Source organism: Haemorhous mexicanus, chromosome Z, assembly GCF_027477595.1.
Source record: "Haemorhous mexicanus isolate bHaeMex1 chromosome Z, bHaeMex1.pri, whole genome shotgun sequence".
NCBI lineage: Eukaryota > Metazoa > Chordata > Aves > Passeriformes > Fringillidae > Haemorhous > Haemorhous mexicanus.
The window spans coordinates 88068748-88271229 of NC_082381.1; the positions used below are offsets into that span (position 1 = coordinate 88068748).

The following is a 202482-nucleotide window of genomic DNA, read 5'->3' on the forward strand; positions in this document are numbered from 1 at the left end:
TGCCTGACTGAAAGCCCTCCAGCTCTGCTCCAGAACACAGGCAGCCCAGACTGATAAACCAAAATGCACCATCCATCTCCGAGGAAAAGGCTTTCAAACCCACCCAGGTCCCATCCTGGGACACAGCCCACAGCTGTGCAGGCTCTCAGGGAGGTGGGCAGGCAGCTGTGCCCACCCCAGGGGCAGAAAATTCTCGAAACCAACTCTATCCTCTTTGGGAAAAAATAGATTTTTTTTTTTCCCTGAGGCACAAATACTAACAATATTCCAAGAGTTCTTGATCATCCTTGTGTGTCTCTTCTAACTCAGAATATTCTATGATTCAAATACTCATCAGAAGCCCACAGCCTGGGGAAAAGTCACTTTGGGAAAGAAGTGACTTTGGGAAAGAAGCTGCAAGTTTATGGTAAAGTTCGGGAGGTTTTTAGTCCCTGATGCTCAGGGTGTCTTTCTAAAACCTTCTCCTCCAGCTCAGCTAGGAGCTGAGTTTTGGGTTTGACACAGAACCCGTGTCTTGGCAGAGGATTTCTTGAGCCACCAAAGACATGAAAACTCCCTCTGCAGTCAGTTGTGTGTTTTATTGTGCACTAGATGTTTGTCCTAGGACAGGATGGGTTATTCCTTGGGCAAACCTCTCACCACCACACACAGAAGTAACCTGGATGCCAAGGCACCCTACACAGAGAAATTCCATGTTTTGTGTTACAGAAGTTTGAAGGCATGATTACAATGATGGAAAAATCATAAAGTGTTTGTCACAAACAAGGATTATGGCTCAATCTTGCTCCCTGGACATGGAAGGAAGCAAAACCAGGCCTTCAAATTTCAAGGTTCTGGTGAATTTGAGACATAAATTATTCATTGTCCTAAACAAAGTAATTCCCTTATCTAACTCATCTCTACTTGCTGGAGCAATAAACATGGCTGTAATTAATTCTGGTGCAGAAGAGCCAATAAAATGAATTATGTCCCAGAAACCTTTCTTCTGCATCCTATTAAGACCAGTAACAAAAACACATTGCCAGAAGCTTCTTTCAGACAGACCATCATGAATTATAAAGACACTGGAAGACAACATGCAGATGCAGATCCTCTCAGACTTTGGTCCTGCACCAGCAGAGACAACAACAGCTCTGTTCTCTTGTCTTGACTGAGCTCAAGGCTTACATGAGTAGGGAGGGACAGCTTCCACCATCCCAGGCTGCTCCAAGCCCTGCCCAGCCTGGCCTTGGGCACTTCCAGGGATCCAGGGGCAGCCACAGCTGCTCTGGGCACCCTGGGCCAGGGCCTGCCCACCCTCCCAGCCAGCAATTCCTCATTCCCAATATCCCATCTGTGCCTGCCCTCTGGCCCTGGGAAGCCATTCCCTGGCTGCTGTCCCTCCATGCCTTGTGCCCAGTGCCTGTGCAGCTCTCCTGGAGCCCCTGGAGGCCCTGGCAGGGGCTCTGAGGTGTCCCTGGAGCCTTCTCTTGTGCAGGTGAGCAGCCCCAGCTGTGCCAGGCTGGCTCCAGGGCAGAGGGGCTCCAGCCCTGCCAGCATCTCCGTGCCCTCCTCTGCACTGGCTCCAGTGGGTTTAGGGCCACAGCAAGACTCATTTATCCTTATACTCAATATTCCCCATGTCTTCCTGAGCAAGCACCTCCTTACTTTTCACCAGGCATGAGCCTGTACCTGCTCTCCTGACACTGAAATCAGCTCCCCAGTGCCTCCCTCCCCTTCTCCCCCCACAAATCCCTCCACATCCTCGGAGCCATAACAGGAACCAGCATCCCAAACAACACAGCTAATGCAGCCTCTCACACCAGGCTCCCTGATCAAGGCACAGCAGAGTCTCAGATTAAGCGATAAGCCCCACCGCAGCCCACAAAGATGGATAAAGTCACCATTTCCATTTTACAAATAGAGGAGCTAAGGCAGAAAGATTAGCTGCCTTCCCTCAAGGAGCCTCAGACCTGGACTCAGATTAAATGAGTTTCTCTCTAAGCAGGGAGATGGCTCAGGTTACAGCTGTGGGCTGTAAATCACAGAGAGCCTGGTACAGGCTGATGGGAGAGAACACATGATAGTTTATTAAATGTAATGAGGCTTAGGTCCCCAGTTTAGTTTGAAGCCAATACCCTAATTTGTCCAGATAAATTGAATTTTCAGATCAAAAACTGTCTTTTCAAGCATTTTCACCAGCCTCTTGCATCATGCTGGTATTCTCTCTCTCTTCTCACCTGTATTTGAGCTACCAAGAATGCAGGAGAATCCACATTCACCCCACAGTATGGCTTGAAGATGGTGCAGATCCCACCCTCCTCTCTCGCTGTGCTGTGGGATTAACAGCACAGCAAACAACCCCAAGCTATTTAGGCTGCACCTGTGGATCTTCAGCTGGTGGTGTCCCTTACTAGCCCTTCATCCAGCACCTGAGAGCTCTGGATGCATCCACAGCCTCCTGCCTCTCTGATCTGCTGTTCCATACAGAGAATGTGTCCTTTAGTACTGTGCTGTTTCCCATCCTGGGTTTTTAAATGTGCTGGGATCTTCAGTGGTGATTGGTGAAAGCTTTGAATGCTGGGTTCAGGGGACCAGGAGACTGATAGGCAAAGTGCACAGGGCATGAGAAGGGACATATTCCCCTCCTTCCACTGGAGAGCAAGCAGCATTTCCAAAGTGTGGTTATGTGACCCATTCCAGAGGTTTAGCTGGAGAGGGATTGCTCTGCCCTTAACTGTAGGAGGAGCTGGAACACCAGTGAACACCTCTGTGAGTGTCTGACCGGGATGAGCTGAAACCCTTCCCTCCATCCACCCTGCTGCTGCTGCCACCCAGGCAGGCTATGCTCCCAAAGTGCAGCAACACTTGGCACCCTCTGATTTCCACCGTGACACTTTTCCAAGCTTGCTGGTGTCCCGAAAATCCGCTTCATAATAAATTTTGTAAGTGCAACCGGCTGCCGAACTGCTTTAGAGAAACACGTTGCAAAGTGTCAGTGGTGCCCTCCTGCACACTGTTAGCATCCTCCTGCCCAGATTTTAGCTGCTTTATGCCAGGGGCCCATTTCAAAAGGCCTGAGGTGCCCTTCAGCATGCCCCCAACACCCTCTGGTCCCCTTGTGCTGCTGCTGGGCACAGAGACATTCACCCCACGCCGTCTCACAATTGCCAGGCATCCTTCCCACACCTCTGGTCCCTATCTAAACCCCACCTGCTCCCACGTGCTGGGATGTCCCTTTTCCCCCCCTGGAGGCACCCCCCTGTGTGGATGGAGCATATGGCTGGGCATATGGGGCCTTAATGCAGCAGCTGGCCCAGGCCGGCTCAGGATTTCGCTGCAAACAAGGAGCCCACGTGTGTGACACGGCCACGTCCCCTGCTCTGGACATCCCTGCCCGATCAGGGGTGTTGGTGGCAGTGTCTGCAGCCCCTCCCTGCTGCTGGGATTTACTCTGATGCTGCTTAGAGGGACGTCGGGGAAGGAGTTTCCTTCCTCACTGCCATTTGGAATGATGCTCCTGGCTCATTTTCCCTCACTGCCGCACCGGTGCTTCAAAGCATCACCAGGGGCGTGGACCTTTACCTCTGGTGGAGGGATTTTTTCAGGGGTGGGCTGTTGGCAGAGACTCCTGCACCCTGGGAGCCACACCTTTATCACAGATAAAGAACAGTCCTGAGCCGTGCGGAGCCGTGCGGGTCCCCGGCGGCTCCCGCTGCCCTCGCCGCTCATCTCGGCACGGGCTCCTCTCGGGTAAAAAACGCCCTCTCTTGGTTACTTTCTTTTTCCCTCTTCCTCCAAATTTCATCCTCACCAGCCGGATGGCGATTCGTGCAGCGGCCTGCTGAATCGGACAGGGATGCTGGAGACAAGGAGATGGGGTTTCCTGACATTTAATTTAACACGCTGATGGAGCCATTGCCAAGGCCCAGCACTCCCCAGGGATGGTTTGCACCTGTGTAGGCCAGCAGCACACACCTGTGTGCTGCAAGGGCACTGTGAATAAATCTCTGTGCCTCCCCGAGCCTCAGTTTCCCCTCCCAAAGGAGAAATTCTGTTGTCTTCTGTATAAAATTTGGTGAGGGTAACAGCTAAATGCATATTAGACACATGTAAGCCTCTGAATGCATTCACACATATATAGGGTTATATTATATTGTATTATATTATATTATATTATATTATATTATATTATATTATATTATATTATATTATATTATATTATATTATATTATATTATATTATATTATATTATATTATATTATATTATATTATATTATATTATCACATTCATACATATATTAGAGTTGTTGAATCCATCTGAAAGTGTATATATATATATATATATATATATATATATATATATATATATATGTATATATGTATGTACACACACACACATATATATATGTGTATATCTATATTATCCAGCTTGGCTGTTTTCACTCCAGGGAAAAACATCCCAAGTGCTTGGAGCTACAAATCTCTGTCACAGGCTGAGCTGATTGAACATAAAGAGCACTGGGCAGCTGCAGGAGGAGCTCATCTGCATCTGGTCTGCTGCTGCAGCAGTGATGATTGCCTCTAGCTCACAGAATCACATAATTATTTAAGTGGGAAGAGCCTCTAAGATCATCAGATCCAAACATTCCCCCAGCACTGCCAAGTCCACCAAACCCATGTCCCCTGGTGCCACATCTAGACATCTTTCAAGTCTCCTTTAAATACCAGGGATGGGGACTCCACTACTGCCCTGGGCAGCTGTGCCAGGGCTGGACAGACCTTTCACAAAGGAATTTTCCTCAATATCCAACCTAAATCTGCCTTGGCACAGTTTGAGGCTGTTTCCTCTTGTCACCTGTGAGCCAATCCCCTCGGCTGTCTCCTCCTGTCAGGAGCTGTGCAGAGCCACAGGGTCCCCCCTGAGCCTCCTTTTCTCCAGGCTCAGCCCCTTCCCAGCTCCCTCAGCCTCTCCTGGGGCTCCAGCCCCTTCCCAGCTCCATTCCCTGCCCTGGACACGCCCCAGCCCCTCAGTGTCTCTGCTGTCCTGAGGGCCCAGAGCTGTCCCAGCACTGGAGGTGTGGCCCCACTGTCTCTCCATGGGAGATTTTCTTCCATCTCCCACAGAGTTTCTGTTCACTTTTCATTTTTCTCATCCAGGTCCTGTTTGAATTCTAATCATCTTAAATTTCTGGGCGTCACAGCCTGGCTCACACCCCTGCAGCAACACCCAGAGCAAATCACTGCTCACCTTCACTTCAGATCCAGGACCTTGTCTCAGAAAGTTGTGAGCACTTTGTATTTCCAACAGATTTTTCAATGCATTTATCATCAAGACCTCCAGAAAAATATCACAAAAGCTCTCTCAGAAATGAGAACTCATTTCTGAGAACTCAGAGGTGAAGCCTTAAATATTTGCCCAACGCTGCAGAACTCCAGCTAACATTGCAGAAGCTGGTCCCACCGAGACCACCCTGTCCTGTTCACTATGGAAACTGAGTTAACAGCTACCCCTTAAAGACAGGCAGGTTTACAGCCATCCCTGTAAGGATTTGCCAGAGGTTACCCAAGAGCAGAGGAAGGTTTTAGCTGACAGACGGGGTCTGTCCTTAAAAACCTCAGCCCCTGCCTGGTCTGGCTTTGCATCTCCTGCCTGCAAATTGGCTGCCTGAATTTCAGATGACCCCTGGGGCTCGAGGCACTGCATGAACTATTAGGGAGCCCCACCGGATTTGTGACATCTCAGTCAGTGTCATCTCTGCAGAAAGAAGGAAATAAAATGAAACTTCAGGGGTTGCAGCTCAGCACTGCTGTTTGGCTTCTTCCTTGGCATTTATGGTTTTTAGTCTCAGTTCCTAAGGAAATGGGCTTTATATAATTGCATACAATTTACATTTGAAACCTCTTCTTGCCCAAACTGAGCAGAATTATTAGTGGTACCATGAGGGGAAGTGGGAAATATCAGCTGAGGCTGCACTGGGCATCAGAGGGTCCAGTCCTGGCTTACCCTGCAGGAATAATTCCCTAAAAAATCAGGGTTCCTATGAGGCCACCAACAATTGTGGCACGTTCCCAGCCTCACTGGCCTTATTACTTGGTGGTGATTAACTGAGGTGTAAAAAATTCTTAAGAATAATTGAATCATTTAGGTTGGAAAAGATGCTTAAAATCATCAAGTCCAACCATGAAACTCCCTCTGGATGTGGCTGAGGTTTGTATTTCCTCTTCCTGGCAAGCAGACGTGGCTGGGTGAGACGGGAGGTGAGGGAGGGTCCTGCGTGTCCTGGTGCTGCGGAGACCCCCAAAACAGCTCCAGCTGTGGGTCCCAGCCCTCTGCTGTCCCCGGTGTCGCTCCGGTGGCCGAGCTGCCTCCAGGCCACCACACGAGGGCAGCCCAAGTTCGAGCGTGCAGGAGCTGAGCAAGCAGATGTGCCGAGACGGGGAGGAAACAAACCCCCGACAGCTGCACTTACACACAGAGCATTTATTTGCCCCGCACAAAATGTCATTCGGTCGTTACCAGAGGCTGCTTCTCAGCCCCTGCACCCTCGTGGTGACAGCCCAGGTGCCACATGAAGGGTCACCCTGGAGGGCCACCACAAAATTCTCCACCACCCTGCTCATCATCATTTGATGGCAGAATCATTTATGTTGGAAAAGACCCCGGAGACCACCAAGTCCAACCAGGAATCTGATGCTGAAATCCGAATTCCCCAGCCCCAGAGCAGCGCTAAGGACACACGAGAGGCTCAGTGCTTCAGGTAACAGTTTATTTTCTCCAGGGGTGTAAGATGTGCAGCAGGTACGTGTACAGGCCAAGAGGAGTCGCAACCAAACAAGAGACTGGAACAAAGAAACCTAAACAGTATCCTGCCCTACAGCAAATAGTGCAAGTCATGTAAAACATTGGTTCAACAGAGAAAAACACGAAGGGAAAAAAGGTATTTCCAAGCCACAGGTATTTTCTCTCCCTCTGCTGGAGATCCCAGAGGTGGGGCTGGGAGGTGGGATGGGGAGGAGTTCACTCAGGCTCGGACTATAGAGGGTGTATCTTCTACAAGAAGGGATTTTTCTCAGTTCTTCCCTTTTTGTTTTTGGCTTGGAAAGAAAAACAGGTGCACACAGTCAGAGGTACCAAAAGGCAATGGCAGATCTTGAAAACCCAGCCACGGGTGATCTGCTGCCAAGCACATCATTTTCTTAAAATGAGATGGTTGGGGTCTTGCTTCATGTACTCTCTTACCTTAAAAGTTTCCTCTGCAACCACACAATATTCCAGCTTCAGGGCACCGAGACTGTAAATAAAGCACTAATCCCCTCCAAAATGGATGGAAAAGGATGGGGGACCTAGCAGGTCCCAGGGGGCTGCAGGCAGAGCACAAGTGGAGCAGAGACTGGGCAGCATTTGCAGCCTCACTGGTGCTGCCAGGAGTCCTGCTGACACATTCAAGTCTAAAACATTTCAGGCTGTACTTTGCAAAATTATTCCCTTTATTTTTTTCCTGCAGGTGACTGCCAAATGGAAAAGCCTCTCACTTCCCAAACGGCAGGCTCTTTCTTCCCTTCTTAAAACACAAATATTTTTTTCTCTATGTAATTTCCTTCTGCACAACTGCAGGAAGAGGCTCTTGCACTGCTTAGCAAAAGGGTTTCAAGCCCAGGGAAAGGGTTTGCCCCTCCAGCTCCCTGCCACTCGTGCCAGGAGATGCTCCTTTGGCAGCAACACCTGGTCCAAGCAAACGCTGCGTGCACAGCATCACCCCGGTGCCGTTCCCCCTGCACAGCCTGGATGCTCCAGCAGATAACAGCAGCTGTTCAGGAGCAAGCAGGTAGCCATATGTTGTTGCTAACAAGCATTTACTGAAGCTGTTTTTTTCCCGTGATTCCCATGTGTCTGATTAATGCACAGCTCCTCCGAGCGATTTTTAGATTTTTTTTTTTCACCCTCCCCTTACAAATCTATCTTTTTTTTTATTTTGTTGTTGTTGTTGTTGTTCTGGCATCATAAGCAAACCAGAACATGAGCAGAAAATGGGGTTAAAAGCCACAAGAGCTGAAAAAAAAAGAAGTTACAGGTGTATTTAAATAGCTAAAAAGTAATTCACACAATTTTCATATGGGGATTTTTTTGTGCTTGAAACCACACAGTTTATGGCTGACCCTGCCATGGTCTCCTGTAGGCTCCAAGCACAGAGGAGCTGCTCAACAATCAATCACCTGCCCTGGGAGAGGGATTGTATTACTTTGTTCCCAAGTCACATTTCTGGACTCTGCCTGCAGATCTGGACCACACCCAAGCACCTGACGCTGTGGAGTCCTTCTGTGAAGTGTAAAGGGAGGAAAATGACCTGTGGCTGTAAGAACTTGGGAAGTTTTACTGGGATTGCAGCAGGGTGTACGACCCATGAGCCTGAATCCCTGGTGCCCAGGCTTGGGAGGTTTGATACAGACCTTTACTTCCCATAGTGTTCCCAGTTAAATCAAGATGCCTGACCTGGGTCCCTGGGCTGTACCAGCACCTCATCCTCTTGGGAAAGGTTTTTCCAGGGTCTGTCCCATGAGCTGAGCAGAGAGAAGGGAGTGGTGCTGGTGGGAACATCCCTCCCCGTGGTTAACCTTATCTCAGTGAGCTCTGGGAAAGCACAGCACGCTGGTAGGTAGCAGAGAGGTGCTCAAAGGTGACTCATCCCACCCCTGGGAGGTCCAGTGTAGGTGGGGTGAATCACCCTCCATCAGAACCTGCCTCCCTCCAGAGCCAGGATGGCTTCAGAGGCAGGCTGGAAATTATCATGTTGCAGGCTGCAGGACAACATGTAGGTGTCTCAATAGGCTCAGGGTACCTGTTTACTTCACCTCCAATGGCTGAACAATGTGGGATGAGTCCCACCGTTCCTAGCTGAAGCTTATCTTCCAGGCTTTGGCACCTCATTCAAAAACAGCAAAGGAATTCTGCAATTTCTGTGTGACCACATGAATTAGAGGGCTAATGTTTGTGTCATTTGTGTTCATATAATCATAGAATCATCAGAAGATTTGAGCTGGAAGGGACCTTTAAGGGTCAATTAATCCCACCTCCTGCCATGGGCAGGGACACCTTCCACTCTCCCATGTTGCTTCAAGCCCTGTCCAACCTGGCCTTGGACACTTCCAGGGATCCAGGGGCAGTCACCATCTCTTTGGGCAACTTGTTTCAGTGTTTTGCCACCCTCATTGTAAAAAATTTCTTTCTTCTATCTAGACCGAATCTCCTTTCTTTCAGTTTAAAACATCTCTTGTTCTGTCACATAGGCCCTGCTAAACTGTTTGCCCCATCTTTTTTCTAAAATGCCTTGAGGCCCTGGCAGGGGCTCTGAGGTGTCCCTGGAGCCTTCTCTTGTGCAGGTGAGCAGCCCCAGCTGTGCCAGGCTGGCTCCAGAGCAGAGGGGCTCCAGCCCTGGCAGCATCTCCGTGCCCTCCTCTGCACTGGCTGCAGCAGCTCCAGGTCCTTGTGCTGTTGGAGCCAGGGCTGGGGCAGCTCTGCAGGTGGGGTCTCACCTGAGCCCACGGGCACAGGGGCAGAATCCCCCCTGCCCTGCTGCCCCTGCTGCAGCCAGGCCATAGGAGCCAGGGTGGGATGAACCAGAAGCCACCAGACAGTGAGCAGGGACAGAACTCGTGTCCCTCCAGGCCGAGGTTTGGTGCTCATTACACCCGCCCTGCTTGGGAAACGGGAGCAGATCCCCAGGAAGGCACCTTCACACTCAGCTGGGCTCCCATGTGGATACCTGTGGCCTGGACTCACCACACAACACCAAAACAGGAAGAAACAAGAGTTTTCTCTAAACATCCCTCTACACCCCAAAAGATGATCACTGCCAGCGCTCAGCTCCCTCCAGCCCTACCCAACCCAGCGCCAACGCGGGAAAATCAACCTTAACTCCATAATTGTCATCAGCATTGCAACGCCAACCCCCTCGGGCTGGAGCCCATACCAGCCCAATCTTTAATTAATAAGTGATTATTCTGGCTTTCCAAAAGGTGTCAGGCAAACATCCACAGAGCTGAGGCCACACGGATGGCTGTGCTGGCAGCTCAGCAACCGCAGCGGCTTTGCCTTCTCACCATGGCCACAGGCAAGATAATCAAGTCCTGCTAATAATTTAAAAGCATCAATTAATACAGTTTAATAAATACATAAAATGATCAGGTCTCTTTTTTTTCCATCCGCTTTTTAGCATCAATCAAAGTTAAGGGTGATTGTCCCGTGAGTAACTAAGGCAAACTTGTTTGTGTACGTGTGTGTTCCTCTCTACTTTTTTGTTTTGATTTTTTTCCATTGTTTTGTACATAAAGCAATCACATAAAAATAGTTATAAATAGAAAAATTGCAAAGGTTTATCCCCACTTAGACATATAGGAAAAAAAAAAAAAAAGAACCCAACCGACCTAACAAACAAACCGAGACAGAAAAAACACCTTGCTTCAAGTCCTTGTAGATCATACAGTACTCAGCATCTTTGGATATTTTACAATGACTCCAAATCGTAGACAAAAAAACACCTGAAGGAACCAATCATCTGCAAAACGTCGCTTGTTTAAGAAGTTGATGTGGATTAAAAAGAAAAAGTTTGATGCAGTTTTAAGAAGATTTCTTTTTCTTCTTACTTTCTTTTTTCTCCTCTCCATTGACTTTTGTTGCACGTGGAGTCTCTAAGGATTTCTTTTGGGAGGAGGAAGCCGAGTGTTGGGCAGTTCCTTGGGACCATTCTGCTACGGGTGGTCTCAGAGCAGAAGTCCCTCAACCCTCCTGAGGGCTGTGGAACCCTTGACTTCCCTGTGTCCCCTTCCTTGCCTCTGGTGGGCAGATTCTCATCCAGCCACCTCGTCACTGATGGAAAAACCAAAAACCTCATGAACCCGCGCTCCTCGCCTTCCCTTTGATTTTGCTGACGTTGAAAGGTCATAGTAAAAAGAGAAATAAAAAGCCCCAATTTGTAACATTTACATTTCCAAGTGTTGGTTTTGTGTAAAACAACCACTGCAACCCACCTCAGCCAGGGGTGGAACTGGGATCCCACCATGCCTGCCCCCCATGGCTCGTCCAGGAGGAGCCATCAGAGGCAGAAGGCCACCAAAAGCCTTTATCCTTCAGAGCAGCTCATGGATTTGGGGCTGAAGGAGGTGGACAGGATGATTCCAGCCAACTGGCCACTTTTTGTGCCCCGAGAGAATTACCAGATGGGCTGGCCGAGATGAGATCTGCAGGGATGCTGGAGAGCCACCCCAAACCTGCTGGCCTCCGTGGGTGACTTCAACCCTGTCATATGTCACCACCTTCTCTTTCAAAACAACTACAGTGAAAAAAGAGCATTTCTACTTGCTGGCAAATAGACGATATCACCATCAAGACACCAGTAGTGAGCTTCTTTTCCACAAAGATCCCTTCAGACAAGCAGCAGGGACATTTGCACACCCGAATTTTTCCCACCAACACTGCAGATTTGGGGACACGCGAGTGTTTTGTAAATTTTTCTCATCACTATCATGTAAGAATTTGAGGGAATTGAGGACAGAACCCAGACATTTCAGAATGGTCAGCGGCAGCGAATTCTGACTCTTTGGTTTGAAACGACTTTTTCATTTCAAAATTCCCACTGGTTCATTTTTTCAAAGCAAGGGTTTAATAAAAGCTCAGTATCGAAATATTACTGATTCTTCCAAAACTCTTCCTTCACCTTTTCAAGCAACTGAAGTTAAAATACTCAAAATAGGCTTTGGTTCTCCTTTTGAAACTTTGAAATAGCTAAAGAACCAAAATAAGTAAAATCCCCCTTTTCCACCCAGCTTTGCGCTAGGTGTTCGATCTCCTTTTTTTTTTTTTAATTTTTTTAAAATTTTTTTAATGTTTTTAAGGTCCCAACTCATGCTGCAGGTCAGGGCTTTCACCAGCCCTGTAAATCTGATATACTGCTGAGAAAGGCAGTGGCCAGTGTCCTCCCTCTCTCAGTAAGGCTGCTAGACCTCCCCTTTATCGCTTGTAGAATAAATATTGTTGCCAGACATGGGAATTAATAAAGAAGAAAAGAAAACAAAACCTGAAAGAAAACAGGAAAGTCCTTTTGACCAAAAGGGCCAAGGAATGCAACATAACAGACTCAAGTCTGGACGGCTTGTCAGTGTCCAGTGAGCTCCTTGTGTGGGAAAATGGGGAACATTTCCCACAGAAAAGCCATCTCGTGGTGATGGCCGAGCCCTGGACTAAGGCAAGTGACATTTTTGGGGGTGTTGAAGAGAGCAGCAGTCCTGGCCTGGCCTTCCCAGATGGAGCCATGAGCGGAAGGATGGGACAGAGAGTGCCTGACGGCCCCAAAGCCAAGTGCAGAGTCTAAAGTGCCGGTGGCCATCGGGCACAGCACCTGCCCATGCCCTGCTCGCCCCAGGGACGGCCTCGTGCCCCACGCCCCATGGCAGGCCATGGCAGTGAGAGGACAAAGAGCAGCTCGGGAGCCTGATGATGGAGAAGGGCGGGTGGGAGCCCAGGGGAGCGGGCTGCCTTCTTGGGATGGGATTAGACGCATGGTGGGACCGGGCATGGCGGGTTTAGTTGCTGGCCTCTGAGATGGGAGCCACGTGGCCAAGCCCCGCCAAGCCACTGAAGCCTGTGCTCCAAGGGTCGGGGAGAGGGAAGAAGGGTTGGGCAGCGAGGTTTTCATTGTGGCCCAGGGCGAAGGCGAAGATGCCCGCGTTCCTCTCCATGTCCATCTGGGCCCGCCTGAAGAGCTTCATCTGGGTTTCTTCAATTTGGCTCTCCAGCTCCTGCAGGCTGAAGGGGGTCTTGGCCCCGCTCAGGAAGTGTTTGGGGCTGGGGCCGGGAAGGCACATGGCCGTGCTGCCGAGGTGGCTGCTCATCTCCTCCAGCGTGGGCGGCATCACGAAGCTGCTCTCCACGGGCGGGCCCCCGGGGGCGAAGAGCAGGCCGGCCGCCCGCCACGCCGCCGGCTTGCGGCCGCGCCGGGGCCGCGCGATGCGGCAGCTCTGGCGCTTGATGTGGCGGTGCAGGTGGTCGGAGCGGGTGAAGCTCTTGTAGCAGAACTCGCACTGGTAGGGCCGGATGCCCGTGTGGATGCGCATGTGGTTCTTCAGGTCGTAGTTGTGCACGAACTTGGCGTTGCAGTGGATGCACAGGTACGGCCGCTCGCCCGTGTGCTTCCGCATGTGGATTTTGAGCTTGTCCTGTCTGCAAAAGAAAAGGCGCTCAGTCAGGCGGTGTGGGCCAGAAGGGTTGGGATTGGTCTTTTTGGGATTGGCTCCCCAGCTGGGATCAGGGTGATGGGAAGGTGGGGAGCTCATCATGGGGCCTCTCCCAATGTATGGATGGTCTTGCAGGCTGATGTTTGCATTCGCCTCCTCTTTCCCGGGCACTAAAACATCATACACAGAAGAAACCTCCACATCAGGAGTTTGCAACCCATCCCAGAGAGTTCAAAACAGTTTAAATTGGAGGGGAAAAAAATTCCCGCTATAATAAACCCAAAAACCACAGAATCATTAACACTGGAGAAGACCTAAGATCATCAAGTCCAACCACACCACCAGTCAAGGCCACCACTAACCCACGTCCCCAAGTGCCACATCCAGATGGCACTTAAATCCCTCCAGGGATGGAGATTCCACTTCTGCCTTGGGCAGCCTGTGCCAGGGCGGGACAGTCCTTTCAGGGAAGACATCTTTCCTGATTTTCCAAGCTCAGCTTTCTCTGGCTGTTCCCTCTTGTTCTGCCCCTTGTTCCTGGCGAGAAGAGCCTGACCTCCACTAGGCTACATCCTCCTTCCACATATTTGTAAAGAGCAAGATTCTAAGTATAGGAATATAACTATATATAACTAAATCTGGGATTATTAAATAAATACAGCCCTGTTCCGGCCTGCAAATAAGGAAATCAGTTGGGATTTGAGAGCCTGGAAATGCAGGACAATACTGCTTAAATTCAGTCCCTCTTGGGGCCGATTTTCCTTTCCTTTTATTCTTGCACTGACCACATGGTGTCTCAGGAGCTTTCTTTTGGAGCAGGAGCAGCGCAGGGGGTGATGCTGCCAGAGGTGCAGCACCCAGGCACTTTGTCCTTCCCTGCCAGGGTCTCCAAGGCCAGCACACATCCAACCTCCCACACAGTTTGGAGAAGTTTTTTAAGTCCAGCCATGGAATAGTGTAAAATCCATCCCAATGGCATTTATTTACAAATATTTATATATGTATTTTTTAAGGGGAGCATCTAAAAGCAAGAATATTTTCCCATACAGGCAATCCATTCTCTGCTTTTTCCCCAAAAAATAAATGTTTCCTTCTGCAGCCAAAAACCAAAAAAAAAACCCCAAAATCACAGCTAAAGAGTATGATTGTAAAAAGTGAAGCTGATTATGGCCCAGCTGAGCTGAACATTGCTTCCTGGGTTGCACCAGTGGCATTCAAGTAAAGAGCAAAGTGGGAAAATTCATACTGCTTTCCAAAATTATTTCAGTATGAGCCCTCCAACATGCTACTATTGAGGCTAAAAATATGTAGAACATATGGAGTAATTTCATTATTAGATATAAAATATATATTATATATTACAGATCTGTCATATAAAACTATATGGTGTATTTTAATATGAATAGTAAAGAATATACAATTCATTATTGTTTTAAAATATAATTATATTATAGATTATGTAATATAAGTATATATTACAATGATTTCATTTATATAACAGAAAAACCAGACAAAAATCTGTTTCTTATGGCAGGTCAAGCCCTCAAAACTTGCAAGGTGCTGCCTCTGAACTAGTTTTTGCCACCCAGCCCATATTGAAACAGTTTGTGGTGACATGCCCAGCAGCACAGAGGTGTTGGCCACACCATGAGGAATGCAACCTGGGCTGGGCATCCCAGCACACCAGTCCCTCTGGATCAAGGATGCAAAGGAGTATCTCTAGCAGGACAGCGACTACTTCACCAGAAGATGCTTTATTTCTCTTGGGAGACTGATCCCAGCCTGGCCCTGTACCTACAGATTTTTTACGGAGACATGAAAATAGGCATCTCTCAGTCCCTGCGCCAAGCTCAGGGCAACTTCCCACCGTGGCACTTTTAAAGCTGGTGCCACCCCGAGGTTTTCACAAGGGTGCATTTTCTGTGGAAGGGCTGGAGTCAGGGCTCAGCAGCAGACAAAGCAGCAGCAGGGAGAATTTCACCCCGAACAGCGAAGTCGCGGGCGGATGAGCGCGGGGGCTCATACTGCAAAGCAGGGGGAAGTGTTAATAAAAAGCAGAGCTGCCGACCCCACCAATAATTTAATTTAAACCTCTGTAGGTAATGTTTAACCTAGCAGGATCACTTTTCCTAATAAACACGCTGCGTGCCAGGACTGTATAATGTAAATACAGGCAAAGCTCTTTTCAGGCTGTTACCCATCTCCGGCAGCAGACGGGGAGAAACCCAATCCTCCCTGCGCCGGCAGCATCTCCAGGGAACACAAGGGAGGTTTGTGGCTCCACCTGGAGCTGCTCAGAGGCTGGCAGGGTGAGGTGCTCTGTGATGAAGCACCCCAGGGGGATGCGCCATGGGGAACACGGGGTTTGTGAGCTGGGAGCTGGGCTGGAGGCTCGCTCCGACGGAGATCCGCACTCTGTGTGTGTGAATAACCTTAATGCAATTGCATTAGGAGAGCGATTAGGGCTCTGCGAGCTGTCACAACACAAATAATAGGAACAAATAATGTTAACCTTTCCAGCTGGAACAGTATCTCCTTGAGCACTCTGGGGTTGTCTTGGTGGAAAAGCTGAAATATTTGCAGCTTTCTCCGGCGTTCTAGCAGGGTGGAACAGCAGACTAGAAGATGAGCGGCCTTTGTTTAAGGAAAAAATAATTAATGAGCCATTAAATGAAGTCCTGCTTCCTGTGATCAGATGTCTGTGGGCAGCAGGAGTGGCAGGTCCAGGTGCAAGTAGGGTCCTTGCTGGGGGATGAGAGATCCCACTGATGTGGAAGGGAATGGATCTGCTGGGGAGGTTGGGGCATTCCTTACCCAGGAAAATATATCTTCTCCATTTCCCCAGCAGATTTTCACCTCCGCAGTGCCTTAAATGTAGAAGTAATGCAAAGGACTGATTCATACTGCAATTCCATTTGGGAACCTCTGCTTGCCTGCACCCTCACTCCCAGGGGACCCCAAAAGGGACCACCTGAGCTTGCACCTCCCCACTGAAGGCACCGTGGGTGCAAGCCCAATGCTTTCAAAAAGGATGGGATTCCCCCCCTCCCCCGAGAGCAAAACGCATCATGCAAGTGGCAGCACTCAGGAAATCCCAGTAGAATTATCTTTCTACATCTCAATCACTCCACTTTGCTTAAAACTACACCTTTTCCTAAAAGAGAGCTCTCACTCCAGAGTAATGATGAAAATAGCTAAGAAAACCCTACCCCAAACAAATTAGCTGCACACTATTCAAAATCCTTCTAAACACAATTAAAAACGAGTCAATATTTTAAGATATCCGCTTTGCTCAGGGTGTTAAAGAAGGAAAAGACCCTCCAGCACCCGGCTCTGCATGGAGTGACCCACAAGACCAGTTTTCATCAGTGGTGTTGGGAGACTGCACCGCTGGGTGAGTCTCAGTTTTTTGATTTTTTTTCCCTTGGATGAAGTCCCCCTACCCCTGTGCCCTGTATTTAGAAGCTGCTGAGCACATGGGGGATGTCGAAACTATCAGGTTTAGTCCTGTATTAGTAATGGGTCATGCTAGACCAGCTTTGTGTGGAGTTTTCAACCTCCACCACGCTGATATAACCTGTCTGATTAACCCGTCGTGCCTCAGTTTCCCTGAACTAAGTGAACAATGCTGCCCTTGCCTGTAAAGGACTTTGGGAGCACTCTGGGAGGGCCCAGCCCTATTATTCCTGCCACAGGGAAGATGTCAGTGATGGATCTAGGCAGGCTATTTCCTCATCCAAAATTAGCACCCGCAGCAGCATGCACAAGAGAGCGACAGGGACCACAGGATGGGGCTGGCCAGGCTGTCCCTCCAGCCTGAGAGGCCACCATGCTCACAGGGCTGAACCCCCCACAGAGACAACAGTGCTAACCTGGGAACGCAGCACCAGCAGGAGCCAGATCCAAATTCCTGCAGGCAGGAATTATCACCATGCAGTGGCCTTTCCCCTGCAAATACCAGGGTGAGCTGGCTCACGCTGCACATGCCCGCCCGAGGCACGATGCTCCCTGCATTATAATATGGTGTCTGCTGTGTTAATGGAGGGGAGCATGGAAATTTATTTTCAGGTCAAATTCTCATCATCTGCATATCTTCCATTGGAATATTATCATAGGGACAGGAGAAGAAAAGACAGGCTGAATGCAGGAGCACCCCAGGTGTCCGGCCATTGTCAGGAGCTCGCCTCTGCCTACTGTGCAGATTATTTTCCTCTGGTTTTCTCACCCCAGCTTAATAGGGCTCTCTCTCAGTCACATGCAGCCAGGAGCTGAAATACCATGCTCTTGTCAGAAAGCTTTATTATTATGGTAAAGATTGTTCTCATTAGATATTAATTATACTCAGCAAGAGCAGGTCCAGGAATCTATTTGTCTCCGCTCACCGATTAAATTTGCCCAGCTTTGCAGAGCACGGTTTCAGGCTGGAACATTAGATTTGCACAGCTAAATACAACTTGGCAAGAGAAGTTGCAGCTGCCCCATCTCTGGAAGTATCCCAGTCTAGGTTGGACAGTGATGGGAGCAACCTGCGATGGTGGATGGTGTCCCTGCCCACAGCAGGGGGTGGAACTGGATGAACTCTAAAGTAATTTCCAACCCAAGCCATTCCATGATTCTGTGAGTCCAGCTGTTCCCCCAGCACTGCCAAGTCCACCAAACCATGTCCCCAGGTGTCACACCTACAACGTCTTTTAAATTCCTTCAGGGATGGGGGCTCCTCCACTGCCCTGGACAGGCTGTTACAGTGCTTTGCATGAAGAAATTGTTCCTAATATCCAATCTAAACCTCCCCTGGTGACGCTTGAGGACATTTCCCCTTATCCTGTCATTTGTTACTCTGGGGAAGAGACCTAGACCCCAACTGCACTACTAAGACATAATAATTAGAGCCACTCCAGCCCCAGAAAGTCCAGAGAGCCCAGATACTGTCATGTCCAAATGTGTGCAACTTGGTTGTGGTCTATACTGATGCCAGAATGTGCAAACCCAAACTAATTACATCCTGTGGCTAAATGGCCCTCCCAACTCAATGCATCTCTCAGCACATTAGAGATGAAGCATCCTTGGCTGTTTGACCATCTGTTTTCCAGCTCACTCTGGTCCCACTGTGGTGAACTATGGTGGGGTTGAAAATATCCTGTTACTTATTTAAGCTTTTGTCCAGCTAGGGGATGGATCCAGTGAGCTGTGGATGTCATCCACAACCCACAAAAATCAGTAGGTTCTTTTTCTTCCTCCACCCTCCCTTCCTCCCTTTTTAATTTTTTTTTTTTTTTTCCTAAAGGGACAGAGATCATGCCCTGCTTTCTTCCCTACTTTTATTCTGGGATGAAAACTCTGCTGAGTTTTCTCTGATGGGCAGCTGAGAAATCAGTCATGGGTTATGATGTGGCCCCTCCAGCCACCACCCCACTCCCCACACACGGCAGAGGTGACCAACACACACCTGGTAAAGCGAACTTCACAGATATTGCACATATAGGGCTTCTCCCCCGTGTGGGTCCTCATGTGCCTGGGCAGCTTGCCAGCTCCCATGATGACTTTGTTACAGATGGGACACTGCTGGGATGCCTTGGGTTTTATTTTCCTCTCTTCCTCCAGGGGCCATGGGGGAAAAACTCCTCCAAACTGGGTAGCACTTAAGAAATTAAGATAAGCGCTGTAGTCAGTCTCTGCCTTAATATGCCCTAAGGGAGCTGCTGGAGTGTTGGCAAACATGTCCTTGAAGAAGTCATTAGGGAAAGGAGGAGGAGGCAGGTCTTCTTTCTCCTCCTCTTCCTTGATCTTCCTCTTTTTGATCACCAGATCCAAGGGGCCGTTGTCTACCTGTGGCTCCTCGAGCTGGGAGAAGGAGTTAAAGTCGCCGTTCCACAGGTGGGGGAAGAAGCTGGGGGCGAAAGGGGACAGAGCTGGCCTCCGTTCTGGGATGTTTGCCTTAGGGTACAAGTTTTCACTCAGCAAGGACTCTATGGAGAAGTCTCGTATCACGCCCAAGTGTCCAGAGGAGTTACTGGCTGGGAAGTGATTTGGAAAATCTTTAGGTGCTTCTGTATAAGCTTCTTCGGTGAGATCGGACTCAGAAGGGCTTTGGTGGCAGCTTACTTCTTGTACATCAGCTAGGTTCTCCTGATTGACAAAATCTTCAACTTCCTCCTCCTCCTCTTCCTCCTCGTCTTCATCTTCGTCTTCATCGTCATCGTCGTCCTCTTTGTCATCTTCCTCCTCGGCCTCCCTGTCGGGCTCCATGATTTCAAGGCAGACGTTGATGATGCTCTGGATCTCCAGCATCTTGGCGGCGCTGAGGATGTGCTTGACGTTTGAGGTGGTGATGGTGAGGGTTGAGGTGTAGGCGAACTCGAGGATGGCAGAAAGTGCTTCAGGCTTGACAAAGTCAATCTCGTAAACATAGGGCTGGTCTGTTAAAGTGCCGGTAGTGAAGAGTTTTTTGAAGTACTTGCTGCAGGCAGCCAGGACGGAGCGGTGGGTGCGGTACTCCTGGTCCTGCACGATGAGGATGACATCGCAGAGGAGCCCGTCGTGCCGCTGCTCGTTCAAACCACACAGGACCTCGCTGCTGTGGTTCGGGAATGGGATCCCGATAAGATCTTCAATGCCATTGGCCATATTCTCATTTAGTGCCCTAGGACAAAGCACCAAGAGCAGAGCGTTAGCAGGGCATTGCCAGCTGATAATGCCAAAACGATGCTGCCTTCTCCTGGGGTCCTTCCCTCCTCTGCCTCACCTGCCATCACCTCCTGCTTGCATGTCTCAGCGCATCTCTAGGCCACCTTCAGCTCCTTCCATATCCTCTGCTTCCCTTCCCCATCTCCTCATCTCCCTTCTTTGTCCTCATCCTTCTCAATTCCCACCCTGTTCACCTTTTCACAACCACCACATGCTCCCTCTTCTCTTTCACACCCCTCCCCCAGGAACCTTGTGCAATGACTCCCTACCCACCACATTTCTTCTGCGTCCTCCTGGAGCCAGCATTGTTCCAGGCACACATTGGATTTGCCCTGCCAGGAGCTATGTGGGGAAAGTGTGATGCTGTATTGCTTCACACTGCCAAGAGCCAGCACCTACTCTGCTTGAAAGAGCCAGGGAGTGCCCATCTCATCTACGTGATTGTTTTTGGGGCTGGTACAACTGGACATCCCAGAGAGGAGGGTCACGGCCTCCTGCTGCAGCAGGAGAGCAATCCTTATGGATCTTCAGTTCTATTCCATGCCTGGAAGCTATGACATGTCACCTCACACGGGGACATGCCACGTAGGAATGTCCTCCTGAGGGATCTGGGAATGGGGAGGAAAGCAAGAATTTGTGTCACAGTGTGTACCTAAACATTGAGAGGAAGACAACCAGGTAGCAAGGACCTGGCCAGACACAGAGTGTTGTCTGCTATCTCTTCCCATGAGCTGAGCTCTCTCCATTCCCAATCCTGCTTGGACTTGTCAGCATGGTATCAAAATGCCCTGTGCATCTGGCAGACTTCTTCCCCTGCTAGAGCAGCTTTAGCTTCAAAGGAAAACTCGGAAGCAAAAAGCCCACACCCAAGAGGAAAACCTGATTTTTTTTTTTTTTTGGCCATTTTTTAATCTGTAAGATGTTTCCTCTTTCACATGGCTCCAGCAGCCCTTCCACATGAGAAATCCCAGGAAAGGAAAGCGATTTCCTCCAGCAGGCAACAAATACATTAATCCCCTCACAGACAGAATACATCAAACAGACAGAATAACTTTGAATACACTAACCCTTGGAAACCCCCAGGACACAGAGCATGTGTTCACGCAGAGTCACCTCTACCAGCCCTGGCCCTGCTGCAGGTAGACACTTGGTTCACAGCCAAGGGACAGAGCAGTTAATTTCCAGGAGAGCTCAGGGCACGTGAAAGCAAAACTGCAGCCCCACTCCATCCCTTCTGCAAGGCTGACACCACCAGGCAGGCTCCCCAGTTCCACACCACGCCACCTCTGCAGCTCTCCTGGGATCTATTGCCATGTCCTGGCTATCCTTCCCTGCTCAGTTTCTGGCTCTGCTGATTCCAAACCTCATTCCAAGCCACCAGCGGGGACCTGGTTTACTTCAGCTGGCTCCTGCCGTCCCAGCTGCCTTGGGGATGGAGAGAGCCTGGTCTGATGGAGGCTGTCCATGAAAACCTGTGCTTCACCTTGGCCAGCAACCCTTGGGAAGCCTGGGAGGCCTGTAGAGGGGATCAGCCTCTGCAGGAAACGTTCCCGTGGGAAAAGGAATGCGGTCTCCCTTTTCCTCCCTCCCTAGGGAGACCTTGCAGGTATCTCCCCCACACCTAACCAACGCTGCCAAAAACAGATGTGTGGGAGCCAGAGAGTGAAGGTCTCAGAGGATGTTGCAGCCTACAGGGAGGTGATGGACCACAGGCCTGTGGGGAGCCATAGGGATGGGGGACAGTGTCCAGCTGTCCCTGCTCAGTGAATCCTCACAGGGATGGGGGACAGTGTCCAGCTGTCCCTGCTCAGTGAAGCCACACAGAGATGGGGGACAGTTTCCAGCTGTCCCTGCTCAGTGAAGCCTCACAGGGATGGGGGACAGTGTCCAGCTGTCCCTGCTCAGCAAAGCCTCACAGGGGTGGAGGGCAGCCCCAGCCACAGGGAGCCCTCTCCAGCCAGCTCCCCTAGCCCAGAGCTGGGCAGAGGAACCAGGAATCACACCCAGCTCTGGCCACGGACATTTTCAGCGGAGGGAGGACGCTCCAGCCCCTCATCCCATGGTGTGCCCATTACCTCCACGCTAATTATGTCTGTTGTCTGAAACAAATTGATTCATTACAGTGTGCTGTGCTTAACCATGTTAACCAGCAACGCTCCTCTGCGATCCTGACCAGCTCTGTATCAAATCCTCCTTGAAAATCGTCGATAAATGACAGTAAATCTAATACCTTCTCCAAGTGGAGTGTAAGATAATAAATAACCCCTGAGCCAGGGAGGAAAAGACAGCTTCCTTTCTAGGGCTTTGTATCCCGAATAATAAGCGTGAGCAATTAAATTTCTATTGCTGTTTTTATCATCTACTCATTTATTTTTGTTTGGAAGGAGCCTGAGTGTTAAAGGAGCTTCTTGCATGAAGGAACGTGTCTTCCTATTTTCATCTTTCACTGCCAGATCACCCTAAGTGCCAAAAATCAGAACAGCAGAATATTAAACTACCCTGAGAAATGTTTTTATAGAGGGTTTTTTCTGGACACTAAGCTTCATTCTCCCTAATTAGTGGGTTATTTGCTCGACAGCAAGAAAAATTAGAATTGTGAGATTGGGGTGTGATTATATACATAGATTTTACACATATAATTTGTATGTATAAAATATATTTTAAAAATTACGGGGTTTTGGTGGAAATTAGCTATTTTTCCTTTCTTATCCCTCCCTGGTCCTCCTGAGATGTGGTTCTGTTAACTGCAGCGTTTAGGCAAGCCGATAACTTTACAGGATGCTGGCAAAATTGAAGGTGATTCATGTCATTTAAACCGGGGGTGAGGGGGGAAGAGGGAGAGAAACAGCCCATTCATTTGCATGCATTTGCATTTTTTAAACTCTCAGGGTGGTTTGACAGCTCTGGAGCTCAGCAAGCTTGAGAAATGACCTTATGGTTCCCATGCCCCCGGGGAGGTTGATGGCCAGAGGCTGGAAGTGTGCTGAGGCTGACGTTTTCCTTCCTTCCCCTCCCTCCTCTCCCTCCTCCTGCACTCCCCCCTTCCCATCCCCAAGCCAAGGGTGGGGTCCTCAATAATAACAGGCTTAAAAATAGCATCTGATGGTGACAAATGTCACCAGTGCACACACACACACACACACACACACACACACACACACACACGCAAATGCTGAGCAGGCGACACGGAGTTAAACAGACAAAAATCCCATTTTATAATAGAAAATTACAGCATTGTTAAAATAAACTGGAGGGAGATGGTGGAAAGGGTGGAGGGCACCTAAAATAAATGTATTCTGCAGATGATGTTGTGAGACATTGCATTTATGGTCATGCTTAAAACTCATTCGTTATTTTCTTGCCAGGAAAAGCCCCACTTATAAAAAAATGATGGTGGGACACTAGACTGCTCCCCCCACATTCTGCCTACAGATTTAGACACCTGAAGCTGCAACAGGAAAAAAAGAGGGGTTGGGGGAGCTAAGCTTTGTCCCCTTTTTGGGTGAAAAGCGCCAGATACAAGCCAGGGACTACAGCAATTATCATAAACCACCTGCAACTTGCACTCCCTGGGTGACCCAAAGCTCATCCAGGCACTCTGCTGCTCAAAACCTCCTTTTTTTTTCTTTAATAATCTTTTTTTCTCCAACCTCCTTCACTATAATACTGAAGGATCTCAGCATCTCCAAACCAGCGACGTAAAACTGAAATACCAGAGAGAGGCGAAATGCTGATTTTAGCACCGTGGTAAGTAAAAACCAGAAGTACACTCAGTAGATTATAAAGACATATGCACAGAAAAGAGATAAAACAAACTCGTGTTGCCTCTATTTGTTTGTAGGGGTGGAAATGGAGCACTGACACAGCCGGGAGCAGCCCTGGAAAGATGTGCCAGCCCTGGGGAGGGACAGGATCCTGCCCCCGGGTCTCAGTGTTGCTCAATGCCAGGAGCAAGAGACCTGCGACCTGCGAGGGCTCTTCACCAGCACTTCCCTTTCCCATCTCCTTCCTCAGCCCCGCTGACAACGCCCTGAAAAGCCGAGCCCTTGGAGGAGAGAAAGGCTGCCAGGGGGAGCCCAGGCTTGTGCAATGTGTGGCTGCTGGTTCAGGGCTGTGTCAGGGACGGGGGATGTCCCCTTCCCATCCATCCGCGGGGACAGTGCTTCACACCCTGAGTCTTGGCTGGGAGATGGCAATTTTGGCTTTTAATTGTTTGCTGGCACGCAGTGTAATTGCTGTAACATGCAGCGTTTCAATATTTTAATACTCTAATATTTTAATATATTAATATTCCAGTACATTAATGTTTTATTATTTGTATATTTTAGATATTTATAATTTCGCATTAATATTGTATATGTTCATATTTTATGTGTTTTTATTTTATATTTTGATTATTTGCATTGAGATTTTCTGAGCACCTCCTTTTAAAATGTGCATTGCTTGGCCTTCTCTTTGCTATGATTTTCCCTCAGGTAAGTGCTGGCTCCTGACTGTGCTTCTTTTTTCTGTGCCTACAGTGACTCTCTGTGGGAGCACCCCCCCCAAGATATGGGGGTGCCCCAGGGCAAGCAGGGGATGCAAAGCAGCTGCCCCCCCATGCCAGGCTCATTCTGCATTCAGCACAGTGGAGGAAGGAGCCTCAGGCTCTGGCTGATCTCTGCCTGCTCCTGGTGTCAAAATGTCATTTTTCCAGGCAAAACAAGGTGTCTCCAGTTCCTCTCTTCACCCAGCCTGTGTGTGTGTAGAGGGATTCAGGGTGCAAGGCCAGGGGCAAGGCTTGGGGTTGAACATCCCTGACCACTGCTCCCCCATCCCAGCCAGCTGCTGCTCCCCCACCTGTCTTCCTGAGCATTCCTGGGTCCTCGCTGACACAAAACTCCTGGAGGAATTCCAGCTTTACCCCTGAAGCATGAGACCACCCAGCAAAGCATCCCTGAGGTGTCAGAACAAGGCTTTGGGGTGCTGAGCATGCCAGGCCACCCCAGGCTGCTGACCCTGTCAGGAGAGGGAGTCAGAGAACCACAAAATGAATCTCAGAATGGTTTGGGCTGGAAGGGACCTTAAAGACCATCTCCTTCCACCTCCTGCCATGGGCAGGGACACCTTGAACTATCCCAGGCTGCTCCAAGCCCTGTCCAACCCCCTGTCCCAGGCTGCTCCAAGCCCTGTCCAACCTGGCCTTGGACACAACAGGAGAGTCAGTAGGAGATCTCCACACCTTTCCTCACCCTGATTTATTTTCTATCAGCACCTCCCCAGCCCGGGGCACTCAGCACCCTGAGGCTCAGATGCTTTGGCTCTGCTGCTCTGCTACCTGCACCTCTTTCCCAATCCCTGCTCCAGGCTGCAGGAGTGGAGGCAGCAGCCAGGGTGGGCTGGCTGCTCTCCCTCTGCATCCACCCATGGATGTGCAGACCTGCCTGCTACATCCATCAGCCCATAAATATATGTGGGTTATTTTTTTTTTCCCCCCAGTTTTATTTGTGTCTCTTCATAATGAGGCAATTAAGATGTGCATGTGAGATCACCGTAATCTGTCAAAATATTACAGCTACTTTCACTGGGGTATGCTGGCCAGTGATTGATCACTCCTGCTCCTGTTACTTGGTGGAAAAACACTGGCACAGGTTGCCCAGAGAGGCTGTGGCTGCCCCTGGATTCCTGGAAGTGCCCAGGACAAGGCTGGACAGGGCTTGGAGCAACCTGGGATAGTGGAAGGTGTCCCTGTCCATGGCAGGGGACTTGGACACAGTAGTCACTTCAAACCCAAACCAAACTCTGATTCTATTTTGGTGGACTAGGGATGCTGAGGCTCTGTTCCTGCATCCACCAACTGCTCCACAACCTTGAGCAAGTCCCTTGTGCAATTGTCCCTGAGCAAAGCCACCCACACTGACACCCCATTCACAGCCAGCCCCACAGGGACACCACCACTGCCTTGGCCAAGCACTTCACTCCAATTGGGAAGACCAAGAAAGACTTGGGGTCCCCAAATGCCTATTTGAAGGCAAGCAGAGAGGTGGGATTGCCTTTTTGTTAGAAAAAAAAGGAAGGTGTAAAACCTAAAAAAGGTAACTATTGCCTTCATATTTATTCCTTACTATGGGGGCACACCTCCCCTCTGAACATCTTGTCTCCAGAAGAACATGTTATTAAACCACCCACCCCAGCAGCAAGCGTTTCTGCCCTCCAGCAGGAAGGTGGGGCAGAGAGCTCCTTGCCTTTCAATCACTTCCCTGGGATGCCTGGAACGATGAGGAAAACGTGGTGACATCGACCGCTGCCTCCTCCCTCGCAAGGAAATCACCAGGGTTCTAAGGGACACCAAAGGTGGTTCTGAGGGACACCAAAGGTGGTTCTGAGGGACACCAAAGGTGGTTCTGAGGGACACCACCCTCTGCAGACCCAAAGGTGATTCTGAGGGACACCAAAGGTGGTTCTGAGGGACACCAAATGTGGTTCTGAGGGACACCAAAGGTGGTTCTGAGGGACACCAAAGGTGGTTCTGAGGGACACCACCCTCTGCAGACCCAAAGGTGATTCTGAGGGACACCAAAGGTGGTTCTGAGGGACACCACTCATCTGGAGATCCAAAGGTGGTTCTGGGCAAGGGAAATCACCATGGGTCCTGGAGACACCACCCCTCTGGAGATCCAAAGGTGGTTCTGAGGGACACCAAAGGTGGTTCTGAGGGACACCACCCTCTGCAGACCCAAAGGTGGTTCTGTGCAAGAGAAATCACTGAGGTTCTGAGGGACACCACCCCTCTGCAGACCCAAAGGTGGTTCTGAGCAAGAGAAATCACCATGGGTCCTAGAGACACCACCCCTTTGGAGATCCAAAGGTGGTTCTGAGGGACACCACCCCTCTGGAGATCCAAAGGTGGTTCTGGGCAAGAGAAATCACTGAGGTTCTGAGGGACACCACCCCTCTGCAGACCTAAAGGTGGTTCTGTGCAAGGGAACCACCTCACAGCAACACCACCAGGGTTTTACTACTCCAGGAACTGTGACCAGTCTGGGAGACACGGGGTTGAGCTGTGAAAGTCTGGGGTGTTCGACTTTCAGCTGAGTTCATCCACACAGAAATGAGGATCACAACCCATGGATTTTGCTTGGATCTGGACAGAGCAGAAGAGGGAAGATGGTTCCAAAGCAATGCCTTGGATGGAAGGATGCACAGAAGGTGGCATTCTCCTTGGGAGAGGCTCGCTGGCAGCACGGATGGGGAGGAAGCCCCGAGGGTGGGTGCAGAGGTGGCATCAGCCCGCAGGTCTTCTGGCAAGGGAGAAGCTCTGCAAATGGAGCAGGTCAGCACAGTTTGAAGGGATGCTCTGTGGGACACCAGGGGCAAAGGCCAAGCAGAGTCCCCGGGATGCTGGCACAGATGGAGAGCTCCCTCTGATGCCAGGAGGAGAGGGGTGGCTGAGGAGCGCAGCCCTCCACAGGATGTGTGAGATGGAAAAGCCCCAGAAGTCGAGCATGGTTTGATCACATAATTAAAGTGGTTAGGCTTCAGGGAGTGAAATCACTGGGGTGACCTTCACCCTGCTATTTCTTCATTACTTACTGGACTCGTCAGAATTCATACTAATCTCTGAACAAAATCCTTGGGCATACAAGGATTCATCCTTACCAACATCTGGCTGGCAAGTTGAGCCCATGTGAACTATTTATATTTGCACATACTATATAAAACTGACCTTTTTTCCAGCTGGAACTACCAGTTTCCTATAAGCAGGCCACAAAAAAAGCCATATTCACTGAAGTCCCATCAGGGAGTCCAAAACAAAAGGTGCTTTAGAAACATCTCCAGAGTTTCCAGTGATCCCAACAACAATCCTTTCTCTCCTCAGTTTCCAAAATCCATGCAGGAGTTTATCCAGCCAAGCAGATCTGGGGCATATCAGTACTGGAAATTTGCTGGAATCTCTGGTACAACAGCACTTGGGAAGCTCCACAGGAACTATTTCTATAGTGACAGGGGCCACTCATTTGCTCACCAGGATGTAGAGGCCAAAGCAGCTCCTGTGCCCTGTGTGAATCCAACCCAGGGAATTTTTAAACCTTCTTTACACACCTCAGCAAATGTAGACCTTTGAACAAATCCATCCCTGCAGGCTGACTCCAGCTACCCAGAGCCTACATGAAGTACTCTGTACTTCATCACCTTTGTTTACACAGATATGAGCTGGCAAAATTGCAAATTATGAATCAAATCACCCCCTCAGCCTGCTGAACAGTTGGGTGCTGCTGGTTGGAATGGGAATTTGCTGCTGCTCCATGACCACCAGGACATGACCCCGGTCCATATAAGACTCAATTTTCTGTCCTCAATTCCTGTCTGGGGAGGAACCTGTTCCTGAAGTTGAGCTCTTGGGTGGCACATGGTGATGAACAGGTTGAATTCATGGCAGGGCAGGGTGGTGGAACTACCTGATCTTTAAGGTCCCTTCCAACTCAAACCCATTCTGTGATCACATCACCATGTCCCATGCCCCTCCCATTTCCTTGGAACCAGTTCTCAGCCCCAGATAAACACCAACATGAGCCCTGTCAGGGCCAGAATAGAATTCAGTGCCTGCTGTAATTGAAGGGCCATGTTTTCACTTTGGTTTCCTTTTCACAGCTTCCTTAAATTGCTTCTCACACTGCCCAGTTTCAGAATTTATATAAAGCTCCAAAACCAGGAGCTCCAGGTCACTTCTGGGTGGCAGCTTGATGAAGTCTGCATGCTGCATGACAAATGCCATCTGATGTGCTGAGCAGGCCTTGGCAAAGGGGCATCCTGGTGATAAATGGTCAAATAAACATAAACAATTAGTGGAGTTACATCAAAGGCACCACCTGGCTCCAGATGGTGTTTTGAGGGCTTCATCCACACACAGAGCAGGGGCAAATTAATTAACCACAGCATCTAGGCAGGTACCAGAGAGAAGACTTTATAGAGTGGTCACACAGTGACCACAGTCTTTTCTTACAGCCTCGTCCCCCCGTTCAAGCATTTCCTTGGAGGTCTGGAGCTTGAGGGCATGGTGCTCTGGGCATCAGCTTCCTACTGCTCCTCTCTTGAGGCTTCAGAAGGTGCTGCACAGCTGAAGACACTCAAGATCCTTTTTTTTTTTTCCTTGAAACCCTTGAAACCCTGTCTACACAGCTCTGTGTGGCCTTGATGGTCTCCTGGCCGTGTTTAATATGATGTTGCTGGTACAGGCAATGATGCTGGGTGAGTGCCTCCTCCCCACCCAAATCTATATGCACACACTCAAAACACGTGTGGGAGGGGGGAATATGTTAAGTGAAACAGGAGGGTTTCCAGACATCCTCTGCAACCACCCCACTCTCATGGAAACTCATTCACACTTCAAGTGACACGCTCCCTCTCCCACACCACCAAAATGAGGAAAAAAAGAGAAAGCAAGAGGAAAACCCCCACCAGAGATATGCCCATGCAGGGTATGGCTGAGCATCAGGTTGCTGGTCTCCCCAACAGCTCTGGCATGAGACAGATGAAGGTCCATGAGGTATGTGACATTGCTAGTGGCATTTCTGCCAGTGTGTGTGCAGCCACTCTCCTCCAACACCTTCCCATTGTGCCCAGACCCTGCTACAGGCAGTGACATAGGACACACATATATATATAGGATACATCCCTGTTAACACACAACATTACAATCCAATGAGCACATCAGTGGTAGGTACCTCCTTCCAGCACAGCCTTAAAAATAGCCAAAAAAGCCATTTCCTCCCATTCTGAACTCTCCTGGGAAAACACGCCAGCCCCTTCACTCTCTCTCGTCCTGTTCTTCTTCAGAGCCAGAAAAAGGAAAATTTATTTTTTTTAAAAAGGCTTCAATTGAACGGCCTGCACACTGGGTGGGTTTGCTTCCTGACAAAATAAAAAAAAAGAAAAAAAAAAAGAAAAAAAAAAAAAGAAAAACCAACCAACCACGGCGGAAAAATGTGCCCAGCTTAACCATGGAAAACTGGTTTGGCTGGCGTCCCTCCGGAGTGGACAGGATTGTGAGGGACTTGGACTCGGATCCGGGTGAGGCTGTCACCAGCCTGCTCATGAAAACACAGCTCCAAAATAAATACATTTTTTGAGGGCTCCGAAAAAGCAGAGCACGAAGGATGGGGATCCAGCTTCCCTTCTCTTCTCCCCCCGCCCCACCTCGCCCCCAGAGAGAAAGCCACCAACGGGAGGACTTTGGGAACAAAAATAAAAGGGTCAGAGCGCTCGCACATTAAATCAGAAGCAGATGTGTGCCTGCTCGCCAGCCTGAGTCACCGCGGGAGGGTGGGGAAGGGGGGGTTATCGCTATTTTGGTGCTGGGTGTGGGGTACAGAAAACAATGTGAGGAGAAGGCGGTGCAGTGTTTGAGCAGGCTTAATATCGGCTTGGGAGCAGGTACAGGCAGGCTCCAGCAGCGGTGGGGTGGGAAGCTCAGCTCGGCAGTGGCATTGGCAGCAGCTGTGCCCCATCCCCTGCCCGGGCAGGACTGCTCCTCCAGACCCTGCCCAGGCTCCCTGGCAGCATCACTGGGCATTCCCAGTGGCACACGTTCCTTTCTGGGGGGGTTTCTTGCTGATCTGCATTTAGTCCCCCAGTATCAACCCTCCAGGAGGAGAGCCCAACCATCCCCATGCGCTGGTCGAGATGGTGCCAAGCCTGAGGTGTCTCCAGACTCACAGCGAGGCAGAGGCAGGAGCTTTGTCCTCTCTCTCAGGAGGACAACCTCAGCAGCTCAGCACCTCTCTAAAGCCCTGCTTGCTTTAGGCCAAGCCCTGTAACACAAGCTCGGCTTCTTCTTTCAGCTCCCGCTGTGCCCTGCGCTGCTGATGCCGTGTTGCCGTTCATTAGGCTCATAAATCCCACAGGTATTTAGGAGGAAGGTATCTCAGATTGGTCTATTTAACTCTGGCATAACTCAAAATATTCTATTCCTGCTTGGCTCTCATGAGAGCCCTTGCAGCCTCATTGGTTTGTAATTGCCATTTCAGCCCTGGAGCTCTAAACACACGAGCTCCCGTGCTACGGCTGGGCCAGAAGAGTTCCCACATAGACATGAGGTGGATTTTGGAGAGGTGTGCTCACAGAAGGTGCCTCTGCAGAGCACCTCGTCCTGCAATGGCAATTCAGCTTGCAAAGGCACAGCCCCTCCAGCACCACCACCCCATCATCTGAGCCATGGACAGAATGACAGTCGTGGGCTTGTACGGTGGTGTCACAGTCAAACCCAACACAGGATGAAAATTCAGGACCCTGGCTCAGAGAAGAGACCAAACAGACACAGATGTTACCTGTGAGTGTCTCCCCTGAGTCACCTGCAGGCCCTGCCCCATCAGAGAAGGGAGTTAGGCAGAGTGAGTGAATATTGCATCTCTCCATCCTTTGCTGCCCCGAAGAAGAGCATCACAAGATGTTCCATCCATGGAAACAAGAGGTGATGGCTTTAAACAGAAAGAGTGGAGATTCAGACTAGCTAGAAGGAAGAAACTCTCATGATGAGGGGGGTAAAACATGGGCACAGGTTGCCCAGAGAAGCTGTGGCTGCCCCATCCCTGGAAACATTCAAGTCCAGGCTGGATGGGACTTGGAGCAACCCACTTCAGTGGAAGCTGTCCCTGCCCAGGGCAGGGGGCTGGAATGAGATGACCTTCAAAAGTCACTTCCAACCCAAGCCATCTGATGATTCTGTGGTCCCATGATCATTTCTTCTGCAAGCCAGCATTGTCCTGACAACACTGAAGCCCAAGTGAGATGCATCACATCCCTAACTCTTGAGCTGGGCATTTTTAGTGGAAATACTGCCAGGTTTCAGCACAGGATGGTCAGGGAAAGGGGATGAGACTTTCACCCAGACTTTTTATATGTAAACCAACCATCTAATGAGCTCTCTGAAGACCACAGGTAATATATGGGCATAACCTTATCGCATGGCCCAAGCACCAAATATCCAGAGGTAACTCCCTGTCTTCCAGGGATGATTTAATCCAGCTCTCAAGGTTACAGAGCAATTTAACTGAAGATCTGGGGTCAGATTCAGATTTCATTTGTATCTCAGCTCCTTCTGTGTGCCAAGTCCCTGGTTTCTCTGCCAAGCTGGTTGCAAGCTAAACAGCAGCTGAGTCCTCAGCTCAGCCCTTAGCTCCTGCAAAGCCTCACCCGCCTGAGCAATCCGTGCGATCCGGCGGGGCCCACCCATGCCCAGCTTGGTAAATATAGTCAAAGCTGGTGGAGAACCAACAGAAAAAAAAACATTTGAACTCTCCCTGGAAGAAGGAAAAGAAAAATATCCACTGCTTAGATGTTTCTCTCAAACACATGGAAAAAAAATAATACTGAAAATCAGTGGGAATAATTTTTTTTAACTGATGCTTCTGCAAGCAAGAAGGGGGTCTGTGGAATCAGGTCCCTCAGCAGGCAAGTCCTGTGTCCTAGCTGACTCCTTGCACATGCCAGCTCACAGTCTGATCTGATTTAAACCAGCTGAGTTGTAAATGAGGCTTATAATGGAATTGGCAAATGACCCTTCCATACAGCATCAGAAACCAACAGCACTCAAAAATAACCAGGGGTCGAGTCAGGACTCAGCTCCCGGCCAAGGGTGAGTGCAGGATCTGGGATGCATCGTGCCACAGCTACCAAACACCCCAAGCAAGCAGGGAGAACTTCCAGCCTCTCCCTTCTTTAGAGGGGTAGCCCTTCCAAAACAACAACAAAACAAAATAGGGAAAAGGAGGAGAAATGCATCCCTGACATGTACAGAGAGACAGTCTCGCTTGTTTGTGTTGGCCTATGCTGAACTCCAGGCAGTTTCCAACTGGAACCCAGAAATGCTGATGGTGTTTGGAGTCTGTCTGCATCCCTCCCATGACGTGAAGAGGCATTCAGGATGATGGGCTAGGATGTTGGTATTTTTTTTTCCCCTAACAACTATATTTACTGTTACATTTTGAACTCCCCATGCTGTCATTACAATGTCAGATGAAATTACATGTGTGATAACCATAACATTGACACATGCACAAGTTCACAGAGGCTTTACAAGGAAACAGCTTCAAGGGAAGAGGGAAGCTGCTCACATGCCTCAACTCAAAGGGGATGTCCAAAGGAGTCATTGAATTACAGGGCACTGCCTACAGCCTCAACTTGGCCTTGCTGGAACTGAAGTACATTCCCGGGGGGCTTTTCTGGGTAAAATGTATTCTTATTTATCCTGGTGTAATTCTGGATTGACTCCTGGGATTTAACTGATGTTGTTCTGGATTTGCACCAGCACAAAGAGGATGAGGATGTTACAGTGGTCTGCAGAGTGATCTGAACTGCACTGGGATTCCGTGCTGGAGCCACCATGGAGGTCACAAATCCTGGAATGGTTTGGAGGGACCTTAAAGCTCATCCAGTTCCAAGACCCTGCCATGGGCAGGGACACCTTCCCCTCAACCAGATTGCTTCAGGCCCCATCCAACATCATCTGGAACACTTCCAGGGATGGGACATAGGAGTGCAGAATGGAGACAGATACACCACTGAAAAACCATCTTTTATCAAGGCACATGATGCCCTTTCACACATTTGCCCATACAGAGCACTTCAAGACTGAGGAGGGATGCTCTCTTCTGATCCAAGATGTGCTACAGCAATGAGAAAGGAACCCCAGCTTCTTATCCACTACTAGGCCAGAGGTAACTGCTCCACAAAGCTCAGCCTTTAAGGTATTAAGAAAAATCCCAATTTCTGCTAGGGCAAAAACAGCATTCAGATTTCTTCCAACCTGCTATGGGCAGCTGGGTGAAGAGAACTTGGCCAGTGCTCCTGGACTATGGTTCCAGCAGCAAACTCCAAAGAGAGGCACATCTTCCAGTGGCACAGCTGGGTGCGTAAGGCAACATCTGTACAGCCCTGACTGCATCTGCTCAGGGGGAAATGGTACAAGTCTGACTAGGCTGGTCCAGTTAAAGTGGTACAACTTCCAGAGAAACCGACTGGATGTGACTTACAGATCAAACTTGCAGTGCATTGTGACATATTGAGACAGACTGAGGGAGCTGGGGATGTTTGGTCTGGAGAAGAGAAGGCTCCAGGAGAGCTCAGAGCCCCTGCCAGGGCCTCCAGGGGCTCCAGGAGAGCTGCACAGGCACTGGGCACAAGGCATGGAGGGACAGCAGCCAGGGAATGGCTTCCCAGGGCCAGAGGGCAGGCACAGATGGGCTATTGGGAATGAGGAATTGCTGGCTGGGAGGGTGGGCAGGCCCTGGCCCAGGGTGCCCAGAGCAGCTGTGGCTGCCCCTGGATCCCTTGCCAGGTTGGGCAGGGCTTAGAGCAACCTGGGACAGTGGAACATGTCCCTGCCCATGGCAAGGGGGGGGTGGAATCAGATCACCTTTAATGACATTTCCCACCCAAATTCTTCAGTGATATCCACACCTCTGGATGTTTTGGCTCTCAGCTCTTACACAGATTGTCTTATGGAGCAGCTGCTTTGCTCTTGCTCTCTTACACCAAAAAAGGGGAAAAAAAGGGAGGGGAAAAAAAAAAGGGGCACTGCACGTGTGTGGGGAGCACGTGGCTGCTTCTTTGTACTCTTCCCAGGGTGCAGGTTTGATTCACCTCCTGAGCAAAGGAATGGAGGATGCTCTGGGTGTGTGTTTGTGGTTGGGCAATGTTCTGAAGAGCAACAGCACACATGTGGAACCACTCACACTATCCTAGGACCTACTTTTTGTCCTGGGTGTGAAAATACCAGCGCTTCACCCTGCTTTGCCTGCCATCTCGCTGAGCTTTGCATCTCCCTCCACAGCACAACTGCAACAGTTAAATATATTGCAGTGACTACTCTGTAGGAGAGGAAAACTCCTCAGGTAAGGGGCTACAGTAAAAACCAGACACTTGGAAGCACCTACCTGTCCATTCCCCCAGCCCACCTCCCACTCGTGGATCTCCCTAACCTACATGATGTTGTTCTACACATCCACCACATGAACAAAACACCCTTTGCAGCACATTAATCTCTACCCTCCCCTGCTTGTCCACGAAGACACACGACCAAAAGGGGTGTGGATACAATCTCTTGCATACTTTTAAACGCACAGATATGTGTATTTTTGTTCACCCAGTCCTTCCCAGGGACGGGCAGGAGCCCAGCAGCTTGCTCACACCACACTTCAAAGCCGCGCACCAGCGCTGGATGAAACACCAGCACCGCAGCACGCCGGGGACTTTCCTTTTCCAAGCCAGCTCTTCAAAATATTTATAAAGGCACTTAAGCCCCGTTTTGACCACTGCCTGTGTTTGCAAGCCCTGCCCTGGGACTCATGTCAGGTCGCGGGGAGTTCCGCTGGCATTGCTGGCATACCTGAGGAGAGGCAGAGGGACTGGCTCCCCGCTGGCAGAACAAAGCCCTGAGTGATTGCAGAGCTGTGCCCTCCGCCGGGCGCAATTATGGTTAGAGAAAACCCTTGTTTATAGCAGGATCCTTCCAGCGGGGGAAAAAGAGATTTAATTACAAGGGAACGGTGCTGTGGGCGTGTGCGCGAGCGCGGCCAAGAGCTGGGCTGCTCCCCCTGCCCAGGTGGCTGCTGGTGGCTCCAGCTTTTGGGGAGGGTAAAAAAAGATGGATTTGGAGTCTTCCTCCGTGGTTGTTGAAGACTGAGCATTGAATCAGGGGAGGTAAAGCATGGAGAATTGAAAAGATTCTTGTCTTACCGGATCAGGAGCAACAGGAAGGGGATTAAAGGGAGGTGGATGGCCAAATTGCCCACAACTTTTCTCTTTCCTTTTTCCTCGAGTCATGGCCTTCAGCACAGGCTCCCTCAGGTAGGTCATGAGACTCACTGAGTGGTTTGTGATGCAAGGGACATTAAAGATCATCCAGTGCCACCCCTGCCATGGGCAGGGACACCTTCCACTATCCCAGGCTGCTCCAAGCCCTGTCCAACCTGGCCTTGGGCGCTACCAGGAATCCAGGGGCAGCCACAGCTCCTCTGGAAACCCTGTGCCAGGGCTCCACCACCCTCACAGGAAAGAATTTCTTCCCAAAGTCCAATCTAATCCTATCCCCTGCCAGTTTTAATCCATTCCCCCTTGTCCTATCACTATCTGCCCATGTGAAAATTTGCCTTCCATACTTTTTTACCATCTCCCTGTAAGTAGTGGAAGGCTGAGGTTTGAGAAGGGTTTGGTTTCAACTCCCTTTTCCAAATGGTATTGCAGAATCAGAGCCCAATGTGAGCTGCTGACATTTTACACACAGAGATGGACTACAAGACATGGTAAGTCCAAGAGCTGAATCCTTATTTAAAAAAAACCAACAACACCTGTAGATGAAAGGGTGCAATCCTGTTGGACACCCAGAGCTCCTCAATGCTGTGTTGGCCAAGGTACATGCTCATCAAATGCATGCATCAGAGAATATTTTTGTAGCCCTGTCTTTTCTGCCACTAATTTTAAGGAACAGAGTGTGGCTTCCTCTCCTGTGTTTCTCATATTTTGCTTAAAAATAAAATTTGAACCTAAATCAAACCAAACAGCTTCTTGCCCAAGGTGGTAAAAAAAAAAAAAAAAAAAAAAAAAAGCCTCTTCTGTGGTGAACCCTTCAGGAAAAGGGAACATAAATCCCCCTGTGGTTGTGTTCCCCCAGCAGCACTCAAAAAAGCCCCCAAAAGCCAGTGCAAAATTTGCAGTGGGTCCTTCCTACCTCCACACACGACTTCTGGGAAACACATAAAACATCCACCAGAGCACAGTCTGATTTATACTTGGAGCAGGGCACCTTTAATGGCAGCAGGAGCGCGGGTGTAAATCTCCAGGCACGGAAAAATCAGACACACAGCCCCAACCCTCTGGATCCACTCTGCTCCGAATGCCACTGAATAAAAATGAGGCTTTATGGCAAAAAAAGAGGTACATGTCCTTCTGCTGGATAGGAGAGATTTCTAAGGGTGCAGTGCTATAAATAATGATTCGAGACAGTTTGCACATGTCTTGTGCAGCCCAGGATGAGACACTGAACAGGTACTGAGAACACCACAAAAATTACCAGGAGGATGGAGCCCCTCTGCCCTGGAGCCAGCCTGGCACAGCTGGGGCTGCTCACCTGCACAAGAGAAGGCTCCAGGGACACCTCAGAGCCCCTGCCAGGGCCTCCAGGGGCTCCAGGAGAGCTGCACAGGCACTGGGCACAAGGCATGGAGGGACAGCAGCCAGGGAATGGCTTCCCAGGGCCAGAGGGCAGGGACAGATGGGCTATTGGGAATGAGGAATTGCTGGCTGGGAGGGTGGGCAGGCCCTGGCCCAGGGTGCCCAGAGCAGCTGTGGCTGTCCCTGGATCCCTGGCAGTGCCCAAGGCCGGGCTGGATGGGGCTCAGGGCACCCTGGGACAGTGGGAGGTGACCCTGCCCATGGCAGGAGGGTGGCACTGGATCACCTTTAAGAGCCCCTTCCAACCCAAACCACTGTTTGACTCCACAGGGACCCAGCAGGTTGAACCAGAAGTGGAGGCTGTCGTGCCCTCTCATCCATCACTGCTTCCCAAAACTGTAAGCCATCCCTGCCCACAGGCAGAACCAGGCACGGGTCATGTCACATGTCCCCCAGGATGTGCCCACCCTACACACAGAGGGAGGTGGCACCCCAGAGCTGCCTCCTCTCCCTGCCCTTTGCACAGGGGGGTCATGGGGACAGCTCTTGTGTCAATGGGGACACCTCCTGTGTCAATGGGGACACTGCCACACTGGCTCATCTGTCATGCAGGCAACACAACCCTAAAATCTTATGCCCATCCTGACTCCAGAACAACACAAGAAATCCATGAATATCCTCGGGAGCAAACAGGGATGGGCAGTGAAGCTCATGGTAGCCTCCACAGTCCAGTTTAATAATTCTCACTATTGCCAACTCCTGCTGTTCAGACAGTGTCTGCCCTGTCTGCAGAGCAGAAACACACTCCCAAGAGCCCTGCTCAAGTCCTAAAAGACTTCTTTCTCCTTTGACCTTCACCAAGGGCAGACTGGACCTCTGCTCTTTAGGTGCATTTGAGTGTAAAGACACTGGAGGAAGACCCATGTGAGAACAAAGAGGAGACTGCTTCTGGAAAACCATGCTGAAATTAGAAAATGAAATAAACAGCCAGTCCTAAAAGAGAAAACTCCTGCCATAAAGTAGATTTTGAGGGGGGGTGGTGAAAGGAAAGAAATGGTTGTGCACTGCCCTGCTTTGCTAAACAGGCAGATGGGACCTGTATTTCTCTTCTGAAACTTTAATGGAAGGATATGATTCTGCTGCAAGCATATTTTATATGCCTGGCGATTAAAGAGGAAGGAAAGGGCATAATTTATAGAATTGTGAAACACAGAGGATAGCTTTCTGGCTGCAGTGTTTCTTTATTTTCTTGTTATTCGTCTTATTCTTCCTTTTGCTCCTAGGCTTGTGAAAGGTGATGGATGGGCAGTGGTGGAGACAGAAATCTTCCTATTATATTCACAGGGCAGGTACTGAATCAGCAACCACAGTGGCTACATGAGCTGCACCTCCTCTGAACAAGCCTGAGACCAAAAAAACAAGTGTTTCTGTGTGTCCTCATCCTTTCTACAGTGCTTTCCAGCTACCCCACCTCCCTGCAGTTAGCAGGACTTCAGTCTTTCAAAGAAGAAATTTGAGCCTTGCTTGGTTCTCGATGCAGAGGGGAACATGACATGGCCAAGCTCTTGCCCCATCTGATCCTCCAGATCCTGCATTTTTATGGACAACCTGCCAAACTCTGCCAAGACCCTGGCACTTCCCATCCATCCCACCTCAGAGGAAGCAGTAGGTCTACAGAAACCCACGTTTATCTAGAGAGACACCTTGTAGACAGAGGCCTGGTGGCCAAGAAGGTGCCCAGGACTCAGAGGCACGTCCTTGCACTGAAGATGGCCAGGCACACGCTCAGCTGAATAACAAAAGTAGTGCCCAGAGGTCGAGGGAAGTGAACCTTCTGTTCCATTCATCACTTGTGAGACCACAGCTGGAGGGCTGTGTCCATTTTGGAGTGTCCAGAGAGACACTGCCACTGTGGAGGCACCAAGATGGTCAGGGAGCTGGAGCACAGGAGGTGAGAAGAGAGTTTTGTTCAGCCCAGAGAAGAGGGCATGAAGGGGGAATCTAATTTTTTTCATCTACCTACCTAGTGTAAAACTACAGAGAAGAAGGAGTCAGACTGGTCTCAGAGCATGAGAAGCCAGGGGAAGAAGTTTCAGCAAAGCAAGTTTATATCAGACATAAGAAAAACATTTCTTAGTAAGAGGCTGGTCAAACCTTGAACCATGCAGCCAGAGAAATGCTGGGATTCGCATCCCTGGAGATGCTCAAAACTCAACCACACAAAGGCATGAGCCTGACTGAGAGGTGGAAGTTGGATCAGGAGTTTTCAAAGGCTCCTTCCACCAAAACCATTCCCTGACTCTCTGCTCCAGTTGTGCAGACAGGGAGCCAAGGCATAGAGCAGATGAAATAACACAACCACAGGTATGCAGGCAACCTGCACCTGAGGCCACATCTCCACAGAGCAACCTAAAGCCCTACTCTCACTGCTTTTGAACATATTAAACCCATCACCACAGTCATGTCTGTGTGTGCTTGGCTTTCTGGGGTCATCTGCTTCTCTGCACGAAGGCTGAGCTTCTCCTCCTGCAAAGTTCTTTGGATTTTTAATTTTTTTTTTCAGCTTCGGGGCCAATTCAGCAACTCATCCTTCTGCTAAGACTGTCAGTGAAAGCGTCAACTGCATGGCTGGTTCCTGTGATGTGGAACCATGCCCACCAAGACTTGGACCAGGACTGCGCAGCCCATTTCACATCAGCCACCATCCAGCCCACACTTGGCAGAAGACTGAAGACAGTATCAGCCATGCCTGCATGACTCCTGGCACTGGGCCATTTCTCTCCAGCCCTCTGAGCAGCCACGATATAAATCTTGCTCTTCTTTCACTAGTCTTTGCCGTGACAACACAATCACTTGGCTGCCCATGCCAGCTCTCCTTGGGCGTTTGTCAGGGATGCGTCAGTGGAAAAAGGAACTCTGCACCCTGGCGAGGAGGGGGAGCAGCTCCTCATGAAGCTAACCACTGCTGCCCTTTTTTCAGCTCACACATTTGCTGCAGGAGGAGTGCAAGTCCTCGTGAAATCACTGTGAATATTTACCTCCACCAGGAGCAAATCCGTATTCCTCCCTCCCGGTGAATAAGCAGGAAGACCTTGCCCAGATAAATGCAGGGTGAGAGCTTGGCTTCCCCTCCAGCACCAGCACTCCCATGCCTAAATATCTCCATGAAATCTCTGTGTGTGCATGAGTACACATCCTTTGTTCAGAGCTTTATTTACTCTTTAGAAAGAAGACTTCTTGTCCCATTGAAGCCAGAAAGAAGGAAGAAATTCTTTACACTGAGGGTGTGCAGGCCCTGGCACAGGTTTCCCCAGAGCAGCTGTGGCTGCCCCTGGATCCCTGAAAAACTCCAAGGCCAGGTTGGACAGGGCTTGAAGCAAGCTGGGATAGGGGAAGGTGTCCCTGACCATGGCAGGGGGTTGGACTAGATGAGCTTTAAAAGTCCCTTTCAAACCAATCTATGATTCTGTGATAGGTCAGCCGAGTCCTCCTGTTCACCCCAGGAATGCTGCAACTCCTGGCAAAACAGAGAAAAACATTCCCCCAAGTTGTAAAACTGAGATTCTCTAGCAATTCTTACACATTACCTAAACATCTGGGATTTTTTTTCACTGTCTGAAACCTCTTTAATTGAATCACTCCTAACTCTGTGAATCACAGAGTCTGGTAGGGGGATGCAGGACCCCACTGCGTGCTGGGCAGTGTGAGAACACACAACCCTACAGCCCCCTGCAGGGAGACCACGAGGCCAGCAGAGAAGCCAGAGGGGATGGATCGGTGTGGATTCAGCTCAGGAAGCTCACACAGTCACAAGGCCATAAGCACGGGAGGGTGGAGCCCTACTTCTGTCCAGAGAGAGGGAAGGGAGCCCATCCCCTGCTGAAAGCTGTGGGTGGACGTATTGCACTTGGCCAGCCAGAAGATTAAGGCAGGTCCCCTAATTGAACATTTCCCAATGGGAGGGAGATAAAAAAAGCAATTTGAGGGGTGGAAAGAGCGCAGGTAAAACATCATCTGGAGAGAACGGGGTGGGCAGGAGAGGCTCCTCACAGAGAGGGGTGAGATGAAGGCTTGTGGGGCAGAGGAGGATGCTGGCTGCACCAGCCACTGCATGCTTCAAACACGGGGAGCAGATAACACATGGATTCATGGAGCAGGGTGGGAGGAGGTGAAGGAAGCAGGCAGGAGAGAAGATTACAGGAGCGCAGGGAACAACAAAGAGGAGGGAAACGGAGAAGGAAAAAATTATGCAGGGCCTTGAAGGTCAGAAGAGTCAACTTCAAAAGGATTCCTTAAAGACATAGAGCAAATGCCTTTATATTAAATTATTTCGTTTCCACACAAATCTAAATAGTATATGGGGGGAGGGGTGGGGGGATTGCCTCCCAACACTCTATCTGGCACAGAGGGAAGACAAAGTGGAAGGATGATAAGAGAAGTCTGGGACTCTGTTTTTCTAATGGACGAGACAGGGCTGGAGTTGGCAAGACCCCCTTGCAAAGGATACAGAGTGAAGCGGAGGAGGCTTTTCAGGAGAGGAAAGATGGGAGTGAGCACAACTTATTCTTTCTGGAACTGAAAAATGTTAAAAATTGACTCGCTCAGCCTGAAACAAAATGTTTTCCTAAATTCCAGGCATCTGTTTAATCAAAAACACAGCAAATGTTGAGTTAAACAAATCATGCTGCCTGTGAGAGTCAAGAGTTTCACTTTGTAGATGCTGAAATGAAACGCTTCCATTTTTTCACAATTCCACCATTAATCTGACAAAACTGACCCAGACGCAGAGCAGTTCTTTTGTCATCAAAACCTTCACTTTGTACTGAAACATATTTAGCTGAATTATCTCTCCCCACTGTACTTAAGGAAGCTAAAGTGAAGTACAAAGCCAGAAGAGTTGGCTCCTCTATCCTGGGGCGTTCAACCCATCGGCAGAGTTAAAATCACTGACAAGCTTTGGCAAGCTAATGTCAGTAAAATGGTACCCAACAGGAGGTTTGAAGCCAGCACAGTGAGCTCTACAATAAGTTCCAGTCCTTTAAACACCACGTTTAAGTAAAATATTACAGCAGGTCACGTTTTAAAGCAGACAGAATAGGTGAGGAAATCAGTGAGGACCCATGAGGATCCTCTTGGAGGAGAACAGAAATTTTGCCTTTTTCATCTCCCTGCCCTAATCACCACCACTTCCCTACTGACTGCCTGTGCTTCCTTCCACTCCACACCACTTTTTCCATGTGCTCATCCAGCGGTGGATGGCATCAGGGTGGACCTGCAGGGGCCAAATACACCAAGTATTTGCAGGGCCACCACAGGGCCCAACAAGGTGGCAACCACTCACACTGGAAAAAACACAGGAAGAAAGTGACTTGGTGAAGGCCATGAGGCAGGTCAGTAGAGGAGCCAAGAGTGGAAATCTTGTCATCCTGTTTTTGCCCACCTGTATCCCAAGTGTTTAGTACTTTCCTCTGTTCAGCTTTGACCTTACGAGTTCCCTTAACCTTCTCCTGGCAGTTTCCTAATGGGCAAATAAATCTCTGGAGAGTATCTTAAATTCTTTTTTATCACAGACTGTATCAGTGTGATAATAAGATCAGCCTTCAGACTCCCCATTAAGTCACAGAAGGTGTGGTCATCAGTCATGCTTTTTCCAGACTTAATTGCCAGACAGACACTTTAAGTGGAAAGTCCACCTAATGAGCCCAATCATTAAAACATCCCTGGTTCCTATCTGAGATGGAAAATTATATTACTCTAATAAGGGGGTTGCATCTTTGCCCCCCTATTCAATCATGCAGCACAGGAAAGGTGAGACTTCTCTGCAAGTTTGCCTTGGATGTGTTTCATTTAAATACAGCCCCCTGCTTCAGGCAAGAAAAAGTGATAAAACTCTTCACAGAAGGAAAGCTGGGTGGTTGGAGAAGTGGCAGCAACCTAAAGGTGAGCAAAGGAGTCAGCACTGATAGGCGTCACCACTGACACCAGGGATGCTCCTGAGAGCTGTCCAGGTGGAAGAGCCACCACAGTGCCTGTGCCAGGTTGGAGAAGACGTGACATCTGTGGGGTGTGTTTCTGCAAAAGGCAATATGGGGATGTACCCAGTGGGCTCTTAACTGTGACACTTCTTTCCAAAACAGTTGGAAAGAAATGGCTCAATTTGAAGAGGGAATTGGTTGTGTTGGCCACCCTCAGGACCTGCACCACATGGGAGAAGCAGCTGGGCAGCTGCCAGGAGGTTGGGAAACTGAGATGGAGCAGCTCACTGATTCAAAAGCCCTCACACGGGGCAACTCCAGCCAAAGTGCACAAAGCAGGGATCAGGCTGCAAGCCCACTGCAAAGGGATAATCCTCTCCTGTCCCATCCACTTCTGACAGAAATACTTTCCCACCTCTCCATCTCCCACCCCTACTCATCACGGAAAGCTTTGTCTAGGTAAGCGCCGTCTGGGAGCTCCGCCTAGGTAAGACCAGCCCCAAAAAAATTCCTGGTGGTCTTCAGCCACACCAGACACCTTTGGTTAGAAGCCATCAAGCCCACGGAGGTGCCCCAGCTGGCCCTTTCCCACCCCAAAGCACCGTCAGCAAGAGCTGCTCCGCAGGGAATCCCAGCGGGAAGCCCGGGCAAGCCTCAGTTCCATCCAGCGGTGGCTTTGCCAGGTGCTGGGAGCGCTGGTTCAGAGCGATCCCTAATAAAAACAAAAGAGGCACGGAAGGGCGTGTTCCTTTTGGGTAATAATACATCTTAGAGCTGCACGGTGAGGCAAAGACAGCGCCACACCCTAAGCCACCCCAAGGGTGTGGGCATTATACAATGATTCGCCCACGCCCAGAGCCTCCGACGACAATTCACATCCAGCGCCGCGCAAGGATCAGTAAATACCGAATCTCCAACCAGGAAACGACAGCTTTTTCCATGTGCGTGGAGGAAAAAAAGCCAAACCAAAGATGTGTCTTGACATGAACGCCACCCCAGGCAGATCCGCACCGCCGCTGCACACGGTGTTTTCTGCCCTTCCCCTAGAAGAGGCCAGCAAAGTCAGAGGCATTCATATTTTGAGTTATATTAAGCATCAATTTTGGAGTTTTTTCATCATTTCTCTCCTAAAGAGAAAAAAAAAACCAGCAAAACAACAAACAAACCACCAAACAGAGGTGATGGACCTATTTAAATGCATAATTGCATTTTGATAACAGCGAAGTCATGCAAGGCACTTAATAGATAATAAAACGACAAGATCTCATCACACCCAAGCTTATTTTCACAGCTGTAAATCTACTTCTGGTAAAGTTGCCGGGAAAAGATTTTACTATTGAGTAATAATGGAAGCAAAATAGCACTTATTAAAGGGAAATGGGAGCAAGAACTCATCAGATGTTGAAAGACAACAGAGAAAATCAGTTTGTTATTAGGAGACAGGAGAAATAACACTGTTCTGTTGGTCTGAGATATCGGCAGCGAGATATGTTGGTTATTAACAGAGATCCCACTTTTTTTTCCTCTAAACCACAGTGCATTTGCTGTGATGCTCAGGAAAACAGCAATTAAAGATGCAGCTCTGGGGTTGCACCTCCAGGAAAACCAAAAAAAGCAGCAATATGAAAGTGTCTCCAGACCTATGCCTAATAATTTCTGAAGTCAGGAAATTCAAGTTGTTTTTCCAACATAATTTAAGTTATGTTTTCCAACATAAATCCACCTGATCATTAAAAAAAAAAAAAAGAAGAGATGATGACTGTAATAAATCTGCTTTCTGAGTCATCCCAGGAAAAAGGCAGTGGATTTGAGTCTGTAGAAGGATGGAGTTAGTAGAGTTACTGTGTAACTGTCTAAAAAAGGGAGGCTCAGAGCCTTCCTGGGGCCAGGTGGTGCTCCCAGGGAGGAATGGTTGTTGCAATATTAATGAGGGAGAAGATGGGACCACCAGGGACAAATGAAATATATATTCCTGGCTGGCACAGCAGACACAGTTCGGGTAGCTCAGGAATAAGGGGGTCATGCTGGACGTGGCTACTTGCCCTCAGGGCAGCCAACTGGGGCAGATTAGGAGATGTTTGTACAGATAATCAAACTCCTGCTTCAATTTCTGAATCCTGAGAGGAGGCTGTAGAAAAGATGGATTTTAATTCTTCAGCTGCAGCACTGAGCAACAGGAGTGAAACATAGCCCTACCGGTGCACATACAAGCATAGAAATAAAAATATCCAATATTATTGTTTACTGATGGTGGCTCGGAGCGTGTTCAGATCTGACTAAGTTTCTACTGGGCAAGGTTTTATTATCATTATTATTATTATTACTATTACAACTACTACCACTATGACAATTACTGTTATTATTACTCTTGCTATTAATTGCAGTGACCATTTAAACTGCACCAGTGTCTTATAGCTACAAGCTGGATGCTCATTCCCTTAAAGGCACTGTGTAAGTGAGACCAAGGAAGGAATAATCTGCTCCTAAATGCTTGTGGCCTAAAGAAACAGTGGGAGAAAAAAAGAGATTGCCTGTTTCATGCAGAAGAGGAACAGAAAGACTTGATGATTTGCAAAGGCCATGGATGAAGCCCTTGGCAGAGCCAAAATTTGATGTTAGCTTTTACAAATCCCAACTCAACCCTCTGTCTAGACTATTAGCCTGAACTAGCTCTCATCTGCCTCTATCCTTGATTAGCTTCATTCAAGGATAGAGGCAGCCTAAAGCTCAGAGGGGCTTCAGGTCAGGGCCATCCCATGGGTTCTGATGGGGACAAAGTTCTCTTAGCAGGGGCGTTGTGATAGTACAAGGGATAAACTAAAGAAGAGGAGATTTGGATTAGGTGAGAGAGCTTTTCATAATGAGGATGGTGACACCCCAGCCCAAGTTTCCCAGAGCAGCTGTGGCTGCCCCTGGATCCCTGCAAGTGTCCAGGGCCAGGTTGGATGGGGCTCGGAGCAACTTGGGATAGTGAAAGGTGTCCCTGCCCATGGCAGGGTCCCCCAACCCAAACCATTGAGTGAATTCCATGTTCCAGGTGGTTGCCATGTGCTGAACCTCGAGCCCACACCCCATGGTTGGTGGCACCAGCCCAGCAGCCAGGTGGCTCAGCCCATCACTGGCAGTGTTTTGGCACCTGGCAAAGCCAGAGGATGTTCAAGTGCACCAGGTCAGGGTAAATCACCCAAAGGGAGCTGGGATTGGCAAGGTTTGTGCTGGTGGCATCACTCAGCACCTCCACTGCTCAGCTGGGATTTTCACTGGGTAAAACCAAAATGGTGTGGGCATGAAAAGAAGAGTGAGATTCCAGGGAAAAACAGGGATAATCAGAGAAGCTGGGAATGCCAGCTTGTCCCATCTACCACCCAGCCTGGCAGGGTGATGGGGAAAGGGTAGGACAGGGAGGCTTTTGCATGCAAGCAGGGATACTCAAAAAAAATTACCAACAAAGTGAGGCTTTAAAAAATATAAACAGTTTTGGGGAACAAACACAAATGGCGTGCAAGCTAAAAATAAGCAGCAGAAAGTGAAAAAAGGGATTAAAGGAGCCCAAAAGAAATAGTGAACAGCAAATTGCAGGGAATTGTTCGGCAAACAATAAAACGCTCCTCGCCATCTCCCTGCAAAAGGCAGATGGTACTGGGAGAAAGCAACCCCCGACAAATGATAGCTGCAAAAGGGGTGAAGGAGGGGGGGGAGAAAATTTCAGACCTGGCAGATTTGTTAAGTGGTAATTTTCCCTCTGTCTGTGCAGAAGACAAAGGGGAGGGAAAGCTCCCCAAGACAGGGATTGTATTTCACTCCGCGGTTGAGAAGGCTTTCGAGTGTCTGCAGATAGCGGCAAGAAATGGTCCTAAAAAGATTAGAGCTCTTAAGGTAGGGCAAAATACTATATCCAGACAACACACTCGAGTTTTAATGACAGTGGGGAGAGAATTGAGTGAACCATTGTCTGCTGCCTCTAGGAAACCAAAAACTTAATTTGAAACAGCACAGGCTCGAGCTGGACTTTTCTCAGAGAAAGGCTTTACTCCTGCCCTTTAAGCATCACTTTGTATCCTTGGCACATATTTTTCATTCATCTTTTTCCCATAGCCAACACAAGCTCAAGAAGGGCCTTCTGCGTTTTCAGGGTGATTTGGGTGGCTTGGCTTTGAGCATCTCCCTGTCTGGAATGCACCTCTTCTCCCTGTATCCTTCTTGCCAGGCTATTAACCATGTCTATGGACACCCACCTGATGGATGAAGAAGGAAAGCGACTTCCCAGAGATGCATAGGGAATATGCTGGAAAAGAAATTCACCCTGGGTTTCCCAAATCTTCATCCCCAGACTATCCCCTGCCCTTCCTACCCCTAATTCCACTATGGGCTTGCTAAGTGGGTGCAAACAAGCAGAACTTCCATACAACCCATTTTACACTGGGACCAAGACCAAGCATCACATCCAGCCTTAAATCATATAATTGCAGAATCATTTAAGTTGGAAAAGCCCTTTAAGATCATCAGGTCTAAGTGTAAACCCAGCGTGGCTGAGGCCACCCCTGCATTTTGCCTGGATTGGGAATTTTGTGCCTCCCCAAAAAATGAGGCTGATTGCTATGACACCACAGTGGCCCATATGCCTATTAGGAGTTACCAGGATTCCCCTGGCACTGCCTGGCTGGGGACAAGGACAAAGCAGGGCATCACTCTGCTGCCAGCCTCATGACTGCAAATTCCACGGCACGGGGCACAGCACTGTCATCCCCACCGGCCCCATCTCCAGCAGGTGACACTGAGGGGGCTCTGCCATCCCCCATCTCAACTCCAGCATCCCCCAGCCAGAGATTTTCGCTGCAGGGACCCCCCCTGACCTTGCCCGGGGCTCTGTTGCTAAGAATAAAACACAGAGGGCTGCGCTGTGCTGGCGCGCGGTGGGATAATTGCAGGGAAGCTGCTGCTGCAGCCCAGCGACCGCAGTAATTGGGCACGGGCCATCCTGCAGCCAGGTTTCCCGTGCTATTATCCCCTTATTAATAGAAACCAAATCTACCTTTGCAGAGGCAGCACTGGGAGCCTGGAATTATGCGGTGTGGGGCTGCAGGGAGGCACCGGCGGCATCTCTGCAACAGCCTCAGCCCTTTGCCACCCAAGGGGTGGGTCCTGGCAGGATCCACAGAATGCTCCTGCCCAAGTCATGGCAAAATCCCAGCCACAGAGACCCAAGGTGGTCATTGGAAAGGTGAATGTTAGACCCAGCTACACGATGGTTGCCCTCACGGAAACAGGCGAGCGAGATTTGTTCTATTAACTAATTAATCCCAGCAGCATCCCTCCAACGTATGGCAGGGAGTATTAATTTCATTGCCCAAGGAGGAAAGCTGAAGGTCAAAAAGGCTTGAATTTCTCCTTGTCCACCTGGATGGGCTATGGTGAGGGCCACAAGCCGAGCATTCATGGATTTAGGGCTGGAAAATAATGCACAGCACCTCAGCTGGGATGGTCCTGGCAGGGTACCACAGGATGTTAAATGTAAAAGAGGGGAAAGTGACATCATCATTTTAAGGAGGATCAACCCACAATGCCAGGGCTCTCTTTGCTGGAATACCTGAAAGCAAAGTGCTGGTTTCTGAGACACCCAAGGACAAGGTGGAAGTCTCTGCAGAGGTTTCCTGGACTTCCATGTCCATGTGATCATGTGGCTACTAACACAGTGAGAACTAACACAGGTACTTCTCCCCATCTCTGTCTTATTCTAGGCTAACTTCCTCTATGAAGCTCAACTTGGAAACAGTCCTGAATAAAACGTGTGTCCAATCACGACATTTTCCCTGCCCAGAAAGCAGGAAGAAAGGTGTGAGTCAGGATTAAAGCTGGAAAGTAGATTAAGTGCCTCTATCCGAAATGCAATCAACAATGAATAGAGCAAGGTTTGGCAAATTTATTTTTTTCATGGAAGTTTATTAAGGTCTTCTGGGCCATCTGAATCTTATCTCAAATTTGGGATTTGCTTTGAAACTTCTAAAGTGGAGGTCTGGAGCACAAGTCTGATGAGGAGCAGCTGAGGGAGCTGGAAACGGGCTGAGCCTGGAGAAAAGGAGGCTCAGAAAATTGTGGCTCTGCACAGCTCCTGACAGGAGGGGACAGCCGGGGGGTCGGGCTGTGCTCCCAGGGAACAGGAGCAGAGGGAACAGCCTCAGGCTGGACCAGGGGGTGGTTTAGGTTGGAAATTAGGGAGAAATTAGGGAAATCACGGAAAGTGCTGTCTAGTCATTACATGGGCTGCCCAGGACAGTGGTGGAGTCCCCATCCCTGCAGGGATTTAAAAGCCATGTGGATGTGGCACTTGGGAACATGAGTCAGTGGTGGCCTTGGCTGTGCTGGGGGCATGGATGGTCTTAGAGGGCTTTTCCAACTTGAACAACTTCATGTTTCTATGATTCCCCAGTGAAGCTCACTTCTGCCTCCCCCAGTTTCCATGGCAGGCAAAGCCCAGCTGATGATCTCCTACAGAACAATCTGAACCTTGAATGCCAATAAACTCAAGACTGACAAAAGGAATTATCAACCCAGAATATTTCCATGCTTCCCTCTTTCTCTCCACCTCTTCTTCACCCAGCTTTTTAGCATTTCTCATTTCAGCAATTAATCCCAGCCTTTCTGAAGAGGCTGAGTCCTACAAGCTTGTAATCATGTCCAAACAGAGCCAAATCAGCACAGATGTGCCAGAGAGCAATGCAGTGGGTTTTTCCTTCCCCTGAAACTCGAGACTGCTTCTGCTCAGTGCTGTGGTGTTCTGCAGACTGAGGATGTCAGGAGCCTTCCCCATTTGGTAAGCAAGAAGTCACCCTGGGAAGATTAAAGCACAGAGAGGAGACCTGGGTTGCCTTCTGCATTTTTCAGCCCTTCTCCATCCCTTTGTGAAAGGCTGGTGCTGTTAAGCAACTATATAAGAGATGTGAAGAGTCAGGGGAAATAAATAATACATAGACGTTGAAGTGTGTTGCCAAGGCCACCTCCAGGATGGATCTGTATCCTCTGGACAGCTGCCTGCTCCTGCCCTGGAGAGATGTCACTGGGAGTGAAATGGAGCTCCTGGGCAAGACACTGCTCCAGAGTGATGCGTCAGAAAACCTTGTGGGTGACAGAAACTGTAATTGCTGGGCTTAAACTTCACTGGCCTGTTGCACCCCTGTGAAACCCAGCTTTGCTGCTGATTTCAGCAGAAGAGGGAAGGATGTGCCTCTACCAGGGCAGCTGGTAGGGATACCTCTCTCCAAAGCCTGAGCAGAGGGCTCCTTCTACCCCTGGGGCCTTGTGGATGTTCTGCTTTCCATGAGGACCTGAACAACATTCTCCACCCTCCCTAACAGCAGCTCAAACCAGATGCAGAGAGCCAGCAGCCTGAAAAAAAAGGGATCTTAGACCCAGTGTCTTCTTGGGGTTCAGGGCAGCAGTGTCTTGCGTGCAGAGGCTGCAGAGACCCCAAGGGAGCTACTCTGCATCCCACCACCCCACCCCCAAGTCCTTACTTCAACAGCAGCTCGGCCACATCTGCCTCTATTTTTCACAGCTGCCCCACAAGAGCTCTATGTCTCTGTAGGAGTAAGAGAAAACATATTTGACACTCCATAACTGGAATGCAAAATAAAAGGTTCATGGTGTGGCTGGATGCAGCCAAGATCATGATGTGAGGTGCCCTGGAGAGCTGTCTGTGCCAATAGTGCCAGCAGCCCACTGAAAGGGCCCCTGTCCCCAGTCTGTCCTCTCCATGGGTTAGGAGGTGAGGCATCATCCCTGGAGCAGGATGCCTGTCCCTCAGCAATGACAGAGAAGCTTCCAGCCCTGAGGCACAAGGCACAAGGAGGGGCTGAGAGGTGATGGTGAGGAGCGCAGTCATTGGGGTGGCAGCTTCCAACCTTGCTGTGTGGAGAAGTCCAGGCACACCCCTGCCTCACTGCTGCTGCCTGGAAAAAGCCAAAATACCTCCAGCAAAGCACTCTGCAACCCACCAACTCCCCTCTCCTCTCCTGTGCCTGCTGCAGAGGGCAGCTGGAGGGGCTCAGGAGACACAGCACAGAGGGATGCTGCATGCACTCCTAAAATAACGTGCACACAGATAGTCTAATGTCTCTGCAACACCCCCTGCCCCCAAAACTCGTCTGCCAAGATCAGAAATGGCTGCAAAGACTGAGGATGTTTTTTGAGAAATATTAGCTGTAGCTGTTTGCACGCTTTGCCTTACAAAGCGTCTGGGAGAAGAGGGGGGAAATATTCTTCCTGTTTAGTGCAAAAATATAGGTAACAATTATGAGGCAATAATTGATTCATCCGATAGTTTATTAACTGGAGTTGGGGTGTGCAAGTGACAGGCTCTGCAGCCAGCCTTTCATGTGACACGTTATTAAAGGCTCTTTTTCTGGCTCCGAAAGGCAGTGGCTGGAAGATCAAAGGTCAGACATTTCAAGAAGTAAATTGGTTTAATGTGGCTGCAGATAGCCTCACAAAAACCTAATAAATATGCAGTGAAATGTAAGGAGAGAAAATTGTGGACAAGAGAGACAATTACTTTGAAACCAGGATAAGAGCAGCGCAGGCTCAAATTAATCAGTGTTTGGGCTTCTTCTCTCTGTCTCAGGATTTAGTATTCAGAGCAGGAGCCCAGCTGATGGTGGGATGTGAGGAGGGAGCATTGGTACCCAGCACCACAGCCTGCTGGGGGAAGATGCTCAACTCCAATCCACAGCTGGGGTGGTGCTGAGAACCACCTTGGTTTTCCAGGTACACCTGAGACCCACAGCAAAGGAGGTTCCTGAGCACAACAGGACAGATTAGCAGACCATGGCTGAAAATTCTCCTAAGAGGACAGACTGACAGAGCTGGGAATGTTCAGCCTGGAGAAGAGAAGGCTCCAGGACACCTCAGAGCCCCTGCCAGGGCCTCCAGGGGCTCCAGGAGAGCTGCACAGGCACTGGGCACAGGGCATGGAGGGACAGCAGCCAGGGAATGGCTTCCCAGGGCCAGAGGGCAGGGACAGATGGGATATTGGGAATGAGGAATTGCTGGCTGGGAGGGTGGGCAGGCCCTGGCCCAGGGTGCCCAGAGCAGCTGGGGCTGTCCCTGGATCCCTGGGAGTGCCCAAGGCCAGGCTGGATGGGGCTTGGAGCAGCCTGGGATAATGGGAGGTGTCCCTGCCCCTGTCCTGGGGAGGTTGGAACTAGGTAATTTTGAAGGTCCCTTCCAAACAACTGTTCTGTGTATGTATTATTGCATTTCATGACCCTGATGGGAGCCCTTGGTGCATCCAAGTAGGCTCATGGCAGCACTGGAACATCAACTCACAGCCCAAACCTCATTGTCCATGAGTAAAAAATGAACACAGAAGGGCTTAATTACAAACAGTGCTTTAAGCTCATGTCTTTTTTTGCTTGATCTCATTTTCAAAATTTGCATCGCTTATTTTTAAACTCCAGATAGTGATATATGAATTTTCTGGGGGTTTTTGTTTGAATTTCTTGAAATGTTTTAACTCTAACAACCTCTAAACACTCACAACACAGGATTTGTTCGCTAAAAAGTCACAGGTTCACTGCTTTTAATTACAGGTGAGAAGACACCCACTCCAGCTCTTTTATCCGGAGAGGGACTTCCCACAAGAAAACAAACCATGATATTCCCAGCAGGGCTGGAAACAGGAGCAGAGGGAACCAATCCATGAGACAAAATGCCTGGTACTCCCCGGACAAGCAGATGAGGGCACAACCTCCTTGTACCCCTCTGCAGGTGACCTTCCCCAGCTGAGTCCCTGTGATCCACCGTGGCTCACTACAGCCCCAGCGCACAGACGGACAGGGCTGGTCTGTGACTCAGCCGTGCCAAGCCTCATCCTCTCACCCTCACAGAGGCCTTCTGCAAGCACCTAGAGGTTGGGACCCAAGGGCTAAGCCATCAGTAGAATCACAGAATCATTCAGGCTGGAAAATCCTGCTGAGTCCAACCATTCATTCCCCCAGCAGTGCCCAGACCAACACTGATCCACGTCCCCAAGTGCCAGAGCCACACAGCTTCTCAATCCTCTCCATGCATGGGAATGCCACCACTGCTCTGGGCAGCTGTGCCAATCCCTGGCCACCCATTCTGTGAAGAAATTTTACCCAATATCCAAGCTGAACCTCCCCTGGTCCAGCCTGAGGCCATTCCCTCTGCTCCTGTCCCTGTTCCCTGGGAGCACAGCCCGACCCCCCCAGCTGTCCCCTCCTGTCAGGAGCTGTGCAGAGCCACAAGGGCCCCCCTGAGCCTCCTTTTCTCCAGGCATAGCCCCTTTCCAGCTCCCTCAGCTGTTCCTCATCAGACTTGTGCTCCAGACACTGCCCGACCCTCACTGCCCTTCCTGGGACAGTGTCCTGCATCATCAGCCATGTTCTCCATAGCTGCACCACGGAAAAAGGGGATCCCTCTGCCCACCACATCCCCACTCATGGCTGTACCCCTCTGCCCAGAATGGAGCTGCACCCAGGACAGCACCCACACCTCATGAGAGGCCTTGGGGATGAGGCAGAGAGGGACAGCTGGTGCCACCTGTGTCCTGCTGGCCAAGGGACAGTTCAAAGAGAACCCACCCTTCACGGGTCAGCAACAAGGAGAACTGATGGGACATGGACCTCTGCATCTGCAGCCCACACAGGCAGCTCTTGCCCTGAGTTATCTGCGTGTGTATTGCTCTACCATAAATCAGGAGCCTGACACTGTAATTTGTATCTGGGGAACCTGGAGCAATTACAAAATCAGCCCAAACACCATTTGTTTCACAAGATTTTGCCCTTAGTTAGCACTGTCGTTCTGCTTTAATTGCACTGTAATTAATTGCAACAAAACTGTTTAGAAAGTGCGTGTGCACAGTGGAAAGGCTGGAATATTGCAACCTGACTCCCCTGTTGCAGCCACAAGCATAAAATCTGTCATCCTCTTTCCATACAAAACTTAGAGAAAGTTCACTTTACCACCCTGAATCCAGAGGATCTCCAAGACCTCTCAAAGCCAGACCAAGACTCATGGAATGCAGCTACTGGCTTACTTTACATCCAGGGAAATAAGGGCTCAGAGGAGTTAATCTCTTTAACTTCTCTTCAGACGTGACTAAGAGGGTTTAAATTGCCCAAAGTAAACCAGGCCCTGTCCAGGAAGTAAATCACAGCTGTGCAACACTCAGAGGTTCTCATGTTCCCTTGCAGCTCCCAAAGCCACCCAGCACCTTGAAGAGGCTGGGATCTGCCTCCTGTCCCTGGAGGGTTGCCTCATCCATGAATTCAACACGAATCAAAAGATCTCCCTAAAGACAGACAGCAGTGAGAGGTGGAAGTGATGATGTCCATCCCTGGAAGTGATCAAGGCCACATTGGATGGTGCTTTGAGCAACCTGGGGTAGCAGAAGGTGTCCCTGCCCACTTCAGGTGTGTGGAATAGGTGATCTTTAAAGTCACTTCCCACCCAAATCACACTACAACAAAGGAAAGCAATTCTGATCCATTTCTTTCACAGTCCATTCCTCTTTAGCATCCAGCTGTGGCCCAGCTGAGGTGGGCTTCCAGAGGCCCCTCCCAGCTGGCACTCTGTCCCTCAGCACAGACTGCAACAACAGCCACAATGTAATTGCTGGGCAGCCACTTGGAAATGAGAAGCCACCAAATCCACCCACAGCTGCTTTAAGTCTCATCCCCTGAACGATTATTTCTGTGGAGGGAAGGCAGCTGCACCAGGAGTCTGCATCCCTGCAAGGCTGGGAGAAGATCTGGAGGGACACTGGCGACAGGAGGCAGGAATGAGCTGATGTGGCTCATCCCCTCCAACACCCCTCAGTGAGGGGCTGGGACAGTGACTTGCTGCTAAGGCAGGAGGGGACATCTCCCATTTTGAAACTGCCCAACATCCCTAACAAGAAACCCTTGGGGTTTTTTTAAGCTAAACAGACTTGCAGAAAAACATATGCTCTTGCTTTTCCTCCCTCTTTTCTGTTTTCTTTTTCCGTCTTCTCTTCTCTTCTCTTCTCTTCTCTTCTCTTCTCTTCTCTTCTCTTCTCTTCTCTTCTCTTCTCTTCTCTTCTCTTCTCTTCTCTTCTCTTCTCTTCTCTTCTCTTCTCTTCTCTTCTCTTCTCTTCTCTTCTCTTCTCTTCTCTTCTCTTCTCTCTCTTCCTCTTCCTCTTCCTCTTCCTCTTCCTCTTCCCCTTCCTCTTCCCTCCCAGAGCCACACGGTAGAGAAAGGGCCCAGATTTTGCATGAAGGCAGCAGTGCCAGCACAGGGGCCCATGGATCCACCTCTCCAGCAGCCCACTGGCACTGTGGTGTGACACATACAGAGATTCCACGGCAGAGGTGAGGATGCACCTGCTTGGAGGAGCTCATGGCAACAGGAGTCAGCCAGGGACCAGGCAGGCAGCAGCAAGGGGTCCGAAGGCAGCAGCAAAATGATTGGGATTATCCCAGCAGCAGCAGCTCTGGAAGATCCAGCTGATCTAGGAGACCTCCCAGGCACATGCCTAGAGAGCCTGGGGTTTGGCTGAGGACCTGCTCCATCAGCTTCAACTCACCTTGGCAAAAGGTGCCCAGATACCATGGTGACAGGCTCGGCAGGGATAAACACTGAACATGGGTGTGGGTTGTTTGCATAGTTAGGAAGCTGGCTGGTCTCCATCCCTCCACCCTGCCTCCTCCCAGCAGTGCCAGGACCTCAATCCAAAGTGGTCTCCTTCCTCCTCCTGGGCTGGCTCATCCGCAGGCAACACGGAGGCGCTTCCCAAACTGGTTTCCTGATAGGCAGGGCAGGGTGGGGGACAGCAGTGCTGGGCTGCTGCCTCTGCCTGGGAGGTGGAAGTCATTTGATGGTCCCAACATCTGCCTGAACCCACATGGAGCCAGTGCAGAGATTTCATGGTGTGGACATTCCCTCCTCCTCCTATTCTGCAGCTGCCAAGAACATCAAGTCCCTTGCAAAACCAGCAGCTGGGATATGGCGGCCTTTCGCCCACCTCTAAAAAAACCACTCAGGACCACCACGCACCCATTCCTCATGTGCAAGGGCATATTTTTGAGGAATAGGGGAGAAGGCAATCCAAGAATAGAGAGAAATAAATCTATAATCAAGGCAAGCTGCTCACACGAGTGATACTTGAGACTTATGCAGACCTGTGAGCAAAGTTGCCACCAGGCACGCAGCTCCTCTCAGGCTTCCAGCAAGGAATAAAAAAGCTCTGACTAATATAAAGAGGCCTCCAAATCATTCTTGGCAGAAGCATCCCAGCCTCAGATCCCCTCCCTCTATTCATCACTAAAGCTTTCTCAGGCAAAGGAAAATAAACCGTGCAGCTACCTCACTGACCTGACCTGCAGCAGGGTGCAGCTGGGTGCTGGCTGCCCCTTCTCCAACATTAAATGACAATGTAACAGCATAGAGGCACATTATGCTAATTTTTATACTGTATGTAAATTTATAATAGGTACTATACACAAAAAGATACATTATACAGGTCTATATATTTATAAATATACCAATTTTTATATTGTATGTAAATTTATAATAGGTACTATACACAAAAAGATACATTATACAGGTCTATATATTTATAAATATATTATATATTGTGTTTATATTTATATATTTATATATTTATATATTTTATATATATACATATATATAAATGAGACCCATCTTGATTCCGTATTCCCATCTCCATCCTCCCAGAAAGACAGGGGCACTGGCAGGGGCAGGGATGAGTCTTCTCATCACTGCCTGCTTTTCCAAGATCATCCACACACTCAATTTATCGTCCACACACTCATCAATATCATATTTCTCTGCGGTCTGAGATCCTTCACCTTTTCTAATTTCTTCCAAGTGTACAAAAGCATTCCACCAGGGACACTTAATGGGAAAAAGACCAGGACTATGAACCAGGCAGGGAAGACTCCAGTTTTGAAAGTATTTTAATAACTTGTTATTTAATTAAGAGCAATAGCTCTGAAATTATGTCAGTGAAACTTGCTACTTATTTATTAATTAGAGGAGGAATTTCAAAGGAGGCTACAGGAGTTAGGTGCTGGACAGCCCCAGGCTTGCTGGAAAATCCCAGGTTTCTCCAGCTAATGCTTGCTCAGTGCTCAAACACGCTGGGTCTGACTCCTCACTGCCTGGCACCTGAAGTAAACAGTGTCAAGCACAGGCAAAAAGTGAGTGTTAAATGCTGCCTGTTCTGGATCAGGGGTTTGGGAAGTACTTGCTGCAATGATGGGAGTGATGGAAAGCATGGAAAGACCAGGGAGAGACTACAGAACATCTCCTTTACCTTCCTAGGAGTCTTGCTGGGCTGTCCTGGTGTGGATACGTCGGGATATGGGCCCAGAAGCCTGTGAAAGGTTTCTTCTCTGACGGGGTGCTAGAGATGCTGAAGGCACAAAGGGTCAGCCATGCCCATGGTATCACTCCCTGCAAACAGCTCTTGGATAGACCCAGCAACGTCAAAATCCTTCCGGGAGGGGAAACCCATCTCTGATTCCACTTCCACCAAGCAGAGGGAAGGAAAAAGTCCAATTCATTCCCCCAAATACTGCACCTGAGTGAAGTGGAGGGGGGCTCCACATCCCCCTTCTGGGGGCAGGAGAGGCTGCAGGTCCCGGCACGGCCGCCCTGAGCGCTCCCGTCCACCCTGCGCGCTCTGGGAAGCAGCGCCGGGATGGCCGAGCACCGGTTCCTCCTCCACTGGGCACATTCCTCCCCTCCTGTTTTCATTCAGCCCATCCTTAAACAAAACCACCGCTGTTGTTTTTATCCGCGGTGCGGATCTGAGAATGGCCTGCATGGGGTCAGGGGAGCTGGGGAGGGGATTTGTGCTGCTGAAACTGAGTTTCATCTTCAGAAGGAGCTGTTAAAAATGTAAGCGCTTAGCTAGGTGCAGCATGCTGCCCTGCTGCATCCCGTTTGCCAGTGAAGAAGCAAAAAGTTCCCTAGATCGACTGAGATTTACACCCAAGCTCCAGATCTGGGGTCTCCAGATAAAGGAGCTGTGGTTTCCCCATGCAAGCCCCGCTTGCAGCATGGGCAGTGTGGAGCAGGTCAGCTTGAGCTGGGCTTAACCCTGCACCAAGCATCAACCTCCTCCTGACCATGCTTCCCAGCATGTCTTTAATCACAATTTTTCTGCCAGCATTAAATCTTCCAATTTTTTTTTCCAACATTTAAATTATTCAAGACAAGAATGCGATTTTTTTCTCGCAAGTTTTCCGCAAAGAACAACTTAAAACAGAAACTCCTTCAACACAAATACTAACAAACAAGTATTAAAAATATATAATAGAATAATATCTTGTATAATTATAGATGCATATTTCTGTTACATATTTCCATCTACAGAATTATTTATATTAATATATATTCCTATTCTATTCTATTCTATTCTATTCTATTCTATTCTATTCTATTCTATTCTATTCTATTCTTTTCTATTCTGTTTTAAATATTTATCAACTGCCTCATGAGATCACTTTTGCCGACACAGCTGGACATACTGGCAGATCTGTTTTTGCACTGGTATTTCCTATCTAAAGCAAATACATATATAACTAAGCCAGACTTCAAAAAAAAAAAAAAAAGAGAAAAAAAAGCCCAAGAAGCCCCGCGAATTGAGAGGTAGTATCGTACAGGTGTTGATGTAGAGCCAAAATCTCCAAGCTTGGTAAAGATTCAAGATACAAGGAAGGAAATAAGACAGAGATTCACGGGTTTGAGTTCAAACAGCAATTAAGAACGCATGTAAATGGCGATAGATTAGTACAGAGGATCGCTACGACGCGCCAAAGATTTCCGACATGAGCACCATGAGCCTCCCAGCAATAAATTCAAGTGCCTTTCCCTCCCCTCAATATCCAGAAAAACCCCTAAAAGCTGAGGAGAAGGGGGGAGGAGGATTTAAAAACTAAAAAACCCACATATTTCAGAAGCCAAAAAGACAGCATCTGACCCACCTTCCCTCTCCAGGTGCCGACCCTCGTCCGCGCCTCGGCTGCCGTGGCTGCGCGGGGAATCCGGCAGCGTCGCTCCCCGGGTGTCTGCAGCCAAGCGGAGATTGTCATTGATTTGTGTGCAGAAAGTTAAGCCTTTCTAGGAGCGGTTGGGAGAATTCACTCCCACCACTCCCTCTAAACCAAAAGTATTTGGCACCAAGCCCTCCTCGTCCACCTGTACTATTAAGGTCTAAGCAACATACGGGACCCGGGCTGATATTTACCGGATCTGTTTAAGTTTCCTTTTTTAAACCAGCACAAAAAGTTCTTCAGAAAGAAAAACTTGGGAGTTTGTTGTGGTTTTGATTTTTTTTTTTAATTTTTTTTTCTAAGTTTTTTTTGGTCTCATTTTTCTTAAAGCAGATTTATCTCATTCTTTTTTTTCTTTGCTCAGTGAGACAATCCCCTCCCTGATCCAACCGGTGACCCCCGATTTGCCCCCACAGAGGTCACTCTGTGGTCGGCTCTCCTATGATCTGCTCCACTTCCCGCAAACTGCACCCATCTGAGTCAGGTAAATGTGGGGAGGGGGGTGAAAACCACCTCCTCTGAAAAAACAACTGGCTGTAATTCAGTTAAAAAATCAGGTTTGCACATGAATGACCCAAACAAGCAAGAAGATGGAGGCAAAATATCTTCACACAGGGAGGCTGGTTACTCAAGTCCCCGGTCACTGAGCTGTCCTGGTGACAAGACCCCAACCCAGGTGTCCAATCCAAGGAATGAGTGACTGAAAAACCTTCCCAAGCGCCCAGTGTGAGGCTTCCAAGCCCCACCCCCAGCACTGAGGTTTGGAAGCCAACTCCTGGCCACCTCAGCTGCACCAGACGGCCAACAATCCCATCCTGCACGCACCTCCTGTGGCCCCTGGCCAAGGATGTTCCCCTGGCCCCTGTGGCCCCAACAAGGATGTTCCCAGAGGAGGATTAGCCCTTTGGGAGCCTGTCTCAGCAGTCTGAGCAGCCTCTCCTGGCTAAGCCCAGCTCGCTGGTGTGCACACAACCCCAAAGGGTTGGCCATCGTGTTGAGTGATACAGAACTGGGCTCCCTCCTCTCCTTCTCGCGGGGTGCCCCAGGGAACAGCTCCTTCTTGAGGTTCTGCCCCAAATTAAGCAGTCACACTAAATAAAACGCTGCCTTACATAAAATGCTAGTTACTTTCTGGCACAGGTATAGTAACAACAAGGAAATAGATGTTTTTTGTTAATACAATAAATTTGATGAGAACAGCTGGACATCAAGTTCCATTTTACATGCTTTTCTGATGGTTTCCCTCTTAAGAGGCACACTAAAAAAAAACCCCAAATCACAACCAAAATTGTTTATACAAGGGAAATCTTTCTGAAGCACAAGACAAAATCAAGTGTAAGATAGCCTGGGGCAACCTGGCACTCCCAGACAGGGCTTGGAAGAGCTCTGTGCTCAGCGCACGGTTACTTTTGAAACTTTTATTACACGCTTTCTCAGTCTGTAGGGAAAAAAACATTAATACTGTTTCCATCCCCACACCCAAAGCACTATCTGCAGCTCCTCTGACTACTGGGTTTCTAAGGAGTGTCTGGGTAAATCAGCACATGAAGTCGGAGTGAACAATGTGTCTGGCCCCAGATAAGGGCAGAGCAAAACTTGGGCAGCATCCAGTGACTGTCAAAGTCGGCATGGAGAGGAACACCAATTGCCACCCACTGCTTTTCCTGGTACTCCTGTAGCTGGCATCCCCTGTGGGATGGGAGCACCCGTGCAACCACCCACCCAAGCTCCTCAAGCACCAAACCATGCATCTCTTCACCGCCCCCCCATCAAAAGGATTTGCCTTCATCAATTCACCAAAGCCAATGTGTTGAAGAAAAAATTACATCTCCCCCATGCTAGCAAAGCACATTGTTCATGGTGCTGCTTCTCAGGATGGTTTATAATCAGGGTGTACAAAAATGTCCTCAGCACCATGGAGATGTCAGAGCATGTCCAGGGCAGGGAACGGAGCTGGGAAGGGGCTGGAGCCCCAGGAGAGGCTGAGGGAGCTGGGAAGGGGCTCAGCCTGGAGAAAAGGAGGCTCAGGGGGGCCCTTGTGGCTCTGCACAGCTCCTGACAGGAAGGGACAGCCAGGGGGGGTCGGGCTGTGCTCCCAGGGAACAGGGACAGGAGGAGAGGAAATATCTTCCAGTTGCACCAGGAGAGCTTTAAATTGGATATTGAGGAAAATTTCTTTGTTGGAAGCATTATCCAGCGCTTCTCAGGGCAGTGGTGGAGTCCCCATCCCCAAAGGGGTTTCAGAGTTGTGGGGATGTGGCACCTGGGGACATGGGACAGTGGTGGCCATGGCAGTGCTGAGGGAATGGTTGGACTTGAGGGCTTTTCTGGCCTAAATTCTTCCAACCCCAAATTCTTGCAAGTCAAACTCAGTACTTTAATACACTAAAATACCTGGGTGTGGACTGTGACAATTGAAACATCTCAGTGAAAACTTCGAGTCGAAAACCACTGCAGGCCAATTAAGTCTCCACTGAACCCTGGAAACTGTTTGCCCTTTTCCATATGAAATTAGCTCACTTTTTTTTTTTTTTTTTTTTGATCAGCGTTAATGGAAGGTTGAACAGGTCTCCTACACTATAAATGAGGAGAAAATAAAGTACTTCTAAGAAGGTGTGAATAAGAGCAGCAGGAGAAAAAGAAGAAAAGGCTGTGTCAGGCCCCACCTTGATTTACAAGGACAACAGGAAACACCTAGTAAAAATATAATAGAAAAGGTTGCAATGATTGCTTACCACAGGTAAGGAAAACTCTAATTTCAAATATATTGAATTGAAAACTTTACAGAAGACTACTGGAAGGAAGCTTGTCTAATCAGAAAAATAAATAAATGTTCATCAAATGTAAAGATTTTCATGGGCAAAGTAAATTTTGACAGAGTTCTGGGGTTTCTTTTTGGTTTGTGAATTTATACAATATTCTCCTTTTGTACTTCAGTTTTCCAGGCTGATTTTAAACTTTCTAGTTGGAGCCCAATAATCAGCTTCAGTGAATACAGCTGAGAGCTAGAGGAAGATATTTTTTGCAACAAGACTTGCTGCATCAGTCACATTTTTCAAAGGAAAATAATTTTCCTCCTCACACATCCCTATTTCATTGCCAAACTGCGGTGGTAAAAAAAAAAAATAAAAACACCTTTTTTTTTTATTTTTTTTATTTTTTAACAGGTTGATTTTGCTAAGAAATGAAACCCATAAAAATATTTCCCCCCACCACAAATCTCACGGAAGATGCTTGGAAATGGGAAATTTGGAAAAGCCTGGGGAGGTTTCCTCCAAGGTGTCCGTCCCACACACTTGCACGTGTTTCCATTTGCAGTGCTGCATGTCCCCATGAACTCCAACGTGGCAATAAAGTTAAACCTGGCCTAAGTGCTTCCAAATGCTGGCCTTATTTTAAAGAGTATGGGGAAGGAAGAGATGTGAGCCCACAATCCTGACAAACACCTTCCTTGCTGGGGCAGCAGCAGCCCATGGTGCAGAGATGAGCTGCTGGTTTTCCATCTTTAAAGAGAGCTGTGGACCTCAGGAAAGCATGAATGGGTAGAAATTTCCTTGCTAGTAGTCCCACACCTTGCAGATGATGAGCAGTTTCCAGCAAGAGGCTGAATTACCAATTACCCCACGCCACAGATTGGGGAAGGATGTGTCCATATACAAATCCACTGCTGCCACAATACCCTCATCCAAAAAAACCCCAAAAAGCTCTACAGGAAATCAGTGAAAACCAATGCTGATGAAGTGCTTTCACTAAACAGCCTCAGTGATTTCACATTTGAAACCTTAATGGTTGCAATCCAGACTGATCCTGAGGGATGTCCAGAGTTCTGCTAGGGAAAGCAGAAGTCAATGAGGCTCCATTGTCTCCAGCAGAAGGACAGTCAGTTATTGCACCCAGCCTTCCCAAAGACTGGAAGCACAGTTGGATTTCTTTCAAGGAACAGGGCTGGATGGAGCCAAGGTGATAGTGAACAGGTGCATGTATACATATATTTACACAATACATGTGCAACTACACGGAAGGATTTCCCTACATCATATGGCTTCATTGAGAAACTCTTGAAAGAGCTGTCCCCCTGACCATCTCTGACTGCCTCCCTGGCCTGGAAATGCAGCCAACTCTGGTCCCACAGAGCTCCCAAATTTTGTGATCCACAGTTCCCAGCCTTTCTTGGACCCGTGAAGTTTCAGGGTATGAGGAAGATCTCATGTCAGCAAAAACATGGCAAAACCTCTGCACAAACTTTCGATTAAACCTGTATTTGGCTAGACAGCAGATGCCTGAAGGCAACATCCTGGTCAAAAAAATCTCACAATGGCTTGGTTTGGGAGGGACTTGCATGACCATGTCTTTTCAACCCCCCTGTCATTGGGAGGGACACCTTCCACTAAACCAGGTCACTTTACTCACTTTACTTGCTTTTAATGTTTCAGTCTTCCCTTTCTCTTCACTGAGAAAGACTTTTGAGTTTGCTTCAGTTTGTTGGCACAGGAGTGGGACTGGGTGAGGGCTACTAAGAATAAATGATGATAAAATGAAATTTAAACACAAATGGATGTTAACAATAAAAAGGCATGACATGGATCAACGACCTCCTCCTCAGGGCTTGATGGCTTGATGCTTAATTTTATCAGGGCTACCTCTCATGAGCCAGAGCAGTGGAAACTGGGTGAGATGCAAGCCCCCAAGGAAGTTCAGATCACACAGAGCTTCTGAACATTCACTGTACATCTGTCACCAGCCCCAATGCCAAAAAAATTCCCCAGCACCTCAGACCAAATTTGAGACAGGTGGCAAAACCCCAAATATAGTCTGCTGCAGGATGGAAGGGAGAGCATCTGCAAAGGCTCCGATGCTACTGATGCTGCAGAGAGCATCCTGACCTCCACTGCAATCACTTTAAACTTCCCTGTGCAATTCACAGTCCCAGCTGCAATTTTGAAATGCTTTCTCTGCCTTGTAATTTCTCGCTGGGTTATTTTTCCTTTGCTCTCACACAAAATGAGCCACAGCTCCTCACTGGGTCCACTCACACCATCCCACACGTGGATGGGCTAAGGACAACCAAGGCAATGGCCCATCACAGCCAGCACTTCAGCCTCCAAGTGCTGATAACCCTCTGCACAGATCTCTTGCTTTCCTTCCCAAACTGGAAAGTTATCCTTACCCGGGAATAGGAAATTCCACAGAAGCTCCCTGATGTAGGTGGAAACAAATCTCTTTTGCTTTCAAAAGCTGTGGATCAGGCCTCAGCTCCTTGCAGAGCATCACGTTAATAGTGAGAGGCAAATGAACCATTTTACTTCTCCCAGCTGAAAGAAAAAAATAAAAATGCAGCTGACCTGATTTACCTTCCTGATAATGTACTTAAAAAAAAACGTTCCCGGGCTCAGGACTTTGCCAGCTGAGATTTCAGACGGAATGAGACTGTTTATGTCATGACCACAACCTTCTGAAAAATGCCCCTTTAGATGGGAAAGCTCACAAGACCCTCAGGTATAATGATCTCAGCTGTATCAATAACCACATTTCGGCAGATTCATTATCTGCTCGCCAGCCTGCCTGGCCGCACAGCGAAGCGTTGCAGCAGGATGGAGCGAGAAAGGAAAACATTGAATTCAGCCCTTCTTCCCACATTAAAAAAAAAATAAAATTGACATTGTGGGTCATTCTTTTCCTTAGCAAAAGCCAAGCTTTTATTTCCACTGCTTTCACGCTGTACTCGGGAGGGAGGACCTGAGCTGCACACAATATTGAACACGGCTGCTCAATCCCCCCTCAGTGGGTGCAGGAGGATTTTCCTGCACAGCTCCCATCTTTGCTCCCCAAGCACCCTCATCCCTCGCCATCCCAAACTTTACAGAAGAACTTTTGGGGGTTTTTTCCCATTATTCAAGATTTTAACATCCATCACTCCATCACTCAAGGTTTTGACATCATGTTAAACCTACTCCTGCATTCAGACCACACTTCATAGGAAGTTCAGGCTAAAAAACAAAGGTTTATTTCATATCAGTATTTTCAAGCAACAGGGACTGTTATGATCATCTATTCTGCCCTCCAGCTTCATACAAAATAAAATACTTCACCCAGTAATTTCTGCAGCAAGGCTCTCATTCCTGCCTGCCCTCCAGTATTTAGAAGCAGAGGCAATCTTGGCTGGAAGATTTCAAATCAAGGGGGCTTGCCCTGATCCTTTGGCAACTGCTTCTAGAAGTTTATTAGTCTCATTATAAAAGAAATTTGCACTTATTTTCTTTCCCACATTTAGCTCTTGTTTCTGAGCATCTCATCCCACCAATCATTTTTCTGCTAAAACATTTTGACTCTCTTTCCAAAGTGGAGATTTGAAGGCTACATCCTATGAGAGCTGTGAGCATCTCCCACAGTATCTCACAACATAATCCCAGAATGGTTTGGATTGGAAGGGACATTAAAGCTCATCTAATTCCATCCCCTGCCATGGGCAGGGACACCTCCCACCATCCCAGGCTGCTCCAAGCCCCATCCAGCCTGGCCTTGGGCACTCCCAGGGATCCAGGGACAGCCCCAGCTGCTCTGGGCACCCTGGGCCAGGGCCTGCCCACCCTCCCAGCCAGCAATTCCTCATTCCCAATATCCCATCTGTCCCTGCCCTCTGGCCCTGGGAAGCCATTCCCTGGCTGCTGTCCCTCCATGCCTTGTGCCCAGTGCCTATGCAGCTCTCCTGGAGCCCCTGGAGGCCCTGGCAGGGGCTCTGAGGTGTCCCTGGAGCCTTCTCTTGTGCAGGTGAACAGCCCCACCTGCCTCCAGAGCAGAGGGGCTCCAGCCCTTGGATGCTTCATGGCCTCCTCTGGGCTCATTCTAGCAGGTCCACATTCTCCTCATGTTGGAGGTCCCAGAGCTGGACACAAGACTCCAGGTTAGAGTCTGACAGAGGGAAGTAGAAGAAGGCCCTGGAAGATCTCTGCCCCACCACTGAGTGCATCTACCCCCCCTGCCACAAGAAGTGGGATTGGTTATTGCAGCAACCCACAGCTGGGGAAACAGGAGGAAAGGAAAATGGCAGAGGTAAGATGGGAGAAAAAAACAGCAGCTCTGTCTTAGGTCAGGGGAGAGGGCAAGCTGCCATAAGTTGCTAGGAGAGATGAGGGCTTGTAGATCCAGGGATGATTAACCCAAAATTAGCATGGCAGCACGGAGATGGGGGTTGACAGGTTGACATGTAGAATGGTCACCACTTGACAGAATCTCAAAAGTTTTGGGGGAAAATCTCATCCTTTCTGCAAGGGCTGATTGTTTTGGAGCTCTTGGAGGTGGCTCTGCAAATTCCTAACTCCTCCTTAATGAGTGAAAAGCAATGGAGGGCACAGAGAGGAATTTTCTGGTCCTCAGGCCAGAGTCCTACACGGTGTCAAACCAAGGAATGGCCCCCCCAGAAATGGAGTGCAAACAGCAGAGACTTCTGCTCTGTGCAGAGCCACAGAGCAAAGCACCCAACGTGTTCAGCTGCATATGGGGAGGGATGGCCAACAATCCAGCCAATATTGCAATGCCTTTGCATAAATCAGCAGCGCAGCCTCAGATGGGGAGAAGAGTAATGATGCAGAAAAGGCAAGAAGTGTTCAATCAATATTTCTGCTCCGCATCTGGAAAGAAGGCAGGATGAGGTGCTTGTATCACATGAGGAGGATGAAGTACTTTCCAGTCCATTAGTAACCAAGGAGGTTGTTAAACACCATCTACCCAGCGATAAACAATTTTGAATCAGCAGGCCTGGATAACTTGCTCCCAAGGGCCCTCCAACAGCTGGCTGAGAAGCTCTCTGGCCTGCTGATGTTAATTTTTAATAAATCTTGGAATACCAGGGAAGATCCAGATGGATGGAAGCATGAAAACACTGCACTGATCTGCTAAAGGGGCAAGTGGGATGGCCTGAGGAACAGGTTGGCTTGCCTGCCATCAGTCATGGGTAAAATAATGGGAATCCTCCCAAGAGTCACCCAGAGGAGGAATTAAAGGATGGAAATACAGCTCATGTTTGTCAGAGAGGTTCTGCAGTCAACACACCATGTCAAACAAAGCTGATTTCGTCCCCTGAGTAGATTACAAGTTTGGTTAATAAAGATAATTGCTTAGAGATAACATACATATGCTTTTGTACAGCATTCGATTTACTAGGGCGTGGCAGGTTGATTATAAAACAAGCATTGCATTACAAGAATAAAGCACATCTGCAGGGGATTAAGAGGGGATCCCAACAAATAGTTGTCAGAGGGGAATCAGGCTGTTTCTAGGGGGATTTCACAAGGCTCAATCCCAGCTCTAAGATTCAGCACTTTCTTATCTGGAAGCAAATACAACATCCCTGCTGATTAATCAGCTATATACTAGACAAACAGGAGAGGCCAAGCCATTTGAGCAGAGCTGAGATGAGGACAGCTCAGCGTCTGGCTGGGGTCATCACTGCACCTCAGAAGGTAAGAGGAAGGGAACAGTCAAAGAAAAGCAGACAGAGGATGCTCAGAACCAGGGCAGCCATGCTGTAGCAGGTGGTGGGGGGGAGATGCAGACTCCAGGCTCAGCAGGAGGGCAGAAGCTTGGATGTCACACATTCCCAGGGAAAACTTCTTGGAGCGAGTTTTAGGAGGTAAATCAGAGCCTGGGATGAGAGAGGTTGGGATGAATGACTCCCTACTGCAGGACTTTGCATCCAACTGTGGTTGGAAATTGCCTAGGAATGACCGAGACCAGCCCTTTCCACACTTTATTCTGACACTGACCTTGGTGACCCTGAGGAAATCAACTAAAACTTGAGTCAGCTTCTTCTAACAGGAATATCCCATTCAGCCTTTCCCATCCCTGAGCTTTATCCATCCTTTGGGATAACACTCAAAGCATGGGTGGACACCTCAGTGACACCCCAAAGGGAAGTGCAGAGGCATGGAGTGACATCCCTGTGGGCAGCCTGAACACATGGACACCTAGGCCTTGTCTGCTGCTCCAGACAAGAAAGAAAAGGTTCTGAGAAACCTTCAGCAAGTCTAAATGCTCAAACAGCCCTACATGAAGCAGCTTTTCTGCAACATGTTACACCAGAATTGGTTAAACTACCCTTAGCACCCTCTTCAGCAACATCTCTTTTTTTTTCCCCTGAAGCATCAATTCAATTCAACTCAATTCAATTTTATTTTGGTTTACTTCTACTCTTCCATCCTCAAAAACCAAAGGTTACTCATATTCACATGGGGCACATTGTGTTTAGGAAAAGCTGCTCACTCATCCTGGCCGTGGCCAGCCAACATCTATCCCTTGCTTGGGTGGGTTTTGGAGAGATGTGTGGCTCAGAAAATTGAAGTGAGAGTGCATTTCCCTGGGTTCAGAGCAGAAGGGGGCCCTGTGGGAGAGAGAAGGGTGCATGCCCACCAGCTCATGTGTGCTCCTCACTCTCAGCCCTGGGGCAGGTTCATGTCTTTGGTCTTCAGAGTATCACAGGAGCAAGGAGGTGATTTGGACACACCAAGCCAGGTCACAGGAGCAGTTTCTTACCCAGCCTTCCCTTGTGTGTTCCTCTGGGTCTGGATGGACAGTCTGGTACCTCCTCTTCCTCCTGCTGCTTCTGCAGTTTCCTTGGAAGGGACCAGACTCGCTCAGTCATGCCAAAGATGAGAGGAAACCTCTTCATCTCAAGAGCCAAGAAAGCCTTGAGCAGTGTCATGACCACATCAAGGTCAGGCACCCCCACTGGACCTCATGGAGGTCCCAGAGCAGCAAGGATGGGGAGGAGGGTCTCACACTGGACTGGCACTGTGGCATTTCTCCTGGAGAGTGATGTGGGATGTTTGTTCCCTGAACCAAGCTCAAAGACTGCTCAGTTCCACATGCACCAACAGAGCAAAGGTGGGCAATGCTCCCTGTGAAACAGCCTCACAAGAAAAGATGGAATTTTTTTGATCTTATGTCTTTCCATCCTCCTGAATCCAACTCAAGGAAAAATTTAGCTTCCAACCTATTTTTTGTCAGGATTTTCAGAGGGCTTCTTAACACGGCACCTGTCCTAAACATCCAGTTTCCCATGGGAGCTGGAGATGAAATCTGGCTGAGGGCCAGGCTGGCCTCACATTTCCATTTGACTCTGCCACTAACTGGTGATGGAGAGCCTGCTGCTCACAATGTTCCTCAAGGGCTCCTCTGACTGCTCCTGCTCCAGGGACAGAATGAGGTCAACAATTCAAATCCCAACTGTTTAACCCAAACAGGCCCCATCCATCAACACCTGAGCAGTGGATTAGAATACATTGTTATTGCTGAAGGTGAACTGAAGGGATGAGGCATTAAATCACAAGTCTTACCTAATGCTAGACATTACAAAATATTTCAACCTTTACCAAAAGGAGGGGATTAAAAAGCCAGTTTGTCTTAAAATCACTGAATGCCAACCAACAGAGTTTTGGTGAGGTGATCCAAACCAAAGGTAAAGCCTTCTTCAAGAACACTGCAGCCACCTTGTTGGGCTGCCCAGATGCAAGGTAAAAAACAGGTACCCATCCAAAAAAAACCACCTGGGGTCTCACTGTAAATGCCACTCAGAAGAAGCAGCAGGAGCTGATCAAAGACCTCAGACACAGCATCATCTTCCCCGTTGTGGTTTCCATGACCAAACTGTCAGGAGCTCACAAGAAACTTATCTCCCCAAAGAGTCACTAATTTTGATGGCCTCTTCTATCTCACCTCAATGTATCTGCCTCATCTCCAGAAACACTCAAGGTCAGGTTTGATTTGGCCTCGAGCAACCTGTTCCAGCGCAAGGTGTTGGAAGGAGATGAGCTTTAAGGTCCTTTTCAGCCCAAACCACTCTGGGATCCTGTGATTCTGTGCACTAAAGGGGAGATAGGATCACCACAGACTCACTCCTGAGCATGCCTTTAAGTATTTGTGTCTGGCAAAAAGCCCTCAGCAGGGGAGAGCCCTGCCAGGGAATGCCCCACTGCCTTGCCTGCCTCCCACCTTCTCTTCCTCCCCAGCTCTGCACCCAAGAGCAGCCAGGCTGAGGAGCAGAGCACGACCACAAAAGCTCCAATCCTTCCAAAAAAAGGTATTGCCTTCACTCCCACCTTCCTCCTCACCTCCAGCTCAGGTCCCTGGGACAGAGTGTTTTTCCTCCACCACAGCCAGTGCTTGATGAGGTAGAACATCCCCCCCCTGCTCCACTCAAGCCCGAGGGAGGGCGCAGCCAGAGTAAATTACTTAGAAGAGAAGGGGGAAAAAAAGTAAAATTAAATAACCACAGAAGACAAAGGCTTCTTGTCTCAAAATCCTCCCTCAGCCAGCACATCGGGCAGGTTGGCACCGTGCTCAGATGATGCTGCGTGGGCAGGGGCTGTGCTGGGGCTGCTCTGGGAACCCCACTGCATCACCACCTCCCTCCCAAAATTCAGCAGCAGGGACCCCCAGTGCTCACTCAGGCACCCAGATTTTAGCAGCTGGGTAAAACCCCAGATTTCACATTTAGGGAGATGTGTATGACCCAAAGGGTTTGGGTCTGACTGCTTCAGCAGGACGAGAATTTTTCAACAGGTTGAACTTGTAATTGCATATTTTTCTCCCCTATATTAAAAAAAAAAAAAAAGAGAGAGAGGAGGAGGAGTAGAATGGACTCATTTATCAAGCACAGCCAAACACTAGGCTGGACTCAGTCAGTGACACTTTGTATAATGGCATTCCAGTTTGTCCTCCTAAATAATTTGTATTCTCATGAGCCTTTTCGCTCCAGCAATAGTTTGTAGTTTGGACTTTCTCAGGTCCTTCTGTGATTTAATTTGATTTTTTAAAATTTCCACTGCAATATTTTTATTAACAAAAAGGAAAGCAGGCTCGCTTCCCTCCTGGCTTATGTGGGAGCAGGTAATGAATCTCTGAGCACAGGAGTTGTCTCAGCTCCTATCTCTTGCTGTTCCCAAAGATACTCATTTAAAAACAGAGATAATGGGAACAGAGAAAGTCGGCAAAGAAACGAAAAGGCAATCAGGATCTTTAGAGAAGCAGGGGAGCCCCATGATTTCCCCCTGTTCTCCTCCTGCTGGGACAGGTCTTTGGGTCACGATCCTGTAAATGAGAAGAAGTCGCTTCAGGGAGGGCAATCATGAGAGATGTGCTCTACATCAGAAAGTTGTTTTGCAGAGCTTGGTCTTGCTGAAGGCTCCTCCATTTGGGTCATGCTTAGCTTGTTGTGGCAGTGGTGGCATCCCAGACCTTGCATCCCCGTGCTGGTGGTGGGTGGGGGTAATTTGCATCCAAATTCCAGCTGCTCCAGGCCAAGGTGGTGGTCCTGCCTGTCTGTGGTGGGTCTCTGGGGAAAGGCAGTGAGGCTCTGATCCTGCAGCAAACCTGTGTGGGCCAGAACTGCCCCCCATCAGCCACAACACAGCTGGGGGTGAGGGCACTTCAAGCTACCTCAATACAACTTCTGACCCATCCCAACACCAAGCCATGCTTCCACCACCTGCTCCTGGAGGTTCCTTGAGCTAGAAGGTGCAGTGGGTGGCTGTGAAAACCTCTACAAAACTTTGCAAAACAGGACCAAAAGTTGTGGCAGCATCTTCCCTTGCCCACTTCTGAACCCCATCACCACGAGCTCCTGCTCATGGAGGGGACAGTGGCACCCCCTCAGTCCAAGTGCCAGAGCAGGCCCTGTCCCAGCTGAAGGATGGAGCAGAGATGGCTGAAACAGTCAGGACAAGGGAATTTGAGATGTACACTCAGGAGGAGAGAATGAGAGATGGTCTGGGCCCCACACATCCACTCCCCCGTGTGAGCCTAAGGAGTCTCATTAACAGGGAGGACTTAGTTCTGCAGCTGGGTGGGATGTGTGTGGGGGATGCAGAATCCTGATCCTTTCAGGCCAGCAAAGAGCCCTGTAAAGGTGACAGGCTCTGGAGGGGCTTGCAGCCTGAGCCATGTTAAGGCTGAGGTGACATCTAGGACAAGGTGACCCAACTGGTCGACCCCCTTTCAGGTTCCCTCCCCTGCACTCCAGGGCTGTGGGAGAAAACAGCCACCAAACACTTAAGACAGAGGTCAGAAAAGCATCTCCATCCACACAGTTTCACTGGGAGACAGGATGGAGAAGATTTTATAATCAAGACTGTCCAAAAGGGAGGTTTGGCTTAAAAACCTTCAAAACCTCAGCAAACCTGGTTAAAACATCAGCCTAACCAGGCTCAGTGCAGCTCTCCCCTCCAGACTGGGGAAACAAACGTTACAGGTTTACACACTAATTTATTTCTACCCATTTAACAAATTAATGTGTCCCTCCCATCCTCCTTCCCAGGAGTAGCAGCCTCTGCAGCTCAGAGTCAGTGAAACTCCTACTTCCCAAAGCCTTGGAGATAGCAGCTTGACCTTCATTACTGCCCTGCTTTAATTTCCTGCCTCCCTTTGTTAACCCTCCCTGATGGAACCCTGCCAGGCTTCCTCCCTCCCTGGGGACCATCCCATGCTGCTATTCTGCTTGGGTTCTAATCACCTTCTCCTTTGATGCCTCCAATCTTTCACAGCCTTCCCCCGTGCTGTGCCATCTCACCGGCCTTTTTGGGAGTACCAGATGGACCAGCCAGATTACTCTTAGGAAATATCTACTCTTTTCTTGGTTTCTTCCCTGCCCTGGGAAAAGCTTCAAAGCTGCTCTCCCTGCTGGCAGGATTCCTCAAAGTAAAGCTCTGTGGACAAGGCCAGCAATCTCAGAGTCCCAGAATGGTTTGGGTTGGAACAGACCTTAAAGCTCATCCAGTTCCACCCCCTGCCATGGGCAGGGACACCTTCCACTGTCCCAGGCTGATCCAAGCCCCATCCAGCCTGGCCTTGGGCACTGCCAGGGATCCAGGGACAGCCCCAGCTGCTCTGGGCACCCTGGGCCAGTGACCCACCACCCTCACAGGGATGGATTTATTCCAAATTTCAACACTAACCCTGCTCTCTGCCCTGGGAAGCCATTCCCTGGCTGCTGTCCCTCCATGCCTTGTGCCCAGTCCCTGTGCAGCTCTCCTGGAGCCCCTTGAGGCCCTGGCAGGGGCTCTGAGGTGTCCCTGGAGCCTTCTCCAGACTGACCTCTCCAAGTCCCTGTGTCCAAGCAGCTTGGCATTATGGCTTTAGGTCCCAATCCAGCCTGTACCAATTGCCCTAAAGAGCCCAGCAGCCACAGGCTGATACACCTGCAAGCCACACTAGCCAACCCCAGCTGTGCTTCCAAGAAGGTGCTCTCTCAACTCCAACAAGTTCAAGGTTGTTTTGAGCCCTTGAATAACAAGTAATCACTCTTCCAGGTTTCATTGATAGCTCTTGTTTTCGTTACCATTCCCAAACAACATCCAAGCCTTATCTGAGTGTTAAATTCCCAGCCTTGGAGGCATCCCCTGCCAGTCACTTTCACAGGCTCAACCCAAGGGGAAAGCATTTTCTCATGGACACAGCTGTTTCCTTAAACACCCCCTGTGTTATGAGATAGGGAGACCAGACAGTGTGCTTTCTCTGGCCACTCATTAGCTTAGAGATCCCCTTTGCTCTGCCTCTGCTTGGCTCTAAGCCTCCCCCACAGCTTTTTCCAGCCTCTCTCTTGGTGATTTTTTCCTCTGGCTGGTAATTGTTCTCATTGCCCTTGGCTCACAGATGGTCCTCAGAGAGCTCACTGCTGATGTGCTGCCAGCTCTCCTCCACTCCAGCTGCTGAAGGGCATTAGGAGACCAGCTACCACTGCACAGAGACCTCTCTTCTGCTCCATGTGCCCTTCCACACCCAGGCAGTCGCTGCAAAAGGCTCTGCTCACCACAGCTGGGCCATGTCTCAGCCCCATCCCAGCACCCAGCTCACCCTCCAGCCCCTCTGCCCCTCACACTAAGCTTCCCCATTCCATATCTCCATCTCCCTACCCACCCTTTCTCCTTGACAGTCCCTCCTGCCATGCAGCTGAGTCACTTCCCCTTCTCCAGACCTCTCCTTCCAGCATCCCCTTTGGCTTGGGAGCACGCCTGTAGGGTCACAGCAAACCTCTCCCACACAGGGGAGCAGCCCCTGGGATGAAATCCTTTATGCTGAGGGTGACAAAACACCAGCACAGGTTTCCCAGAGCAGCTGTGGCTGCCCCTGGATTCCTGGCAGTGTTGAAGGCCAGGTTGAACAGGGCTTGGAGCAGCCTGGGACAGTGGAAGGTGTTCCTGCCCATGGCAAGGGGTGGAATGAGATGATCTTTAAGGTCCCTTCCAACCCAAACCATTCTGTAAACCCAGCTCCTGGGCTCCAGCCCTGCTCCACAGGGACAAACTGGGACTGCCACCCAGGCAGGATGGATGTGAGTGGAAGAAAACAAGGGGGGAAAAAACACGGCAGAGCAGAGAGGAGGTGAAAGGAGGTCTTATTTTTCACCAAGCCAAGTTGTTTTTGGAGGCACAGACACTGGGTTCATTCATGAAGCAGCTAAGTGCAGGGTTTTCAACGGAAACAATGAATTAACAAGGATGAGCAGCAACAGGATAAATGACCTTTTTCCTGCCTCCCAAAGTGTCCTGTTTCTTTCCTAACCAAGCAGCCAACAGCTCATTTAGCTTCAAGGCACTCAGCCCCAGCAACCTGGTGCCTCTAGAGAAGTCCAAGGGCTTAGAGAGGAGCTTTCCACAGAGGAACCTCCTTCCCTGTGGCTTCACACTCTTCCCACTCAAAACCGTGGGAGCTGGGGGCTACAGAGGACTCTACTTGGTGTTTGGGATGTGAAGCATGGGTATTGCTACCTGGCAAGGCAACAGCCCCATGGCCAAAGCCAAGGCATCACAGAATGAGGCTACAGGACAGAAATTTCAGGCTGGAAATCAGAAACAGGCTCTTCACCCAGAGGGTGGTCAGGCACCAGAACAGGCTCCCCAGGTCATGGCCCTAAGCCTGACAGAGTTCAAGGAGCATTTGGATGATGCTCTTATGTTTAGACAATCCTGCAAGTAGTGGGGAAGTTGGACTCAATGGTCCTTATGGGTTCCTTCCAATACAGAATCACAGAATATTGGAAAAGCCCTTTAAGACCATCAAGTCCAACCATGCCCCCAGCACTGCCAAGGCCACCACTGGCCCATGTCCCCAAGTGCCACATCCACACAGCTTTGAAACCCCTCCACCACTGCCCTAGGCAGCTGTGCCAGAGCTGGACAACCCTTTCCATGAAGGAATTTTCCCTAATGCAATCTAAACCCCCTCAGGCTGTCACCTCCTGTCAGGAGTTGTGCAGAGCCACAAGGAGTCTGAGGTTCCTTTTCTCCAGGCTCAGCCCCTTCCCCAGCTCTGTTCCCTGCCCTGGACACACAAGACATTCTATGATATTCATGATTCTAAGATCAGTGCCCTGAACCCCAACCCACTGGGACCCAACTGAACCCATCCCAGGGGAGAAAGATCCCAGTCCACTGACAGCCCAGTACCTTTGAGCAGTGTGCACTTTCTCTTCAAAGACTCAGAAGGATAGTGGTTTGACTTGCAGTTTCTGCTTTCTCAAAATCTATCAGAGGGATACACTACCCTATGCTAACATAACGGATTAAAGCAGAAGATAAAATGCTGTTCCATTATCTATTTATTAAAAGCACCACTTGAACTGCTTTTATTCAGTGTACATCTCCCAGTAAAGAGGCACTCCTTGATGGTGTAAATCAGTGAGCAATTGTGTTTTAACAGCCTGTAGAATGGCATTTCCCCACGCTTTTAGACAGAGTATCAGACAGAAAACCTCTTCCAAAACTCACTTATCCTAACAGGCGAGATCACAGAGCTCTTTACTGCTCCTCTACCACCAAGACAAATACAAAATGGGCTTCTAAAACTCACAAAGCAGAGATCATTCCCATTTCTGCTGCATGAATATCCTTAATGATGCGACAAAATAAATAATTTTGTTAGCAGGGGAGAACTGTGCAGCTCCCACTGACAGATGGGACTCCTGGTAGGTGATGAAATGCAGGCTGCAGCTCCCAGCCCAGCAAGTCCTTTCCTCTGTGGTAGCTGTGGGTTCTGTGGGAATCAGCTCTTACAGAACCAGAAAGGATGAAGGCACTTCGAATCTAGCAGTTCTCTGAGCAAAAGGGGAAGAAATGATGCCAAACTTTCAGCAAAAGATTTCAGGTGTGAATACAGCAATACATGTGAACTGCACAACAAAAGGGAGGTTGCTGGATTCTCTCTGCTTCACCAGAATAAATTAGGCTTTTTCTTGGTTGAGGATATTTTTCCATGCCAAGAAACATTCCCCTTACTTTTTGCCTTGCTCTACTGCTTTGGTATTCTAATTTTATTTACAAAGTGTTTCAATAAGAAACCTGGAGCAAGAGCATTCATGAGCAGGTTGGATTTCAAACAAAATGCTGGTGGAAGTCAAGCACAGCAAGCTTCACCCTGAGCTGCATAAATCAGTGGAGTCTCCACTGTGGGCATGAACTAATGTCAGATCTGACTGGGGGAAGAGGGAGGGAGATGTAGCCCCATGCATGGGAAAGGATACTCATAGCCTGGAAACTATGTGGATGGATGGATGGATGGATGGATGGATGGATGGATGGATGGATGGATGGATGGATGGATGGATGGATGGATCCTGACCACACTGCTGCCACCAGACAGACTTCAGCACCATGGCAGACTCAGTGCTGAGGTTGATGTCATCGCTGCTTTCCTTCCTGTGGCCACCTGCATTTTATCACCTGCTGCAGGTGAACTGGGGCACTGCCTTGCTGGGGAAGGCCCAGGGCCCAGTTGTGCCACCTGCAAGGACACCCCTCCTTGGGGTGGTTCCCAGCCCCATGCACCCCAAATCTCTGGCCACTCTTACATGAGCTGAATTCTGACAGGGCTGACAAACCTGGAAGATAATTTCAAACCACAATCACTTCAAATTCAGCCTGTGACCTCCTTGGCAGGATCTCCCTTCAGCACAGCAGCCCCAAACAGGAGCTGACAGTGCTTGGCAACCTTTTGAACCAGCACTCAGGTCCCTTGGGTACTGAGGGCAGGGTTTCTCTCAACAGCATGCAAGCTCCCTGGCTCTGACAGCCCTGCTCTTGGGCTGCCTGGGAGGGGACCAGCATCCCCATCCCCTGCACTCAGTGGTGTGAAAGGTCACTGGGGAAGGTGCACTTGTCACCAGGAATAAACCGCGAGGCACAAGTTGTGTCACGTCTTCTCTCTGGGAGGACGGAGCCAGCTGAAGTCAGAGAAAATCTTCCCTGATGCCAGTGGGGTTTGGGTCTGTCCTGGAGCAGCGAGCAGAAATGCCAAGCAGCAAGGAGTGAAACCTCTCCTAAATGGCATGGGTTATCAGCTGGCATGGAGGGAGCCCCAGGGGACAGCCAGGGCAGGTGTTCCTTCACACTGAGGTGCCAACCAGTGCAGCCCAAACATCTCCTTAACACAAGTCAGCCCATTACCATAAAGCTTGGGCAATGACAGCTTCCCAGTCAGGCTGAATAAATCCCTTTCCTTTGCTTCCCCTCACAGCACATCTTATCCAGAGCTACTCTGAGACAAGAGCCACCAGCAGACCAGGCAGAACTGTGTTTGAGGGTCTAGCTCAGGAGAGCATGGCTGATCCCCCGTGCTCCTGAAGTGTTAAAGTTTCCCAGATGAACCTCATGGGTTTCCACATTTAAATACCTTTATGAATGATCCTAGAGAAGATTTTATTTCTCTCTGCAGCAGGTAGCAAACCAGAAGCAAAAATACAGCAAGGATGGCCCACATGGAAGAGAAGCAAACCTCACCTGATCTGCTGGGAGGAAGAAACCAGGGCCAGCCAGCACCAATGCCTTACCTGGTTTTCCTGGCTCAGCAACGTCCTAGGAACACGATCATGGGTCACAGACCCCCAGAACGAGATGTTCTGCAGGGGAGAAGATCGTGTCCTGCCACACTCTGCTTGAAGCCCAGGAGAAAGCAGCAGAGCCCAGGGGGGTGATCAGCAAGGCCAACCTCTCAGCTCGCAGTGCTGGCAGGCAGGGGCTGACACAGGCAGGGGTGTCACCACATAAAGGGCTGTCGAGCCCACGTCCGGCCCCTCTGCTCCTCCCTGAAATGTGGGTCAAGCCACAAGGTGACAGCCAGCGCTAAGGGAGCCATCCCTGCCCACCAAGGTGCTTCCAGCACTGTATCAAAAACTAAAGCCAAGCAATAAAAATTAAAGGAGAAGTAATATGGATCATAAAACCCAAGCACAAGACTAAAAAGTCCCCGGACACTGATGTATCATTAAGACAGAACATGAAACTCCCCTCGCAGCAGTGCCAGGTTTCCTTTCCACGAGAAATTATCCTGGTTTCTGATTATTGTTTTGTCAAAGATGGGTCAGGCTTTCGTCACCTGGCTCTCCAGTGTTAAGGAAAAAAGGTGGTGGAAAGGCTTAGGACTTGAGTGTCACCCTGTACACCACATCTTGTGCCTCACCCACCCACTGGGCTTTGTGGCTGAGGCCACCAGTGCCTTGAACCAACAGCTGCACACACCCTGCTCAGGAAGGATGCTATGGAGACACACTAAACAGATCCACAGAACCATGCAATGTTTTGGGCTGAAAAGGAACTATTTAAAGCCATCTAGTCCAGCCCCCTGCCCACAGGCAGGGTCACCTTGCACAAGAACAGAGTGCTCCAAGTCCTGTCCAGCATGGCCACAAATGGAGCCTCCACGGCCTCTCTGATAACTGGTAACTAGAATAACTGACCCCAGCCTAACAAGGTTGCTGGGATGAGCTCTGATAAAAGAAGACATTATTTTGTTAGAAGTTCTCCTTCCTTCAGTCTTGCAATGACTGGCAACTCACAGGCATCCTCCCCCATCCCAATATCCCACTGTTTTCCCACTACAGAAGGTCATACTGAAACAGCAGCCTCGTACCATAAGTTTTATGGGGGTAGAAGTCCAGATTTAACTCTTTTGGACACAAAACTGAGGTTTTAATCACCTCTGGTACTGGAGGGGGAAAAAAAAAAGTAGGAAACTCCCTGCCCCATAACCAGTGCCCATCATCTCCGTACCCCACTGATCCAGCCCTTCTGGCCCATTAACATCCCCTTCTTGTAAATATTGCCTGAGCACTCCTGCCTGCCCTCCTGCCCTCAATTAACCATGGCCTGGGGGAGAAGCAGGTAAGAAAGCACTCAGATTTAACTGATCTCCACAGAAGGTGAAAGCAGAGCTCAATGAGACAAACACGGGCAGAGGGAATGGGCAAGGGCAGGGCAAGCAGGACAGCAGAGCCCCTCAGGCCCAAACATCCTGCCCAGCCATCCTCATCTCCCAACACTTCATGAGATTTGAGGAAAGTTTGCATGCCACAAGGTTTGGTTCTTTGCTCTGAAGCAGGTTATCCTTGCAAACACAACCTCCCCTCTGCTGAATCCCAGAGCCATCAGGCCTCTCCCACCAATCCCAAGGGGGTGGATGTCCCACCAGCCACTCCCATCTCATGGCACAAGGCAGAGGCTGAGCCCACACAAGCTCTGCAGCTCCCAAATCCCATGGGAGCCTTGGAGAACACTGTGTTAGGAGTCAGTGCCTCTCAGAAGCAGCAGTGGAAGGAAACCTCTGGAAGGGCCAGGTTGGATGGGGACTTGGAGCAATCTGGTCTGGTGGAAGCTGTCCCTGCCCATGGCAGAGGGTTTGGAATGAGATGAGCTATAAGGTCCGTTCCAACCTAAACCATTCCGTGACTCTACAATAAATATCTCAGCCTCCAAACAGCACCTCCAGCATCCATGGGGATGCCAGACACACAACTGGTACCTCCAGCAGGGTACCCAGCTCCCAGTTCCAGCTGCAAGGAGCCACAGGTCACCAACAGAGCAGTCCCAGCTTTACACAAAGGTGGTTTTGCTGGAACAAAAGCAAAGGCCACAGAAATAGGTTGATTTTTTTTCCTCTTTTTCCTGAGATATGACTAAACTCCAGGAGCAGGTAGTGCCTGGGCATCCTGCAAGCATCCTGCAAGCAGTGCTTTCAACTTGAAGGAACAAAAGGCTGCAATAGGGAGGAGAATGGTGGGAAACTTTGCAGGCTCCCGAGATTCATTGAGACCTGGTGTTTGCAGCACAGTCTGTATTTCATCTTTTCATAAGTAAGTCTTACCAGGAAACATTACAAAAAAGGGGGCATTTCAAGGCAGAAAAGTTGGTCGCCAAACATCATTTTATTTTATTTTTTAAACCCTTTGTTAGCAACTCTTCTGGGGAGCAAATCCAGCAGAGGCAATACAGTGCAGCGTGCACTCCTAAATTAGTTTCCAGGCACTTGGGATGCTTTATTATTCATTTCCTCCAAATATTAGGTAATGCCTTTCACCCCTTTCAAAGTCTATACGAGGGGTCTTTGATGCATTGTGGGACTTGAAAGTTTCAGGTCTAAAGAAGCATTTCTTTTAAGTCCTCCCTTTTATCAAGCATATTCTGTTCTGTTCGCTATAATGCACACAATGGCATGAGAGTCTTGACCTGCTTCATGTCTGATGAGTTGAAATCTCAGATGCATAGGATAAAACAGCCATTCCTAGCAATACAGCTTAAACACTTAGGGCTCTATTCAGGCAAATATTACCCAGGGGTCTGCCACGCCACTGAAAAGCTGCAGAAATTGGCTCGGTAGACGGCTGACCAATTCAGCAGTGAGAAATGACCCCGCCACATTAACTCCCCTTCTCATTTCACCCTGGGCGAGCCGGGGTCTGGAGGTAAGCGCGGCAGAAGGCGAGAGCCGGCTGAAGCCAGATTCATTTTCTTTATATAAAGTATTTTTGTGTGCGTGTGTGACCATGAATGTCATTATGCGGATCTGCAAGAGAAGGGAAGTAATGACATTAGGGCACAGGCGCAGGAATCGGGGAGGTTTTTGTCTTACAGTGACACCAGGGCGCTGTCACGTCTTCTGGACAAGCAGAATTTGCAGGCTTTGAAATGCTGCAAATGTCTTAGAAAAGCAGGTCTCTGCCTTTGCTGAAGGCATGTGGACTCGCTGGGTCACTTTACACCACCCAGCATCAGCCTCCTCCATATGTTAAGCAGAATTAATACTTCTTGTTCCACAATAATTTACCCTGTTTATAGGTTTTTTTCATCCTGTTTTTCCTTCTGCATACTGCAAGCTCACTTAAGAGATGGCTCCTGTCCAACAATACACTACACCCAGGGCAGGGATGCAAAGTAAAAGTTACTATTGCAAAAGAAAATATATTTTTTAGCAAAATACCATGTTTTTGTCCTTTAGACTGTCACACCGACATGTTTTTACAAAAGTACCAGGTGGCTATTTTAGGATATTAATCTCCTCTTATCAATCTCTTCTTGAAGGTTAGAAAGTAAGAAAAAAATTTTAAAAGGCAATCTGGAAATGCAGGGGTAAAATTCAATGTATGAGCTGGAGAGTTCCTAAATGGGCTGAAGATGCTGGAATTTGCCTTGCATGTTTTATACCCTAGGAGCAAAAAATGCCTCTAGAACAAGTCAGAAAACAAGGGTTCAGACTACATGGGAAGATTTGTTTGTAAAAGAGACAGGCCGTGGTTTTCTGACTCCTTTTGGCTGCCCCAGTGCTACATCCTGGTGTGACCTGCAATCCCACCCTGTCAGCCTGAGACCAGCCTTGATAACCCCAACATTTCACTGGGAAAAACATTTCTTAAGCTGTATAAAAAGGAAGAAGTTCATCTTGCATGAATAAAACCCAGCTATGTCTTTCCTGATACTGGCAACACATCCAGCAGCACCTCCTGTAAAACGGGAATATATGCATCTGCAGGCCCTGGCCCTGGTGTGTGTGACTTTAGGATTAGCTCCAAAAGAAAATCAGATCCACAAGGATATAATCTCCCAACCCACCCACCTCCTCCAGGATACTGCAGACCTGGAGAGCACAAGCCTGATTTTTGAAGGATGCTGAGCATCCCTCTCACAGCTGGCACGGCAGTAGCAGCAACAGGTAACAAAAATAGTATGATAAAGACTGGATAGGGCTTTGAGCTACCAGCTGTGGTTAAATATGGTATATGTTGCTTATTGCAGGGGGGTTGGACAAGATGTCTTTTAAAGGTCTCCTATTCTATTCTATTCTATTCTATTCTATTCTATTCTATTCTATTCTATTCTATTCTATTCTAATTATTCTATTCTCAGCTCTCACATTACCCACCTGGCTAGGAGGCTTTTTAGGAGCCCTCTGAAGCATCCTTACTAAAAACCATCAGGACATACATGGTTTGTGCCCCACGTGTATGTACAGCGCTGGTCTGCCAGAGGGCAGCTGACAAGTCATCGCTGTGCATGCTACAAATCCTCTGAGCCAGTAAGAAAACTCAAACAATGTGAAGATTTATCAGTTTGCAGATGGAAATCCTTTCAGTCGAGACAACAGTTCTACTCCTTTTGAGGTATACAAAGAGTTTTTGCTTGGGGACCCTGTCAGGAGCAGAAGACAGCACAAGGATGGGACCCATCACTCACCAGTCAGCAGAAAGATGCTGACAGGGGTGTCTGCACAAATTTTTAAGGAGCCTGAAACATCTCCTTTGAGAGAGGGAGACTGAAGAAAAGAGGCAAAACTGTAGGAGAAACAAAATCTATTTGTAAACCCCAGGCAGAGTTGACACAAGGCAGCTGGCACAGGAGTGCAGAGATGATAATGGAGCCTGATGGATAGTTCAGAGGATTATCAGATACCCTCCAACTCAAATATGCTGAGGAACCAATTATTTAATGCTAAAGACAGCGCAAACAGATGCTTAATAAGCTGCATCACTTCAGGATTGCTGGAGCTCAAGGGGCCAAACCCCCACTGGTGTAAGTCTGGAAAGCCAGCATGATGAAATACCCAGTGCTTCAGATACACACTGCTCCCAGCCATCACCACCTCTGCCAGGAGACGGGGGGCATGGAGGGGAAACAGCTGGAATTTGGGAGCAAGTGGGTGCAAGAGAACTGCGTGGGAAGCACGATCACCACCCCAGGCTGACAGCACTCAGCTCTGCAGCAGCCTTGCTGGTTGCCCTGTTTACAGGAGAAGGGGTTGCTGTTCTCAGGAACAATCTGGGTTTTTCTTCTAGCTGATTGCAGAGAGGCAGCAGGGAAGCTGTAGGAGGTGTGGGAGACAGAAAGGAGTCTAGTCTGTGCTGATTAGAACCTGTTTTGGAGTCAGGGATGATTCCTGTGAACAAGCATCCCTTCTCAAGCTCTTCTGCTGGCAGGGGTGCTGGGGGAAAACAGGGTCTCAGCCCCCTCCCAGCCTTGTCAGGAGGTGACCCTGCAGACACACCATCCCCTCACCTGGGCTGCTCTTGCAGACAGAGAAGAGGAACAGACTTCTGCTCACCCTCGCGTGCTGCCCAAAATAGATCAGGTGGAACATGGGATAGAAACATCTCCACTAACTATAAAGGGCCCCTACATTTTTAAATGTCTGAAGATTGCTTCCTGAAACCATACTGTGTTTCTCCCTTCATCTCCACTCAAACTGTACTACAGCAGCTGAGGTGTGTCTTAAAAATCTGCATTTCCCTATGATCCAATCTCCACCAGCACTGCTCCTGTAGTCCAAGCTAAAGCAGAGATAGAAAAGTAGGTGTAGGAAAGAAATTTTTTATGATGAGGATAGTGAGGTCCTGGCACAGGGTGCCCAGAGAGGCTATGGCTGTCCCTGGATCCCTGGAAGTGCCCAAGGCCAGGCTGGATGGGACTTGGAGCAAGCTGGGATAGTGGAAGGTGTCCCTGCTCATGGCAGGGGGTTGGAATGAAATGAGCTTTAAAAGCCTCTTCCAACCCAAACCACAGTTCTACAATTCTGTGATAGCCCAGCACCAAGATGCTCCTCAGCATCCATCACACATGCACAGAGGAAAGACGTGGGAATTTGGTCCCTGAGGGATGGGAACCTGCGGGGGCTCACAGCATGGCTCTGCTGAGGGTTTGGCCAGTGTAAACCACAAAGTTCTCATGAGAAGATGGTGAAAAAAAGCCTCCCACCTGACACAATGCAAAATATCTCAGTCCAAAAACATCAGCTCAGGGTCTGGCTCTGGCATATCTGAGCTAGCTCAGATGATAAAAAAAGGATTCTCCTTTCTTCCTGTTCAAGACCTCTAGGCAAACATCCAAGTCACAGCCTCCCGTGTGACAGCTGCAGAAAACAGGTCTGGAGAGGACCTTGAAATGCCACCCAGATCGCAGCCCCGTGACTGGGTCTGGACGGGGCCAAGCACAACAACAGCCAAAAGCACTCCAAGCATTAACAAATATTGTTGCTTGGTGCACTCCTGTGCAGCTGCCAGCATATCTGCTGCCTGCTCCTTCCAGCACTCAGCACTGAGAACACACATATTGATGAGAGCATCTTCCACGGATTTACAGGAAGAGCAATTAGAGGTTTGGTCGTTGATGACAGCAGAGAATCGTGGTGGTGGTGGTAAAGATGATTTGTGCTGATCCATTAACACAGCAAACTACCTCCTCTCCCACAGGAAATCTCAATAACTGAAGGGCAGATCAGAACCCCAAGACACCAGAAAGGTACCAGGACAACCACACAGCTCTCCCCAGACTGCATCCTGCTCGCCAGCTCTCCCCACAAAGCTCACCCCGGTGTGTACTCACCAGTACCCTTGGTTTGGTTTCAAAATGGTGATGCTCCTTTTGCTCCTCTGACCATTTCCTAGGGAAAAACAGAGAGAAAAAACACAAAACAAAACTCCTCATCAGATCCAGGACTGATTATGTGGTTAAGAAGGGCCAGCTCTGGAGAAGCCTCTGCTGGGACGATGAGAAAACAGAGCCAGGCCTGCTCCTGCTCTCCCACCACACGTGTTCCCAGGGTCAGCTCCTTTGCTCATCACCCTTTCCTGTACCACATCACCTAGCAACACCGTGCCACGGAGGTGCAAGCCCACCCATCCTCCCCCTGTATCACATCTCCAGTGACAGCTGGGAGATGAATGCCCCAGGAATGGATCACTGGGGCAGCTCTGGGCTGTTTCACCCATCCCTGCCCCAGATCAACATTACACTTTGGCCCTTAGGATTATCAGCTTATTCCTGCATCCACAGTTCAGTCACCAGGGGCAGCTCGGGAGTACCTGCAGTGCAAATCCACAACAAATCAACGTTCTGCACTGCTGGGGTGCAGAGATGGAAGCTGTATGGCCAACATCCTCCCAGCTCTGCAGGAATAAAAGTTCCCTGCCCCTCTTATCTTGGGAAAACCTTTTGGAGAAATGGAGCTCTACAGAAGCTCCTGGCCACCACTGGCACTTCAAATGATGGAGATGGGAGCTCACATTTCCAGAAGCTGACATCCCCCTGTGGGAGGCCCAGGAGCTTGGCTGGACTCAGGGCTGATGAAGGAGACCAGCAGAAGGATGTTTTGGGGTGCTTTACTCCACTTCAGAACAATCTCAGGGTGTGAGAACCCCACCAGCAGGTAGCAAACATATCAACAGGGTCCTCTAGGACAATTTGGGGAGCTGGCCAGGCCTTGTCCTGGATGAGGACAGGGAGGAATACCATTGTGGCTGTTACAACACTAGGAACATATGATGCAGTAGTGCTCAGCTGGAAAATGCTCCTGTGGTTCAGCAGTCAGATGGAAATGCACTGTTTGCTTGCCAAAGAAGCCATAATCTGGGGTACTTTCCCTAAAATGGCACCACCAGCTCACATCTGTCCTTGAACCTGGGTTTGTACCTGAGTCCTGGCCAGGGTGAAGAGGCTCCCTCCTACTCATGGAAGCTGCAAATGAAACAGGATCTCTCTGCCAAGGCTTGGTGGTGTGCAAAGCAAGGAGCAGCCACTCATTGTGTGCAGCCTCTCCACTGGGCAGGGAGACACTTGTTATCGTGGGGCAGCTGGAGGTGGGGACACTGCCTTCTCTTCCCCAGTTCCCCAAGAGGTTCCTGACTGAATCAATCACCCAAGCATCTCTTTTTTCTCTCCAGGTAGCCCCTGAATGGGTTAACTAGTGCAGGGTCCACCAGCACTATCTCCCATTACTCATGACACAAGGAAGCAAATGGGATTCCTCTCCCAGCTTTTAGAAAGAGCCAACAATTTTGATTCAGCCTTTATGAGACTCTCATTCTTTTCATGGGGAAGTGTCAACAACATTTTCCAAGCCAGGCTGACACCTGGATGTCAGGATGGAGAAACCAACAGGCTCTGATCACCCTACCCAATCTATGACACTGGTAAGTTACTCTCTGCACATAAACTCAAGGAACAGAGCAAAACCATGAAGTGTAACCTTTGTGATGGCCCCTAACTCTTCTCCTCACGTGCCTACAACCTCTGGCCTGAGGACACTTAGGCAGTCTGAGGACATTCATGGAGCACATGTGATTGGTGCAGCATGGAGTGGCTGCAGACCAGCCCCAGGGCCACAATCAGCCCCGAGAACTTCCCTGCAGCCAGTCAGTCCATGTGCTCTCAAGAGCATCCAGCTGCTGTGACCCTCCAGCAGGATCTCCTTCCTTAGCCAGGGCTCTGTTCAGTTCATTTACTCACAAGGAGCCACCACTGTCCTGGACCAATGGCTCGTTTGCCATTCAAGAGCCAAAAGTGATCAACAACGGGCAAAGAGCTTAATGCAGGCTCTGTCAACATACCCACACTGGGCCAGCACCATCACCTTCATTTAGGGCAAAATTCACAGGGGAGGCTGCAAAAACCCTGCAATGGATCCTGCCTTTGTGGTAGAGCTCATGAGCTCTGCTTGGATCGACACACAACCTCCTCTGGCACCACGGCAGGGGCTGGCACCACGTTTCCCTTGGGAAGTGAAGGGTTTCAGATCTAACTTCTGCCTAAAGCCTTCTTCTCCCCACAGGTCCTTCACTGCAGCTGCTCCCCAGAGCAAGGGGAGCTCAGCTTGCAATGCCACACCCTGTTGTGGGCAGGTGGGGTTGGTGTCTTCTCACAAGCAACAAGACAAGAGGGAATGGCCTCAAGGTGAGCCAGGGCAGGTTGAGATGGGATATGAGGAGAGATTCCTTCAAAGAATGGGCTGTCCAGCCATGGCACAGCTGCGCAGGACAGTGGTGGAGTCCTCATCCCTGGAGGGATTTAAAACCCATGTGCACGTGGCACCTGGGGACAGGGGTTAGTGGTGGCCTTGGCAGAGCTGGGGGTATGGCTGGACTCAACAGTCTTGGAGGACTTTTCCAACCTAAATGATTCTGTGATTCTATGATTCCACTGAAAACAATTCAAACCGCTCTTTGAGGCACAGAAGAATTCTCATGGGACAATAAATGGGAGTTCCTGGGCTAAGAAAAGGCTGCACCTGAATCACAGTTTCATCAACCCTCCAAGAAGAGTGGCTGTGAATAAACATGCTCATGATCCACCCTCTCAACCAGAAGATGCCCTGATGCTCTTGTAGCAGTTTCCAAAATAGGATGGGCATTGCTGAGGGCAGCCCAGGCTTCATTCTCCCATTCCCAAAACACACGTGCAATGAGAGGCTACAAATCAGCCAGGCTTGCCTGTGGCTTCCCCTTCAGCCACAAGGTCCCTTTTAGCTTCTTGGGGTGGTTTGCAGAATGACTCGAACACGCCCTCCTGCAGATGACATTCAGATTTCTAATTACCCTCCCTGAATACATCACTGACGTGCCACATCAGCTCACTCGTGGGGCTGCTTCTCTCACCACGTGTCACCAGCAGTGGAGCTTCTGCCCCTCTTCAGCACACTGACCTCCCAATCACCTGGCTGGGCTGAGCTGCTGGGCTGGGAGAGATGATTCCCAAATAAACTGGTGATGTGGAATGCTTGTCCTGCCCCTGAGGTCAAGCCCACGTGAAGAAACAACCTTATCACAGAATCACAGGGGAGTTTGGGTTGGAAGGGACCTTCACAGGACATCTGGTTCAACCCCCCTGCCATGAGCAGGGACATCTTCAGCTAGGGCAGGTGGTTCAGAACTCTGTCCAGCCTGACCTTGAATGTTTCCAGGACTGGGGCACCCACAGTTTCTCTGGGCAGCCTGTGCCAGTGTTTTACCACACTCACTGTAAAAAACTTCTTCCTGATAGCTGACCTAAATTGATTCCCCTTCAGTTTAAAACCATCAGCCCTTGTCCTATTGTAACACACCCTGTTAAGTTTGTCTCCATCTTTCTTCTAAGCCTTCTTTAGGCCCTGGCAGGGGTTCTGAGGTGTCCCTGGAGCCTTCTCTTGTGCAGGTGAACAGCCCTAGCTGTGCCAGGCTGGCTCCAGAGCAGAGGGGCTCCAGCCCTGGTAGCATCTCTGGACATTCCAACAGCTCCATGTCCATGCTGAGGACACCAGAGGTTTCTCCAGGGAACAGCCCTGTCCTCAACAGAACTAGCACTCAAGGCTAGTTCTGTTGAGGACAGACGTATTTCCAAGGCTGCCATCCATGCTCTAGCCCTGACCAGCCAGCAGCTGGAATTTAGGTCGCCTGAAGCACAGGATTGCCCTGGACTGACAGCCAGCACAGACCATGGGCATGCCCTCCCCAGTGTCCAGGCCTGGAGGTGACTCCCAGGGACAGCCTGATAAACCCACACCACTCCCTGGCACACCAGGTAGGGCTCAGCTCCAACTAAGGCATCTCAGGGGGGTGCCCACACAGATCCTGGCTTTAGTTGCCTTAATGCAGGTTCTCATTGCTACACTGGACTCCCTAAGCTGTCCCAGACCCATGCCTGCCTTTTTTGGGTAAAACCCTGGACTTGCATCCCTCTTGACTGACAGATGGAGACTAAGCAATGTGTCCTAGGGCAAAAATAGACACTATGGCCAGCAGCTGAATTGTGGCTACACGTGGGGTGGCTGCCCCAGCTCTTACTGCAGCCCACGGGGATGCAGTTGGCCCCACTCTGGGTGTCTGGTGAGACATTCAGTTACCCAAACTTCAGTATCTCTCTTGGGGTGTGAAACACCCTCCAGACTCCACTGGCCAAACATCCACTGACCCTAAAAGGAGATTGAGCACCAAGTTAGTATTTTTATCTGCCACTACAGCCTACCTCCAGCTCCTGGTCTAAGTCTCAACAGCTCCTAAATAAAACCCATTTGCATGGGATGGTGATGCCCTGCAGCTCTGCACCCTCAGGCCCCTGCTGCAATCAGCAGCACAACCCTGGCACATCCACACTTCCAGGATGGTTCCAGTGCTTGTTCATAATAGGACTGAAACAAGTAAATTTGACAAAGAAAGGAGAAAGAGCAACTGATATGCAAATCCGTGACATAAATCATTCACCAAATCTGTTCTGCAGTTTTGAAATAATCTTGTAGGGTGCTTCCCAAGTGCTGTTTGCAAACCCTCTGTTAATCTGGGAAGCAGATGCTTCTACAGTAGGCTGTATTACAGCATCTTCAAGAATTCCCCATCAAGTGTTACTTTAAAATGCCCATGACTTTTGCAATCAGTTTTTTTTAAACCTTCTTGGCATATCTGAAAACCAAACATCATTAAAAAAACCCCTTTGCTGTGATTCATCAGTAATGGGTCTAAGCCTGGGGAAGAGCTCATCTCACATCTTTCATACCCAAATGACCCCCAAATTCCTCCCAAAGGCCTCTGTCCATTCCCTTCATATGCTCTAAAGAGTCTTTGACTTCCTCAAACTCTTCCTGAGCTCCACTGAAAGCCTTTGTTGACTCAAACAGGGCAGTGCCCTGGAGATGCCCTCTAGAATCACAGGAGCCAAGTCACCCACACCCCTGCAGAAAATCCCACATGGAAAACATACTCTGAAAAGGCATTTCTACCATGCCCTGGCACAAATAGAGATTTCATTGCCTAGGACAGTGTTTGGGATGATTACTGCTGTTTTTTGGTTTTTTTTTTTTATTGCCAGGGACTGTTTCTTCCAGCAAAAGAAAACCCGCCCTGAGACAGATCATCCCTCCCAGCTCGGAAAGAACTGAGTGTGTGGATCGTGCTCAGAAGGAGTGACCTGGCTGCATCTTTGGGCTGACATCCCTTCCAATCTCCAATGCTCAGTTTTCCACTTCCTGTGTGAAAATGGAAACAACAGCATCAGCTGTGCCTGGAAAGGGCTTTTGAAACCCACAGGTGAGAAGTGTAGGTAAGACAGCGCTGCACCCTCCTAGAAATGGGGGGAGAGGGAAAGGCAGCATAGGGGGGGAAATCCCCCACACAATAAATAATACTCTACAAATTGCATAAAATGAATGCATTAAAAAACCAATCCTCCAAGAAGCAGCTGCTTCATTCTTCGCTGTTGATAGGATCAATATAAGAGAGGAAATTACCACCTTGTGCTCTGCAACACATCACACCGACTTTCCTTTACAGACCCTAATGCTCCTGATTGCAGTGTCAATTTAAAATTTACCATAAAATGCAGAATCTCATAAACTTTACAACCTCAATCACACTCAGCCAGTGTTTTCACCCAAATCACATGCACAGGCACCCGCTTTGCTCTCCAAGGCAGACACACATCCACGTGCTGCTGACAGCAGATGGGAGAGCAGAGCAGGGCACCACAGCTGGGATCTGCCTGTCCTGGGTAGCCTGGATGCAAAGAGAAGGAATCAGGTTGGTAAACAAGATGGAAAACATACCCTCAGATTTCTGTGAGACAGCTCGTCCCATGTCCCGCAGGATGAAGGGTAGCCATAACCACGATTTATGATGAAGGTGCTGAGGCCATGGCACAGGGTGTCCAGAGCAGCTGTGGATGTCCCTGGATCCCTGGAAGTGTCCAAGGCCAGGCTGGACAGGGCTTGGAGCAACCTTAGATAGTGGAAGGTGTCCCTGCCCATGGCAGGGGTGGAATGAGATGGCCTTTAAAGGTCCCTTCCAACCTAAACCAAACTATGATTATATAATCAAGTACAACATGACCTCAGGTGCAGCAGCTGTGGTGCCCTGAACACGCTGCCATCGAGGTGCCACCAGCACCCCACGATGCTGAGCAGCCTCCTTGCACTGGGACAAGCTTAAAACATAGCTGTTTCATGCCCTTTTGCAGGCTCTGATGGAATACCCTGAGCCATTTCCCTAATCCTGGATGTCCTTCAGAAATGTAAGCCCACCCAGCTCCTACAGAGAAGATGGTGTGAGTTTTTAATGCAGGGAAGGAGCACACAGCTATGCCCGTGCCATGAGATGACCACTTGCTTTTGCAGCATGGGTTGCACTCAGGGGTTGACAAGGGAAACACTAATTAGGCTCCTAATTTTGCTTCCTACATAAATCTTTTTGCTGTTGTCACTGGGACAGAAAACCCATTTCTCTGCAGGGCACAAAGGATTTTGGCTGAAGCATAAGAAAAAGATGCATATTTCAGGTTGCCCTTCCCCAGGAGCCATAAAACTCTGCTCAGTGTCTGCAGTCTGCATGTACCCTATAAACTCTGGCTTAAAATTCTCCCTCAGCTCAAAAATTACATTATATATTTGGGGGGAAAAGTAATTTTTGCAATCAGCTGCTTGCCTTTGTGACTGACTGAAAGTGTGATCAGACAGATGCTAAAAGATACAGCAAGGGTTAAACCTTGGGAGAGGACAGGAGGACTTGGGGATGAAGTAGTTGATCAAAGGGTGGCTCAGAAGTTATTTTAAAATAAACCAGAAAGTAGAACTTCCCAGTGGTTGCCGCTGTAATTACAATGCAGACAACGGAGCCGTGGTGCTGTTAAGGTTACTGGATTTTCCTAGCAGCTGTGTTTAATTTACTTAAAACATGCAAAGCCATCAGGTCAGATCCCATTAGCAGAATCTCTCCAGAGCGCTGCAAGAGCCCGGCCAGCCCAGCAGCAGAGAAATGTTGAGGGCACAACACAAGTGTAAAATCCCCCTGGAGCAGTAAGACTCCAAGGTGGTGCACTGTCCTCCTCCCTGGCTGCAGAGAAGTTGGGTGCTCAGTCCTTCCTGCTCATCCAAAGACCTGTCCCCTGTCCCTTTACTCCCATCATAAGCCATCTTCTCCCAAGATCACCAGAAACAGAAATCCATGCAAATACCTTGACTGGCAGTGATGGAGAAGGATCTGGGATCAAGCATTTAGGGAAGTCCTTCGAATGTGTGTTTGCTACAACCAGGTTCTCTGGGTGTCCTACAACTGCACAGTGTCTCACCTGGATCCTCTACTCCCCTAGCATCCCCCTGACTTCCATGCTGCATGAGAGAGAAGACCCACATGTCCTGAGTCACACTCAGAGTCCATCTCAGAGCTTGGTGGATTCATGAGTCAGGATTCCCCCCCTGGAGCTTTGTTCACACATATATAATTCAAGACCACACAATTCATTAGGAGTTTTTCCAAAACACATATACAAAAATTACAACGTCCTTGTCAGGAAAAAAAAAAAAAAAACTTCTAGAGACACTTTTCTGTTTCATTTTTGTTGTTGTTGTTTTTTGTTCTTTTAACACTGGCTCGGCCCTCTCTCCGCCAAACAGAATATCAGGGTTTCATCCACTGTTTGTGTCCCCTGCCAGCTCAATTCTCTTTCTAAAATTAGCATCCCGAGAGATGTAATTGCTAGAACAGGAGGTGTTAGGTCACGTTTTGGTCCCTGCACATCAGGCTAAGTGCTTCTGCTGCCACCTACAACCACCTCAGAGTCTGAACCTCAAACGTGCCCTGCTCCACTGAGCCCAGCAGAGTGATGCAGCTTTAATGGGTGCTGATGCCAAAAAAAAGAGAATTGAAGACAAGGATAGATAACATACCAGAGGCCCCCATCTGCACATGAGCCCCATATATAGTCATTCCTACAGAGAATGGGCAAATAAAGTAAAATAAAATATTAGAAAATACAAGAAACGGTATTTCCCACATAACCTGTGACTGCCCCTGGATCCCTGGAAGTGTTCAAGGCCAGGCTGGGTGGGGTTTGGAGCAACCTGGCATAGTAGAAAGTGTCCCGCCTATGGCAGGGGGGTGGAATTAGGAGATCTTTAAGGTCTCTCCCATCCCAAACCATTCTGTGATTCTATGACTCTAGAATAGAACAGAATACAACAGAAGAAAGCAAAAATAAAATAAAATAAAATAAAATAAAATAAAATAAAATAAAATAAAATAAAATAAAATAAAATAAAATAAAATAAAATAAAATAAAATAAAATAAAATAAAATAAAATAAAATAAAATAAAATATAAAAAAGTCCTAAGCAAAACACCACAAACAGTAAAAAAGAAAATGTGAAGGGATGGGTTTGTTTATGGGAAATCTGAAAAAACATCTGACCAAGCTGCATGACCCTCATTGCCATCACAACCCCTCCTGAAATTAGCATCTCCTGCCACAGTGTGCAAGAACCCCAGCCTGGGCCTGGAATCCTTGGAGCAGTTTAAGATTATTCTTCCAACATAAAACTCCAACATAAACTCATCCCTCATGTCTTAGAGAGGTGTGAGACTTATTTGCATAATAAATGACAAGGCAGGAATATAGATTTGTGTCAGATCACCCTCCCTTCCCTTTGAAAGAAATCTATTTATTCTGACTGAATCGTCTCTTCTCCAAATAAATGGTGTTTGTAGTCAGTTTAGCTGGCACGATACACATTCTTTTGCATGCCTGTAATGAATTTTCACAGCCAGAGCCCTAATCCAGTCTAGTCATGGAGGGTTTATCACGACCTCTTATTTTATTTCTGCCGGTAAATGGGAATTGCTTTCCTTATCGCTATCTAGAAGCACCTGAGTGATTTTTGCTTCATATTTCCTATCCCACTGGAATTCAGGATGCAGCGTTATCTGATGCTGTACAATTGTCACTCATGTTAGCTGCCTTTTCATTTTAATTTGCCAGATTTATGGCTCTTTCCTTTTTTTTTCTTTTCCCCAGAAGATTTTACTTCAGATCTGAGTTCCTCCTTGCCCTTTTCCATCTTCCTGGTCAGATTTCTTGGGTGATCCTCAGGATGGCAGGATCAAGGCTTGTCTTGCCTTCACCTCCCTGATGCCTTTGAGTGACCTGGGATAGTGGAAGGTGTCCCTGCCATGGCAGGGAATGGAAGAGATCGGCTCTGAGGTTCCTTCCAACCCAACCCATCCTGTCATGCCTTCCCTTGGCAGAGCACAGAACTCCTGGGCTTGCCCCAGTCCATCCCACTGGGGAAACATAAAACTGTGCAGTGACAAGCAGGAATTTTCCCTGAATTTGATTCCAGACAAATCCATGAGAGCAAGGGCTTGCCAACATGATCCCTATGGCTGCTGCAAGCAGGGAGCAGGTACACAGCTCAGAGCTCCAGGAAACTGGACCTGCTGCTGCTGGAAAGGCACAAGAAGACCTGTAAATCCTGCAGATAACACTGTGATGGATCAGTAGTGGCAAGACATTAACCTTCACTCTTGAGGAGACATCCAAATGATAACACCTGTAGCCATGCCACTCCAGAGTTATCAGTCTTGTCACTGGTGAAGATAAATCTGTCTGACCTGAGCCATCATCCTACGCCACTCTGGCTTCCTGGCTCAAAATCCTCGTAGATACCAGCAGGGATCAGGAAAATCACACCTAATAATCAATTGAGAGTGTGCAACTATGCTCACATAGAAACAATTCCCTTCAGTATGTTAAAATAATTCCGCAGAGAAAGGGAAGAACACGGTAGGCTTGAAAGCTGGTCTGCAGAGAAAGTGCTTCATGTCAGTGACAACTGTGGAAGGACAGAAAACAGCTACCAAAGCCTCAAGGAGCTGTCACACACAGGAAAATGTAAGTTAATTAAAGCCACTTAAACAAATACATCTGGGACAGGGGCACGGGATGTAGGGAGGGAGAATGAAGTGATATTAAAAGCTCAGACACATGGTGAATCCCAGACAGGAGGCAAAGAAAATCTATTTGGCAGAATCCAGATGAGCCCCTTGCCCTGGAGCTGTGCCAGAGGGGGCAGTGAGAGCCCCCTCTGCCCCAGGGCTGTGGCTCAGCTTTGGGCACAGCATTGTCCCACAGCCCCACAGGGAGGCACAGGCTCAGCAGATCCACTCCTCCTCTGGCAAACAGCACCCAGGCTCCACTGATGCTCTCCTGGACCAAACAGTGACAGCTTGGAATTATAAATCCAACACCCCTTCCTAACATCTGCCCTCCTGTCCTTACCACAACATTCAGCTGAAATGAGAACCATGGGCAAAGCATCCCTCGGGCAAAGTGTAAGGATGTAAATCCACCTCAAACACACCACCAGGACCAACATCAACTCCATCTTCCCCTTCTCCTTCTCTGAGCACAGTCTCCCCTGAGCCCCCAGAGCTGATTTGCCTCCTACTGTGCTCAGAACATGACGAGCACAGGTTGCTCACACCAGCCCTGCTGACATAAAACCACAAAAAGAAAGATTTGGATAGGCTCTGTGTATTTTTTTATTGCAATCAGCTCCCAGAGAAACTTAAAATGTTGGTTCCTTATATATTCCTTTGGGCATTGATTCAGAAGTGGAAACAGAACACCTACACGAGGCTGGGTCATGATGGAGACGGTGAGCTGGCCTCTTGAGATATTCCTGCTTGGGAAGCAGGGCTGGCCAGCCTCAGCACGGGGCTAACAGGAAGGGAAACAGGAAAGCAAATCCATCTGCACACCATCAAGCCCCTGCTGCAGGATGACAGCCTGCAAGACTGCTGTCTGCAAGAGGAAGTCTTGCCATGGCATCAGCCCGACCCAGTTGGAGTGCACAGAAACACAGATGGAGTGAGGAGGATCCAGGCTTCCAAATCAGCTTAGCTTCCCACCCTCCCTTGACTGCTGGGATGGGGGTGATGCAGCAATCCCAACACCAACCCACGTGCTCCTCCAGGAAAGCCATGAAGCTGCTGGAATCTGGTGGTCTTGGCTAACAGAGAGCTGAAGGAAGGAGTTAGTGAAGGACCTGGGTCACACAGGACAAGGTCTGAGATCTCCTTCCCCCCTCAGCATATTTCCTAACTCCAAACCAGGCTTATGTACAGATCTTCTATTGCAACCCTGGGTGAGATTAACTTGTTAGAAATCCCTTGGCTCCAGGGACACCTCAAGGTGCCAGGGCCTCCAGGGGCTCCAGGAGAGCTGCACAGGCACTGGGCACAAGGCATGGAGGGACAGCAGCCAGGGAATGGCTTCCCAGGGCCAGAGGGCAGGCACAGATGGGCTATTGGGAATGAGGAATTGCTGGCTGGGAGGGTGGGCAGGCCCTGGCCCAGGGTGCCCAGAGCAGCTGTGGCTGTCCCTGGATCCCTGGCAGTGCCCAAGGCCAGGCTGGATGGGGCTTGGAGCAGCCGGGGATGGTGGAAGGTGTCCCTGCCCATGGCAGGGGTGAGGAGGAGCTTGAGGGCTTTGAGGGCCCTTCAACACAAACCATTCTGCAATTCTAGGGCTCTGCAGACAGCATTAGAGCCTTGTCTAATGCAGCCCAGAACCACAGCCCCTCTCTGCCTGAAGCTCGGGGCAGGCAGCCAAGGCCCCCCACCCATGCCACAAACCCCTTCCCTCCCCAGGGTGACTTCCTTAACACAGCCCAGCTGCCTGCCCCCACCCAACAAGGGCTGACAGATTTGTGCTGTCCCCTTAGGGTGGGGTAGGTACATTTATTTCCTCTTTGGAAAAAAAAGGAAAGAAAAAAGGAAAAAAAAAAAATGCAATTAACCTTTTCCTTTCCTCGCAACTGGCAAGAAACTTCCCTGCCACAGGAATAGTTTGAGGACTAAGATATCTGTTCCCACAGCTGCACCAATGCTATTCTGGCTTAGCTAAAATTAAAGAGCTGAAGTTGTACGTGGGCCTTCATCTTGTGTCATGAGGACCACAAGATTAGAGGGCCAGACAGTGACCTGGGAGGCCGAGGGCTATTCTCAGCTGCACCAAGGGATCCTCATGTGTGTCAGAACGTGTTTCTCCACCCCTCTTAAATAAGAATCCTGAAATGGTTTGCATTGAGGGGGCCTTAATATCCACTTCTAATGCCTTTCCAGAGCCAGGGAGACCTTCCACTATCCCAGGTTGCTCCAAGCCCCATCCAGCCTGGCTTTGGACACTTCCAGGGATCCAGGGATAGCCACAGCTGCTCTGGGCACCCTGTGCCAGGGCCTGACCACCCTCATCATAAACACTTTCTTCATCATACCAAGTCTGAATCTCCCTGCTTTTAATTTAAAACCATCAACCCTTGTAGTCTCACTACAGGCCCTACTAAAAACTCTGTCTACATCTTTCTTCTAAGTCCCCTTTAAGAAAGACCAACATATCTTGCCTGGTCACCCCCAGCACCCATCCAAATGCCATCCAGAGGTCCAACAGCACTTAAAAAAACCAGGAAAGCAGAGGACAGCCCCAACATGCCAGCCACCATCCATCCCCTCTCCCACCACGAGCAGTCCTCTGCCAACAGCTGTTCTGGCTATTGTTGGCCACATAAAGCCCAGCCCAGTGGCCCTGCTGTCAGCATGCAGCTCATTACTCTGCCAAGGGCTTAGAAACGCTTGGAATATGAAAGGTGCTCCATCAGATCAGATTCAGCTTCGTTTGCTATTACAATGCACTGCATTTCTTTTGTCTGCGACTTTTGATGATGCGCAATTGTTCCCCTCAGTCAGTATTTCGGAGTCATTAGCTGGAATTAGTAAAGTTCCCGCTGCTGGACTTTTCCAAGGCTCTGTTCTCGGGCTACAAAGAGTCGATGAGGAGTTGTCCTGCTTTCACTGAGCTGGAGGCACAGCAGGGAGCGTGCTGGGGGGAGCAGGTAGTGCTCAACTCCACTTTTCCCCTGCAGGCACCGGGAAATGCACGTGCAGGAAAGATGCTGTGGGTGGTCACAACAGGGCTGGTGCTTCCCAGCCAGCAGGGAACCTGAGACCTTTTCATTTGGTACCTCTGCTGGGACCAGAGGAAGAGTTACACCTAATTGTGTCCATATTTAGGCAGCACATCCCACAAAGTTCAGGTTTCTATCCCAGAAATCCCCCGCTTCAAATCTAAAGGCATCAGCCCTGAAGAAGTCATGTTTCTCTGGGTGAAGGAATCTCTACTTGAGGTAGAGACATCTTCCTCTGTGAAAACACCTGTATGTGCCTGACCTTGCCCTCCACTCGCTTGCTCATGTCACACCCTTCCAGCTATACCAGAAGGGCTTTAGTACCAAGACCCTTTTTCCTGAAGGGATTTATATATGGAGCAGCTGCTTCTCAGGGCAAACTGTGCCCAGACCTCACCCCCTTTATCACAAAAAATGTCTTCCCTCTATCTAGTCTGGATCTCTCCTTCTGCTGTAAAACTATTCCCTTTTGTCCAGTCCCTCCATGCCTTGTGCCCAGTGCCTGTGCAGCTCTCCTGGAGCCCCTTGAGGCCCTGGCAGGGGCACTGAGGTGTCCCTGGAGCCTCCTCTTGTGCAGGATGAACAGCCCAACCTCTCCTGCTCTGTCCTCTGATCACTTTTGCGTTTGTCTCTGATAGAGGATTCGTTCCTGTTCATGCCTGAGGAGGTCCAGCAGAAAAACAAAGTGATGAAGCAATGAAGCTCCATGGGCTGTGCCCACCTGATGTCACTGTCTGGACCCAAGGGCACAGCTCAGGTCTGGGGATCACAGCAGCTCCAACTCACACCCACCTGTGGGTGGAAATTCCAACCTAAATTCCCAGTTCCAGTCATCCCACCACCTTTTCTGGATGCCGTGTGGGTGTTTGGCCACTACAACCCTGAAACAGGACTAGGAGCAAACCAAAATTATGGGGACACCATTGTGGAGAAGAGCTCAGCACTGAACCCAGCTCCTTTAGCAGCTGATCACCTTCCACATGGGACTGTACTTCCATCCCCTAAGGATTTCCCTGAAATTCACCTCATAGATCATCCCACCCAACATTCCAACAGCATTTCCACTGGGACACAACCAAATGCAGACAATTCACACCTCTCACCTTACATTTTTTTAAAGTAACAGGCTACAATAAAGCAGCCTGCCCAGATTCCAGCCTAATCTAAAAACAACTTTATGGCTTCTAATTTTAGCACTAATCTTCCTTTGCTATGGTTGTGTGATTTCTAATTATTTTATCCCCAAGCCCTGCTTTGATGGATAGTTGTACATTTTCCAATGCCAAATGACTTGTAAAGTGCCTTTAAAAAATACGCTGATCATTTCAGGTTCATTTCCAGTTCCTACACAAATAACATCCTCATATATGGCTTCACTGCAGAAATATTATTATTATTATTATTATTATTATTATTATTATTATTATTATCATCATCATTATCATTATTATTATTATTATTAAAGCAATACAATTTGAAAAGGAGAACTCCATTCCTTAGGATGATCTCAATGTGCTCCTGCAAACACCTATTTTCTCTTAAAAGCTGATAAAGACCAAAAAAATCTGTTATTGAGATACAGATCTCTTAAGAACTTGGTGCCTTGGCTTGGCATGGCTCCCAGAACACTTTGCCTTTATCTATCCCTATTTTCAGGCTACAGCTCAGGGAAGAGCAATTGGCCACACCAAAACCTTGGGGGGGACTTTGAGAGGGGCAATGTGCAGTGGTGGCAGAGACACATTTGCCTTCATGCTCCCCTGGAGCATTTCCTACCCAAAACTGCTGAATTGAGAGCAGCAAACACCAGCCCTCAGCCAAAGACTGTTGCAGGGGTTTAGGATGAGCCTCCAGCCCACAGGCTGGTGTTCTCTCACCTTCCATGCTCACCTGAAGCAACCTCTTGACCCTCCTGATTGCTGACCTAGATCAAATCTGAAACCAGCTCTTACACAAAAATTTACTGGGCAGGGGATACTGCCTGAGGGCTGTTTCAGGATGCTGAGGCAGCTGCCTGCCTGTGGTATGTCCCAGTAGGACCTGCCACCAGCAGCCAGCACCTGAGCAGGGGACACAGGCACAGGGCTGGTGGATGTTTGTTGGGTTATTTCCTGCCCCAGGATTTATATGGAGCTACAGTTCATTGGAAAACATCCACTTGACCTGCGCCCTTTCTGTTTTAGTTATTCTCCAAGCTTTGACAGCAGCAGTTTAAACACAAAGCATATGACTTCTGGCACTGAGGGAGAACCCCATTATGACACATTCTGCGTGGATACAGAAAAGAAAAACATCCCACTGCAGCACTGATGCTGAATGTATTCCTTCTTTCTCATTCTTCATTTTCCTCTCTTTCACTTTCTGAGCCTGTTTCATGACCTGTGCATTCTCCATCCCCACTGGAAACACGATCTTAGCTCCCCAATGCAATATTCAAGGGAGGAGGACATGGGATGTGGTGTTCTAATTCCCTGCACAAAGCCGTGTTACAGAGGATTTGAAATGGAGACTGTCAAAACAGGAAACAACCCAGTCAATGTCCTCCTGCCTGAGTCCTGAAAATGTCACCACACAGGGATGGAGAAAAGCCTTCTAGTCCTGCATGGACAGAGAATGCCCTGGGAGAGGAGGCAGCAAGACCCTCTGCCCTCATGCCATTCTGATCTGAGAGCTGGGCTTGAGCCTCTGCTGAAATCAGTGTGGAGCTGGTTTTTATTGACTTGGCAAAAAACTCTGAAAATCAGGTTAAAAATTATAACCCTTTATTGACTGATACTTCTATCAACGTGGAGAATTGTGCATGGAATGTCATGTCACTCAGGAAGTCAGTCCTACAGGAAATCCTTCATCCTTAGTGCTTTGGAGTAACAACCACAGCATCCTGCTTCCTTCTTACTCCTCCTAAAACCCAACCCTGAGAACCTCACCTCTCCAGCTCGTGCTCTGTGGTTGAGCTGGCCTTGCTGAGATAAAAGCACAAATCTTGGGTCTAATCCTGCCCACACCCCCCAGGCAAAGCACCATCTTCATCTCCATGAAGATGCAGAGCAGGACAATGCCAGGCCCCAGGCTCTTCCATTTCCATCTATCCACCTTGGAGCAAGGATTTAAAGATCCTCAGAGGCACAACAGGGAGGTCAGGTCTGGAGGAGAGAATGAAGCTACTGTAAACCCAGACAAATAAGATGCTGAGTTTATTTTAAAAAGAAGGCTCCTGCAGCTGTAGGTTTTGAGCAATTCTTAAAAGCCTGATCTGAACAAGCATCCTTGCCAACAAATATTGGTATTTTAAGCCTTTGACTGCTTTTGATGGTAGCAAACACCTTTTTTTTTGATATTGACTGCATGTTTTTACAGCTCTCTGCAAGTTAACTTCAGGAGAACTTCCCAAGCACCGCAGCTGGTGACCATTACCAGAATGGTGATCCAGCAATTCCAGGATGCCTCCCTCCTGGAAATATTCAAGTTAAGACGGATGGGACTCTAAGGAACCTGGTCTAGTTGAGTATGTCCCATTACAAGTGGCTTGGATGTAATGGTCTTTAGTGTTTCTGCAACACAAACTATTCTATGATTGCCCCTCTGGAAGCAAGGCTGGTATTTTCCTTCATATTTGAGGGATCAGTGGTTTTATTGTAGTGCCCAGCCACTGATCTAGAGTGACAAACTTCAGCAGGAAAAAAAAATCCACAGGTTCATGGGACAAACAACTAGAAATGTCATTTCAGATGGTCTGTATAGCCCAGAACAGCAAATTTCCCCCATCATCCAGGCAAAGAGTTAGAATAATTACCTAGAGCCTGATCCTGAAAGGTGCTGAGTGCTGTCAAGTGGTCTCCGCTCATAGAGTTCAGTATCTCAGGGGCTCTCAGCAGGGTCAGTCTTGGAGCCTGGGCAAAACAAGATAGGTTGGTGTTAGTCCAGCTATTTGTAAATAAACCTGCACAACCTAAAAAAAAAAACTCAAAATCATCCAGCTCCACAAGCCAGGCACATTTTCCTGCATGGGGAAATTAACTCATGAGTCAGAGAGATGCTGTCCAACCCACAGGCCTTCTCTGCTGATCAGGATGGATGTCTGCAGCACACAGGAGAGAAATTACACCAGGATGTGTCCACAGAGCCTCAACCCACATCCAGGAATACCCACACCACATTCCTCAGGAGCGCTGTGTCACCCAAGCCATCGCACCTGGACACATCACCTTGCCACACCATGCCAGGGCTCACACACCTTCCTGGCAGGAGACAAACCCCGGGGCTGCCTCGCCAAGCCTACAGGCAGCAGCAAACCTGGAGGTAAGAGAGGTTAGCTGGGTTTCCAGCGAGGAGGACGAGGAACATTCCCCTCCCCGTGCTCCCCAGCCGTGCCAAGGGCAGGGTGAAGGGAGGGAAGGGGATGGCGGGGACGGGATGACGGAATCCTCCTCCACGCAGCCCTTTGTTTTGGGAGCTCCCCTGGGATGCTCGGCTCAGGGTGGCCAAGTCCTCCTTCTTCCCCTACAAGGGGAACGGATGAGGGGAGGAAAACAATGCTCTCTCTCCCCTCAGCTGCCTAATGGAAGAACAAAAGCACAGAGATGCCTTCCAAAATTGTCTTTTGAGGAACAGACCATCGAGCCTGAAGGCACAGTATTTCTGATGTATTTGTTTTTGAACTCCAGCCTGGCAGCATCTTTCTCTCCTTCCTCCGGGCTCTTTGCAGGACCTGCCCAAAGCCACTGGGGTCATGCAGGGCTTGCACAGACCTCAAATCCCATCAGGAATTTAACAGCCAGCACCTGGTAGAGGTGACAAAACCAAAGGTTCCTTCACAACAAACACACCTGAGCCATGCAGCAGAAGGGGCAAGACCAGGTTGGAACAACCCAGTCAGGTGGAAGGTGCCCCTGCTCATGGCAGGAGGTGGCATTGGATGGTTGAGAGGAGCCTTTCAGCCCAAACCATTCTCTGGTTCTATGACAGCCCTGTTTCAGCAGGATGCATTTGACAGGAAGGGTCTGCCCCAGCCTGATCCCACTGAAAACTGGGACCAAACCCCACTTAAGACAAAACCAGTAGAAAAAGCACCTTTGATTGTTGAGCAGAGATGGCTGCTAGGGAGCAGAAGGGGATTTCTGCTGTGCTGATTGCTCATGGAAAGTCCCTGACTGGCCCGCAACCGTGGAAAAAAGGGAAAATAGAACTTTAATACCAAGTTGGTGGCAGGCTGTCTATTTTTCTCTCCTGTGACTAGTTACCATGGATAGATTTCTGAGGTCGACCACACAATTGTTCACTGCACCGCTCCTATTAAACAGAGGATGAGCAAATCATCCCATTTGTAACGTACTTTAATTTCCAGAAATTCTTTGTTCATTTGTTTGCTTAAATTATTTCTCTCATTTGAAGAAACAATGCAGTCTTACGAAGCGAGGGCCCAAATCTCCCGAGTCACCCTGCTGTGGTTCATTACTTCCACACTAGTTAACAAGGCCAGTAATTTCCCTAAGGTTTAATAGAAAATCCTCTTTCCAGAATGCAGAGAGACAGGACATTTTAACAAACTCACTGTATCTCGGTTATGTCATAGGTGAGGGATATCCTGAACGAGGCACAGGCCCTCCTATGGGTTAGCATAAAAAAGCAGGTAGCCTAAATGGAGCTTTTTTCATCCCAAATTACTCCCTCAACTGGAGAAGGGGACCAGGGGCCCCACGTGCCTTGCTCAGAGCATTAGCTGCAGCTCCACTGGCAATGGGTTCCTGAAGCATCCCAGTCCTCATCCCGAAATAAAGAGTGCTTGAAGTAGATGACCCTGGAGAGGCAGATCCAAGATGTACCTGGGACGGGTACATCTGGGGTGGGTGTGGTGGAAGAGGTGGGCCTACAGCCCATTTCATTAATGATATGGATAGCAGAGCACATGAAATACCAGCCTATTGGTATTAGGTAAACTGCCCTTCTCCCTGGCTTGGCCAACCCATTTCCGTGACCAAATCAATAGGAAAAAACCTGAAAGCTGAAGTAAATACAGGGAAAGAGCTTGTGAAAAAAAGGCAAATCCATAAAACATATATACATATATAGGCATAGCAGAATAATTTGGGTTGGAAGGGGCCTTTAAACTAAAAAAAAAATAAACTGAAGTATTTTATCTGTATATATATGTGTGTGTAAAACAGCCGAGTAAATCTCTATTGAGATGCACACGCAGGTGAAAAGCTGGCAGTGCTGCCTTCAGTCACGAGGGTATTTACTCCACAACAGCCTCTGCAGCTCCTTAATATTATTTATACAAACAGGATTTGTCAAGCAACAACTACAGATGTTTGCAGTGAGTCTTCCTGCTTATCCACTGATAATACCGTGTGCCTGGGACAGCTGAACAAATCCTGCCACGTAAATAATAAATACACGTCTGAATTAATGAGAAAGAGGCGGTGAGGAATCTGGAGATTCCCACAGACTCCCTGCCTCAAGGAAGGAAACAAGAAAATGCCCTAACCTAAGCAGGGGTGAGTCTGGCATACCCACAGATCACAGGGAGATCACAGGAGCTGTTTGCAGATCACTTACGGAGCATGAATAATTCAGGCAGAAGCGGCTGGGAGTATGAGAACAGATAGATGGGAGCTCACTGCCGCTGCTTTGGCAGGTTTTATTTTATCCAGCAAGGCAAGGAAACCACGAGACCCAGCAAAAAATCCTCTGCCTAGCTTTGCCAGTGTCGTGGCTTCACGACAATCTCGTGATACATGGCATTTTACAGCTGATGGTGAACGCCATCTCTCTTTCTCCTTGAGGCATTTTTGTAATTATCTGGCTGGACAGGTATGACAAAACAATGCTTATTTAAAATAAAATGCCCTTAGTACCAACCTGCACTCTACTGCATAATTACACAGCTCACAGAATGGTGTGGGTTGGAAGGGCCATGGGCAGGGACACCTTCCACTGTCCCAGGCTGATCCAAGCCCCATCCAGCCTGGCCTTGGGCACTGCCAGGGATCCAGGGACAGCCACAGCTGCTCTGGGCACCCTGGGCCAGGGCCTGCCCACCCTCCCAGCCAGCAATTCCTCATTCCCAATATCCCATCTGTCCCTGCCCTCTGGCCCTGGGAAGCCATTTCCTGGCTGCTGTCCCTCCATGCCTTGTGCCCAGTGCCTGTGCAGCTCTCCTGGAGCCCCTGGAGGCCCTGGCAGGGGCTCTGAGGTGTCCCTGGAGCTCTCTCTTGTGCAGGCTCTGAGCAGCCCCAGCTGTGCCAGGCTGGCTCCAGAGCAGAGGGGCTCCAGCCCTGGCAGCATCTCCGTGCCCTCCTCTGGAGTTCAGCTCTGAAGGAGAAGGATTGAAAAAAGGAAAAACAGAAAAAAGTGGGGGGAAGAAAAAGAAGGGCTAAGGGGTATTCCCTAATCCTTACTCCAGAAGGAGAACATAAACAGGGTTGCTCCTGTTGGGATATATTAATAGTCCACACCAAACACATTAGCAAGAGGATGGGAAGCAAGGAAGCAAATGAAAAAAGAAGAAAAATTAAAAAGACACATAAGGAAAGGCAGAAGTGATAAAGAAAGATGATGGGAGTTAAACACTGCTTCAGTGCAACCTGCAGAAATCCAAAATTCATCCTGCTGAAAGGACACTGCAGTTTGTTTCGTGCCAAAGGGAAGAGCCTTGTTGTCAAGAACAGAAGGGCAGCTGTCCCACACAGGGTCAGAAATGGGAACCCAGCACAGTGACCACCAGTGAGCCTGGGGACACTTCACCCAAGAGAGCCAGAGGGGCCAAGGAGGGATTTGACAGAGACCACCCTGCCTTAGCAGGACTTCTGAATGTCCCCATTGGCAAGACATGCTCCAGTGCCAGTGATGTGCTCTGAGACTGGGAAACCCTCTGGGAATTCCTGTACTGTACCTACCTGTGCACGGCCCTGCTTCAATGCACCCCTCTGCCCTACTGCCAGCACTGGATTTGGCCCCAGAACTGCACACCAAGCTCTTCCCCAGCCCAACTGCTGTGCCTGTACACTGCACCACAGTCCCCTCACACAAAAACCTATTTCGTGTTATTGCACAAAATAGATCTGACTGAAGACTCGCAGCAAAAGACATTCACCCAAGATCAAAACACAAAAATCCCAGTAAATCTGGCTCTCAGTGTGAACCACATGAGAAGCAGCCAGGCAGTCCCAGTTCAGGAGTGAAACTTGGTGCTACCAGCTAACAAATTTACACCTTAAATTTTCCTTCAACGTAATATTGTCTCTCTCCATGCTTTCTTCCATTCTTGAACTACTTAAACTTAATATTCTTAATTAAAAACTGAATTTAAACATAATTCAGCACCACTGCCAGTAGCATCTTTGGCTTAGAAAGCTCAGCTTGAAAATGCCATCTCTATGGTGTGTCTATGACACAGGCTCTAGTGCCCACATCAAGAAAATTTCACTTCAGTTCTTTAGCATAAACTGACTATATCTGGTAGGAAACCTGTTTCTAGCCTTTATAGACTGAGCACAGGCCACATCTCTGCATTGCCCCAAAATAATTACTTGGCCACACACCTCACTGGATCCTCAGGGCTTTGGGTTCTCCACCCTCGTGTTTACATTCCATGCAGAAAAATTAACTAATTAATATACGTCTGACAGATGTTCTTTGAAAGAGATATCATGCCTTCAAAACACAAGATGATGAAAGGAGCAATCGAGTAGATTAGACTGACCAGAAAAGCAAGGATTGTAGCATGACAGTGGAAAGCACAGCTTTAAGTCTTTCTCTTGATATTTATATGGTTTTATTTGCATATCAAACTATATGCCAATTAGTTGTATATAAATCCATGATGAAATTATGCCGTGCAGCTCTCCAAAGTGAAGAAAAGCCAGGGCTGGGCTGCATAATCACCCTTAACTCTGGCCCTGCAGGTGTTCCCACTCCAGCTCACTCCTAATGACCGTGTACTCCCAGTAACACAACCGTACAACGGGAATCTCCTGCAATCACACACATGTATATGCAACATTTCCATACATTGTAAGCTGTGTCTTCTTTCATTCTCCTCCAGCCAGTTACTCCTGGAGAAAAGAAGTCTGAGAGGAGACAGACCTTCTCCCTCCCCACAGCTCCCTGACAGGAGGGTGCAGCCAGGGCGGGACTGGGCTCTGCTCCCAGGGTCAGGATGAGAGGGAAAGCCTCCAACTCCACCAGGGCAGGTTTACATGGGATACTGGGGAAAATTTCTTAGTGAAAAGTGTTGCCCAGCCCTGACACAGGCTGCTCATGGCACTGGTGGAGTCCCCATCCCTGGAGGGGATATTCGAGACACAGGTTAGTGGTGGCCTTGGCAGAGCTGGGGGAATGGTTGGACTCAATGATCTTTTTCCCATTTTAAAGGATTCTGTGATTCCATGATCTGCCTGCTGCCCCTTGTCTCACACTGCAGGGCAAGTTTTGCCTCTGTTGAGGCTTTGTGTAACCCTGTAGGAAAGCAGGGATCCTGCCTGAAGAGCTGTAGGCAACCCTGGATGGAAACAATGCCAGAGATGTATGCTCTATTTTTAAATATCAACTGGAACCTGGGGGTGCAGCAGCCTGGTCCTGGAGCACCACTTAGCCAATTGTGCCCTGGAAGGGGTGTGCACATGCAGTCAAACTGGCTGCCTTAACAAGGTCTTTGTGCTCTGCCAGGTATCTGCAGAAGGCATCATGCAAAGCTGGAGCCTGCGGGCCCATCTGCAGTCACAGCTCACACCAGCCAGCACTGTCTGTAAATCAGGCCATCCACCCTGCCCATGCAGGCAGGGAAAGGCCTGGGAGAAGGGATTTTGGACACCTTGCACTATCCCAGGTTGCTCCAAGCCTTGTCCAGCCTAACCTTGGACACTTCCAGGGATGGGGCACCCACCACTTCTCTGGGCAGCCTGTGCCAGGGCCTCACCATCCTCACAGTAAAAAATGTCTTCCTTACATCTAGTCTGAATTCCTACATTCTAGTCATTCCCTTCTTCCGTTTAAAACCATCACCCTTTGTTCAATCTACTAAAAACTCTTTTTTTTTTTTTTCTTGTATGCCTGCTTTAAGTATTGAAAGGCCACAATAAGGTCACTCAAGAGACCTTAGAGCCTTCTCTTCTCCAGGCTGAACAATCCCAGCTCTCCCAGACTGTCTGCACAGGAGAGGTGCACCAGCCCTATCAATGAGCCTGAATTGATTGGGACCATATTTTTGGGCTCAACTGCAGTAGCAAGTTTGACTAATTTGAGTGACCAGGCACATATTCAGACATAAAACATTAATATGGGAACAAATCAAACGCAGTCTGGCTGGGCTCCCACTTTGAATTCATTACATACATTGAAAAAGAAAAAATAATAAAAAAATAATAATCATTAAAAAAAGTTTTTCTCTTTTCTAGAATGTATGAAAAGGTATAAATTCCTGACTGACTGCAGCACCTGGGCTGGCTGTGCTGGTAATTGGAACCAGTGTGCTTTGCTTCCCGGGCGTCCCATTCACAAGGGAGAGAAGGAAACATTCAATTTTTCAATAGGAAATTTCATCGCTGGAAAACAATCCACCTTCCCTGACTCCAAGGAAGAGCCCAAGGGTGAGTTCTCTCCTCGACCGCAGCTTCAGCTTTACTGCCAGCCCTGGCCAGAGCTGAGTGCTCACACCATCCCAAGCCCATGAGACTGCCTTCAACACTTCCAGCTCTTTTTGGTTTTTTTCCCTTCTTCAAACACATTGTTTTTCTTTTCCTTTGGGATTGCTCAGAGGTCCAGTTTGCAACTTCTCTTTCCACAACCAAATGGGCTAAAACAAGCCTGGATTTTGTCATGACAGTTTTCCTTAGATTTTTAGCTTTCCACCCAACTGCAGATTTGGGACTTCGTGGAAAGCACCCACGGTGCAGCCGTGGGCCATGCTAACATCAAGGGGATATTTGTGGGACATTTGTGAGGCAGAGCACACTTTAAGTGGGTTTTTTTAATGAACCTAGGACCCCCAAGCCATATGGGACTGAGCAAAAATCATGTTACACCAGCTTTTCTTTAATATCATTTTTGAACTCGTTTTTCATTCCTAAAGCTGCTGTCTTAGCACAGAGTGGAATAAGGCTTCGAGGCCACAAAAACCCATCAGACACTCCAGCAGGACTCAAGAAAGCCAAGCAGCAGGCAAACGGTCTGAGCAGAGTGGAGGCAGATTAAGTGTAGCACCAGTCAACAAAAAACCAATAAAAATAAAAATAAAAATTAAAAAAAAAAAAAAAAACAACAAAAAAAAAAACACCAACCCTGACAATGGTCCCTGTAAGAATTAAGTTTCAGGATAAATAGACTCAGAAGAAACCATCCTGTGCTTCTGCATGCACAGCTCAAATTTAAAAATCAAAGTTACTTCTCCTTGCAACACTTACTTGGAAACATCTTTTTCTTCTCATTATTTATGTTCCCACCATAATAGCTAATTTATGCACTTGAAGAAAAGCTGAATTATTAGTCTTCTTCACCTGCTTTCTGAGCCATCCCTGACTCCCTCCATCTTGGTACCTTTCACATCCAGGACCAAGAGGGCTGAGCAAGAAAGGTATAACAGGCAGTGCATGGAGGAGCTCCTCAAAATCACACCAAGCTCCATCTTCACACCTTTACTCCCCCTAAAATCTCTGGAAGAGGGTTGTCACAGAGCCATTCTTGACCAATGAAGACAAACAGCTTTCTAATACCCAGTGCAGCACTGTTAGAGTACTTTTAGCTGCCTTGAATTGATCCCTTGACAAGGGGAATTTGTGAAGCAGAAATTTGGAAACAAATTTTTGAATCAGAGTCCCTCAGACTGGGAGGGTAGACATGGAGCAAGACCTGATGATGAGCATGGCTGAGGGCAGCAGCACAAGTAAGATGAGTAAAACCTAGCACAAAATCCGTATGGAATCACATGGAATGCTGGATGTTTTGAGATATTTCATGCAATGGAGGCACTTGCTGTTTCTCCACTTCAATAAAAGACGAGGAGTAAGAAACCATGGTAAAGATTCCTCAATCTATGCTGAGTTAGGCATGGGATGCCTTACACTGCCCCAAGGAAATCATAAAGTCTGCAGCATCCAAGTACTGAAAGAGCCCTCAAGAAGCCTCCTGGTTCACCCCCAGCCCCAAGCAGGCATCCCTGAAGAGACGTAAGATTGTAGGACTGCCAAAGTTCAGGACTGCCAAAGATGGATCCACAGCACTGACAGGACCCTGCAGTTTCACCTTTCACCTCTTCTTTAGTGGACCTTGTATCAGTATAAAGACCTTTCACTGGATCCTGCCAATGCTTAAAAAAGCCTAGAAAATCTGGCAACACTTACCTCTGCTGGATTTCATCCTGGCCATGACATACAAGGCTTGGACCCTCCTGCTGGACACAGACTCCGAGTCCTAACCTAGACCTGAAGACCAGATCTCACTGTTCTCATTCAGCTCCAAGGATCACTCTAAACCCCAACAACTTCTGGGGCAAATTAAATGCATCTATTTTTGTAAGCCAGGATCACTTTTGTTGAGCTGCCACTGAAGCTTTTCTAAGAAGTCATTAACCATGATTGGCAAAACACAATTCCATCTCGCTCCTCTCCTGCCTCTTCAAAGGGAGGATGGCAGCACTTGAGCCACTGCCTCACTGATTGTCCTACTGTTCCACAAAGTGGTTCCTCTCCAGCAAATTGAACACTGAGAGCCATCACAGAGCCCCAGACAAAGGGCCCAGTGACTGTTTCTGGGATTATTAGAGGGAAGCAGAAAGAAGCCTATTACAGGGTCTTTGTGGCACTTAATGTTGACAGCTGAAAATAATGGATAGGACAAAACAGAGCAAAGATGATTTAAATTAGGCAACTCTTGGGAAATGGTGCTCAAGCAGGCTTCCAAAGGAGAACTTCCATTTCTAAGCACTGCTAACCCCCAAGTGGGTGTGCATTGCCCCTCTGCAGCCCATACACACACACAGACACAGCCCTTTTCAGGCACTCTGCAGAGCTTTTGCTCAGTTTGCCAGTGGCCACTGCACCCTCCCCATCAGGGTATGGAAAAGGTGTACAAAAGAGCAGCATCAGCCACAGCTCATCAATCCTTCAACAAAAACAGCCTTTAATTCCTACCCACTGCCACAAGTTCAGGGACCTGTAAGGAGGGATTTGCACATCCACACTCCAGCAATTGTTACACAGCTTCTCCAAAACCACCTGGAGGACAGCAGATTCACTCCTGCTCCAGGGGTCTGGTGCAGATGGAATGACAAAGGCTCAGACAAAGGTCTAGTGCCACCTCATGCCAGTCCCAGCTCCGTGTGGGGCTCATTGTAAGTAACAGGCACCTGCCACCTGTACACATAATCTCTCCAGAGGACAGCAATCAGAGAACCACAGAATCATCTCGGCTGAAAAAGAGCTCCAAGATCATAGAGTCCAAGCTGCGCCTGACCCCCACATTGTCACCAGCCCAGAGCACAGAGTGCCCTGTCCAGGCCTTCCTTGGACACCTCCAGGGATGGGGACTCCAACACCTCCCTGAGAAGCCTCTTCCAATTTTTTAACCACCTCTTGTGTGAAAAAAATTCCTCATGTCCAACCTGAACATTCCCTGGGGCAGTCTATGTCCTCTCCTCCTGTCCCTGTTCCCTGGGAACAGAGCCCCAGCTGTCCCCTCCTGTCAGGAGCTGTGCAGAGCCACAAGGTCCCCCCTGAGCCTCCTTTTCTCCAGGCTGAGCCCCCCCAGCTCCTTCAGCCTCTCCCCACAGGACTTTCCCTCAATGCCCAAGCCATTCTCAGTTTGGACAGGAAAGCACAAGAGGGGTGGAGAAACACGCTGCACATGGTGAATTTGTTGGCTCCCTGGGCTCTATAGATTCGTTTATGCTGTGACAGCAGTCTGTCTTTCCAGGGTCAGCACTTGGGTTTTATGACCTGAAACACCACCAAAAGCAGCTCCTGAACATCTGAGGATGCAGCCCAGCCAGCCCTGCCCTCATCCTGCAGTGCACAGAAGACTTTTGAAAACGGGTCCCTGTGCAAGGAGCCCTCTGAAAGCACCTTCACAATCATGGGGCTTCACACCTTTCTGGTACCCACAGGTGTAAACCAGGAGACACAAAGCTGCTGTCCTGTTTGGCCACCAAAGCCCTGTCACCCCAGCAGCAACTGGAGGGTGACAGTGGGACTGATCCTGGCAACAGACACCCCTGGGACCTGAAGGGAGGAGCCTTCAAAATTGCTCCTGGGGCTCCCACAGCACCAGCCCTCTGCTGGGATGCTCTGGGGTCTCCCTTCTGCAAAAGCTGCCACTGCAGTGCAAGGGGAAGAGAGCTCTGGCATGGGATAAGGGTTGTGGATAGTCAGAGCTGGGAATGTTGCTCTGGATTTCTGCAGCATCTGGATCCTGCAGCAGCACCAGCATGTGGCAGTGGTTGTGACAGAGGTCGAGTAGGAAGAATGAGAGAAGGAAGGAGAGAAAAGAATGAGAGAAAGGCAGGAGAAGGAGAGGAAGGAGGGGGAGAGGGGAAGAAAGGAGGGGAAAGAAGGAAAAGGTGGAGGGGAAGGAAGGGGTGGAGAAGGCAGAAGGCAGAAGATGAGAAGGAGAAAAAGAAGAGGAGGAGAAGGAAAGGAAGCACCAAAAGAGAGGAAGCAGAGAAGGACGAGGAGAAGGAGAGGAAGATGAAGGGAGAGGAAGAGAAGGAAGGAAGCGGTCTTTGAATTCATCACTGAACTTTGCCAGAATCCCCTGAATCCATCTGACAAAAAACGAGGCCACAGCAGTGTTTTCCTCCCAGACAGTCAGCAAAGCAGCTCACCTCCTGTCTCCTGCTTGGCACAGATAACCGGCATGGAAAACCCCGGAGAGGAGAAGCACAGACACATTACAGCAGAGAGACACTGCAGAAACACCAACCAGACACTCTCCAACTGCAGTGTGCCAGGCAGCACGGGAGGGAAAAAGCTACCTGCCCCCATGGACATGCCAGTCTCTTCCTTTCAATCCCTTTTGTGAAAAAGGTGACTCAGGAAAATGGGAAAGGAAGCCAGGGGTGGTGTGAAAGTGGAACAAGACACCATCTGTTCTCAAGCCTCGCAGCTGGAAAGGGCATAACCTGCCCTTGGCGTGGCTGCAGGGGACACTCTGGCCCAGAGAGGACTTGTGGGAGAGGACAAAGCTGCCTGCTGGGTATTCCTGTGCTGGGATTCACCCAACACACACAGACACCCCATCACTGAGCTGGAGCACCAGAGGCTTCACCCTGCTCCCATCCCTGCCCATGAACCCCCATGCAATGCCAGATCTGGAAATATATGCTATGGGTATTCACTGTACACTGCTCAAAAAGACCAGCCACAGGTCAAGACGTGGGCATGAACCACCTCTGAAAGGCATATCAAAAGGTGAATGTGCTTGTGATACTGTAGTGGGGAAATCCTTATTTGCAATCCTCATCTATTTCTTACAGTGTTACATCTATTTCTTACAGTACCACAGTCCTCACTGTGGATTTGGAGTTGTACTTCAAGAGCTGATGTTTACGAAGCTCAGATGGAAAGGTGAGCAAGCCCTCAGTTCGACTTGTGCTCCACTGGAAAGAATGAAAGGGAAAGAACAGAGAAAATAAGATAAATTTTAAAAAAATAGGAAGTAAAATAAAGGAAAAATAGAAAAAAAAAACAGGAGAGAAAGAGAGAAAGAGAGAAGGAGGGGAAGAGGGAAAGAAAAAGAGAAAGAGAGAGAAAGAAGAAAGAGAGAGAAAGAGAAAGAAGAAAGAGAGAGAAAGAGAGAGAAAGAGAGAGAGAAAGAGAAAGAGAAAGAGAAAGAGAAAGAGAGAGAGAAAGAAAGAGAGAAAGAAAGAGAGAAAGAAAGAGAGAAAGATAGAAAGAGAGAAAGAAGAGAAAGAGAGAAAGGAAAGAAAGAAAGAGAGGAAGGAAGGAAGGAAGGAGAAAGAGAGGAAGGAAGGAAGGAAGGAGAAAGAGAGGAAGGAGAAAAGAAAGAAAGAAAGAAAGAAAGAAAGAAAGAAAGAAAGAAAGAAAGAAAGAAAGAAAGAAAGAAAGAAAGAAAGAAAGAAAGAAAGGAAAAGAGAAATAAAGGGAAACAAAAAGTGGGAAGAAAAGGGGAAAAGAAAAGGGGTAAAAGAAAAGGGGAGACAAGAAAAGGGGGAAAGAAAGTGGGGGAAAGGAAGGGGAGAAAAAACAGGGACGAGAAAACAAAGAGGGGAAGAGAAAGGGAAAGCAAAAAGTAAAGAAAAAAGAGAGAGGTTAAAAAAAGAAAAAAAAATTTAAAAAAAGGCAGCAAGCAAGAAAACCTAGGGAATGGATACTTTCCCAACACCAAAAGAACAACCTCAAGTCACTTCTTTTAAAAGTCCGAGCCCTTCCTAATAAGATGCCCAACAGGCTGTGAATTATCCAGCCATAAAACTTCCACTTGCATGTGACATTTGCTGGTAGGAATAAATCAGGGCAAAGAAAAGAGGAGCCACTTTGGAGTTCAATGAGTATTATCCTAATTCTAAACGTATTAGCAGCGCTCTGAAAGCAGGACATTGTCATCCAGACAGACGGACAATGTTCATAACCAATGGTAATTTGTAGGACGCATAATTTGCTACTACCAAAATAGCACAGCATGTGGGGTTTTTTGCCCTTTTTAGTCTATAGCTGTGTCGTTTCTTTTGGCTTGTTGAAAGAAATCTGCTCTGCACACGCGGAGCAAGAGCTCAGACCTTCAGCAGCTCATAGAAAACAGGTGGCCAGGCATCAGGGGAAATACAGCCTTTTGGAAAAAGCTAATAAAATAAGCAGATGATTATAGAAAATGGAGATGAAACTGGCTTCTCTTTCCCAAACAGAAAGTCAGAGAAAAATAAGTTTAAACTAAGAAAATGCTGACTGAAAACACACCCTGCCGCCACCTCTCTGAGTTTTAACAACACCAACAGAGCTTTCACCTAAAATAAAACCAAAAAAATTAGGAAAATAATAATCATCCCCTCAGGGCTGACCATCCCCAAGCCACAAAGCTCAGCTTCCCCCAGGCTAACCTGGCTGTTGGCTTAACACCAAGCAGGCTGGGGGCTCGGGAAAGTCAGGTTAAAACAGTAAATTGCTGTCTTAAGACTTCATCCCTGCCATCCTCATCTCCCCATCAGACAACAGCACGCAGCACTTACATGAAAGTTGAAATTTGGTCAAGTCCCAATCCTTTAACTTTCCATGGGGAGAGTGTTAGGAGGTACCTCTCCTGCACGCTCCAGGACCACTCGCTTAAACTGTCGGTTATTTCGTGGTGGAGATTCACCCAAAAAAAAAAAAAAAAAAAAAAAAAGGAGAAGGGAAAAAATAAAGCAAAAACCCACCCCAGAAAAATAAATGCCTGTATCCCTAACAGAGCAGCAGGGTGGAGCCAGCACACCCTTATATTTAGCTGCAGGCAAAGCCTTAAAGTTGTAGTGCATTTATTTTCCATCAAGCACATCCATGTACAAGATAAAAACTCCCCAAACTCCTGCTATTTGCCCCATTCTGTCTTTCATGGGGCACACTGGGACTGTTATCCCTGTTTTATTTTTATTTTCTGAACTCAGTAGCCTTGGGATGTATCAGAGATTTCAACAAGCTCAGCTGAAGTTACCTCAAGCTCAAGTAAGCGCAGTTTCCCACAACCCTGGGAAAATAAATTACCAATTTATTTTTTTTTCTTTCCTTACAGTGGAAAAAGGTAGTTACCAGGCATAAATCAGACCTCATATTTAGAAAATGCTCCACGGGCCGAGCAAAGGCTGCAAATCCATCCCATCTCTACCTGCCCCAGCAGAGCAAGCCTGGGTGGCAGCCAAGGTCAAAGCCCATCTGCAGAGGGCACAATTTGCCGGGACATCCAACACAAACAGACACGGGGGAAGAAGGGAAAAAACCAGGATCTGCTCCCAAGCCCTGCCGAGGCCACATCCAGTCCCGCTTGGCCCTGCAGCTCCCTTTCATACCCTGCCAGCCCCCCGGGCGCTCCGGCAGATGCCGTGCGTGGAGCTGCAGCCTCCTCTGCCAAGGCTGGGGGACGGCAGAAGGCTGGGCCAGCTCGTAAAGAAAAACGAGCATCTGCACTTTGCCACTCGCACAGCTGCACCCTGACAGCAGGGCCTGGAGACGGGGCTGTCTGCGCTGGGGGAAAGGGAAATGAGTCCATCACGCTACTGCAGGAGCTGCCACTGACCTTCCAGGGAGCCTTCCTCGAGCTTCAGGGAATGAACTGAGAGGACTGAATAGGAAATTTCGTCTTTCTCAGCGTTTTCCTTTAAACTGTCCAGCAAAGCTGAACGAGAGGAGCATCTGAAAACCCTCAAGAGGAGAAATCAGTCATTCGTTTTCCAAGCAAGTGCCTACAGAACTTGTTTGGAGAGTCATCTCCTCATTTTCTCTTTATTCCATCAGAAGGGTTGCTCCCCCCAGCAATCCTAACCTCTGAGAGGAGGAAAATCCACAACCCACTCCATGAGGGTCTCCACATGATCCAAATGGGAACCACCACTGGGTCTTGCCTTGGACTACAACATGAAAGCATCCACCAAGCCCACGCTCTCCCATGAAATCCTGCCTCCACTTCCAGCAGTGCTCCCTGTCACTGATGCTTCAGCAGGATCAACTCCAAAGCCTGTTTTTATCATGTAACTTAAGAAAATCTGGAAAATATTTCTCCTCAGACACTCAGTGAACAGGGATTGCCATCCTTCCCACCCCTCTCCCTGGGGGACAGGGAGGTGCCCTGAATAAAGGCAAGATGCTGTTGTGGCTTTGCCCCCAACAGCATCAATCCCTACATGAGATGAGTAGGTAGGAGTGAAAACCCATTTTTCCTATCCATCTGACATTTCAAACTGAGAGGCCATCTGGGATCTTTTCTCCTCCTGCACTCTGTAACAGGAGCTGACATTTATCCAGTGGCAAAGAAGGAGCATCACCATGGACTTAACAGCATCAGATCAGCCTCTGGAATTCTGCTGCCCAACCCATCCTCAGGAACAGGCTGCCCAGAGAAATGGTTCATACCCCACACTGGGAACACTCAAAGCCAGGCTGGATGGGCATTTGATGTTGTTGAAAATGTCCCTGACCATGACAGGGGGATTGAAATTAGATGGTCTGGAAGATTCCCTCCAATGCAAACGCTTCCATGACTGTCCTCAAGGCACTCCAGAACTGTTTGCAGGAGTTCCTTAACAGAAGATCATGGAATGGTTTGGGTTGGGAACAACCATAAGGATGATCCAGTCCAACGCCCTGCCATGGGCAAGGACACCTTCCACTACCCCCGACTGCTCCAAGCCCCATGAACCTAGCCCTGGACACTTCCAGGGATGGGGCAGCCACAGCTGCTCTGGAAAACCCAGAACAATGAGCTTTTTCACCAAGTTTCACCACATCACAGTGACAGACAGGACATGGCCTGTGAGGCAGCCACACCAGATGTGATCAGAAGTTGGTAATTAACTCATGATGCACACAGCAGAGCAGCTTTTCTCGCAGCACATCCCAGCTCTGGAGGGACACCCTGAGGAAAAAACCTTACTCTGTCAATGTACAGGCATTTGGAGACACCCCAACAGCAGATCTCTTGACTGAAAAGGACATTTTTTGTTTGTTTGTTTTGAACCACTGGTTGCCAGTGCAGGACCTCACACTGGGCATCTGTCCTACCATGCAATTTGCATGACAGATGCTCTTTCGTCTTCCTAATTGTTGAAACAAAGTGGGTACTGAAAGAGGGCCTTTGAGGCTGGGAGGGGCTTCAAATATAGTCAGTGTCCAGCTAATTCTGCAGGGCAGTGTCTCCAGCTTCCTCCACCCCCTCCCTATTTATGTTACAGCCATCCAGGTCCATTTTTGCTGACTGTGTCCTTGCCCGCCCTCCCTCTGCCCTCTGCAGAATTTCATTAATCCCACTTTGCTGGCTATGGGGGGGACAAACATTCTCTTATTTTTATTTAATTCCTCCTCTCCCTCCCCAGGCTTCAAAAAACCTTCAGGGATCTCCCCCAGGTATCCACACATAACATCCCTCAGCGTGACCCAGGGAGAGGCAACATTCTGGGACCAAATGCTTCTGCTAGATCCTAAATCCTGGTACCAAACCAGCACCATTGGAGCACACTGAGCATTTGGCACCTGACTGCTGAGGACCAGGAGCCCAGCCTAGGACCAGCTGGATCTCACCATCATCACCACAGTGCAAACCTCTTCTAGGGAAAACGTAGCCCTTGAAGGCAGCAGGGTTAGGAGCCAGAGCTGCCAAAACAGAGTTCAAGTCCTGCAGTCACACTGGAGTGAGTCAGTTATGGAGGAAAGCTGGGGACAGATCTCAGCATCCTCCTCATCCGGCACCACCTTGCTCTGCACAGCACTGAAAAGATGGCTTTTCCCAGCACATGAGCTCTGGGGTGGTGCCTAAATGCTCCAAAGTACCAGCAGGAATGGCTGTGAGGAAGCCACCCAGGCTCCAGCTGCCTCCTCTCCCCACACAATCCTCCATCAGCAGAGACACGCTCCAAGGAGTTCGTCAAAAAGGGAATTGGAAAGAATAACATGCTCAACTCTTATTTACCTGGGTGGGAGTTCGGCACTTCATGCCATCAGTCCTCTCAGAAATTCCAGCTTAACTGCTACAATGAAAAGGAAATATTTTTCTACACTGGGGTTATTAGATGTTGCCATAGTGGCGTGCGTGGGTGTGCACTTCGATATTAGCTAAAGGCCCAGATCTGCAAAGATGCACATAAATCACTTGACTGCCATGAAAACAGCAAGAACAGTCATAAAATGACCCGAGTGCAGAGACCAGATCCACCCAGACAACTTCAGTGTGTGCTGCCGAGGCGTAAAAGAGGGAGAGAGATAAAGACGTATAAAATTTTTATTTCACCTCATGATGTTTCTGCACCAAGTATGTTTTTCTGTGCTGATGCAACACTTACTAAACTCTCCTTGACTCCTCACAGCTGTTATGGAGGGATGTGGATGGTGGCTGGGGCTCCCCACGCTCAGCCTGGTGCCCCTGTCTCTCCTCAGGGCAACAGCAGGGATCTGACCACTCACTCCAACAACTGTGATGTGCCTTTCCCAACCCGTTCTCTCTTCTTTGCCCCTTCTCTCACCCCCTCAAATAGCTGCAAAACAAATCAGCAAAGAGGTGGGGCTGGTCGTGGAGACCAGGGGTTTAAGCAATGGTAAAATAGGAGGCACAAACACATCTTTTCATGGGATGGAGTGGCTGGGGAGGAGGGAAGAGGCTTTGCTGAGAGATTTGAAGGCTGCCCACCCCTCACTTTCCACCCTTGGGCTCTGTCACTGCAACCTGGTCTAGTGGAAGGTGTCCCTATCCATAACAGGGGCATGGAACTAGGTGATCCTTAAGATCCCTTCCCACATAAACTATTGCAGGATTCTAGGATGGCTGGAGAAGACTTTGGGAACCGCTGCAGGGAGGGAGTTCTTGACCCTCTCTGTGCCACTGCCCAACTTCCATGGCAGCCCTGGGGACCTGTGGCTCAGCCCACGTGTCCTGCAGCACTCAGCTGACAGGGGTCTGCAGGCACACAGACAAACTCCCACCCATCAGCACTTACACACGGGCTCCGTGCCAGCCACACGGCACACAGCAAGATTGTCACCAGCACATGGTATCTCATTTGGCACAAAATCCCTCCACATAAAGCAAATGTGTAAAAAAAAAAAGATTTGAACCACAGCATCCCAGGCCAGCTCCCTGCTGCAGCTGCTCTGGCACCAACAGCCCTCACAATAAAAGCTTCTGTGTCCTGGTTTTATATTTTTCCTAAAGTGATGCTGGCTTATCTACTCTCTCCCACCCTACAAAGCTACACCTTACACTCATCCCCTCTGACTGCCTCCATAGCTCCTCCATGTGCTCTTTATGCAGGGACAATTAAGCTCTGCTCAACTTTTCCATTAACCCAAGCAGCCCTTAGTCATGTCTAACGAACTCACAAGTTGCTGTGCTTTTTAATTGGATCCAAGACTCGCGTCTGTCCTCTCAGACACATGCAAAAGGTCCAGTCCCTCAGTGCCTCGCAGTCAAACACCAGAGAGGCTGCTCCCTGTCCCTGCTCTGCGGAAGCTGGATGACTACATGAGATGCCAGACAGCTCGGAATTAGGTCCAGGATTTATCCCAGAAGTGTCTGGCTGCATAGAGATTGCAGGCACCCTCAGGATTAATTTGTTTAAAAGCATCCACCCATCTGCAGCTGGGTGGCAACTGCGTGGCGTGGCTCTACCATCACTGGTGTGTCTTGCACCACTGCAGATGTTTCCTCACTCGAGTCATCAGGGTCTCTGGCAAGCTATTTATTCTGAAGAAATCTAGGCACTTCAAATTATTCCTAGTCCTCCAACAAACCTGACCCTTACCCACTTCAAGGTTCAAGAATTACTGATGGGACAGAGAAAGAGGCAGGTCTCTGATTTGTTTCCTTGAGAAGCCAGATGAAAAATGTTACATGCAAACATGGCTTCAATCAATTAATTGATCATGCAATCAGTGCAAACATGGAAAAGTATGGTGCTAGCAGGCTTTGGGAGATTTAGAATCATAGAATCAGAGAATTGTCTGGGTTGGAAGGAACCTTAAAGCTAACAACCCTCATTCCACCCCTTTGTCCATTCCCTTTGTCACTTAAGGCACCAAAATAATCATCAGGGGAAAAGTTAATCAAGACCAATCAAGGCAAAGCCACCAAGCTGAGCTCCCTGAAGCATCTGGTGAGAGGAGAAGTGCTCACCCATTATTTTACTGTCTCAGGCTACCTGCAGACTCAGGGAGGTGCTGCTACGCTTGGATTCATGGAGATAATTTTGCAGTCACAGTCGTTAGGGATTCATTTAGAGCTTGCCTTTGTAAACCAGAGAGCTTAATAAAAAAAATGCATGCAAGTCTCTGCACCTACAATTTTCAGTACATCACCTGCCCAGGGCATCATCTCCACTCTAGTTTCAAAGGGAGGCATGATGATAGGAATATATGAACCTCATAAAGTCTGCATGAAAACAAGGGACCTCATCAAGTGAGAGCAACTAAGTGACACCACTACATGGAAAGCTGCAATGGGAGCCTGACACCTGACAACACCAGGCAGGACCCCTCTCCTGAGAGCTGCTACCAGCCCAGCACCCTGCCCAGTATGTCCCACACGGTATGAATCACCAGCCCAGAGCTTCAAAGGATTTGCTCCTTCGTGCACTGAACCCCATGTCCATGAGGATGCTTTACAGGAGGTTGCCCCAGTCTCATCCTCAGCCAGCAGAGCACAATCCAGCCCTTCATTAATGACCTGAGGCTGCATGGGAAACATCAGGGCATGAACTAGAATAAAGTCAGAGGGAGATGGCAAAGTAGAGGTGACCAGCAGGTGTTGCACCACACAACCTGCCCAAACACATCTGGAACAAAGAGATTCAAAACCCTGAATCTTCCCCGCCCTTCCTCTGCCTTACCCCACTCTGATCCTCTCTCCCTTGGTCTCTCTCCAGTCTGCAGCATGTGGTGACTGTAATTATGGTTCACCTCACTGCTGCACAGCCACACCACCTCCAGGTACTTAACTTCTTTTAATCTTGCTTCATGTTTCAGTCCCTACAGCCCACTCGTGATGTCTGCTACTCTTCTTCCAACACCCTCAATTCATCAATAGCCATGTCAGGCTTTGACCTCCAATTTTCTAACTGCTCAGTTAAACCACTCTGCCACTGGCCCCGCTCCTGCCTTTGTTAAAAACGAGGGGGGAGCCTCATTTGCTTTCTTATTTGATCATCACTTCACTTCTGTGGCGTGCACTCTGTTTCCCCGTCTTGAAAACCCATCAACCAGCCCCATTCCAGACTGGTGCTGGGGCTGTTGTTACCTTTAATGAGAGGAAATTATGGTTAATGCCTAATTTTAATTTTTCCCTCTCCTTTAATTTTTTTTCAATAGCTTTCCCAGAAAAAGCAGCTTTGGCAGAGTGCTGCCACCTGAATGCTAATGAACGCCGAAGGGACCCGACGTGTCTGCCTCCCTGCCAGACATCAAATTGATTTTCAAATTGCTTTGATGACATAAGGTGGTTTCACAGTTTGGACCTGTGTGATTACCTGAGCATTTATCTCAGTGGGCTCTTCCACTTACCTGCTTTAAAATAACCCAGGCTGCTGGATTGGACCTTTGTGATGGAGGTTATCGCCCCCCAGGCTGAGGCCAGATCACGGAAGCCCGGTCTGAATTTGGATAATTTGGATATGCCTGAGCAACAGCAAATGAGTGTGGAGGCCAGTCTGCAGCTGAGCATCAACTAAATCTTTAGCCTTCCAGTTCTGGAGGACAAAGAATACCCCAAAGAAGGTGGCTGTCCCATCCCTGGAAACATTCAAGTCCCGGTGGGATGAGGCTCTGAGCATCCTTGTCTAATGGAATATGTTCCTGCCCATTACAAGCACACTAGATGGCCTTCATAAACCAAACCATTTTATGATTCCAAAATATAAATTTGGTTCAGCGCTAGGAAAGAGTTTTGGCTGTCTAATGAAATTAAAAAATGAATTTCACTTGCGGAATTTCAACTGTTGTGCGTGAGCCAGGACAGCATCTGACTTACTGGCTGATGTTCACTCCTGGGCCAAAAGCATGAGGATGAGGAAGGAAGGACAATCAGGGAGCTAGAGGATGCTCTGAGAAGACAGGAGCTCCCCATGGAGACATTGCAGAGCTCAGGCACACTCATCTCTCCTTCCAAAACACTCACCCTCTGAGTGGATGCTGGATGGGAAGGAGGTGTGGCTGACAGAAGGAAAACATGATACAGGGGTGGCTGAGACTCTCCTCCACGAGCAAACACCCAAGCCCAGAAGGAGAGGAGCAGTACCTGCCAAAGGGAAACCTGAGCATCACATGGTGCCAGGCGGCAGTTTCAAGCCCATGGGAAAAGGCAGCAAAGCAAGGCCATCAAAATCACAACCTTGCCCCATTTTTAGGACAGGTGAACACGCAGGATTCCACTGAGCCTCGGTCTACTGCCTGCTGAGCAGAGACCAGGTCATTGATTCTGCCCAGGCCAGAGGGATGCAAGACAGCCACTGTGCCAGCTGGCATTAGGACTCAACTGAGATAAAGGCATAAACTGCTGCAGGCTGAACTCAGCCTCCAGATCAACATGGATCAGAGACTGGATTAAGGGGGAGTGAAGGGAAATACAAACCACTCGCATTAACCTGTGGGTAACATCAGCAGTGACCCCAAAGGTAGTATTTCTTTTATTCCCACGCACGGCTGTGTCTCGGTACGCACAACAGCTGGAATGCAAGGGGCTGGAGTGCAATTTATGGAGTGCTTTGTGATGACAAGGGATGAGGGGAACAGCAGGACAGTATTTATTATTACTATTTTACATTAAAAGGAGCACAGCTCATCGGTGGTTTACATTTCTGGGGCACCTTTCATCTCAAAAGATAACAGAAGCATCCTGCTAACAAGGGACAGGGGGTGGGTGAGCCAAAGTCTCACCACTGGATCTATCCAGGCTAATAAATATATACATACATACATACATATATATATATATATATATATATATATATATAAAAACCATATATATAACATATATATTAGGGACTAGAGAAATTCAAATTACCGCCTTTGAGTGCAGCCATTTACAGAATCACAAAAACACCATTCTCCCCAGACCTAGGGAGTGAACCCTTGCTGTGCCCACATGAAGATGCAATCAGCACTTAGCAGCATTTCTCTTCCTGCTTTGTATTGCCACACATGCACTCACCATTTGCACTGTATAAAGAAAAAAATAAATCACAGGCACCCTAAATAGGCTCTAGGGTGAGTTGTTGTTTTTTTTTTTTTCCCTTCAGCCAGACAAGCATTTGCTCCTTTGGCACAGATCCTGCTTGGTTTGGAGAAGGATAACTGAGGCACAGGTTGCAAGAGCAAGCCCTGACCATCCTGAAGACACTGCTTGGTGCACAAGCTGATGGATGGGAGATCTCAGAGTCCATAAGGGCTTCACACCTGCCTGTGGGTGTGTGGGTGGGAAATGCTCTTAACCAGATTTATTTGGTTTACGTGGCCAGGCTTTTTTAGTTGCAGGGTTGGCTTCTGTGAGGAGCTGCCAGAAGCTTCCCCCATGTCCAGCAGAGCCAACACCAGCCAGCTCCAGGACAGACCCCAACGCCAAGCCCATCAGGAATGATGGTGATGCCTCTGTGATAACAGATTTAAGAAGAAAAAAAGTTGTTGCCCAGTTTTAATTGTGAGCACAGAAGAGCAGGGGTGAGAACAAGTGAGAGGAACAACTCTGCAGACACAAAGGGCAGTGGAGAAGGAGGGGCAGGAGCTGCTCCAGGTGCCAGAGCTGAGATTCCCCTGCAGCCCATGGAGGGCACCAGGGTTGCAGAGATGCACCTGCAGCCCCTGGAGGAGCCCACAGCAGAGCAGGGGATGCCTGAGAGAGGCTGTGACCCTGCTGAAAGCCCATGGAGAGGGAAGCACATGCTGGGGCAGGGAAGGACTCCATCTCCTCTCCCTGAGCAGCAGCAGGACCATCAAGTGATGAACTGACCATAACCCTCATTCCCTGTCTCCTTGTGCCACTGGGGGAGGAGGGAGGGGTGGAAGGAAAGTGTTTTAAGGTCTGTTTTTACTTCTCATTATTCTGCTCTGATTTTGTTGTTAATAAATTCAAATAATATCCCATGCTGAATCTGTTTTAACCACAGTGGTGTTTGGTGAGGGATCTCTCATGGGTCTTACCTCAACTAATGAATTCTTCATTGTATTTTCTCTGCCCAGTCCAGCTGTGGAGGGGAGTGAGAGAGCTGCTTGGATGGGTGCCTGAAATCCAGCCAGGTCATCCCACTACACCAGAGGATATCTGAAGAGATATTGCCAGCAGATCAAGGGAGAGGACTTTTCCCTCTTCTCTGGTACGACCCCATCTAGAGTCCCACATAGAGCTCTGGGGTCCTCAGCACAGGAGAGATCAGGACCTGCTGGAGCCAGTGCAGAGGAGGGCACGGAGATGCTGCCAGGGCTGGAGCCCCTCTGCTCTGGAGCCAGCCTGGCACAGCTGGGGCTGCTCACCTGCACAAGAGAAGGCTCCAGGGACACCTCAGAGCCCCTGCCAGGGCCTCCAGGGGCTCCAGGAGAGCTGCACAGGCACTGGGCACAAGGCATGGAGGGACAGCAGCCAGGGAATGGCTTCCCAGGGCCAGAGGGCAGGCACAGATGGGATATTGGGAATGAGGAATTGCTGGCTGGGAGGGTGGGCAGGCCCTGGCCCAGGGTGCCCAGAGCAGCTGTGGCTGTCCCTGGATCCCTGGCAGAGTCCAAGGCCAGGCTGGACAGGGCTTGGAGAAACCTGGGACAGTAGTGGAAGGTGTCCCTGCCCATGGCAGGAGATGGGACAATATGGGCTTTAAGCTTTGGATCCCTTCCAATTTAAATCATTGGAGGGTTCTGTTATTCTCTCCCCACTGTTCAAGGTGGGAACATGTTCACCAACACAGTTGCAAACCCTGGTGCAGGAGGGACCTGCACAAAGTAGCCCAAGGGTGACAATTCAGCCTTGTTTTAGCATTAGGGCCACAGCAGCTAAAGCAAAACAACAGCCACCATGTAGAGCAGGAATACTTTTACACCATCAGCTACCCAAAACACTTCCAGAGCCCATCCAAAGTTTGCCACTGTCACAGAAAATGAATTTTACCTTGCACCCTCTAGCAAAGAGAGCTGCAGGTTGCCTTTTCCAGACACAGCTGCTTGCAGTATGAGTAACAGAAAATGTGTTTTCCCCACATATGGGCAACCATCTGAAAGCCCTGTTATACCAACCTGATGGCAGAACCAAACAAATGTTTGGTGACATTTCCCTATTGCTGTCTCGCAGTTAAATAAGCTTTAAAAAAAATCCCTTGCTTTGGTGCTGGCTAATTCTATTTTAACAGCATGAAAATCCTTCAGAGCTCAGCAGCAGAGACTGAAGCAAACCAGGTAAAAGTAACAGGGGAAGAGAAATGTAAACCCGAGCATCTCCCCTCTCCTCCAGAGAACAGCAGTGCCTTGCTGTTAGCAATTAAATAAACAAAAGCTACGAGGCTGCTGCCATCCCCCTGCACACAGCTCTTCCCAAACCTCGGATGTGGATGACAGCTACTGGATCCACACTGTGCAAAATGTTTCTCCAGAGGTTTGCGACCTCCATCTCGCCCGCCACGGCGTTGACAGCTCCCAGTCGCCAGTGGGCAAGGGAAATCTCCGGCAATTCCAGAGGGATCACTCACCCCTCCACACGTCCCAGCTCTCTCTGCCTCCCCCACCACCACACACTTGCTTTTGGGCTGCATTTGGAAGCTTAGCCTGTTAATTAGGGTAAAGGAAGTCAGCATTTCCAGTCCTGACCTCCAGTGTCCTCAGCTCCTTGGTTTGGTGGTGCTGCCGCTGCAGAAAGCCTGACAGTGTTTGGGCAGGACAGGGCTGCTCTATGCCCCGTGGGAGCAAATGATAACACAGCAGAGAATTACAGCCCCCAGACTGCCGAGGGATGGCTCAAACAGGGGAGCAAGGTGCAAAGGACTTCATGCTCTGGTCTGAAAAATCAGCAGCTTTTTCAGAGTAATTACTGGATAACCCTGTGATTTCTTTTCTTCCCCAATTTCATCTTTTTCCTGCCTATTGAATATTGCACAGTTTCCTCCAGAACACAGAATAAAATTAGTTGAGACTCACTGCGATGGGAAACTCTTTTTTCATACCAATTCTTCAGACCCAGGGGAACGACTACAGTGGAAAGGAGCTGAAGACAAAACCGAGCTGGGGGCTGATCCTCAAAGACCAATTAAGCCTCTGGCATCCTTCATTTTGATGATGCTCCTCCCTGGGCTCCAGCAGGCAGCATGATGCATCTCCTGCCCAAAATGCTAAGGAAAGAACACACATTACTGCCTGCAAAGAGGGTACATCAAGATCAATGGCTCACTGCAGACCCCAGCGTGAGCATGATGTCACTCCACCTCCAGACGCGTGGTAACAAGCCCTACAAAGGAAAACATCTTGCATCACCCAGATGTCTGTTGAACTTACCCTCCAAAATAAAAAGGGCCACTGACCTGAAAAAATCACACACTTTGCTTTTAGGAGGGTGGGAAGATAGCACTGACAGAGAATGGGCAGTGCAGCAGCCCAGGATAGGAAAATCATAGCATGGTTTGGGTTGGAAGGGACCAGGCAGTGCCGCCCCCTGCCATGGGCAGGGACACCTTCCACTACCCCAGGCTGCTCCAAGCCACATCCAGCCTGGCCTTGGACACTGCCAGGGATGGGGAATCCACCACCTCACTCTGCTGGGTGGGTTCAGTCAGGACAATGCTCCCCTAGCTGTGGTGCCAACTCCCCAAGGTGTGTCCTCCAGCCCTGGAATGATGCCGCAGTAACTCCTGCCAGTGGATTCATCAGGCCCTCACCTGTTTTTCTGTGGGGCCTAGTTTGGCCAGCAAGGGCTGGGATGCTGTCCTGGGCACCATGGGCAGCCCCACAGCTCTGCCATGAAATTCTGAATTTAGCATCACAACACATAATGGGCTGTTTATTCCTGCACGAGTTTTCTCCCAGTGATTTTCACAAATTCCAAACCAGAGTGTTCCAGGAGCTGGAAGAGGTGAATAATTTTTTTTTTTTTAATCTAATTAAATGTCCTACTTGTATTAAAAGTAGAAGGAAAATATCTTGAATCAATGGGAAACAGATCTGGGGGGAAGTGAAAGAGATTAGGCGCCACAGAAAATAAATAAAAGCTTGCCACCCCTCCAAATTTTGTTTGAATCAGAACTAAATTACTTAGTCCACTACCATCAAGACTTGTTTAATCTTTCCTCCTTCTAACTGTTAACTGTAATTCCCAAACAAAAAGTTGAAAAGCTTCATTGAGAAGCTGTCAAAAAGAAAATGTTTTGGCATTTCCAAAATGACACATTTTATTCTGACATTTCACTTGAAATGCCTGGACATTAAAAATAAATTAGCTCCCCCTGGGGATTTTCAACATATCCAGTTGCCAAATTCAATTTAAGCTTATGAATAGTCCAGGCTTTCTGAAATCCAACTTTTGAATTCACAGAATCCCAGAATGGTTTAGATTGGAATAAGGCCTAAAACTCATCCCATCCCACCCCTTGCCATGGGCAGGGACCCCTTCCACCATCCCAGGCTGCTCCATGCTCTTCCAACCTGGCCTTGGACACTTCCAGGGATCCAGGGGCAGCCACAGCTGCTCTGGGCAACCTGTGCCAGGGCTTTACCACACTCAGACGATGAAATTTCTTTCTAATATCCAGTCTAAATCTACTTTAATTAAATTACACTGGAAGTTCAGTTCAGTTTTGGTCCAGACAGTGACGCTGATACCCAAAACTTGATCTCCAGCCAACATCTCAGAATTATTTACACCTTATGAAAATATTATATATGAAGAGAATGAGTTAGCCTATGACCCAACAATAGCCTCTCAAATTATTTTAACATGTGTTTTTCTCCTAATATACTGCTGTCATTCATGGGGATTAATAGTTGTTATTAATCACCTCATTTGAAGGCACTGGAGAAAACCCCCCATGCACAAGCCAGAGGGAACATTATTTATCTGCTATCACCAACACATAATAAAAACAATTTCTGAGTAGATCTCACCTCTCATACACAGATGACCATGTCATGGCTTGAGTGATTTGCAAGGCTTTGGAGGCATGACAAAACCAGCCAGCAATGACAACCAAGGGTATCGTCTCACAGCCCCTCCTCAGATGAGTAATACTCATGCAGATAAGCACATCCATCAGCCTGAGGCCTTAGTGAAGACTCCTGGGGACACCACAGTGGTCACAGCCCTTCTGGCCTTCCAAGAGACTGCTGGTGGCACTCAGCAGGGACCCCAGAGCAGGAACCTGGCTGTCCAGCCTGGTGGAGCTGTCCTACAGCTGTGTTTCCAGAAGATGTCACACAGAATCACAGAAGAGTTTGGGTTGAAAGGGTCTTTAAAGATCATTTTGTTCCAATGCCAACCACCAAGGGAAAGATATCCACTATCCCAGGTTGCTCCAGGCCTCACCCAGCTGGGCCTTGAACCCTTCCAGGGATGGAGCAGCCACAGCTTCTCTGGGAGACCTGTGCCAGGGCCCCACCACCCTCCCAGCCAAGAATTCCTTCCCAATACCTATTCTAAATCTCTCCTCTTTCAGTTTAAAACTAAAACCATTTCCCCTGGTCACACCCAGTGTGGTCCCAATCCCGCTTGGACAGGCAATGGCTGAGGGAAACTTGCACCACTAGGCCCAAATCCATCACCATGCTGGTCTGACCTCGCTGGGTGACTGAGGGACCAAAGCCAGTTTAGGCCAGGAGAACCTGCCCCCAGCAGGTTCCACTTTTCCCAACAAGCAAGAACCTGCCCCCAGCAGGTTCCACTTTTTCCAGCCACCAGCAAGGCACCAACTTTTTCCAACAGCAAGAAATCTCAACATAGGATCAGCTGTGGAGACTCTAGGGGGATGCCTTCCCTGTTTTAACTTATCAACACTGCAGTTTACTCATATTGAAAGCATTTAGCACCAAAGACAGACCTGAGAATGGGACAGACAACAAACTTCCACTCTCCTGGATGTCTATAATATCAGGTCTAAACCAAAATATCCTTGCACTCTCCTGAGGAAGGCTACAGTGGGGTCTGAAATGTCGACTCTGCTCCAGCACCAGCTTCACATTGAACTGCACACTTAAGAAAAACTTACATGTTTATACACCTTGCTTGCACAGCACGGTGCTTGTAGGCTAGAGGCTCGAGTTCCTTCTTCTGATTCACTCCTTGAGTGAGTCAAACTATTTATTTGAACTCAAATCCACATGAGGTGCAGAACAGCTCAGGCTTCGGCTCGGTGCCAGCTGCACTCCCATTGTCCAGCATATAAAAGCAGGTATCCTGGCACGGACACAGGAGGTATGAAATACAGAAGATGACAAAACACTGCTTTTGTAAGACACCTGCAGAAAAAAGAACTAATGCAACAGAAAAAAAAAGGCAAAAAAGAAAACAGAAAGATCTATATTTTGCTTTTCTCTCCTGTTGTCCTTTCTCTGGATCCTTTTACCTCTTGCCTTTTTTTGAGGTTAGGGACTGAAGAACCAGCCTCTTCACATTCAGCCTTTTCTCCATTCCCCACACACTGCTGTATTTAATCCATGCCCTGAAGCTCAGCCAACATCCCTTATTAAATGAAGTTGGCTCCTCATCTGCTGAACTACAAAAAAAAATTAAAAAGCAATCTTATGAGAAATACAGGGCTTCTGGGAATCCTAAAATGATTTGTGTTGGAAGGGACCTTAAAGCTCATCCAGTTCCACCCCCTGCCATGGGCAGGAACACCTTCCACTATCCCAGGTTGCTCCAAGCCCCATTCAGCCTGGCCTTGGACACTTCCAGGGATCTGGGGACAGCCACAGCTGCTCTGGGCACCCTGTTTCAGGGTTTCCCCACCCTCACAGCCAAGAATTCCTTCCCAATATCTAATGTGAACCTGCCTTCTGTCAGTTTAATATTCCTAAGGAGGCTGCTCCTTTTCTCTGGACTCCTAAACTAAAAACACTGTTGGTATAAATTCAGATTGCACTTTTCACCAACTGGAATCCTCCAGCTGAAAACCAAGCTCGTGAAGGAAATCCCTTTAAGCACGCCAGGTGTGTTGGTACTGGACTGTGTTAGTACACTGCACTAAGGTGGCATATCCAAGGCTTGACACACATGCACTCTTCCAAGCAAGATGCACTAAAGGTTCCTTGACTCTTCTCTGCAAAGAAGAAGCCCTGGCCTTGTTGATTGGCACAGCAGATAATTCCAGTAACTACGCTGCTCATGTAGAAGTTCTCTGTCATTCCAGGTGAGTGGAGTATCCCCTGCATCCTACTGCACCAGGGGATTTCTCCCACCAATCCCACATCCAGAAACACCCCAGGCATGAGCAGTGGCTCACCTAAAGGAGCAATGGCAAGGAGGAGCACCAGGCTCTGGAAAAAGGGTGCTGGATAGATGTTTTGACATTTAAGGAATGACACAAATGTACTTTCTCTCAAGCAGTATCTGATGAGCTCTGCTCAAGACCACATGCAAGGAGCAACAGCCCCTGGAGTACAGTAGAGTACAAATGGTCTCTAACAGAGTATTTGGCTGTTACATCAGTATTAATCCCCTCAGCAGCTAAATTCTGGGAGGCTCATGAAATCTCTCTCTTTTCCCCGCTGTACCAGTGAAAGGTCTTCAGCAATTTCCATCCAAACAACTGTCCTTTGTGAATAACAGGACCATTCATGGAGTATAATTTTATGACCTCATTCAAGCAATTTTAGCCAAATTGTGCTTCCTCTCTTGAAGAGCTGCCTTTGGTGAGGAGAGATTGTTCACAACCACAGAAGCAGCAAAAATACATTCTTAACTTCCACAACTTCCACAACCTGGTCTTTTTTTTTTTTTTTGGTCATTTATTTCCAAAATACCTGCTGTCTGTCAGCATGATGCTTCTCCTCTGACAGAGCCTATAACCATCACTCAAAGATCATGGCATCTCAGAAACGTTCAGGGGAAAACGAGAGAAAAAACTCCCTGGGTACATAACTGAAGTTTTCATTTGAGGATATGGGGTGGATTAACTGAAAGAAAATTAAATCAGCTCTAAGGTCTCAGCTCTCTGCTGATACAAGCAGGTGTAAATTCCAACACAGAGCCAAAGCCACATCCACACCCATCTCTCTGAAAGCAGCAGGATTATCACTGCAGGAAATAACCTCACAGAATGGTTTGGGTTGGAAGGGACCTTAAAGCTCATCCATTCCCCCTCCTGCCATGGGCAGGGACACCTTCCACTACCCCACGCTGCTCCAAGCCCCATCCAACCTGGCCTTGGATGCTTCCAGGGATCCAGGGGCAGTCCAAGCTTTTCTGGGAAGCCCATACCAATGTCTAAGTGCATATTAGGATGCAGGGAAGACTGCTCTAATCACTAGGCTGACAAGGGACAAAATATCCTTTAAAATTAAGGTGGGACAGGTCTAGGGTGGTTTGATAGGAAAATGAAGAAATAGCTATCCTGGATCTATGCCCCATTGCTTCCCCAGTGTTCTCTCATATTTGCATCCCTCTGCCTGTCTCCTCTCACGTGGTGAACTCTCCAGAAACTCTCCAGGATTTTCTTTCCACGCTGATAGCATCCTGCATTCTCTCCTGGAGATGCAGCCGGGAATCCCACCTACTGCCAGGACCTATCTACAGAGAAGAGGCTTTTATCTCCTTTAAAACCAACCTTTTATCTCCTTTCCATCCCCAAATTTAACACCAGGCTTTGCTTTACACCAAGATCTGTATCTTAAGTCATTCCATGTCATCCCGTTCCACTTACCACAAACACTGTCATAATGAAAGCATAAAAAAGAAGGGAGAAATAGAAAAGGAGAGATCCCCCCAGCACGTATCTGTGAAAGGAACCATTCATGTGCCTGTAGACAAGCAGAAAAGAATCCACCAGCTGAAGAAGGGACACCAAAATGGCAGCATGAGGGAGTTTTAAGAACAAAAAGGAGAGGAAAAACGGCCAGAATACAAGAAACCACTTTCCAAGCTACTGAAGACAGAATAAAACACAAGAATAGCTTCTTCTCTGGCCTCTGCCTGCAGCAGGCCAGCAACAGACTTGAACAAAACCCTGGTTGCATTCCAGGTCTGATGCATTTAAGGAAGATGTGTGCTGTCCCTAAAAGACCCTGGCACTCCAGGCACAGCACACACTGCCACAGACACCCTTTGGCTCTCACAGTTACTAAATTTACTAAAAAGCCAAAGCAAAACTGCATTTCCCAGCAATAAAACCCCCTCTCTGATGGCATCACTGGAGATCCCACTTGTGCATTAATTCAGAGGCTGCCCATTACCTATTAATTAGAGGACACTATTATGCAAATAATGACAATTAATTAAATCTTCACTTATTAATCTAATACAGTCTCTTCTTTGCTGGTCTCAAATACACCCCAGGTAAGCAGCTACAATTTTTTAACTATAAAAGTGGCAGTCTATGGGCTGACACTTCTTTAAAGAATGTCTTTAATATCAAAACAAAGTATTGCACATCTCCTGAGTGCAACTGCAATAATGAGATGTTAAACCAAATCTCTCCCAGCCTGCTGGGCTGAGGGAGAGGGGATGTTTCCTTCCCAAAAACCTCATCCTTCTCCTAGGAGACTGCTTCTCCTCACTGAGCATATTGGGGCATACACAGTCCTAGCTTGATATTTCTCTGGCTGTCATCCAAATCAGCTTTATGGGAAACACAGAGCTCCTGGGAATCACAGAATCCTAAAATTACAGGTTGGAAGGGATCTTTAAAAGTCACCTAGTCCAACATCCCTGCCATGGGCAGGGACATCTTCAACTACATCAGGTTCAGAGTCCTGCCTGTACTGGTCTTGAATATTTTCAAAGACGGGGCAACACTTCTCCAGGCAGCACAATAAGGGAAGCACCATTGCATCCCTCTTCCTCCTCCCCCAACAGCCACATCTTTGCACTGCTGAAGCACCCTGTGCTGCTGGGAGAAGGTGCCTCCTGAACCACAGCTTCCTCCTGAGATGCACCACCTCCTCTGACTGCCACGTGTCTTGTGGTGCTCATGTGTGTGCTCTGCGCCACACCTCAGACCTGCAACGTGACCCCAGACAGTTTTCAAGAGTCACACTTAATATCACCGTGGCAAATCACCCTCTGGCTCATGTTTTACCCCGTGCATTTCTTTTTCCTACCAGATAGGGCCCTCTTTTTTTCCCAGGCTGTGTGTGCAGAGCCAGGGCACGGCAGGCAGGGCTGGGAGAGCTCTTCCTCACCGATGTCATCGTCTGCCAGCGTGAGGGATGGGGGTGCCTTGTTCTGCAGCTCCTGTTGTGACTCAGAACAACTTGGGAATCACACTTGGAATAAGTGATTAAAAACCCTGACTTACTCCTCCATTACCACGCAGGGGCAACGCTCCCAGCAGCACCGATCAGAGCTGTGCCCTTCCAAATGAGAGCAAAATGAGGAGAAATGGGAGCTCCTACTCCTCCAGACTGTTCCCTGGCTATGTGGAGGTGGAAATAAGGGCTTGGAAAGCCCTCAGAAGGGAATCACCAGCATGCATTTCATCACTCTCTGAACCCCAGCAAAAGTCACCTCCTTGAAGAAACACTTCTCCAAGATGCCAGCCTCCTCCAGGCCAGTAACTGCGGGCAGTAGCTCTTTGGAAAAAACAAAGGCACTGCATTCATTTTGAAATGCAGGTGCCCAGACCCTCAATCATATGTTATATCTATCTCAAACATTAAAATAAGCAGCTTGGATTTTCTTGGTAGGGAGGCAATCCTGGTGGGAAGAAGGAAACAGGATTTCAGAGGAGGAAACGCAGAGCAAAGGAAGGGTTTGAAGGGGAAGGGAGGAGGCCCCTTGACTAGAAGCAAAAAACTACAGCAAAATAAACTTGCTCAGATGGTCTCCTGGGGATTTGTGGCCTGAAATTCCAGCCACCTCCACCCACGGACAAGAAAAGAGCTGGGGCAGCAGAGACCTGGAAGATCCACCCTCGGCAGTCTGTGATCAGGGGCATCAGCTGGCTCTACAAATCTCAGTCACAAGGAGTATCTTGGCCAATTCCCCTCTATTTTTTCTGAAAATCTCCATGCTGTTGCAGCCCCATATTCCCAGGTGATTCATAAACCTCCCAGAGCTTGGGAGAAAAGTACTGTCTCTGCCTTCCCCAGGTGGAAATAGGAGCTCAGGAATTCAATTAGCATGTAAGAATGCTCAAGCCTATGTGCTTGAGTCTCCCACATGGAATTAACTTATGGGCTTCACAGCTGAGGACCAGGTAAACAAGAGATTCCAGCCCTTTATTTAGGTACCCACCAAAATCAATTTCATGTAACTCAGCCTAGAGTGGCGTGGTCAAGGTCATGCATGGAGCCTGAGCAGAAATTAATTGTGAAGAACCCAAAGATTTAAAAGGGAGAATAAAAGCCCTCTCCTTCCCAGATCTGAATTACTTTGCATTAACCCAAGCCTGTTCTGTGCTGAAGCATCAACCCACCCATCAACCCACCCATGGAGCAGCTGGACCTCAAGGCTTGCCCTTTGCTCATCAGCAGAAACGTGGCCCAGCACAACATTCAGCTCCAGCCTCCTGGCAGAACAGACTGAGCTGCATGCTCCTGCCTTGGGTGCCAATTCCATAGCCCAAGTCCTCTCCTTCTGGAGCCATTCCCACCTCCCACCAGCTACACTGTACACAGTGATGATACCACATCCCTGGGATCACAGAATCCCAGAAGAATTCAGGCTGGAAAAGAGCTCACAGACCATCCAGTCCAACCTGTGCCTGACCCCCACATTGTCACCAGAGCACTCAGCGTCACACCTAGGCATTCCTTGGACACCTCCAGGGATGGGGAGTCCAACACCTTGCTGGGCAGTCCCTCCCAATGTCTGACCATCATTTTCATGAAGATGGGCACTCCTTGGCCAGTTAGGTTAACTGGATGTCCAGCAGTCTAAGGCTCCCCATCTCCTTTTCACTGCCCCAAAACTCCTTCATTTACCTCTTCTGTTCCAGGTGATTGTCACACCCATGCCAATCCATCACTGCTTTCTATAAAGTCTACAAGGATCAAACTTTGGGGCTCCTTGTATTTGAAAGGAAAGGGGAAAAATCCAAGCCATTTGCTATTTTGAATTCAGTATTTTGTGCAAGTTTTTTGAGGCAACTATCTAAAAGTCTGGAAAATTAGTGTAAGTCAGGATCATTTCACTGCAGACCTTAACATCCTCCACCTCCTTAAGGACAGAGACATCAGAAGAACCACAGATACTGGTTTGGGCATTGCCTGAATGTTGTATCCTTACAATTCCCTCACCAGATTACAGAGAGGTCCACAGACCTTGCCAGGAGGGCATATTGTCTGTCATGCTAGGCCAGCTGCTACTGCTTCACTTGCAACATCAAAAGCAGTCCCTGCCCTGGAAAAGGAGAGAGATGCTCCACAAGCAAGGCAGTGGAAACACAAAACCTGGAGTGACCTGTTGTGGTCACACAAACAGGCAGTGGCCAAAGGAGGGAAACACCCCAGTGTCCCCCCCAGGGAACTCTCACCTCCTCGGATGAATTACAGCCCTCAACATCAACTTTCTGCCATTTGTCCTCACCTTACCTCTTCCCACAAGCTGAGCTGTCTGTAGTTACCTGCTCTGCATCAAGTGTGGAGATCAGCAGCACTCCCAGGTGTGAGAGCTGACTGATGCCAGGATCCAGGAGGAATCAGAGACAGGTTAGAGGTGGAAGGGGCACTTAAAGGACGTCTAATTCAACACCCTGCCACGAACAGGGACATCTTCAACCAGACCTTGTTGCTCAGAGCCCCATTCAATCTGGCCTTGAGTGCCTCCCGGGATGAAACATGCATTACCTCTCTGGGCAACCTGTGCCAGTGTTTTACCAGACTCATTGCAAAAACCTTCACCATTTTGCCCACTTTAGACAGACTTTCTTTTAGTTTAAAACTGTTCTCTCTTGTCCTATTGCAACAGGCCCTGGTAAGGACTCTGTCTCCATCTTCCCCATAGACCCTTCAGGCACTGGAAGGGGCTCTAGGTCTCCCTGGAGAGAGGCTGAATGCTCCCAGCTCTGCCAGCCTTTTCCCACGGCAGAGATGCTCCATCTTATCCCAGTTCCCTGCAAGGTGATCTCAGCAAGCTCCAGCACGGGACACATCATGGTCCCAGAGCACACGGGGCAGCGGTCCAACATGAATATAAAAGTGTGTGCAGTGATGCTTGTGTGTGCCTTTGTGATTGTGAGAGCACAGACTGTGCAGCCACCTCCTCCCAGACTCACACCAGCACCTCCCCACCTCCTCCAACACCAAGCACAGCCCTGCCAGGATGTAAATCCACACCAACTCCAACGCCTTCATCACTCAGCCCCATCCTTCTGCCTACCACAGAATGGGAAACTGCCTTGAAATAATGACTATAATTACAGTTTGGTAGGTCTTAAAAGTAGCAGAGAAAGACAGCCCTCATCTCCATGACATTCCCAGTATAACATGTCACAACAAACGGCCCAAGGGAAATATGTGGAGCTGGACATAAATATTTTGATGTGCTCATGATAAAGCTTCTTGGTACTTACTGTCCACTGCCAAAAATTGGGCTGCTCCCCATGTTTGCAGCTCTACCTAGGCATACAACCTCATCTGCTGTACACCAGGGGCCTCGAAAAATCCACCTGCTCCTAGGAGTATTTATGACTTTCCACTGAAAGAGGGCTATGTTCCTTTTCTGTTTCATTTAAAATAAAATAAAAAATTAGAGAGTGGACAGGCAGCTAGGAATTTCTGAGGTTTGACAGCCCATAATCAGAGCTGAACTTGCCTGAAATAGAAGGAAACAAGCCCCTGAACTGCTCCCCGTTCATTTTTAGCAAGCAAACCAGGTGGGCACAGCAACTGCTATTTACCCTCTGAGTCACGGGAAACAGCACCCAGATGCTTTGCCAAAGCTTTGCAAGACTGTAAAAAAATAAAATAAAAACAAAAAAAAAAATCATACAAACTATTTGAGGCAAGTCTCAGAGCTTGCAAATTTCCTGCGAAATCCAGGCTTGGGATAACGAAGAGCTCCAGGGCTGAGGTCAGGCTGCTGCTGAGCACCTGCACTTAGCAATGCATCATTGACCGAATTCTGCTCGGGGCATCAAAGCCCCACAGACGTCACTGGCTGCACAGTCTGGCCCAGTAACCCGTAATTTCCCTGTAAACAGAAGCAACAGGGTGAGAGTTTGAGTGGCCATGCATAATGCATGTCCTCTAGCACGGCTCAGGGAGCAGGAGACGAGCACCACAGCTGGCAGCACCAGCAACAGTGCTGGAGAACTGGACACCCCAAAACCCACAGAACAGCTCCAAGTGCCCTGCAACACCCAAAAGGCTCGCCTGCCCTCTCTGCTCCCAGTTTTTTCCCCATATTCCCCATGCAGCAGTCACACAAGGATGATTTCACTGTGGTTGGTACCTACCTGCTCGTGGGCATGTGCTGCTTCTCATCCTGGGTGAGGGCTGAGCATACTGCTCAAACACATCACCCCCTCTCTCACAGAGTAAGGAAAAAAACAGTTGAATAGTTTATCATCTGTAAGCACCACCCACTTTTCCAGGTATGACACACCCCACACTCAAAAGTCCCTGGTAGTTTCACAACACTCTGTGGAATTGCTCCCTCACAGGCTGTTGCTGCTACTTTCCTTCCCATTCCCCCTACCAATCCACCATCGACCTCATCATCATCATCTGCCCAGACACCTTCCTGCCATCCACCATCCAGCACACACCCCTAGACATCAAGTTCCATCCCTCACCCCAGGTGAGACATCCCCATCCTTACCCCCACATGAAGGGAAGCTGGTTTTGTTCTGCTTTTCCCTTTATTTTCCTGCATGTATTCTTCCCCAGCCCTCTGAGCCCTCATTTCCTGGACTCTTGGTCCTTCCCTGAAAATCCCAGTCAGTTTTAGACATCCCTGGAAACCCCTAGGGCATCTTATAGCAAGTTCTACACAGTCCCAAAACACTCATCTCCCCAAAACTGTAAGAAACTCATTCCACTAAGGGCAACCATGCCCTTAAGTTCCCGTGGCTTTCCAGAAAGAGAATTCCTCACCTGGACACCCACAGGTGAGTTTCATTCCAGGGCCAAGGTTCTAGCAGGTCCCTTCCCCATGCAGAGTCACAACTCCACTGGCACAGAAGCCAAACTGGGAGCACAGGGACTCCCTCCTCTGTTTTATATAAAAAGGCACAGGACTGAGCCCAGAAATCATCCAGGTCCACCTGCCTGGGACACCAGCTACAATGTCACACCATGGTGAAGCAGAAGCTCCTTCAAATGGTTCCTGTAAGCCAAGGATGTGGCAGCTGCAAGCAGCAGGAACCTTCTGCTGGAAAAGGGCAGGAAATAAAACTCCCCAGAATGGTGGTTAGGTCCTGCTGCAGGCAAAAGATCTGGGTTTGTCAGGCAGGAGTGCTCTGCCCGATCACAGAATTATCAGCCTTTCATTTACCACCAGGGTGTAACCTTTAAATATACCTCCTTCAAGTGATCAGTGCTGAGCACACCCTGTGCCATCACTGCTGGAAGAGGATCAAGTGAAATCACGACAGACCTACCAAAAAAACCATGTGAACAGAGCACCTAGAGAGCACTGGGTGCTTCCCAGTCCAAACTCGAGCCAAGATCAGCAGTGGGAGCAAGGAAAGAATCAAGATTTGAAGCTGCTGAAGCAGAGAAGACCAGACTGTCAACATCAAGTGATGTTTGCTACTGCAAATCTGCCAGCAAAGAAAGGGAAAGCCCACCTGACAGACACCTGGGGCTGTGAGACTCAGCACATCCAGGGAAGGTCGGCAGACAGTGAGTGGGAGAGAGGAGGGCAGATGGCACAAACTGGGACCTACTGGAAAATGTCTGCAAGAACTGGTTTTCCACAGAAAACAGGGTCTCCACCAAAAGTTCTCTTTGTAAAGACAGCTCTAAGTGCTGCTCAGGAGATCTGGTTCAGAAAATTTCACTCAGAGTCGAGGTTTGGTGTTGGGAAGGAAGACTGATGTATCTCTGCCCTTGCTCACGCTGCATCTCTGTGCTCAGAGGATGGGACACAAGAGCCTTCCCACACCACCAACAGCATCTTTCTCTTTGCCTTTCTCTGTTCTGAACTTGTGCTACCTGGCAGATATCACACACTTATTCAACCCCTCTCCTCCCTACCTGCGGCAAGGGGTGGGTGAGCCCCATGCATCAGCTGGGGTGCAAGACCCTAAAACAATCTTGGTCAGACGCTGTGACATTGCCTACGTGGTTTGTGCAAATAAATTGATGGGAACCTAAGGAGTTGAAGAGGATTTCAGAGGGGAAAAACCCGGTGACAGATCTACAGCTTGAGTAATCTTTACCAGGCTCTGCCACTGTCATCAGCCAAGGACCTTCTCCCAGGATATGGGGCCACCACGAACTCTTCCCTTGCATGTTCCTCCCCACACTCAGAAGCAGAGAGGTTTATAGACACAAACAAACACCTCTGACTCCCCAGGAAAAAAAATTGTTTTGGGAAGTGCATCACACCTCCAAAAGACCCATGTCCTTCACCCCACTCCATGTCCTGGCATGCCAGCACACAACACGCACAAAATACAACCTCAAGTCCAAAAAACACACTATCACCTAAACCCTCCATCCCCTCCCCACACGCTGAGCAGATCACAGGCATCACTCTCCAGGGCATGTCTGGGTCTGGGTTATAGGGGTTAAACTTTATGGTCTCAAAATCAACATTTTGAAGCCAAAAGAGCAGGTGGAGGGGCGTGACAACATGCCATGCCCTAAGCTGTGTGCTCCTGCACTCCAAGAAACATCACCTGAATTATTACACAAACCCTCCCAAGCCCCACAGGTGCACCAAGGAAATTAAAGCAAAAACTGAGAAAGTGAAAATAAAACCTGAGAAAACTAAAATTAAACCTAAGAAAATTAAAATGCAAACTACCTCCTGCAATATGACGGCTCCCTGGATCAGTTGCTGTACGTCCTCGGGAGTTTTTGGGGAGAACACCTCCACATCAGCAAACCAACAGTACCGAAATGACTGCACCCCATCTTCTGCCTGCAGAAGCTCCAGCTGGTGGGATTTTTCCCTTTTTTTTCCTACAGCGGTTTGACTCAGAGGTCTGGCCAGACTCACAGCTCTCAAATTCGTTTAATAAATCATCCCCTAACCCCGCCCAGAAGCAAAAGGCAAATCTCTGTCTCCCAGGCACCTCCTGATTGGACTAACGTGCCTCTTGCTAATGACCCTGCGAGGAGTAGCACGGCTCGAGTGACGTGTTTATGAAGATAAATATTTTAACTTCACAGTTTAGCGCTGCAAACTCGTTCCAGCCGGAGAGTCTCTTTAAGTTGGTTCCAAGAGAAAATGCCTCGATAATTAAATTTTTTATTTTTTTTAATTTCTTTTTTTTTTTTTTAAGCTATGAAGTATTAATTGCAGTGAAATACGCGGTGTGTCTTTCAGGTGCAATTTGTGGCTGCTGGTGGATGGGAAGAAAACCTGGCTGGTGAAGCCCAGGGAAGGGATGGGAGTGATTTCTCCCCTCAGCAGAGGGAATGCAGCACTTTGCCCTATCTAATCTCACTATAGCAACGGGAAGACCTTGGCAACCCCGATCTTTACGGTTATTAAGATGGGAGCGGGAAGAGTCGGGAGCACAGTGCCGAGGGATGCTCGGCCGGGAGCCCAGCAGCCGAGGAAATAAAGCATCCTGTCTGGCTCGGGGGGATGCAGGGTCTGCCAAGCTCCCAGGGCGGGGCAGTAGCCCAAGGCTGGCTCCCCAAAACTTTCTTTTGCGGTGGCTTTTTATGCCAAAGAGCATTTTTATGCATCTCCTCATCACACCCTGGAGAAGGATCTACAACTCCTGATGCATGGACCTGCTGGAGGAAGCCACAGAGATGCTCCAAGGGCTGGAGCCCCTCGGCTCTGGAACCAGGCTGGGGGTGTTCACCTGGAGAACAGAGACCCTTTTTCTCCCTTACGGCACCTCCCAGTAGCAAAAAGAGGTTTCTAAGAAAAATGGGGACAAACCTTTTAGCAGGGCCTATTGCAATGATGATTTTAAATTTAGAGAAGGTAGGTTTCAACTAGGTAGAAGGATGGAATTTTTACACTGAGGATGGTGAGGCCCTGGCACAGGTTGTCCAGAGAAGTTGTGGCTGCTCCACCCCTGGAAGTGTTCAAGGTCAGGCTGGGTGGGGCTCTGAGCAACCTGTCTTTTTCAAGACATTTCTCCTCATTGCAGTGGGTTGGAGAAGATGATCTTCCAACCCTAACTATTCAATTATTCCCTAATTCCCCCAAGGATCTGAGAAGATGCTGCTCTTAGGATCAGGAGTCAAGTCTGCATGCAGCTGCTGTCCCTCAGCCCCAGATTCAGCCACAAGGACATGCCCAGACAGGATGGGGACAAGGAGGCTCCCCCACAACTGCCACCCAGCCCGGGGCTGCCTGCAACCTGCCCCACTGCCATCTCCAGAGATTGCTCACTCTCAGTTCCCACCAGGATGATTCACACTCAAATGCAAAGGCACAAAGTGCTCAGATCAGTTTATTGCAAAATAGTGCATCCTGGTGACTGCCTGGCCCAGAGCCACTTCAGTCCCAGGCTCCCAGACAGCAGGGACAGCCCCAGGGCTAACCTGGAGGCCACCGGCTCCTGCCCACATATTGGTCCCACCTGGACAGAGCAGAAAGATGTGGGACTTCTCCCCTGTCAAAAAGGAATACTTCACTAAAACCTCATTAGTTCTGTGTCCTCCTAAAAGGGGACTTCAGGCTGCTAGAATCTGAAAAAACAGATCCTACAGCTCACTGACCAGCTCTGAGTATTTACCACCCCTTCTGCTGCACCAACTCACCATGACAGGCTACTGACCCAGGGAGGGCTGCCTGGGGACCCTCCATAGCTCAACTCCTTCCACTACCATTCATACTGCCAGTAAAATAACACAAATAATCCATTACAAACTTCCAAGGCAGCGTGAGTCAGTCTTTTTGGTGGCAGAAGTTGTTTGTCTCTAGCTCTGCTCTTCTTGGCACCTCAAAGTCCTGGGATCACGTTCCTCCCACAGCTTCCTCTACTATCAATTTCCACACAAATTCAGCTGTTTCCTTCCTTCCAGCAGCCTGATTAGCCCAAAGTTTCCTCACTAGGCTCTAAAGAACTGCCCCACAACCCAACCCTAGCAGAGGTGCATGTCCCCAGCTCACAGCAGCTGGGACAGCCCTTGAGGCTCCATGCTACTCCCCAGCCAGAGTACTGGAACTTTCCCCACTACCAAAGTCCCCAGCTGACAGTTCCAGCCACATTCCTCATGATCCCAGTGCTAACTTCTCCAGGGTTTTACCAGCATTACAGCATAAAGCAGGCAACTGGGCCAACTCCAGACAGAACTAGATGCTGCTGGTCATTTTTTCCGAGGAAAAGAAAGAGAGGAAGCCCCCACTTAGCTCTGTTGGGTGAAAAACATCAAGGCAGGCAGTGTTAAAATACCATTATGAATGGAGAAGCAGCAGGAAAAAAACGCTAGATTAGACAAAGCAACTTGATTCCCATTCAAGAATAACTTTGATCTACGATTCCCACCCTGCAGCCAGCTCCTCAAAAGGTGAATTGACCAACTTCCATGGAGGTCTTCAGATGGTGAATATTGACCAAAGTACATGGAGCTTTGCTGATAGTCACCTATACATCCAACCCCTCAGGAGTCTTCTGAGTGTAAAAAAGAGGTTTTGCTATTTTTTATTTTTGACTGGGCTGGAAAGTACCTCAGTCAAAACACACAGCGCCCTTGGTGCACATTAAAAACGAAAGCTCTCAAAGATAAATGTCAAGATTTTAATAACTTGACCTTATCTGGCCAAAACCAGCATGCTGCCACCCTCCCTGTGCCCTCTCCATCCGGGCAGGGACCAGGGCTGCCAGCAGGCTGCCAGGCCACGTCCCAGCAGTGGGAATGCTGCTGGGTAGAGCAGTGGTGGTAAATCAAGAGACAGTGTGTCATCCCAGGGCCCGTTCCAGCCCCAGACACCCGCCAGCACCAGGGACCAGCAGCCTCTTTATCTTGTCACTGGTGACTAAGAGCATCCCTGGCATGACGGTGCCACAAAAATACAGGTGATGGGAAATGGCCCTTTTCCAAGGAGGGACAGATCCTTTATTACATCCTGTTTATCTCCCATATTACTGAAGGGAAAGCCATGAAGCATGCGATCCTTTCAGGTTCTCTGAATCCACTTAGATTTTATCTCTGGAGCTGGAGCTTTCCAGGAATGAAATAGCTGCAAGACACAATGTGGATGAAACGAAATCAAATGGAGAGTCTCCAACATGAAAGGCAAACTAAAAGGATGACAGCACTAGTTATACGGAAGGAGAAATAAGGAGGAAAGGAAATTAAAAGCAATTAAAGGGAATTAATTAGAAGGTATGATGGAGCTATGAAAGAGGAAAAACAGCTATGCAGAGTTCACTAAATACCCCCAAACTTTTAATTGTCACACTTGGAACTGCAAGCCCTGGAGGTTCAAAACCCCCCTGGCAGTTTCCAAACGAAAAAAATTCCCATGGCTTAAACAAATTACTTCTTTGCCTCTAAGTCTGAATGGCAGACAAGATTCTGAGCTTCTGCTCCAAACCATGAAGACAGAAGTTCATCCTGCTCTGCCCTCCAGTCCACTGACCAGGGTGGACAGCCCACTCCATCATCTGATACCAGAAGATGGAGCTTCAAGTAGAATGTTGATGCTGCAATCCCAAGATTTCGGCTGAAATCATTTGCATCCACCCAATGTTCCCGGTAGGGTTTTCACAGGGCCCTGGGGGCTTTGGGGCCACCATCTGTGCCTGAAGTCACCAGGATGAGACTTGCTGCTGGGTTAGTCCTGGGGGAGACAGCTGGCACCTGGAGCATCTCACCTCTCATCAAAATGCACTGTCTGCATTTCCACTAAAACCTAACAGTCCTTTCCACAGGACCACAGCATGGTTTGGGTTGGAAGGGACCTTACACACCACCTCAACCATCAGCAGGGACACCTTCCACTATCCTGAGTTGCCCCAAGCCCCATCCAACCTGGCCTTGGACATTTCCAGGGACCCAGGAGCAACCACAGCTGCTCTGGGAAACCTGCGCCAGGGCCTCACCACCCAAAGAAGAATTTCTTCCCAATATTCCACCTAACTCTGCCCTCTGGCAGTTAAAAACCTGATCATTCCCAGCTCTGAGCCAGAATGAGGTTCTAAACCAAAACATTGCCATGCAAAGGGCTGCAGGGAGCAGGAGTTCCCTGTTTCTCCAGGCCTTCCCTTTGCCAGCCACCTTGGTTTTAACCCTGAGAAGTGAGGAAGCTCCCTCTGGAGATCAAAAAGTCCCTTATTAAGGGAATAGTGGTGACGGCTGGGAGGAGCAACAAGAGATTGTAAAAAAAGCAGGCAGACAGTGTTTGTCTTGGCCTCCTGGACATGTATTATTTTCCTGGGATGCAAGCTCCAGCCTCACACTGAAGGCAAGGATGCATGAAACAGAGACGGGGCTGCCTTGCCAACGTGGAGTTTGTTTCGGAAGAAACTCACCCAGCATTTCCGTGCAGGAAGGAGACAGTGGGGCTGCACAGCCCAGGCTCTGGAGCGTGCCTGGGAAGCACCAGCCACATCCTTCAGGCTTGAGATGCATGCACAGGGTCCAGGCAGCACCCCAAAAAAACCCACACGGGGAGGTGGGCAAAGTTTAAAGCTCCCTGTGGTCTTCCCATGCTCTCCATCCATCCATCCATCCATCCATCCATCCATCCATCCATCCATCCATCCATCCATCCATCCATGCCCAATTCCATCAGCTAGGCGGCAGATCCTGTACAGATCTATTGGGACTGCCAAAGGCTCTGTCCCCATCCCCTGCACCAGCTCTGCCACCCCCTCTGCCTCAGCCACCACTCCACTGCGGTCTTCAGAGACCCACAAAGCCCTGGCTGTGTTTAATTAAGTGACCTCACACTGATTTACACAACAATAACCCTGTTTCCTAACATACCAGCTTCAGGCAGCTCCCTCCAGTGACAGAACCACACTACTCCAAGGAAAGGGAGAACTTCATTATCAGTTATCCATTACAATTCAGAATTTTAAAAACTCTTCTTTATATTAAAGGCACAGATAATGTGACACAAAAGTCAACTCATTTTTAACACAAATCTAGGAAGGAATATTTTCTTTTTTTCTGTTGTTTTTTGCTTGCTCTGTTTTGCTTGGACTGTTTCATGCTTTGAAGTTAATTGTAACTATTTAGCTTTATACATCACTTGCTCAGAAAGTTAAAAGCCTCCCAGATCTCCCTGGTTTATTTGGGACCAGGGTTTGAAAGCCGCAGCTGTCTCTAGCCCAGCTTCCATTAGGGAGGTTAATCTTCCCCGAGATGTGTCTTTGGGAAGGTCTGAATCACAGGGCTGGATCCTGCTCTTGGTTACATAGAGTTACAAGAATTGCAAGAAGGGGAGGAAAAACAAAGCTGGGCTGGACTGGTGAGCATCAAGCCTCCCGCTGTGGGACTGGACAAGGGCATTTGGGACTTTTGAGCAGAATATTTTTGCCTATGCAGAAAAGCAGAGCCCTGTCCCAGTGCTGGATATGCCAGGCACTGGAGCAAGTTAGTAAAATTAATAGCAATAATCAAATTGTGCTTGGGAAAGTCAACAGAGCATCCACTGATGGCCTTGTCTATGTGATGGATGGAAAAGTTTTAGCTGCAGGTCCCTGGTGATGCTCAGGGAGACCCTCTTCTGCTCTGGGGTGTGCCATGGATGACATTCCTCACTCCTGAATTAGGGGAACCTCCTATTCCTCAGTGCCAAATTAGCCCAAACAAAGCAGTGAGGGAACAGCCCATCCCATGGCAAACATCAGGCACTCCTGGGACAACCAGCTTGAGGACAGCCCCCCTGCAAACAGCCTGCACCTCCTTCCCCCCCACCCCTCCCAGCTCATCATCCACCCACAGGAGCAAAATAAAAGCTTTGGGCTTTTAGCTAAAAGAGAAGAGCATCAAATCAGGGTCTTGCCATCCACACTGAGAGCACAGGCAGCACCTGCAAGGAAGAAATAATTTTAAGCCACCAGATCTCTGGCCAATTCTAACCAAATCCTGAAGAGTCACCAGATCTTTCTTACATTCATACATCACTCTTACATTCTAACAGGCACCAAAGGGAAAAAAGGAACTGCCTGGCAGGGGAGGAAATGGAACAGTTTCAAGTGAAGGGCTGCACTCACAGGGGACTTGGTACAAAGAGATGTCAGTGTGCAGTGCCTCCTTCCTGGCTCTGCTGCCTGCAATATGCAGGGAAACACAATCCAAGAGCAGGTTTTGTTCTGGAGCAGAATCTGCTGGAAGATTTTCTCAGTGCATCTCAGAGGCAGAGGACTTTCAGCAATTGCTAACCTGAAAATTCAGGAGGGAACCATGTGTGGTGAGGTTCTGATGCAGGTTAGTGCAAGGAGAGCGTCACCACTGTGGAACCAGGCGTGGAACGGGCTGGTGGTGTTCACGCCCCTGCAACAAGGTTTTGAGGAGAACAGCATTTGATTTGTGTTGGGCTTTCTGCCTGCTGAGTCAGGTTGCTTTTCAGCCCACTTCTTGCAGGGACCCAGGACAGGAACCCAAGAGATACAACTCAGCTGCATCTCTAGCTAACACCACTGCAGTCAGAGGGTGCAGGAAGATGCTCACTTTTAATCTGGGGAACCTGCAATGGATCAACAGCACTTTTTCCTTAATAGAGCAGCAGAAATTTCCAGTTTACAAATTAAAAGGCTGCAGCCTGTAAGCAATCAGCATACACTTCCCACTGCATAAGGCTATCATCGTCAAAATAACTGTAAACCTCTTTTTTAAAGCACAGTCTTACAGAATTATTCTGCCTGGGCTCCACTGAGCTTGCAGGGCCCTGTATTTGTTCCTCAGCTGAGACAGTTGCAAGTTAAGCACTGAATGGCGGTGTTGCTGCTACAGGGATTGTGCAGCTAAATAATTCAGTAACCAATTACTGTTTAACAATATCCCTCCCCATCATCCCAGCGTCGATCCATCATCCCAGGCCAAGAGAGCCCAGCAGAAAGGAGGCAGCGAGAGGCCTCCTTGTGATGTAAACACATTGACTCGTGTATAATATACAACTTATTGATCAGAAGACAAGGTATACAGCACATTTTATTGCATGCTAAATGAGGGCTGTAATGAATTGCTGCTTGCCTCCAGGTCATTTGTTTGATTGCCACCTAAGCAAACTGGCGAGGGCGAAAGGTCCTGCCTCTGGGGCAGGTCCTTGGTGAAATGAGCTGCTGATCAAGGGAAACATGAGAAACAGAAAGCAGGACAGTCTAATGCTCTTTCTGTGCATGAGGAACAGGGAAGCTGGTCTTCTCCCTCAGCCCTAAAATGTACGAGACACAACAGTAGCTCGTGCTTTCACCAAGAGCATTGGGGCCACTGCACCCAACCAGGTCTTCAGCAAGGGCATCCAGTGTTCCCCAGCTCAGATTCACCCCGCTCAGTACCTGATCCTCCCAGCCTGTCACTGTGCCTGCACTGGGAAAAACAAAAAAAAATGGGACGTGAAGAGCTGACTTCACATTTAAAGAGTCAGGGATACAGAGCACACACGACCAGCTGCCCCCCTGGCTATGAGACAAGGGCTGAACCTGTTCTTCGTGCTGGACACTGCCAGAGCTCACCCAGCTTTTCTCCACCACCTTGGCTCTGCAGAGAAACACGCCTGGTTTTTAAAGATACCCTCCTGCCTGCTCCATTCCTCCTTTGTGTGGCTCTAAAGCTTTCTTCTGCGCAGCTATAAAAGGGTGTGAGAAAACTTGGAAAGGAAGCCCTGGGTGGTACAGACAACTGGAACAAGGAGCAATCTGTGCCCGGGGCAGGGGAGGGGGTGGCAGAGCCCACATGGTGCCAGGCTGAATGGCTGCCGGGGAGGAAATGACACACTACACTATCCTGCTTTTGTCCAGGGGCGAGACCAAAACGCTCCAGAGGAAAAAGAAAAACCAAAAAGGGATTATTCTGCCTTGTGCTCTCCCTCCCCTTGCCCCTCTGCCACCCCCAAGCAGTCTACAGGTGACTGCCTCCGCATCTTCGCTCCAGTGGACCGTGGGGCATCGTGATCTGAGCAGCATCTGGTTTGCTTTAGCATCAGGCTTATACTTTCATGCTCCTCAGGTTTCTCCCTGCTTTTTAATTAGGAATCACGGCCACGAGGCCACCCGTTGCTGGGTCTGGCTGGGCAGCAGAGCCCAGGTGCAGGAACAACCCCCTCCGCTGCTCCCACCGGAGCTGCCAGGGAAATGCCGTGGGCAGGGGGGCACAGGCAGCATCCCCCAGCCAGCCTGTGTGCAAGGTGGCACCCAGCACTCACCAGCCAAGGTGCCTACACTGGTGACCTCCCCAAACCCTGTCTCCCAAAGGGCTGTGGCTCCAGCAGAGTCCTAGCTGCACTCTCGGGAAAAATGAAGACTTAAAAAACTTTTTGGCCACATTTTTCCAAGGTTAAGCTCAAAACTTGGGTGTTTTCTAACCCCTTCACTCTCGCCTCTCCTGCTCCCACATCAGTGCTCCCTCCTTCACAACAGCTGTGGGATTTCCCCATCATCCATCACTGGGATAATCCTGTCCCCAAAGACTTGTCTCCTCCTTCCACACAACTGAGACTTGTCCTAGGGTCAGATCCTTCACCTGCAGCTCATGAACCATCTCCCAAATCCCCAAACAACTTCTGAAGCTTCACCCCATCATATCACATGTTTTTTTTTCAATATCTTCACTTTTTCTCAGTGTTTTGGTATCTCACCTATTGTGTCTTCCCTTATAAAAGGACCAGAACTGACACTTTATTACTCAGCCAAAACTCTCCCTGTATCTGGGCCACCTCTCACTCCTCACTTCAAGCATAATGAAAACAAGCAAGGCACAAATCCATTTTCAGAAAAATGAAGAAGCCCACCCTGAAAGGGACAAAATTCTCTATTGTACACACCCATACTGATGGTGCATCTCATTAAAAACAAAAACACCAGAGGAACCCCAACTAAGCAACTGTCCACAGACACAAGTTCTCCCTCTGCATCACATGAGCACATCAAAAGGTCAATACTAGAAAGAAATTCCTCCCTAGTGGGAGGGTGGGGAGGCCCTGGCACAGGTTTTCCAGAGCAGCTGTGGCTGCTCCTGGATCCCTGGAAGTGTCCCAGGCCAGGTTGGATGAGGCTTGGAGCACCCTGGGACAGAGCTGAAGGTGTCCATGCCCTCCACCTTCCGCTAGTATAAATCATCACAGCAGCCCTTCAGCCCAGCTCTCACTCTCACAGACACCAGGACTTCTTTGACTACAGAAGCTATAAAACCTTCTATCCATGCCACAGCTGGCTGGGGCCCTCAGTGCTAGAAGTTGTAAACAACAAAAACACCCCAAAATTAGCTATTGCAGCAGATATATCCAGGTCATACTTTTCTTCTTCTGCATACCAGAGTTTCTTCCTCTTTAAGGAAAACTCAGAGCTTCCCCTTTTGTTCCTCTTTTAGCTAACAACTTCCAAGCTTTAAAGTCAAAACAACAACAACAATAAAAACCAGCTCTTCACCCCATCATTAGTTTAGTTTCAGGTGGAGGACAGTGGGCCTTGCAAAGCTGGACAGTGAGTTGGTTGATGGAAATAGTCTGGCTTTTTCCCATTAAATTAATTTCTGTAGGGTTAATGTGCAGTCCCACCACCGCCACCAGCAAAGAGGAGGATGGGCAGGGGGCAAGCACATGGTTTGGGGATTTCAGTGCCTTGTCAGGTCTGAGTGAGCCCCAGTGAGCTACAGCCCTTTTGCAAACAAAAAGAGGCAGAAGAGGGCCAGAAATGGTGCAGGTGTCTCAGCTGACATCGCACCAGCCAGCTCGAGGTCACCTTGCTGAGTACACCTGGGTGAGGAACAGCCTAAACAAGGAGTGAAATCTGCCACTTCTACATGGATGAATCTTGAACAAGAAGGGCTGCAAACCTCACTGACGGGGCTTTGCAGTGCTCAGTCTGGGCTGAAGAGGATTCTCTTTTCCTTTTGCCCTTCATGAAGACTCATATTGAGTACCTCCAGCTCTGAGGAAGAGCAAACCATTGAGGTATTTTTGGGGTCCCCCATTGTGGAGAGGAAAGATGAATCTGACTCCATGTTTTTAGAAGGCTAATTGATTATTTTATTATATGATATTATATTAAAGAATGCTGTACTAAAACTATACTAAAGAATAGAGAAAGGATACTTACAGAAGGCTAAAAGATAATAATGAAAAACTCGTTACTCTCTTTTCAGAGTCCTGATACAGCTGGATTGTGATTGGTCATTAAGTTAAAACAATTCACACAAAACCCATGAACAACCACCTGTTGGATAAAGAATTTTCAAACTCCATTCCAAAGCAGCAAAACACAGGAGAAGAGAATGAGATCATATTGTTTTCCTTTTCCTTCTGAGGCTTCTCAGCTTCCCAGGAGAAGAATCCTGGGCAAGAAGATTTTTTAAAAAATATGATAGTGACAAAACCTGACCACAGTCCAGTGGCAGCACCAGCACAGCCCTTTCCCAAGCCCAGCCATGCAGCAGCCACCTATCACAATCTCCTCAACAGCACCCGTCCCTCATCCACAGAGAAAAGCTGCTCCATGCAGATACACAACCTCATTACATTCTTAATTAATTACTATTGATAACCAATTGATGTGGCTGGCCAGCCAACCTACCTTGCCTGCAGCAGAGCCTCCTCTTGCCCAGCTGATGAAGGACCTGACCTGGACGGGGCTGGACAGAGAGCTCTGCCTCTGGGGAGGGAGGAGGAGAGCCCATAGGAAGGTGGGGAAAGGATCATCCTGGCGAGGGACCCTGAGGAAGCTCCACAGCACAGGGTCACAGTGATGGAGACACTGGAGATAGGCAAGCAGGAGAGGACAACCCCAAGCATGAAGCATGGCAATAGGAAGGAAGATTTACCCCCCTCTGGGTCATCTCAATCACCTGGGTGTCCCCAGGACATGAGTCACCAGACACTCCTTAGTCAGCCCAGGCACCCCAGGCACCACCAGCCCGGGGACCAGTGCGGTGTGGGGAGCCCTGGGGAAGCACTGGAAGGAGCCACCAGCCTCAGGGTGCACTGTCTGAATGTCTGCATATTGGAAACCACTTAAAAACACCCCCTAATACCAGTAAAAATGGTGTAAGAGCAAAAGAGATGCTAACACACAACTGCAAATACACCGAGGGCGCACACCTCCGACCAAACCCACCGGGGTGGCTGCCAAAACCCCCAGAGATGTCCCCATCCCCAGCAGCTCCCCAGCACCAGATGAGGCAGAGGGTGAAAGGAAAAGGGGTTCACCAGTATTCGGTGTGGCAGAAAAAGTGGTTTGTGGGCTGGGGTTTGGTTTTTTTTTTTTTTTTTTTTTTTTTTTTTGTGAACCACACCTGCAGATTATCCACCCATTTGTGCCCCTCCAGACTCATCCACACTCTCACCACTTGCAAGCTGCTTCCCAACAAGGACCAACTTTGTTACGAAAAAGTACAGGGCCTGAGGCAAAATTAGCTTTTTTGTCTCCCAAACAGGCAATTATCTCTTGCACAACTATGCAAGTCTAAAATGCAGGAGAGGCAATATTAAGCTTTGCTAAAATGGTGCCTTTAAAGTACAAATTATTGCAACATGTGAAAATAACATGGGGGAATTGCAGTTGTGGAAAATTTGGAGAACTTTTTATTTTATAGTTTTCAAGCATACCAGGTTCCCAGTCGAGGTGACCCAAAAAAAAAAAATCACTGCTTTCAGCTGTGCTACACATAGCACCCCATTTTTAGACTATTTGAGAGGAGGTAAAATGATCTGCTCCTCTGTTCCTCCTGAAGACCCACAGATATGTTCCTTTCAATATTTAAAGGGAGCTTATAAAAAAGATGGAAAGGGACTTTTCACATGGGCATGCAGTGATAGGTTTTAAAGTCAGAGTTTTAAATTTAGATTAGATGTTACAAAGAAATCCTTCCCTGTGAGGGTGGAGAGGCCCTGGCACAGGTTTCCCAGAGAAGCTGTGGCTGCCCTACCCTTGCAAGTTTCCAAGGCCAGGCTGGACAAGGCTTGGAGCAGCCTGGGATAGTGGAAGGTGTCCTGGATGAGCTTTGAGAATCCTGCCAACCCAAACCATCCTACAGAAGACCTTAAAAAGGCATCAAAACACAACACAGACTGTGCTACAGGAGTATGTACATACATGTACAGACAAATCTGCTTAAATGGGATACTCAAGTTGCATCAGCATCACAAAATTAAGCTAAGGCTCTTTTTCATATTTGGAAGAGGAACCCTAAAATGGGTCATTTCTAACCTGATACCATTAATTTACATGTCCATGTTTGTCTAGTGAAGCCTGTCTGTCCCGGCTCACTTTAACCTTAAAACCCGAACATGGGAAATTAAGACACTGCAGTATTAATTACATATTATGCAAGGACTCATTTTACAGCCTAATAGTTTTAAACAGTTAAAAGAAACCCTGCTGCTTACAATTCACATGGCAACTCTGGACTTCTGAACAGGCTGCCCAAGAAGTGTTTATCTTCTCATGGGGAAAACAAACAACTGCATATCAGACATTAATTTAATTAATCCAGGGCACCAGCCAGCACCAGCCCTGCACCAGTCACAGAAGAACAGAATGAATACCCTGACCTGGGCAGACCCACAAGGACCATCAAAGCCCCACTCCTGGCCCTGCACAGGACAGCCCAAATTATCACAATGCCTGGTGCCTTTGGGATGGAGAGAAGATCAAGGTCCCTAGTATGGAATTCCAGCCCTAAAAAGAAATTCCAAAGTGGAAATATCCAAAGAGGAGGACAGCTCACAAAGGCCAGGCTGAGCAGTAACAGCGCTGGCCAGAAATCCGCACTGAGCAACCTTGGTGACTACCAACAGTCACACTTCTCTTATCCCATTTAATTCACAATCTAGATGCTCAGAAGCGACAGTGAATAGCCCAAATATGTTCTCTCACATCTCCTGGACTTCAGCCTGCTGAGCTGGCAGAGGTCACCATGCTCCTGCCCACCCTCTTCTCGGCTTCCCTTTGATCGCGCGCTCACCGCAGAGCAAGGCAACCTCAAAACAAAGGCCCCAAAGGGATCCATATTTCAAACTTGCCAGTGGCTCCTGACTCGTGCCCCTGTGCCAAGGCACAACAGGCTCTACAGAAGGGCTCATCTCCGTGGCAGTCATGGAGTTCATCTCCTGCCAGTTAGCTTGAGGTCCCTACATTTGCTAAGGCTGATTTGGTTACTGCCATCAGACTGGATCAAGCATGCAAATCTTCAGGTCCCACACTAGACAAAGCCTGGAGAAAGGAGAAGGCTGGAGCAAACAAATATGCAAAAATAGGATTTCCTTATTAAAATGGAAAAGAAAAAGTGGAGGGGGGCAGGGGGGGCAAGAAGTAAACTTTTCTCCTCCCTCCCAACCTCCTCCTCTGATGTGTGCTCTTAAACATTATGCAATGAGAGGGCTCCCACAGCACTGGAAAGGCTCCTGCCACCAAGAACAGAGTCCAAGAGGTCCCACAGGGCAAAGGCCACCTTGCAGACTGGTAGATATTGTGCTCGTTAGACAGAAGGTCTGCAAAAACCAGCAACAGCAGGCTGAAAGGCTTTACTTTTCACTTTTCTTCAGTTTTTTCTCAGCCAATCAGTAACTGATAAGGCTACTTAGGGCTGGACTGGTAGGTCAAGGGAGAAAATTCTGCCTTTTCTACTCTGCTCAGGAAATATCTCACCTGCAGAGCTGCCCCCAGCACTGGGGTCCCCAGCACAAGAAGGACACAGAGCTGATGGAGCCAGTGCAGAGGAGGGCACGGAGATGCTGCCAGGGCTGGAGCCCCTCTGCTCTGGAGCCAGCCTGGCACAGCTGGGGCTGCTCACCTGCACAAGAGAAGGCTCCAGGGACACCTCAGAGCCCCTGCCAGGGCCTCCAGGGGCTCCAGGAGAGCTGCACAGGCACTGGGCACAAGGCATGGAGGGACAGCAGCCAGGGAATGGCTTCCCAGGGCCAGAGGGCAGGCACAGATGGGCTATTGGGAATGAGGAATTGCTGGCTGGGAGGGTGGGCAGGCCCTGGCCCAGGGTGCCCAGAGCAGCTGTGGCTGTCCCTGGATCCCTGGGAGTGCCCAAGGCCAGGCTGGATGGGGCTTGGAGCAGCCTGGGACAGTGGGAGATGTCCCTGCCCATGGCAGGGGGTGGCACTGGACAGGCTTTAAGGTCCCTTCCAGCCCAAACCATTCTATAACTTTCTAGAGCACCATGCACCCAACAACCCAAAGGAGACCATTTCTCTTAGCTGGCAAAGGCAACAACTTTCAGATAAGCCGTAGAGCTGCTGATTTTCCCCACTGAAAGACACAAATAAAATGCCTACATTATGTCCATAGGGGTGTCCAACAGTTTCCAATAGGCTTCATGCTATCTGTGGACCCAAATTTTCCCTGCAGCTAGAAGCAGAAGTAATTTTGCATTTAGGGTCCTGAACCATGGTGCAGCTTTGTTATTAAACAGCTGACGGTACCCTGAAGCCTGAGTGCAGCATTTTATGTGCATGTGAGAGTTTACAGAGCATTTGTGTGTCATTTCTGATGAATGGTGCTGCATAAATGTTAGATCTTCAACCCATTGCTCTCACAAATACTATTTCTTCTCTTATTTATTTGTATTGCTGTAATTCATTCAGGTGCCAACCATGACTGAGGCTGTGCCATCAATATGCAGCCTGACAGCAGCAGCAGGAGACAACAGCAGCTCTATAGATCACACAGGAGAACAGTAAGTATCCTGGCTGGTGTTGGTGGGGAATGGTTGTAAAGCCAGAGAGTGTCCTCAAATCCCAAGGAAAACCCCAGCAAAACAAACCAAGATCTGATGCAGAGAGCACCAGTCTAAGTATTTAACCAGAAGAGGCACAGAAGCCCCACCTGTGGCACAACACGGGGCCACCATGTCCTCTTTGAAACAGAGGTGTGTGTGCCACCAAAACACCTAGACCATGAGGAACTACAGGCCAGCAGCTCAGGCCTCTGCAAAGCCAGTCCCAGATCAAAGAACCACAGAATTCCTTTTTTAAGACAGCAAAAGCTCTCTAAAATTGAGTCCTAATGTTCCTCCAGCACTGGCAAGCCCAACACCAAACCATTGTCTCAGGTGCCATATCCATGTGGCTTCTAAATCCCTCCAGGGATGGGGACTCCACCACTGCCCTGGGCAGACCATGTCAACATCTGCCAACTTTCCATGAAGAAATTTTCACTAATATGGAATTTAAACTGCCCTGGTGCCACTTGAGGCTATCTCATCTTGTCCCTGTGGTTTGTCCTAGCTGTGACAGCCTCCCTAGCTGCCCTGGAGACCTGCTTCCCTACAGGAGCAATAAACACTTGCCCCAGTGCTGGTTTGTATGGACCAGCAGGATGAGATGCTATCAGCCCACAGCTCTCCTCTGCTCCAAAGGCACCCTGAGGCAGTGTGCAAGCCCTGCTGCTGCTGGGGAGCAGTGCAGCAGCTGGATTTGCAACACCCCAGCTCTGGCCTGGCAAGGTGTGGCCCTGCCCTCTCCCTGGTGAAGCCAGCACCATGTCCAGAAGCAGTCTGACGTGGTCCAGCAGCACCTCTGGGGACATGGGCCAGCTCATGCCATCCACCTGTGCAACCTCCTGTGTCCATGCCAGATGTTCATCCCATGAGGCACTGGCACGTGGACATCCACCGAGCTGCTGCCACGCTGAGCCACACCTGAAAAAGTGTCACCAGGATGGGCAGGACCTCCAAGGCACGAAGGTCTGCCAGTATCCCAGTGCTGCTCCCTAGGAATTGCACCACAGTCTGCAACAGCAGCAGAGATGGCTCCTGGTTGTCCTTGCCACCTGGACAAGGTGGCAGTGCCACCCCACACTTTTAGTTCTTTCTTCTGAGCCCTGTTCTTGGAGCATCCCCCTTTGGTGCTGGAGAACGGCTGGAGAAGGAGCCAGCAGCCTGACAAGGACCACCACTCCCAACCCACCTGCTTCTTGCTCCTCCAAAAAACCCAAATCCAAAGACTTTTCAACCAACCAGGTTATGTAAATTAGCAAGGCACCTCCCAGTGACAGTAATGGAGAACTAATGTCTTATTAAAAAAAATGAAACAGATTAATGAGAAGGGTGACTGTTGTTTCTTTGAGCTGGTCATGGTGAGATAAAAGGCAAAGCAAGACCTGGATCCCTTTTCATAGGAGTGCTGTAAAATGAGTGGCACAGACTCAGCAGAGCTGAAAATACAGGGCAGGAGACACTTTTCCCTCTAAACACACCTGATACTTCCTTCTCTGCCCTTCTTTTTCTCTCCCAAACCCACTCTGGAAAAGCCAAACTTCATTCATAACAGAACCTAACCATTTCCTTTTTTATTCTAATATTTCCTTGTTTTTTTAATAGGCCACCATCTGGGAGTGAGGGAGTAGAAAGGAAGCCCTGAAGCTTTTCAGACACAATAAATAAATTATATAAAAAAAAAAAGAAGTATGATTAAAACCAAAAAGCATAAACAAACAAGCCATGTTACCCAGAATAATGACTTCAGGGAAAAGCGCCAAAAAAATTGTATAAGCTTCTGGAGCGTGGCAAGAGAAGAGAAGAGAACAGAACAGAAAGTCCTGACTGCTGAGGAGAATATGCCACTGCAATGGGACAGAGGCTGGGACTACAGGGATGCCCTGGGAAAGCCAGGAAGGAGAAGGGTTTCACAGAGACTTAGATCCCAGATTTGTCTTCAGGCACCTGATTTTGATAATGGCAAAACCCCAGTCTAGGCACCCTCAGCCCTTTCCAATTTTTTTTTTCAAATTTTAATTGCATCTGCTCCTCTCTGGTGAAACCCCACCCAGAGTCAAGCTTGGGAATCCTCAGTGTAGGAAGGACGTGGAGCTGCTGGAGCCAGTGCAGAGGAGGGCACGGAGATGCTGCCAGGGCTGGAGCCCCTCTGCTCTGGAGCCAGCCTGGCACAGCTGGGGCTGCTCACCTGCACAAGAGAAGGCTCCAGGGACACCTCAGAGCCCCTGCCAGGGCCTCCAGGGGCTCCAGGGCCTCCAGGGGCTCCAGGAGAGCTGCACAGGCACTGGGCACAAGGCATGGAGGGACAGCAGCCAGGGAATGGCTTCCCAGGGCCAGAGGGCAGGCACAGATGGGATATTGGGAATGAGGAATTGCTGGCTGGGAGGGTGGGCAGGCCCTGGCCCAGGGTGCCCAGAGCAGCTGTGGCTGTCCCTGCATCCCTGGGAGTGTCCAAGGCCAGGATGGACAGGGCTTGGAGCAACCAGGTCTAGTTGAAGACAGCCCTGCTCATGAGGCTCCCTTGGGCCCACTTCTCGAGCTTGTCCAGGTCCCTGTGGATAGCATCCCATCACTCAGGCACGTCAACCACACTCAGCTCAGTGTCATCTGCAAACACAAACCCCTCTGAGCTATTCTTGTTCTACAGCTTCATCATTTTCGGCAGCAGCACGCCATATTCTGCAGGGATGACAAACTGGGGGCACACAGGGTGGATGGCATTGCACAGAACAAATCTGATTTCTCTCTGACAAGCAGGCAGCACAGAGGGATGCACCCATGGCTCCTGTCCTAGCAGGGAAGCATTTTGGGAGGGATACCTGACATTCAGGTGTCTCCAGCCTGATGAAGAGCATTGAAAGTAACAGGGTGCCTCATGAAAGCTGTGGTGAGGAGGAGAGGGACAGTGTGCAGCACTGAGACAGGGCTAGCAGAAAATGGGCCAGCACAGGCAGCCACACTCCTGAGATACTGACACTGCAGCAGAGAAGATAAATGACTGGCCCAAGGCCACGCAGCCAGGCAGTGTCCCCTCTACATGACTTTCAATCCCTGCTCCAGCACAGGACTGCTGAGGGATCCTTCAACAAAATGCTATATTGGCTTCGAAATCGTGAGATTTATTTTACACCTGAACACACTCACACATATAAATGTACTTTTTTTCCTGCCTCTTTCTCTTGCCTCTACTCAGAAGCACCCAAGCACATCTTAAAACCTCTCTCAATAACCAGAAAAATTAAAAACTTTTTATTTCCCCACTGAAGGAGAACTCATACGGGTTAACTTGACTCCAGAAACTGGGGCATCACAATGAAGCAGGATGCTGCCAGCAGTCCCACCTGGCAAATCAGTGCCTGTATTTACAATTGCACACCCGGAGACTCTGCAAATATTTCCTAGGAGCTATAAACCCCATCCCAACAATTGCAACGGGAGCGGGGATAAATTAGCTGAAGCCTGTCACTTGGTGAAGTCACGCTGGAGGAGATCCATCCAGGTAATCCATCTTTCTGCTGTGTTATACAATGACACAGTAATGGCCAGCCCAGAGGGATTTCCTTCAGGAAAACTCAACTGTTACTAAAATGGTAAGTTAATACCAAGCAAGAACTCAGCCGTCATTAGACCGAAGGATAGACATGACAGGGAATAAAATATTACAGTCCCCACTCAAATATTTTTATTTACAAGAGCACGAATAGATAGACCTATCTGTAGGCTGCAAAGAGAGGAGGCTGGGATTAAAGGAGAAAAGAAAAAGAAGACCTGCACGCATTGATTCCATCTTTGCCATTTTTCCTAATAAATAGCCAGGCACGGCTGTGCTGATGGGTAGCTGGGGTGGAGGAGGGCACACTGCCCAGCTCTCACAGGGACACAGGACACAAATCTGAGCTCAGGCTCTGCCCTTTTGTGTTGATTAAAAAAAAAAAAAACCCCTAAGAAGAAAGGAAGAAAGCAAGAAAAGTTATGTGGCTAATAAAGGGCTCTATTGTGCCATCAATTTTTTAAGCTTTAATGATTTCGGGAGGAAGTTCAGCTCAGCAATCAATAGCACAATATGGGCAGGAGGGCTCGGAGGAAATTCAGCGCCGGAGCTGCGGCGAGGGCTGGCTGAAACGGGGCCTCAGAGGATGGGGGTTCCCCTCCTTCAGCGGGCAGGGGGGCTCCCAGGACCCCATATAGAGACCCTGTCCCCCTCCTGTTTAGCCCACTGGGTGTGAGCTCCCTCTCCTGCTGCACAGCGTGTGCAGCCAGGAGACAGTGGGGACATTTGGGGATACCACGGCTGCTGCCACGGCAAGGGAGCTGGAAAAGCACCCATGCCAGCTGGGATGCTCCACGCCTGACAGGACTGAGCACATCCCAGGGATGCTCACAGCACACCAGGGACAGCCCAGGGACCATCACCCCACATTGAGCACATCCCAGGAATCTTCACCCCACACTCCCCACACTGGGGCTGAGCACATGCCAGGAATGGTCACCCTACATTGAGCATATCCCAGGGATCATCACCCCACAGTCCCCATCCCACACTGAGCACATCCCAGGGATGATCACCCCCGACTGAGTATATCCCAAAAATGATCACCCCACACTCCCCGAATCTGGGTTCAGCATATCCCAGAGATGTTCACCCCACACCATGCCCCTCCCCGAGATGCTCACCCCACCCTCCCCACACCCGGGCTGTGCCCATCCCAGGGACACTCTCCTCCAGGCCCACCTGTCCCTGAATCCCACAGCCCGGGGCACGCAGCCAGCCTCCCCCTACTCCGGGAAGCACCGCTCCTGCCCGCAGCAGCAGACGTACCGCATCGCCGAGACTCGGTGCTGCCGCCGGGATGCGGGGCTGTCCGGGGATGATCTCGCGCCGGGCAAACCTAAGAGACACGGTGACACAGCGTGAGGCTCTCCAGCATCAGCGGGGACAGCGCCTCGCCCGAGCTGTCACCCTGGACAGGAGCCACAGCCGCCTCCCAGCTCTCACAGGAACGGGCAGCAGCTGGGTCAAAACCGGGCTAAAAACGCACAGAGGGCTTCCCAGCAACTGGGGGATCCCGAGCCGTCGGGTCCCTGTCCCGCTGCGACGTGCAGAGGAGAAAGGATGGGATGAGGTAGGACGGGACGGGACGGTTGGGGATCACCCCGCGCATCCCGTCCTCCAGTGCAAGGAAAAGCCGATCCTGTAAGTTGATCCCAAACGTCAGAGAGCGCTGCGCGGAGCGGGACCGCACCGGCGGGCGAGCCCCCGCGGGCAGCAGGAACTCGGGCGAAAGTTTTGCCACGATCCAGGGGATAATAATAAAAATTACTAATAGTAATTAATCAGAAAAAAAACCCAATTAATCAATAAAAACTAACGACCGCAGGAGAAGAAGAACGGGGGAATGTCCGACCTGGGAACCAGGAGCGCCGGTGACAGCAGTGCTGCCTCTACGTGATGCTGCCGCAGCTCGGGGACCCAGCGGGAGGACCGGGGACGGTCCCCTGGCATCGGGAGGGACGGAGGGAGGGACGGCAGGGGAGGGGAGATGAAGGAGGGGGGGCTGCCGCCGCCGCCTCCCCCCGCAGGAGGGTCCTGGCGGGGCTGGGGATGGAGGGACCCCCCGGTTCACCCCCGTCGGTGAAGGCAGCGGCTCCCACCCGGCAAATCCGGTAGAGAGGAAACAGAGCATTATTTTAAAACAGCAAACAAGACAGAAAATAAATAAATTAATAAATAAATAAAACCAGAACTTACCGTCTAAAACGAATCAGCTGGGAGGGATCCGCGGGCAGCGCAGCGAGGGGAGCATCGCCCCCGCCGTAGGACGGGACGGGACGGGGCGGGGCGGGGCAGCTCCGCGCACCTCGAAGGGGGCAGCGGCAGCGGATGGCGACGGACACAGCACCGCGCCGGGCACCGCGGCACCACCCGCCCCGTCCGGCGGCGCTGGCCCGCGGCTCGGCGGCGGTGGCGAGCCAAGGGCCCGGATGTCGCTGGCCCCGCGCCGGGGGGGCCACACGGGACGCGGGGGGGGGCGCGGGCTGGGTGTCCTGCCCGCCCCGTCGGGGCGCTGGGCGCTGCCACGTGGGACCGCCGGGGGGGGGCGCCCCACCCTTCTCGCTCTCCGTCTGTCTCGCTGTCACCTCCCCCGCCCCCCCCCCGCCGGGCTTGACAGGTCCACGCGACCAAACAAACCGGGGCGGACGGGCGGGCGGCGCGGCCAATGGGAGCGTGCGGCAGAGAGGAGCGGCCAATGGGAGCGCGCGAGGGGCGGGACCGCCTGAGGGGAGCGCGGCGGAGGCACCGCCCCGGGGTCAGAGCGCCGCCCGCTGCCCTCGGGGTGCGGGGCTTGGGGGGGGTCTTGAGGGGTGGGATCGCGGAGACGGGGAATGTTCTGGGTGGGAGTGGGCCCGAGAGAGCATCCCCTCCCTTTCTGCTATGGGCAGGCACAGCTTACACTGGACCAGCTTGCTTCAAGCCCCGTCCGTTCTGGCCCTGGACACTTCAGGGATCATGGGGCAGTCACAGTTTCTCTGGGCAGCCTGAGCCAGGGCCTCACCACTAGCATCTTCAAGTTCTTCTCCCAAAGCTGCTCTTTATCCCCAGCCTGGTTCACCCCGGGGCTCACCTTGCAAGCTTAGGCTCTTGAGCTTGTTAAACCTCAGAGGTTCCCATGGCCAGGCTTCTTATATCCCACACTATTTCATGATTCCAGATTAATAAACCCTACCACGGAGATCAAAAAAAAAAAAAAAAAAAAGCCAATACGTGGAGCAGTGATACTCCAGCATGGTCATCCTGCTGCGAAACCCCCAGCCCGGTTCCAGCAAGGGCTTGGTGGAGTGGAGCACAGCTGATGGTATTGCCCTGTTCCTGCAGAGATCCTGCAGCTCTGCATCCTCTCTACATCCCCTTCCTAATTGCCTCACTCTCACTGCGTTCTCCAGTGATAAAGAAAGCTTCCTGACATGTTTGGTTTCTATTTTCACGTGGATCCCAAGCTTCAGGTGCCGCCGGGTGCCCTGTGTGTTGTTAGACAATCGTCCCTCAAGCCAACCTGACAAAACCTGTGGGTGATCCTTTATCACTCCTCAGCCTTTCAAGGATTGTATGAGGGAAGAAAATATGATTTGCAGGGAAAATAGGCAAAGAACACACCTAAATCCAGGAAAGCCATGAAATGTGGATATCAAGAAGCCCCCATTATATGTCTAATGGTCTTGGTCCCAAAACTGGTATTCTAAAAGATACCTTTTTTTTTCCTTTTTGACGGTTTTCTTTGGCAAAGTGTTTTGGAAATTTGGGATTTTGACTTCGTTTTGGTTTTTCTAAAGTCAGACCTAGCCAACAATCACAATTTGCTTTTTTATTTCATCTGCTAACCTACCCTGTCATCAGGCTCCCATGCTTTCCCACTGGGTCCCTGAGTGCAGTCAGCACGATGCTGAGTCACAGAAGAACATTGTCAGCTTAGACTCTGAGCAGCGAGGCTTCCCCCTCTGTATCAACCAGTCAGGGAGAGCCTCCCTGTGTGCACTTACAACATTTCCAGCATATTTGCACTCTGTTTTTTGGGATTCTCATCAAATGTTTCCAGTGAAACACCATTTCAGGATGTTTCTTTAGAGTTTGTTGTTCTGCAGTCCACAGGTTTCAGGTGGAGGAGCCCAGCACAGCAATCCAGCCTGGGATCTCTGGTCTAATACCCAGTAAAACCATTGCTGACAGCTGATCCAGCCTAGGATCTGATTCTAAGTCAAAAGTCCCCAGCTTTAGTTAAAATCTATCACTAGCAATGTGTTTTTAGATTTAAAGCGAGGTTTAAATTAGGAACAGTAGGAGCAGCTGCTGTGAGTTTGCTGCTAGAGGAATGTGTGCTCCTAACAAAAAGCAGAGGCAGGATTTGGGATCTTTTTCATCCAGAGGAAAGATGACATCCAGCTACAAAGTTCTCCATAAGGGGCAGAGGGGATTTTCTGCCCCTCTCTGCCTCCTAGGAAACACTGCTAAGCTTCATCTCATTCTCTAGATCCAAACTTAGCACCTGATTATTTTTAAAACAACAAACTTATGTAAAACGCACTGACAGGAGCAACATGATGCTGCTGCCTGATCTCCCCTCTACATCTTCTGCCTTCAAAAATGCATGGAGGTGGAATCAAGAGTCTGAACCCACTACAGCCAAAAGCTCCTTGGAGAAAGTGAGTGACACAAGACTGACATGTACTAAGGATTCCCTCGTGCCTTTGTCTGGCAAACACTCACCAGCACAGCAGGTGAGAGGCTGGTAGGGATGGGAGCTTTGGATGGAGGTGTCATGAGGCAGAAAATGACTCTTGTGTCTGCTTATGGTTGTTTTCTCCTCCTGCCCAGCCACAGGCAAACTTGAGATGGGATGAAACCAGGGAAGATCCCAGCATTAGATTGGAAATGGATGAAATAGAAATATAACTCTTCCTGCTCCTCTTTGCTTTTAGTTGTTTTTCAGGGTCCTGAGTGCATTAATTGGTATTAATTACCCTGACCAACTTCACTTCCACCCATTAGTCCAGAGGCTCTAATTAGCACCCACCACTCATTAGTCCAGAGGCTCTAATTAGGCTTTGGGCACTTTCCTGAGCTGTGCTGTTGTAGTACTTGGTTGTAGTCCTGCTTGGGGTTCTATGTCTTGGGTGAGCATCATACCCATGTTGTCACTCACCTTGTTTGCAATCCTGCTCCTGCTATTTCCAAGTGGATCCTGGATCCAGTTCATGCTCTTACCTTGCATGGGATGCCTGGTAGTTCCTTTTTACCAGAACCTGGCCCTGATGTTCCTCTTCAAATCCAGTGGGACAACTTCCCTGCCTGTGGTGTGGTCATCCATGGCTCTTGGCTCACCTTAGCATGGCAGGAAGGATCACTGAACCTGAATGCCCCACAGCAACTGGGAACCATAAGCACACTGTTCCTAGACCACATTCCTTTCCTGGCTCTCCAGGGCACACCTGGCTGTCTTGTGTCTGTAGGACTTGGTTTGTGGGATCAGGAAGATGTGGGCACCCCTCTCTTACTGCCATGTTTGTTCCACTTGTACTTAAGGAGGTCTGTGGTCAAGTACTCTCAGGAATTTCCCAACAGATTTCTGACGTGTCAGGTTTATCCCCTCCTGAGAGCAGTAACTCAGCTCTGCTAGAAATGGCTCAACTCCGGCACCCGCTTGTAATGTAATTGAGTGTGGAAATTGGCAGGAGAGGTAGGGAGCTACCTCATCTTCATGCACATAATCAATAGCAAATCATTACTTAAAAAGTAAAGTGGTTGATGGTGTTTCTGTAGGGCAAGACATGCCCTGCATTTTCAGTCTTTGATTCATACTGCTTAGCATGCCATGAAATGGGGCTCGGCGAGTGACTCACATTGTAAAAGCTCTCCAGTTAGCTCCTGGTGCTCCCTCTCAGCAAGTGTGTCATGATTGCTTCAGCATGTCTGTGTCTGTTCTCCATCCCAGCGCCCAAAGCCTTCAAGGCCCTTTTAGGGATTTCCCTAAGTCCAGACGCTGGAGGGGTAGCACCAAAGCACACATGGGGCTCTTGCCAGGATCAAGGCACTCTCACTCTGGATTAGGTCCAGCCTGCATGAAGCAGAGCATGATACAGCTCAGTCCACCTGCAGACACTTGGATGGCTGAGGGAGCTGGGAAGGGGCTGAGCCTGGAGAAAAGGAGGCTCAGGGGGACCTTGTGGCTCTGCACAACTCCTGACAGGAGGGGAGAGCTGGGGGGGTCAGGCTCTGTTCCCAGGGAACAGGGACAGGAGGAGAGGGAATGGCCTCAAGTTGCACCAGGAGAAGTTTAGATTGAGTATTTGGGAAAATTTCTTTGCTAAAAGATTTCCCAGGCTTGGCACAGTTGCCCAAGGCTGTGATGGCATCCCTGTCCCTGAAGGGATTTAAAAGCTGTGTGGAGGTGGCACTTAGGGACATGGGTTAGTGGTGGCCTTGGCAGTGCTCAGGAAATGGTTGTACTTAATGGTCTTGGAGGCTGCTTCCAGCCTGAATGATTCTTTGATTCTCTGATAGGAAATCCATGACTTTGGGAGCACAAGCTGTGGCAACCTACTCCATCTTGCAGGAGAAAGGAGTCTTGCTCCTGACTTCCACCACAGATAGGGGAGAGGCCATTCCCTTATAAAGAAGGTGGTATGCTGAAAGTGTATTCTCTGTAGTTGTCACATCCATTAGTATTGTCACATCCATTGCAGATCCACTTTGGTGCTTCTGAATTGTCAGCCTTCCTAAACACGAGCTGCCCATCCAGGTTCTCCTGCTCCAGTGAGGGATTCAGCCAAGGAATCCAATCATCCTTCTCTTACAATGCTAGTTGTTTGCTGTACTTCCATAATCTTGCCACTGATTTTGGTCTGGAGCTGCCCCTTCAAGAAGGGACAAAGCTTGGAAGGATTCTTTATTTAGACACTCAGGATGCAGGGAGTGTTCCTTCACTGTTGCTTCCTGTTCTCTCCTTGCATTGACAGCCAGCTGATTCTGCTTTGGTTCCCTGGAGCTACACTGGGGTTTCTGTAAGTTTGGGTGGGTCCTTGGACAAGAGGTGGGAGTTGGAGACCCTGGAACCAGGCTGCTTTGGCTGAGAGAAAGACAGCACAGAGGAAGGGCAGTAGCTTGCTTGGGGCTTGCAAGATCTGCAGCCAACAATGGCCTAAGCTGCCCTCTCTGGGTTTGCAGCAGGACAGAAGTGCTGGCATGTGACCACATCACAGAATTACAGGGTGTTTTGGGGTGGAGAGACCTTAAAGCTCAGGTCCCATGGGCATGGACACCTTCCACTATCCCAGGTTGCTCCAAGCCCTGTCCAGCTTGGCCTTGGACACTTCCAGGGATCCAGGGGCAGCCACAGCTTCTCTGGGAACCTTGTGCACGTGTCTCACCTCCCTCACAGTCGGGAATTTCTTCTGAATATCTAATCTAAACCTCCACTCTTTAGGACCATTTATCCTCCTGAGGATGCTGCTCATTTTCTCTGGACTCCTAAAGCAAAAGCAGTGACAGAATTCCAGTTGAGCTCTGGGGAAGGATGAAGGGTTACGGAGAGCTGTGCGGTGACAGGCGGTCCTGGGCAAGGCTGAGCACGTCCTGTGGAGGCCAGCCAGCAGGGCTGACCTGATGTAACAGGGGGCTGGCACTGGATGCTTAACTTCAAATGGCCCAGGGACTGAACAGATGGCTCCTCTTTATTTGCATGCTACTTGGATTTGTGAGTCAAACAGAAGAATAACTTAATTTTTGACATTTGCTTCTCCTCAGAGCCCGGCACAATTTATGTTATACTGGCATTTGCGTGAAGGATGTTGCTTTAGGCACTAAACCCATCCTGGCTTTAACCCTAAAAGGAGCCAAATAGGCAGGAATCGTATTCCTCCCCAGCTCTTTTGTAGGCTCTGCCAAGGGATATCACACTTACACAGCGACCAAAGAATCAGGAGAAAACAGTCATTTGGGGCTTGTGGAAGGAAGGGGCAGGGTTGGAGTTAAACTGGACTGGAAAATATCTCATTTGTAGGCCTGAAATGAGAAACTGTTTGTGGATGAGGTTTACCTCCTATTAAAAATACCCTTCAAGGCCTGTGCAGTTAGTCTTGAGCACAGGGGATAAATTTAGTAGAGTCTTGTTCCTGCTGACATAAACTTAAGTGAAAATAATATATATAGCCAGGGCACAACATCTGCAAGCCAATTAAAAACCTGGCAGATCGCACCCCAGATGACAGTTGCCATGACTAGTGTGTCTGCGTGCCACCCCTTGGAGAGGGAAAAAACAGATCCTGCTTGCCTGTGCAGCATCTCTATATATCTTCCAATGCCCATGACAGCCAATGGTGATTATTTGATAGCTGGAGTCCCAGCAGCATGTCCTCCTCGCCCTAACGCCTGTTCCTGCTGTCCCCAGTAATCCTTTGTGGTCACATATGTGATATTCATAGGTCTGACTGTAGGTCAGTTATAAAAGTCGCAGGATAACAGAATAAAGCTCATTTTCTGGCCTGATTGTAGAGACATAAGAGCCTGGGTAAGGATGTGTGTGCTTCGACCAATGAAAACACACATTTTTCAAAGGCTGTATTTGAAATACTTAGCACAAAGAGATGGTCTTTGTTTTCCAGCAGGCAAAGTGCAGTTCTCCTTCACTTGTAATTTTAAGTGAAATATCAGGTGGTGTTTTTGTGGATGGAAGATAAAGCAGGCAGAGCAGGGAGACCCATACCCTTGAACTCTGGGGCTACAATATGTTTTCCAGACTGTTTGCAGCATCTCTTGCATTCACTGTGATCCCCCTCTTGTGGTTAGTCCAGCACCTGCAAAATTTCCATGTCCATGCCTGTCAAGGCTCAGTGGCTTTGGGTTCCCCAGCCAGTGCAACTGAAATATGGTTGCTTCAAGGTCAGCTGCCCCTCAGCTGGGCTGCTGTGGCCATCCTGCTGTGCTCTAGAGGACAACCCCAGCTGTGAGGCAAAGAGCATTGTCCCAACCTCTTCTGTAGGCTGTTGCCCCAGCAGCCTCAGTTGCCAACCTGTTGAGAAGCTGCTGGCCTGTGTAAGCTCTTGAGATGCTCCTGTTGTGAGGTAAAAGATGCTTTAAACCATAAATGTGTAAACAGACACATTTTCCTCTGCCACATGGACAGGCCATGAGTACGTACAGGAAGGATTTAACAGCCCAGCTCATGGGCTGTAACGTGTTATGTTACAATAACTTGGTCCCGTCTGGTCTGATGGCGTGTTTCACATTTGGCCTGAGCACTCAGTGCCAGGCAACTGCAGCGTTGCTTGGATGCAAATAAATCTCCTGTATCATCCTCTCTACATCCCATGTGAAGCATGGATTGGATTTTAGATTGGATATTGGGGAAAATTTCTTCACTGTAAGGGTAGTCAGGCATTGGCACAAGTTGCCCAGGGCAGTAGTGGAGTCCTTCACCCTGAAGGGATTTCAAAGCCCTGTAGATGTGGCACTTGTGGCACTTGTGTGACAGTGCTGGGGGAGTGCTTGGACTAGACAAAAGGTCTTTTCCGCTCTAAATGATTCTGTGATTCTGTGGAAAAACTCCTTTTCAGTTCTGACCCCACTAAGTTGTTCAGCTTGAAAATGAGACTGACCCCAGCATTCATATAGAAGTACTTGGGCTGGGAACCACGGCGTGGAGTTCTGATTCCCCTGAGCTAGCCCATCATCTCTCTTGTGTCTTCTGGGAGGCCAGGATTGTTGTGGATTTAATTCTGCTTTTGGCTATCAAGTGCCTTTTCAAGGCCTGTTCTTCCCCCTTCCTTTGGTGCTACGAGGAACTGGGATAGATACTCTGTGCTCTATGTCTCCTTTAGGATCCATCCTTGTCTTCAGAGCCAATCTACAGACATCCAGCAACAAGACCTCTTCGAATCTCCTCATAACTCTCCATCTCCTGGGCTGGTTTGGGTGGGGATTTTTTTGTTTGTTTCGTTGGTTTTTTGTTGTTGTTGTTTTTTTTATTTCAGAAGCAAGATGCCCAGTATTGAAATAGCCTGACATTTCATGAGGGCCCTTTGTGAGATGTGACACAAGCGTACCGTGATTCTTTGTCATTTTCTCCATGGCTCTCATCGTGTGAGACTCCACAGCCCCAGGCCTGCACCCGACCCACACACAGCTGAAAAACAGCTCGTAGCAGGAGGGCTGCTGTGATTAGGAGCAGCGGGGTGAATAAGGAACTGCACTCCCTCACGTGGCTGTGCTCTCCCCTCCCTTTTCCTACAGCAGAAGACCCTAAAACTTCACTCACAGAGCCAGTGCAATATCCCCAGCATATCTAGAGCTAGCAGCACAACACAGCCCAGCATTCAAGGCACTGGGAGTTCAGCTAAAAGTTTTGTCAAACTATTAATTGTTTGGGAAAAAAAAGAAAAACAGTCCATGCCAGATGTCTGCCTTAGGCTGAAGTTCTCTGGAAAGTTTCAGCCAAAGTATTATGTCCATTTCCAAGAATGAGGGGAAAGCACAGTGTTTTGCCCAGTTTTGAAAAGAAATAATTCCATGAAATTGTAATAACAGAGAAAAGCCTCCATCTATTGAAGAAAGAGCATGCAATTTGGCCCTGCTGTCATAAAAGTGCCATTTGCTACTTCCAGGAAAGTTTGTTTAATTTTGAATTAGTTATAAGCTCTGAAAATCATGGTTTGCATGTGCTCAACAGATCCGGTCACAGATTAACAGCTCTGTTCTCTGAGGACTGTCTGCAGCAGGCATGCTCCAAGTCAGACCTGAAAAGGCTGGAGTATGGAATGGCTGCTTCCAGCACTGGAGATAAGAACCGAGGAAGTCAGGAAAGCTGGGAAGAATAGAAGGTTCAGATGTGAATGTTGTGATGGGGTCAGAAACAAGGTGCTATTGGAGGGCTCTTATGAGAGGGGCAACACAAGCTGGCCTAGGAAAAGATAATAATGAAAAAGCTGCTGTGAGAGTTAGACCAGGCACCTTCTCCCTGCTGCTCAAGAAATGCTTCCTTTGGTGGCAGAGAAAGGAAGGACAGATTCCTGCAGGTCGCAGAAGGTGATTCTGCCCATCTGTCCCTGGGCTCAGGTGAGACCCCACCTGCAGAGCTGCCCCAGCCCTGGCTCCAACAGCACAAGGACCTGGAGCTGCTGGAGCCAGTGCAGAGGAGGGCACGGAGATGCTGCCAGGGCTGGAGCCCCTCTGCTCTGGAGCCAGCCTGGCACAGCTGGGGCTGCTCACCTGCACAAGAGAAGGCTCCAGGGACACCTCAGAGCCCCTGCCAGGGCCTCAAGGGGCTCCAGGAGAGCTGCACAGGCACTGGGCACAAGGCATGGAGGGACAGCAGCCAGGGAATGGCTTCCCAGGGCCAGAGGGCAGGGACAGATGGGATATTGGGAATGAGGAATTGCTGTCTGGGAGGGTGGGCAGGCCCTGGCCCAGGGTGCCCAGAGCAGCTGTGGCTGTCCCTGGATCCCTGGGAGTGTCCAAGGCCAGATTTGATGGGGCTTGGAGCAGCCTGGCATTATGGAGCATGTCCCTGCCCATGGCAGGGGGTCAAAGGAGGTGAGCTCTAACTCTTCCCAGTCAAAGCATTTCATGATTCTAAGATCCTGTGCCCCCAACATTGGGTCACCTCCTGAGCTGAGCAACCTTCCCATGCAGGGAGAGTTTCTTCTCAGAGTTTGGTTGCCACGCCGTCATCCCAAAGGCAATTTCAGAGGGAAAGCAGGAGTGCCTCAGGAGCATGTCTAGGATGCTTTCACTTGCTATGTGATGGAGATGTACTGACTGATCCAGGGTGTCCATGGGAGCATTTTCCATCCAGCAGCATGGCATTGCAGAGACTTGGGGCAAACTGACTGGGGCTCTGGGCTGCTCCTCCCGGCACCCTGCCTCTGACATCTAAAGCTTTCACTGGGTGTCTGGACACAGCCCTGCAGCGTGCCCTGTGGACTCGAGTGCAGATAACATCTGACTCCCTTGGCCTGGCAAGAAGATTGTCTTGCTTTATAACGCTGCATCCAGATGCCAAAAACACACTTTTGCCATCCAGTGGAGGAAAGGTTGTTAAGAATGAAGGCGTTGACACAACCTGCCTTTGGGGGAAATGGCACGGAGCAGCATCCCTAGTTCAAGAGGCTGTCTGAGTTTAGCAATAGTCTCTTGTTCCCAGGCTCTGAGCCAGGATAAATGGGCTGCAGTGTACTTTGGGAAGGATGGTTTTGCCTCCAGGAGAAAAGGAGCTTAGCACAGCTCTGCTGGGAGTCCCTCTTAAGCTCATCCACACAAAGGGTTGGGTGCCAGTTCCTCAGATGGGCTTGTTGCTGGCCTTCCCTGGGTGTAGCATAAGCAGCCATTAGCAGGTACAGTGAGAAGGGGACTGAGAACCAAAAGGGGCCCACGGGTTTAATTTGCTTTTATGAATTAGCCTGGGTGGATGCATTGGCCTCTCCATGATGGGAAGGAGAGGAAGGTAGAGATTAGGATGACTCCTGTCTCTGTGCTCCAAGTTCTGCGTACACCAGTGCATGTTCCTTACCATGCCAAGTATTTTAATGCCTCACATGGTATCTGGGAACAATCAGAGAACAAAGAACACCAGCCCTACTCCCTGCCCAGCCCCTGCTGCCCTGGATGCAGCCCTGCCCCTGAGTCTGGGTGGTGGATGAGGCAGAAACCAGGCAAGGCCAGTCCTAGTCGAGAGGTCCTGGGCGCTTCTCCATGGGCTCCATCCAGCTGCTTTGCCCGGGAAACCTTCAGGTTTTAGGAATATTTGCCCTGCAAGGGAATTGGAACAGGCACAACAGCTGGAGTCTCATGACCCACTTGGTTCCCATTCCCCCTGGAGAGGAGCATAGCTGTAGCTCAGATCTGTGTGTTGCCTAAAAAAGGGCCTTTTCTGTTAAGTGTGATGTTTGAGGCCATCTTTGGCCTTGCCTTCAGCCACCACTCCATGACAAATCTCCTCTGAGCCCTGTGTCATGCCCACCAGTCTCTGTCTAGAACCTAAAGTATCTCAGATGGCATTGGAGACCAACCTTTAGGTACCTGAAGTGAAACCTTGGTGTTTATGCACCTCATGGTGTTCATGCAACCCTTATTGTCCTGGGAGGGCTGCTCAGCTCAACAGTAACTTTCTCAGGTGTTCTGTTCAGCCAGGTTTTCTGAATGAGTGTACCACAGGAGAGTGGTGGGATGTTCAGTCACACCTTCCCAGAATCTGTGCCAGGGAGCAGATCTTCATTTCCTCATGCTGGATTTCAACCTTACATGCACACAGAAACAAAATCCCCATTTCCTACTTGAGATGCAGTAGGATGGAGACCAAAGATGATGTCTTTTAATGGTTTTTACCTAGAGCAGATTTTTGTATGTAAATTACATACACCTTTAAAAATAAAGGGTAACAGCTTCTTGAAAGTCCTAGGCTTATTACACTCTACTAAATTTCCTTAATTACTGAATTTGCAAATGTTACCAGAGCAGTGGAGCAGTCACACTCAAGGTGAAGCCCTGGTTTATTGAGGAACTGCTGCACCTTTTGACAGAAGCCAACTTCTCCACAGATGCAGGAAGACTATTTATTTCATTTCCATTTGCTTGCCTAGCTCAGCTCAATGGCTTCTTCATCCAAGTCTCTGAAGAGAAGAGGCCACTGAAACAAACAAAGAAGTAGGCTTTAAATAAGAAACATAGCATGTATTAATCCTCCAGGGATAAAAAAAATGAGGTGTGAAAATCCACTAGTTCTAAAAATCTTGTTTGTGGTCGCTACATACGTCTGTCAATTGGGTCATGGACAACAAGACTTTCTTCATTTAAGTTGGTTTTAAAACAAACTGGTGTTTCCTTTTCTATTTATCTGACGCATTTAGGCTTCATCCCTGAATGCTCTGGCTGGGAGCAGCCCATGTCTGTGCTGTTTGACTCTCTCATCCTTCAAAGCAGGGTGGTCCCCTACAAACTGCTTGCTGGGGCATGGGTCTCACGGGTCCACAAGAATAATTTGAATAAACTCATTAATAACTCATTTGTCCACTGTATTAAAGTCCACTAAATTCTGTGATTTGGGACAAATGGGTAAATACGACTTCCATTGTTCCATAATGCAAAACATTTATGTTTTAAAATGCTGAAAAATGGGTATTCATTTGTATGGTGACCAAAATATGTGTTTCTGTCCCAGAGTCATCTGAAGACAGAGCTGGGAGGGACCTCAGCTGTTGAGCTCATTAATTCTCTATACCCCAGACAAGCTTTTCTGTGATTTTTTGCCCATTATTCTTACTTGTTATTACTCATCTCTGGTGATGGATATTCCTTGACCTTCACTTTGATGGCATACCTCCTACTAGCAAAAATGTACTGAAATATAATTAGCCAACAAAAAAATAATTCTTATGGCAAAACAAGATTAAAAATAATGTTTTCTAGCACGACTGCATTTTAAAATTTACTTAATTTGATTGAAACTGTTCTTGGCACCAGACCTCCCTCCCCTGCTGCCAAAGCCCCTTCACTCTTTATTTTTCACCTGGATCAGTTCAGTGATCTGCCTAGGACAATTGAAAAGCTCAGGGCGATGTAGTGAGCAGTCAGGGTGGGGAGAGAAGCAATTCTTTTAGCTGGCATTGCTGAAAGGGAGACAGTCCTTGCTTTGAACCATCCTGCTGCCGGTCCAACGCGCTGCTTTGCTCACCTTCCCCTTAACCCAGCAGGTCGCCTGTCTTCACCAGCAAGTTAAAGCAGAGGAGAGCTGCCAGGGATGAGCTCAGGGTCTCCTGTTCTTGAAAAATCACAGCAAAGCATTTTGCTTTTCAAACACTTGTCTAACCCAACAGGAATAATTTGCGAAGGAATCCTGACTCTACTTGTCGTTCAGTTCATTATCTTTATGATCCCGTCCCTAAAAACACTTAATGGTTAATAAACCTTAAGGAAATACAATCTTACAGGCAAATGTTTTGGCTGAGCATCTGCTTCAATACTGGGAAGGGCTGGTCTTTTGTATCTTTAATTACCTTTTTGACCTTTTCAGAATACAGAGTTTTGCATTAGCCGTAGGACAGCTGCGCAGAATCGGTGACACTGAACCCCTGGCTACGCGTCCCCCACAGATGCTCTTGCTCCACAGCTATTTTCATGCTAACCTTTCTGCAGGTTCTGTTATTCATCCCAGAAAGGCTCTTTAAAAACCCCAAGGAAGTGTCCTGGCATTTCCAACATGTCCATAGGGAGGCCCAGCGGCAGTTTGGAAGAAATCTGAGTTTTGTGATGCCAGCTCTCCAGCCTGTGTCAAGATATGAGTGCAGAGCCTCATTTGCATAGATGCAAGTGCTTTAGAGGAGAGCTCAGCCTTGTGCTCCACATTTGTAGGAGAGCCTCAGTCCCATGTGAGGTGATCTTTGTGGCCAAAGCTGGACTGCACCACAGGGGGAAGAGTTTCAGAGATCAGCCTAATGCCATCTTCGTCTGAGCTTGAGAATTCACAGCAAACACAGTGGGTAAATCTAATCCTGTATGCAAGTCTGGGTGTGTGCTTGACTGATCAAATCATCTTGGTTTGAGAGGTGTGACCATCTTAGCTGTCTGGGAGATGAGGAGACCATGAGGATGATGAGACCATGGGGAGCCCAGAGGTGCACTTGTCCTCCAAGGACTGTGTGCTGCACCCACTCCTGCAGATTAAAGCACAAGCTCACTCTTTCTTGCAGAACAGTTCCATGGGGAAGCTGCCCCTTTTTACTCATGAACCCATGGTTCAGCACACCAATCTGGAAGTGCCTGAGGAGACCTTGAAGACCCCTTCCCAGCTTTGAGGAGATGAGCCACCTGGCAAGTTATTCTGGAGTGGGGCTTGCTCAACTTCTTTCTCTATTTTGTATAAAATAATTAACTGGTGAGGAGAGAGAGACAGAGAGAGCATGTGAGTTTGCAGCTCATTGCCTAGGCATTAATCTAGAAGGAGAAAACCAAGTCCCTGCTCTTAGGACTAAGTTAAAGAGGAAACTGCCCCAGCTCCACAGACTCTGCCCAAGGACCTTCTTTGTACACAAAGGAAAACACAAGTTAAACCACAACTAATGAGGAGCAATGACTGTGGAATTTCTGGATCAACAGTGTCCTCCTTCATGTCTCTGCCCAGGGAGGAATGGAGCCTGAAGAACACGTATCTCAGCTGCAGACCTCCAGCCCTTAAATCTTTCCATGGACTGAATGTCAACAACATGGCCAAGCATTTTGAAAGTACTTGCTACCTCAACATCTAAGTACAAAAAAGGAAAATACTCGTTTCCATTAGTAAGTTCCCAGCAGATTATCCCCACAAGGCAGGAAAGCAAGGAAGCAGGGAATTTCCTGGGACAACACCTCCACAGCCACATGGGTCCAGGCAGAGAGTTCTCAGTGGTGGTGGCTGCCTTCCCCTGTCACTCATTGGCTGCACTGTCTCTGGCAGGGTTGGCATTGTCTGTGTCCTCTTGAGCAGCAGCCTCAGCTCCAGAGCTTCAGCTGGTGGTGGTGAGGTGAAATGTGGGTGCAGCTCTGTCCTGTAGGAAGGAGCTCAGGGATTCCTGCTGTTTCTGAATGGCAAAGCTGATCTCCAGGCAGTAGAAGGCATTTCAACAGCTGGAACACTAAATTAATTTTCTTCCTAGCTACCAATATCTGTTAAAGACCTATAGGAATGGAGAGGGGAATACCCTCATTCCTGCCCAGTCCCTGTATCTTTTAGAGTGAGAGGCCCTGGAGGAAAGGCTTGCCCTTATTGTAGACATGATTTAGCTGGAGCTGCCTCCTGCCTTCCATCAATGATATGTCACTGCAATGCGAGCCCTTAGATAGAGGTGTGTTTATAGAGCCTTTGTTCTCGTGTTCAGTGAATTGATCTCCATCTGAGAAAGTATCACTCACTGTCAGAATTAAAAAACAGCCCATGAAAAAGAAAAGGAGCAGCCTGACTTCAAAGGGCTGTGGTTCTTTTCTTGTGGCCTCTCCTAACCTGCATGCAGCTGAAAAACTTGTTTGACCCAATTCATTTCAGGCCTCCTTCCTCCCCTCCAACAGACAAAGACTCACAAACAATAAGCTCATTCAGGTGCAGAAGAGGGAGGGAAACCCAGAGACCCAGGCGAGGCTCCTGCTGCACACACCCTGTTCCCACAGATAAGCACAAAGCTGGAGGAGTGACAGGTTATCTTGGGCAGATCCAGCTACATGCAAGGTCTCCTTGAAGTCAGTGGTGTGTGTCTGTCGAGAGATGATATCTTTTATTAGGCCAACTGGTAGAGTCAGAAAAACTAGACAAGCTCTCTGGGGCCCAAAACCTTCTTCAGGCCAGAGAAATATCTGGGTCACCTGAAGCCAGGAGGTGCATGAAATGTTGTAGGGTAGGAGGTGGGTAGAGGTTAAGTACCTTTAGTGTCTGGTGGATTGGCTTGGCATAAAGTGAGAACTTATAATGACCTTCTGGTGCCTAACGGGACTCAGAGAGAGCTGCAGAGGGACTTTGGACAAGGGCCTGGAGGGTCAGCACAAAGGGGAATGGCTTCCCACTATGAGAGGGCAAAGACAGATGGGATATTGGGAAGGAATTCCTGGCTGTGATGGTGGTGAGGCCCTGGCAGATGGTGCCCAGAGGAGCTGTGGCTGCCCTGGATCTCTGGAAGTGTCCCAGGCCAGGTTTGTACTACACAGCTGATGTTTAAGGCACTTCCAACACAACCCATTCTGTGATTCCATGATGTTTAAGTGATTTTTTGTTTTTTTGAGGGGTACCAATTTAGCTTCTGACTCACTCATCTCATCTCTGACTGGCGTGTGGCCAAGGGTGGGACTGCAGCAGCAAACCCTCCCATCAGTTTAGACTGCCTTGAAAAGGTCCTTCAAGGTCAGTACCAGACATTAACAGGGTGCCTGGCCTGGCAGCTGTGACCTTGGAGTATCCAACACCTGATAACTTGCTCAGGAGAGCTATCTCTGCAGCAGAGGTACCAAACCACTCCCAAGCAGGGCTGACTACAGCAGACAGCCCTTTCTTCCAGCAGGAACACAACCTCATACAGAGAAGATCTCTGGATGTTTTTCCCCTCTTTCTATTTTTAAATGTGCTCCAAGCTGAAATCTTCATTTTTTCTCTTCAGTGATGCATGTGCCTGCATCTCCTCGAGCTGATATTCATTCCTTTCTCCCTTGTCTTTTCCAGGAGAAATGTCTTAACATTTGCCAAAAGTAACTATTGTTTTTGCAGTTTAGAAATGTGAACGTGTCACTAAAGCAATTATCTCTAAAACCTAACTAAACAGGCCTAATGCTGCTTAATAGGAACTTTGTCGCCTCTGAGCACTTTTCTCTTCATTAATGAGTCACTACAAAGAAAATGATCGCTGGTGTCACTGTCTCAGTCCTGCTTCACTGCAGCTGGATGTGGCATTGCCTTGCTGAAAGCAGAGCTCAGCCACGGATCTGCCATGTGGGGCAGAAGCTCTGCAAGTTCTTTGTTAGATGTTGATGATGAGATGCAAGAAGACCAGACCAAATAAAACCAGCCACTGGGCAGCAGCAACCTGGTGAGCATGGGTACCAATTTCCAGGTGCCTGAGAGGGTTTGGTGGCTGGTCCAAAACAGCCAGGAACAGGCTAATAACATGTGAAGGATCTGGGTTTGAAGATTATACTGCTGGGGAAAGGGACAAGGGACAAAACCAGCATGGACACTGTACACCTTGAGCTTTGAGGTGCTTCTCCAAGGCTGTAAAATCTGCCTTGCCCCTGATTTCCATCACTTGGTGACCAACACCAAGGAGGTGCTCTGTGCTGTTATACACAGCATTAGTGAGCACAGAAGATACAACTCCAACCAGCCCAGTCCAGTAAATAACCATGCACAAAAAGCTGTTTGTGAACCTACTTCCTATGGCTTAGAAATGAGTTTATCTCAGTCATGCTGAATCTCCTAGCTAGACCTTATTCATGGAGGAGTCCTCAGAGCTTTTCCATAAGCAGTCAGGCCTACAGGTAGAGTTCTTTGTGGACATCAGTGAAGCTCTGCAAGGAGACAGCACCTTGAGTGATCTTAAGCTTTCACATCGAGGCCAGGTTGGGAGCAACTTGGTCTAGCTGCTCATTGCAGGAGGATTGGACCAGCTGATCTTTAAAGGTCTCTTCCCACCCAAAACATTTGATAATTCCATGAGCTCTGAGAGGCAAAAGAATTGACAACTGAGCTCACAATCACCAGCAGAGCTGTGGTTTCTGTGTCTGTGCTCTACACCTGTATCCCTTTTGTCAGTGATCACTAGTTAATGGGTTGAAATACCTGGCACTTCCTGTGGGCTTAGATCACATGTGACGCGTGTTACTTAGCTGTGGTAGGATGTCATTAAGCTTCTCCAATCAGCTGTGCTGGTGCTCTCAGCTTCCCTATTTTCATAGAGTCTTGGAAGAATCCTGGAATGGTTTGGGTTGGAAGGAACCTTTACAGATCAACTCACCTTCCACTAGACCAGGTTGCTCAAGCTTTATCTGTCTGTCATTCCTGTGTGTTCCTTTTTACAGGGTGATTGCACTAGAAAGGGCTGCAGAACTAGGTGAGAGGAGCTGTTCTCTCTTCTGATGGCATTTCCGTGGACAAGGGTTAGGAAGGTGATACACAGATTTATCTCTCCTGCCTAGGAGGTGGTGACAGTCCTTGTGTCTATCACCTGAAGGTTTCCCTTGAGCCCCGATAATCTGAAGTGTTATAACTCATAACTATTATCAAGCACTTCCAGAATAGCCAGGGTAGGAAGACTTTCCCCAGCAAGCTCCCTGCTTGCTGGTCCCAGCTCTCATGCTCCTGAAAGAGAAATAATCTCCTGCCAAGGTATTTCACTCTAGTGGCAGAAATATTTGGGTAGGGCACAAGGGAGGCTAATCCTGGCATTCATCTCACAAGGCTTCAAAACCTCGAGCCTCATGTTCAGCTCTGAAAGGTGTCTTTGATCCAGTCCCAGCAGTGTGGTGCATTAGACTCCCTCAGAGCCAGCACACACATCCCTGGGCAGCCTCTGGGATGGGCATTTTATCATTTGTCCCTCTGTGAGCCTTTACCCAAGGTCCAGATGATGACTCCTGGATCCCCATGCCCAGCTCAATCCCACGCCTGCTGCTCTGCTGTAGCCTTGCAATTCCTAAGCTATCTATCACAGCACATTTATTCTGACACCCCGTGAGTGCACAGGTTAGTGCTGCTCTGCCAGGCTCAGCACAGGCTTCTAAATATATTAGTGAAGAGGAAAGATCTGGGATGGCTTCCAATTTTAACCAAGGTCACATTGGCGAGTGCTAGTGTGCAGCTCGAGGATATTATCCACAACATCTTTCATGGAGCTGTATTCCAGCTGCGTGCAGCAGTCCTGTGCTGCGACAGAAGGAGATGGGAAAGCATGGCAGCAGCAAGAAGCCTGGGAGACAGCTAAAATTTTGCTGCAGGTGTGTTGTGTACTTCAGGATCTTTGCACCTCTGGTTATTTTTCTACCAAAAAACCCCAAACGCAAACCGTGTTGCTTACCTGCCTCGAACTGTAGACTCAGGCGTAATGTTTTTCAAAGAGCTCAGAGCTTTGGGCTCTTGGATTCATCCTAGCAGACAATTTTCCCATTAGGAGACAGCCAAATGCTCCAGGGAAACATACATTGCTGGAAACAGCACCTGCATTCCAGATTTACCCAAGTCTCTTGATGATGCATCCTAAGAAGAGCTCTCTTCCTAGCCACAAGAAAGGGCTGGGAAAGTTTAGGCAAGGCCAAGGACTGGAGGTGAGACACATCACAGAAGAAGGTTTGAAATCCCCCCTCTGGCAGCAGTGACTCTGCGACTCTCTCCATGGGAAACAGATGAGATCTGGACTGGAGGAGGAGACCCAGGAGGAGCAGAAAGAGTGAGGAGTAAAGAAGAGGTGCATAATTTGAGAGAGCAAGGAATGAGGCTGGAGGATCCAGCAGAGGCCAGTTTATGAGCCGGGCAAAAACAGCATGAGGAGGTTTTCTTGTTGGCTTTTGGTGAGGCTCAGGAGCCCCTTAGGTCTGGGGCAGCTTCCCCATTCCTGCAGCCAAGCAGTGAAGAGCCCTGTGCTCCCTCGAGAGTGAAGGGCAAAGTCTGGGGCAAAAAGGGTCAGGTTGCCATAAATTACCTGTCCATCCTTTCTAGGCTCAGTGACCAAGAGCTGTGCTGGAGTCTCACTTAACCCTGATAAATGTGGGGCTGGGAAGGATGCTGGGAATGTCCTGGTGATGTGTTTTCCTATGATCATTCATCCATGGTGAGGCAGGAAATGGGCAGGGGTCAAATTTATTATCTTAAAGAAACTCCCTCTTCTGCCTAACTCCCCCTCTAAAACTATTAGATGCATTTCAAGATGGTGAAGGGCTGGGAATCCCAAGGGTACCCTTATGCCTTAGATGCAAATAAAGCACCAGGTTGAAAAGAAATAGCTCTTCTGTGTCAGCAAGGGGATGGCTGTCAGAGGAGGTTCCTGGAATGTGGATAAGGCAGAGCAGTGTCATGGAGTCCCTTGGCCACAGGATGAGCATCAGGCAGGCTATGGAGGATCCAGCTGTGCCACGCTAATCTGGTTCTCTGAGGCCATACTTAGTTACTAATGTGGTTTGTCAGGAGAGAGGGCGATGTTTTATCTACTTGCCTCTATTTTTAGCTGCCTTGGGTCAGCAAAATGACTCAGACAGCAGCGCTGGGGGACCTGCATCTCCAGATCCAATTGTCCAGCTCCGAGCCATACCCTACACAGAGAGAAGCCTGAAATCCGTGATTCCTCCTTTCTTCCCAGCTCATCCTGCTCCCACCCAGTGGTGCCCACCTCCTCCTGATGGTCCCAACTCCTGGCTGTGCTGCACTGCCCCAGCCTGACAGTGTGGAGACCTCCAGACCTGCTGCTCGAGGTCTGCTCATGGCACAATCCTACCATTGTTCCGAGGTTTTGCACAAGAGCTGAGTGCCCGAGGGATGGAGGGGCACACCCCTGATGGGCTGTGTGCTTCTTGCTCCTGCCCCTGCATTGGGATTCCCAGGCAGAGGAGTACCCCTGCTCTGTGAAACCCACAGGCTTTCCTCCATCATCTGAAGAATTTAATTGTTATTAATGTGCCGCATTAAGTGCTGGGAGGGGTTGCAGAAGCTTTCTGTGCATTTGTCCCCAAGTTAGATTGTACCTGAAATGATTGTGTGCCTTTGGAGCAGCAGATATTCAGGATCACTGCCTGCTCCAGTGGCAGGGATGTTGGTCTGCAGTTATCCTGCCATTCCATTCCTGAAGAGAGGTTTAAAAATCAATGTCACACGGTGCAGTCGGAGCAGGGTTGCATGGACTCTCTGAACTGAAGCATAGTTTTGGTCTAGAAATCATCTAGCAGTGTCTTGCAAAACTTCCAGGATTTCATGAGCTGGACTGGAACAGAAATGCCACAGGCAGTGCTGCCAACCCTGAGCATTCAAATACCATGAGTCAGCCCCCCCATCCTCCCTGACTCTTCCAAGAGTCTTTTCCTTTAAGGGTTTTTTTTTTACCAGTGAGGCTTAACTTGGTTCCTCTTTTCCAGGTTTCTCTCCTCCTCTTCTCCCCTGCTTTTTGGGCAGGCTAAAAACTTAACTGTTTTGGGAGTGAGGAGGTTGTTTCTATAATGAAGAGGAAATGCAATGCTCTGAGCCCCTGGAGCAGGGCCCTGAGTAACGTTGTTATGTGGCTTTATGATAAATTTGGGAGTTTTGGCAGCGCTTCAGTCTGGCTCCTTGTTTAATTGCCTGCAGATCCTGCCTTGTCATTAACACAAGAGGTCAAGGTACTGGCAGGAGTTCTGTGATTTGTGGAGGCATACTTAGCTTATAAAAACACCTCTGTCTTTGCCTCCCAGCGAGCTTTCCTTGTTCATCCAGCTGTTACTGTTGTTCTCCCTCTCTCCTGAGCTCCTTCAGCAGACTCTTCCTTGCCTTTGTGAGGTGCCTTATGCAATGCCTGCACTCAAGCACACTTCTGGCCAGCTACACGCCCACTGCAGCAGCATCTGGGCATCTGAAATGCTCATTAAACTTGGTATATTTTAATAATTGTGGTCCAGGAAATGTCTTCTTCCTCTAAGGAAATGAAGCAGAGAGGATGGCAAGGGAGCAGAGCCCAAGGAACTTCCAGCAAGATCTTCAAATAAAGAAGGAGCATCTACCAGGATACAGCACACATAAAACAAATAACACACAAGCCTACTGCATGACAGATATTTAGGTTGAAAAAGACCTTTAAAAGTGTTGAGTCCAACCCTTCCCCCACTGCCAAGACCACCACTAAACCACATCCCCGAATGCCACCTCTGCATCTGTCTGGTCTTCCTCAGTTCTTTCTGAAAATCAGGGTTTGAGGAGGCTGAGAATTCCCTCAAAACCAGGAGTTGCTCATTATAAATTGCTCTAAGCCCTGTATTACTCCTTTTGTCCACAAATACTTACTATCATCTGACAACACAACAAGAAGATGTTACTCCAAAGGGACAAGACTTGGCTAAGAAGCATCCAGCATTATTCTTTTTTTATTACTAGATTGTTAAAGGGTTGACTTGCCTGGGCTTTGTAGGGTATCCTGGTACTTAAAGGGAGGTGATGAAAAAATATGGAGAGAGATTTTTTTATGTGGTAAGATAGTTATAGGCAATTGGGAAAGGTTTTTAACTGAAGGATATGATACTTAGATTAGCTATTAGGAGGAAATTCTTGTCTGTGAGGTTGGTGAGACCCTGGCACAGGTTTTCCAGAGCAGCTGTGGCTGTCCCTGGGTCCCTGGAAGTGTCCAAGGCCAGGCTGGATGGGGCTTGGAGTAATCTAGGATAGTGGAAGGTGTCCCTGCCCATGTCAGGGGGTGGAGTGGGATGAACTTTATGGTCCTTTAAGGTGCCTTCCAACCCCAGCAGTGCAGGAGTTCTGTGAAACTCCATGTTCTGCTCTGCCCTGAAAGCAGTCGCTGAGTCTCGCAGCTGCCTCTCACTCTGACATTTCCAGCAGTGCTGCAATCACAGCTTGCCAGCTCTGAAGGGGGTGCAGGGCCCAGGATGTTCCTGGCAGGACAGCATGTTGGGCTGCAGCAGCAGGAGAGCACGGGCTGAGGCAGTTCGGTGTGGGCTGAGGGATGGATGGATGGATGGATGGATGGATGGATGGATGGATGGATGGATGGATGGATGGATGGATGGATGGATGGATGGGTGGATGCTGTGCTCAGTCTCTGGCACCCCTGTGTGGCCACCTGCACAACCACAGCCCAGGCAAACACCTCAGCCTTCCCCAGCAGCAGCTTCCTGGCCAGAAAAGCTCGGGAGCAATTTCCAGGAGGTGTAGAGGGGATATTAAATCCTGGCTGGTGAGGCAGCAATTCCCTGTGAAGAATGGGAGCCCTGTTATCCTCTGTGGAGGGCCAGGAGGACACCAGGAACCAAGAGAATCACAGAATTACTGAATCCCAGAATGGATTGTGTTGGAAGGAACCTAAAAGCCCATCCAGTCCCACCCCCTACCATGGGCAGGGACACCTCCCACTATCCCAGGCTGCTCCAAGCCCCATCCAGCCTGGCCTTGGGCGCTGCCAGGGATCCAGGGACAGCCACAGCTGCTCTGGGCACCCTGGGCCAGGGCCTGCACACCCTCACAAAGAATAATTTCTCCCCAAAAAAGAAGAGCTAAGGAAGGGACCAGCCTTCAGGGTTTCAATGTTCACCTGGCTGCTGTGTTCCTACAGCTGGGGCAGTGAGAAGGAAAATAAGGATTTTGTTACTTTGATTGTCTGCCGTCAGTGGAGATAGAAACTGTATCTGCACAGAGAGCTTACAGTGGTGGCTGTAATGGACTAAAATAGCAGAAAGTCGCTGTGTACAGCTGTGGATGGCATAGCAGTGATGCTGTCTGCTGGGTTTAACCCTCTTTTCCATGCCCCCAAATTACTTCCTTGGTAAAATGGCAGAAAAACCAAAATTAAGGAAAAATACAGCTGCAGTGCTGCAAGCTGGCTGCCCACAGCCAGGCCAGCATCAGGGAGCACAGCCAGAGCTGAGACCCCTACCTTTATACAAAATCAAGAGGTCCCTGAGGCCTTCCAATCCCTTTCCAGTCCTCCCCATCAGCAGATCCCAGCAGGCAAGCAGGATCCTGCTCCCAAGGTTTGGAGGCAGTGTGTTCCAGCCCCATGCCTTGAGCAATAGGCCTGGGGCCCCTTCTTCCCCTCTCATTCATCTGGCCTCCACCTTATCCTGCTGTTTAACACAGTCCTCATGTTATATTTGCTCACCAATCTACTTCCTTTCTTAATTTCCATTTCTAGGGAACTCATGAAAGGTGGATTTTTCCCAACTCTGTTTCCTACCCCTCTTTGCGCCTCTTGGGGGAGGCAGAGAAGCACTTGGAGGGGTTGCAGAGGTGTTGATGTTGGGAGCAGGACACTGATTTCTGTCCTCTTGACAAGTGCTGACCAGAGCCAAGGGCTCTGGGCCCTGAGAACATTTGTCATGCTCAGGGACACGTGGAGCATGTGGCACGTTCAGCTGTGCCTCGTGTGGGCAGCAGATGAGGGGCAGCCACGCACAGGGAGGTGGAGGCAAGAGCAAGAAGAGCCTGGACAGACTCTTCTCCAAATGGTGGAGAGAGTAGATAAGAACCCCTGAGCACAGAGCAGGACCTGGGACCTTGGCTCAGATGTGTTTGGAGAAAAAGATCGCTGTGGGCTCATGTCACTCCAGTGCCACAAAATGCCATGTTCTATGGGACACCAGGGCTACTGAGAGGATGCTATGGCCACTGAGAGGTTACCTTGGCCATCAAGGGGGAGCTGTGGCCATTGAGGGGGCATCTGGGCCGAGCAGAGCAGGCTGTGCACCACCCACCCCATTAGCACCCCTCAGACCACCAGCTTCATCAGTCACAGCCACATGGAAGGTCCCTGCTTAAAATCCAAGGCTCTCTGGCCTTGGGATGCTGGGTGGATGTCCCGGAGCACAGAAGAGAGGCCTGGCACAGAGCAGGGCCAGGAGCTGGCCAGCTGCTCCAGCAGGGAGGCCAGCTCCACACAGACATGGCTCTGGAGTATTTCCTGCATGTGGAGCAACTTCCTAGTGCCCCGCCAGACCTTGGCTTTGTGGCAGAGTCCTGAACTTGAAAATTATTTGTCATAATTTGAAATAAGCTGGAGCCCCAATTACATCTCACAGCACTTTCCCCAGTGCAAATGGTGTTCAGGGAAGTGGAACAGGTTTTGAGCTGTGCCCACAAAGTCTGAGAAGAGAGAGGACAAAAGACATATTGGTGTGGAGACAGGCTCTGGAGAACAAAATACTCATTACTTGCAGGAGAAGAATAAGACAGGATGTTAAAGAGCAAGTTAAAACAATTTTTAAAGCATCTTCTTGCAAAGATGCAGCTATGGAACTTGCTGCTGCAGTCTCTGCCTTCTCCACTCCAGCCCTGGCTTCAGGAAAGCCCTGAGCTGTGGTCCTGGAGGAGGGGGTGGCCAGAGGAAAATGAGTTGGGAGCTGCATCCAATGCACACTCATGGCTGCTGGAAGGTTGGTCACTTCTATATGTGCTGTTCCTGGCATTTTCCTTGCAGTCCCCATCCCTGACTGAAGGATTAGGAGTTGACACTAATCCTGATGTCCCACCCTGAGCTCTGCAGCCCATTGCAGCCAGGCTGGTACCTGGTCTGCACTGGGTCTGTGTCACCCCAGTGAGCCCTGGAGGGATCTTACAGGGATGCCTTCATCCTCAGGGTGCCTTGGGCAGGGGAAACCACCTCTAAACTGCTCTCAGCTCAGGACCCTGGATGGGTCCTGAAATCTCCATGGTGAACATCTCTGCAGTGATGAGAGCTGCCTCAGGATCCAGAATGTTGAGACACCTCCAGCCTGCCATGTGTGGTAGCTGGGAGTGGGGCAGGTGCAGTGGGATTTTCTGATGATCTCCATCATCATCATCAGTGGGTTTTGCCTGCTGGCCATCCCCTTTCCCAAACTTTTCCCTAAAGTAGTGCTACCAATCAAGAAATCTTCAAGCCTTCCTCTGACACCCTGCCAGGATGGTCTGACACTGAGGTGGCAAAGGGACCCACTTGCTTGTCACATTTCAGGTCACTGGGGAAAGGAACATCCCCAGGGATGGCTGGGAACACACAATGCTGTGCTCCCACCCTGACTTCTCTCAATATCCTTCCCATTCTCATCCCATTATCAACAGCCTGGATCAGGGGATCGAGGGCACCCTCAGTTAGTTTGTAGGTGACACCAAGCTGGGTGGGAGTGTTGATGTGCTGGGGGGCAGGAAGGCTCTGCAGAAGGACCTGGACAGGCTGGATCTGTGGGCTGAGGCCAGAGGGATGAGGGCCAAGAAAGCCACATGCTGGGTCCTGCCCCTGGGTCACACCAATCCCATGGAATGCTCCAGGCTGGAGCAGAGAGGCTGGAAAGCTGGGAAAGGCTCTGGGGGTGCTGGTGCCAGCGGCTGAACATGAGCCCAGGGTGCCCAGGTGGGCAATGGCCCTGGGCTGTCCCAGCCAGGCTGTGACACAGCCCCAGGGCAGTGCCTGTCCCTGTGCTGGCACTGCTGAGGCACCTCCAGTGCTGGGGACAGCTCTGGGCCCTCAGGACAGCAGAGACACCGAGGGGCTGGAGCGTGTCCAGGGCAGGGAACGGAGCTGGGAAGGGGCTGGAGCCCCAGGAGAGGCTGAGGGAGCTGGGAAGGGGCTGAGCCTGGAGAAAAGGAGGCTCAGGGGGGCTCTTGTGGCTCTGCACAGCTCCTGACAGGAGGGGACAGCCGGGGGGTCGGGCTGTGCTCCCAGGGAACAGGGACAGGAGGGGAAATGGCGTCAAGTTGCACCAGGAGAAGTTTAGACTTAGAATTAGGGAAAATTTCTTCACTGAAAGGATTTTCCAGGCTTGGCACAGCTGCCCAGGGCTATAATGGCATCCCTGTCCCTGGAGGGATTTAAAAGCTGTGTGGAAGTGGCACTTGGGGACATGGGACAGTGGTGGCCTTGGCAATGCTGGGGAAATGGTTGGACTCAGTGGTCTTGGAAGGCTTTTCCAACCTAAATGATTCCATGATTCTACAATCTTCGCATGGGATATTCCGTAACACTGGGAGGTCCCATCCCTATGGTGCTGTAGGGAAGGTTTGGGAGGTGCCCTTGTGGGTTGATGTGGAAAGTGTCCCTGGTGTCATCTGGCTGGAAATGGGAGTTGTGGGTGTGCAGACAGGATTTGGGGGGTGCAGGCAGGGCTTGGGGGGTGCAGACAGGGCTTGGGGGGTGCAGGCAGGGATTTGGGGAGCAGGGGTTTGTGGGACAGGCAGGAGTTTGGGGGGCCATTAGGGGTTTGGCGGGCAGGCAGAGGTTTGAGGTTTGGTGGGGGGAAGGCAGGAGCTTGGTGGGGCTGTTAGGGGCTTGGGGTGCAGGCAGGGATTTGGGGGGCTGGCAGAGGTTTGGGGGGCTGGCAGGGGTTTGGGGTGCAGGCAGGGATTTGGGGGGCTGGCAGAGGTTTGGGGGGCTGGCAGGGGTTTGGGGGGCTGGCAGGGGTTTGGGGGGGCTGGCGGAGGTTTGGGGCTTGGGGGGCTGGCAGGGGTTTGGGGTTCGGCGGGCTGGCAGGGGTTTGGAGGGATGGCAGGGGCTTGGGGGGCTGGCAGGGGTTTGAGGGGCTGGCAGGGTTTGGGGCTTGGGGGGCTGGCAGAGTTTGGGGGGATGGCAGGGGTTTGGGGAACTGTCCGGGGTTGCGCGATCGGGCCGAGGCGCTGCCCGCAGGCTCCGGCAGCCGCCACCAGAGGGAGCCACAGCGTCACCGCCCTGCGGTACCGGGAGGACCGGACTGGGATGAGGGAACAGGGATGGCGATGTTGGGATGGGGATGCAGGGATGGGGAGATTGGGATGGGGTATTGGGATGGGGATATTGAGATGGAGATACAGGGATGGGGATATTGGGATGGATATATTGGGATGGGGATATTGGGATGGAGATGTTTGGGATACAGGGACAGGGACACTGGGATGGAAGTACTGGGATGGGGGAACAGGGATAGGGATAGTGAGATGGCTGTTTTGGAATGGGGGTACCGGGATGGGGTCAAAACAATGTGGGAACAGGGACAGGGTACAGGGATGGGGAAACAGGATAGGGGGTATTGGAATGGGGATGCTGGGATGGGGGAACTGGGGAGGGGATACAAGGATGGGGGAACTGGCATGGGGGTACTAATATGGGGGAACTGGGATGAGGAACTGCAGTGGGAGTACTAGATGATGGTTTTGGGAGAGGATACTGGGATAGAGGTACTGGGATGAAGGAGCTGGGATGAAGGAGCTGGGATGGGGACACTGGAATACTGGTGTTGTATTGGGGGCACAGGTGTGAGGTCCAGGATGAAGGAGAACCAGGATGGAGGAAGGTGATGGGAGCAAGCACACCAGGATGCAAGAACACTGGGATGTGATTTGGAATGGGTACTGGGATGGGAGTTCTGGGATGGGGTGAGCACCAGGATGAAGGAGCATCAAGATTAGGGAAGGTATCCCGGAATGCACTGGGCTGCAGGAATGCTGGGATGGAGGGGGATTGCAGAGCACCGGGATGTGGAGCATCAGGATGGGGAGGCTGCTGGGATGCAAGAGAATGTCGGTGGGGGAGCACCAGGCTGGAAAAGCACCAGGCACAAGCCCATTTGCACCCCATCTGTAGCAAAGACTGCAGGTGGAATAGCTGGTGCAGGACACTGGGATGGGCTGTGTGGGGTGTGCTGTGGTGTCAGAGACGCTGTGAGGACCATGTGGTCCCCAACTGCCTCTGCAAGGTGTCACAGGCTCTGCTCAGAGGACAGCGAATACCAAATACTCTGATTTAACATTTTTTTCTTGTCCTGTCTCTCCACTCATGAGGGAGGCAGTTCTTCTCCTCTGCCCACCCATGCACAAAGCACTTGCCAGAGCTGGACTAGGTTTGCCCAGGAGAGACTGCAGGATGAAGGTTGCCCTGGGTGGGTTATTTGTAGGAGATATGCTGAGATAAAAGAGAGAAAAGTCTAATTTTTAGGGAGCAATCATCTGTTTTGGCCCCTCCCTGGGATTACAGCACCACGGGCCCTCGGGGAGCAAGTTGTTTGCTTCCAGCCCTGTAGTTTAATAGGTAATAAGTAAAATCCTCCCTTGGAGCTGTTGAGCCACTGTTGCAGCAGGAACTCACAGGATGGTTTGGGTTGGAAAAGAGCTTCAAAGATCACCCAGTCCGACCCCCTGCCATGGGCAGGGACACCTTCCACTGTCCCAGGCTGCTCCAAGCCCCATCCAGCCTGGCCTTGGGCACTGCCAGGGATCCAGGGGCAGCCACAGCTGCTCTGGGCACCCTGGGCCAGGGCCTGCCCACCCTCCCAGCCAGCAATTCCTCATTCCCAATAGCCCATCTGTGCCTGCCCTCTGGCCCTGGGAAGCCATTCCCTGGCTGCTGTCCCTCCATGCCTTGTGCCCAGTGCCTGTGCAGCTCTCCTGGAGCCCCTGGAGGCCCTGGCAGGGGCTCTGAGCTGTCCCTGGAGCCTTCTCTTGTGCAGGTGAGCAGCCCCAGCTGTGCCAGGCTGGCTCCAGAGCAGAGGGGCTCCAGCCTTGAGGCTGAGTGGTTTGAGCCTGAGATCTGCCTGTTCTGAATTCCTGAAGGACACATTCATTCAAGATCATTCAAAGACTGTTCAGTTCAATGCTGTAGTTAATGGCAACCACTTCTGATGGCGCTGGTTTGCTTGCAGGTTTTTTCTCTTCTGTCTAGAATGTGCGTCAAATGTGATCTCACAGATACGCCAATTCTACATTTAATGGCATTTTTCATCCCATCTTCTCATGGACAGACTCATGGAGAAACAGGATTCTTCACTTAAAATAAATATGTTTTTTGCCACTCTATTCCCTACTCAGTTTTAAGCACCTGGACACTGAACCTTGTTTGTTTCCTATTTTTCCCCTTCTTGTTTTTCTATCCACCTAACTCGTAGGCAGGGTAAACTTTAAACCTGGGGCCTTGGGCTTGCTGTGACTGTAAAGTATTTGGAACCAGCAGTGCAATAGTGCTTTTGGTAACTCAGACTGGGGGTCTGGGCTTTTGGGATGTGAAAGGATTCAGCTGAGTAGGAGTATCCCAAATCCTAAAGCTTGATGAGGTCAAAGGGGCGGGGACATCCCTGTCAGGCGAACGACCGAGGAGGTTCACCCCAGTCACCCCCTGGGTCTCTGCAGGGAGAGGCTCCTTCCTGCCAAGGCTGCAGTTTGCTCCTTTCCTTGTGCTCCAGGCAGAGGTTGGGACTCTCCCAAGGAGGTTCCTGCCGCACCCAAGGCTGTGTTGTGCGGGTTGGAGTCGGGATGTTCAGCAGAGACCCCTTCCCTCCCTGCTTTCAGGATGGTCACATGGTAGAGGAGGGAAAAAACCAGGGGGGCTGCATTAGGTGAGGCTGGAGAGGGAAGGTGAACCTTAGTGTGGATTGAGTGTGACTTTCCAAGGTTTCCTTGGTTTGTGCCCAGACATCTGGTTTGGGGTTGCACAGCTTGATTTTGGTTTAGAAACTGAGGTATTTTAGAGATCTCTCTAAGATCCCCCCTCCTGGATGTGCTCTGTCATCCCTGTGCCCAGGCAGAGGCCTTAGGGTGTCTCTGATGGCACAGAACATTAGTGTTTGGGCAACTAAGCAGAACCCTTTCTATTTATGATGCTGGTCCCATTTTGGGTACAAACCAGCATCCCCAGGACTCACATTTGAACATCAAATGCCATTCTGCAGCACAGGAATGTTTGGGTTTGTGCTTAACCAAAGAGCAAGTCAATAAAGGGGCATTCCACCAGACTTAACTCTGACTAGGAGGAAGAGGTTTATACACAAGACAGAACAAATAACTCTTTTTTAAAAAATTTGTTTGGTGTTTTTTGAGGTGTTTTTTAGCAAAATGAGATTTCTCCCACCGCTCTCCCAAATCCATAGGGAAAATACCCTGATGTCCATTCTTCATGTAACTGCTGCCAGACAGAATACAGGATGGGAATAATGGCAGCAACATCTGTAATGGATAAGTGCTCCAGGCAGGAATATGGTACTGGAATATGGCAGGAATATGGTTACTGCATGGCTGGAGATACTGAGGTTTATGGTCCCTAAGAATCAGAGAATCCAGAATGGTTTGGGTTGGAAGGGATCCTAAAGTTCACCGTGTTCCACCCCCTGCCAAGGACAGGGACACCTTTCTCTAGACCAGGTTGTTCCAGGCCCCACCCAGCCTGGCCTTGCAGAGACACTACCCAATGGTCTAAGAAAATTTAATAAACTGTGTGTTTCAGCAGCATTCATGGAGAAATGTGGCTCCAGGTTAGTTTTCCGAGCACCCAGGTGAACACACCAGGAACTGTGTTTCTGCTGGGTGTCCTCAGGCCAGGCTCTGAACAGGAATAACCTCTGTAAGTAAACATGTCCAAGGCTGGAACAAGTGAGGGGAACAAGACCTGCTCCTCTGAGTGCTTAGTCAGGACCTGACTCAGGTGTCTCTGAGGCTTGGCTGCTGCCAGCAAACGCTCAGGTGTGGGAAAAGGGCTGGAAGAGGAGGCCACTGCTGTATCAGGGTCACTGTACCGAGAACCTATTCTCACTGAGATCACAAGAATTCCTATAATTTATTCTCTGTGTGACAAACTATGGCACAAATCCCGTTGAAACCCAAGAAAATATCAGCTGCTACAGCTGATGGCTCAGAGGCAGAAAGGCAGCTCTGTTTGACTATGCTTTATGTAAACTTTGCTGCCACTTTTCACCTGCTGTGACCTGCAGCAGGAGTCCAGGGCGGTTTCCAAGGGTGATGCCTGCTTTGTTCAGAGCTGGAGCTGCCCTTGGATGGGCTGTGGGATGTGGTGCTGCTGGGGCAGGTGAGGCAGCCAGTTCCCTTCTCTTGTCTCAAGCAGGTGGTGGTGTTAGGAGGAGGGAAGGGGATGGGGAAGGATGGCACTGAGGGTCTCAAGGACGTGTGCTGAACACAGAGTTTGTGAGTCCAGTGGGAGCAGGGAGGAGGTCCTCAGTCTGGTACTTGCAGGAGGTGTTGCTCTCCCAGTGACAGAAAGGGCTTCTGCTGCTTTGAGCATTAATATTCCCATTTTTATGGGGAGTAACACCAGAGAATCAGAGTCTCAGAGTGGTTTGGGTTGGAAGGGACCTTAAAGCTCATCTCATTCCACCCCCTGCCATGTGCAGGGACACCTTCCACTATCCCAGGCTGCTCCAAGCCCCATCCAACCTGGCCTTGGACATTTCCAGACATGGAGCAGCCACAGCTTCTCTGGGAACCCTATGCCAGGGCCTCCCACCCTCACAGCCAGGAATTCCTTCCTGTATGTTTTCCCTTATATTATGTAGATCCTTCTACATTTCTTCCAAGTATATTCCCATATATTATGTGGGTGTGGTGTACCAGCACCTCTGCCATGCCATTTGACCCCACAGGAATCAGGCAGCAAAAGGCAAAGACACAGAGAAACTACAATTTAATGCTGAAAATGGTAAACAGAAACCCCCTTATATATTTTGGAAAAATCTTAGCTGCTTATGCCATTATATGTGTTATTATATGTGTTACCTGGTCTCTGGGCTTGCCAGCACTGTAGGGGGTCACAGAATTCCAGTCTGCAGAGACCCCAAGGAATCACAAGGTACAAACTGTCTTGGCAAAAGAAACATTCATTCCTACAAACCCACATCTATTAAAACCCAAAACTCTTGTGTGTCCAGACAGAATCCCTGGAAGTGTCCAAGGCTAGGTTAGACAGGGCTTGGAGCATCCTGGTCTAGGGAAAGGTGTCCTGCCCATGGCAGGAGGTTGGACTAGAGGACCTTTAAGGTCCTTTCTTAACCCTAACCATTGTGGGATTCTGTATCATTTTTTTTGGTTTTTTTTTGATGTTTTTTTCATTTTTCATGCGTGTTTTTCTCCCCAGTCCCTCCAGTGGGACAGTGCCCTGGCAGAGTGGTCACAGCCTTGCCTCAGCCAGGGGTGCCACAAAGTTTGGCGCTTCCCTTTGCACCTGAGCACACACAAATAATTTATCCAGGATTTCCGAGGTGATGTTTGCAGGTGGCTCTTTCCCAAGGTGAACAGGAACAGGCTTGATGAGCCAAGGCCAGGAGCAATGGTCTCCTCTGATGTCTCCCCTCCCACAGCCCACAGAGCCCCACCCTGTAATCCCCAAACAATGCCCACCGATTCACTAAAGCCCCAGCACACTGTTTTGGAAGCCTCTATTAAATGCACCCAAAAAAGGGAGAAACACCTTGATTAAAGACTGCATATGATGAGGAATCCACCACAGCCTCAGGTCCCACACCCTTAATTTCCTTTGCTCTTAAATACTTGCAACTAAATTTGTCCATCTTTCATGTCCTGCCATGCATACCTGTATTTCTTGATAATTTCTTGTTCAATTTAAATTGCTGTGTCCTGGAGAGAACAAATAGAAGATTTATTCAGTGTTTTTGCAGCAAAGTTAATTCCTTTTTGAAATCAAATCCCTCTTAGGAGCACACACCTTACTTGGGAGAGGGGACCAGACTTTTTTGTTCTTTAAAACTGTAGAAAATAAATTCCCATCACCACACCTTGAAAATGTCATGGATTTTCTCAGCTCCAGGACCTGGATGGATGATGGAATGAAGAGCAACTACTATTGCTCTAGCTGTCTGCACTTCAGCCCCTGTGAACGAAGCCCAGATGGGGAATCTGGGATTATTATAGAGAAATTAAACATTATCTGCTGGAAACTATATTATCTGGAATCCAAAACAGGCCTTTCATGAAAAGCAGTTTCTCTCTGCGGAGTGCACTTAATTGTGCTGCTAGTACTTTTTAATTAGTATAATTTGGAAATTGAGTTAAATTAGACATTTTATTTCAGCAGCAGAAGAAAGGGCACTGGAATATCTGCTGACTGAAGGGCTGTGCCTGTTCACTCTTGGTCTAGCTCCAAAGACCTGCTAATAATTATTCATAGGAGCCAAGCTAAGCAGAGATGAACTCAGCATCCTCCCAGGTTTGACTGTCGCTTCTGAAACAAGGCAAATTTCCTCACTCATGCAGGGAGGAAACCATCTCCCTGTGTCCTGTCCCTGGGGAAAAACAGCCAAGTCCTGCTACACAGGAAAGCCAGGGTGGTGTGGACTCAGCCCTGCCTGGGGGTCCCTAGCTGGGGTAGGGCACAGTCATACTACAATGACAGTTTGGAAAAGCAAGATTATTTTACAGAGAAAGCTCTGGAAAAACACCTGCTTCCTTTTATTTTTAATTTTTTAAATCACATTTGAAGGATTCTTTAGGGAAAATAATGGAAAATCGGAGAGCCATTAGCAAAACCTGGGTGCAGTGCTGGGGACAAACATTTTAGTGGGGCCTGTTGCAACAGGATGAAGGGTAAGGGTTTTAAACTAAAAGAGTATGGATTTAGATTAGATATAAAGATGTTTCTTACAATCTGGTGTAAGAAAGAGGGTGGTGAGGCCCTGGCACAGGTTGCCCAGCGAGGTGGCAGATGTCCCATCTCTAGAAACCTTCAAGGCCAGGCTCCAGTGCCCTGAGCTCTACACTCCAGCTCATGGGGGTGAAAAGTGTCAGAGCAAGGAGAAAAGACTTCTCATTATTTCTGACATTTCTGGTGTCACACACTGAGTATTTCAGGGCAAACAAATAGGTTTTTTCCAAGCAAAGTCTGTGCTAGTGGGGATAACTTGTGTTGGGCAAGGCAGCTGGTACCTTCATGTTGTTGGTTATTTGGGCAGCTGCAAATTTCCATCTGATGTATGCCTGCTACCCTGTGTGTAGATATGAGGGTATCAGCATGTCTCTATTTTGTCCCAGCATGGTTAATATAAACCTGCCCTGCTCTGATTCCCAGAGGCCAGAGCATGATAAAATACCTGCCATGTGCCTGACATGCCTGTGGTTTGATATTGTTATCTCTTTTTTCTCCTATCAAAAGCAAAAGCGTGTCAAACCCTTTTTTTTATAACAGCTTTTTCAGCAAGCAGGGAATGAAAACATTTCCCTTTCCTCCCCAGTCACCTTACTGGGAAGGCAATGGGGTCAAAACTGGGGTGCCAGCCCTCAGCAGCTGCTGAGGAAGGGAGGGCAGGACTGCAGCAGGGTGTATTTTTACCAAAATTACGTGATAAGAAGCAAAGCCCGTGTGAAGATAAGCTCACTTATTTTATCGGCAGACAAAGAGTAAGTCCTGGGCTCTTGTCATTGCTCAGCCTGAGCTGCTGGCATGTGGAAACCACAAGTTTATGTGGTTAAGGACTATCATTTCACAGTGTGGAGATGCCCAGTGGGGAAAAGAGGATGAGAGACTCGAGTGCTCTGAGGCATCACATCTTGCTGGTGAAAGGAGAAGTGTGAGTCCTTCTCCTTGGAGGAGCAGAGTCTGAGCAACCCCGATGGCTTCTCCGTTGCACACAATATATAAACTATGGTTAGCTGACAAAATGCACATTTTCCAAGCTCCCCCGTGTCTGATGGGTGCTGGAGTGCTGTTTACTGCCAATCCTCCTTCCTTTTTGGTGGTTCTGCTGGTAGGGGGAGAGAGGATGTGGCCAGAAAGGGAGGATATCCACATCAGCAGGTGAGTCAGGGCCAGGGAAGGCATCATTAGAAGGTGCATGAGAGATAACAGAGGGTGCAGGCAGGTGACTGCAGAGGATGTGGGCTCCCAGGAGCAGGAGAAGCTGGAACCTGGGTTGCTGCCATCAGCAGGAGTGTGGTGAAGGCCTCCTTGATGGGCTCTTCCCCACCAGGCTCTTGATTAACCCAAGACCAGCTGCCATAGCCCTGAAGCAGATGAGGCACAAGGCTGTAGTGTTACAGTCTGAAACACTTCTCATTGTCCCAGGGAAGATTCTCTCCTAGGACATGTCCTGAGGACCAGGAGCAGAGGTTCAAAGAGTCCTTGCTGACCCAGAGCTGCTGTTATCCCCACAAACACAGTGTTGGTTTACACACGGTGAAAGCTGACTCACAAGGTGCTTTACCAGCAGGGTAAGGAGAGCTGTACCCACTTCAGAGCAGGAAAGGTGAAGCTGAGAACAGAAGCTTTCATCTGGCATCACCAGTAGCCCAGGTTGTCCAGGCCCAAGACCATTGAGTCATCCTGCTTTTACCCCCCTCCAGCCAAGGGCTGGGCTACCAGCCCCAAGGCAGTACCAGCCCTCAGATGGTGCAGCCATCCCAGTGCTCTGTGCTGCCCAGCATGCTCTCCTCAGCCTTGTTCATGATGAAAAATGTACCCAGGACCAGAGCCCCCGCCCAAAGCTTGGCTTTCTTGCTACTACATCATTCCAGGCAGAATTCTGAGACTGCAGTTTGCTTAAAGGTCAATAAAACTGCCTTAGACAGAATGATACTGAGCAATGAAATGGCCAAGGCAGAGACCCACAGAATAATGGAGTGGTTTGGGTTGGAAGTGACCTGTAAGGCTCATCCAATGCCACCCTCTGCCAAGGGCAGGGACACCTTCTACTATCCCATGTTGCTCGAAGCCCTGTCCAGCCTGGAACACCTCCAGGGTTCCAGGGACAGCCACAGCTTCTCTGGGAAACCTGTGCCAGAGCCTCACCACCCTCACTGTGTAAAACTTCTTTTTATATAATCTAAATCCACACATTTTTAGTTTAAAACCTTCACCCCTTGTCCTATCACTACAAGCCTTACTAAAAAGTCTCACCTTTCTTATAAGCCCCTTTTATTGAAAGAGTGCAATAATTTCTCCCTGGAAAATCACATTAGAAAAATGTTTTGCTGTTGTCCTCCATCCAGCGTTCTGAATTTTACACATCCCTAACCCAGTGAAATTCCCCTGCTTCTTCTCCCACCCCAACTATTAGCAATTCCTTCCCACTGCACCCCTCTAGGCAGCATCACAATCCTTTGATACAATTAATATCCACAGTAAGGGATTATGGAAAAAAATCCCATTTGCAGCCAGAGGAAGAGAGAGATTTCTGGGTTACTGTAATATTTCCTGGCCAGCCATGCCACTGCAAAACACACTTGTCAATGTTTAATTCAAACTCCAGCAAAACTGGAGTTATTAATGTCCCTGTCAGAGATGTTTTCTGTCACCCTGCAGAGGTGTCTGACAGGATCCATCTTGCCTGGTGTGGAAGGACATCCTTCATCACCACCCCAAGTCCCTGCACTGCCTCTGTCAGCTCTCAGCTCAGCCTCCTCAACAGCTTGACCTTTGCAAATCCTCAGGGCTAGAACCATGGTGATCCTTTAAATTGGTAATTTGTTCTTACCTGGATAATCATACTTTTTATTTTTAAGGCCTCTTTAATCCAAAGATGTAGCTGTGAATTAAATCAGTGGAGGAAAGTAATTAATTATGTCCAGGTATTCTCATTATTCAACAGAATTATGTGAAATATGGGAAATTAAGGCTATTATTTTAAGCTACATGGGAGGTCAAGGAGACAATCCAGCTGTTCTGAGATGCAGCTTCTCACCTGTAGTATGGAAAGCAGCATCAGAGCAGGATTTCAACTTTTCTGGAGCAAATCAGTGCTCACAAAACCTAATCTCCAGGAACCCAGGCTGTTCCCATTTCAGACCTCCTCCAAATACCAGTGAATTTAGCCTTGACTTGCAAACAGCCTTGGCACTCATGGCTGTGCTGGATAAAAATGCCCTTCTAAAAATAACTGGGAAGTGGGGGAAGGAGCCTGTCCCCACATCCAGCATTTCAACACCAGCTTCACCAGCTTCCCCTCCCACTACAGCCAAGCATTGCTTCACCCGTAGGTACCCTGCTCCGAAATATAAAATAGAATGAATATATATATATATATAATTTTTTTTTTAATTTTCTTTTTTTGTACAGGAGGGAGTACTGACATGTTAGTGCTGTCTCTTTTGTCATGAACTGTCTGGACACATTCACACCCTATCACCTCTGTTTCTCTCTGGGTTTTCAGCCAGGCTGCCTCCCACCATGAGGCTTGGATGGAGCAGGGCCTGCTGGAACTCCACATCCAATATCCCTGGACCCCAGGCACAGACAGACATCTCCCTTGGGAAGGGGGACAGATGCTTGGGAAGGAGGGCAGAGCCGCTCACTCAGGCTCTGTCAGGATGGGAATAAAGACCTTGTCTGTCTCCAGTCCTTTGCTCCTACAGTGGGTCTATTATTTGTGTTTTTAAAGGACGTCTATTTGCTTTCAATTGAACTGCAGCCTGACCATAATAAGGATCAGTCTAATTCTGGCAGGAAGATTGTTGGCCAACTATTTTAAGTGTTTATTTTCCTGCAGAAGTCTCTGAGGGAGCATCTGAGCACTTAATGGCTACAGCCATTTCTTAGAAACCCACTGAGGTCATCATTGTGCCTCCATCCTGGCAGACACCTCCATCATCCCACCTGTGCTGGCAGGACTTGGGGAAGAAAAAATGAATTCTCGTCTTTAGCTTAATTTTTCAGTACCTGTCCATATGTAAAAATGAGAATTCCACAGAGGGGATGTATTATTTGAGCAGAAGACAGTACACTGAATTTTGCCTTCAGCTACTTTCTCTGAGGCCAAGATTTGCTCCGAGCTAGAGAAGGGGCACCATGCTACCCAGCACAACCCAGCTACAAGCAAGGTACTTTGTAAATATTCTGTATTTCCCCTTGGAATCAGCAGATTCCCACCACTGCTAAGGCATTTTAAAGGCTATTGCCAGGGCAAGACTAGAGTTTGGCACAGCATTTTTTGAGTTGCAGCTTGTGCTCTCAAAAATCTTCGTGTCCCCGTCTGCTCTTTCCGCCTCTTGCTATTTTCCTGGAACAAAAGTCTTGAGGCTGGAGCACTTCCCACTGGCAGAGACCCAATAGCTTCCACTGAATTAGGTAGGAGAGAGCTTAGGAAGAGCTCCTAAGATCTTCCCAGAGATGCTCAGTGCTTCCCTGGGAGCAGCCCTGGGAGGATGCTGAGGCTGGATATGTGTTCCAGCACCTTGTGAACTCCATGCTCGGCAGCATAAGGAGCCAGACAGCCTGCCTGAATTCCCTCTGCTAAGGCAATGCAGGGACTCCCCTGACACCTCACTACCTCCCTAAATGCATGCTTTTAATAAAGAGCCAATTTAATTTCCCAAACACTGAGTCATCTCGTGTTATTACCTGGCATATGGTACCCAGAACAACAGCCACAGCATCTTTTCCTTGAAAGAAGGATCTTTCTGTTCCCTCCTCTATCCCGGCTTTTACAACTCCTCTCCTTTCTTTTTCCTTTTAAGCAGAAATCCTCTTCCTTTACCAACTTCTTTCTAGGCTGTGATAGGATTAAGCCAGAAGAAGGGATGAAAGGAGGAGTTTGGGATGTGCAGCTCAGAGAGGCTGAGGGGAGCAGGGTTACTCCCGCCTGGGGACGGGCTCGGCAGCTCCACTTTGCTCTTTGGACCTGGAGCTGCGCCAGCTCCTGGAGAAAAGTCCTCAGACACCGGAAAGCTGCCCCTTCTTCCTGCTGGGACACGTGGATAATGAACGCCATGAGCAGCGTGGCCAGGGAGCTTCAAAACCACGCGAGGGTGGAAGCGCTGCAGTGAGGCGACAGACACAGCACCTGCTCCAGAGTCTGGCACCCACCCCTCTGTGGGTTTGCCTTTGGTCACCCTGCTGCCACCCTGCTGCCACCCTGATGTCACCTGTCCACATCCCCCCACACCCCCTAGAAAAACAAATCCAGCTCCTTCTCACATTTCTACAGACACTGTGCTCTGCAGGGTGGGTCATTTCCCAAAAATCTCAGGCTGGAAGTCATGTGTCTTGATCCACCGTCCATCTGAGTTCCCGATCCAGAGTCCCCAGTCCTGACACCTTTCAACTTCCAGCAAGGATTCAGGCGAGTGCTTGGTGGCATTTTGTGACATCTCTAAGCCAAGGATGCCTTGAGCATGTTGGGGCAGGAGTGGGGTGCACGAAGAGGTCCTGGCATGTGGGGCCAGGACCTGCTGTGGGGTGCACAGAGAGGTCCCAGTATTTGGGGCCAGGACCTGCTGTGGGGTGCACAGAGAGGTCCCAGCATGTGCGGCCAGGAACTGCTCTTCCCATCCAGGAGCTGGATTTATGCATGCCAGCATGTTCACATGTTAATATTATGGGCTGGTGTTCTCCGCAGAGAGCGAGTTGCTCTAAATAACTATCTGAGATGAATTGTTTTCAGGCTAAAGCTGACACTGGAATTCAAAAAAATTAGCAATAACACAAGAATAGGTCACACCTTTTTTCTCCCCCAACCTACTCCCATACAGCAGGAGCATCCCTGTGAAATCCTGGGCCTGGGGACTCTTGTTTTAGGGGCTTGAAGGCTGGAGGGGATGTGGGGAGGCTGTGTGAGGAGATGAGCTGGGAAAAAAGAATGTGGGCAGAGCCGTTTTCTGCCCTGGTGAGCTCTGCAGCTCAGCCGTCACTGGAGAGATGCTATTGGCACTTGGATTAATAATTAAACCATAGTATGATCATAGATAAAAATATGAAAATCTAGGCAGTCCCCCTTTGCTTAAAATACAACAAAATAAAAAGAATCTGGAGCTAAATTAACAATGTGCTCTCCCAATTACAGCCACCCTCCGGTGAATATCAGGTTGTCATGACAACCTGCCCAGCAAACGATAAGGCCGAAAATAAAGCACAGCAGGGAGAGAGATCTTTGGAATCCGATTTTGCTGTCAAAGTAGAATTAAGGTTTCTTCAGAGGCCAGCAATTCTGGTGAATTTATGGCTGCAGTCCTTGCGTTGATGTTCATTAACGTGATCCATTTATCCAGACGAGTGTGACGGTAGAACCAGACAGGGAACAAAGAATCCATGGTTAGAAATAAAGTTAACCTCTTGAATACAACCCAAACCACAAGAAAAGGGGGATGATTGTTGGGTGGGTGTTTTTGAGAGCCTGGTGTGGTAAGCAGAAAGTGGTTTAAATTGCTTGTAGGAACATTTCTGGGTGGCTTTGAGCACCAGAGCTGAAGGGATCCAGTGGGCCACAGAGATGTTTAAAAGGTGCTTAAATTTCGTTTTCACATTTCTTGTCTCAGAATTTTGTGTGTTTATATAGAAACACTTGGTTTATCTGCCATGCACAGAGACCTTGGCAAGCTTGAGAACTGGGCCCTTGCAAACCCCATGATATTCAACACGGCCAAACGCAAGGTCCTAGGTGTGGGTTAGAGTAATCCCAGGCACAAACACAGACTGGCTGGAGAATGGATTGAGAGCAGCCCTGGGAAAAGGACCTGGGGATGCTGTGGGTGAGAGCTGGGCCTGCCCCAGCCTGAACCTCCCTGTCCTGGGCTGGTCCTCCAGCATGGGCAGCAGGGCAGGGGGGATTCTGCCCCTGTGCCCCTGGGCTCAGGTGAGACCCCACCTGCAGAGCTGCCCCAACCCTGGCTCCAACAGCACAAGGACCTGGAGCTGCTGGAGCCAGTGCAGAGGAGGGCACGGAGATGCTGCCAGGGCTGGAGCCCCTCTGCTCTGGAGCCAGCCTGGCACAGCTGGGGCTGCTCAGAGCCTGCACAAGAGAAGGCTCCAGGGACACCTCAGAGCCCCTGCCAGGGCCTCCAGGGGCTCCAGGAGAGCTGCACAGGCACTGGGCACAAGGCATGGAGGGACAGCAGCCAGGGAATGGCTTCCCAGGGCCAGAGGGCAGGCACAGATGGGATATTGGGAATGAGGAATTGCTGGCTGGGAGGGTGGGCAGGCCCTGGCCCAGGGTGCCCAGAGCAGCTGGGGCTGTCCCTGGATCCCTGGGAGTGGGACTTGGATGGGGCTTGGAGCAGCCTGGGACAGTGGAAGGTGTCCCTGCCCATGGCAGGGGGTGGGACTGAATGATCTTAAGATCCTTCCCACCCAAAGCATTCTGTGATAATGTGAAAGACTTGCAGTCTCCTTCTCTTCAGCCCCGTACCCGGCTCCTTGAAGCCCAGCGGGAGGCTGCTTTGTCGTGAGGAGACTATTGCAGCTCTGAACTGAATCCCGATGGATGCTGGTGAGGACATGCGAGTCAGTGTTTGCCCCTGGCGCTGTGTTGGGTCGGGTAACACCACCCCAAAGGCTGCGCTGAGCCCAGCTGGTCTCTCACCAGCCCCGCAGGGTTTAGGACTCGGTGGGTGAGGGTCCCAGGGTTTGGGCATCTGAGGGTTTCCTGCCAGATCCCCGGCGTGCAGGACCCGGGGGTCCCTGGTCACATTCCGGGGCTGTGGGATCCGGAGGTCCCTGTCAGGCCCCCGAAGGCGTGGATGCGGAGGATCTCTGTGAGGGCCCCGGGTGCGGGACCAGCAGATCCGTATCAGATCCCCACGGGGTGAGGAG

At 49.2% G+C, this 202482-nt stretch overlaps 1 protein-coding gene and 1 long non-coding RNA gene across 9 annotated transcripts; both read right to left on the bottom strand.

Moving 5' to 3' along the window:
• Window positions 1-6735: 6735 nt before the first annotated feature.
• ZBTB7C (zinc finger and BTB domain containing 7C) lies at window positions 6736-161520 on the bottom strand. 8 transcript variants are annotated; one of them, XM_059873604.1, is made up of 7 exons: window positions 161306-161520; window positions 160376-160445; window positions 126637-126827; window positions 101646-101742; window positions 84703-84760; window positions 18656-19849; window positions 6736-13195 (listed from the first exon to the last, which is right to left on the bottom strand). In XM_059873604.1, exons 3-7 carry the CDS (start codon window positions 126658-126660, stop codon window positions 12559-12561), a joined length of 2010 nt encoding a protein of 669 aa, XP_059729587.1. In that variant the 5' UTR covers window positions 126661-126827; window positions 160376-160445; window positions 161306-161520; the 3' UTR covers window positions 6736-12558. The 8 variants fall into 8 exon arrangements, with proteins under 8 accessions (XP_059729587.1, XP_059729588.1, XP_059729590.1 ...); XM_059873605.1 differs by lacking the exon at window positions 161306-161520 and adding an exon at window positions 160962-161027; XM_059873607.1 differs by lacking the exon at window positions 126637-126827.
• On the bottom strand, window positions 56954-57548 carry LOC132322355 (uncharacterized). The gene is made up of 2 exons (XR_009485105.1): window positions 57331-57548; window positions 56954-57182 (listed from the first exon to the last, which is right to left on the bottom strand). It is a non-coding gene; the product is annotated as an uncharacterized LOC132322355 (long non-coding RNA).
• Window positions 161521-202482: the final 40962 nt, after the last annotated feature.

Bases quoted from the DNA above. Each gene is read 5' to 3' on its own strand.
- ZBTB7C (XM_059873603.1), bottom strand. From the start codon at position 64,372: ATGGTTCATTTGCCTCTCACTATTAACGTGATGCTCTGCAAGGAGCTG. The intron at 59,090-64,241 runs GTAAGGATAACT...GCTTGGCTGCAG, and splicing joins GTGGAATTTCCTATTCCCGG to ACACCCGGGGAGCGACGCTG. The intron at 19,850-59,005 runs GTGGGTCAGATG...GCTTTGTCCTAG, and splicing joins TCGGCACCTGGAGAGGGAAG to GGCACTAAATGAGAATATGG.